The 222,897-nt window shown below is 40.4% G+C and overlaps 3 protein-coding genes across 11 annotated transcripts; 1 reads left to right on the top strand and 2 right to left on the bottom strand.

Annotated features, from left to right (window-relative positions):
• Positions 1 to 8,946: 8,946 nt before the first annotated feature.
• Positions 8,947 to 127,138, bottom strand: PPIP5K1 (diphosphoinositol pentakisphosphate kinase 1). 9 transcript variants are annotated; one of them, XM_075273362.1, is made up of 33 exons: positions 127,087 to 127,138; positions 113,608 to 113,673; positions 113,160 to 113,479; positions 109,262 to 109,457; positions 107,274 to 107,364; positions 106,825 to 106,910; positions 105,229 to 105,383; positions 103,537 to 103,638; positions 103,292 to 103,453; positions 102,753 to 102,874; positions 102,464 to 102,565; positions 99,918 to 100,004; positions 99,619 to 99,694; positions 97,296 to 97,405; positions 92,010 to 92,095; positions 90,846 to 90,971; positions 83,118 to 83,239; positions 81,276 to 81,458; positions 80,216 to 80,357; positions 79,865 to 80,088; positions 78,959 to 79,086; positions 77,154 to 77,268; positions 76,381 to 76,488; positions 73,280 to 73,396; positions 70,412 to 70,576; positions 68,213 to 68,362; positions 58,836 to 58,926; positions 52,251 to 52,379; positions 43,281 to 43,343; positions 27,093 to 27,272; positions 14,665 to 14,802; positions 14,166 to 14,273; positions 8,947 to 12,522 (listed from the first exon to the last, which is right to left on the bottom strand). In XM_075273362.1, the coding sequence occupies exons 3-33, from the start codon at positions 113,313 to 113,315 to the stop codon at positions 12,077 to 12,079; spliced, it is 4,266 nt and encodes a 1,421-aa protein (XP_075129463.1). In that variant the 5' UTR covers positions 113,316 to 113,479; positions 113,608 to 113,673; positions 127,087 to 127,138; the 3' UTR covers positions 8,947 to 12,076. The 9 variants fall into 9 exon arrangements, with proteins under 9 accessions (XP_075129463.1, XP_075129464.1, XP_075129462.1 ...); XM_075273363.1 differs by having other exon boundaries at positions 113,160 to 113,343; XM_075273361.1 differs by lacking the exon at positions 127,087 to 127,138 and adding an exon at positions 113,788 to 114,116 and having other exon boundaries at positions 113,160 to 113,673.
• A 15,701-nt stretch (positions 127,139 to 142,839) lies between these two features.
• On the top strand, positions 142,840 to 166,995 carry CKMT1A (creatine kinase, mitochondrial 1A). Its single transcript, XM_075273404.1, has 10 exons — positions 142,840 to 142,885; positions 150,114 to 150,317; positions 157,288 to 157,486; positions 160,304 to 160,399; positions 160,530 to 160,751; positions 164,183 to 164,268; positions 164,868 to 164,991; positions 165,079 to 165,213; positions 166,236 to 166,361; positions 166,646 to 166,995. The coding sequence occupies exons 2-10, from the start codon at positions 150,166 to 150,168 to the stop codon at positions 166,760 to 166,762; spliced, it is 1,257 nt and encodes a 418-aa protein (XP_075129505.1). The 5' UTR covers positions 142,840 to 142,885; positions 150,114 to 150,165; the 3' UTR covers positions 166,763 to 166,995.
• A 3,257-nt stretch (positions 166,996 to 170,252) lies between these two features.
• STRC (stereocilin) lies at positions 170,253 to 220,046 on the bottom strand. Its single transcript, XM_075275816.1, has 28 exons — positions 219,986 to 220,046; positions 215,911 to 216,972; positions 215,795 to 215,819; positions 212,133 to 213,423; positions 211,095 to 211,157; positions 210,379 to 210,489; positions 208,411 to 208,577; positions 206,836 to 207,022; positions 206,397 to 206,512; positions 204,568 to 204,700; positions 203,569 to 203,751; positions 201,685 to 201,723; positions 199,864 to 200,031; positions 197,384 to 197,527; positions 195,582 to 195,640; positions 195,311 to 195,434; positions 195,138 to 195,229; positions 193,515 to 193,650; positions 191,723 to 191,922; positions 191,233 to 191,323; positions 189,489 to 189,663; positions 185,289 to 185,458; positions 181,190 to 181,345; positions 177,549 to 177,691; positions 174,806 to 174,954; positions 172,428 to 172,525; positions 171,673 to 171,820; positions 170,253 to 170,329 (listed from the first exon to the last, which is right to left on the bottom strand). Exons 1-28 carry the CDS (start codon positions 220,044 to 220,046, stop codon positions 170,253 to 170,255), a joined length of 5,568 nt encoding a protein of 1,855 aa, XP_075131917.1.
• Between the last annotated feature and the right edge of the window lie 2,851 nt (positions 220,047 to 222,897).

Raw genomic sequence — 222,897 nt, 5'->3', positions numbered from 1 at the left:
GGGACCCACCGAACACAATACTGAAGGCATTGGCAAGTGGTGTGCAGTGAAAGGACATGGACCCCACTGATTATAATGGGGTCCATGTGACTTTCCTGTCCACATGACTCGTACGGAGACCACGCGGAAAGCTCACGGACTCCATTATAGTCTATGGGGATCTGTGCGCTTTAACTGCACATCACTTTCCAATGCGTTCAGTAGTCCGTTCGGGGGGTCCCCATGCGGGTTCCCCGAATGGATTACCGAACGCAGATGTGAACTAGGCCTAAGATAGCAAACAACAGATTAGTATTCATATCCTTTTTGTATTCTGCATTGATGGGTTGCTCTGGACATGGTTAACTAAGACAGTTTTGTGTAAAGACCATTTTAATAAATCTGCCAGATGAATCCAGTAGTTAACTTTATTCCACATTTATTCCAATGTTCTTCTTCTGCCACACATGTAGGTGGAAACACGATTGATCTTGTCTTCCATCGACTCCTCACAGTTTCTAAATTTACTAACTCTGCTCTGCCCCTCTCTGATCATAACCTTCTGTCTCTCACCATCAGTGCCCTCTCCCCTTCACAAGATACACCTACCCAACACACATATAGGAACTTGCGTACTATCGACACCCAGCACCTCTTAGATACTCTACCATCCTCTCTGTCCCCCATCTCCTCAATCTCCTGTCCCAATCTGGCCACCAGTCACTATAATGAAACCCTTAAAAATGCATTGGATGAGGTGGCTCCCCCCTCCACTCGTAAAGTCCCACGTAGGAGGCAGCAGCCCTGGCACACGCCACAGACACGATTTCTTCAGCGGTGCTCTAGGTGTGCCGAACGTCTCTGGAGAAAATCACGCTCACCTGCAGATTTCCTCCACTTCAAGTTTATGCTTAAAACATATAGTTCTGCCCTTCACCTCGCCAAGCAAGAGTATTTCACCGCCCTCATCTCTTCTCTCTCCAGCAATCCTAAAAGGCTTTTTGAAACTTTTCACTCCTTACTCACACCCAAGGTGCAGACGCCATTCACAGACCTTAGTGCTGATGACCTGGCCACGTATTTCCATGCTAAAATTGATAAGATCCGTCAGGAAATCACTGCCCAAGCCGCAGGTGGCATTGATCCCACCACCTACCATAGCAAGGATCCCCTCACCAACCGCACTTCAGACTGTCCATTCTCATCTTTTGAACCTGTTACAGAAGAGGAAGTCTCCCAACTACTTTCTTCATCTCGCCCTACAACCTGCAGCAGTGACCCCTTCCCCTCACACCTTCTCCAATCTCTGTCGCCTGCTGTCACTACTTACCTTACTAAAATATTTAACCTCTCTCTCTCTTCTGGAATCTTCCCATCCTCCTTCAAGCATGCTGTTATAACCCCGCTATTGAAAAAACCCTCCCTGGACCCATCCTGTGCTGCTAACTATCGACCTGTCTCTAACCTCCCCTTCATCTCTAAACTCTTGGAACGCCTGGTCTATTCTCGTTTAATCCGCTATCTCTCTGCTAACTCTCTGCTTGACCCCTTACAATCTGGCTTCCGCGCTCTGCACTCTACTGAAACGGCTCTCACAAAAGTCTCCAATGATCTCCTAATGGCTAAATCCAATGGTGACTTCTCTCTTCTTATTCTTCTGGACCTCTCTGCAGCTTTTGACACTATTGACCATCATCTCCTCCTCAATAGGCTCCGCTCAGTTGGTCTCAATGACACGGCGCTCTCCTGGTTCTCCTCTTATCTCTCAGACCGCACCTTCAGTGTATCATTTGCGGGCTCTGTTTCCTCCCCTCTTTCCCTTGCTGTTGGGGTTCCTCAGGGCTCGGTCCTAGGCCCCCTGCTCTTGTCTCTCTACACAGCCCCCATTGGACAAACCATTGCCAGATTTGGCTTCAGGTACCATCTTTATGCTGATGACACCCAATTATACACATCTTCCCATGACATCACCCCTGCACTCATACAGAACACCAGTGACTGTCTCTCTGCTGTCTCAAATATCATGTCCTCTCTCTATCTGAAACTAAATCTCTCCAAGACTGAACTACTACTGTTTCCACCATCTAATAGATCTGTCCCTGATATATCCATTGCAGTCTCAGGCCTTACTATAACTCCTAGGCAGCAGGCCCGCTGCCTCGGGGTTATGTTTGACGCAAACCTTTCCTTCACCCCTCATGTTGAATCACTTGCACGTTCATGTCACCTCCACCTCAAAAACATCTCCAGAATACGCCCTTTCCTTACCAGAGATACACTAAAGACACTTACTGTCTCTCTGATTCATTCTCGCCTTGACTACTGTAACTCCTTACTAATCGGTCTTCCCCTTACTAAACTCTCCCCTCTACAATCTATTCTGAATGCAGCGGCCAGGCTCATCTATCAGGCTAGATGCTACAGTGATGCCTTTGGTCTGTGCCAGTCGCTACATTGGCTGCCTATTCAATATAGAATAAAATATAAAGTTATCACACTCATCCACAAGGCTCTCCATAATGCCGTACCTCCATACATTTCCTCCCTTATCTCTGTCTACCGCCCAACCCGTGCTCTCCGTTCACTCAATGACCTAACACTTACATCCTCTATTATCAGAACCTCCCACGCTCGTATACAAGACTTCTCCCGAGCTGCACCACTTCTCTGGAATGCTCTACCCCGGACAATAAGATTAACTCCCAATTTCTACAGTTTCAAACGCAAACTAAAGACGCATCTTTTCAGACAAACCTATCACAATGTCTAACGTAAACCCTTAACCATCCTCTGTCCCCGCTCCCACATTACCCCACATGATATGATGTCATCTCAGGATAACTTTATAGGTCCAAGCTCCATCCACATGTTACAGGACACGACTGGTGACAGCTCATAAAGTTTTATGTTTGTGTAATGACAGTCACCTCTATTACAGAAGTGTCTGACCCCTGTATAAGTAATGCCGCCCCTGCTACCTCTTGTGTCACCCCCTCTACCTCATAGATTGTAAGCTCTTGCGAGCAGGGCCCTCAGTCCCATTGTGTGAAATGATTCTCTTTGTAATGTATCTGTCTGTATTTTAACCCTACAAATTGTACAGCGCTGCGGAATATGTTGGCGCTATATAAATAAAATGTATTATTATTATTATTCCACAGGCCTGATAATTGTTGCAAAGTGGAATAACATTACCTACTGGATTAATCCACTCAGATTTTTATCATTACCTACACCTGACAACCTGGTTAAGCAGCGCTTGCATGCACCCAGTTCTTCCCCTGATCACTTTGATTACCATTACCACTGAACCCAGTGCCATGTGGTCCTGGGGACTGAGCACCAGTTTACCATTTAGGCATAAAGAGAGCACCAAAATCAACACCACTCAGAGGTGCCAGTGTGGATATATTGTTCTTCCACAAAATAAAATTATCACCCACAAGTCCATCCATAAAGCTGCCCCCCCCCCTATATCTTCTCCATTGTCATTGTATACCACCTTAACTGACCTCTCCATTCTGCCAATGCCCTTAGATTTGTATCCTGTGTTATCCCATCTCCAAGACTTTTCTCAAGCTGTACCAGTGCTCTGGAATGCTTTACCCTAGACAATCCAATAAATACCCAACTACAGCAGCTTCAATCATGCCCTACAATCACATCTTTTTAGGCAAGCTTATCACTTAGAACAGTTGCATTGTTCTACACCTCTGAACATCACACTAACATTTCTTATCCTAAGCTATCAATCCTATTCTATTCTCCAGAACCTGACCACCAAGCACAGAGATACAAGAGCATTAAATATAGAATTTGGATGGGTGGGAATATGAGGGCGTTTAAAACGCTTCCAACCTGTTCATGTGTAAAGAGAAGAAACAAGAGAGGACAAGGTGGGGTGATTTATAGCTCACACCAAAGAATAAGGATGGAGTTTTGGCTCTCTTGTTACAGCATTATTTTATAGCGCTTTGTGGTTCCCTGGCAGAAGGTTACAGCAAGTGGGAACACTTGTATGTAATATATCAAAACGAAAGGTCCAGTATACGGTATAAATCACTAGACATTGTTTATACAGAGTACTAATAAGTTACAAAAACTACAGTAGCGCTCTGGGCACAGCACCACCATGGCATATGGAAATAGAAATCCGAAAAGGCATTACGTTATGGTAAAAATCAACTAATGTGATCTATAAAGTACTCTTATGAATTAGGGGTTCTTCGTTTTACATATGTGACCATACAGTACGAAGCCCACATGGGATGTGCTTTTTAGATTTTCTTTAGTGTACTTATAAGTTCGTTACATATATAGTAACTCATGAGAGGGCTGACCCCTAATTTGTCATATTTTCCAAGTCTGTTTATTGCAGCACCAGCAAAAATTGCTGCTCACTAGTTTCTAGGCATGCAGCCATTCAGGAATTTTGTACCAACGAGAAATCCATATAAGCTAATTAGCAGCCTCAGGAAGAGGACCTGTGATGTCATAAATAGTGACATTCAGGCCTTTTGCTGATCAGTTGCTTCAGTGCAAAGCTGGAAAACACCACCGAAGCAGATGACATGGGAGGACACTGCAGCAATGGAGAAGGTGAGCATTTTTTTTTTCCCCACTGCCCCCAACTAATTTAAACCTTTATAGGGTTGTCTATTTTTGCCTGTACAACCCTTTTAAGGTAAGCATTATTGATTTAAAGGGGTACAGGAAGTTCAGATGTCAGAGAGGAGGACAACCTGTCTCCAGCGCTTCAGTGGCCGTCACTATTGTCCACATGACAGTGGCATTTTTTTTTTTTTTTATAATGTTTAACTTTCCCCGACCTCCTCCTTGACTTCTGAAATTCCTGGGCAACTCTTTAAAGGGGATGTCCAGGATAAACTGTTTTTAGGTAAAAAACAAAAAACCCAATGTTCACCCATCTCTGGTGTCTCTCACTGTATTCCAGTTCAGCAACGCCGCAATGCATCTTCTAGCAAAAGTCCTCACCGCATGTGACCACTGAGAGAAGGTACCAGAATGTCATTTGCATACGTCACCTGTAACTTCTTGTTTCCTTTAGATACGCCTCTAATTGGCCTCAGCCATCACGTGTGGCGAGGGACTTCCATTGGACCCTGAGAGCAGCAGGACTGGGCTGCGGTGAGAGACCCTGAGGACAGGTGAGTATGCTTTTTTTTTTTTTTTACCTTACCTGGCCTCCTTGCCAAAAACAGTTTATCATCATTATTAATTGAGGGACACTCTTAATTTAAAAGTGTTTTCCCAGATAACTTTTAATACAGACAGCAAGGGAGGGTAAGGGGCCACACGGTGGCTCAGTGGTTAGCACTGCAGCCTTGCAGTGCTGGAGTCCCTGGTTCAAATCCTGCCAAGGGCAAAAAAACATCTGCAAGGAGTTTGTATGTTCTCCCCGTGTTTGTGTGGATTTCCATCCCATACTCCAAAAAAAGGCATACTGATAGGGAAAAAAAATGTACATTGTGAGCCCTATGTGGAGCTTACAATCTAGATTAAAAAAAAAAAAAAAAAAAAAGAAGGCAAGGGAGGGTTATAATGTATCATTCCCTCCTTACCTGCATTGGGTCAACTGTCACCTTGTATGTATACAGAACAGCTGATGTCGACAAGACAAAGGGCAGCCAAATACTGTATACTGCTGAGTGCAGGGATTGGCTGTAGAGGTCCCATTAGCTTGTCGTCACTGCTGCAGCAGCTCCATATACAGAGTAGTGAAGGTGACAGGCGGCCCAGCACAGGAACAGACTGGAGCATGCAGGTGTCAATGCATTATTATTTTATAAACCTCTCCTACCGAATGCATTAAAATGTCTGATCCTGGACAACCTCTAAGAGGGCACACAGGAGGTATTATTAACTGAGGGGGTACACAGGGGCATTATTAATTTAGAGCAGATTTTTGTACTATATATTTTAGAAATGGGGGTAATAGCAGGATGGGGACTTTATATAGGTGAGGACAATCTGGGTCAGGTGTCTGAAAAAGTAAGGAGCCAAAGAGTCTGTGCTGCAAACTTTACAGAGACTGCTGGAAGAAGTGGTCATGGTGGTTCGGAGGGAAAAGAAGGGAAATGTGACCGATAAGTCAGAGACATCACCTGTAAGACACTAAATATAACTGCACTGTATTCATCCAAATGGACTGTAGAGCCCTGTATAGAGCCGATATCTATCAGTATATATTGGTATAACTGTGTTGGGGGCCCACTTGGATAAGTTTGCCCCCCATGCTGAACCCCTAGCTACATCTCTTCTCTGAAGTCAGTGCACAAAAAAACAAAAGTTTCCTGCAAAAAAAAAAAAAGAAAAAGAAAAAGAAAAAAAGTCTGAAAAGGAAGACTCTCAGAGAAAAGTGAGTATTCAACACAACTTTATTGCTTTAACACAGGAGTGCTGCAATTAAACAAGAAGCAATTTGTGTACTTTTCTACGATTACCATAGAATATGAGTGCAGTATTTTTTATTTTTAGCAAGAATACCGTACCATATGCAACACAGGACAATGAGATACATTACTGAACAAACAAGTGGTTTTAACCATTCAAGGACTACAGAAGCAGAATTTTTAATAATTTTAAAAGCTATATTTTGCTTCATAAGCTTTCATACAGGAACGTATTAAAATATATGGCTTTAATGTGGCATAGGCAATCTCTATACAGTCAGCCCAGACCCAATATACAATTAAACAAATGAAATAATTATAGAAAGATATGGCAATAGTGAATCTAAAGGAGCTTCTTATTAACTTTGCCAAGCACCTCCAATTTTGGGATAGAACAACTTGTGATCTCACTAGTTATACTATATTATGATGCAGTTTTATAAGAAGTATAATAAATACTTTAACAAGAGATAATTGTTAAAGGGATAAACAATTTCTTAAAAGGTTTTACAGTATTTAAGAACATGGCTGCCGATTTCCAAATATAATACCACACCTTTCCGCAGGTTGTGCGTGGCATTGCAACTCAGCCTCATTCATTTCAGTGCAGTTAAGTTGCACAACCAGACCACAGACAGGTGTGGCAATACTGCTACAATACAACCATACATTTCTAAGGCAGTGCAAACCCTTAAAGGCTGAGGCCCCATATTGCGGAAACGCAGCCTTTTTTGTTGCAGATTTTGATGCCATTTTTTGACCCAAAACCAAGAGTGGATCAAGTAGAAGGTAGAAGTAAAAGAGCGTCCTATATATTTCAGATTCCTTTTGTAGCCATTCTTGGCTTTGGCTCAAGAAAAAAAAAAAAAAAAAAAAAAAAACGCACCAAAATTTGCAATTAAAAACAAAAATCTGCATTTCCACAATAAAAGGCATCATCCTAAAGAAGTCTTGGATGGATATTCAGCTTCTAAAGGTAACCAATGCAGAGAGCCTGGAAACAGTGTGGAACTTAGAAGCAAAATCTATTAGTATGTCACATAACTGTAATACATAAGTAAGGGTAAAGGGATTTTTAGCCTTTATTAGATTTTAATAATTAAAACCAGATACTAAAGTATATTCATTTATTTCTCATCTGTTTTTAATGTCAATGTTTTACTTCATATTCTGGCTGAGCTGCTGCTCTATTTACAGTCACTCAGATAGAAATCTGTGTGTTCCTCAGCACCAGATTAATTAAAAATTATTATTTCAACTCCATTTAAAACATGATGCGCACATACAAGATATTCAGTTCATGCACTTAAAACTCCTTTCTGATTCTTAGGTTTGTTTGTTTTTTCATCCATTTGGTGTTAGAGCACCTGACTATTTCAGCTGGTATGTACTTCTACCTAGAGCCTTGCCCAGAACTTTTAAATGTGGACTGTCAAGGCTGCAGTATAATATTGCAGATAGTAAGCAGACGTATACCACAGAAACCCATTTTGTATTTTATTCAACAGCAGTTTGGAGATATGCTTTAAAGCAGCCACACAGACCAATAGGAGCCTGTAATCTGGAGACAGTCTTTGAATTTCATAAGAGAGCATTGTGGTCATGCTCTGTGACCAGTGCAGAGGACTTGAAGGAGGTAAACTGTTACCATCACCACCTATATTTGCCTTCAGCACTATATTAGAGGTGTAACCTTTCTGTGATAATAATGAGATGGCTATTTTAGAAGTGATCTCTACAGAGCAGGAAGTTTTAGTCTATTGTGAGGAAAATTAGAATAACGAACAAAATGTCTTAAAAATATGTCCCCATAAAAAATTGATGTAAACAATAGGTATTTTTTAACTATACCATTTTAACTTTTTTTTTTTTTTTTTTACATAGGTCTGGACAATCTTTTGATATTAATAGGAGGTTCTGGGCATTACAAAATATATATGGTTATGGGCAACAGTTGTCCAGTGCAGTGATTCACAATAGTATATAAACTTATACATCTTTATACCAAAGAAACCCTGATTTAATAACCACTATTGAATTGTGCACTTAAACAACAATTCACTAAAGTGGTCACTTTGTGGTCCTTAAATTTAGTGTATGGTAAGTATGTGATCAGAACAAACATAACAGTGTGTGATAAGTCTATTGTTGCTTGCACTATTTTTTCAATAGAAGGATATTCTAGGCAACTTTAGGGTGAATTCACACTGAGTAAACGCTAGCTTATTCTGAACGTAAAACACGTTCAGAATAAGCGGCGTCTAAAGCAGCTCCATTCATTTCTATGGGAGCGGGGATACGAGCGCTCCCCATAGAAATGAATGGGCTGCTTCTTTCACTCCGTGCAGTCCCATTGAAGTGAATGGGGAGTGCCGGCGTATACGGCAAGCTCTGCTCATGCCGGAGCGTACACGCCAGCACTCCCCATTCACTTCAATGGGACTGCACGGAGTGAAAGAAGCAGCCCATTCATTTCTATGGGGAGCGCTCGTATCCCCGCTCCCATAGAAATGAATGGAGCTGCTTTAGACGCCGCTTATTCTGAACGTGTTTTACGTTCAGAATAAGCTAGCGTTTACTCAGTGTGAATTCACCCTTAAAACGGATGACGGATGAGACCAATGGACATTAATGATGGTGGTGTGAACCTATCCATACCCTTCCTTTTATACACTGCAGCGCAGCACCATTATTACTACAGCTCTTACATAAAGAAATGCCTAAACCTGACTAATGGCAGAAACGTTGCCAGTTTACAATGCTCAGTCTTAAATATAAGTGTTGGATGGATTTTTCCATATCTTAAGAAATTCCCTTATGTTGTCAGATGCATTGTTTTGTGCGCAAAATGTATATTAACAAAGACAAATGATGTTATCTTAGAAAGGTGCAAGTTATTCCGTATCCTTAAAATGACCCTCCTTTCTAATAAAAAATCCTATTGTGTACGGTCACAACAGGCAGGTATACGACACAGAAAAGCCATGTCCCATACAACTTATACACACTGCAGCGAAACAACAATTATAAAGATCATCACAACATGAAATGACGATTTAGAGCGTACTTGCCCACAAAAAAACCCCTACAATGCGTACAGTCTGAGCGCCCAGCATATGTATACATAAAGCCTACTGATCACAAATACAAAGCAGACACAAACGCCAGGTATTCAGCACAGTGGTAACATGGTCCATAGGGTATGGAGACAGACATCAGACAGCTGTTTCTACATAAACTTTATATATATTATATTATAGATTTATTCATTTAAATTGTAATAGATTATTTTAAAAATAGCATTTTCTCTTCAACCTCTGATACAATAAAACTCTCTCCAACTGCTATTAGGGCTTCCGGTTTTGTTAAAAGTTTTTATTTGCTTTCTTTGATTACTTAGAATTTTTTAATATTTATATTCTAGTTTTACAATAAATTAGTCATTTAAAAAAAATAATAATTAGATTAGAAAAATGTACCTATAGGTTTAGAAAAGCAAATCTCAGTACATCAAAACCGGTAGCCATAATCTATGATCAAGTATAACAGCACAGGATGCATTCTAGTAAGTGTATCCATCCTCTCATAGAACGCTTAGACTAGTATTCCGTTAATACGGTTTCAGATTACATTCCACTTTGGGTTTTCATTGAGTGTATTAGATTACTTTTTCTTGTAATACTTAAGAAAATAGAAAACGATTATCATTGTTAGTCTTTTGGCACCTAAATATTGTTGAATATGTAGACTGTGAACTATATGCAAGAAAAAAAAATCTTGCCCAGTAGTGGTTTTCAAGTATTCGTCAGGACTAAAATGCACCCTGTAAAGACCATTCAATATACAAAATAAGAAGCCATATCTGCTCTAGTATAAATCTCTTAGCGTCCAAAAGGACGCCTGGCAGTATATTCTACATAAAGCCTACCAAAGTAGGAAGAGGAAATGAAATTCAGCCACTGCATTTAATTTTTTTTAAGCAGATCAGTTCGCTTATGCTGATGTACAGATGTAGGAGAGTCAACCTGCATATTATAGCTATAGGTCTCGGATGTGCCATACAGTATCATAGTTTGGTTTGGCTGTTTTACCTACCAACAGTGAGGACCTGCAGATATAACATGCCTACTCATATATACCAGCATATAAAAAGGGGTTTCCTATTTTAGATATTTATGGCATATCCAAAGGACCTCTGGGATCTACATCTATCTCTAGAAGAGGGCCCACTTCTGTTTCCTCAAATGCCATTGCTGCTGTAGATGGAGAGTTCTTTCTATCCATTTCTTTGGGAGTTTTTAAGTGTACTCATGTTTTAGGAGTTCCCACAGAAGTGAATGGAGACAGTCAGGAGTGAGTGACCACCTCCATCTTTCCATTCGCAGATAAGACAAGAGAGTCCAGGGACTCCCGTATTGAAGATGCCGGCGAGTTCCACAGTTGTGACCCAAACTAAGAAATTTGCAGCATTTCCTGTGGATATGCTACAAAATGTCTAAGATGGGAATACCCCTTTAACATATTTCTGGAACAATCATTCCTGACCACAAGAGCAAAAATTGCAAATAGTGTATGATGTAATAGCTCAGTGACGATGCATTTTCCGAACAATAGTTCAGAATCCTTAAAGTTACTGACACTAAACACTAGGAAACTAATTCCAACTTGAAGATGCCTTATCGGACTAGAGTGTTCACAAGTAGAGAGTGAGTATTGTACTTGGCAAGGTACAATACCATTAATGCTGTCCTAGAGTAAATAGTATCTGAAAAAAGCCCAAAAATATTCAGTAGTTTCAAAATTGTAATCAATATTTCCTTAAATAATCAGGTTTTAGCTTACAGTTATTCATCGCTGGTGACATATGGTGGACGTACCGTCATTACCAGCATCGCCAGGGTGTACAAGTCAATATATAGAGAATACTAATGAAAATAGATGAATATAAAAATAAAAGGTTAATAAATAAATGGATTGTCCTCATTCGCTACAAAGGTACTTAGGAAGTCTTCATCAAAAAATATCTTCTCAATCACCCGCTTAGTAAGAATGAGTAGGTTATAGGTGGAGCTGAAGATGTAGGTCAGACGCTCTTCAGTATGGCATTGTATTCTTCCACATTCATCTACAAGTCATCCGTCATGATTTTCAATGGTGCAAAGTCTGAGCAAAAAAGTCTAAACCGTTCAGTGAAAGGAAGAATAGCAAAGAATTCAGCTACATCAGACTGCAAACATCTTCGAAGTAGAATGCAACCAAACAGCTTCTACTTAAGCGTACATGTTGCAAGTAGTCCTTAAGTAAAGAGTTTATTGTGATCAGGTGAAGTCCAAGACATCTGACCGTAGGATGGTAAATCTGGAGTTGAGGGTTCATTGTCCAGGATCTTATGGGTAAAAGCCAGCAGAATTGTACTCCCTGTAAAAAAACATTCTCAGCAGCTTAGAAATAAATCAGTGAATTTACTAGAGCCAAAGATCCGGTGCTGATCCAGAAAGGATTCCAACACTTGTTCATCGAGCACATTCAGTAAGCCCCTTGAGGATGTCCTAGGCACCTGTTTTTGAGCCAATGAAAATAAGATGTTATTGTAATAATCTAAAGTCCGTCATTTTATTTATGACAATGAAAAAAGTCACTACTGTTTGAGCCACATTAGGCCTGATAAATGCCACTAGTAGGATCTACAGCGAGGTTTCCTGACCATGTATAGATAACTCTAATAGTTGCTCATTCAGGGCTGATCGCTGAAGTGTTGGATCATCAGAGTCCACGTTCCATGTCGCAGATGTTGTCTCCTCTGTAGCGTTGTCATTTGCAAGTAAATCTTCACCTGAAGGTACTGTTTCAATACCAGTCTCATCTTCTTCGCATGGCTGTGGTGCGTCAGGCATGTCACAAGGCGGCAGTGGTGACAGACCCAATGGGTCATTATTTGGAGAATCTTCAGCTGGAGGTGTCTCATGTCCAATGTCTTGACTGTTGGCAGTGTTATCATTTTCAAGATTCAACTTTCTTCCCTGCTCTTCAGTTAGTGACTTTTCATTGAAGTTGAAACGTGCTGAAAGGTCTATAGCGGTTGGAGATGAAGGTCCTGCACTTGATACGGTGCTGGATGGACCGCTGCTGTCTGTTAATGATAACAACAGATTTTTGTTACAATTTTACTGGAGTTCAATATTAATATCCTATACTTAGGATAGCAAGTCACTGAAATATGGTATGATAAAATAAAAATTAACTTTTATTTGATATGTATTAAAATTGATAAAGTGTTCCACACTGCATAAATAGGCAGGAAAAATAATGACCCCGATAATTCTTGGTTGTGAATGTATTGAGCCATCTATAATTCCCGGACTGATTCCTCAACCTTATTCTCTTCCTTAAAGCATACATATCATTTAACTCCACTCATTTCAGTGAATTGTTAGGGTCTGTTCACACGGCGGAAAATGAAGAGGAATTCTTCTTTATTTTCTGCCGCTGGCATTGCATCAGCATTCCTTCGCAGGATCCTGCTACTGATTAGGCCTGGATGAATGGGCCGAATCAGCAGGGAGTCTCGAGCCACGGATCACCAGAGGATTCTGCGGTGAGATCGAGCAGGAAGCTTCCTTTTTCTGCAGTGATTTCTGCTTCCCATTGAAAACAATGGGAGGTGGATTCTGGGAGGAATCTGCTTTGGATCCAGGGGCAAAATCCTCCCCCAAATCCGCGGCAAATTCCTCTGTGTGAACACACTCAATGTAATTTTGGTGGAGTTAAACCATCTATGAATTTATCCTTAGGATAGGACATCAAATCATTGAGGATTTGACTCCCAAAACCCCAAGGATCAATTGCTGAAATGTAAGTGGCTGCAGCTCTCTGGAAAAGGCACAGCTCTGCACATTTTGTAATGGCCAGAGTTAACAACTAAGGCTAAACTCATATCTGTGCCGGTCGTCCATCTGGCGCAGATCCATCAGAAATCAAGTCCAAATTTTTCCTCCTATAATTTCAGTAATAAAACCCAGATGACCTCCTCTGATCCTCAAGATCCTCCTCAGACTTCCAGCAATCAAAACTTCTGACATCAGTACAACATGTGAGAACTTTTGTGCAGTAATTCTTTAAAGATCTTTCACGTCCTCATGAATATGCATTTTATATACCACTAGAAAGCAGTGTGCTGAATGTGCCCTGGTGCTAGAGATATCAGTGCCGTTAATTTCTGCACTGATATCTCCCATGACACTGAGTTGTGAGAAATGTCCTTCAAGCGGTGCATTTAATATCCCCATATCCTCAGCATCGGGGCACATATTGGGAAAGCTGACAGTGAGCTGAAGTCAGTGCACTGCCTGCTTTCTAGCAGTATATAAAACCGTGTCCTCATGAAGACATGAAAGGTCCTGCTTAAAACTGTTAAAACTTTTATTTATTAGAACTATCTATTAGATAGAACAACACCACCAGATTTTGGGGGTCCGACACCCATCACTGCTTACAAAGCACAACAAAATACATTGTATTGCAAGTGTCTTTAGTACTGTAGCCCAGTCCTCTTCAATTCACTCATGAACATGATGTCAAGGGTCTATGAAGCAGAATCGGCGATTGCTCAAGTGCCGTGAACACTACTAACAGCTGACCGCAGGTGTACTGATGTCGGATCGCTGTCCAGCTGACATTGATGTCCAATTTGTGGAGTAGCAGAAATACATACAGATTTTATCTCACTTTTTCACACAATATTTATCCAGTACCATATACACAAAAAGTACTTACACCAAGGAGGCCTCTCTGAGCGATGTCTTAAAGGAAGTGATGATGAAGAAAGAATTCTGTGAGGCAGGTAAACATCTCCTCCTGCATGGCGATTCATGGAGTCGCATCCTGCCGATATAATGGCACAAATGATAAAGATTACAGAGCTGTAACAGAGATGCGACTTGGAGTCGATATTATTATCCAAGGTCATATTAAGCATGGAAGTGAAGCACGATCCAGCAACCCTGCAATCTTGCTATTCTTTTTGGGTATTGTTTTCACAGTATATTAACTTTCTTCAGTGGTTCGATATAATTACTGTAATATCAAATTTATTTTGCTTTTGTTATGTTTTACTAATGAAAACCAATAATATTTTCAGGAATACATATGGATTCCGTATATATAAATATGTATAATGAGAAATGTATCGTTTGATAAGTTATTATACACTGTATAATACTACGTACATCGCTCCCTGAAAAGCCTGTCCAGCAACAGTTTCAATGTACTATACCCGATGATCCTCTTGAATGAGCCTCTGCAAACTTTTTACATGTGTCTGTTAAGAACTCGCTGACTTGTTTGAGAGACAATGCGTTGTGAAGAGTCTCCAGTGGGTAGATGGTAGGAACCATTGAACAGCCCTCAAATCCTGTAAGAAAAACAGAAAAAAACAAACTACAAATGTTAGCATGTCTGTATAGAAATGTAGCAGATCATTACACCAATAGACTTCACATAAGTATATACTACTCTCTTCAGCATGCTCACCTTACTATTTTTTAGATGTAGCTATAGCATGCTTTCCAGCATGCAGGGAAACCATTATAATAGGAGGATGTACATTTATGGATAAACCCCCATTCATATTCAGATATTTCATAAGGCTCCTGCAAAAATTTCAGCTGACTACTTTATATCTGTTAACTTTTGGATGTATCTGGTATACTTTCCCTGTATATTTTGCAAGATCCTGGATTTCCATGTGCAGATCAAACTGTCTAATGATGGTAGTCTCTGGTTTGGGAGAGTCAGATCACAAGTAGAGATGGGCAAACCTCTCAATTTGATTTGTTTAATTTCAGGTTTGAGTGTCTCAGGTCTGAGATTTGTTTCGGGCTGAATTAGACTGGTACAAACCATACCTTAAAATGGCTTAAAACATAGTGTATAATACTCTCAGGGCTTCTAGAAACCGGTCAATCCAATTTCTAGCTCTGTAAGCAAACACAGCCAAAGTTATGTCAAAGTGAAAGTGACAATATTATACTCTGGGGTTTCTTTAGATCCCAGGGTATAATAGATGGAGGTCCACAGGAGGTTTTTCTTTTAAAACTAATAATATATATATATATATATATATATATATATATATATATATATATATATATATATATATATATATATATACACACACACACACACACACACACACACACACATATACTCACCTTTCATTACCTCTTCTGGGCCTCCTTTGGTGTCCAGCGCTCTGTCTCTGCCTCCTTGGTGACATCTGGTGCTCTCCTGTGACGTCATGCGTCTGAGGTCACTACTAATTGGGCTCTGGAAGTGTAGTAGTGACGGGTACATTGAGTATCATGATGCCACGACGGCCGGCGTGCCCATGTGACTGCTGATCGCCTAATCACAGGCGTCGGTGGTGACCCTGGACACTTGAAGTCACAGGAGAGTACCAGGAAATGCATGGAGGCCCAAAAGTGTAATGGAAGGCGAGTAGGAATATTCGTTTATTAATATTTTTGTTACCTCCATTGGGCCTTCCCCCATTATAAGAGACCACAGAGTATAATGTGGTGGCCATTTTAGTTCTCCCAAAACAAATCTCCATTTTACAAAACTTAACAATTTGGAATATTCGTGTTGAATACGGCTTGGTACAAATCAGTTCACCCATCTCTAGTCCCAAAATCTTTAAAGGGGCTCTATAAGCAAAATCATGCTGATAGAGCCCCACATATGCGTGCATAGCCTTTAAAAAGGCTATTCAGGCACCGTAAATGTTAAATTAAACTACCCCCCCGTTTTAAAATAACTTAAAAAAGAATGTGCTCTACTTACGGAACGTGCACCCTGGGCGGGCATTCAGGGTGCGCCGTCTTCTTCTTCCCCGCCTCTTCTTCCTCTGACGTCTTCGGGTCCCGTCCTCCTCCGGCGCTTGCTCGCGGACACTGATAAAAAAAAAAAAATTGCCTGGGCGCATGCGCAGTAGCCGTAGTAGAAGCTGCGTACTACTGCGCATGCGCCCGGGCTATTTTTTTTTTTTTTATCAGTGTCCACGAGCAAGCGCCGGAGGAGGACGGGACCCGAAGACGTCAGAGGAAGAAGAGGCGGGGAAGAAGAAGACGGCGCACCCTGAATGCCCGCCCAGGGTGCACGTTCCGTAAGTAGAGAACATTCTTTTTTAAGTTATTATTTTAAAACGGGGAGGTAGTTTAATTTAACATTTACGGTGCCTGAATAGCCTTTTTAAAGGCTATGCACGCATATGTGGGGCTCTATCAGCATGATTTTGCTGATAGAGCCCCTTTAAGGAGTCATAATGACTTAAAAGTTCCTTACTTCATGGGCAACCTTAGGACACTTAAAGAGGACCTGTCTTCAGGTCTGAAAGGCCCAATGGCATCACCTGAGTATTTCGGTGTTTAGTTTATCCAAACCGCAATATACTTTTTCTAGAGGAATAGAAATACTCTTCTTATACACAGAGGAGTATGAAGTTCGCAGTAATGGCAATAAATCATATGTAGTCTTAATAATGCTAAGAGGTTGCTATTTAAGCAGGGAAACCACTATTATAACAGTCTTCTATGTATAAATAGAAAATTTAGGGTTTCATTTTTATGGCTTTCACTTTGTGCTAAAAATGACTTGTTACTTACATTCTTTGCGTCGGCACAGTCTCAGCAATGCCAAATTGCTATAGTGTTTGTCATGTTTTAATACCAAAACCCAAAAGTTTGAAAACTGCAATAAATTATTTTAGTTACCATATCCTAACACCAGCAACTTATTTATGTTTCTGTGTACAGAGCTGTGCAAGACATCTTTTTATGGCATCAAATTTTGTCTTTATTTATACCATACTAAGAAATGGCTGACGTTTTGATCACCTATTTTTCTTTTTTTTTTAGGCACTTTTGGATGTGAGGATGGCCAATTTGTTTTTTTAGCTTTATTTGTGTTCTATAGAAAAAGAGTTTAACTTGAATTTTTGTAATATTTTTTTAAAAAAACTTGTTTTTTCTTATCTCCAACACATTAGATTGCTTGAAACAGACTACAATACTACTGTCCGGCATTCTATGGTATAAATCACTAACTATTGAAGCTGACCATAGTCAAAGCTTAATAGTTATATTCTTAAGACAGGTCTTCATAAGGCTCTCAACTGTCAGACACTGAACTGCTCCCACGATCTTGCCGCATCAGCATCTATGGGAATGGTGTGACTGGGTAGAGGTGGACATGGAAGTGGTATAGGGGGATCCCAGATATACTAAAGGCCCACGATCAGAGAGGACTCTGGTTGTGGGCATTAAAAATGTTACTTCCTTGCAGAGACTCAATAGTTATAAGCAGAGTGAGCGCTATATTATAAACAGCACCACCAATGTCTGCAAGGGGTTGCACTGAATGTGGAGGACTGAACTTACAAATACATATCAATAAATTAGAATATCATCAAAAAGTTATTTTTTTTTTTAGTAATTCAAATGAAAGAGTGAAACATATTATTATACTGAGTCATTACAAACAGTGAACTCTTTCAATTGTTTATTTATGTTAATGTTGATGATGACTTTTGGGTTTTCCCTGGCTGTAAGAAAATTAGAATAATTAACCCAAAAAATCTGCAAAGGCTTCCTAAGTGTTTAAAAAAGTCCCTTAGGCTGAGGCTTCACGTTGCGGAAACGCAGCTTTTGTTGCAGGTTTTACGGCAGTTTTTTGAGCCACAGACAAGCATGGCTACAGAGGCAAATATACAGGAAGTTCTTACACTTCTCCCTTCTGCTCAATCCAATCCTGGCTTTGGCTCAAAAAAGCAGCAAAATCTACAACAAAAAAAAGCTGCGTTTCTGCAACATGGGGCCTTACCCTTACTCTAGTTCAGTGGGTGACACAATCATGAGGAAGACTGTTGACTTGACAGATGTCCAAAAGCTGGATGGAAAGTTCAGTGGAAAGAAAAAAAGTTTGGTAGGAAAAGGTGCACAAGTAACCAGGATAACCACAGCCTTGATAGAATTGTTAAGAAAAGGCCATTCAAGAATTTGGGGGAGATTCACAAGGAGTTGACTGCTGCTGGAGTCAGTGCTTCAAGAGCCACCACAGACCTATCCAGGACATGGGCTACAAGTGTCGCATTCCATGTGTCAAGCCACTCATGACAACACTAGAAGCGTCTTACCTGAGCCAAGGAGAGAAAGAACTGGACTGTTTCTCAGTGGTCAAAGGTGTTGTTTTCAGATGAAAGTGAATTTTGCACTTCATTTGGAAGGTCCCAGAGTCTGGAGGAAGAGTGGAGAGGCCGCTGTACACAATCCAAGCTGCTTGAGGTCTAGTGTGAAGTTTCCACAATCACTGATGGTTTGGGGAGCCAAGTCATCTTCTGGTGTAGCTTCACTGTGTATTATCAAGGCCAAAGTCAGCGCAACAGTCTACCAGGAAATTCTACAGCACTTCATGCTTCCTTCTGCCGACAAGCTTTTTGGAGATGGAATTTTCATTTTCCAACAGGGCTTGGCCCCTATCCACACTGCCAAAAGTACCAATACCTGGTTTAATAACCACAGTATCACTGTGGTTATTGATTGGCCAGCAAACTCACCTGACCTTAAAGGGGTATTCCCACCTCACATACTCAGCAGTCTTCACTCTTGTAAAATCTTCTTTCTTCCTGGTTTCTTGCATCATTTGGTGGGCGGGGTTTCACAGGCAACCTGCCGTTTAGCCCCGCCCCCAAATTCGTGTGTAACTCCGCCCACCCACATTGAACTATGAAGTACAGGCAGCAGCAACTCCATTCTGTGTTACATACAGACACTGCCTGTCTCTGCCATAATGAACACAATTGAATTAGCTAGCCTGATAACTGGGAGAACAGAAGAAATGAAAGCAGCTCCTCTCCTCTATCTGAGTGCAGGACCTAGGTCACATGGTGTAGACACAGGAATAGCTAGATACACAGGCTCGCTCCCGTGCACTTAGCCCCTCCTCCCTCCCCCCTGAGAGCAGCAGATACATCATTTGACTCAGGAGCAGCTAGGTCAGGGCTGTGGCCACAAAAAAATGAATAAAGTAAGATAGTGGACACACAAAGCAGTTTTGCTGAAGCAGTGTATTTAGGAAAAGTCTTACATTCACATTAACAAGCAGTATGGATAGGATCCTTGTGATGGGACAACCCCTTTAACCCCATAGAGAATCTATGTGGTATTGTCAAGAGGAAGATGAGAGACCCCAAACCCACCAATGCAGACAAGCTGAAGGCTCCTATCATACAACCTGGGCTTCTATAACAGCTCTGCAGTGTCACAGGCTAATCCCCTCCATGCCACATTGATGTAGTCATTCACGGAAAAAGAGCCCCGACAAAGCATTGAAGGCATTTACTGGACACAATTTTCATTTAGCCAACATTTCTGTGTTAAATAATTGTTTTACAGTTGGTCTTATATAATTTTCTAATTGGCTGTAAGCAATAATCATCAACATTAACAGAAATAAACACTTGAAAAAGTTCACTCTGTTTGTAATGACAATATAATATATGGCTTTCACATTTTCAAGTGAATTACAAAAAAAACTTTTTGAAGATATTCTAATTTATTGAGGTGCAATTGTGCTGAAATATGGAAGCGTCTCATGCATATTAATATACACAAGATGCGTTTACAGGCGTTATTGTGACTTCTGGTCATGTGGTTTTTCTGGGGGTGGGGTCTCTGCTTACTGTAAGTCATACAGTATTACTGCCCACTTGGCTAGAATATCCTATTTGGGGACAGGTCCCCAAGCCTTTCTAAGTTATTGATATTTTTCTTAAATACACTTATGTGGACAATCATGAAGAAATATTTTAGATTTATGGAATATTCTGAAGAGTGTTTGTGTCCTATAGTATGAGCCTTATTTGGGATCAAATGGACCGGTTACTTCTTCAGAATGCCCAAAAAAGAAATTAAGTAAAGGACGAAGTTCTCTTGTAGGAGTAATCTCCTTTCCTTAAAGGGGTTGACCACTTTCAGACCAATATTGACAAACGTACAATAAAAAGATATACAGTTTTCCAATATACTTTCTGTATCAATTCCTCACAGTTTTCTAGATCTCTGCTTGCTGTCATTCATTCTGTTACTTCTAGAGGATAAAGCTCTGACCATGGTCATGTGATTTACGGTCCATGGTCATGTGATGGGTACACAGGTGCCGCTCGTTATAGTCACAGCACAATAATCAGACATCTGCCTGGTAATCAGCTGTACACCTGTGTGCTCATCACATGACCATGGACCGTAAATCACATGACCATGGTCAGAGTTTTATCCTCTAGAAGTAACAGAATGAAAGACAGCAAGCAGAAATCTAGAAAACCGTGAGGAATTGATACAGAAAGTATATTGGAAAATTGTATATCTTTTTATTGCAAGTTTGTCAATATTGGTCTGAAAGTGGCCAACCCCTTTAATGTGTCTATTGGGGGTTAACATTTTATGGCCTCCTTTAACTTAACCATTTATTCCTCACAAATTTCAATAATGAGCAGCACTTTCTATTTGGCGGCCTAACTGCTAGTAACTAAAATAGGGGCAATATAATCACTAACAATAAGCAAAACTCACACTAATCGGCCCTTCTATTTCTTAGTGGGGAGCCTAATTTTCATACTCTTAGCGCACACACACACCACCTTTGGAATCCATTTATCAAAACAATTTAGAAGAAAATTTTGAATTGTTGCCCACGGCAAGCAATCAGAAATAAGCTGTAATTGGATATTATGGGCAGTGAGACCAAATTTTCTTTTAGGCTAAGGCCCCACATTGTAGAAACGCAGCTTTTTTTTTTTTTTTTTTTAGCCAAAGCTTAGTGTGGATTGAGCAGAAGGGAGAAGTATAAGAGCTCCCTATATATTTTCCATTCCTTTTATAGCCATTCTTTGTTTTGGATAAAAAAACAAAACAAAAAACAGCAAAATCTGCGAAGGAAAAGCTCTTTTTCCACAACATGGGGCCTCAACCTTAGACAGCTTTAATAAATGAGGTCCAGATATGAAGGGCACACAGTATTGGAATGAGAACATGAAGACTGATCAATAACCATTTCAGTATTTGAATTGTGTGTCCCCAAACAGAAGCCCACAGTTGGCCATGCAGAGATGTTAGATAATACTCTCAAAGAGTGGTTCCCAAACCACCAAAGTCAGAGTCAGTTTTGTGTGGGGCTATCCATATACTACTATTAGCCCTGTTTGAAAAATAAAGGTCCTGCAATATGTATTTGAGCTCTATTTACAGTAAGCTTTTTAGCTGTATTCTGCCTAAATTCTCCTGTCTCATCCTAGGACAGTTGTAGCACCTTATATATACTCAATAATTAATGACAGTACCCTAAGGCTTCATGTACACGACTAAGAATGCAGGCCATAGAGTGTTTCAATATTTTATAAGATCTACTCTATAAATATTGTAACAGCACAGAATATCAGAACACCCGATGAAGCTTTACTCTTTGTAGCAGTCACCACCGATATGGTGGCTTCTCAGTGCAGGACAAAGCAAGAAAATGAATGGTAAGAGGCAACGTTCATTGACTCTTGTTGGTGGAAAGATTGACAGGGCATGTTTCGATCGTAACTCTTTCCATTGGTTCTCACTAAGGCACGAGAATGGTAATTGCTATGTTCCCAATATTGTTGCTGATACATGAGACCCACCCTCATCAGTCATATCAGGACCGCAGAGATGCATAGCTTTACTGAACATTAGTACAGTGGATATTGTAAACTGACTAGGACCTTTAGAAAGAACTAGAACTTCAGGGAATGTTACTGCCAGGGAGGCTCTTTACAGAGATTTATTATAATGTAGATTACAGGAACAGTAAAACCAACTGTATGACCAGCTTTAGCTTTATGATCAACAACCACACCCATTATGATAGGGTTACAAGTTGAATAAAATAAAAAAAAAAAAATGATAAAAAGGAATACAAGGGTAAAAAAGGTAGTTTCAGATGACAACCTTGTCTAAATGCGTTTGGTTGTCATAAAGGAGGGGGTCTTCCTTTCAATACCCCCCACTTTGAGCTAGGGCAAAAAATATATTCTGCAAGAGATGACATGGAATGGCTGCCATGTAATACTATATGTCTTGCTGAATGCAACTTACCCCAGAAAAAAAACTACTGTTTGCTGTGCTTGGAACTACAATGATCAGATGATCACCCTACAACTTGAGACAAACAGGAGACAACCCCTTAAAAATAGATTTGTTCAAAAAGTTTACAGATCAACTATATTTAAGCTCAGACAGACCCAGTGTCAGAGAAAACACTTAAAACTGTTATATATTAAAATTTTACTAAATTACAGTATTAATAAAAAACAATAAGAAAAATCAATTTCCTCGGACATTAACTACATTGAGTTATAGTATTTTACAAATTATACTAATTTACAAAAGTGTTATTTCCAACAATCTAAAATTTAATCTATTTTGGAATTAAATACTGACCTTATGACAGAATTTACCATTTAATAGCCATCTGTACATATCCACTAAAATATTTTGTTTTAAACTTTAAAACCATGTACTGTAGATATCGCTAATGCATCTGTATAAAATATCTAACAAAAAATATATTCTTTAAATAATAAACCACCATCAGTTTCTATGTAACTTACTTACAATGCTATTATAATTTTTCAACCAGTTAAAATACTACAAGGCCACATGTAAACGACCGTATTGCAGTTCTGTGTCCAAGCTGTAGCAAAATATGGAGCAGGTGGTATACTTGTGGACATTTGCAGCTAGGTCCATTAAGGGTTATGTTCACACGGTGGAAACCTTTTCCGCTATGTGACTTTTCTGTGTGGCTAGCCACAACTGGATGCCTATGCATTGCATCAAAATCACGCTCTTGATTAGGCTCGAATGATTGGGCCTAATCAGGATGGAGTCTCGAGCCGCGACCTACCCAGCTGCGGAATCCATGGGACGATAGGCCTCGCCGATTCTTTTTCCCACTAATTGTAAAATCGCTAGCGGGGGAAAAAAAAAAAAGGGGAGTGACTCCCATTGAAGTGAATGGCAGACATTTTTGCAGCCAGATTTTTTTTTTAAATGTAGATTGTGAGCCCCATATAGGGATCACAATGTACATTTTTTCCCCTATCAGTATGTCTTTGTAGCATGGGAGGAAATCTATGTAAACACAGGGAGAACATACAAACTCCTTGCAGATGTTGTTCCTGTCAGGATTCGAACCCAGTACTCCAGCGCGGCAAGGCTGCAGTGCTAACCAGTGAGCCGCCATGTTGCCCCATATTTTTGCAGCCATATTTTGAGATGGAATCCGCCTGCAAAAAACTCTGTGTGAACATACCCTCACTTCAATGTATGGGTCCATGAAAATCACAGATGACATATGAATATCAATCCATGTATCATCCGTACAGTTTATACTGACCCATACACTGCACATGGTCGTGTACATGCAGCCTTAGGCACATATCACAAAGATAACAGTGGCATAAGCATCGGACTGTACATGACATGTTTAGAATTCCCATACCAGCTTGAGAAAATGATACCTTATATAAAACTAGTGGGAATATAAGGGTATATTTACCATCAGCAAATGTGATGCATAAATTTGTATGACAAAGTGAGTTCTACACTTGGGAAGGGTTGCTTTTGCTGCATATGTGTGGATTTCTGAAAACCCCATTCTGATGGGTGGGAGAGTTGTAGAAAGGTCTGCAAGTGACATTGCTCATAATAAAAGCTGATACAATCCTACTAGTAAGGCTAGGTTTACATTAGCACTATTTGGTTTATTGTTCTGATCTGACATAGGATCAGAAAAACAGACTGACGCAAGGTTCACAGTGATCGGCTCTCTATTCTTTGGGAGAGAAATTAAAAAAAAAAAAAAAATAATGGAGTCCTCCAGGTTCAGCCAGGTCCTGCTGCAGGACTTTTCTCTCCATTTTTAAAGCGGGTTCAAAGGCAGAAACCCTGAACGTATAGCGAGCGGTATTGTGACCCTAGCCTGAAAGAGTAATAGAATGACAGATACAGATGGATCACCCTAGATTTGCATCAGTCTACACGCAAAGTAATATTAAAAGGAGTTTGTCAGCAATAATCAAAGTAATGACAGTACCTTGTATTGCTCTTTACACACTTTCCAAACGTCCCTTTGGATATTGGACCTTTTTACCTAATTTGAATATGAATAACACTGTGATTTTTCTTGATAATGGAGCTGCAATGCTTAATAAAAAAAAGGCACATTTGGAATGTGTATAAGGAGCACTACAAAGTACTGGGAGTGCGGAGAGACACCCTTTAGAATTAATGGAGTTTTCTGGGCAGTTTTTTTTTTAATGTCTGTTCCAGGTATTAATGGGTTAATAAATACACCCATATACCTTTAGCCATGGTTTCAGTAATTTCTGGGTGTCTCTGGGAGCTCCTGCATTTACCTGCTTCAGCTTCCTGCTATGCAACTTCCACACTAGCTACCGCCAACCTCTCTCCCTCCCTCACAGCCGCTCCCTGTCTCTCTATCCTACCTACCAAGTCCAACCTCCAACCCTCCAAACCTTCCTGTGAGATGGCATGCACTCTTCTCCATCGCTGCTCTGTTCTCTGCAGCGATGATCCACCTCTACTGCGCAGGAGCTGTGCAGTAGAGGTGCATTATCAGCAGAAGTGCGCAGATCAGCGCTGGGACAAGCACCGGCAATAAGAAAAGAAGCCAAGGAAGGAGCCATCCCGCAGGAAGAAGCATGATGAAGTGGATGGGGTGGAGGGGAAGTAGTAGTGATGATCCATTTCCGTAAATGGGAAAATGGACCATCACCATTTGACCCTGGGGCGGTCACATAACCACACCAGGGATACGGATAATTAAACATTTTTTTTTTTATTAATTAGGTTATCTATAAAGTAGGAGGGGGGAGGATGTTTAGATTAGTGTAGAGATTTCCAGTTATCCCGGACAATCCTTTAAAGTAATATGGAAGCTTTCTTCAGTGTTTTTTTTTTTTTTTTTAATTAACTTTTCAGATGGAGGAGAATGTTCTACGCACATGATGAAAGCTTCTAAGCTTTCTTTTTAACATTATTGTGAATGCAGATGGATGTCAAAAGAAGGTGCATCCTCTGCATCTATCATTCTATAACTTTTCAGTATGTTGTACTGATCCTATTAAAACAGTGCTAGTGTAAATCAAGCCTAATAGTTCATTTAGTCCTAAATTTAAGAAACTCTAACTTTTTTTTTTTTTTAAAGTTTCCTTCACCACTTATTAGGCTACTCTCCTCCTTCTAGTATCGTCTCCATACTCAGCTTCACTCAAACAAATCTATTGAGAGGATAGGCTATTCAGGCACCGTAAATGTTACATTAAATTCTGGTCCTGTTTTTAAATAAAAGCATTAAAACATATATGCTAATCGTACCTGAACACGCACCATGGGCGGGGATGCACGGTGTGACGTCAGCTTCGGGCACGCCTGCCTCTTCTGTCTTCTTGTAGTGATGCCCTCTGGTTCCGTGTCTTTTTCCGTCTTCTGGTCTTCAAATCCCACGCCTGCGTAGTAGCGCTTCCCTCCGGAGCACTACTGCACAGGCTCACTTGCCAGTCCCCGTAGAACTACACGAGCGTATTGCACGCTCGCGAACTGCCATTGAATAAAATGTCGAGTGAGCCTGCGCAGTAGCGCTCCGGAGGGAAGCGCTACTACACAGGCGCGGGATTTGAAGACCTCAAGCTGGAAGAAGACCAATAGGAAGCCGGCAGAAGAGACGGGACCAGAGGGCGTCGCTCCAAGAAGAAAGAAGAGGTAGGCGTGCTCGAAGATGACGCGGCACCGTGCATCACCGCCCCCGATGCACGTTCGGTAAGATTTGCATATATGTTTTTATGCTTTTATTTTAAAACGGGACGGGGATTTAAAATTACATTTACGGTGCCTGAATAGCCTTTTTAAAGGCTATTCACGCATATGTGGGGCTCTATTAGCATAATTTTGCTGATAGAGCCCCTTTAAGATTACATTTGTGGCTTTAAGTGTCTGACACCAACTGAAAACCAGATTATTGATGAGGTTTGTTTAATGATTGTGGCCATTTACCCTGAATCCTTATCTCTTTAATTGTCATCACTATTCATGCTATATACCAAGCCCAGTATATGAAGTGCACTTGAACAGTTGTTCACAGTGAAGAATTGGATGAGGTTTTGCTTGTTCTAATGAAAACTGAAACATGACTGGTTGCATTTGGGTAATTGTTCCAATCTGTATCCATGCTAGTTTTTATATGCAGAGTTCAACTGTGTTTTGGCTTACACTTGTATTTCACATTTTTGTTGTTAAATGTAAAATAAATGCTAGTCTCAATCTTTCATTACAAACACAGCAACCAAGCAAAGCTCTCACGTGCATACTGGGAACTTGAGAAGTAATATGACTGAATGCAACACAAAAATGCACAGGAAGCAAACCACTGGAAAAGAACACTGAGGTAATAAAGGTAGGTTAATGACCAAACAGACATTTATATGCTTGCTTTGTGCTACGGGCATCTGAATATTTCTCAGCGCACTTTGCATTCCATAAAGCAGACAGCAGAACTGTCTTTGCCCCCATAGCTGAAGGCACAGTGGCAAGCGTGCAGTACCGTAGAGGCACTCCAAATCGTCCTGGCCCGATATCAGCCAGTTCTTGAAGAGACGAAGATGGTAGTAGCATTGGTGCAGGTGGTGGGCCATGGCCCCATCCAGACAGATGTTCCGAGACTGAGGGTAGTCAGAAGAAAAGCGACGCAGCAGCTGGGCGACCTCGTGGTCTTCCAGGCATTCTAGAGGAAAGTGGCCCACAACAAGCGACAAGGAAAAAGAGAAGCGTGAGGATGGCAAGATGGAAAGAAGGGTCAAAAAGAAAAGCAAAATAAACATGTGACGAGGAATCTGGAAATGTGTAAAGCGTTAGATGAAGGATCCTTGCATTCCATGCTAAAAAAGATAAAAATATTCAAAGCTAATGCAACATGAGAGACCTAAACAGTTTTCAGAATTTATAACTGGTCTTGACTTTCTTTGAGTCATAAATTTGGGATATTATGAAAAATAAACTGCAAAGCAAATTATAAAGCTCATAGCAGTGAATCGCTAACTTTGTAAACCATGTCCATACTACATACATTTATGGACATTGTCCTATAGAGATATAGGTAACAATCCATATAACTCATTTTGTGTTTTCATATAAATACTATGTAACTGGAAAAATATTGCTACTTGTTACCATGATTCTCTTGTGTGAGGCTTTGGCCTCCTCATCCTTACATAAAATAGGTTACTTTCTTATTTTTTTGCTAAGAAAAATGTGTACTTTAAATTAAGCTTCCGATTCTCAAATCCTTGAGCTGTGTGACATAAGAGAATTAAAAGAGGACGTATCACCACCTCATTCAACTCAAACTCATCCTTCAATAGGTGCAGCTCCACTAATCCCAGCACATGGTGGACGATTTTCTTGAGCCCCCACCATTCCTGAGTAATCATTTATGCTCTTTACTGTTAGGCGAGCTGTCCCTGTGTGTCCCAGCACAGGATCACCCACCTGACAGTGGGGAGCCTAGATAGAGGATCAGTGTCATGGCACCTTGAAGGATGGAAAGGACAGAGGTGGTTCATGGTTCATTGTCCATTCCTGACTCTTTCAGGCTCTTGAGCAGTGTGTCCAGGTAAGGGCAGAGCAGCTGTACAGAGGTCTTTGCCTGTTCAATGTCTACAAAACCCTGTACCAATTGCGAGCTGAAAATATTAAGATCCTACACATTTCTCTAGAGTCATTTTTACCCACTATATCATCGCTGACACATGATATAAACTGCCAAGGCTTTGCTCCTTGGTGTTCAAACTAATGATGCACATTACATGTGCCAAGAATATGCGCAGCGGTGAGTGCGACAGAACTCCAGGCCAGGCGAGATTAGGTATACACTGGTTGGCTCTGTTAGTCAGAGGAAGGAAGGAGGGGTAGAGGCTTACTCTAGTTGCTCCAAAGAGCTCACATACATATCGACAAAACTAGTGACATTGCCGCAACGGAGACACTGATTCACAAGTGTAAAACCGTGTGTGCAGGCCGAGACTTTCCTGATGGGGGTCCAATGCTCCGTTGTGATAATTATAGAGAAGACCTAATCTGACTCATCGATATGGGAAGGGAACCCTCCAATGGAGTTGATGGAGAAGGATGATACACTGATGCCCCCCTTGGTTTGCGCACACTGCCATGGGACTGTAATCTACCTTTCTGAAGTGCTGAGATGATATGCTGAGCTTTAGTGATAGGCTCCCTTTGGTATTTTTAGTTGCCAATTGGTGCAGGGTGTTACCGACACTGAGCAGGCACGACACAGAACAGTCACTCTGTACAGCTGTTCTGTACTTACCTGAACACACTTGTCAAGATGGTCAGAAATGGAAAATGAGCTCATCTTGCTTTCTGGTCTGCATTATAGGTAGTCATAGACTTCTTTTATTTTTTTTTTTCCTAAATGCATTATACCACATCTCAAATACATGTGTTATTAGTTGCCATGCTGCTAATGTTAATGTGCTATATAGTCCAAAGATAGAACATTCTGTGGTTTGGGAAAAGTGCAACAAAAAACCTAGATTAGCTTGTAGTGTGTGGAAAACATAGCCAGTTTTATAAGCATACACCTCCATATGTCTGTCCGTATATGATAAATAATAAAATCACCTATCTGAAGGTACAGTATCTGTGCATGGATGTCACCATTTGTTTCTGCCGTGAGTTTAGTCTGATTCTTAGAGTAATTCTTTCTTAAGGCACACAATATTAACCCTTTCAAAAGAGAGAAAATGTATGGGATACTTTTATATCATGTATAGCAGCCAGGCAACAATATATACTTGGCTAGTTCTGAACAATGCAGACTGTTACTTCCCTAGTAAAATTGTGATATGATCTACTTCATAGTGATGTCAGCTGTAAAAGCTGTGCTGTGTTCTGTAGTTATTGCTGCCTGAGTTGAAAGAATACAAACTACAGATCCATTCTACATTTTGTTACATTTACAATATATAATGTCTATAAAGTTAAACATACAATACATACATTTGCTTCAACCTAAATTTTTTTTAAAGGGAATGCATCATAAAAAAATTGAATAACTTTTTAATATTATTCTAAACCTATTTCTTTATGTGTTTTGCCACATAAATAAAATCTTGTGAGCAGTCACAATAGGATGACATTTCCTATTTTCTGTAGCTCACTTGTCAGCTGTGCGGAATAAAGGCAGAAGAACTTTAATATAAACTTAACCCTGCTTTCCCTCATACTGGCTTTTGGAGGTGAGCTTGGACACCCTGAGACACATTGGATAGCAGTCCAAGGCCTCAGGGATGACTTGCATCTAATGTGCATAGTCTCATTAAAATTATCTCATTACCAACAGTGGGTGGGTGAATCAATGATCACTCTATTGTACTGTTGGAGGTCTAGACAAGGAGACATAGCAATAATGCAGACACATAAGACTCTGTACGCACCCACCCTGTGACTTTTTGTTCTTTGGGGTGGGGGAAGTTTCCCTCCATCACTTCCTGGAGGATGTAATAATCTATGACATTTTTGACTGCCAATTGACTCCCATTAATTTGAGCTGCCATACTGGTCTGCCTCCATTGTGACCACCCCAAGAAGACGTTCTGGAGTTTTATTTGTTTTGACATTTAACAAACACATTATTTCTCTTCTATGCCTTCTCTTATTGATGAAACTGAAACCAAATACATGAGACATTCCCTTTAACTACTATATCTTGAATCATTTTCTCACAGATACAATATAACAGTTGGCAATAACACACTTGGTTAGTCAAAATTAAACATCAAATATAAAATGAATGGTATATGAAGCATGGAGCTAAATGCAGAACAAGAGCAGCATAAGTTTACAAAGCTACTGAACATAACTCAATCTTATTGTTCGATTTCTAGAAAAATGTCATCCAGTTAAAGAATTTCACAATCTACATACATTGCTCAACTTAAAAAATGATAAAATTTGCAACTGATTGGAATTGTGTACCCCAATTGATCTACAACACCCTGAAGATTTGCACATCAGTGTGCAAATTCAATGCTAAGGCTCCATGTTGCGGAAGATCTGCTATCTTTCTTGTTGTTTTTTGTATGCAAAAAAAATATTTCCCATGTCTGTTGTAGCCACTCCTTGGTTTGGCTTTAAAAAAAAACCCCAGAGTTTCTACAGAGTTCAATCTGCATTAAAAAAGAAAAAAATGACATGGCAACTTTGTCCAGAGTCGTCATGAATACAGATATAGATTATATATATATATATATATATATATATATATATATATATATATATATATATATAGGTCTTATTATATTTTACAGCTTTTATTAAATCAAAATAAAAAAAATTTAAAAATAAATTTGCCAGGGGCACAGTATTCTGATGTTCAGAACCTTTTTTTTTTTTACTGTTTTGTTGACTGAACTATGTGGTGGCATTGTTGTTGTTTTTATTATTTCAGTTTTTTGGTATGTACAAGTTTTTATAGGCTAAGGGTCCATGTTGCAGAAACACAGCGTTTTGTATTGCAGATTTTGCTGCATTTTGTTGAGCCAAAGTCAGGAGTGGATTTTAAAAACGTGAACCGTCTAAGAGTTTCCTTTATATTCTCCATTCCTTTTCAAGTCACTCCTGGCTCTGCCTGGGGGAAAAAAAAAAAAAAAAAAAACGCAGCAAAATGTACAACAACAAAAAAAATAAATAAATAAAAGCTGTGTTTCTGCAATGTGGATCCTTTGCTATTTTTGCGGAAGGTGAGGTGCAATAATCTGGACATTTTTTTTTTTTTTTTTTTTGAGAAGGCCCACTGCACAGAGGAAATGGTATTATTTTTGGATAGTGCAAACTTGTGTAAGCTAATAAAATAAAACAAATAGATTAGGCATTCCAGTGTGTACAAGTTTTTTTATTTTTAACACTGTTACACTTTTTTTTTTTCTACTGTCCCATAAGATGACATGAATCTGGGATCTCTTAGTACCCTGTACAATGTACTGCAATACTTCTGTACTGAAGTAAGTTGATTCCCTGTGTGTTATAGGGAGAGGCAGCCAGGGGTCCTTGGATTGGCCTCCTGGCTGCTGTGACAAGCCCTTGGGCCTTTCAATCTCATTGTGGGGGAACAGAGAGGGAATAAGGAAGGGGGTCAATCTTGTCCCCAAACCGTCCAAATGCTGTGATCATTATTGATCACAACATCTGAGGTGTTAAGCTGATGGATTTGGAGTGCTTTAAGGCTGAAGCCCCACATTGCAAAAATGCAGTGACTGACAGTACCTGCAAAGTGAATGGGATTCTGGCTAATCCCCTCCACACATTGCAGAAAAAATATCTAGCGGAAAAGCTGCATTTTCAAAAACGCAAGCGGTTTTTGAGAGTCACAGCATGTCAATTATACCTGTGGAAACGCAGACACAGCTGCTGTGCCTGCAACATGGAAATGTCGTACTATTATGGTGCTAAGCGTGAAAGGATAAGTCAAGTTTTAACAAGTAAATGTTATGGTTTGTAAAATGGAGAGCTGTACAATTTTCCAGAGGTTACAGTTGAAATGGTAGTAAAGAAGAATGGTAAAAGTAATGTGAGCTATCAGGCTTATAGAAACAGTCACCAGTGTTTGCAGGTCCGCTGCATCAGCAATAAGGTAGACAACAACTACCATTAGTAAGTTAGGAAGGAGGAGATTAATACAGCACAAACTTAGGTCATCACTAACAGATCTAGGGGGGTCAGAGACCCAGCACCCCCTTGCGATCAGCTGTAAAGTGTGAAGAACAGTAAGTAGACAGTTTTGTACACTAGATTTACGTTATGTTTGGGATATGATATCTATATCAGAAAATATGAAAATATTAATTCTCTAAATACTATAAACTAAACAGGTTAATAAATATGAATAATTTATAAAACAGAAGCAAAAATGTAAATACAACTGAAGATGAGCACCTTATCATATATACTTGACAACTGCTGGCATCATATGAAAGTGTTACAGTGCATTACATTACTGTTCTGTCACCAGGATGACATAAGGGCATTTGTTATATGTTTCACTAAAGCTAAAGGAGAGAACAAAAGACAACTTATCTGCACTGTTGTACAAATTCATCCAACCACATGGACAGCCATCATAATGGTAATGCTTCTGATAGGATTTAGGTGAAGAGTACCAATTCTGACAATTCTCGGACAAACAGTACAGTTCCACATTTACACACACTATAAATTGTAAAGTGTCCCCAAGACTGTGTAATATCCCATAGCAGGCCCACAACACAGTATAATGTATCATAGTTTTGCCTCTTTACAGTATAACATCCCATAGCATCCCCTTCACACTGTATAATGTCCCACAGTGGCACCTCCACACAGTATAATGTCATGGCCCTAAGGTCGTGGACCCAGTCTTGGCTGACACGGCAGTACTCACACAACTGCCTATAGGGCAAAGAAGTTCATGAGTTAAAAATATACAAAAGGGGTATAAAAAGGGAGCAGTTTTTAACTTAAAACCAAAAGGCCGTTTAAAGGGGCTCTATCACTGGGAAAAGTCATTTTTAACTACCGGTAATCACGTCCTTGAATAGCCTTTAGAAAGGCTATTCCACACCTAATAAAAACGGACTTATTCAGAAACCACTGAGGCAGTTTACATACTAAAAAGGTAGGTGTGGAATAGCCTCTCTAAAGGCTATGCAAGTATGTGCTTAGCTAAAAATGACTTTTCCCAATGATAGAGCCCCTTTAAAAGGCATTAGTAAACCATGAGTTTATAAGCTACATGGAATTCCAACAGAAGCCTAGCTATGACAAGATTGTCACCCTATATACACATAGTTCTGCATGCATTTCCCTTATACCTCTCTCATGTTTGGGGATGGGGTTGTACTGTGTTGCTGTAAAGCACCTTGCTGTACTCTTCATACATACATTGCAGCGATCAAAATAGCAACCCTTTAGGAAGTTTAATTTTTTTTTTTTAAAAAAAATAAAGTAAAATATATCCAGCTTTGTTATAAATAATAATTGTTGTTAATGCATTGGAGGAAATTCATTATTATTGTATGTTTTTTTTTTTTTTTTTTTTTTTTACATAAAAAACCCGTAAATGGCTTTTGGCTTCTTAATGCCACTAGTATCTAAAATAAGTGCCGTTTTTGAGTCAGCCTTGCCATCTTTCTAAAAGTGGGAGGACATAGTCAAATCTATTAGCGTGCTACATTCCACATTCCGCTATGGACTGGAGTAGATTTCAGTCGAGGTACATGGATCCCTGGAGAATGCGCCTATTTTATGATGAGGCATGTAGCTTGTCATGAATTAAGGACATTCTCTACTGCCACAGGGGACAGCAATATGCTGGTCTTCATTAATCCCCCCCTCATTATTTCTGTCCTACATATCTCACTATCATAACTAAAAGTTACTAAAATATAAAGTACTTCCCCTTTAACTTTGTTGTTTTCCTTGGAAAGATACACTTGCTTTGATACGAAATGATGTATGATCTAAAGGCGATCTTGAAATATTTTTTTTAATCTTTCCAGATGAGTAGTTTTGTGTTTGTACCTAAAATCCACTTCAAAGTAGCACAAAAAGATACCGTATGTAGGTGGGTAGATATGAGTATAATTGGATGTGCTGCAATGACCTCCATTGGAGTTTTTCTAGTTACTATAGTTCCCACATCCTACACACTTCCCTTCCACATAGAATAGTGTGACCTGACATAACACAATTCACCTGGATTCTATTTGTCTGCGCTTAGCCACATGTGGGGGACAGAAATTAATATTATAAAGGGCATCAACCATAAAAATGTTATGGCTTTTGTTATATTATTATTAAAGTGAACCTTTATTTCAACTAACATAAAGTAAAGCCGAGGCAGGGTGCTAAGCACAGACACAGAAATGGCAGGTATTAATAGCAGAGCCAATATCAGTAAATAGATGCATTATTCTGTACTGTCGGCAACACTCGGCTTCAGGGTATTATTTTTTTGGTTGTGGAGATCATTGGTTGTCTTGGCTGAGGAATACGCTGTATGTTTTCTAAAGGTTGAGGTGTCACGGGTGTTATGCAGGGAGATATAATGGTTATCAGTGGATTCCCTGCACTAGAGAAGCTTTACTACTAAACCAAGACCACAGGCTCAGTTTTTACCTCTCTAGAACGTAGTGGAGTGCCAGAAGTCTATGCGCACTGGGGTGTTGGAAAAGTATGCATAATGAATACTGCAACGCCACTCCTATGTGATGTCGCCAACTTCACTCTACTCCGGCTGTATACAGCAGAACAGAATTGCTCACAAGACAGATTTGGAGCCTCAGCAGGGAAGGCAGAGGAACAACACTTCAGCTTCTCCCCCCTAAACTGTAGAAAGGTAATAATTAGGGCTACAAGGGACCTGGAATAAAAAGTCATGATGATATTTGTGCAAATGTTTGACTTTTTACACCATCCCCTCCAGTTTTTATTAAACTGGGTGGACGAGTTTGGTCTAACCATGCCCAAGAAATTTACTAAGGAAAGGGAACATGAAAAATACTGTTCAATCTGCAGTCAGCATGTTATAGAGCAAGTGCTGAGCTGACTGATATATCATTTGGAAGGAAAAGATTCAGCATAACCTGTCATTTATCCATGGGAATGTGTGCTTTTTCTATGCTTAGTAGTAAAGGAGGCGGTCCTATCAAGAAGGATCACCTTCATGATATTTCAAGACGGAAAGAGAAGAGGGTTAATGCATAGATTACAATAACCCATTAACTGTCATGATCCCAATTGGGGATCGGGTACTTTACTCTGCTTACGAACGCCATCTGTCATTGAGGAAAAGAAACAGAACAATCACAAGTCGCAGCAGGATGTCACCCGTGATAGGAAACCTAAGTTGATCACGTGCATGCATTGCCAGCGCACATGAGGTCATTTTCACGATGCAGTTCCCGTATTATTGGGTGGGGGGGGGAGGCAGTTAATGGGTTAATATGCTCACTCAGCTCCTTCTGCTCTATAACATGCTACCTACAGATTAGACAGCATTTTTCATGTGACAGGTTCACTTTAATAAATTATGTCCCTCTATATGCCAGAAACAGAAATGAAGACTGGCATATAAAATCCCTCTACTGGGGCAGATTTACTAGTGAAAATGAGCCAGAATTCTGTGCATACCGGTGTACGAGATCTTACACTACGTTTATTAATGATTTTGGACTTTTATTATGCCTAGTTTGTTACCCCCAAATTAAGAGTGACTTTGAACGAACGTTCACACCAAGCGATGCAATGCTGACAGTCAAATAAAAATCTCAGACAAGGTATCTGTTATCTGTCGGCCATTTTAGTACGTCACCCACTACACGATAGACAACTCTTAGAAATATTGTAAAACTCATGTCTAAAGAGACAAAATGTAAGTGACTCATGCTAAGAGAGTATTGGAAAAGGAGAGCTTGGAAAAAAACTAAATGAAACAGGAATAAGAGAGAAAGGGTATAAGTCTTATTATGGCCTGAAGGACTGATATTTAGGGATATTATAGTCAATGAACGCTCATTTCTGAAAATAGCCCTGGCTAATAGTGACACCAATCACCCAATGAATGAGAATATGCTCATTCACTAAGTCAGGGAAACAATCATGGTTTGCCAGCAGCATATTACGCTATGTACCGGTAATAAGTGATGTGCTGCCGGTAAACAATTAACGTACATGCCAGGAAAACAATGGTTTTAGCAATCCACACTCCTACATGTGCTTTATATTGCCTGTGTAAAAGGCTGATGCAGAACACGTGCCTTGTACAGATCAACCCTTCTATTAAGAAGACATTTTTAAAAAAAATCTGACTACTACAGAATAAAAAAGGCAGCACAACAAGAACTCCCTAGCATAGAAAGCCATCAGAAATGATAAACGTGCACTTAATGGCTTCCTTTTCAGCTTGGCCATTGTACTTACTAGATCACATCTATGACCAATATAATGCACTGTAACAACTATTATATACCCACATATCCCCTGTAAATTTTCTTATATATTGTTGTAAGTTTGTGTGTTTTATTTGTTTTGTTTTTTTAAACTGAGGTTGGAGAAAATGTGAAGATTACAGTGGTTCCACATCACTCTTTTAAATGACATGGCTAGTATTTTGCCTCCCTCCCTCTTTTCATGCAGCTTGATATACGAGCTACGTATAATAGAGTGAATCATATTCTCTTGAGACAGTCGTGAGATTCGAGCTCACTGTTCCCATAACTATCCTTCTTTTGCTAGTATGAAATGACTTTGTAATACACAAGGTTTTCATTTACACAACATAACAGAAATTTCAGTGGTCTGACAGCTAATATGATGAACATTTTTGTCATTCCCGTAAACTCTAGGCCTAAAAGTCTGCCTCTATTCCCTCTTTTGGCAGCCAATCGCTGATACAGTATGTCTGACTGAACGGATGCCTACAAAGCGCTAAGGACCTCTTGTGACTGTGTGCAGTATAGAGATAGTCCCTACTTATCACTCCTTCGGTAAGTTTTCATACCCTTTCTCAGAGTTATATAAAAGACCAAAGTGTATATCAATGTGAGATACCTTTATAGGAGTGCACCGCAAGACTTCCATGGCATGTGTGTGATCTGAAGGAAGGGCACTGATGTAAATGCATAAACTCAACCCATAAACAGTTAGGTATATGCAAAGCATATAAAAAGAACATTAGGCCATTCTCGTCTTATAATATTACAGTATATTGTCAGTATAGGTCATAAAGTAATGAGCAAGATCCAACCTCTAGATCCTGACATACCATGAGAACACCCACTTATCAAGAGATCATGGTCCCATCAAGCTCATCCCCTGCACAGCCGCTGTGCAGGAAACAGTTACAAAACCGCACAGCCCCATGCATGGCTGTGCAAGACTATACAAGACTATACAGGAGAACACTCGGGTACCCCTGGTTGTCACATACAACCCCCACCTGGAGACGCTGAGAGGAATCACACGCAAATTACATCCACTACTGCAAAAAGACAACCGTCTAAAATCCATATTTTCTGACCCCCCTCTCCTATGCTACAGACAGCCACCAAACCTCAGGAATATGATTATTAGCAGCTCTCTGTCACCTCCAACTAACAAAGGAACATTACCATGTGGACAGAAGAGGTGCAAAACCTGCCCGCACATACTGACCACTGACAGGATAGAGATACCAAACTCTAACAGGGAATATAAAACCCCAGGTACGTTCACCTGTAACACACCTAATGTGGTGTATTTGATCATTTGCACCAAATGTTCCACTGAAAATCTGTATGTTGGAGAGACTGGTCAGAAACTCAGAATGAGAATTAATTCACATCGCCATACAATCAAACAACAGAGAACTGATCTTCCCGTGCCAAATCATTTTTGCCAGGAACACCACAGCATCATCAATGACATGAAAATCTTGATCTTAAAAGGGAACTTTAAATCAAGGAAACAGCGACTGATTTATGAGAACAAGGCCATGACCCTATTCCAGACGTTGGACAATGGGATGAACATCTCATGTGGGTTTATGTCTTTTTATACACATCATTAAGACAGCCATTAAGATAAGAACTGGGGGATCTGGCAATTGATTGTTTGTTGTTATAAGTATATAGTAATAAGCCTCTTCCCCCCTCCCTCCTGTAATTCTAGCCCTGTGTCCAGTTATAAATATGCAGCCTCTACAGAGTGTTTTTTAGTTATATCTGAAGAAGAAGCTCAGAGGAAAGCTTCGAAACGTCATATTCTGTCATCATTATGAGTTAGCCATTAAAAAAAGGTATCACCTACTGAAGACTTGCAAAGTTTTTTTTGTTTTTTATATTTTATAACCACTGGCTAACACGGTACCAAAACAAACATTTTCCTTTTACCAAGACTATACTGGTAAGAAGAATCAGTGAAACCCTTTCCCAAAAATCGATGTAACTGTACGTTATAACATTGGGACAAGTGAATGGTGCTGAACTGCAATACCATCACAGCCCCTATGGTGCTCTGCTTGATACTCAGTGTTCACCTGAACTCTTCAATAACTTGATCCCGGGTGTTAAACCCCACTGATCACATATTGTTAACACCCGGGCAACTCCTTTAATTACAATCGATATGCCTTGTCATGTTGAATATTACAGATATGTCGCTTCATGAAATGTGTCAGATGGAGACTGGTATACCAAAGGCATATTCTCATATAATGTTGCTAGCTCTCTTTTAGAGGTTGAAGTCTTCCCTAAGCATTTTTCTAGTCATTTTCTCAGTCTTTGTTGAACTGTCTGTTCTGTCATGAAATGAAATCTTCAGATAGTAGCAGATGGATACGAAGAAGACGTCTCAGATGGTACTCAATGATACATTGTCCAAGACCAATTACTGAACAAATGTGTTATAGGTGGATAAGGATAGGTAGGTGGATGGATGGATGGATGGACGGACGGATAGACAGACAGACAGATAGTATCAAGCCATGCACCCTACAGACATTACAATAAAAATAAGTCATATGAGAGTTCAGTGACTTTCACATTGGAGCAGGATGCCAGATTGCTAACAAGTCAGTTTGCCAGATATGCCTTAGTGAACTATAAGTAATTTCTTTGTCAAGTGGTAACAACATGTACATGGAGTACTTCATAGATTGGGTTTCCATTACTGGGGCTGAAATTAGCGGGCATGCCGCCAAGCATCAGTGTCAGCATCAGTGGTGGCATCATGGCAGCTTGACAGATAATTCTGGGTTTGGAGGCTGCTTAGGGTGAGCTACATAGTTCAATTTCAGCGACATCTTAATACAAATAGATTCTAGTGAATTGTGAGCTTCCAAAATGTGTTGCCATAGTGTGGAAACACACTTATCTGTTTCAACATAAGCTCTGACCTCAATTGCATTGATGTCCCTCTGGGATAAATTCCAACGGCCAATTTCAAGCTTTTCCAGTATCAGTATATTAGTGTATAATACATACAACCCCAAAATCAGCTCCAAACTCTGGCCGAAATCTGTGAGATGCAGAAGCAGATCTTTTCAGCTAGCAGATAAAAAAAGCTTCCTGCTCATTCTTTGGGTATGTTCAACACCGTGAAAAATTAAGAGGAATTTAGGGTAGACATGTGCCTCAGATTCCTCTTCATTTTACACCCCAGCGGCAGAATACTGAAGCAGAGCCTATGAGCGTAAGTGTGTTGTCTTACGCAACGGATTCCATGGTTGAATCAGTTACGTAATGAGCGGCAAGGTCGAACAGGACGCCTTTTTTTTTTTTTTTTTTTTTTTTTTTTTTTAACAAGAAAGTTAAATTGGTATATTAGTGACTAGGTTAGTACAGTATATGGTTAAAACAGAGTATACACCACGTATTACAAATATTTAGTATATACACATGCGACGTCTAAATGCCAAAAAGTTTTTGCCTGTGCCAAACACAGATGCTTACTACTGGGGCACAGAGCAACAGTCATTTTTAGTTATTAAAAAAAAAAAAATTAGATCAGTAGTTTTTAGATGCATTCAAGTCCATGTAGATAATTAAAAAGTGATCCAGAGAAGGTATAAGCAATACATAGGTATTACCTTAAATATGATGGTTTCTCCTTTTAATGAGCTTGGGTTATCTCTAACTTAAAATGAAGTTGTAAACCAAAAAATAAAACCCACATCAAAAAATGCAATAAACAAATGGGTAAAACCTCACAGTATGGAAACTCAGCTTTTTTTGTTGCAGATTTTGCAGTGGTTTTTGAGCCAAATTTAGGAGTGGCTTGAGCAAAACGTAGAAGTGTAAGGGTGCGTTCACACGATATAACGTGGAGCGTGATCTGGCACGTATACACGTGTCGGCAGATGATGCGTTCAAAATGCTCCCATTCATTTCAATGGGAGTTAGGAGCGTATACGCCAAGTTATTTTGCGCCCGTGATTTTGAGGCCGCAAAATAACGCAGCATATACGCTCCTAACTCCCATTGAAATGAATGGGAGCATTTTGAGCGCGTAATCTGCCGGCACGTGTATATGTGCCAGATCACGCTCCACGTTACATCGTGTGAACGCACCCTAAGAGCTTCCTATATATTCTCCATTTCTTTCATATCCATTGTTGGCTTTGGCTCAAAAAAACGCAACAAAATCTGCAACAAAAAAAGCTGCGTTTCCGCAATGTGCGTCCTTAGCCTAAAATAGTTTATGCCACGAAGCATATGTATCCTCTCTTGATAGTATTGAGATTAAATTGCTGATCAGTGGAGGGGATGACAACTATGTCAACTTTCACTTCAATAGGGGAGCACTGGAGTTCGCTGAAGTATAGCGCTTACACGGACTGTTTGGAGGAAATATTCCCCCCCAAAAAAATAAATAAATAAATAAATAAATAAATAAAAAAGTGCTAAGTGTATAAAGATAACATTTTAAAAAAATCTAAAAAAAAATAAACTACAAAATTTGGCCAATTCATACTAAAATTGATTTTTTTTTTTTCACTGCAGCTTTTCTTTACACCGAGTTGCCCATAGTAAACAAATCTAGCAAGAGCAAAGCAAAATTATAGTGCGACAACAGGAAATAAAGAGAAAATCTAGAGCTAAAATAGTAAAAAGCATAGCAAGAAGAAATAAAACCTGAGAAAAATGAAAGATTGAAATTAATAAAATCTGAAAAGAGAGCCTGAAAAGAAAAAAAGAACCTTAATAAAGAAAGTGAAAAGATAATATTTTAGTTAAAACATTATGCTTTTTGTTTTTTTATTGGAATTGTAGTTTATTTTGGTCGTTTTTCAAAAATAAGTGTTAGGTTTATCTTATACCATTAAATAAGTTTTCAAGACAAAAAAAAATAAATATAGGAAGGAAGCAGTTAAAATAAATAAGAACTCCCCATTACCTTTTGTTTGCCCCACTGCACCCTCATAAGGCACCTGTCCTCTGTCTATCACCGATTCCAGAGCTGGCAGTCAGGTACATCATCACTACATAGAGTCAAGCAGTGCAGGGATATCGTACCCAACTACCAGACATGACCTCTGTGGCTAATGAATGACTGCAGCGGCTACTTGGAAGGCTACTGCTGGAGCCTATAGCAAGAGGCAGACATAGGAGCGGGGCCCTGCTGCAGGGATGGCAGGGTAAAAAGAGGTAATGCTTATTTTCCCTTTTTTTTTTTTTTTTGCCTGGAAAACCTCTTTAGCTTACATCTGGATGTTATGGGAAAAAAAAAATCTTAAAATCTATTTGAACTAATTTATAAAATTAGATATACCATGAATATTTATTTCAGTTTAGTAAAGATGTAGCTCTTCTTTGGTAAACTAAAGAAAAAAAAAAAAAAAAAAAAGAGGTAAACCTTTTCTTTTAGGATTGTAGATGTCTGATAAACACACTATTGGGACTTATGGATATAACAGAGTCTCCTTTCTACTGATGTAGAAGTGGGCAGATGCTCATGAAGAGCCAGCATATCATACAACTTTCCTCGCAGAGATTTCTAAAGTCACATTAGCAGATTTAGGGAGTCTGGATTAAGTGGGAAAAAGTTATAAAATAGTCCAAGAAATAAAATACATGGACACGGCACTGGCAGTCATAGATGATCACTACGACAACTGTTTAGCTGCCATGGTCACATGTCAATGCTGTGATATCATCATTTGAACAGGCCATAAAGACCACTAGAGGATCAGGATGCAGATTATTTCATTCTAAGGGCGGGTTCACACCTGCGCCCGGTCTCCGCTTTGCAGGTTTCCGCCTTCTTCCCTAGAAACTGGACAGGAGATGGAAACCGGCAGTCAGCTTTCAAACCATTTGAATGGGTTTGCAAAGTGTCCGCCCATGAGTTTCTTCTGCCTCTCCGCGGTGAAACCGTTTTTTTTTAATCTGACACACAGTCGACATGCAGGACTTTGTGTACGGTTAAAAAACAAAAACAAAAAACAAACCCCGGTTTCGCTGCGGAGACCAGAAGACGCTCACAGTCGGACACTAATTGCCGGGTTTCCACAGGTGTGAACCCGCCCTAAGCTATATTCTAAATAAGTTCACCTGTTTCCCTACCACTTTAAACGTGCTACATTGTATGACCTAGGGTTATTTGAGTCTAAAACAGATCACCCATTTTCAAAGTTATATATCATCTGTTATCAAACAGCAGATTTAGATAAATACACTTGCAAAAGTTTTATTTACATCAGTCTCCTGCAGTGCAAAAGTTTCTCATATTAATGCTAAAAGTTCTTCTTGATGAAACAGAATAAAAAAAAAAAATCTGCTATAAATGAGATATAGTCAAGTATATAATAAATTTTACAGGTAAGTAGAGAGTGTTTTCATACGCATGATTTTATTTTTTGTTCAGTTTAGTATTTTATCGAGATGTTCTACAGTGTCTCCTTTAGTGGTCTGAACTATATCGGAGTATTATTAGCTTTACTTGATAATATAAAAACATCTTGCTACTGGGTAAAGTTGGTAGATGAGAATGAGGAAATACGATACGACAAAAAAAAAAAAATAAATAATGAAGATACTTAATGATGAAAAAAAAAAAAGAGGAAGAGTCCACATCACAATATCAACACAAACAAGACTTGTTGTATGGCAAACGAACAGAAAAACAAAGAAAAATACGGAAAAATAAAAATGGGGTTAATAGTGTGAGTCAACACTTCAAATCAAGAAAGCAAACGTACCATTAGTCGGATGCTTTGCAAACGACACAGAAAATCGTTTTACAGCTGGCATAGACAACAGTTCTGAGGAAAAAAAAAAAACAAGCATCGGCGTTAACATTCTGATCTTGGGCACCAAGACAGGCACATACACACACCAACAGGATCCTGGGACAACATACTGCAAAGCGCAACTTGTGTTAAAGGCAAAACCGCATCCATTTGCTTTGGCATAGTTATCAAAAGCCACATGCATGAGAAAAGCAAAAGATACTCAATGGGTAAGTTTATGTGGCTATGTCATGCTCAGAATAGGTGCCATGTGCCATACAAAAACATATGCATAGTATGCACTTAGTACATGGAGTTATATCCAAGAAGTGAAGAAGAAGAGCAACACTGAGGAACAGTTGGAAGGAAGAAGGTTTCGCATCCACCTTTTGATAGGATAGTTGGTCTTAAAGGGACTCTACCATTAAAACCCTATTTTTTTTGTGGATAAGACGTCGGCATAGCCTTTAGAAAGGCTATTAGTCTCTTACCTGTAGACGTGGTCTCCGCTGCACCGTTCCTTAGAAATACCGTTTTTTACCTGTATGCAAAGGAGTTATCTCGGAGCAATGGGGGCAGTCCCCAGCGCTCAAAAAGCGATGGGGGCATCCCCACCACTACCAGAGAAGTGTCTCTCAGCGACGCCTCCTTCTTCGTCCGCCGTGTCATCTTCAATGTCTTCTTCCGGCGCAGGCTCGTAACCTCTAGCAGAGCGGACTGCGCAGGCGCATAGGCCATGGGAAAATGGCCGCCAACAATACTATGCAAGCGACAATTTTCCCGTGACCCGTGCGCCTGCACAGTCTGCTCTGCTCAAGGCCCGAGGCCTAGAAGTTACGTGCCTGCGCCGGAAGACGACATTGAAGATGACGCTGCGGACGAAGAAGGAGGTGGCGCTTGGAGACACTTCTCTGGCAGCGGTGGGGACGCCCCCATCGCTTTTTGAGTGCTGGGAACCGCCCCCATTGCTGCGAGAGAACTTATTTGCATACCGGTAAAAACCAGTATTTCTAAGGAACGGCGCAGCGGAGACCACGTCTACAGGTAAGAGACGAATAGCCTTTCTAAAGGCTATTCCGACGTCTTAGCCACAAAAAAATGGTTTTAATGGTAGAATCCCTTTATCCCTTATCAACGTGTATATCAAGGTTTTCCTTTCTAGTGAGTCTCCATGACATTTATTCCTTACGTTCTGATCTAGATTTGTATTGCCGACACTAACGGTTAAGTTTTTTTTTCAAGGCTACATGATTTCTTAGTACCAGTTACAAGCTCACAGACTTCATGTAGATAGTCCAGAATTCAGATCATAGGACATCCCATTGCTAATATATTGATTTACAGCTAAATCACATATCCCACATTAGAATAACCCCCCCCCCCCCACAAAACTCCAAGCTTCAGCCAGTTGATGTCATGACAGTAATGATATTAGCCATATGTGGGCCTTAAAAAGAATTTGTCATTAGAAAATTACTTACTGAACTGGTCCTAGTACCCCTTAGTGCACACTCTCTTGAATAAAATAATAGCTATTAATTATCAATTGAAGCCTTTATCAGAATAGGGTGTTTACCAAATTATGCAAATAATCCTCAAGTGCAATGGAGGTATCACATAGTAACAATGGACTTCTTTTTTGGCACTCCTCTACCGCTAAACCCCCCAGCGCTGCCCCTAAACCTTTGACAGCTTCTTGCTCAAACCTCAAATAAGCATCAGTCTGTCAGGAATGTCCTTCTTCCCAGCAGCGCCTATATCGCTGTACTGTGTGAGCGGGGAGGAACGCTCCCTCCCCTCCTGATAGTGCTCTTCTATGGACAAGTACTGTGAGCAGAGGGAGGGGGCTCACACAGCACAGCACGATAGGCGCTGCTGGGAAGAAGGACGTTCCTGACAGACTGTCAGGAACGCCCTTCTGACTATGAAGAGTTACGGTACAGGCACCAATAGCTCTTCACCCGGGGCACAGATCGGGAAAGCCGACAGTGCGCTGAATTCAGTGCACTGTCAGCTTTCCAGCAGTATATAGAACTGCCTTTGCCCAAACCCATGAAAGGTCCTCTTTAACATCGGGTCCCAGAGAGGTGAGTGTTTATTATGTTCCCTCATCTCCCCTGGGGCTCCGATTATTATACTCGGGGGTCTGAAAAGACCCCTGAGTATAATAATAGTTCATGGGTGTGCAACTGTGGGGCATAAAAGAGCTTGAAGGTTCCACTGTGGCCCCTGTAACCTCTATTATGCTCCACAGCAGCCCCCCTGCAACCTCTATTGTGCCACTATGGGGCATAATATAGGCTGCAGGGGCCGCTGTGGGATATATTATATATAGAAATATATAGATATATATAGATACATATATGTGTGTATATATACATATATAGGGGCTGCATTGTATTTATTGTAATGCCCCCCCCCCCCCTGCTGTCTGGCTGACGATCAAAAGATGATCAACCCCCCCCCCCCCTGTCTTTCGATCGTCCGCCTCAGGCAGCAGACAGGCCAGTTTCACCACTGTTCAGACTTCAAACAAAGATATCAAATTTTACTTTTTGGGGGAAGAATAAACAAGTGGAACACGATTGTGAAGTGGAACGAAATTTATTGGATATTTTAAACTTTTTTAACAAATAGAAAACTGAAAAGTGGGGTGTGCAAAATTATTCGGCCCCTTTACTTTCAGTGCAGCAAGCTCATTCTGTTCAGTTCAGTGAGGATCTCTGAATGATCCAATGTTGTCCTAAATAACTGATAATAAATAGAATTCACCTGTGTGTAATCAAGTCTCCGTATAATTGCACATGCTCTGTGATAGGCTCAGGGTACTGTTTAAAGCGCAGAGAGCATCATGAAGACCAAGGAACACACCAGGTAGGTCCGAGATGCTGTTGTGGAGAAGTTTAAAGCCGGATTTGGATACAAAAAGATTTCCCAAGCTCTAAACATCCTATCCCCACTGTCAAACATAGTGGTAGCAGCATCATGGTTTGGGCCCGCTTTTCTTCAGCAGGGACAGGGAAGATGGTTAAAATTGATGGGAAGATGGATGGAACCAAATTACAGGACCATTCTGGAAGAAAACCTGTTGGAGTCTGCAAAAGACCTGAGACTGGGATGCAGATTTATCTTCCAACAAGACAATGATCCAAAACATAAAGCAAAATCTACAATGGAATGGTTCACAAATAAACGCATCAAGGTGTTAGAATGGCCAAATCACAGTCCAGACCTGAATCCAATCGAGAATCTGTGGAAAGAGCTGAAAACTGCTGCTCACAAACGCTCTCCATCCAACCTCACTGAGCTCCAGCTGTTTAGCAAGGAAGAATAGGCAAGAATTTCAGTCTCTCGATGTGCAAAAGTGATAGACACATATCCTAAGGCACATGCAGCTGTAATTGCAGCAAAATAATTTTGCACTCCCTACTTCAGTTTTTTATTTGTTAAAAAAAAAGTGTAAAATATCCAATAAATTGTGTTCCACTTCACAATGGTGTCCCACTTGTTGTTGATTCTTCCCCCCAAAATTTTAATTTGATATCTTTATGTTTGTTTGAAGCCTGAAATGTGGTAAAAAGTTGAAAAGTTCAAGAGGGCCGAATACTTTCGCAAGGCACTGCATATAGTGTGATTGTATTCATGAGAGGGTGCACGAAAAATGTACTGGGCCTGGTTTACTAACCTAAATGAGGAATTTTCTTACTGACAGATTCCCTTTAAAAGAATGAAGTTTCTAATATATATATGATGGTTTACTTTTTTAATGCATCTTGATATTCCAAGGAATATAAGTTAGAGGAACATGGCTATGTATTTATTAAACATACGAGGGTAGTCTGAAAAGTTTCTGACCTCCACATGCAGATGGCAACACTCGTCAACCAAACTTGGGGATTGTGTTCGCGCATGCATTGGAATGTACTCACAAAAATTTCAGCCATTTTGTACCAGTGGTTTTACTTTGACAGTTGTTGTAGTGATTCGACGCGACTGATTTTGTGAAAATGGATAAAATCGTATAAATATCGAGCTGTCATTAGATATTTGTTTTTGAAAGGCAATACGCCTTCGCAAATTAAAGACGAGTTGGATGCTGTGTACGGGGACTCTGCACCATCATGTACCACCCTCAAATTTTGGGCAGCTGAATTTAAACGTGGCCGTACCAGCTTGGCTGACTATGAACATTCGGGATGGCCAAAAACTGCAACCATGAACAAAAGCATTGCTCAAGTTCACCAAATGCTGCTAGAGAGCCTCTGCTATCTCTCTAATCTTAAATCGACAGTTCTCTAGCACCATTTGGTGAACTTTAGTGCTTACTGAGAATCAGTAACATTGCTAGAGTAGTCCTTAATCAGTGCCTTGGTTATCTCTGTATATAGAAGTAGTAGTAGAAAATTACTATGAAAAACATACACATTAGGTATCTCTGTGTCTCAAAGTGCCCGGTCTACTGAATATAGGGTATCTGCAGTGCTCCTGTTCCGTCGGGAAGGGGTTAATAGGAGCACTGCAGATACCCTATATTGAGCAAGGCTGAATTCCAAGTGGAGGGGAAAAAAACCCAGTCCTCAAGCTCAGAGAAGGGGCAGACAGACAACCAAAACACCCCCTCCCCTTTTAACTACTGCACCCAAAAACTCCGACCATTTTAATTTTTGAAATTTTCCTGTAGCTGCTGCATCCCCCCCCCCAGTTTTTTTGTGATAAAATTAGGCGCCTCTGCTTATATTCGGGTCGGCTTATACTCGAGTATATACGGTAAATGTGCAGTTTAGGAGCAGGCTGCCGGTCTTGTCCATCACACAAGCCAAGCCAACTCACCAAATTTTTGATAAAACAAGGAAGAGTAGGGGAGAGGAGAGTAGGTGAAATCCTTATATGGAATAACCACTTAAATGAAACAAAAAAAACAAAAACAAAACCTCATTGTCTGTCCTTCCCTCAAAATACAATCACTCCGGATACTTTGCTACCTTATGTAGTTAGTTAGCGTATCAATGGCACTGAAAAATCACTGTGATTGAATATACAAGTATGTGAACTCTAATACTGATTTTAAAGAGATGTTGTCAGCTCTCAGACATGTCTGTTTTAGGCTGCATTTCCAATAAAATAACAACTCTGGAGCGTTTTATATCACTCGATGTTGTGCTGTTCCGCTGTAATATACTCTGGAAATTTATGAATAAATTGCCAAGTGAGTGAAGCGGTGACACATTCATCAAAGGGCTTTGTCTAGTATTGCTGCTCAATATCATTTCAATTGGCTTCTATATTGCCTTAAATAAAGTCCTTTGCGAGTCTTTCTCCACTTAGCAGAAGGCAAAGATCTGTCAAGACACGAGTGTATCTGAAACGGAGTTGTATATTGACTTCAGCATTTTGTTTACTCTATTTGATGTTTTGTCACATTTGTATGCACACTTTAGGTTGTTATAATTAAAACTTTGGAACACCATGCCACATACCCCACCCCAGTCAATAATTGGGGCAGGACCCTGTTCCCCAAATGCTGACCACTCTGTTCCCTTTTCTCTTATTATCACATTTCAGCTTCCTTTGACACGTAACATGATGAAATGTTATCTGTAGGCGCTTTTATTTCTTAGTCTATCATAGAGTATGCTTACACTTGCTCTTACATATTGATTTTACATGGAAAGCTTCTCTGTCTCAGTCAATTTTCGAGCAGGGGAAGCATTTATAAAGCTTGTCCCTGAAAGCTTCTCATAAGATATCAAAATGAACACATATTTCACTGCTCATTAGAGGAAACGCCAATCTTCAGATGTTCAACCAATTACATTCCTTGCATAGTTATGTCACCACTTGCTACACATTTTGCTTGATACGAGAGATCTTTGGAAATGCACAAAATAATTTGTTACACAGAACCTTAGGTCTAAAAAAACAAAACAAAAAACAAAGAAACTTGTTACAAGCTTGTTGAGAGAAAGAACCATGATGTATTGAGCCATGAAGGCCTATTTATCACACATGCCAATATTTTAGGAAGCCAATCCAGGATGACTGGCGTACTGAGAAAATTGTTGGGTCTCCATGCTCCGGGACGTGGCCCATTTCTCCTGTAAGTTTCAGAATAGTTGGCAATTATGCCTATTATCTAATGTTAAGTTGAAAAATCTGTGCTGAATCCAACTTGAAAGTTGTGTAACAGGCACCTGCAAACTGCTACCAAAAATAGCTTCATCATTAGAAATAAGTCCTACGGTCATCATTCTAATATAGTATCTAGTACAGCAATAAACTATATAAACTGCATATCATCAACAAAGCAGAATATAAAAAGAAACAAGAAGGAACTGTATTAAATAATAAAAATATGCAAAATGTTGTAACAAACAAGTGCACTTTGCTTTGAAAAACTGATCATTATCAATACTTTATAAAGAAAACTCTTAGGGCTAATTCACACGTGGGCAAAGGGGAGGTTTTTGACAGTGGAATTCGCTTCAAAAACCTCTCCTTTAACATGGTGGTCTATGTAGACCACTAGCTTTTTTTTTCCTCCTAGCGTTTTCCGCCTGAAGAAGCGACATGACCTTTCTTCAGGCGGAAAACGCTTGAAGAATTGCATAGAAGTGAATGGGAGGCGAAAACCGTGCGGTAAAAAACCGCGCGGTTTTTTGCACACAAAACCGCGTGGTTTTTTGCAAAAAACCGCGCGGTTTTCGCCTGCAGTTTCTATAGCACATATAGGAAAAAAAAAACCTAGCGAAAACCGCGTCAAAAACCGCGTGGAATGCAAAAAACAGCGTCAAAAAAACTCCCCGAGGTTTTTTACCTCGCACAAATAAGCTAGGCAGTTTTCACGTGTGAACTGACCCTTAATATCACAGTTTTAAATCAAAGTCCGATCTTATCTACAACCTAAGTGTTTTCTCCATGTTATTGTCCATTCAATGTAAATTGTACTGGTTATACTAAAGTCAGCGGCCTAGCCTATGGGCAAGTCCGAGGCAAGAAAACAGGTACATAAGGACTTGGAAAAGGACTGACATGTGGAAATTATGTATTGTGGGGAGAAAAAAAAAAAAAAAAAAAGCTATAGACTGTGCTACTAACGGAGCAATGCCCCTGCCATGTCCCTGAATTGGGCTAGCAACATTTACTGGACAATGCCTATTTGATAAATATCATCAATGTGATCTATTATCCATTTGTGTTCTAGGTTCATGACTTGCAGTGGCCATACTAATGTTGGACAGGACTTGTAAAAGGAAAGTAACTCTATGGTCGCTTATAGGAGGCCACACACATTCATTGTAAAAAGTATAACCCACAAATACAAGAAATTCTTATTTGAAGATAATACTGTTTTTTGTTCATTTTTATCCAATGTGTTGTGTTTCTTTATTATGCTTGAGTAAGAGAAGCTTAGCCTGGGTGTGCGTGCACAACTACATGTGCAAAAACAAGTATCTTTGGGGAAGCAAAATGTGCCTAGGAGAGGATGGTAACGCAGGTCCACAAAGCATTTTCTCCAAATAAAAATAAAAGTATATTTCCTATTCGTCATTCTTTACAATTTCCAGGTGTACGTTACTGCAGTTTGTGTCTACATTCAACATGAGTAATAATGAGGTTCTTGGTCAACATATAACTTTAAATGTACTTAAAGGGGTTGTCCAGGATAACCAGGAAATTTGATCAAAGGACAGGGAAGCTGAAAAAAAAACTACTCCCATCCCCTGCTCCAGTGTTTTGTTTTGGCAGAAGTCCCTGCTGTGGCCTATCAGCTCGCAAGCGGCCTAAGGGAAGGGGACGGGACATCACGGGTGATGTTTTTGAGAAACGTCCCAGTTCCTTTATTTGGGCTGGGCAGTGGAGACATCCTCCCAAACAAGACACTGGAGCACCTAGAACAGATGAGTATGGGGTTTTTGTTTTTTCACCTTCCCTGGTCTGGTCCCTGATATCAAAAAATGTGTTCTCCTGCACAACCCCTTTAAGAAAGACACAATCTGTCATAATAAATTCAAGGCATGAACAAGCACAAACATTTCCCTGACCTCCCAAAACCCTGCTGCTGCAATTTTGTTAGCCAAGGTATTGCTTGCCACCTTGTTGGATCCACAAAAGATCTGCAGATAGAGGGGCAGTTAAAGGGATTTTCCTGAAACTCATTTTCATACCAAAAGTCCCAAAAGACTGTTAACAGCTGTTTTGAAGTAATTTGCAGTATTTCTAGCATAATACATTGCCTCATATTTATTTGGCGATGTTGATATACATTCTCCTTCCCCCTCTGGAGGCTGACAATATATTCTTATTTCTTCTCCTGTAGAAGGAGTCTTCTCAGCTGTATTGCCATGCTCTTGTAGATGCTGTGATCCTTCTCTAATAAGATTGAAAGCTATTTCATACTATTTTATGCTAGTTATATCAGTTGGTGTATCTATGTTTCACCTTATTTATGTATGTAGCATTAATCAATATATAGAGTTAAAACCATCAATAGCACTGGCAGAAATGCAAGAAGAGAAAACATTAACAAACCTGTATTCTATGTAGTCATAGTGTTAGAACAATTACAGATCTTTAAAGCCAATCCCCACATACATACCATATATATAGAGTTACACAATAATATATAGTATGGGTTCAATCACTGGCACCTACACATGCAAGTGGAACAGACACATTAGTTTTTTCCCCAAGAGAAAAAAAACCTGTAGAGATTTGAAACAAAAACGGAGGCGACTTCGACTGTACGACTGTGTAAAGATGACATTTTATCCATATTCAGACCAGTGATATACCATCTACAAATCATCAGAATTATTACAGGCACTTAATGGTCATTGTGACATACAGCAGAATTTAATACATGCAAATATTCCCCCTTTCCAGGGCCAAGGAATTAAATACACAGAGTCGGGATACAGAGTGCAACTGGTTTACACGTACCGTCTTTGTAAGTCAGGCTGGCAGCGGCGCTGATTTTTTTGCGGTAGCTGCGTGCGTAGTCCTGTAGGTTTGGAGCGCTGGAGGAGCCTCCCAGCACTGTGGTGCTGAACAGACCAGTGCACTGTGATCCTGGAAAGGTTGGGATTTGGGATTAGTATTCACACAGATCTAGGACATGCCATTAAATATCAAATCACCCTGGTTAATGGTTGTCATCATCCCATATGTAGTAGATTTGATTTTTTTATCTGAAAATAATAAAACACTATTGTTACATCGTGATTTAGTGCACATTCTTTGGTAAGACACAGCAAATACAACATCCCAAGATCACACAATATAAGATACATATGGACTAAAAATTAAACAAAAATACAAAACAATTCAATTCTAATATGGCACTACAATAAGAGACATGAAGAACAACATTTTAAAGAAAAAGGGACATTTTGAATAGCAGATACTGTATTTTCCACTATCTCCTGACTTGCTACATCACATTATATCAATAATCCTATATCACGCCATCATGGTGGCTTGCAAAGCTGTGCACAGTGCTCATTGAGTTCTCTGTACGCAGAGAAAGGGATGGCGGGAAAATTACTAAACCATCCCTGCCTTCCCCATGGGAGGTCCACCTATAGTAAAAGGCAGAACCCCGGTAACTATAGCTGTATGATTTTATGTAGCTGCGTAACTTGGCAAAGACATATATAATCAACGGGTGTGGTCCGGGATTGGTTATTGTCTATAGGGAATTTCAATTTAGTGGGTTCATAATGCTAGAAATAATCAATTTTAATTCAGTAACATTTTAATTCCAAAATTTCACATATGTATCAACGTTATTGGAACACATGCAATTGTTAGTTGCATCAACAGTCATGATCTCCTCCGCCTAGGTGACATTTGGTACATGACATATTTAATGAAATGGTCATTAACATTTTAACAAACTTTGCAGAAATCAATGTATCAGCATAGTGTGTGTACATGATGAATAATGCCATTTCTGACTATTATATAACTTGTGCATTAGCAGTTTTTCCCTCAATCTTTAATTTTCAGTTCAGCGTAAACTGGTGGGAGTACATTAGTTACTATGATGTATGCACAAGTAGAGGAACATCAATTTCCTAATTTTCTCACTCAGAAGCAGCAACAGGTTCATGACTGCCATTATTGAGAAGTACTGACCTATACTCATGTCAATAAAGCACTTGGGGAAAGCCAGAAACTTCCTATTAGTTGCTGCAATCTTTGTGTATATTTCCTCTTTCACTGGGCTCTCTCTCACGCTTTTCCCCTCCCTGCTCCATAGACTTCTATGGACAAACATAATTTAACTCTGTGAGCTGCAATTCATCCTGACAGAAAGATAGATTCAGAAGTGAATATCAGATTAAAGGTAAAGGGGCAGGAGCCTGATAAGAGGAAAAACAGGCATTTTCTCTGATAATACACCATTTCTGGTGGTTGAAATTAGTGACTTGTGCGAAATCTGTTATAAATGTACCAAGTGATCATTAAACTGTGGGGAAAGAAAAAGTCTTAGAAATCGGAAAAACGTGGCTACTTTGCTTCCTAGAAACAATCTTATATGTGTTTATAGGCTGTCCATGGTATTGCAGCACATAATCTAATGAACTTGGTAGAAATGCAGACAAAGCCTATGGACAGACGTGGCACTGTTTATGGAAGAAAAGCAGACTTGCTTTTGTCATTTGCTATTTGCGCAGATGAGCCTAGGTAAATCTTTTCCACATCTGACCCAAATGTTTATATAACGTAAAATGTTGCTGCCCTTGTTTTATAGTTGAGACACTGCAGTCCCCACCTTAATTTTAGGGCCAAATGTCATATCACTGAAGGGGGGTCAAATGGCTGGGACCCTCCCTAAAATCAGGAGAGCAGGGAATTAAGAGCCCCCCCCCCATGTCTACAAAAAGCTGGTGCACTTACAGGACTAGTGATTCATTCACTTTTATGGGAAAATCTCCACCAGCAACACAGAAATGGATCACTGGTCATGAAAGAGAACCAGCACTTCATTCACATGGAATATACATGGGAACATTCGGATACAATCAGAAACCCCATTTAATGATTCACTGAAAATCCCTAAGACTGCTGGGATCCCATCAATCCCCTTTATAATGCGCAGTACCATCCTTATCCATGAAATTTGTACTATTTAGTATAACACTTGTAAGTAACCTATCCTTAGGATACATCATTAATATGCGATTGTAAGTGTCCACAGCTCTTTGGACTCTTTCCTGTGCTGATGTTAATTTGGCATAGCATTAGCTTAGTCCCATTACAAAGAGTGGGTCTGAGCTGGAATACCAAGCAGAGCCCCTACAATATGTCCAACATTGTACATGGTATAAAATGAAGAGCCACCCAAATGCTGTGACCTCTTCAGAAAGCTGATCTGTGGGTGTCACAACTGTTGGACCCCCAATGAAATCGTATACTGATGACCAATCCTAAGGACAGATCACATGTACTGAATCTGATACAACTTGTTAAGATGCAATACCAGACAAAATTTATTACAACATAGTAAATTGTTCTTCATGGCTGCAGTGTTATCAGTGTTGAGTTAGTTCTTGCACTCCCTTTACAAGTCACATAACTAAACTCATCAGTCAAGCATGATAATATGCTGAAACCTTTTAATGTATTAAAATAATAGAAAAAGGTACAAATGCTAGAAATGTGCAATAAAGGTCCCACTGCAGTCCCATGTGTACGAATGGGCATCAACATGGGGATGGATATCTTAAGGCTCTCCCCCCTTCCTCACTCATCTTCGCACCGCATATGCTCAATTATTTTGGTACATAAAGCAGTTCTAACATGTATCAATCTTGTCTGGTAAAGTCATTTATGTGCAATACCAGATCAGACACTAAATAAAGTCAAGAGTCTGAGTCTATGGCTTGCTCTCCTTCATTTTGGAATGGTAGCAATAATGTATTGATATATATGTATTGTATAGGCTTAACCTAACAGCATACCATCAATCATTGTAATAACACTATTAAGAATAGCTGGAGTTCATAAAAAAAAACTCCAATAAAGACAGGGAAAATGAATCTAAAAACCATGAAGTGAGCCAAAAAAAAACAAAAAACCCAAACCACTAAAAACAGAAATTAAAAAATGTCCATCTAAAGTGGAACCCAAGCCAAGCACATTGCAGGAGTTATAACCTAGATATGAGCAGCTTTAAAAGGAATAAAGCCACAGGAAAAAGTTATCTCTGGAAATTTCAGCATAAAATGTATCGAGAAGAGAAACAAGAGCGTGTGTTTAAGAAAAAAAAAAACTAAGTAAAACACATTTTTAAAGTCGATAAAGTAACATTGCGAACATTACAAAGATTTATTACTTTTCTGAAATAGCAGACAAGACATGAAATTGGCAATACTCTCATTCTAAAAGCACATGCTAAGAAGCCAATAGGAATATAAAATCACCTACAATTCTATAAAACACATGCCAGCTCCCATTCTAGAATAACGCCACACACATATTACTGCCAGGCATCATGAAAAGCCATTAAGCATATGAAGGAAACATACCAACTAGTAATAATGGAAGGATAAAGTAACAGTACTGTCATTTCAAGATATTTTTATGCTTGCTAACAGCAAATATTATGATGAAATAGACCAGTGTTTCTAAACCCTTTCAAGTGAAGTCCCCCTATAGTAGCTGCCTCTTATACATAACCTATAACAGCAGTGTTTTGGCACCTTAAGTGACCCCATGTGTAGTATAATTGCCCCCATGTGTAACATAATGGCCTCAATACATGAAACATACTGGCCCACACATGTAACACAATGCCTCACATGTGTAACATAGTCCGGAGGGTGATGTTGCGAAGCGGATGCTGCAGCTGAATCAGCCGCGGAATCCGCCTGAAGAAAGGGCAGCTCGCTTGTTTTTTGCATGAGCGGGAACAAACCGCTAGCGCAAAAAAGAACGCTAGCAGTCTACACAGGACTCTATTGTGAGGGGGTGAATTTTGAGGATTCAGCGTCAAAATCCACCCCCTCTTGTTCCGTGGGAACTACCCTTACGGTACATGTAACATATGGAGAGAGCCACTGCTATAGACTATGATATTATAATTTGTAATCACAGCACAGAAATAGAAAGCACAACACAATATAAGCAAAAAAAAAAAAAAAAAAAGCACATAAGTAACGGATGGGTGTAGGACCACACAAGATACATACATAACTCACCAGGATCACATATAACAGCCAGTATACTAGTGACTGTGCAAATGAAATGACCTTTCACACTATATAATATAATAATAATTACACCCAATGTAGAGATTATTATAATTGCAAAAAGTAAATGCAAGCTCAGCATAGAGGAGCATCACATCAAATGCACAGCTAACACACTTACATGGAGCAGAAATACACGGCCAAGAGCCCTGGAAAGGAGCATGACGCACTGCAACAGTGAAACACTATGCACTATTTTACTTATTGGTGGCCTATTGCTGTATTTTGTGGTCTGTGCATTTATAGTTCATAAATCTGTCTAGAGCAGTAGCAGAAGTTGGGATGAAAATTTTTTAATGAACCAATTTTTTTTTTTTTAAGTCAAGTCATATTAACAGAGTAAAAACATGTATCTAACCCAATAAGTATATCAAGAGTGAACCACACTCTACTGCCTGATTTTAAAAAACTTTTTCATAAACATTTTTCATAATTAGAAGATACCATACAATAAACACATATGCAAAACAAATTAATTTCTGTAAAAAAAAAAAAAAAAAGTTTTATACTGCATACATATAGATACTACAGTTAACATATTAAACATCACACATAAAAACAAGTAAAAAACTTACCAAGATGATCACGTTGAATAAAACCTTTCAACTTTTTTTTTTTTTTTTTTTTAACAGAAAGCTACAAACTGAAGAACCTTTACCTATCCATAATTACTTTATATCTTTCTAAATGTCTATAACACTTCTTTATTTAATAAAATGAAGTTTAAAATAAAGTAGTTTTATTTCTGCGCATTAAACTACATATGCTAATCTTCACATCTTCAGATGGCAAGAAAATATGATTCAACCACTGATGTGATAAAATACAGTATTGACAGACAGTAAATACTGTATTTTTGGCAGTAAAATTTCTGGCAGTCCGGTGGACACCAGGCATATCATGAAAATTATACTCAGCACACATCTCATTCCACACTCATGAGCGCCTTTATGAAATTTCATATCACACCATAAAGTTATGTAAAAAAAATAAAATAAAAATAAATATGCAATATATAATTTTTCACCAGAGACAGAAAAGAACACCTCCTGAAAAAAATACAGAGTTTAAGGAGGACCTTTCACCACCTCAACCAAGTCCAGTTCTTTACATCATTGAATAGGATCTGCTCCACTGATTCTGGCCCAGCTGGAATTTTTTCTCTAGTCCTCACTGTTAGGCCCGGTTCCCACGGAGTAACGCACAGCCCATTTAGACACGTAAACACATGTCAGAGCGCGGCGCTTCAAAACAGATCCCATTGACTTCAATAGGTGCCGGCTTACGCGCACTACACATTGAAATCAAAGGGAGGCTTTATAACCCATTGATTTCAATGTGTAGCGCACGTAAGCCGGCACCCATTGAAGTCAATGAGATCTGTTTTGAAGTGCCTCGCTCTAACACGTGTTTACGTGTCTAAATGAGCAGAGCATTACTCCGTGGGAACGGGGCCTAACTGAGCAACCAGGGCTGTTTGGTGCCTGATATGCTATTTGACTCTGCACTGTCAGGGGTTGTGGTGTCAGGCAGGAATAGACAGGAGGTGTGATTCTGAGCTCTGACACTGGCTGCCTCGGATTGGACCACTGAATAACGCCCGCATTCCTACTCCTGCCTGACACCATCCATCTGACAGTACAGCTTAAGTAACAGACCAGGCACCAAAAGTAACTGCACCATTTGTTCAGGAATGGAGTTTACAGAAAAAAACTTCCAATTGTGCCGAAACAATTAACAGATACTAATAAACTGGAGTTTGTGAAAGGTCCTCTTTAAACAGGTCATAGAAGCTTGGTCCAGCGCTTAGCAAATGGTATAGAAATTTTATGGAGGAAAGAGGTATATATTTTTGATATATTTAATAAATTTAATTTAAAGGCCATTTTGCTATGTGTTAAATCAAATTTCTACTTCTACATGCATTCACATGTATACAATGTTTTAGCAGTTTCCCTCCAGCATGACATAAAAAAGCAGAAGTTATTGAACCAGACATGTCCAGAAGCTGAATCAAAAGATGTTACATGCTAGGATTTTTTGCCCAGCTCTTCGACAGGTCCAGGGCTGTGACAATGTATGGAGTGCTGGATGCTGCCATTGTGGCATCAGTTTCTCTCTAGCATGGTGGAGGGAAACTACAATGGACATTATATATACACATGAAAATACCTTGAGGCTTCACATTTCAAATTGACGTCTGAAGATTTTTCATTTCTTCCCATTTTTTGTGACAATGACAAAGTATATACAAAAAAAAGTAACATACCTAACCCACTCTGCTTCATGTCGGAGGGCTGCCTGGCATATGAAGTGAAGAGACGGTACCCACCAGATTTAGAAGAAGTCTCTGAAAGCACCTGTGGAGTGGAGATAAAGACAGTAAAAACTTCAACCAGAAAAAAGCAACACTCACCTCTCTGATACAGAAGCATTGTCAGGAATACGCATTTACATTAGGAAAGGAAAACAGAGGTCCACATAATAAGCCATGGCATTAGGGATGAGAGGAATGAGCAGGCAAACAGACTACACAAAGCGCAGGAGAAAATGATCGCAGCATCTTAGTCTGAGGGTCCATTCACACGGTGGAAAATGAGGGAGGAATTCCTCTTCATTTTCCAGCCCCCGGTTACCCATTGTGGTTTTCCACTGCCGATTAGGTCCTGGTAAACGGGAGACAAAATCTTGGTGGAATCAGCGTCTAATTCCTACGTGTGAAAGGCCCTTAAGGCGATGACGACTGGAGTCTCAGCATTCAGAGGGAAGGCACAACTAGGAATTGTCCTAAAGCCCTTTGACACAGGCCAATGGGTCAGCTCATCAAATGTTCGTTCCTGACCATTGCCCATGTAAACATGCCCAGTGAACTGCTGGAGCACATGCAAATAGTTTTGGAAGATCATATTTATACAGGCATAAACCCCCCCCCCCCCATAGATTTTCAGTAGCACACCCCCTATTTACATGAGGCAATGTGGGCAAAGGAACATATTAACAATTATTTGTGCCTGTACAGTTCAATGACTGCTATAATATGATCCTTAGGCTACACATATGACTGTGTGCAGTGTATAGGTCAGTAAAAAAGGCACATATGAAACATGAATTGGTATATGTGTGTCATCCATGATTTTCACTGACCCATACATTGAAATAAATGGACAGAGTCACAAATGCTGACCGGTATAGGATGTACTCCAAATTTTGCGGCTCTTCACTATGGCCCGGACACTGAGCTGCAAAAAGTAGGTCTGTGTGTATAGGCCTATAAGAAATTAATATGCCCGCACTTTTATCCACAAGTGAACCTACAAAGCAAACTCACGTGTATGAGGCCTTAGGCCCTAAGCACACAATTGTAGATTTTATCCACAATTGCATATAAAAGTACAGACCTATTCATTTCCATGGGATCATAAAAGACGACTGAATTTTTTCCGGCTCTGTGTTCGTGCTCTATACAAGTAGTAATGCCAAAAAAATAGGTCTTCATAGGTCATCATAAACGGATGATGGACAAGCACCCCAAAACAGGGCTGGACGTCTTTGGTTGACTGGCATGAGTTAATCTGTATACTGAACCACCACAGTCCTGACATATGCAGAGTAATGGCAAATTCTCACACAGTATTTCAATTCTGCAAGATTGTGAGAAAGTATCGCTGTGGATGTACCCCTCAACTCAACGGATTGACAACGAAATGCTCTTCATACTGATGATTTTCACTTGTGAGACAAGTCTGTATATTAAACACAACACACAAAGGTCATTATTTGGTGAGAATCTTTCACTCCATGTCAGTATTGCAGGCACATCTAAAGCTTCAGGGTAAGGACACTAGCTTCCGGAATCTTTACTTGGCACGAATAAGAAAAATTAGATTAACTCAAGCCTAAATTTTCAGATCACCTACCCTCCAGATCCAGCTGAACCACCAACTCCATGTTCCTGTTCACAAATATACAGTTGTAAGATCAATCCATAAAGGTATTTACAATGTAACACAGAACACGTTGCTGCTTGGCTTTGACTAGGATTAAACAATGGTTTATCGGCAATTCGTTTACAAATTTGCCATACACATCCATTGGAGATATTGCTGCAGATTTCTTGAGTGCAGTATAGTCAGTGAGAGAGCCGTTAAAGTAAAGTAAGTTAGGCCCGTTTCACATCTACGTTTGGTCCATTCTAAATCTAAAGTTGTCTAAGTTTATATAAACTTTAAAAAAAGGAAGCTTTAGAGAGTCTATTTTGGAGGTGTATTACTCCTTGCAAAGCCCTTTGAAATGAAAAAAAATAAGCTTTTTAAAATGCTGCAAAAAAAAAAAAAAAACCCTGCTAGTGTTTCTTTTTCCTGCATTTCAGTGGGATATGCAAGGTGGAATCTGCCTGAAAACAGGTCATGTCCGCCTTGAGAGATTCTAATATCCTGGCGATGTTAGGATGAAAGAGGTCTGGTTTATCTTCTCCAGATCAGGAATAGAATGTCTTCCATATTTTGAGACATATAGTTTGAGTAACAAGTTTGCCAAATAACCCCCTCAGAAAGAAATTTGGCCTTCAAGGTTGTTGAGGATTGGGATGTAGATCCTGAGTGTTAGGAAGTAGCAGAGGGTCTTCCACCTTCAGATTGTCAAAGAGGCCAAATCAACTGCATTTTGGCCAAAACAAAGCCAACGATATCAGAGTCACAGGTTCTGCACTGACTTCTGAAGGAAGGGAATAGGTCGGAAAGCATATGTGAGGTGAAAATACCAGAGCTGAGCTAAGGCATCCACCGTTTTTGCCGAATCCCTTGTATTTAAAGAGAAAAAAGGACTGGGAGGCAAATAGATCTACTTGTGGAAATTCCCCTTCCCAGATGATAAGCTGAAAGGCCATTCTCCAAGATCTAGTTCTCATCTGCTGAGAAAGTCCGCCTGGGTGTTGTTTTATCCATTCAGGTGGTCTGCTGTTAGGGAGAGAAGCTTCCGTCACAACTAAGATGGTTAGAGAAAAACTTTATTTGCAAAAGAAAGGTTTAACTTCCAAATATCTACATATTTAAATATGCTTATGTTCATGGGAAATCCCCTTTAAATAGAAAAAAAACATCTAATACTTTGCATCTAAAGATGCTATGGGGATGTATGTCTTTATGGTTACAGCCTACAGCCAGTGCGTTCAACACCATCCAGCCAGGGCTATTGAGGGAGAAGCTGAACCTTGGTGGTGTGGACCATCACCTGTCCAACTGGATCCTAGACTACCTGACAAACCGCCCTCAGTATGCGAGAGCCCAGGACTGTGTGTCTGACACTGTGATCTGTAGTACGGGGGCACCACAAGGTACAGTTCTTGCCCCATTCCTCTTCACACTGTACACTGCTGACTTTAGGCACAACTCATCCAGCTGTTCCTTACAGAAGTACTCCGATGACTCTGCTATAGTCGGCCTTATCACTGATGGCGATGATAGGGAATACAGAGACTTTAACCGGGATTTTGTTGAATGGTGCCAGCAGAACCACCTCAGGATTAATGCTGGGAAGACCAAGGAGATGGTGGTGGACTTTAGTAAACAGAGAGGTGCTCATACCCCGGTGGAGATCCAAGGAACATGCATTGAGATAGTCAGGACCTACAAGTACCTGGGTGTGCTCCTCAATAATAAACTAGACTGGGCTGATCACCTGGAGGCACTGCACAGAAAGGGCCACAGCAGACTCTACCTGCTCAGGAGGCGGAGGGCCTTCGGAGTCCAGGGGACACTTCTTAGGGCCTTTTTCAACTCTGTGGTTGCTTCAGCCATCTTTTTCGGTGTGGCCTGCTGGGGGAGCAGTATATCAACCAGGGACAGAAATAGACTTGACAAGCTGATCAGAACGGCCAGCTCTGTCCTGGGGAATCCTCTGGACCCAGTAAAGGTGGTGGGTGAAGGATACTGTCCATGGTGATCTCCATGCGGGAGAATAAATCCCACCCCACGTATGAGACCTTGATGGCACTTGGCAGCACTGTAAGTGACCGTCTGCTTCAACCCAAGTGTGAGAAGGAGCGCTATCGCAAGTCCTTCTCCCAACCGCGATCAGACGGTATAATCTACATCAGTCCAAGCGAAGATCACTCTGCACAGAAAACTAATGATTATGACTATGAAGTCTTCCTTCTTTCTTCTTCTGTTCTTTAGCTGCTATGGACTCCTAGTTTATCTTCTCTTCTCAACTTATGTGTGTCTACCTCCGTAATAAATTACTGTGTATTATCCTGTATCTGTATTACTTTGCTGCTGTAACATACTGAAATTTCCCCACTGTGGGAATATTAAAGGATTATCTTATCTTACAAAGACACCACATGTATTTGGATACTACAATCCTACTCCTTTCCATTAGTCTTCAAATTCTTGCTAATCTCCAAATATCTGTAAGCAAGCAGTAGAGGAACATATGTGATATATGATGGCAGATTTATACCATAGAGACTTTGTTGAAGTCTTGGACTGCAACGCAGCTGTAGATACACAACATTTTTTAAAGGTTTTGAAATAGTCACTGTTCCAACAAACACGCCTCACTTTTGTAGCGGTTTTCCTCCTCCGCTGGCTAAACCAATTTTCATTCTGAATTCTAAGCTATTTTTGCCTGAAGTTGAACCACAGCTCGCATGTATCAGAATACATACTGCATGTCTATAGAAGTCTAGAGAGAGGAGAGGAGGAAGACAGAAGGCCACAGAAGAAGAGATAGGGCTAGTTCACACGTGAGTATAAGGGGAGGTTTTTGACAGCGGATTTCGCGTCCAAAACCTCCCCTTATAATGGTGGTCTATGGAGACCACCGGGCTTCTGTTCTCCGCTAGCGGCGAGCTGCTGCTAGCGGAGAAAAGAAAGGACATGTCCTTTCTTCAGGCGGAAGCCGCGCAGGCTCAGCCGCGCGGCTTCCGCCCCCGGCAGCTCCCTCCTATGTCGGCTCATTCATTTGAGCCGACAGCATAGGGTTAAGCCGCGACAGCGATGGTCGCGGCGGGCGGGTTTTGACAAGAGAGAGACGCGGCTCGCCGCGTCTCTCTCTGTGTCAAAACCCGTGCGGGCAGTTCACGTGTGAACTAGCCCATATAGTCTTTGGCTGATTTCTCCTCAGCCCTTTGTTCACGTCAGTATGCCGGCACTTCTCTATATATGCCCTGCATAAACCTGGCGCAGTTTCTGACTGACAGAAAGGAAGTTAGGGAACAGAGTCTCTTCTACTTGTTGTGAGCCGTGTATTGCAGTCTTGTCTTTACCAACAGAGCCTCCTATTAAAAGTAAGCACACATGCAATTTATACTGAAAACCCAAAACCACAGGTATACTTTAACCCTGAAATGCACTATAACATCCACGTAGAGAGGTGTATTTCTCTGGCTTCACTGAAGAACGGTACCAGCGCAGGGAGTACAGTGGCAGGGAGAGTATAAACCTTTTTTTATTTTTATCGCTGCCATGTATGGTTGTACAAAAGGGCAATTTGGGACACTTATACTTGCACCCCTGTACGGCATGTGTCATTCTGCCGGGTTCTCCTACGCCCCGAAGACACTGCATAGAGGACAGCTTCTCGCTGGTCAGTTTAAAAACCCATTTATTTAAAAACAAACCACTGGTGTCCATATGCAGCCTCTCCACCGTGAAACCGTTTTTTTTTTTTTTTTGTTTGTTTGTTTTTTGTTTTTTTTTTTGGGGGGGGGGGGGTTGGCTGGGCAAAGTCCTGAATGTCTGATTTTGTGTTATTTATGCCATACAGTGAACATCTTAAAAACTAAACAAGACATAATGTGCAAATTAACATATTTTGTTCACTTTTCTTTCCCCCAAAAATAGCAAACATAGGTACCAATAAAAAGTACAACTTGTGCTGCAAATAAAGATCCCTTACATATCTTCATCAACAAAACAATACAAAAAAGCGTCTAGAATAAAAGTGACCCAAAGAAAATCACTGATTTTCAAAAACTGACATTTTATTTGTAAAAGTGGTAAAATTTTATAATATAATATAATATATATATATTATAATATAAATATGGTAACAAAGTTACCATAGTGCTCTGCTAAACAAAGCATAGAATTGGCAGGGTTTTTTTTGTTGTTGTTTTTTTAACATGGACTCCCAAAAACATTAATAAAAGCTGAATAAATTATCATATGTACCCCAAAATTGGTGCTAAACAAAAGTACAACTCATCACAAATAAGAATAAGCCCTCACTTAGCTATGTTGATGGGAAAACAAAAAAAAAAAGTTATTAATTTTGGTTCAAGGGGGAAGGAAATTGTGAAAAAAATTTGCTGAACATTAATGTACAAACTACCCTATGTCATTAAGAGGTTAAAGTGCCACAAACAAGAGAGGCTACAGGAAAATGGCCGACGGACATGAGCAGTCGGCGCTTTTGGATAAAGAAACGAAGGTGACGCAGGAGAAGAGGCGGTCCGGAGAAGAAGATGGAGGCGTCACTGAAAAGTTTTCAAACCACACAGGGGACGCCCCCAGTGCTGTCTGAAAACTCATTTACATATGGAAGAAAGAAGAATTTTCTCAGGAAAGCTGGCGCACAGCAGAATAATAAAGGTAAGAGAAGAATCGCCTTTCTTAAGGCTATTCCTACATGTACTTAGTTAAAAAAGGGAATTCTAATGATAGAATCCCTTTAAGAAGCCTTATAATACTGTGTTCAGTACTGAAGACCTTAGGTCTGACCTTAAGACCTTAGGTCTTCAAACTGAGGTTTGAAGCATAACACTCATGAAGAGAGACTTAAAGAACTAGCTGGAGAAAAGAATGGAAAGCAGGAGGAGGAAATGATCAAAACCTTTACATGAGGTTATCCAGGATTAGAGTCTGCACTGTAGCATGGCCAAGTGACCAATCAACATGTGAAGAGAAAGTGTAGCTCTTTCTGAAAGAAAGCTGCCATGTTTCCTATTCCTGCATCACCCCTTTAAACAGGTTAAAGGCTAACTACAATTATAAAACAACTTTCTATAAGTGCAGGTGAATATAAGAAACTTTGGAACAAGAAGCTGTATTATACTCATCAGGCCATTTTCTCCCTCTTCCCTACAGTCAGGCTGCTGTTACTAACAGGTTCTGTCATCTGTACTCAGCATCACACAGAAGTCTATAGAGAAGAGAGGGAAAGTTGGAAGTTGCTGCCGGTTGGTAGCTGATTTGTTACATCCTTACCACTGTATAGAGTAAACCTAGTAGTGCCATAAGAGATCCTAAGAATAACCAGATATTAACCTTCCACAAACCCCCTTTATAAATGTCTCCTCCTGCAATGTCTTTCTAAAATAATGCTGTTTAACATCGCTGATAAAGATATTAGCCAATTCTGTTAATACTTTTTGTATTGTTCCTTTTATTCTTTACTTACTAGGACCTGCACAGGAAGGCTACAGATTTGTAGGAGTCCATATTCACTAAGACATTTAAAACCCCTTCCTTTAGAAAGTTCTGTTTCCCAAAGCCACAAACAATACAAGGGTACACTCCTGAGTGTGTTTCCCCATGTGACAGTATTGTAATGAGTTATTGCAATTCACAAGGCATCTACATCACCACAGTGATGTGATGTTAGCCCACAGAACTTTTACATCTCATCCAACTGCATTGCAAATGTGATTAATGCTTTCTTAAGGATTCATTTGGCTAAACAGATTTAATACAATAGATTCAATAAAACAGTGTACCAGAACTTGGATCACCACTACCTGAAACAGAATAAATGTTACTTAGTAGCTTCAGTGAACTAGTCGAAAGCTGAGTAATCCTAACATTGTAACACATAGCTGTTCTTCAAATAACAGTGAATATTCTGAGGGCTGCAAAGAGGGACATCCCCAGATAAGAGTCAAACAATTATTGACTGCATACACTCTTAGTAGAGATGACAAGCACAGATCAATACAGAACACACTACGCAATGCTGAAAGTATCAAAGACTATTGGCTAAATATGGAACAATGGAATCTCCATAGGATATACTGTAGCAAGCAAACTATTTCTGTGCATGACTTACAGCAGGGCACAATGAAACTCTTACAACAAGACACTTTGTTCAGATCAAAAAAAGAAAAACTGCAAATATTGACGCCAAGGTTTTTTGGGGTTTTTTATAGAATACTGCCATTTTTAGTCAAATATGCGAACTCTCAGTATTAGGGATACTGCTTTATAGGCTGAAGATATTAATGATTTTTTAGCATAGGTCTGCTAGTTCTGGATTTGTTGTTTTGTGGATAGCGGCCGCTGTGAACAGTGAGCATACCAGGGTGTTGAAGCCCTATGATCTAACATTAATGGCCTATGCTATGGGTAGGTCATCAATGTTTTAGCTCAGAAAACCCCTATAGGCTAAGGCCCCACGTACCGAGCCACAGCCAATGCAATGTGTGAATTGGATTCTTTGCAGGGACTGTAAAACACCGTGGCCAAATTGCAGAGTTTGCACCATGTGGGGCTTCAGCGTCGGGATCATTTCCAAACTTTTAGCTTAAGAGAACGGAAATGTTTTACTTATTACATTCTTTCATCTATGTTGTACCATTTGCCAGATTCTGAGCATGCCCACTCAGTGATTAGAACTTATTTCCTGGTTTCAGCCACCTACATTTTATTTTTTTGTCTCTGTACAGTGCTGAGCCCTGATAAGAGCTTGAACAGCATCTTGATCAGTGCCCCTTATCTCTGTATACAAATACAGAGATAACTGTGCCATTTACAATAAACAAAGAGTATGCTTCTGGCCTGAGCTCACAACTGGGAAGTATAGGGGAGAGAAGTCAAAACAACAGGCGAAACCCTGAGATGGAAACATCCCTGTAAGGCTGAGGCCCCACATTGCGGAAACACCGCTTTTTTGTTGTTGCAGATTTTACAGATTTTTTTTTTTTTTAGCTAAAACAAAGAATGGCTACAAAAGGAATGGGAAATATATAGGAAGTTCTTATACTTCTCACTTCTGCTCTATTCATTCCTGGCTTTGGCTCACAAAACCGCAGCAAAATCTGCATGGGGAAAAAAAAAAAAAAAGCTGCATTTCTGCAACATGGGGTCTTGGCCTAAGACTATGTTCTCACCTGTATTGGAGGTTTTGCCAAGAGCCTCCACTGCAGATTCCATAAACAACAATATAAATGACAGACAATGGAGTATGTTGGGCGCACATCACGAGACGGATCTAACAATATTATTTATTTTTTTTGTTCTGCTTCTTTAATGGAGCAGAACAATGGAAATTAAAAATAAATAAATAAATAAATAAATAAATAGACATGAACCCTCCCTAATACATGAACTAAAATTTGCATATTTTTCAACAAAACTTATATTTTATATTAACAGTTGAAAGCTCATTCTATTAGATATAAGTTATTTAATGGTCCCATCAAGTCACATTTGCCATTATTCTCTAGTTTTGTATTGTAAGTCATTTATCACTTTGTGCATTTACATGTGTAAAACCAGTATTAGTACATTCAATTTACACCTAAAATACTCAACTAAAACAAGCAAAAGGAGAGAACCCAGCAGCTAAGAGAAAGTGGGAAATTCAGGAATACAGGTAGCGGGAATTGGGTGGCTGATGAACTCAATGTAAAAACAAAAAAAAGAACACCTGTCGCCATGATGCCAGGTTAGTGATGGACATGGCTCTGGACTGTAGAGTGATGGAACATGGGGAATGAAAGGGTTCTCCTGATCTTCTCCTCCGGCGCCCTTTTTGGGACATGAACTCCAAATTCCCTGTGTTTTTGGTATTCATCACCTGAAATCAAATCCGTGGACAGGAAGGTTTCAGCCCGATTACAGCTGACTGAAGAAATATGAAGGTTAAGCTTCCCCACTATTGTAGGGTCACAACAACAGATCCATCAAATTATAACCAAAAAAACAACTAGGTCAGAATATAGATGGTTATGTACCGAATACTACCCCTGATGTCTGAGTATTGGAGAACTGGTCACAGAAAATAAACTGACTTATACAGAGTAAGGGACATAAAATGTGTCAGTATATATCTTCCGTTAACAAAGGAAAGGAAATTATCGCTGTTCTGAACTTCTGCAACAAGTGTGGTCAGGTAAGGACAGAAAAAGAACACAAAAATCGGCTCATGAGAGAAGTTACAGATAATAATCCGGGGACATGGCATCATACTGTAAATGGGGGCTGTGTGAGACACGGGTTGTAAAATCAATGATGACAAAAATCTTATTAAGCACAATATAAAAACGGTCAAAAAAGCAAAATATCAACACCCATAATTCCACTTTAGATAATGAATAATGTTTTATCAAATATACTCTCCATATACATGTAATACACACAGACTTGGAATTAAATCTCCTCTCCATCTTCAAGTGGCAGAGTAATTACACATGTATTATTAATAGCTTTGATGCACAAATTCTATCTGTGCTGCATAATAATTACTGACTCAACTCAACAAAATTCACATTTTAGTCACATAAGCAATAAAACATTCAGGAAAGGTATTCTTGTTAAAACATACGATCAATAAGCCTCCGCGGAAAATTACTGAGGTCTGGACACATTAAAAGCAAATCGATAAGTGCGGAGTACTGAGACGCCGACCAGAAAAAAGATACCCAATATACATACTGTATACATACATAATCTATCTATATAAACTACATTATCAATATATACTGATATACGATGTTATCTTTGTAAAACAGCTTGGAGGATGGAAAACAAAAAAATGTAACCGATAGTGAGGCTTATAAAACTCACAATCTTTTGTTTGCATTTTGAGTCCCCTTAAAAGGAACTTGACAGTGTCATCCTGGGGGCACTAAAGCACCCACATGTCTATATGGACCGAGGGTTTAGTATCTCAAATCATCCTCTTTCAATGCTCTTTGTAACTCCCATAAAATAAATAAATAAATATATATATATATATATATATATATATATATATATATATATATATATATATATATATATATATACACACATACACACACACACACACACACAATATAAAATTATATTTTGCCTGTGTCATGCCTGCATGGTAGATGCTAGAATGGAGTGAGTACCTTGTATGTGTTCCTGGATTTCCTATATGATGATCACTAAGGCTTTTCTCAGCTATTTGTTTTCTATTGTGCTCTGACCTGACTCCTGACCGAATTTCTCGCAAACAAACCAAACTAGTTGTAATGGATAGAGTAGGGGGGGGTCTCTCCTTATTATAGATGCCCATGGCTTGAGAGAGAAATGTAAAATGTGCTTAAGGAAAAATATGATTATTAGCAGCAGAAAAACAAAGGACAAAACTGTATAAAAGGATTGTACAGTCATAGAACAGACTGCCCAGCAAGACCCTGCACAGATTTCAACTTTTCATAAAAACTCAGATATCCTTAAGTGTTGTGGGTAAAAATCAAGCAACTTATCCAGAGAAGTTATCTGTTATTCACTAGTTCTGAAATGAAATTATTCAATAAGGATTATTATTCCTGTTCAATAACAGAACATGGCAGCACATAAATCAATACTGACCACATTTCCAAGTACAACATTCAGCTACCTGTACTTACAGACTACTGGATCAAAACAAGTTCATCTAGTTAGTTACTGTAGAATTACTTATTGCACAATTCCCAGTTTACGCATTATTTCTCTTCAGATAAATGTGGTTATTTATAAATGTCAATAACAATGTAAAAATTCCATTATCTACATTATGTAGTAATGTACTGCAGTAAGTGGATTCTTTCACAAACACAGGCAACAATTTTCACAGTACAAACCTTGAAAATTATCTATCTCTCTAAGTGTTTACCTCCATTGACCCAGTTTTCCTAGCTCTGGTGAGGGGCGATTTCCGATGAATGCTAATTGGCTCTGATGGCAGCGGTGACATCAATATGGATCTGTCCACATCATCTGTACCCTTAACCTTGGACAAGTCTTCCAGGCTTCCTTGATCTGTCTTTTTTTCTTCATTCTAGAGTAAAAAGGAACATGCATTTCTTAATGAATGGGCCACAATATCTTTCCAGAAAGGTTACCTGAATACATAGTAACTTAGAGTGTTTTTTTGTTTGTTTTAAAAGGTAGTCAAAGTGTATTCAGGGCGGGTTCATACCTGCGCCCCAGTCTCCACTTTCAGGTTTCCGTCTTCTGCCCAAGATACTGGACAGGAGACAGAAATCGGCAGTCAGTTTTCAAACCCATTTATTTGAATGGGTTTGCAAAGTGTCCGCCCATGAGAGTCTTCTGGTCTCTGTCGAGAAAGTGTTTTTTTTTTTGTTTTTTTTTAACTGGACACAAAGTTGGACATGCAGGACTTTGTATCCGGTTAAAAAAAAAAAAAAAAAGGTTTAGCCGCAGAGACCAGAAAACGCTCACGGCAGACACTGACTGCTGGGTTTCCATCTCCTGTCGGCAAAAGACGGAAACCCACAAAGCGGAGACCGAGTGTAGATGTGAACCCGCCCTCATTCTAATATTGCTAATGTTGTCACCCAAGTCTAGTACTAGGGCTGGGCGATAATTACCTTGATTAACCGCGATTAATCTGGGATTTTACCTCCTGGGGTAAAATGTATAGAAAATTGGAGGACGGGGTGTATACCTCACCTGGTTTCCTCAGCCAAGTGAGATAATGGAAATTCAGGATACTTGTTTTAGCAGAACATAGTCTGCTAAGGTGCTTTATTTTAGTTACATGGGCTGGATTTTCTGGACTTGAGGACATGTTGGTAGTGGGAGTCTTCCAGTTCACACCCCTGGTCCACCACAAGTTTTTACCTTAGTCCCAGGTGCTCACAGCTGAGCCTTCCTCATGGCCATTACTGTGGAAGTAAGCCTGGTAAAAGGAGGGCTGATGGGGGCCACACGGTGGCTCAGTGGTTAGCATTGCAGCCCTGGAGTCCTGGTGTTCAAATCCCGCCAAGGGCAAAAAAACCATCTGCAAGGAGTTTGTATGTTCTCCCCGTGTTTGCATGGATTTCCATCCCATATTCCAAAGACATACTGATAGAGATCACAATGTACATTTTTCCCTATGTGGGGCTCGCAATCTACATTATATATTTAAAAAAAAAAAAAAAAAAAAAAAGGAGGGCTGATAGTGTTACAGCCAGAGTGTGAGCGAAAACACTCCTGGGACGGTCTGTACAATTTGGCCTCTAAATTTGGTGACATTTGACCTACTCCAGACTAGAAAGGTACATTGGAGTACAGTTAGAGCCGGACAGGCTTAAGATTTTGTTTCTTTTGTCTTGTTTGCACTGTGTTTTGTGTCGAAGGCTCTAAATAAAACACTCCTGGATTTGAAATCTTCTACTGGTGTAAAATGTGTCACTGCCAACCCCTACGGTGTGAGCTGGACCCCCTTACAGTTCATTATGATTAATAGCGATTATTTAGCTAATGCCCTTTATAAACCACTCCCTTTCTACAGAATGACTATTGGTCAAGCTTCATGAGGTTCTGTTTTGCACAGACTAAACCGGAACAGTTATGATACTCTGCGGTCAAAGTGACCTAAAGTATAATTACTGGAGGTACAGGGAGGTGAGAAACACTGTTTCATAGGTTTCATCACCTCCCCTGGGCTTCCAAATATTATACTTTTGATTAATCGCCCAGCCTCAACCTGTACCCATATTTCCTGTCCCTGTTATTCTGTGCAGGACCTTACACTGTGAAGATGACGACCACAAGGGTCCTGCAAGTTGCACCAACTGCTGCTGATAAAAATGGGGAAGGTAATGCAGGCATAGTGACCTGATTGGAAGAGATGAATGGAGACTGGGCAGTATGTGAGCAAGGAGGGCTATAGGAAGCAAATTATGTGACAGAGGGGGGCTATAGAGCGCATATTATGAGAGGCAGAGGAGGAGCAGGGAGGTATTATTACAGAAGAGGTGGGGCAGGAGTGCAGAGTTTCATGAACCTAAGGTTACATGGTAGCTCCTAATAGTATCAGACAGCAGAGAGGGAGAGAGAAAGACCAAGTTAGAAAAAAAATGGTCACGGTCACATTGTAATCGTATAACTTCCTGAAGAGGGTGAAAGTAGAATATGGAAAGACATTGTGAGTAGACAATAAGTAGGGGAAATTTTACGGCCAATGAGACAAAAAAAAAAAAAAAAAAATTACTGGAGTGTCCCTTTAAAGTGGCCACACATTACATAAAATAAGACTGATGGTTAAAAAACTGGAGAACAAACATCACCTTTTAGTCCGTCAGCCATTATAGTTGTCTAAACTAGCTGCACATTTTCAGTGACACCTGGCAAGGGATAATCTTTCTCAGAACATTCTTTTAAAGATAAATTTAAAGATAATTCATGGACTGGTGACTACCAGGTGAAGATTTTAAACATGGGCAATATTTTTAAACACAATGAGGATGGGTTATTAGTTGGCTAAAATGAATGCTTCACCCGACGAACAATGACAGCAAGATAACACAGCTAGAAAAGGGCACGATAACAGTGGCCCATATTCTCAGTATCTAAACAAAATGCAGAACATAAATACAATAGTAGTGATAACTCCTTAAGTATATCAAGGGATCTGAACAAATGGTGGTAACAGTAGATTAATACTGGAACAAACTGGAAACCTGTTTATATTGCATCTCAGCACAAAGGTTTGCTGGAAATTTCCTCTCATCAAATCAGGAGTCAGACTTACTTCTGCTGATGCTGGCCGAAATCCAAACCCCATGGGAGCCTTCTCATCTTCCTCACAGCCCTTGACCCCTGGACTGAAATGAAGCTCAACATGAAATCTTTCTTCTGAAGATGCCTCCTGGAAACATATAAATGCAGGAAATGATTAGAGTACATACTGTATAATGAGATCTATCTAGTAATAAACCTATATAGTCAGAATTTAAATGCAAAACTATGTTTAACTATCAATTTGTTTTTATTGTATGTTATTAATTTATCACATTTCCCAATAACTTAAAGCATACTTATAAATATAAAGCAACTTTCATAAGGCTGGGTTCACACAGTGCAGCTGTGTTGTTTTTTTCAACAAAAATATCTGAACTCCTTGCATTTTTTTTACATGTTGCTATGCATTTCATCTGTAAGTAATGACCTCTTGAATCACTGTATTACTGCAAATAAAACTTGATGCAGTTCTTAAAGGAGTTTTCAGGCCCCAAGCAAATTTTTCATACTGATGATCATTCCAAAGAATAGACTCCGACAGACTCAGACACTATGTGATCTGTCAGAGTCTGGCACAGACCATCTGATCTAGCAGCCTCCAGGTACCGCTTGTACACAAGGAACATGTGCAGCAACGCTCCTATTCAAGTAATACATAGCAGTGGTTCCAATAAATTGTAGCATCACTCATATTACTTGAATAGTAATGGTGCTGTACTTGTTACCTGTCCATAGCAGTGGAGGCCACTGCAACAGCTGATCTGTGCTGGGTCCGGGTATTGGACTGCATCAGATCATATACTGTTAACCTATCCTATGAACAGGTCATCAGAAAGAAAATCAGTGTGGGGCAGGAAAACCTCTTTAAGGCCCAATGCACTTGGGGAACTGCAGGTCAGAAAATGAGGAGACTGGGATGCTTAGCATTACAGTCATCTATGATACGAGGAGGTCTAACCTCCCCATAGCTTTACTGTATAGCAAATCTGATATATAAATGTATGGCACTGTGCTTGGTAAGTAGTAAGGAGGCTGCAGTGCTCGCCCAAACGCTATGGCCTCTTAATATAGCTGACTGACTGGGGTGCCACATGACACCCCCCCCCCCCCCCCCCCCGATCTTCAATTGATCAAGACAGGAAACTCTGTAATCCCAAGTGAATATAAGAAATGTAATGTTATGTTATTAAAGAAATAGGTTTCCTTCTCCATTTATTGGGCTGAGTTATATTTACAGAGACCTCTATAAAGAGGGGAAGGGGAAGGACAAGGCTGATGAAAAAGACACACAAATAACTCCAGTTCCTAAACTTTGCTACCCTGAGTGTGAGAGCTCTTTACACTGCTACCATTCCTCTACCATAGCTCTCCATATACTGGTCTATATAAAGAGAGTACGGAGAGGGATTCTATACAGAGAAAATGTCTGAGTGAAGTGAAGGAAAGAGCAGCCTAACAAGCGGAGAAGGAAACATAAAATTCTTTAACAAGTTATGTAACACATTTTCTTATCTCTTTGCATCTACTATTCATTTATGAAAAGTTTTTAGAATTGGAAGCACACTCTACATTTACCAAGCATTTAATGGATTCTTTTTTGTGGGATTTGTACTTTTAATAACACCAACAGATCAGTTCCTTTTGTTATGCTCCCTTACTCTCTAAACCACTTAGGTGCCTTTATATGGGTTAAACGCTAACCACTATAGCAGCTAAATAATCTGTTCCACCCGCAACGGGGCAACAATGCAGGGCTTGTTTTACATTGATGTTAAAACAGTGTGCTGTAGAATAAGGATTCTCACAACTAGGTGTCAAAAACTGTATTGTAAGCTGGAAAGGGTTAGAAAGTTGTACATGGCAACCCTTTCAAAAGAGCTTCAAGAAAATAAGAGCTTGGATGTGTTCAGTTGCTATGGAAAGCTCCTCAGGTTTCCTCTGCACACAATTGTTTCTAAAGCATATTCTAAAATAAAGCAGGGTTTTGATTTTTTTTTCTACATCAGTTCATTTGTATAAGGTCACCAAGAGGAAAATCACAGAACGAAAACCACAACTTTAGGTACCAATAACCATTAACAAAATGGCAGGATTGGCCACTGATCTAATTCATACTGGGGGCTTCCAGAGTTTATCCAAAGAGGATTCCAAAACTCCTCATCTTTTGTTACCATTTGAGATAAGAGCAGTCTGAAGGTGGCTTATTCTCCTTTGAACAATCTCTAGGAGAAATAGCCACCGCCAATCACGTGTTTAGCAATTCTTTCATTTGTGTGGCCCCCTTTTGTATGGAGACTAATTTTCTGCAACATTTATCCCGAAATGTATATATACATTTTATTCAATATACAAGAAAGCAAAGCCAAAGGTCAGTAATGTATCTGTATATATTGCTGTGTGTTTATTAAAAACCTGCAAGATCAATATCTTTAAAATCCATAATAAAGGTTACAAAACGGAAAAACTGCTTAAGTTCACACTGGCTTCTTTTTATCAGTTGTTCTGATCTGTCACAGAATCAGAACAATGGACTACAAAGTTGACAGAATGATGAATGCAAACTGAACACCTGTCTGCAACCTTCATCATTCACTGTTATGAAGCAAAGATGAAGGTTTTTTCTGTTTGCGTTTTTGTTTGTAATTGTTTTAGACAGAAGATAGAAGTGGTGCACACAGGACCTTATCTTCTGGTTAAAAAGTACATAGGCAAAACAGAAAGTTTCAACTTGGTTTTTACATTACAATGAATGATGATGGTTGCAGATAGAATGGCTCTATGTTTGCATTCTTTATTGTGTTCGCCTTTTAAAGTCCTCTGATGGACCAGAACAATGGAGTAGATAGAGGGAATTTAGTCTAACATGACAAGTCCAGGCAATATAAAAGTGCATTGAAATGAACCCGATCTCAGAATACCACCAACCAACCTATACAGCATAGCAAGGTAAATATATATCTATCTATAGTCTAAGACACACATATGATAATATATATATATATATATATATATATATATATATATATATATATATATATATAAATCTCTTCATTTTTACTGTCTATGCTGTTTGACAAATAGACTTTTTTTTTTTGTTTTAATTACACTTACCTTATTGTTGTCTTCATACAGCATAATTACAATCTGGGTCATGTAGTTCAGCTCGGAGACAGCACTTAAATAATCCATGGCTCTCTTCCACTGCTGGTCTTTAGATTCCTAGAAAAAGACAGTAATGTGGCTCTGGTAAGAAACAATCATGTATTAGTAGCCAACATTAAAATTACAGAAGGACGTTAATAAGGAGATGTTATCAATGGAAAATCTATTTGCCATCATGTACAAATGTTCTGAATTGGACCCTGTCTTCCAGAGATCAAAAAAAAGTCTCAAAATGTATATATGTCAATCAGCCCTCTCACCATATATGACTGGATACTACTGGCGTGATATCTTCATATTAGTATTGGTAACCCAAAGATCACACAATGGTGACAGTCTCTTCAGTACTAATTGGTAATGGAAGATATGAATTAATGGCACACAGTAAGAACAGTGCACCTGTCTCTACCCCATGGCACTGGGCACCATATTCTTTAACAGACACATGCTGTTTGTGAACATGGGGCAGAAGTGTAGACAATATCAGGTAAGACTTTTTTTTTTTTTTTTAAACAGGCAAAACAGTTTATCTATTTTAACGTATCACAGGTCTATTAAGATACAAAAAGTATCACGCCAACTTCATTTGCTCATGTAAAGATAGATTATTACATTGCTATATACACATTTTGCTTAGACCATAGTGTGCTAACAGCAAGAAAAGCATTTACCACAAAAAAAAAAAAAAAAAAAGTGAAGTTTCTACTATGCAATGCACTTACATCCAAGAGCCCTCCATAACGGAAAATGCTTAATAAAGAGTGCACATGGCTTTCGCTGGTGAAGTAAAGGCGCGTTCTCACGTGACGCCCTGGAGAAAGGACTCCCCTTGAATAGCTAGAAAATAGGATACAGAAATGCAACACAAACAAATATTTTCCAAACAATTGCTAGCCATGAATAATAGCCTATACAAAAGGTGATGAGCCAAGCAAGACAGATGCGCCAGCAACAGGAGAATATTAATAACAGGGGGCTATGAGACATCATTCTGTCCCAAAGATTTCTTCATTGTAATTCACAGAGTCTGGAACCTAACAAGTCTAACATATCAGACTCTGTGTCAGGACTGTGGAGTTGGAGGCTGATTGTAGCTGGACGCTGAGAGCACTTTGCATCCACGACATTACGGCCATTTCCAAACATTTTTTATGGGAGAATTATATGCCCATACTGAAAACATATGCGGAGATGAATTTGTGCCATCTTTACCACCTTGTGACAACTCTGATACTAAATTGCAAAGACAGTAGACTTATCTGATAAATTAGTCACATGACACTCCCAGACCTCACAAATTACTCCTCCTCCCACCCTCACCATATACATCGAAAATATAAAAGGGGTGGAAACTTTTTATAGGGACAACTTGTAATGAAGCCGCAAGTTTGCGAAGTCATTATAGTGCGCGGAAATGGCGCCAAGTTTGTTTGTAGCAATGGGGCCTTGTTTGCACTGCAGATGGGTGGAACGTTTGGCACCTCCATAAGGGTCCCTATTGTGATCGCACCTTTGCTACTATTTATTTATTGTGGTTTTTCTCAGGACCTTTTTTAACATAGTTTATTAAATCTTCAGTTTTATTTTGCATCAGTGCTTGGACACAGTGAAAACTTTTTGGAAGAACTCCGAATATATATATTCTGTTCCATCAATCTATGGCTACTATAAAAAAAAAAAACAATAGACTGATCATTTCTTCCAAAGCTTTATTCCTTTTCTACCCCAGTTACTGAAAGGTCAATTCTATCTCTTCCTGTACAGTTCCGATATTTGTCCCGACATCCGACTGCTGACCTGTCTTATGTATGAGGTCTGCACCTCTCTTGTGGTCTCATTAAAACCATTGGTTTTCCTCCTGAATTGGTGGAGCTTTGCTGCTGCTGTCTGACCCTGGTCTCTTCCTCACTTTTATGGAGTAGGCTTAATTCTCTTGGTACTATAGTTCAGCACTGGACTATTCCTTGCCATAATCCTCACATGTATGAAGTGGCAGGTGTTCTCTCAACACTGTCAACTGGAATAATTCTGTCCCATTTTTCAAGGTTCTAGCGAGAATAGATTTGTGAGAAAGGGGTTCTATTTCTCCTGATGCCCAAGCCATTATAATATATAAAATACTGCGCCAATTTTTCAGAAGTGAAGCTCCTCCTTTGACTAACATCCTTGTTATGCCATATCTTTTTTGCCAGTAAAAATACAAAATATCTTATTCAATACTAACACAAGTAGTCTGGGTGCTGTTGGTAGATATTATAGAGCCATAATATAATAAAAGCAACAAATCTGTCACCAACCGCTTAATAACAGTTTCCATATAGTAACTTTTTTTTTTTTTTTACATTGAACATGTTATAAACAAAGTGAAGCAGGAGGAACTAAATAGGTAGGAATAATATGAGAAGATCAAGGCTTGGCATTTACTGACTACATATCACAAAATTTTCAGAGGTAAAGTTGTCTCTAAAAACAATACTTCCAATCATTGAGTGAAAAATAACAATGATATTATCATGATACAACTCACAGTGGGTGCAGCTTGTTTACAGACTCATCCTCGTGAGTTCTCTGCAAGTCCAGCAAGATCTTATTAATTAGAGGAAGACAGTATCCCATTGCGATCTCCAGTTTTTCCTCTTTATTAATCCCATATTCCTGCAAACACATAACACGGTAAAGGCTACGGTCAGACTAGTGTTGTCCTGCAAGCAAGACTTTTCTCTTTCACGATTTTGGGTGGAAACCCAGCGGACCCCATTATAGTCTATGGGGTCTGCGTGTTTCCACAGGTAACCACTTTTTATGCGGATAGGGTTTCCATTTTTCAGGCACACAAGCGGACTCAAAGACTGTATCCCAGAATGATAATGTGAACCTGGTGTAAGACTTATGTTTGGAAAAGTACGTGCTAAATATAAATGAAACATATGTTTTGCAGGTGAAGTTAATATATAGAAGGATCACAACCTGGTCTTGAATGTTTCGTACTCTATAGATCAGAGTAACAATTTTCCAGTTTTCCATGTTGAAAATCTGCATTAGGGTGCATTCACACTGAGTAAACGCTAGCTTATTTTGCAGAGTAAAATTACACTTGTAAATTTTGCTATCCCATTGACTTCAATGACATTTTACAGGCGTATTTTTACAGGCGTATTTTTTACAGGCGTATTTTTTACAGGCGTATTTTTACACTTGTAAAAAAATATCATTGAAGTCAATGGGATAGCAAAATTTACAAGTGTAATTTTACTCTACAAAATAAGCTAGCGTTTACTCAGTGTGAATGCACCCTCATACTCAAGCACACAAATGTCAATATTAAACACGAAAGGTTAAAATAAAAAAAAATAAAAAACCCCGCTCAGCAGACAAGAATGATCCGGATGTTCATCCAATAGATAGACCTGCAATATATCATAGCCATACCTACCTGGGGGATTATCACATCTGCTAAATATTTGGAAAGTTTAAAGAGTTCATCGGTTCCTTCCAGGTTGAGTGAGCTGTTGTGCTGAACATCATACTTGACACAGTCATAAATATCAGGAATTTTGCTGATATCATAACGTCCACTCTTCATGCGAAAATCTCTCTCCAGCTTGGTCCATCGCTGTAACATCAGCTCCAAAGTTTCACTATGATATAATTGTAAATCTAGGAGAAAAAATATTTTTAGATTTAGACTGTCTTGAGAATAAAATTGGGAAATAAAACACATAAGATGTGCAGTTTACAAATATGTCATTTTTGACAGTATGGCAAAACAATCTCCGCAGCTCACCTGCAGATTTAGGATCTTCCAAGCGCTGTCGGATCTGGGATGTCAGACTCTCAATAAGGGCAAACACCTTGTCGCATGTCTTCACAGGATTCTTTATGGACTCCATGGAATTAATAAGAGAGCTGCTACTTGTAGGAGCCAGCTACAAGAATGTAAATGGGAAAAACCAAGCACTCATTCACATTAATAGGAACAGACAAAAGTCACCAAACCTCATATTGATCACACATACTGAAACAGAGAAATGAACAGTTGACCTAACCCTTGTTCAAGCAGAGACTGAATGAACTGAATTGTGCAAAACTGCAATACCAGAAAGTACCCATGGACCAGAATGCTAAATGCTTTCATGTCAACCTATGGCTGTCAGTATGCCGTATCTACAGTATCTTGATGCTGGTGATGTTAAAGGTGGCCATATATCTTCAATAGTTACTAAACAAACACTTGTTCAGTAATGACTATTCCACCCATCATTTCATACACTTTCCATGCTCAGAGTGGGCATTTTTCTCAATGGGAAAAGTAAATAAGATACTGCCAGACACCTCTAGAGGTAGCTTATCTATTGTGAGAAGAAAGGATCAGGTATGCTGATGTTCAACATGTCCAATCATTTTTTCTCCTGACATATGCCAGACAAACGTCATCCATATATTTAATACAAATCAGATGGTTGGCTAGTCCTGCTTAAAATTGTCACATTTGGCCTAAATTAGTCTAATATGTATGGTGACCATAAGGAGAAAACATCAGCAGGACAACTCCACTCGGTAATGTAATATATCATTACTATCATCAAAGAATTCATGTTGTATAGATTTGCATGTGTATGGTATATTAATATTGATACAATATAATGTATTTATTTCCCAGTTATACAGTGACCATATATTCTTCACATTTTTATTTTAGACAAACACACAAATACACTAGCAAAGAAAGTCAGATACAGTCTAAAAACTTACTGGTTAAGTACTAGGAGGACACTAACCATGGAAGAAGTTAAAATATACTAAGTGTTCCCCAGCTAGATTTTACCTCTGGAACCCAAAGCTACCTTGTCATGGTCGTCCTCTGTGAAATCTGCATCCCTCTGCATGATCTCGTGGAGGCGAGCCTTCACTTTTTGTTGGCAGCTGCTTAAGGAATCACTATCACTGTCCAGGAGTCCATTCATGTTTGCGCTTTTCACCATTTGCACCAAAATAGGTGTGAGCTCACCTTCTAATGCCAGGAGACCCTGTTGACAATTGTATTGTGTCAGTATTTTTTCCACACAATAAACTGCATCAGAGTATTGAGCACAGAGTAGTGACTGAAACAGAAAGCTAAATAATATAATTAATAAAGAGTTCATGAATGTTTGGTTACTAGAAACCATACAACTTTTCTTAAGGCAACAGCACCACGTTGCAGAAATGTTGCTTTGCTGAAATGCAGATTGTGTGTGTGTTGGGGGGGGGGGGGGGGGGGGGTTGTGCCAAAGCCAGGAGTGGGTTTATCAGACAAGAGAAGTACTGTCTATATATTTCCCATTCTTCTTAACATCACTCCTTGGTTTGGGTTAAAAGAAAAATGGAGAAAAATCTGCAACAAAAAGCAGCTTTTTTGCAGCCTTAGCTTAAGGTTGAGGCTACATACTGTGGAAAAGCTGCATTTTTTTTGTGTTGCAGATGCGGAAAAGCTGCATTTTTTTTGTGTTGCAGATTTTGCTGTAGTTTTTTGAGCCAGGAATGGTTTCAAAAGTAAAGGGAAAGATATAGGAAACACTTATACTTCTCTCTTCTGCCTCAACCCAAGAGAAATCATTTGAGAAAGACCCATATAATAGAACACCTACCCAAAAGCAAACTTTCCCATGTGCTCCATCTGGGGCCTATGTTTAGGGGCAGTGTAAATCAGACTCCTTTTGTCATTCTCTATTACTTGAGCTCTATATGTCACCTATTACAGGCACCATGACATCCAATACAATTAAACTGCAAAGAGTGTGCCATGCACGCTGACCACAGAGGATGCCGCAAATCTCCGCTTCTGCTATTGATCAGACAACTGTGATATAATGAAGACAATAGTAGTGCAGCCTCCCAGTCTATGTACTTATGGTCTCTAAGATTATTTAAAACAGAATGAGGACAGTGTCCACCCAGAGATGGTACTATGACAAGCTACCCATTGGATGCTATGCTGAAGCATCATGGGAGTGAACATGCATCAAGAAAGAGAAAGCAGGAGATAGCCAAGATATCAAGATAGAAACACACAGGAGACTAGTGCAAAAAAGTACAATATGCATAAAAGAAGAACAGAATGTCAAAGTTAATACAGCAGGGTGAAGTAACGGAAAGTTGTGAAAGAACTGTGATCAAATGTGACTTGTCATTTGTTTTGGATTATACTTGCAAATTTACACAAGTGTTTAGTTGTAATGAGTGATCATTTTTCTAAATGAACTAGTCTTAATGTATACAAATTTTCTATGTTTGTAATCCAATGTGATTATCCTTTTCTACCGCCTTGGTTCATGTATCCAGTAGGGGAGCCAGTGCTAATGAATAAGATTTTACAGCACTGGCTCCAGTACTAGATAGGAGACAGTCCAAGATGCTTTGTCTCCTAGTGCATACTTGGAAGCACCACACCCCTTAAAGTCAGACCTCTAACTCAAATTTAGTACTTGTCATGAAAGTTTGTAGGTTCAGTTCAAATGGGATTTCTGTCTCACATCCGACAAGATGGTTCTGTTTTTTGTTTTTTTTTGAGAGATACAAACACCAGATACTGCTCTCTGGCCGTGTCATATTAAGGGTGTGGCTTAGGTAGTTAAGATTGTGAAAGGAGAATGGAGCTCCCATGGAAACTTTATAATGTACGTGAAAACAATTCTCCTGAATTCTACCTTGGCAAAAGCAGCAGCAGTCATCTGCACCCGTCCTTCATCGGATGCATAAATCTTGAGGTCATGGCGGTAGGTACTGTGTAATCGTAGCAGTCCGCAGCCTGGAAAGCCTGCATAATCTCCTGCAATATATAAAAACAAAATCTGCATAAGGGTTGCATGATTAAATTATATATACACAATAAAATGTATTGCATACACTGTTATAATAATATTAAGTGAAGACAATAATATTCAACAAAACAGGCGTTCGACCGTTTTTCAGAAATGAAAAGTTATACAAGTTTCTAATATACCGTGTTTTTAATTATTACACATTTTCAAGATCTGTGTTTCTTGACTGTACTTGAACACATTCTTGGTAACATTCAGATCCTGTCGAGACCTCTCAGCTGTTTGGCTTAATATCTTAGAAAGTAAATTACATCAATTATCTTTTGCTGGTTATTATAATAGCCCAGGGCTGTATCTCCCAGTATGGAAACCCAGTATGTAGGAAAGTTTGTTGCCTTGTTCATCAATATTTATATAAATACAGATGTGGCAGAGTTAACCTGAATTTCTGCAATTGGTTAAAGTGGCTTTCCAGGCAAAAAATGTTTTGTTTTGTTTTTTGTTTTTTTTAAAAAAAGGTCCATTAGTGCTATTAATGGGTTAGCAGATTTTTGAGTGATTTCTGGGAGTCTCTGGAAGCGCCTGTCATCTTCTGCATTTGTTTACTCGGTTCAGCTTCCTTCTATGTAACTTCCACACCAACCCCTCTCAACTAACTCCCACCAAATTCTAACCTAACTCCCCCCCATAGACCCCCTTCCTGTCTCTCTTTTTGTAGCTATCCTGCCCACTACTAGCCATGCCCAACCTACTCATCCCAACCCTCGACCCCATTATACTTACCACTCTTCCTTCTGGGGGACAGCCCATCCTTTTCTGATTCTGCCGGCGCGAACACTAGTGCCAGTGCTGTTCTGTGCTGATCCATCTCTACTGCACAGGCATGGGAGATACTCGCAAGCCTGGTGGATTATCGGCTGCAGAGCATAGAGCAGCACTGGGATTATAGCGCGTCGGCAGTCAGAAAAGAGGGAGGAGCCGTCCCGCAGGAGGAAGCCTGGAAGGAAGAGAAGTAAGAATGATGGAGTGGATTTGGAGGGGTGGGGTGAGGTGTAGTAGTATGTTCCAATTCCAGAAACAGGGAAACGGATCGTCACCGGATATCCAGCACCCACATGATCGCCCCAGGGATATGGATAAATATACATTTTAGATAAATTATGTTATTTAGAAAGTGGGCGAGGGGAGGGTGTTTAGGTTACTGTAGGGATTAGTTTTTTTCCCAGATAACAGAGCTATACAGGTTTCATATGGCATCCTGTGGCACATTTGCCCACAGATGTAGCAGCTGGGCCTCTTGATCCTGCATACTTGTAGGTTGGTGAAGTTGAGGTCTCAGCTGGTTCCATAAATGCTCGATTGACAATAACTCTAAAACAGGCAGGAGAATGAATTGTTGAATTCTCATGGAGACATTGCTGTGAAACCCTTGCTGTTTGTGGTTGAGCATTGTCCAGCTGGAAGTCCTGATATGAGAAACACATGTGGCTGCAAGATGTCCAGTAAATATCGCTGAGCTATTAAGTGTCTCTCCTCTCACTTCTTGGGGTGACAGAATGTCATATGAGATGGCTCCCTAGAACATCACACCAGCAGTTGAGGCAGCATCTTGCTTTCACAAAGGTGAGATCGAAACACACACCAAAAGGCCTCTATACTGAAACTGGGCCATTGTCAGATCCCAAACAGAACCTAGAATGATCATTAAAGACAATGTAGTTCTTGTCCATAGTAGTTCAGGTTTCTCCTCCAGTAGCGTCCTTATTCATGACAGCACTGCAAGAGGACAGTGATTGGCTGCAAACGGCAAGACACATAATAGATCAAAGTCTGTCAACTTGGCAAAATAAAGTCTTTAGTGTGTTGTGTTGTATTGTTTTGCATTGTCTAGCACTCAATGATCTCTCACCAAGATGTTCAATACCCAAAAGTAGCATCAGAGTCTTTTTGCAGGGCATTTAGGAAAGCACTTTTACGCCCTTTTGTGACCACGACTAATCATTAACATATCTGTATGAGACATAACTGCATGCTGAGGCTTGCAGTAATGCAACATTTCTGAGCTTGTTTTTTTTGTCAATGAGTTTAATTTACACATATCATTATGTATCTGCCAGGTCTGAAAATACTAATGTTAAAAGAATTAGCCATCCTCATAACATTTAGGGTGCATTCACACTACTGGTACGCTGCCTGATTCTGAACGTTAAAACACGTTCAGAATCAGCGCGTATAAAGCAGTTCCATTCATTTCAATGGGAGCCGGCATACGAGCGCTCCCCATTGAAATGAATGGGCTGCTTTTTTCACTACGAGCGCTCCCATTGAAGTGAATGGGAAGTGCTCACGTGTACGACTAGCTCTGCTCATTCCGAGCCATACACGCGAGCACTTCCCATTCACTTCAATGGGACTGCTCGTAGTGAAAAAAGTAGCCCATTCATTTCAATGGGGAGCGCTCATATGTCGGCTCCCATTGAAATGAATAGGAACTGCTTTTTACGCACTGATTCTGAACGTGTTTCAGAATCAGGCAGTGTATCAGTAGTGTGAATGCACCCTTACAATGCTGTGAAATAACACAAAAAGGAATGGTACCTTAGCACTCCCCTGCCACTCCTGTGTCAGAGCTTCCCAGGACCACATTGGATTTTGTTCTTCTTGAATCAGCGCTGAGCTGTTGACATGACGTAACCACTGCAGCCAGTCACTGGCTATGGAAGTAATGTATCAACGCCACTGAGATCCCAGATGTGGTCATGTAAAAATCTCATCATGAGCAAAGAACAGAGCCGGCTGGGAGACCAACCAAGGAAGTGTCAGGATGAGAGTGCTAGAGGATTTCTAAACTATTCTGTCATTAGTTATATATACACACTTTAAGATATTTTTAATATTTTAAATCATGAGGCTGAGAAAGTCTTCTTAGGGTATGGCTTCAAGTTGTGGAAAAGCAGCATTTCTGGCTGCTGCTTGTTTAAAGGGGTTATCTGGGATAAAATTAAATCCTTACACTAATATAGGGAGACAATACCTCAGTCATGCAGCCCACTAGGGGGCACTCCCTTTTTTTGCCTGACCTTCCCTGAGGCCTTTGCTGCAATGATGTGGGATTTTACAAAGTCAGTCTCTGTCTTCCCATGATCCCTCACAGTGGAGCGCAAATGGCTTAATTAATCTCCACACACCTATATGGTGGTCTCTCCCTAAGTAGTGACAATACACCCTTAACTTGGTCTAGAAGCCTCTCAAGTCTGTCAAGTTAGTCTATTCTGAGCCGGGCTGAAGAGATCCAAACAGATCGAAACAGCTGTCCTCGGCTGAGAGACTGACTTGGTAAAATCCCACATCATTGCAGCAAAGGCCTCTGGGAAGGTCGGGCATGATGTTAAAGGGAGCGTCCCCTAGTGGGCTGCATGACTGAGGCACTGTGTCCCTATATTAACATCATGGGAGACAGATTTGCATATTCTTCCCATGATCCCTCACAGTGGAGTGCAAATGGCTTAAGTCTCCACACACCTATATGGAGGTCTCTCCCTAAGGAGTGACAATATCCCCTTACACTAATCTAAACACCTTCCCCTGCCTGCCTTCTAAATAACAATTTATCAAAAATGCATATTTATTCATCATGTGACCACCCCAGGAACATTTGCTGGTTATCTGGTGACAATCTGTTTGCCTGTTATTGGAAACAGAACGTCATTGCTACTCAATTGAGAAATTACTCAGTACATTGCAATAGCACTAATGGATCTTTAAAAAAAAAAATTGCCCAGAAAACCCATTTTCCCCTTGACACCTATTGCGAGGGGAAAACAGTGTATTTCACAGGGTTAACAGTTATACCTTACATACATAGCAATGAATTAGTAGACATATTTATTATAGTTTTGTGGTATTTTTTCACTGTTAAAGCACACAACAGAAAAAGCACAAAACAAGTCAACTAATTCAAGCTTTAGTGAGACATAAGGTAGGGCTATGTTCACACTGCTATTCATCCTTTTATGTTGGGACTTCCTTGAAATTAACATCACTATTCTTGCTGTCAAAATTTAGGAAAACTTGATGGAACCCCAACAGAGTGAATCTGTGAACATGACACCAGTGTGAACACAACCTAAACATTTTTATTAATGAATAACCAAAAAGAGTTTATAGGCATCTCCATATATCATGACATTTTCTTGATGAGAGAACAGCATTTCTGTCACACAATTATTTCCCTCAGATAAAAGAGGAGTAAGGCTGAATGTATAGTCAGTGGTAAGAAAACCGCCTTGTGAATCTCCCAATGTCATTTGCATTAATACCTGTGTGACAATTACCAAATTTTATTTTTACAGTAGCTGTTTAATAAAATGTCTTTTATGGTCATTATGATCTTGTTGTAATGGAATCAGTTCTCCATGCACTGACAGCCTGGTGGGCTTGTGCTAATAAACAGCAGCCAGTCTGAATAAGCAGAGCTGCACTGTAATAAATGGATGGGAGATTAAAAGCCCGAGTCTCAGATGAGATGGGAGATTCACTTTAGAAAACCTGAAATTCTATTGAGACAATGTAGCCAACAAGCAGTCACTCATCAAAGTGTTACAGGTATGCCGTAATGAAGAAGAGCTTTGTTACATAAAACAAACAAAAAACAAAAAAAACAAAAACACACACCCACCACTGGAGGTCCTTCCAAGTTGGCAATACACTCTGTGTCTCCGCACGTATTAATACAAGTTTTCCTTGAAACCACACAGGAGTTTTGCATTTTTAATCATATTAGTCATTTTCATTGTTGCAGTAAGAGCAGGACGTGCATTAACATGAGTAAGAACAGCATGTGGAATAGCACTGTGAAGGTTCATTCACATGAACACTGTGAAAAACGGATGCAACTGTCCATTTTTTTTTTTTTTTTTTTATAGTTCTCGTTTCTCACGGATTCTTTGAACACTTGAGTCTTTTCAGAGATCCATGAAACCTTACAAAAGCAAAACATGTCCTATTATTCAACTATAACAGTGTCCTTCAGAGACCGAAATAGTTGAAATAATTGCATATGTTTAGGGTGGGCCCCACAGAGTCAATGGCCGCCAACCCCCTGCCCTCACGCTTGCTACGCCATTGTGTCCACAATAAGGAAACTGCAGCTGGGTTTCCCTGACCACAGAAAGTACCTGCATTCACAGTTCCATGCATTGACAAAAGGCTGTCATCACTAAGATACTTTGGAGAAAATCTTTATTTAAATTTGCAAAAATGTTTAACCTTTGATCGTCCACAAATCTAAATATGATTAGGTTTCTGAGAGGCTTTACATGCTTCTAAGTGGAGGTGTAGTAGATGGGGAGTGTTTCCTAAGAAATCAATCATAGAACTGTAATGTATGGTGTTGTAGATAACAGACTTCTTTTTGGTATTCATCCTAATTTACTTTAGTACGTTGCTAAACATATTTTCTCTTACAACTGTATACATTGTAGTTGCATTCTTCAGGTAACGAATGTATACTGGTTCAGTAGACGTCACTTTGCATGCTTATATTAACTCATTGGACTTCTAAGCATCACCAATTGGTTATGCAATACAAGGAATTAAGAGGAATGTTAAAGATCAATAAAATTTCTATAAAAATTAGTTGTGCGTGGCACAGTATACACCATATACTATTTAGTTGAAGGGATGGCATTTTCCTGATGCAGTTATAGGGACTGTGCAAATCACACCGTCACTCATAGTCCTTACCAAAGTCTATGGGGGAACAACAGCCCAAAGCCGTGATGTTACCATTTACTAGAATGATAGGTTGAAAGAACATAAGGTACAAAAACATTACAAAAGGACGCACTTACGTATCTTAAGGATATGACTAGTTTCATTAGGGCTAGAACAATGCAAAGCAAAGTTATATTATAGAGTAAACTATAAAACCTACAGTGACAGAATGCTAAAGAAAGAAGTGATAAAAAGGAAAGATGAAAAAGGGAAGGAAAAAAGTAGTAAAGATACATATAAAAGTGAGAAGAACAGTAATAAAGTAGTAAGTTTGGCTATGCACATAGTGGTCAGCTGAACAATCGTTCTGCTGATCGCTATTTCTTCTGTTCCCCAAATTTAGGCTGTAAAAGGAGAGCTGGGAGATCCTCATATGTATTTGATGGTTGACTGCCCCTGTGTAAATCAGCAGGTTTGCCAACAATTACCGTATCTAATGTGATTTAGAGTCTGTTTTTTTGGTGTTTTTTTTTATTAATTCTCAAGGGTCTATTCACATTATAATCAGCGTATGCACTGGGAAAATTGTGACAGAACATAAAAAAATGTATCCATCACCACTCAGCACCAACAAACACAGAAAGTGTGTTCTTTTAACATATTTTGGGCTAGTACGCTTATTTGTCTTTACAGTGCCATACATCAGAGGCTTCCATCAGAAGCACATATATGTTGGAGTATGTCCAGTAAAAAAATTACAAAAAACTAAAAGTCAATATGAGTGTAGAAACCATAACTGCCTAATAAATGTAGCCGAAAAGGTTCTAATGTATGATCACTATAATGTATGAGAAGAGGAGAAGGAAAGGAAAGAAGCAACACAGAAAATGGCTTAAATAGGTACAAAAGGTAAGTTAGTAACTCTCATATTGATAATGAATAATGACACATTCTATTTTACACACATAGGTATATTTACCAAAACCCCTAAGTCTGTATTTGTTCAAAAATGTGCGACTTCTCATGTATACCTCAATGGCCTTATCCTCTCAGGGACTGGAAAAGTTATAATAATTTATGCCAGGAACTGCTGTAAACTATAGCTCAAATATTTGCCAACGCCTGGCTGCAGACTTCCATTTCTAGCACATGAAGGGCCACTGAGACACCTAATTCATAGAGAGGGATGTGTTTCTTAAAGGGAGTTTGTCACCAGGAAATTTGTTATAGAAACAAAATATGGACAGCACTATCATACCTTTAATAGGTGCCCTATTTTCTTGAAAAAGCAGTTTTTATAGAAATGAAAATGAGACATGACCTCCAAGGGGTCTGAAGAGTATTCAGGTCTGAAATTCTGAGGTTCTGGCACGCCCCATTGCACTTAACCCTCATATATATATATATATATATATATATATATATATATATATATATATATATATATATATATATATATATATATATATATATATATATATATATATATATATATATATATATATATAACACTCACACACACTTATTTCAAGGTAATGGCGGATCTGTTAAACTATCTAAAGTTATGATGGTGCTAAGCATAATATACCCTACAATGCACTATGATGGGTTTGATGTAGAGTTTTTGGTGACAAGCTCCCTTTTATATATTAAGTGCATCTTAATAAACTGGACAAAACTTTTAAGGGTGATTGAGTTGCTGCTACCATGACAAACCCCTAGAAAGTATACAAGTAAACATTTACATCACTGCTACCATTAAGGGACTATGATAAGAAACATATTAGAAAGTGTCATTATTTTCATATCTAAATTTTAAATTAAAATGTTAGCGCCATTTATTAAAAGTAAAATTTCCCTTTGAAAAACAACAACATAAAGGTGACAAAAAGAACATACCTTGCCCTCCAGGGTACATACACCTAAACGCCCGGCCGAGCTCTTCAGCTTGCACTCGCCCAGCTGGAGTTAGTTCACCACCCCATTTTAAAACTAGTAACAGAGATGGGGAATCCTTGCGGGCATCTGTGTAGACAAATTAGAAAAACTGTAGAGTCGTTTCAGCCATACCGCAAAAGCAACAAATAATTTCTTTATAATATCCTATCAATTATTATAATGGTCCAGTTTTTACCATAATGACACCCTATGTAGCACTGCAAAGGGGAAGTACTAAATAGGCCCTTTTAGTCTGTGGAGAAGCTTACAATCTGCTTCCAACCACAAGTGAAGAGACACTATATTAAGAAAAATAAACTTGCATGTTTTAACCTGCATGTTTTTTGGAAGTTCATATTGGCTGAATCCACTCATATCTTTATGAGATTGCCAAGGTGAACACAGGAACCAATAATGGGAAAATGGGGAACAAAAGATTAACTAAAATCACATTAAACTGTAACAAACTTTCAAGCAACTTTACATTTTTTGGCAGTATGTGTGTCATTAATACATTTTGTAATATACAGAATATAAGAAATTTTGTCACCTTTAGCTTGAGTGGGTGGTCACTTCAAACCATAATATCTGTGGCATTACAATACCTAGCAAAGTGTTGAAAGTTTTGGTGTCACGTGAAAGAGTGGATTTTGATCTTTCATATGACAACAAGATCAGCTCTGCCTGTAAAAAAATTCCAGATGAAACCATTGTCAGGATTAGGGGACAATGCAAATATTCCAATCCCAACTGTGTTTTTAACTGGTAAATCCTCTGGTAATTTACAGATAGAACTTCAAACTCTTTCATAGGAGACAGAAAAAATAAAATCCTCTACTAGGTTTTTATAATGGCCAAGTCTATCTGTTTGAAAAGACTCCCCCAGTCTCAGTTTCCTCACACTGTACAGGAGCCCGTACACTCGTACACCTAGTGAAAGCAAGGGACAGCTCTCAATACAGAAATTGGGGAAAGAATTAAAAAAAAATCCAGGATTTCACAAAATCTGTTAAGAAACTATATTACAGAATGTATTAATGACTCAAAAGATTGACTGAAAATCTAAAGTTCTTCAAAAGTCTAGGTTTAAATCATACAAGATACTTAACACCTTCACTGCCTTACCTTCATCCTCACTGGATGGCTTTGGATGCCCATGGGGCAAATATGTCAGCTGAACCTTCCTATTAATGCCAGAGAAATGTCCATACCTGGAAAACAAAAATGATATAAAGGTCATCCTACAAAATAGATATATCTGACAAACATTCAGTATAAATTCTCCATGTCTATAACAAAGTACTGCTATGAAGTGTATTTTAATGCTGTGACCTGGAATTGAAAAAGAGCAGTTTATTCTATTCATTTGTCCCAAACAGTGTTCTCAAATGCAGAAACAGGACACCAGAATCCAATATACTATATCTGCAGCTATTACACAGGAAATGAGTGCAAATCCCTTCTGGTGGCTATTTACACATTCAGGGGCCTACTGACAATTGCCTGAGTAGCGGTTCTGTTTCCTAGATGCTGCCTCTAGCCTGCTATATGCTTCTTTTACAAGCCTAAGTTAACCCAGCTTTCCCAGTTTGACTCTGCCTCCTTTCTGAGCCTTTGGATTTTTCTCTTTTATGCCTTCGGTTTGACCTCTGGCTTGGACTCCTAAATCTGCTTCCATTATGCTATCTGGATTTGTCGTCTCTGAATGGTCTCCCAGAGATTCCTAGTGAATGAATGAAGGATCTCTATGACTCCACATCTCACCTAGGGTGGTAAAGATATTACCATTGAGATCCCTACCTATAATGGAACCTGTTAAATTCCTGTGCTCTGGCTGTACACATCCAATTTCCCTGTCCTGTCCAGATAATATGGTTTATTGCAGAGGAGGAGAAACATAAAAATGAATGTCTTGTCTGCTGACCGATGACAGTAGGATGGAATGCTTTTTTACGACACTGTGAGGTCCCTCCTGGGGTTCCCTTTTGGGAGGCTCCCTAGGAAACAGGGGCTCTGGGTATTTACCCAGTTTTATCTCCATAACGCCAAAGCTCAAAGTTTAAGTATAAGATTCTTATTAGGGAAAGGAGGACAAGTCAAACCACTGAAAGCATCAATAACTAAGGTAAAGAAAATAGGGCAAGTTTTCAAGGGGGCAGTCCCATGAATACAAATACTGTCATATGACCTATCAGGGAATAAGGACAGAAAATAGTGTTCTCAAGGGGCAACACTGTGTCTCAGTGGTTAGCACTGCAGCCTTGCAGTGCTGGAGTCCTGGGTTGAAATCCTGCCAGGAACAACATCTACAAGGAGTTTGTATGTTCTCCCTGTGTTTGCGTGGATTTCCTGAAATACACCAAAGACATACTGATATGTCTATATATGCTCTATATGGGGCTGATATATGCTCTATATGGGGCTCACAATCTACATATATAAAAACATTATATATAATAAGATAATATATATATATATATATATATATATATATATATATATATATATATATATATATATATATATATATATATATATATAGTGTTCACTACCTCCAATCTCTCTACTATGAGCCAGAAAGGAGAGCTACTCTGCAGGATCGTCTCCTGTTCTTGGAGACTTCAGATGACCTTAGAAAATCAGCTGATCGTCCCAGGCTATAATCTAAAAGGGGCAGTCTCTGAAGAGACAAACACTCTAAAGAAAACTTTATTTTTGTTTTGTTCTGGCAACAAACCTGATGCACAATGTATGGAAGTGTGCCAAATTCACTAAACTATTGCATGAACGTATGTGAATTTGGCACAGAGCATGCCCTTTAGCAAAATCCTTCTAAAAAGTACTGTATGTACACAAGTCACATCGAAAGCAGCCAAAGTTGTTGCCATCAGATTCTTACACATGCGTATTGTATGATTACATCATTTTCATTACTTCAAGCCCCGCTGGCGACAATGACTGAAGATATCTGTAATGTGCTGCAGGTTATAATGACACTACATAAATAATAGAAATAAAAAAATATGCAATTTCAACCAGACCTGTCAATTTTAGCAGGACTGCTAGACACTCTAATGTATATGGAGTTTTCCCATATCTACTGGCAGATGATGTCAGGGATAACGGCGCACCTAAACACTGTAATCTATGACAAATTTATGACAAATTACGCAACACTGTCTATGCACACAATACAGAATATAAGAGTGTTTAAAAATAAAGGTTCACCAGATGGAATTTGTTGTCGATTTTGTTGCAAAATCCACCTGAAAATCGTCGCCAGATTCCATCCTGATTCTACCTCCTATTGTTTTCAATGACAGGCAAAAATCGAAGCTGGATACTGAAAGTGAGCATCCTGTTGATCATGGGAAGGGGGAGATTGGAAAAGGAATCTGAGGCAGAAGTAAAATGAAAATACCTGAGCCATTCACTTTAAAACCATTTCATTATTGGATTTGCTACCATAAATGTCTCCTGAACCCCTGTTACACCTGGAGCCAAGGCAGAACTGGAGAAGTGGCCATGCACACGAGGCTCTACATTCACTTTTATGTAGGTTTTTAAGAGTCAGACAAGTGCGGCCATGCAAACACTGTTTTTGTCACTGGGGCCATGGCATCAATCTGCTACTTGGTTCAGGAGAATCCCTAGTCTGGAGATGGGTGGGGGTCTCATTTATTAGATATTTATGGCATACCAGACTGGGGAATGATTTGATGCACGTTTGGTAGGTTTTATTTGGGAAGACTGCTGCTACCAATCGGCTAGAGGTGGAAGGGGGTAGACTGCACCTGCTGTTAGCAAATGAGAAAGAGGGGGAGCAATGATGACACCCGTGATGCTGTACTGTGATGTTTGGCTGTTCTGCATGCTATCATTTGGCACTGCTGGGGAGGTATTTTGCATGTAATGTAATATTTCGAGTTGCTGGAGGTATTATGTGCTCTGCACTGTGGCTTTTACTTGGAGCTCGGTGGTAGTATTTCTATGGTAGTAAGGCCTAGGCATCACAACAGACTGACTGGTGAGGCCAGAGCCAAAAAAGTTTGAGAAGGCCCATAAGAGATTAGTGTCTGATAGTGTCTGGGACCAGGGCCGTTTTAACACATTAGTGGGCCCAATGCAAAGGTTTCATAAATGGGCATACCCATCACCACCCCTTAGAAATACCTGACCTACACAAAATTATAAATGTCCTGTCAGTGGCATTATACCATGTGGGAGCCACTTAGTGGTCCCATAAAATATAATGCCCTACAATGGACCACCACACTATCAAATGCCCCTGCAGAGGTTTCAGACATTAACAGCCCCCCCTTCCCCCAGTGGCCCCTTATACATTAAACCTGTTCCACCACGTTGGCCCCTATGACATCATATTACAATGTCCTCCTCCACTTTGTCTCCACAGTATAATGTCCCCCTCTCAGGCTGCCCCCTCCCCCTTCCAAGTATAATACCCATTGCCCAGTTACCCCCACCGCAATCAAATAAAAGATTTAAAAAAAAAAAAAAAACTAATACTCCTAATACTCACCATTCTCTGCTCCAGTTTTCTTCGTTTTTTGCTATGAAATTACTGCAAATTTCAATTCATTGTTATAAAAAATTCTTCCTATAAATTCTCTAATCTATCCTTCTGTTTACTTCAGATTTATAGGCGGTCACATATCATAACCCTAATAAAGCAGTATTGCTTAAAAAAAAAAAAAAAAAAAATAGATCACGTCTAGAAATTCATTATTCACACAAGTCACTGGGCAGGACCAGCTGGAAGAACTCCAAGAGAGTGTTTTTGTTTGGCATTGACACATCCCTAACGTCAGATCGAGTTTGTTGCTGCAGCTGGTTCATCAAGTTTTTTTGACCTTTTCTATCAGTTCCATTCTCCTTGAGAAGGATTATGAGCCAGCAGGGAAGAACTTTACTTGAAATTTCTGGTACCCGTCCTGTTGCCCCAAGGATGTAGCTTGCACATCAAGATCCTTCAAGCTGCAGCTGAAATGGCTAAAAGGGGAATATCCTACATGATTCTTAGAGAGAACAGAAAAACTGAAAAATGGTCAGGTTATTATTGATAAAGCCAGCTGAGGTAATAAAGGAGTTGGTCATAAAGTCCTTAAAAATTACTCAGTGACTGAATGTGGCTGCATGTCCTCTTAGCACAAGTGCTGCTATTTCTGCAAGTATGTTCAAGTATCAACTTTGGCTACAGTTGTAAACGGTGAATTACTAATACATGGTCAGTACATTTTTTGTTGGAAATCCTCTTTGAAAGACTAAGTAGGGAATATCTACTAATGCTAAATTACCGGAGTTGATGCTTATCTTGATATGGCTTTGTACCACATTTATTACAGGAAATCTATCGCCAGATCCCAATATACCAACCCAGCCATGCAGATAGATAGGTTAGAGTCACCTGAATCAGGTATATTCCCCTTGTGAATCGCTGCCTCCATCGCTCAACTTATTGCTGTTTCTGTTAATATGTAAAAGAGCTCTTTGGAGAAATTACTTTGTTGCCGCTAACCTCTTAGGATCTGCCGCTAATTTCTTTGGACCTGTTTAAACCAACAAAGGCAAGGCCCTTGTTTTCCAAACAGTTGATCTGCATATTGACAAGAGCGTTGATTTCTCTGAAATGGAGGCACAGATTCAAAAGGGGATAGTGCCATGTGATTCAGGTGACCCTAACCTATCTATTGGCGGGGCTGGGTTTATACACTGGGTTTAGGTGACAGACTCCCTTTACATGATTAAGATACTTTCTCTGCCTAGCTCAAAAAAGGGCATGGTTTAGTGAGAAAAGGGTCATGTAGCAGACATAATGTGTGCCAAGAGTAAGACAACCAACAGACGCAGGAAAGTTAGAAGTGACTAAAAATGCACCAAATATATCATTTAGCATGAGCAACTGCAATACATTTGGTGCATTTAGACTGCCAGTTAATCTTGCACCATCTACAACTTAATAAACCAGATCGGTGTCAAATTTTTATAATTTATGCTGCTTGTGCAAAATGTATCATGTGCTTGTGTCTAATATCTGACAACAGTGAAATCACAATATCATAGAAGTGTATTTGTGCAAAATTTGTTAGGCAATTGCACCTTTGAAGTTAGTTGGAAATATAGCTGGGAAAAAAGGGTATTAACCAAAAAGATGTAACTATTACATTTCCCCCAGAAGGTCTAGCCAGGTTTCCCCCACCCACACATTTTTTTCTAGTACACTATACATAAACAGATTAGATCTAGTATGTAAATTCTTAAAGTTGTGATGTTTACAGAGGAAGGAAAATCTGTTAGCAGTGCAAATATAACAATAGACAGTCCAGAGAGGTCTTTGGCACTCTGTATTAGGTCAGCCCATATCTGTGAGTGGAGTATAGATGTTTCACTTACATTTCCAGCACAGTTTTCAGCTGTTCCAGTTTGGATTTCCTCTCTTCGATCTCACAATCATTATGGGTTCCAAGCTCTGCTAGCAGCAATCTTGCTATGTCAAGCACTTCCTGATTGAAATAACATAAGGTTTCAGAGAATTCATTATAATAATATTTTATGTAAAATATTCTTGCTATGGATCCAACTTCCGGTTGTAATGTTCCCTTTATACATATCATTAACAAAGATTTATTGCCAGGTGACAATGAGAATACAGTGGATGATGATTTAATGCCTTGTTCTAAATTATGGTACCAAAGGGATTACGTACCGTCTCTCTAGTGGCTATTGGCACAGTTAATATGCAGCACCTTTAGGTTTGATCAGCATTAGAAAAATAACTGGTAGAAGCCACTTCTAATCTAAAGCAGCATAAAGACTTATGTCCACAATGACGATGTGACCCACCAATTGATCTCATGCATCAGTTTACTGGCAGCATTGGTTATGTACTGTACATACATGCTGAGAACTTCACCAACCACTGAATTGATTCAGTAGTCATGTGTCTATATGGTACATCATTGCTCCAACACTGCAAAAACAGACCATATGAACATCTGCACTGCAGTGATTGGAAATGATAAAAGGCCATTTTTTGGACATAAGCAGATGCCACTAATTTATTTTACAGAGGTTTTCCAGGCTATATAAATTATGACCTATCATTTGGATAAATCATCAATTAAAAATCGCCAGGGTCCAACACTGTGCTTATTGGAGTTCATCCCATTTACTTCAATGATACTGAGCTGAGATTAGGTCATGTGACCATGGCCTGTGAAGTAGAAGAGGTGCTTCAAATCAGCTGACCCACAGGTACCAGACCCCTTGATTCTTTAGTTGATGACCTATGCTAAGGATAGGTCATCAATTAAGACGTCCCTGAAAACCCCTCTACGCAGGAAAATCTCTTGCGTGCAGCATTTAGGATCATAAACTTAGTATACTCTGACAATACCACTATGTGCAATTCCACACTTTTCTTTTAGATTCCTTTCCAAAAGTCATAACTTTTTATATTTCTGTTTACAGTTGTGTGAGAGTTTCATTTTTGTGGGACAAAAACTCAGAATGGGGTGAAGTTAGAGAAAAACTGCACTTGCTTGACTCTCCTATGAGCTTTTTTTATGGCATTCAATGCAGATAAAGTGACATGTCACCTTTATTCTTTGGGTCAGTACTATTATGGCAATAAAAAAAAAATTATAGTTTTTTTTTCTTCCTTTATAAACCATACCAAACAAACAAAAAAAAATCACCATATTCTGACCATTAATTTTTTTACAATTCTGTGGACAGTAATAAATAAGGAATTTTTTTTGCAGAGCTAGACGGGGAATGTTTATTGCTTTGGTCACATTATATCCAAATTATTATGGCAGGCGAAACAGCGAAAAGAAAGGTGAATTGGCTTTGATTTTTTTTTCCCAGCTACAGCATCTACCATATGGGAAAAATATTTTTATAGGTTTGTAGAATGTTTTTGGACACAGCGATTGGAACTCTGATTTACGTTCCCTTGCCTGCTAATACCTGACGCTGCCCACCTGACAGTACAGAGTTGGAGTAACATATGAGGCACCAAAATTAACACTAGAGAAAATGTATATCACCGCCCTTGTTTTTCCTGTGGTCCCATTGTGTAGAAAAAGTATCTTCGATATGCTAGCACTGGTGCACGAAAAACTATGAACCCGGCCGGTACAGGTGCTATTAGACAGTCCCAGAAAAAGTAGTGATTCAGCATCCAGTCTAGTACCGACTTAAAAAATTACTTTTATTACACCATTTAAAATTTCAAAATAACAAGAAACCAGTGAAAAAATATAATAGAAAAAAGACACAGCACTTACATGAAGACGTTTCTTGGATTACATAGGACAATGGTTACACGAAAAAAAGCTTTTTTCTATTATATTTTTTCACTGGTTTCTTGTTATTTTGAAATTTTAAATGGTCTAATAAAAGTAATTTTTTAAGTCGGTACTAGACTGGATGCTGAATCACTACTTTTTCTGGGACCAAAACTAACAGCTTGGTAATGGTGTGGGCTAGAGAGAAAAAGCCAACTGTGCTGGAATGAGTGGAGTGGCATCTATTAACAGATGCTACGACCTGCAGTGGATAAAGGCGAAAGGTCCATTAGGCTGACAGAGCTTCTTTATAACTGAAATACTATTATAAGTATTACGTCTGATGAGCATAGCAACAGCAGAATATATACACTATTTGTGGGTTTTATTTTGCTCTTTTCTGCTAACTTTGGTAACTAGCATACCTGTAGTTGCTCTGGCTTCTTCAGTTTTAGTTTTCCTGTTTTGTAGCCATCATAATGTTCAAATAACTCAAAGAACCTGAAGGCAAATAAAGATACCAGCAGCATGAAATAAAAACATTCCAGAAAGAAAGGCTTACAGTATATTGCTAATGAGCGTTTCCCTGCACATAACATGCCACTTCTTGGCTGCCCACGCAATTTCTTCAACAATCTTCAAATACTAAAGCCTTGAATTATATCCTGTACAGATATATAAAAAAGCCATAATTTACAAGTAGGAGCAGCAATTATGTCATTACCTAGCATGACGAACTTCCATCTTCATCTTTTGCTTTGGCGTCCGATCCCCATGCCGTATTATTGCAATTACACATCGCAATTCCATCCTAAATTATTGCATAAAGTAGAGATTAGCTTCATACATTGTTAACCAAATTAAATAGCATATATATGCGAGTGGGTACATGACTGCCCAAAAAGTAAAATTGCAGTCATCAGGGGCCATTAATGACTCATATACAGCAAGGTAGATTCAACAAATCAACTCCTTTTCCAAAATCTCTGAAAGATCTGGTTTGCATTTGTGTTTGAGCTGAGCGCATGGATTTTTGCTACACAATCAGACAAAACTTTATTACTATTTTAAAAACTCTAATATTCTCCTGATCTTGAAAAGCATAAATACAATGTTAATTTTTTGTTTGCTTCCAATCTAACTTGCTTTTAATAGAAAACAAGCTTGAAAAATTCTCCCTAGTAACTGTGTAACTGAGCTGCTGCCATGGAAAAATCCATACCCATTTGGCAGTACACATAATTGCCAAAGGCAGTCACTTTAAAGAGGACCTGCAGTTTTATACACCGCTAGAAAGCCGAAGGTGCGCTGAATTCAGCACACTGTCGGCTTTCCCGTTATGTGCCCCTGGTATCAGTGCCAATACCGTAGCTCTTCACTGTTAGAAGGGCGTTTCTGACAGTCTGTGAGGAACATTCCTCCTGACAGTCCATAGCACTGTACTGTCAGAGGGGGCGTTCCTTATCGCCTAGCGATGACGCTAAGCAGTGAGGTAAGGAACGCCCCCTCGGACAGTACAGGGCTATGGACAGTACGGTCATTCCTCACAGACATCAGAAACTCCCTTCTGACACTGAAGAGCTACAGTAATGGCACTAATAGCTCTTCACCGGGGACACATAACGGACAAGCCAACAGTGCGCTGTTGGCTTTCTAGCAGTATATAAAACGGCAGGTGCCCGAGGACATGAAAGGTTCTCTTTAAAGGTTGTATCTCATGATTTATCCAACCGAAAAATTATTCTGGTTTCAGGAAAAAAAAAAAATAATAAAAAAAAAATATCGGAGATTCTCTGTAGTATTAGCTGAGATATCAGTAGTTAAAACCAATTGAGTATTTGAGCGTTAGATGCAACAGTTCATACACCATATAAAATCACATTCCTGACTCTCTAACTAATGATACCTCCGTTTTTCTTACAGCTAAGGTTTCCGCAGTCATGGCAACATATTAAATCTTTCATGTGATAAACATTTTTTTAGGTGGTATAAAAGATACAGCTATTTCAAGTGACCATCCCCCTTTGGCAAATGCTACAAGCTCTACATACTGTACATAGTGCATCAAGCAAAGGTGTACAGAACAGACTCTCCCTGGCAAAGCTTAGAGCATTGCTAATGGGAACTTTACAGCCTGTTTTCTATGAAAAGGAAATAAGATAGATGAACGAAGTATACTTCAAATTGTTCACCAGACACATCCTGATACTATAGCAACAAAAAAAGGTCAAATAACATCTTCACCTCTATGCAGCATGGTGTCCTGTGTCATTCAACTGTATCTGGATACTAGGAAACAATCATTGTTTACCCCCCATCTCAAATTTGAAGGTGGAAAAACATGAAATAGGATATTTAAAGCGATTGTGTCACTAGAAAATGGCCTATTTGTTATCTATATTTTAAAGCATAACTATACGGTCAGACAATTTTTGATTTTCTAGCAGCTTTTGTGTCATTAACAAATTTTGTAATATTTCACAAATTGTCTCCTTTTTGAGAAATCATGCATTTCTTCATTCTTTCCATTGCTTCTATTTCTATTTACAAACTCAACACAAATATTCCACATTCTAAATATTCTTCAGACCCTATAGTATATACAGGTAGGCCTAGGGGAGGCATAAAAAAATAAATAAATACTCCCCTTCTTTTACCTCTTTTAGGTATCCTCAAGGTTTCCAGTGCTTTCCTGGTGACGACATGTGCCCCTGGTAACCACTAAGGCCTGTGATTGGGCCACTAGTGGTCATATGGGCACAACAGGCTCCATGAGGCATGATGTCACCGAGGAGGCAAAAAGAATGCCGGACAACACCCAAAGAATAATTTCACTTTTACATAACTTTGGCTTTGTTGGCCCTACGCTAGGTTCACACTAGGGTTCAGCTTTCCACTCTTTAGAACCTAATCTGCTTAAAAAGACTATAATGGGGAGAGAAAAGACTTACTTGAAAGGACTCTCTATTTTTCAAGCGGATTTGGGGACGAAAACCCCAAATGGAGCTCAAACACTGGTGTGAATCGAGCCTTAGAGAACTAGAAATTGGATAGATCCTAGGAGCCCTGGCAGAACTGAACTTTTTCAACCAGAAACATACTGGGAAGTAAGCCACCCAAACTAAACGATCCTGAGTGATTCACTTATCTCTAGTAATGTGTATCATCAACTTTACAAATGTAAAAACACATTAGACTTTTTTTTTTCTACCATTTTGAGAAGATGCACAGAAACCACAGGGAACCAAAGATGTGGATTCTGTTACTCACATTGTGCCAGATGTAGTTGGTACAATAGGTATATCCTCTGCCTCCGTTGGGATTGACCAGGGAATGTGGAATTGTGGAGCAAGTTCCCTCATTATTATATTCCTAAAATAAAACATAAGAACCAAAGTTTAAGTGCCTTGTAAGAGTGTTCTGCTCAGTGTAAATACTGAAGGATACTCTGCAAAAGCCAGTAGTGATTTTTATTTTACTGCAATTGCAGTTACAACAAAATACATCAATTTTCATAGATGATATTCCACTCAATATCGGCAGAAGACTAGAAACCTACCCTAGTATTTTGGCACAGTCATCATAGTATTTCATAGAGTTCTTCACAAAGCTGAAACCGTTGACATCACAGACAAAAGAGTGTCCATTGGCTCTCAGCAAGTCAAAGCCACAGACAGTTTGCTGAAAATAGAAATATATTCAAACACTGATACAGACAATTGTTCTGTAAATCAAACCTAGAAGAATAATCAATCAGTAGGTACTGACGTGCAAATATAATCTGACAAATGATGTAGAATCCCATGCCCTACTGCTCTTTATAGGCAAGTATAACAATTCAACAGGGGCGTCGAGCTTTCAGAAGCTGAATTAAATCCTATGGATGCCTTTAGCATAAACACCAACATGATGTAAAATATAGCCAAATTCTGACTCTGAGCAATCGTGACAAATTGTGATGTAGATCTCTACGAGGGCTCCAACGTATAAATGATCCCATTTTAAGTACACTTTTCCCATTTCAATTGCATCCTTTGCTTCCCCTATAGTTATGCTTTTGCAACCAATAAAAATATAACTGGAAATAATTGTAGTCACCTTAAAGGCCAAGCAGACTTTACGGGCAACCAGCTTTTCCATGGCAGTTAACATTACTGGATAGCGTATTTCCTTCCCCTCACTGTCACGCTCCACTTTCCCATCCAAAGCTGGAGACTTGCGGGCCTCAGCATGGGCATAATCTGGACCAACTGTATATACCTAAATGACATGTAGAGATCACTAATGTTACATTTTTCCTCACTGTAAGAATAATATAAAGCAAGCTATGGATTACTTTGTACCTTAACATCAGTACCATCAGTTGGCATGAATTCTTCATAGATATAAGATCCAGTCTTCCTAACACTGCTCTCTGGAGAATAAACACTGCTGCGACTGCCAATCTGTAATAACCCATACAGATTATTACAGGTTCAGCATTTTAATAATAAAAAAAAATTGCAAACATTTATGAAGTATATCACAGGTATCGCTATATACATTCCATGTAATATATAAACACTAGAATATTAGTACGTTCTATGAAAAGGATCGCACAGCAAGTAAGGTGCGCTACATTTTTCATTTATTTTTACATTTAACATGACACCTTTTCCAAGTGTCTTACATTAACTGCCTGCTATTGAAACAACTTGCATAGCCTTGCATAAACACATTTTCTTAACTCACTGACTCATCAACAGCAGATCAGACACAAGTGAATGTGGCTTTATAATTCATTGACAAAAGTAGATTCTGTTTAATCCATGGTTGTCACTGAGCTTACAGAACTCAGCTTCTAATGATGCGGCCTCGCATGCAGAGTGCGACATACCATAATTGTTTAGCGTAATAACAAAGAGTTGAAAGTGCAAGTAAATGCAGATGTAGAAGAGACCGCTAAATTTGCTGTGGAGTGACCTCGGTAATAACCTGTTTAAGAAATAGACCATTAACCATTTCTGGACCGCCCACAGACTATATACGTCTGGGAAGTGGTTGCCTAGTTCTGACAGGACGTATCGGTACGTCCAGTCAGAACACAGCAGCTGCACGGAGATCATGCAGCTGCTGAAGCTGGGAGCCGGCTGTAACTTCAGCCGGAGCTCCCAGAGAGAAGACAGGGAATGTTTATTCCCTGCCATCTCGATCACTGTGTATACCGCGCTCAATGAGCGCTGTATACACGGCTATGGGCGCCGCCATCTGACCCGGCGGTCACGTGATCCTACAGGACCCAGATCAGCTCTGTATACTGTGTATACAGTGTGCAAGAGGCTGTAAATGTAGCAGCCCCAGTTGCAGGGGAAATCAGCCTCCAATACAGAAAAAAAGTGATCAGATATCCCCAAAGGTCTCTTATCACCTTATGGGGACACAATCTGAAAAAAAAAAAAAAATATATATATATATATATATATATATATAAAATATATATATATATATATATATATATATATATATATATAAAATATATATATATATATATATATATATATATATATATATATATATATATATATATATATTAAAAAAAAGTTTGAAAAAAAATGTAAATAAAATTAAAAAAAAATAATACGCTAATAAAATGCTGTTATTAAAGGTTATAGCCCCACCCCCGACAACCCCATACAAAATAAAAATTACCGTAACGGAGAGGAAAAACTATTTTATAAAGTTTTTCAGTGACACTTTGTATTATTAAATAAAAAAAATTATAATAAATTGAAAATCAGACAATTTCCCTCCTATTTTGTTTATATTTTCCCGGATATAAAAAAAATTACAACACATTCGTAAATAAAAACAACATAAAAATAAAGCCCTATGTGTCCCCGAAAAAAGATGTAAAAATTAGTTGACTGAGACATACGGGAAAAATGTTACAGCCCTCAAAACCACACATACAAAATAAACCTAAAATATGTCTTGGCCCCGTATTGAAGTGGTTAAGTAGGACACTAGTCTGTAAACGTCTACATCTAGATCCATACCTTTCGGAAGAGCCTCTGGCTGCCTCCTCCTGCTGATGTAGGGTAATAGATATACACATTGTGATCTTCAGCACTAACTGGCTTCTCTACAAAGGGTTTAGGGAAGATCTCTCCATTCACTTCTACCTGGTCTTCACCTTCCACTAGATTACACTCTGTGAATAAAGCCTCAAATTAACATTTTTTTCTTCAAGTACACAAAGAAGGAGAATCGTTAAAGGGATCCTATCATTGGATACTCTTTTTTTTCTGACTAACACGTAGGAATAGCCTTAAGAAATACTATTTTTCTCCTACCTTTAGATGTCTTCTCCGCACCACCGTTTGGTAGAAAACCTGGTTTTCGTCTGTTTGCAAATGAGTTCTCTCGCAGCACTGGAGGCGGGCCCCAGCGCTCAAACAGCACTGAGAGCGTCCCCAATGCAGCGAGAGAAATCTCCAGCGCAGCCTCCATCTTCTTCTGGAACGCCCTCTCCCTGAGTCTTCTTCCGTCCTGGGTGTCAATCTTCTAGACATGTGCAGTCAGTTCTGCCATCGGGCCGAGCCCACTGCACATGCCCAGGCCACAAGAAAGCTGGTGTAAGCAGCCATTTTCTTGTGGCCCGGGCATGCGCAGTCTGCTCTGCCCGAGGCCCGATGGCAGAGCCGACTGCGCATGTCTAGAAGATTCACACCCAGGATGGAAGAAAACACAGGGAGAGGGCGTTCCAGAAGAAGATGGAGGCGACGCTGGAGATTTCTCTCGCAGCATTGGGAACGCCTCCAGTGCTGAGAGAGAACTCATTTTCATACCGAAGAAAACTGGGATTTCTACCGAATGGGGGTGCAGAGAAAACATCTAAAGGTAGGAGAAGAATAGAATTTCTTAAGGCTATTCCTACGTGTTAGTCAGGAAAAAAAAAGGCTATCCAATGATAGAATCCCTTTAATACCAGGTGCACAGTTCAAGCGATGCACAACTCTTGTAGTGCAAACGGTATACGCACATATAGGATACCTATTCCTGTCGATGACTACAGTACACTGCTTCAAACCAGGGAAAGCTTGGTGTGCCATAAGGAGCGTGCACTATACCCACTATTTCTGACACTTTAAAAGTGCCTAAAAAAGGTGCAGGGCTTCATAAACATCATTTTTCAGTAGACACCACAAATTGGCACAAATACAATACAAAATCTGCCCCAAAATATAAGCTAAAATTACCTTAAATTAAAATACATAAAATGCAGACCAAAATCCAAATCAGCAAGACCAAAGCGAATAGATATATCTCCTCCTTTCTACATTGGTAGATCGGCAGGGTGGTGGAAGGGTTAAACATACTAACTGTGTTATTAGGCAGATATACTGCCCTACTTCTGAGCTCCCTGAGGTCACAGTTTTATTCAATGAACTGGAACCCTGCCTTTCAATATATTCCTATGGATCTCAGAAAGAGGCTCTTATAGAAATGCATTAAGAGACAGAGTTTAATGAATAGGACAGTGACCTCCAAAACTTCAAGAAGTAGGTCATATGGTACAGCACAGGGTTAACTACTTCTTTATGTTAAATTTAAGGTACAGTTGTCAGCTGCTATACATTTGATGAACTTACCATCGGGTTTGTCGGGATCTCTATTAAGTACAGCGTAACGAGGAAGATCTATTCCCTCTTGCTGCAAAATGCGATATACTTCCCTTCTACAGAAAAAGAAAAAACATACATTTGTATGGAACAATAAGACACTGCTTAACTTCAGAAATCTGTGTGCACAACTCTTAAGGGATAGAAAACAACTTCTTAAAGTAGCCATATACATCAGATAAACATAGGCTGTACCTGCTGATTTCAATATAACCAGTCAACCCTTGCCCCTTAAACAAGATAAGACGTTAACAGAAGTGTTTGGCAGGTTTGTTTGCCACTCTCTATATTTAGAGTATCTGAATGTCCAACCAAGCTGAGTATGCCTGTGTGTGGACTTAAGTGAGGAGGTCAGTGGTCAAGGATCATACTGATGCTCTTTAAAAATAGATGCTCAAAACATTGTGGTCATAACCTACCTGTCCTGGATGAAATACTGCATATCCAAGTCATTGATCAAGAATGGATTGCGGAGTTTTGAGTAAGCAACAGCTTTATCCAGTGGAAATCCTAAGGGGCACAAGAACAATGCTAGTTATAATAGGGCATCAAAGCACAATTCACAATAAGGCATTACCCAGTAGTTGAATGTTGTCTCATTAAGATCCATCTGCTCTCTATTGTGAGTTAGTTTAGTCACCACATGGAAAGAAGTATCCAAGGATGAAAGTCCAGGAGCTTGTGCCCTAGTAAGGTCACACTAAATTGCCTCCTTGAACTAGCTGTTCTCCTGGAGCTTTTGTGACTGATGGAGATTGAAGGAAAGTGATTACTAGCTTATATCTGTGTGAATTTGCCTCTAAGGGTGAGTTCAAACGGAGCAACGTGCCACGTGATGTGGCACGTATACGCCACGTGAGCTTTTGCGGGCCGTTCACGCTCCCATTGATTTCAATGGGAGCGTGGATCGTATATGTGGCCAGCGCCGCGTATACAATCCACGCTCCCATTGAAATCAATGGGAGTGTGAACGGCCCGCAAAAGCTCACGCGGCGTATACGTGCCACATCACGCGGCACGTTGCTCCGTGTGAACTCACCCTAAGTTTAACAACAGAGTTGCTGTTACATTCCCATTCTATGGGACTAACAAAGTTAGCCACATGCTGCATTTGCTTATACTGTCCCACAGATGTTAAATAAAATGGGAATGAGCATGAGCAACCATCACTACACTCAAATGGGGGATATAAAGTACGGGGCTGCCACCAAACTAGCCGTCATCCCTATTCATTGGATATGTGATAATTACTTAACATCAAAAGTGTTAAATGTTTATAACTTTGTCAAAGGGGTCCAGACTTTTTTTTAGGTTCATTCCTGCATATGTTGAATGAAAACAAATACTGCAGATAGTAATGCACACTGCATGCAGTTCCCCAACCATCTCCTTTCTCCTAAAAATGTATGAAAAAAGTGACACCTGGGTGGTTTCATATAGGAGGGTGTCCCTGGCACAGTCCAATTCAGGCTTGCATGGTCAGACTGTGTAGAAGCACACTCCTTTTTGGGCTAGCTCACACGGGGCTAGGGACCGCGTATTTTGGCCCTGAATTTGACGCGGGAAGCCGTTCAGGAGTAGGCCCAAATGAATGGTCCTAGTCCGGAGGGTGCTGTTGTGAGGCGGACGCCGCAGCTGAATCAGCCGCAGAATCCACCTGAAGAAAGGGCAGCTCTCTTTTTTCCGTGAGCCGGAACAAACCGCTCACAGAATAGAGGACGCTAGCGGTCTACATAGACCTCTAATGTGAGGGGGCGGATTTTAAGGTGGATTTGGCATCAAAATCCGCCCCCTCTTGCCCTTTGTGAACGAGCCCTGATAAGGTGAAATGGCAACACCCAGTTGCCAATTAATTCACAAACAGTGAGCACTAACAGAGAAACAGTACTACACCATTTATAAGAAAAGATGCTCCAGAAGTGTAATTTTATTGGGAATACAAATATTCACTAAAATAGAAATGTAAGGAGAAGTGACAAGTTCTCTTTTAGATAATTTCACATACAAGCTTGTTAGGTATCAATAATCAGGCCAATATATCCTTACTTGAAAATGACTGACCCCATTTCCCTTGATTACATCAAGATCTATTTGTTGCTGTTTTGATCATCCTATGTGGTTTCCAAGATGAGGCTTTGTCAGGTCGACCGATCCCAATAAAATCATGAATAGTTTGCATGAATACAAACAGAATACCAGCTCTTAAACATAGTAGAACTCCAGAGTTCACCGGCAGATACTAGATACCCCTTATTAGATGTACAACCGTCCAATCTAACTGATTAGCAGACAGGATGTATTTAATAATTAAATAAGATTTTGCTTTGAAGCCACATTAAATAGAGCAGCCCAAGCTGTCAAGAGCGGTGACACCAGAGCATGTAGCACCGTGCGGGGGAGACGTTACCTTTAGAGTGGAAAGAGATGAGGCAGTCACAGATGGGCCACTTCTCCACAGGTTCATTTAGGATAATGTCTTCTGACATGATAACCACAGTGATGTAGTCAAACTTGCACAGGCGCTCTAAAATTTGCGTCATGGGCTTGGACTTGGACTTTTTGGTCATGGCACAAATCCCCACCACAATCTGACGCTCTGGAGGCTGAATTTATTAAACAGATAGATTAACATATAGACAGCAACACTGTACACAACTATGGTAGTAGAGAGAACAGCAATAATATGCATTTCTATTCCTTGCATGGAAAAGATCATAAAATGTTTCAACGGATAATTTGATATAGAACCTATTAATACATAAGGATCTGGTGACATCATTAAACTCTGCCCCATTTCTCAGTTATTCACAAGTTCCTCAAAATAGTACAACTGATATTTCCACATACAAGTGCTTGTCATAAATGGGTAATAATAAGCCTAAGTTAGAATGTAAGAAGTGGCCGTAGACACAAGGAAACAGTCCAAAGATTTATTTTTATTTCTACATTTTTGAAATATATATGATCAGATTATGCACAAAAATAAATCATATTGATCACTGAATATAGATCAATCAGGTTTTGTTACAAAGGTATGCAAAAAAGATTACAAGAAGTCCGTCTTTCCATTACAGATCCTGTAAGTACAATACACCGTCCATGTCGTCATTGTGAACTTACTGTGTTGCTCTACACATAAACGTCTATGTAATTCTCCATACTAGTTGTATGACATGTAGATATTACCTGTCGTAACAAATGTTCTTTATCTCGAAAGAGGTGCCTATAATCCAGTGTAGAATAAAGGGTGCATGACATCTTTGATCCAATATATATGGTATCTTATATCTCCCCAGTGTCCTGGGAACTCCCTTAGTTATATCCCTGAGTTATCCTACACAGTTACTAGCTCTCCCGATAGACAGATTACTAACACTTCAATCCTTGCCTTTTTTTTCCCCATTTCGAAACTGTAACCTAGGGGCCAGAGTCCAAAACTCCTGCTTAGTCTATCTGTTATGTAACATGCCAGGGAAACATATCTAACCTAGAAAATAAGTTACAGTACTTTTAATTTAGATCAATAATACACAAGTGCATTACACATGTAAGTAAGGCAATAAGAAAGGATTTGCTAAAGTCAACCTGCTAAATTGGATTTCCATGGGTCAACAATGACATCTTTCCTCATACCTCACAAATCAAACAAAGGAGAATTTATGATTATTGTTATTTATTTCAGAGTACCATAGCACTGTACATATGAAAGTAATTTACATATATATTAAGCAAAGAACACATAGAATAAACAAGGACTACTTAACCAAGTTACTTAGTAACAGACTGGTATAGAAAAAGAGAGGATCCTGCCCGCAAGGGTTTACAAACAAGCAAGAATGTTTTCAAAAACAGAAGTGTTAATAGTTTATTTTTGTTAATTAACAAAATTAAGTGAAATGAACAAAAGAGAAATCTACATCACAACAATATTTGGTGTGACCGCCCTTTGCTTTTGAAACAGCATCAGTTCTTCTGCAATCACTTGTACGCAAATTTGAAGGAACTCAGCAGGAAAGTTGTTCCAAACATCTTGGAGAATTAAGCGCAGATCCTTCTGTGGATGTAGACTTGCTCAAAATCTTCCGTCTCTTCATGTAATCCTAAACAGATTTGATGTTGAAATCAGGGCACTATGGGAACTATATTTTCACTTTCAGTTCTAGATCTTTTATTATTAGTTCTTAAAAGGGTTCTCCAGGAATAACCGGAAACCCAAGAGCAGCTAAAGTGGATATAAAACAAAAAAAGCGTGTTACAGTGACCTATTCCAGCACTTCATTGTACAATCCCCATTCTTGCTGGGCCAGAAGTGGAGAAGGTCACATGACCACTGATAATTAGCCTCAGCAATTGCTAATAAGGAAATGGTGATGAATCTGAGTGACGTCATTGGTTTCACTGGCTTCTATCAGTTCTAACCTGACGACATAGCTGGACATTCATGATTTCAAAGGAAAATAAACATGTGTCATCTTTCTTCTGATTCACTAAGTTTCTGTGGACTACTACTGCGCCTATGGTCCTTAACGTTGCCTATTTCTTGGTGCTTCTTCAAATTTGGACATAATAAAAGATAGCTTGCACCCTCAGGGAGTCATCTGACTCTTCCACATCAAGTCTATCTCGGATTATATGAAGAGACAGAAGAATTTGAGGAATCCAACATCTACAGATGGTCTGTGCTTAGTTTTCCATGATATATGGAATAACCTCCCAGCAGAGTAACCTCCTTCAAAAACTTTGTACAAGATTACCTAGAACAAATGATGTGGGTCTGAAACATTGATGTGATTTACAATTATCTTTTGTTCATTCACTTTGCATCTTGTTAAAAAGAATCTATTATTGCTTCTATTTTTGAGAGCATTCTTACTTTGCAGGATTTTTCCCACACTTGCCCAAAATGTTTGCACAGTATAATACTTTATAGGTAGGGACTGAATATCCATTGGCTTTAATGCAAACAGGGTTCTGCAAGCAATGGTTAATGGCAGCATTATTTTTTATAGGGAAATACCAGGAAATAACTTCAAAAACATTCAGCAACTGGCCATCACTGGTGGATGGATGGGTGGCTGCAACTGGAGTTTGTGGAAGCATCTTTATTAGAGATGAGCGAACAATATTCGAAACAGCCGTTTCGACTAGTACGCTCCCATAGAAATTAATGGACATGGCCAGCCACTTCCATTCATTTCTATCGGAGCGTGCTATTCGAAGCGGCTGTTTCGAATAGTGTTTGCTCATCTTTAATCCTTATATATCATGCTACTATAATGTATAATAATAAAAGTTTTGCAACTTAGCTCTTAGGGTGGGTTCACACCTGCACCCCGGTCTCCGCTTTTAGGTTTCCGTCTTCTGCCCGAGAAATCGGACAGGAGACGGAAACCAGAAGTCACTTTTCAAACCCAAAGTGTCCGCCAGTGAGCGTGATTTCCACAGTGAAACTGTTCTTTGTTTTTTGGGTTTTTTTAACCGGCCACAAAGTCAGACATGCAGTACTTTGTGTCGGGTTAAAAAAAAAAACCGGTTTAGCCACGGAGACCACAAAACGCTCACAGGTGGACACTGTCTGCCGGGTTTACGTCTCCTGTCGGCAGAAGACGGAAACCTAAAAGCGGAGACCGGGGAGCAGATGTGAACCCGCCCTTAGTCAACAACAGTGCCTAAGAATTTTCTTTACAAATACCTGCAAGTAACATAAAATAGTTAGGCTGAATTCACCCCTGCGTTGGAAGAGTCCGCCGGTGATTTTACTTAAAATTAGCGGATAGAAATGTAATACAAGAAGGACTTTTCTCTGTTAGTTTCAGTTTAAAACCAGTGGACCCCATTATATTTTGTGAAGTCCGCAGGTTTCTGCTGGTAACCGCTTTTTAACTGGACAGGGTCTATGTCTTTCAGGTTCCCATGCGGACCTGAAAGACGGAGAGCCGAATGCTAGTGTGAACCTAGCGTTACATGTAAAAGAATACATTGGCATGTGGTAGAAATAAAAGTTAGATATTTCAGCTTTTTTTTTTCTTCAGGAAATGCACCTTGCACTTGCAAACAAGAAAATAATATTTTCAAGTCTTGCCTTTAAGCACAGTTGGGTAAATTTCAGATATTACATCACACTTTTAACAAATGCATACATCACCTTGCAACTGTTGGTAGGTCCCAGCAAAGCAAACTATTCTCCCAAGATATTGTATTACAAAATAAAGTAAACTTAGTAATATGACCAAAAAAGGTACATTTTGTGTAAAATAAACTACTGAACAAATTGATTTTAAAATATGACATAAGGTATTCCTTACCGTCTCTTCCTCATCTTCATCTTCCTCTTCCTCATAGAAATCAATCTCGTCTGGATTCATGTTTGATTCCAGGAAGTCTGTCTCATCATCTCGGGCACCGACAAAAAATCTGGGTGTCGAGCTGTCGCCCTCGCAGGGTGGGGTCAGGGATGACATCACAAACTAGTGGGCCTAACATCACGCTCTGGAACCATCACGTAAAAATAGGACAGATCTTGTGAAAAGAGGGGGTCAGTTCTAAGGCCTCCAGTTTCAGGGCACAGGGTTTATAAGCAAGGAAAGGATGCATGAGTGGTAAAGGGATACCCAAGGGCTACTAACTATGGGAGAAAGCATAAGTTTTAGCATGCTCTATGGGGCCGGCTGATATATACATTGTATTGGTTAGAAGGCAGACAGTTTTTAAATGCTATTGTCATCTAGTCCTAGAAGCAAAGTGCTTGAATACCAGTGTGGGATGTTTAGAGTCCTAGATGTGATTTCTAGCAGACATCAATCTTCCAGAAGGCTGCACCTGGAACAAACAAAGCAGCATTTTACTGAATATGACATTTTACAATGTTAAAGCATAGATACAACACAATGTAAAGAGAACCTGCCAAGTATGCACATAAACAGAGAAACTTACTCTAGTATAAAAGTCTTTAACAAGTCGGTAATCTGTGCTATCCTTAAGAGGTGAAGAACTCAGATAATATTGTTCTGTGTCCTTCAAGCAGGGCTTAGAAAAAGCAGCCTGCTCAGCCAGGAACTTGCAGAACTGATCATTAGTAAACAGCTATTCTCCTCCACGCTGCCATGTACTCAAGGAGAACAGCAGCTAGAGGTGAGTTAAAGTTCTGCCTTCTCAATAACCTATGGCTTGCAGTGCTCCGTGCTCCACCCCGCTAGACAGCTGTCTCAGCACTTCAGAGAAGAAGCAAGGATCTGAAGTGACAGTATGCAAGAGCACTGCTTAAAAGTATTGACAATGGGGGGGCAGTAAGGGGAGGGACAAGCTCCCTGGGTGCTCACAACAGAGAAGTCAGAGCGTGGCCCAAAACTTTATCACAATGTAACTTTGGAATGAATAAGAAAGTTTGGATGTTTTGAGCATACATGTATTATAAATATGATCTTCATATCTTTAGGTACTGTTATGTCATACAGCATTATCAGCTGCAATAAGAATCACAACCCCTTCCAAGAAAAAAAAAAAAAAAAGGTTGCAAAGATAGTGAAAGTCTATGACCCCACTCCTCAGTACCATACTACCGTATTAAGCTAGGCAATACAATGGAGCTGGCACAGAAGCTGGGCCTGTTCCATCAATGCCAGGTGTCCGCCATATTATACAGCTGACTCTTGCTTCTGTACTCCACCTCACAACACTGATAAACACATCTAAGTGTCAGGGAGAGGCAAGTGATTTACCAGTTAGTCATTTTATAACTTTGCTTGCATTTCCCTCATGCCGTTTGGTCACTTTTAGTATATAGTACACCGTCTCCAATATTCAAACCACCATCAAAAAGGTGAATTTACTGTAACTGTAACTTATTTTAGCAGCAGATATTTAGTTTTACATTGTGCAAATGCAAAGTATAGTTATAGTCACAGCACAGCAATGTGCCTGGAAACCAGCTGTGCACCTGTATGTATATCACACGACCAGGGACTGTCGTACATCACACGACCAGGGACTGTCGTACATCACACGACCAGGGACTGTCGTACATCACACGACCAGGGACTGTCGTACATCACACGACCAGGGACTGTCGTACATCACACGACCAGGGACTGTCGTACATCACACGACCAGGGACTGTCGTACATCACACGACCAGGGACTGTCGTACATCACACGACCAGGGACTGTCGTACATCACACGACCAGGGACTGTCGTACATCACACGACCAGGGACTGTCGTACATCACACGACCAGGGACTGTCGTACATCACACGACCAGGGACTGTCGTACATCACACGACCAGGGACTGTCGTACATCACACGACCAGGGACTGTCGTACATCACACGACCAGGGACTGTCGTACATCACACGACCAGGGACTGTCGTACATCACACGACCAGGGACTGTCGTACATCACACGACCAGGGACTGTCGTACATCACACGACCAGGGACTGTCGTACATCACACGACCAGGGACTGTCGTACATCACACGACCAGGGACTGTCGTACATCACACGACCAGGGACTGTCGTACATCACACGACCAGGGACTGTCGTACATCACACGACCAGGGACTGTCGTACATCACACGACCAGGGACTGTCGTACATCACACGACCAGGGACTGTCGTACATCACACGACCAGGGACTGTCGTACATCACACGACCAGGGACTGTCGTACATCACATGACCAGGGACTGATTTTTATCTCGAGTGTAAGCAGAATGAATGACTGCAAACGGAGATCTATAAAACCATGAGGAAATGATAACTTATATTGAAAAAATATACACCTTTTTATTATACAAACAATAAGATTTGTCTCTCAATAATGGTCTGAAAGTGGACAATCCCTTTAAATGAATTAACAGCAGCACAGTGGCTCATTGGTTAGCTCTGAGGCTTTGCAGTACTGGAATCCTACATGTGAATTTGACCAAGGAGTTTGTATGTTCTCCCCGTGGTTCCTCCAGTTACTCCAGTTTCCTCCCACACACCAAAGACCTACTGATAAGGAATCTAGATCGAAAGCCCTATATGGGACAGTGACGGCAATGTCTGTAAAGTGCTGTGGAATATGATGGCCCTGAATAAGTCATATATAAAAAAAAACAAAAAAAAAAAAAACAACTTGAGTCTTCAGTAGTTGATACCTTTTTTTAATGGCTAACTAATAATAATGATGACAGATTACAAGCTTTCAAAGCGCTCTGCTTCTTCCTCAGGTATCTTTACAAACGGTTAAGGACAGGCACGGAGTGCAAAAGAACGCACCCAATCGCCATTTAAATGAATGACAAGTGTCACGGACACAGCTAGTGTCCGCTCCTAATGTCCGTGCGAGATTTTGAACGGACACTAGCAGCGGACACTACCTGTCGGACAATGACGGTAGTGTGTACGCCCCCTAACAGTACAAAAACAAAATTTTCCTTATACCATAAGTTATAGTAATTAATAGATAACTGCACAGTCCTAACCCATATTGGCAATAACATGGATTTGGAGAAGATGGCAACTACATTGGGGACCACACTGTCCATACACATGATAAAGCTTGTTGCTAATTCAGACAATTTTTTATAAATTTGTGTAACGAGGGCATTACATTTCAACAACCTATTAGAAATGATATGTACATTCTGTACAGATTAACAGAAGACCCCCAATTGCATCCTCCAGTGTCAATAATATAAGAAATTTTCATATATAAACAAGATCTGTTATCAGTGAAACGCCTATATTATATTTTGATGGGAAAAAAGCGAAAATCTCCCAATACAGCTGCACGAAATATGTAGACAGCAGGACCAGCAGGGAGTAAAGACACATATAGAGAAAGCAATCTACGCAAGCTACAGCCTGTTCTCGCAGTCCACTCCAATGTAAGCGGCCCTGTATGCCAGACAATAACATTGTACGTTTATATCTCCTGAAACAGCGAAGAGACTGTGCAAAGCTGGAACATAACGTACTTTTTAGTTTATGACTAATGCACAATAACATACTGTATTTTACCATAAATCGGAGACTCCTTAAATTCAGTGCAGGTTACTTTAGCTGGAGAAAAACTCAGAAAAACAAGAGTACCCCGCTGTGTTCAAAGCGTACTGAACTGTGTTACACGACAGGCAAGTCTACACTCTCTATTCTATAAACCTAGTACAGGGAGCTCCAACAAGTGTTTGTTTCCCATCCAAAGAACTGCACAAAGCTCCAATTCTTCTAGTGCACTCCATCACCGGCCCGTAGGCATAGCAAACACCACTCAAATAAGTAGGCCAAAGAAAAGCAAACCTTTTGGATGCAATTTGGTTCCAAGGAAATGAGGGATTACGTCAGTGCTGTCTGCTAGTATGCCATCCTAGAAGGAATGATAGTGCAGAAAATTCCCTTCAGCAGCTGAGCACCTTCATATCAGGCTGTGGCCGCATATTATGTCTTATATGTCAGTGGGAGGGAGACAAATGTCTTCAGGATGATGTGCTGCCACAGGTGCAGGCATCCTCCACATCAAAACCTTAGCCGTGTTGCCTATACTGAATCCTGAAGAGAATGTCATAAAGGGAATGTATTAGATTACTCTGTTTACCGTGGCTGTGCGTACAGGCCAAAGCAATACAATGAACACCACTTAACCTGACCACAAGATATAAGGTGACAGCCACTAATCAAGTCAAAGGGGGTCCTGTGTCCCCCACCACTACAATGTACTGGCAACTACACGTTCCTGTCACTATAATCAACTATGGCACTTCTAGAGAAAGCACAGTACAGCATTCTGCTATCTTTAGCAGTCCTACACATAAGTAATTCAATTGGGTTATTGGGGGGGGGGGAGAACCCCATTCTCATGAATGCTGACGCCCCAGTGATTAGACACTTTTACCCTATCCTGTAAACAGGGTATAAGTGTTATTCATGGGGCAATTTAAAGGGATATTCCAGTTTCCCTTAACACACAGTGGAATTGAGAGTTGTGGTTATGCCAAAATCATGGCAGAAAATAGTCAAAAGTTAGTATTTGCAACTTTTTAACTTGGGACTGGGCAATTAATTGAAAAATAACCAAAATCGAAAATCATCTGAATTGATCGATGTGAACTGGCTCATATTGATTACTTCAATTATTTTGCATCCTCATTGGCATTGGCTAAAGGATATGTCACTCACTGTATGCTAGCCAATTACTGATAAGTGAATAAACCTACAATTCAGTGGCATGGCGTCGCATCCAAAAAAAAAGGAAGTGCCCGAATATATTCATTCATTAATCATAATCAGAGTAAAAATGGTCAATTAAATGAGATTTTAATTTGGTTAATCAGCCAGCCCTAACTTAACTCTATTCCATGTGGTGATTTTGTACTGGCCTTACCACCTTTCCCAAAATAGGCGAGGGGTGTCAGGGTCACCGCCCACATTATAGTCATTCTCTTTTATACCCAAAAATAGTGTCATTGCTGGCAAAATCTACAACTGCCCCAGAACTGCTGTAGATTTACTCCTATGCACAAGGGCGCAGGAAGCACAATGTCTCCATTTCTCATGTTGTGGGGATACAAACCTGCTCTTGTCGTATAATAGTGAGCATTCAGATTATGAAGACTCAAGCTCTGAGGGGGTCTAAAGCAATGGATCACTGTCTAACATCTTTATGCTAATAGGGAAACTTCTTGAGACTTTTCTCTCGCCTTATTCTTGCGGACACCGAGCGGAAACCACAGAGACCCCATTATAGTCTATTTAGTTTCTTAGCTCACAGCTTTTTAATGCATTCAGTATTCCGTTCGGGGGTCCCCAAGCGGACTCCCCAAATGAAATAGCGAACTGCGATGTGAACCGGGCCTAAGAGGCAATGAGGAATCAATATAAGTTTAATATATTATTCTGGAAGAAGGAAGAGAATAGAAGGGTAAATAAGACAAAGCCTTGAGGTAGTATATTAAGGGTGGAAAAAAGTGACTAAAAACAGTCCAAGAGTCTACTTTATCAAGGACCTTTACAGAGGAGAATTTGACAAGATTGCAAAAGGTCAAGCAAGTTAGTTGAATATAAACCAGTTGGCCTTGAAATAAATTATTCCGACAATACAAGAAGAGTGCAAAGAGATCTTATTTGGAAAGGATCATCCTTTCAAGATGGGAAGGAAAAGATAAAGATAAGTGAGTTATCCATTAAAGCAGTGAAGCTAACCAAAACACACAACTACAGAGAAAGCAATGACCAGGAGCACAATGGTAATTTAGCTGTTTACTCCATAAACTTCAGCTATTATGTGTTTATCTGGCAATTCATTATTTTCTAGATATAAAAACCTTATAAATTGCTGTTTACATTGGCATCTGCAGGTCCCAAAAACAAAACGTTCCCTTGTTATTACATAATACAGCCCTCTTAATAAATGTGGTGCATCTTTTGGCAGTCCTTGCACCAGAAATGGAATCTATGCCAACTATGATGTAAACTATGGCAGTCCTGTTGGGCTGGAGTGGTCTACCACCCTTCCGCTAAACTCTACCCACTGTTTGAAAAAAGGCAATACAAAAAAAATAAGAAATCGCAAATGTTTGTGTAAAAAGAAGCTTGTGCAAAAACAAGGGGTTTAGACCCCATGTACATGACAGAGTTTGCATCTGATGTGGGGCAGAGTTTGTAGAGGAATGCATTTAGAGTGACGACCGAGTGAATTCCTTGATACATTCACACCTATGGGGGTTCTGGATTAATTCTATTGCGATGATGCGGATGATTATAGAGCAAATTCTATTCTGCCTGGTGTCAATGTAACAGAATGAACCGGAAGCCCCCATAAACGCATAACGGAAAGCACTTGGGTGTCACTAGGAGTGTATTCTGCTGCAATCTCAGCCCCAGATCGGAAGTACATTTGGTCATGTGCACAGGGTCTTAGTGCCCCAAATCAACCTGACAGGTTCCCTTTAAAGACCTGTTCACATATGATGTACACCCACGGCACTCGACAGACCACTCTGACTTGTAATGGGGTCTGTTCGGTTCCACTGAGGAGTCCATCATATGTAGCCGCTTGTAATGCTATTTTCCTTCAAATGTGACAAAATCTTGGACAGAGGCTTTTTACAGAACTTAGCACACATGTGAGCTTAGCATGTACAACCTTTTTTTGTATATTTACTGTTACATGCTAGTTACTATTATTCTGTTTGTATGATAACACGATAACATAGCTTAACAGACATGAAAGAACAGCTGTAGGTCTTGGACTGTGATCTCCTCAGTATTGCTCCCGTGTTGGACACATGCAGGTGGCTCCAACTCTTTCATGCTATATAGCTATATATATATATATATATATATATATATATATATATATATATATATATATATATATGTCTATTTTCTGGCAACGTGGCATGAGTTATCACAGACAAACCAGAAACAATTCTCAAACATAACACCATGTAAAGTAATAAAACTACAGCATAGCCACAACTTCTGAATCTCCTACTAGTTAGGTATGGGATTCACTTTCTGGAGGGGACAGTAAAGCTTACATTCTACCTTCTGGGTACTTAAAAAAGTTTGCCAGGCATGCAGTTCAGCTTTCAGCATCTGCCATTGCAGCTCCTATTTCCATCCTAACCTCATAAACTAGATCTATTTTAGCTAGCTAAGGCTCAGTTTAGGCGAGATTCACACTAGTTTCAAGTTGTTCTGGTCAGTCAGAAGAACAAACAGACCACTAAAATAACAAACATTTAGAGTCCAACGGACCTCACTATAATGGGGTTTGTGGGTGTTTTTTTTTTTTTTTTTTTTTTTTTTTTTTTAACTGCAAGTCTTGCAAGACTCTTATCCAGAGATTTGACAACAATTCTATGCACAGACATTCCGATACAGATATGGACCAAGTCTTAGTTCACACGTGAATAGGCGATGGTGGAATTTGGTACTGAAAAAAAATGCTTCAGGAATTAGGAAGCGGTTTATGGACACAGAGCAGTTTTTTTGAGCGGTTTTTGGTAAAAACCGCCTCAAAAAATGCCAGGAGGTTTTTCCCTTCAGCACAGTGAATGGAGCTTGATAAAATGCCTGGCGGGTTTTTGAGGCGGGTTTTGCCAAAAACCGCAACGCGGTTTCAGCCTCCCATTCACTTCTATTGATTTCCTGAGGCGGAATCCGCCTCAAGAAAGGTCATGTCGCTTCTTTTTTCTGCTAGCGGCAATAAACCGCTAGCGGAAAAAAAACGAACGCTAGCGGTCTACATAGACCACTATTGTAGGGAGGCGGATTCCATGTACAAATTCCGCCGTTCTTGACTGACAACGCCCTCCTGACAGTACAGAACCTAAATAGCATATCAGGAACCAAAACTAAAAGCATTGATCACTCGGAAACAGTGGGGGCTAGAAAAAAATTCCAACAGTGCCAGAATCAGTGGAGCAGCCATGAAGCCGGGTCAGAATAGGACCAAAATGCGCCTGCCGCGGCTTCTGACAGTCGCGGCCTCCCTCTCCGGATTAGGCCCAAATGAATGGGCCCAGTCCGGAGGGTGCTGCCACAAGGCGGACGCCGTGGCTGAATCAGCTGCGGAATCCACCTGAAGAAAGGGCAGCTCACTTCTTTTTTTTCTGTGAGCGGGAACATACTGCTCACAGGAAAAAAGCTAGCGGTCTACATAGACCTCTATTGTGAGGGGGCAGATTCTGAGGTGGATTCTGCGTCAAAATCCGCCCCCTCTTGCCCTGTGTGAACGAGCCCTAACTCCACCCTAGGTCTCAATAGAAGTGACCCCTTAGTTGCTAGGCCCCATAAACCCACGGGTTCTATGTCTGCTACCCTGTTTAAACACATGCTTCCTAATGCACATAGGTGTGCATGAAATGCCATGATATCTGAAAATAAATGATAGATTTTTAGTATATTCACACAATACATAAATTCAGCAGAAAGAAAAGTCTATGACCACTGTCAAAATCTGCAAGAGTTACATGTGGATTTTGCTGCAGATCTTGCTACGACTCTCACCTTGTTCATTGAGAAGAGTGAAATCTGCAGCACATATTGCGGTATAAAACCCACACCACAGATCAATTTCTGCACACATTTCTTCTGCAATACCTGTATGAGATATGATAATATTTCTTCCACTTGACCGCTAATGTAAACACTGCAGATTTTCCACAGCAAATCCATCCCATGTTGACATATCCTTCTTGTTATTCATTAAAGCGTTCCTCACCTTTACAGGATAAGCTTATGTGTGTGTACATGTGGAGTAAAACAGTTTCTGACATTATAGGACTTAGATCCTGCAATTTTTAGCAGTTTTGCCCTCTGCATGCTCTCTCTAATCTAAGTCCATGAAATACAAGATGCACAGCTCACAGCCACCCCTATTAGGCTAAATTCACATTTGTGCCGAGTTTCCAAAGACTCCGCCGCAGAAATATCCAGGAGAGAGAATTACTGTAAAGGACTTTTCTCTCCACCATTTTCAGTATAAAAAAATGCTCTTTTGCCGGTTGGGGCGTTCAGATGTGAACCTAGCCAGAGAACTACAGCTTACACACTATGTGGTGAAACAGGTGATCTGTGGTGGTCTCGAGACTTGTACTCCCACCAATCTATGATGTGCTAACTTTGGGACAGAACATCAATTTTAGAAAAGCAGATAACCCCTCTAACTAAAAATTCCTAGCCACACAATGCATCCTGGAGCCAGAGAATTACGCGTTTTAGGAAGGTGCAGAGGTTGAGGGCCATCTGAATTAGTCCTTATGATATTTTTACAGAGTACATTTTCATTGCGGTTGTGCTGCTTTTTTCAGTCAAGGCTTCTTTACAGCTGCATGCTTTTTTGTTAACAATGTCTAGCATATTTTAATATATATTTCACCTATAAGCTAATGACCATTATTACATTAAAAACAGAGATTTTCAATTTATTGGCTATTAAGCATCAGGGTTTCTATCTTTCATCTTCCCTTGCGGACCCAAAAGACGGAAACCCAAACACTAGTGTGAACCTAACAGTGGAGCATCTATGGCTTAATAAGACGCCACACACCTACTAAGTTTGAACTAATTATTAGTAAATCTGGGCCAACGCTCACTGTAGTATTCTGTTCAGCTTTTGGCATCAATATGTGTAAACCAAAATCAAGAATGGAATTTACAAAGAGAAAAAAAATAAGTGGAAAGATTTCTCTGTTTTGGAGCCAATCCTGGTTCTGGCTTACAAATACTGACTACTGCTATGGGAATGAGGCCTAAGACCTCAACTACACAGCCATATTAGGGCTTAGTTTTGTACAAAACTGTAATAAGATATCCACAGGGTGTGGAGGCACATAGAGAATCCCACAACTTGTTGAAAAAGCAATAAAAAAAAAAACACTTAGAAAGAGAAATGTGGCAGGGTATAAGAGCATAGTAATGGCCTATTCTCAGATCAGTGGAGGTCCAAGTCTAGGCACCCTCAAGGTCCAGGGCCTGGTAGTGACTGCTAGCACTGCAGCCTGCCTTAGATTTAACTAGAGGTGGAGGGAGAAACCACAAGTTGTGTAAATTTGTTGTATTTTTTATTTATTTTTTTTTAAAGAAAAAACGAGGACCTTTTACCACCTCCAATTCTTACCATCTGTTCCAGTGCAGTAATTTTTTCTGTAGCCCCCACCATTTTTGAGCAATAAAAGCAGTTAGTTTTGGTGCCTTATATGCTATTTAGTCTCTGTATTGTCAGGTCGGTGGCATCAGGCAGAAGCAGGCAAGAAAGTGCGATTCAGAGCTCCAATCAAAGATCACCAAAATTGTATGATTGGTGATTACACAAAAAAAAACATACTGTTTGTTGTATCTCCAATCAAAGATGTCAGAGCTCAGGAACACACCCTTTGCCTGCTCCTGCCTGACACTGCCCTCCTGACAGTACAGAGCCTAAATAGCATATCAGGGACCTAGGTGCTAGAGAACAGATTCCAACTGTGCCAGAACCCAGGAGCAGAGCCTATTTAGGGGAATTCACACAGAGTAAAGTGGTGCTGATTCTGGCACGATAACTCGCTGCAGAATCAGCGCTGATAAAAAGACTCCCATTGACTTTAACAAGTTCCATTTTCCGCCCGGAACACATTGAAATGAATGGGTTAAAAAGCCTCCCATTGATTTCAATGTGTTCCGCATGGAAAACAGAAGTCAATGGGAGTCTTTTTATCAGCGCTGATTCTGCTGCGAGTTATCGTGCCAGAATCAGCACCACTTTACTCTGTGTGAATACCCCTAAATAATGCAAAGAGCTGAACTTGTACAGGTGGTGAAAGGCTCATTTTAAGCCAAGATTGACTTTAAAAGCAATTGGAAAAATAAAGTAAGCACTTCCTCCTTCCTTCAAAACTTTAATACTGTAAACTGCTAAATCAACTCTTGGCTTTGGCTCAAAACAAACAACAACAAAATATGCAATAAACAACTCAGCTTTTTCACAACAGGTCTCTGCCTAAAGAGGTATTCCAGCTAGAAGCATAGATCACCTATATCTGGACTGCTGTGACCCTCACCAATCACCAGAACAGAAGAACACTGACCCCCCCCCCCCCCCACACACACACACACACACATCTGTATTGTGCAAAAAAACATATTACACTACATCAGTAAGTCTTCTGCAAAAAGAGTAGTATGAGCTCATACACTTGAAAGCGTGACTCTGTGCTGCAAAGGCAGACAGGAATGGTGCCTGCTCCATAGTTTGTAGGTTGTACAGCCCAGAGACTGACCTGTAAAAAGTGCAGATGTGTGTATGAGGACAAAGACATTGACTGGGTCTCTACACTATCCAAAATATACAGTAAATATACTGGAAAAATATAAAATTTGTAAGGGAACATTCTCACATAGCAGTAGGCCAGCCTACATACAACCACAATTGTCCGCTTAATTATACTGTATAATTGTGCCTTCATTGGTAGCCATATGTGGCTACCACCTTATGAGCATGCACTCTAATAGGGTGCCTATACACATTGAGGAGTAGTCACATGCATGTGCCAATTGGGTATACTTGTGCTTGTTATTTGAGAGAATAGGAAGTATAGGGACAGCCTGGCAATTTGAGGCAATGTTATTACCACAAATTGCCAGGCCACAACTGTATGTGCTATACTCTCAAACAGCAAGTAAAGGTGTGGCCAGCAATTACTAGACGTCACACGTAGCTGGGCCACACGGTGTATGGGCACCCTAAAATACATAGGACATGCTTTCCAAGTAGTAACACCCAATGGATTCATACATTTCAAGTAGAAATCACAGAGGAAGGGTACAATGCAGGGCTGTAAGAAAAGCTACTCCAGGAGGGGCCACACGGTGGCTCAGTGGTTAGCACTGCAGCGCTGGAGTCCTGGTGTTCAAATCCCGCCAAGGGCAGAAAACCATCTGCAAGGAGTTTGTATGTTCTCCCCGTGTTTGCATGGATTTCCATTCCATATTCCAAAGACATACTGATAGGGGAAAATGTACATTGTGAGCTCCATGTGGGGCTCACAATCTACATTTAAAAAAAAAAAAAAAAAAAACGCTACTCCAGGATTGTTATTTCATAGGGAATACAAATATTCAGACATGTCAGAGAGATGACCACTCCTTTATAAGGCTATAGTCACACAGATGAGCCTTGCATTTCTGATGCAGTTCAAAAATCTGAACTGCTTAGAATCTGCACATGTGTATACCACCATGCAATGGAATCATCTGCATGTGGCTATATACCGTGATTTCAACATTCACATGCCCAGATTCACCATTAAAACTTGGTCCATGTGTGCACCGAATTTACCTGCCAGAGTAGTATGCTAGGAGAGGGACTCCTGACATAATAGTTATACCGCTAGGGGTCCCTGCCCCCCTCCCCCCCCCGAATCATACTGCCCCATATTATAATCACTATGGTACAGTAGATCACTGTGAGGGAGAGATTCTTAGCATTATACATAGCTATTACCTAGTCCATCGCCCAGCATGATGTTCAGGCCGGTTAAACTTACTCTATAAGTCGTGTGAATTAGGGGTTACTAATAGGACTGCGCCTAAAAACTGGCTGCGGCCCCATGTTGTGGAAACAGCTTTTATGCAGCAGCAGTTTTTTGAGCCAAAGCCAAGAATGGCTACGAAAGTAATGGTAAATATATATATATTTGTCTTCTATATATATATATGACGCTCTTATACTTCTACCTTCTGATCAATCCACTCCTGGCTTTGGCTCATAAAACTGCAACAACAAAAAAAAGCTGCGTATCAGCAACCTGGGGCCTTGGCCTGAAAGTATACCCAATGGTGTATCTGATCTCATGAGCCCCGCTCACCACTTTTCAAGACAGAAGGTGGAGCGAAGTGAGATTCTAGGTAGGCTAGAGACACCTTAGTCAGTCAGATATACTATAACTCAAGGTAGAAATCTATGCCAGTCCCCATCTACGAGGCCCATTAATAATTCTGGCACATCTAGTGCCTGTGGAGGAATGGATTGGCACAGGAAACACCAGACAAGTTCCGGGCAGGTTTTCAGTCCGTGCATATAATAAGGGCACACTAACAAATGCTGCCAATCTGCAATTACAATGTACAGCATGCAGAATTCCCTGAGACGACGCCCGTCGATTAAGAAACACGTCACATCTCCTGAACCGTGCCTGGCTGTACCCAGCTTAGTTCACTGCCACTTTCCACATTATTCATACAGAAGGTACTTCAATGCCATAACCTCTACCCCAGCAATTACAGACATGCCATGGGTATTGGAGGCTTGGTATATAGGACACTCAACATGAAGAGCAGCCATTCACTGTCAGCAAGCAGAGACTGTGCAGAACTATATGATCTGTGAGCATGACAGGCCTGTACTGGGGCACATGGACTATGACATCACATAAAGCAGAAGTGATGACTTTTGACAGCACACACAGAGCACACAGCTGTCAGTGCCAATGGGGAAGGCAGCCAGGTGCGGCAGCACACGGTACCGCGCTATAGTGAGCCGGTGGGGGAGGCTTCTGCTATACATAGCCACATAAGACAGCTTGTTTATATGGGATGTCACTGACTTGTATCACATAAACTCCCACCTCAGCCAGTGCACGGTATGGCGGGAGTTACAGCCCCTCAGCCCCCGCCGCCCCGCACATCCCGCGTCCACAGCTCTCTCCCAGCTTCTGCTGCTATTATTATTATTTACACCGGCAATAGCCTCTCTTCACTAACCTGCCTCCTCCGCCTGGACCAGCCTAACCCGACTAGGAGACGGGCAAGAAACTGCAACCAATAGAAATCAACCTTGTCCCAGAACCAACCAATAAGAGGTCACCAGAAGCATAACAAGAAAACCAGCGAGTTTAGCTGCGCCGTGCGATTAAAGCAGTTCTCAGCAACCCAAGCTTACCACTGGCGACCTGTAGCTAGTAACCTAGTGCGCATGCTCTGAGAGCATGATGGCGCTGACACTGACAGATGTGCAGCTGACCAGGAGGGGCTCCAGAAAACACTTATTTTTTTCTTTTTCACACTTAGTATTTTGTGGGCTTCCCTATTTTTCATAAACAAATATCTCGTGTGTGTGTGTATATATATATATATATATATATATATATATATATATATATATATATATATATATATATATATATACACATACAAGACAGGATATATGTAAGACTGAACCAGTATAAGTATGGGCTCAACAATGGGAAAAGGATCTCTCCCATTCAATATAACTAAAAAAAATAAATAAATAATAAAATAATGAGGCAATAAACCAACTTCACTTTTTTTTCACCACTTTGGTGTGCCGCCTGTTTTTTTTTTTGTTTTTTTTTTTCAGATATACAGTGTTGGCCAAAAGTATTGGCACCCCTGCAATTCTGTCGGATAATACTCAGTTTCTTCCAGAAATGATTGCAATCACAAACTCTTTGGTATTAATATCTTCATTTATTTTGCTTGCAATGAAAAAAACACAAAAGAGAATGAAAAAAAAAAGTCAAATCATTGATCATTTTACACAAAACTCCAAAAATGGGCTGGACAAAAGTATTGGCCCCCTCAGCCTAATACTTGGTAGCACAACCTTTAGACCATGGTCTAACACTGTATATATAATTTTATTTTTTTTTAAAGCGAGGCTACTCAGAGATATAGTCAGGTGAATTATCATGCATTGTGCGCCATTTTACCTCAAACAGTCGCAGGCGAGGTTTCTTTTACCTCCAAAGGAAAATTGCTAAGAATTCCACTTCACCCCTTTTTGGACAGTCAAAAAGGATACACTTATTTTCACACAATGGAATCTGACGCAGATTTTTATGTGGATTCCATTGCCAGATTCCACCCTGATTCTGCCTCCCATTGAATTCAATTAGGGTTACTGATTAGGCTCATTTATCTAAGCCTGGTCAGCTAAGGGTTGGTTCACACTAGTGCTTGTATTCCGTCCGCAAGGAGTCCGCATGGAGACCCCCCGGACGGAATACCAACGATAATGCAAGCGCAGTGCAGTTAAGCACACGGAGCCCATAGACTATAATGGGCTCCATGTGTTTGCCGCGCACTGCCCGCACAATTCATTATAGTCTATGGGCTCCGTATGCTTAACTGCACAGCGCTTGCATTAGCGTTGGTATTCCGTCCGGGGGGGTCTCCATGTGGACTCCATGCGGACGGAATACAAGCGCTAGTGTGAACCAACCCTAAGCAAAGCCATGGCAAAAAGACAAACCTTTGCTTCAGGCCTCGTTCACATCTGCGTCGGTAATCCATTCGGGGGAGTTTTAATTTCCTTTAACCCCCTTCCCATCAAAGCCGTTTTGTACTTTTCAATTCAGTTTTTTACTTCCCTCCTTCCAAAAGCCATAACTTTTTGCTTTTTCCATTCAAGAGTTGCATGAAGGCTTATTGGTCAAACTGTATTTAGTAATAGTACCTTTTAATATTCCATACAATGTACTGGGGATTGTAATGCGATTTTGGAAATCGCATCAGGTCAGTTATACCTATGGAAACGCCAGCGGTTTCCCCATAGGTATAATTGAAACTGAAAGTCCGCAGAGGAAACGTCTGTGAACTTTCTATATAAGGCGCTGGGAGAAGAACCGTGGTGAGTTTCCACCGTACATTTTACTGCAGCGCTGTTTTGCTGCGGGACGCAACATGGGGCCTTAGTCTAAGGGTATATTCACACTGTGTTTATTGCAGGCTAAAAAAAAAGTCTGCTTCAGAAATTAAGAATCATTTTTTGCCGTATTTTTTTATTTTATTTTTTTTACACACTACTGTTTTCAGGTTGTTTTGACTCCAGTGCACTGTATGGGCCTGGAAAATACACTAAAAAAAGACACTAGTGATTTTTGTAAAATAAATAAATAAACGCATAAAAAAAATCGCATCACGTTTTTTCGGCCTCCTATTGATATCAACAAATTTTGCTACTGATTGCCATTGTAAAGAATGAGAGGCATTTGTTAGGACAGATTGCACCTCAAAATCCTTCTGTAAAAAACTCCAAGTGAACATACCCTAAGGATGCATTCACACTACGGATACGGTGACTGATTCTGAACGTTAAAACACGTTCAGAATCAGCGTGTATAAAGCAGATCCCATTCATTTCAATGGGAGCTGGCATACGAGCGCTCCCCATTGAAATGAATGGGCTGCTTTTTCTCTACGAGCGCTCCCATTGAAGTTAATGGGAAGCGCTCGCGTCTACGGCTCGGACTGAGCCGAGCACCGGGCCCCTTCACACGGCGAGCCGTACACGCGAGCGCTTCCCATTCACTTCATTTTCAGCGCTCGTAGAGTAAAAAGCAGCCCATTCATTTCAATGGGGAGTGCTCATATGCCGGCTCCCATTGAAATGAAAGGGATGTGCTTTATACGTGCTGATTCTGAACGTGTTTTAACGTTCAGAATCAGTCACCGTATCCGTAGTGTGAATGCACCCTAATAGAAACAGAATTTTTTTGGCAGACAGCCATCGCTTCACTGGAAACTTTTTTAATCGATAGTTAAAACGAGAAAAAAATTGCTACTTTTGCCTATATCACGACCTTTATCTCATGTGTATGGCCTTCTTTAGATCTGAACAAACAAAAAAAACATAATGAAGAAACTACAAATCAGATATAAAGATGGAGGAACTAGACAAATGGCAATTAGACTCCTCAACTATGAGCCCAGGGGGACAGATGTATACAAAATCTGTAATAACTGAATCGCCTGTTTAACTTAAACTGGTCATGCCCGTTAGAATTAAATATCTGACATTATTGGCTAGCCTTAAACTGGCCATGCGAATAAGAGTAGGTTCACACATGCGTTGGAGTAGGAGAGTCCATCACAGATTCTGCCTAAGGCCGGGACCCCACGTGGCTGCGATTTGCAATGTTTTACAGTAACAGCAAAGTTTTACTTTGCGGTAAAATACGCGTTGCGGATAAGCTGCCTTTTCCAAAACCATCAGTTTTGGAAATTGCAGCATGTCAGTTACACCTATGGAAGCGCCGGTGGTTTTCCTATAGGTATAATTGAAGCAGAAATTCCGCAGAGGAAACCTCTGCCAGGCTCTTCGTCTTTCAGACGCCTAGCATAAGACGTTTATCTGCAGATTCAGGTTATTTTTAAGTTCCTGCTGTTAATCATATGTGTATGTCTACCACAGAAAGCATATTCTTTGCAAAATTCACCAAATTTAACTGAATAGTAAAACTGTGCATTTTTTTTTTTTTTTTTTACATACCAGGGATTTTAGTTTCGATTTTCACCCACATGACTTGTGGCCAAATGTTGTAAAAACTTATTTTGCCTTTGGTAATTCAGGGCCTTAAAGAGGTTATGTGAGGATAGGAACATTTTTACATTGCATTCACTGAAGTGTGTCAACTTGTTTATTGTGTAGAAGACATTCCTTTGGCACCCCATCTGTTTTAGCAACTTTAAAGAATCTATGCATGTTAAAAATTTAGGCTTGCAGTGAATGTCCAACCAGTAGATGGCGCTTGTACTTTCTGAATATCTCTGTTTAGTTACAGTCCTCAAATTCTATATTCAAGTTTAATGATATTTTCCAATTAATGAAGGGTATTTCTATACTGGAGAGAGATGACTACATAAATTTTAATTTCTCAGATTCTGCATCAAGGACTAACTGGTAGATTATACAATACCCCCAGGGACAAGTTACTTCTGTTTTCTCCTTGCCTCTTTTGCATTTCCTTCTTTAGTTGCCTATATACCAATTTTGTCTTTTTAAAACTTCCCATTTGGTGAACACTTAGATTAAAGAAGTTGTCAGGGAGGTGAAAAAATAAATATTATACTCATCTTTCCACGCTTCTCCTATGTCCTCTCAGCTTGGTCCAGTCCTGCTGCTCCACTGTCTTCACAAAGTGTAACTGCTTGTCGTCTGTGGCGTCCCGAATCCCTTCCCCTGAAACCGCTGATTGGTGGAGTGGCCCCACACAATATAATATGCTCCCCACAATGGCCTCACATAGTATAATATGCCCACAGTGTCCCCCGCACAGTATAATATACTCCACAGTGGCCCATATACAGTATTTTATACTCCGCAGTGGTCCCAACATGCTATTATATACTTCACTTTGGCCTCCACACAGTATTATGTGCTCCACAGTAGCCCACCACACAGTATAACATGCTCCCAAGAGTCCCCCTTTGCTTCGGAGCTATTATTATTCTCTGGGGAGTCCTTAGACTCCAAAATATACCTCACCTCTCCCAGGTATCCTCGCTCTGTCCGGTTGTCTTGAGCTCCTCTTCAGTTCTCTTCTTTCAGAAGCTAAGGTTAACATGCCCAAGATGTCACTGCTGAGGCCTGTAATGGGGCCTCAGCGGTCACATGGAGCATGATGACCTCAATCACAGGCTGGAAGAGCCCAGGAGAGGATGCTGAACTCAGAAGAGGTGAGTATAAGTATTTGCTATTTTTAGTCAGCTCCTCTGGGCTAGCATTTATTGAAAAGGGGCCCAGTGACATGCCGTGCCCCTTTCTATTAACAATATGTATAGTGGTGCAGAAATCAGGCTTTCCCCAACCACTATCATTGTGGTCTGGAGCCCATGCCATATGCAGCCTGGCTGTAGGCCCTGTACCACTCTGGACCTGGTCACGGTTGCTCCCCCTACAACCGCGATCGTTACTCCACTGGTCCGAGCCTCTCCTATGTCCCCAGCCACTGTCTGGTCCAGCGGTGCCCAGGGGTTTGTTCTGGTGGAAGTCCTTTTTGCACGTAACTGCTGAAGCCAATTTACAGGCCAAGTTCCTTTTCTAGCAATAGAGGTTTTTCCTCAGACTTAACAAGGAATTAACAACATGCAAAAAAAAAAAAAAAAAAAATTTAGCTGAGAGTTTTTGGATTTTTTTTACCAAAAGCCAGGAGTGGATTTAGTAGAAAGGAGAGACATAAGTGCTTTCTATATATTTCCCCATTCCGTTTGAAGCTTTGGCTAAAAAAAAAAAAAAAAAAAAAAAAAAAAATCTTCAAAGCTTTTGTACAACATGTGACCTCAGTCTTAAAAAGATTTTTTGTAATTTAAATATTTATGACTCATCCCATAGGTCATCATTATCGGATGGCTGTGAGCACAGCTGATGGAGATTGCAGCTTTCAGATGAGCATTGCATAGGGCATGTGCTTCCTACTCCGCTCTGCTCTCATCCACTCCTCACACAACCGTCTCCAAGATTTCTCTCGTGCCTCTCCCATACTCTGGAACTCCTTACCACGACACATAAGACTGACCCCTACAATCACAGGCTTCAAGAAGGCCCTGAAGACTCACCTATTCAGGAAGGCCTACAACCTCCAATAACACTATCACCGCACTGCCATCTGTACAGTCTCCCCCTCTCCTTCTGTCTCTACCCCCTCCCCTCATAGATTGTAAGCCCTCGCGGGCAGGGCCCTCTACCCCACTGTGCCAGTCGGTCATTGTTAGTATTATATCTACCTGTATATTCTGTGTACTGTATGTAACCCGCAAATGTAAAGCACCATGGAATTAATGGTGCTATATAAATAAATAAATAATAATAATAATAATAATAATAATAATAATAAGTATTGAAGCTCATTCCCTTTCCCCACTTTTGAATGGGATTGAGCTGCAAATAGGTCATATGAAGAATGAATATGACATCACTGGCCTAAGACATGGAAGTGGTGATCACTGGAGCACCACTGCCAAGTCAAGCAGCTGATCTGTGGAGGTCTTAGGCTGAGTTCACATGTAGTTTTATGGTCAGGATTTTGAAAATCAATGGGAGCCGATCAGTTCTTTTTTCCAGGAGACGTTTGTTTCGACTCCCGGATAAAAAGAAGTGACATGCTCGTTCTTCATGTTCTTCGGCTTCGCCTCGTGATTCGGCCTGAAGAAACTCCACCCTACGGACTAGGCCCATTGGCAGCCTCCGCCTCAGGTTCCGATCCAAAAATCTCCGTGTGAACTTACCCTAAGGGTTCTTGATCTTGTTGGCTCATTAAAACCTCTGTTTAACACATGGTATTTTCTACCTTCCGTTGCTAATGCAGCAACTATTGGAATCAGAGCCTTATGGTTTTTACCAACCACAAGGAAAAGGGGTGAAAAAAAAACTTGTATCAATACTAGGGGTGACTGACTGTCGTATGCGATAACTATCCAGATCATAACACCAGTAATTGGGGCAGTGTGTCGATCAACAGCAAAATGGAAGATTGAAGTGCTTTCCATGAGCCCTCCATAATCTAACCCAACCATCACTGGACTCTAAATAGGACCTGGATTTTCCACTAAACATGATACAGTTCCAGTCCATAGCAGTCCAGGTTTCTCATTTATGGCACCACTGGAACCAAAGGTGACAGTGGTTGGCTTTCAATGGCAGAACACATAATGGGTGCCGTGACTCCAAATCTCCTTCATCAAAGACCCTGGAAATGATCTTGGGCAGGGACGGGGGTATGTAATGAAGATTTCACCTATGTTTGGATGAGAGACAATGAAAATGTGGAAGATGCTTGTGCTTGTCAGTGGATCAAATGATCTTCTCTACATGTGCCTGTCTGGCCATCCGGAACTTGTTCACTGTGCATGCTTGCCCTGGCAACATTTTCTAACAGCTAAACGCAATTTGTTGAATGACCATCTTGCATCCATGAAGTCGCAGGCAGATGCTAGTTATACCTATAGGGAAAATTCTGTCGTTTCCGTAGGTATAATTGACATGCTGCAATTTCTGAAAACGATTTTTCCGCAAAGTGGGGATTAGATTCACTTTGCGGTGATCACGTGAAGCCACGGCCTCAAGGGGTCTCTTGGTCTCTTCTTAGTGGCCGTGATTCTACTTGACAAAATAGTACAGCATTCTACACTATTTTGGGTGGCAAATCTGATAAAATCTGCAACAGAGGCTTCTAAATCGGACCACATGAGCAGTAATCACAGCTGGTTAGGTATCACACACTATAGATCTAGCCCGCTTCTAACTCATTGCAGTCTACAATAACAACTTTTAATGGTATTCCCATCTTCAGAAGCTTTCCCTTATGCATAGAATAGAGAATAACTAGTTTGCACAGTTCTGGCGCTCCCATTGAAATGAATGGAGAGATGTGACCATCCCACCAACCACTTCTTCATTCTGAACAGGGGATATACCCCCCCCCCCCCATCATTCCCCTGATTGTTGGGAGTTTCAGAGATTGGACCCCCAGTGATCTGTAAGTTTTTCCCTATCCTATGGACCTTTTAGGATGGGACTACAACTTTAAAGAAATGTCTTATGCTGTGCGGTTAAACCCGCAGAATGCCAATTATTGCAAGTTTCATCTTCAGCCTTTGCACAACAGTAAATCCTGCATATGAGTTGCAGCAACAAAAAAAACACAATTATTTTTGCGGGTCTTTTTGGGGGGTTTTTTGCAACCATGGCCTGCAGAAGAACATGGTGCATAATTTCCCTGAGGGTAAATGTTCACTGTTTATGGCCCCTGCCTAATGGAGCCTATACAGTTGTGAACATGCTGCAGTCTAAGCACTCTGCTTCTGTTCTAAAGTTTACTTAATGTACTACTCATCCGGCTTTCCTTGGAAGTAGCTTTGCTGAGTACTGTAGGTGTAAGTCTTCACGTAGCAAGACTAAACTGCTGACCTTTGATACTGATTAAAGTACCCTAAGTAAATCAATATGTGATTGTTACTATAGTGATAAGATATACTGCTACTTTTTCACTATGGTGTAAGTGTGAATATGACATGAGTGTAATTCTCACCCTTTATGGTAACAGGTAATTTTTCATTATGTTAGGAAGTCATAATGAATTCAGTTTTGTTTACTCTGCAACCTATTTAAAGTGTGTTTGTGTGTGTGTGTGTGTGTTTTTTTTTCTCTTGTATTTTCACTTAAAGGGATTCTACCACTAAAACACATTTTTTTCTAGTTACCACATCGGAATAGCCTTTAAAAAGGCTATTCGTCTCTTACCTGTGGAAGTGCTCTCCGCCACGCCGTTCGTTCAAAATACCGGTTTGTACCGGTATGCTAATTAGTTCTCTCGCAGCGATTGGGGGCGTCCCCATCGCAGGAGCAGCGATGGGGGCGTCCCCATTGCAGCTCGAAAACCGACCGCAGCGCCGCCTCTCTGGTCTTCAGTGTCCTCCCCTTGCTTCTTCAGCGTACTGTCGGACGCCTGCGCAGTACGCTCTGTTCAGCAAAGATTGCCAAACGTACTGCGCATGCGCGAAATTGCAGTCCCAGCCATAGTGCGGGCACCGCAATTTCGCGCATGCGCAGTACGTTCGGCAATCTTCGCCGAACAGAGCATACTGCACAGGCGTCCGACAGACGCTGAAGAAGCAAGGGGAGGATACAGAAGACCAGAGAGGCGGCGCTGCGGTCGGTTTTCGAGCTGCAATGGGGACGCCCCCATCATTGCTCCTGCGATGGGGACGCCCCCATCGCTGCGAGAGAACTAATTAGCATGCCGGTACAAACCGGTATTTTGAACGAACGGCGCGGCGGAGAGCACTTCCACAGGTAAGAGACGAATAGCCTTTTTAAAGGCTATTCCGACGTGGTAACTAGAAAAAAATGTGTTTTAGTGGTAGAATCCCTTTAATATGTTCTGTATTCCACTGAACACAACAGTATGGATAGATAGAAATCTCCAGAGCAGAGGTTGTAAGAACGCCACTTCAGACATCAAACACCTGTAAGGGCTTGTTCACACGGGGCAAGAGGGAATGGATTTTGACGCGGAATCCGCCTCAAAATCCGCCCCCTCACAATAGAGGTCTATGTAGACCGCTAGGGTTCTTTTTTCCACTAGCGGCTTGTTCCCGCTCACGGAAAAAAAGAAGTGAGCTGCCGTTTCTTCAGGTGGATTCCGCGGCTGATTCAGCAGCGGTGTCCGCCTCGCAACAGCACCCTCCAGACTAGCCCCATTCATTTGAGCCTAATCCTGAGCAGAAAGCCACGACAGGATGCCGGTGCACTGCACCAGCATTGCGTCGTGGCAGCCGCGATGAAATGTGCACACGCAGAACCCCTATGTGAACTAGTCCTAAGGCCCCATGTTGTGGAAACGTAGCGTTTTTGTTGCAGATTTTGCTGCGGTTTTTTGAGCCAAAGCCAAGAATGGCTACAAAAGGTAAAGTAAATATCTAGGATGCTTCTTATGTGTCTCCTTTCTGCTCAATCCACTCCTGGCTTTGGCTCAGAAAAATGCAGCAACATCTGCAACAAAAAAAGCTGTGTTTCTGCGATATGGGGCCTCAGCCTTAAAGTTATTTTACCTTTTGAAAAAGTTTACTAGTCATGTCAAGCTTAAGGCCCTACTCTGCTTTTTATCTTATTTTTTTGCCTGGAGTGGCTACAAAAGGAATGGGAAATATAAAGGAAGCTCTTATATTTCTCCCTCTCCCTTCTGTTCAAGCCAGGAGTAGGTTCAAAAAACTGCAGCAAAATTTTCAACAAAAAAGGCCGGAGCCCCACATAGCATAAACTCCACGATTTTGCTGCGGCGGTAATGCCATGTTAAAAACTGTGGCATTATACAGCACCTGCAAAGAGGATGGAATTCTGGATAATCCCAATCAAACATTGCAGAAAAATATATGCAGCAGACATGCTGTGATTTTGAAAACAGAAGTGTCAATTATACCTATGAAAATGCTGCCATTTTCTGTATAGATATAGTTAAAGCAGAAAATCCGTAGAGGAAAACTTATTAACTTATTAACTTATTTACTAATAATATGGAGTATTAATTTTGTGTCTCCCTTTTTCTCTCACAGTTCCAAGTGATGGATAAAAATGTGTGAGGTTTATTGTAATATTTAGACTTTATTGTAAAATTGGGCCAGATAACCAGAGCTTCTCATTATTCCCATCTCTTATGAGTGCACCCCATTCAGTAATCATATTGCCTTTTATAGCACAGACTACCCCACAGAATCCCTCCTTGACCATACTGCTACTTTTGCAATTAAATGGTTAACATCTGTTGTACTTCATAAATCTTCTTCACCTGTTCCAGTGTACCAAAGGGCAAAGGTCATACATTTATGATTCAGTCTGTCAGTCATCAAAGGAGATCAAAGAAGTTTAATCAACCTTAGTTTAGTGAGAGACTTGTGGGTTCCTACCTGCTCCTGGATCCATACACCTTCTAGTTGTTTTTTTTTTTTTTGTTGATGGCGTAGGTCAGGGATAATCCTCAATGTATACCTCTGCAGAAGGCATACAGTTGCATATGTGGTCCATTGACTTAAAAAAAAACAAATAATAATATATGAATATCATGCAGTACTTTGTACTTGTGGTGTGAACTGAGCCTTACTTATTTAAAAACCTTTGTCCATATTCAATACTGTCTGGTTGGACTAGCAAAGAATTATTATTTTATGTAAGGGGGGGTTTTTTCCATAAAGCTTTTAGGAGTCAGACCCCCATTGATCTGCTACTGATGACTTATTCTAAGGATAAATTCACATAAGACATTAAACATCCAAGAAAATTCCTTTAATTACCGTATATACTTGAGTATAAGCGGAGTTTTTCAGCACAGTTTTTGTGCTGAAAAAGTCCACCTCGGCTTATACTCGGGTCATTACGGTAATTCAGCAATCTCATAGTTACAGACCTGGCATCCGGACCCGGCATACAGACACCGGGGCGGGTGCCGGCCACAGCATCGCCATGCTCCTGGTAGTAGCGTGGCGCTGCTGTTCATTTCAAACTGCAGAAATACTTACGGTACTTCTGCTAGCAGGCCCGGAATGCAGACCCTGCCCCCCCCAACACACACACACACACACACACACACACTGCTCTATGACACGCGGGTGACGTGGCCACGTAACCTCAAGCCCGCACCCAGCGTGTGTCTACATTCCGGCCCTGCTAGCAGAAGTACCATAAGTACTTCTGCAGTTTGAAATGAACAGCATCGCCATGCTGTGCCAAGAGTGTGGCGATGCTGCGGGCCCGGCACGCGTCCCAGTGTATGGATGCTGGGTCTGTAGCTATAATGGCGCCACTCTGCTCCAGAGCGGTCACCATGGCAACCGACACCTCCACTGTTACGGCGGTAATGTCGGAGCTCATGAGCTCCGGCATCTCTGCTGTAAGAGTTACAGCAGAGATGCCCTCCGTGGGTAGTACTGGAAGCCTCCGAGGGGAACCGATGAGGGAAACGGCAGGCACCGCCATGCCCCTGGAGAGAGGAGGGAGCGGGCGTGACCGCTCTCTCGACTGCGGCCCTGAAGTGCTGAGGGAGATCCCCTACCCCTGGCAGGAGCGCTGAGGCCGGACCTGAAGGAAGACCTCAGCCGCCGGACCTGAAGGGGAACTGCGGCTGGCCGGAGGGGAATTCCTGGCAGCCAGGGAATCCCCTCAGCGCTCCTGCCGGGAAATCCCCTCAGCGCTTTTGCTGGCGGCCGGCTGCAGTTCCCCTTCACGTCCGGCCGGCCGAGGTTCTCATTCAGGTCCGCTCCTCAGCGCTCCTGCTGGGAATTCCCCTCAGTACTTTTGTAAAGGCTCCCCGGCCTGCAGTGCTTTTCTTTTGCAGGCTGCTCTATGCAGCCTTCAAAAAAATGACGATTTTTGCAATATATTGCAATGCATTAGCATTGCAATGCATTGCATTGGTGATCAGTATTACAAAATTCAAATCCTCCCCCTTTCCCTAAAACACATATAATTAATATCTAATACTGTTAATACTGTGAAACACATGCATGTTAGGTATCTCTGTGTTCGAAAACGCCCACTCTACAAATCTATAAAAATATTTTTCCTGTACGGTAAATGCCATAGCGGGAAAAAAAGTTGTCTAACTGCCCCTTCTCTGAGACTGGGATTTTTTTTCCCCCACTTGGAATTCAGCCTGAATACAGCCAGGCTGAATATAGGGTATGTGCAGTGCTCTTATTCCGTCGGGAAGGGGTTAATAGGAGCACTGCAGATACCCTATATTCAGCCAGGCTGAATTTCAAGTGGGGGGGAAAAACCCAGTCCTCAAGCTCAGGGAAGGAGCAGACAGACAACCAAAACACCCCCTCCCCTTCCCCAGGACCCAGCATCTACTGCACCCAAAAACTCCGGCCATTTTAATTTTTGAAATTTTCCAGTAGCTGCTGCATTTCCCCCCTAGGCTTATACTCGAGTCAATAAGTTTTCCCAGTTTTTTTAGGTAAAATTAGGGGCCTCGGCTTATATTCAGGTCGGCTTATACTCGAGTATATACAGTACTAATACAGAACAATGGAGCAGAATACAAGAATAATACGTAAATGATAAATCTTATATCAATGGCTGTGGTAAAAGTAAAATATTCTGCAATCACCATAAAAATACAAAATATAGCCAGGCTGCATGTTTCTATATCAGTATTGTGCTACAAGAAGATAATAAATTGAATTATACTTGTGTAGACTTTGAACTACTACTTCTACGTCTTATCTGTCTAGTCACAAGCTGTCAGACAGGTTATTGGTTAAGATGGTAAAAATCCTGTATCTTATCTACCTTAACTGTGCAGTCATATATTACTGAGTAGTCATATATTGTTCCCTGCCATTTTAGGCTTTGGCAAGGCTAGCTGTTCCATATCTATCTATAGAAATAATGATTAATTATTTTCTATTTTAATTTTTTTCCTGTCTGTATCATACAGTAGTAGAAAGAAATTTATATTTCATATTTGCCTACATTTGAAATATGTGTTGGTTTTTTATGTTTTTCTTTTTTACCACTTCAGTATCGAGCCAATTTTTGTTTCAGAACCACAAACATTTTTGGGTTTTGTGTATGTGCAGTTTTGAGGGCAATAACATTTTTATCATTTGTACTATTCAACTAATTTCTGTGTCTTTTTTCAGTGACACATAGGGCTTTATTTTTACATTGTTTTTATTTTTGCATGTTTTTTTATTTTTTTTTTTATATCAGAGAAAATATAAACAAAAGAGGAGGGAAAAGTGTCTGTTTTATACCTTTCTTTTTTTTTTCTTTTATACCACAAAGTGCTACTAAAATATATTATAAGGCCGTTTCCACCACGGGATAAATCGTGGCATATTACAGTCAGGACAAAGTGGATGGGATTCTAGCAAATCCCATGCCCACTTTGCAGTAAAAACCGTGGTGCAGACACGCCGCAATTTCCAGAACCGACACGGTTTTGGAAATAGCAGCATGTCAATTATACCTTCGGAAACGCCGGCAGTTTCCCCATAGGTATAATGTAATAATGTAGGATGCCATGTCAGGCCTTAGCCTACAGGCAATTGAAGACACACAGCACAATGGCTGCTTTCCAAATTACCTTTTCAATTTGGCAAATTTTTAGCAAAACAAACTTTAGTTCACTATGCCATGGCAGCTCTGATTGTTTACTCCATGGTCCCATATTGTAATATTACCAACTTCAAAGGGATTTTTCAAGACTTTTCAATATCTTCTATTTAGGTACTGTGAGAATTACACAATCAGCTGTGTATTTCTTATCAGTGATAAAGTAACCATTCTAGACTCCATTTGTAAAATGATCAGATGTTGGCAAACTGTGTCTTCATCTGTACACATACGCTTTATGCTGGAGGATCTGTGAAAATGAAAAAATCTTTTGACAAAGTATATAGACCATGTACAGATGTTCAGATGAAAGAAATGTCCCTTGGCAATTCCACAAGATAACAGGCATGTTGATGAATTGTAAATTTGCAGCACCGTCATTTTTCTGCTAGGTTTTGAAACGTCATTTACATTTATTGTGCGTGTTTTGTGGATTTTCTATGCAGAACCCACACTGAAAAGCCACCATGGCAGAATGTAGTCTTAGGCTAAGGCCCCACGGGACGATATGCAGTACTAAGGCATTACGGGAAAAACCTCGGCAGGTACGCATTGTGGTTCTTCCTGTAGAGCAGCGCTTTAAACAGAAAGTTTGCCAGCTTTGAAAATTGCAGCATGTCCGCGCTGCGGTTTTTACCGCAAAATGGGCATGGGATTTACAAGAATCCTATCCACTTTGCAATTACTGTAAAATACTGTGATTTTTCCCGCAGCGTTTCTGCCGCAGGCAAATTGTGGCGTTTCCGACATGTGGGGCCATGGCCTAATTCTGCATCCCACTGTTTTCAAGGGGAGGCAGAGGTTGAACCAGGTCTTCTGCCACAGGAGACCAAAAAGGGGGAAATTGAACAGCAATTTGAGGCAGATGTCCCGTTAAATTCTTCTTCATTTTCCACCACATGAATCAGGCTCATTAGAATATAGACACTCACCAAACCTCAAATCAGGACTGCATTATTTTTATTGTAAAGGATGTCCTTGCAGTTTTCAACAGCTGCATGGAATCGTGGAGCTGCACAAACTGGAGCAACAGCCAGAGCCCCCCTAGAGAAGGTAGGGAAGGTTTATTATTACCTGTCTTTCCAAGTGCTGTGTACACAGCGCTCAATGGTTTCCTCTGTAGAATTTCTGTTTCAATTAGACCTATTGGAAAACCGCTGACGTTTACGTAGGTATAATTGACATGGTACAATTTCTGTGACTGAGTCTCTAACAGAGAATCCAGCCACTGAACATAAGCACAGATCATGAACTACTTTTCTGTCCGCATGTTCCGTGCGGAGAGCACACGGACCCCATTATAGTCTATGGGGTCCGTGTGCTTTCACTGCACACCACTTGTCAATGCGTTCGGTAGTCCATTCGGAGGGGTCCCCATGCGGACTCCCCCGAATGGATTACAGACACAGATGTGAACTAGGCCTGAGCGCAATACCATGTACAACCCCTCAACAAATGTACGACCTGTGCAAAGAAAATAAATCAACTGAGGCTAGGTTCCCACCTGCACTGGGCTCTCCATTATTTGGGTTATCCATGAATCCCATAGATATAATGGTGTCTGTTTCTTTACTGAAACCAGCGGAGAGATAAGTTCTCTGTGCAGGACTCTTCTCTATGCGGATTTTCTGTGGTTTCAGCAGCCGAGTCTCCAACACAGATGTGGACCTAGTCTGAGAGTCTTATGTGCAGAGAAGTATATAAATCAGCAGATTCACATTGCACAATATTTTAGCACGAGTTGACTCAAACTGCTTTGAATTAAAACATGTTTGTTATTTCTTAGGATGTAGTGGAAAAAGACATAGAAGAAATGTGCTCTCTAGTCCTCTTATTAGAAGATATTTTTCAGACTTCATTTATTGAACATTTATTTGTGGACAAATGGGAATGATGACTAAGGATCATATATACTGCAAGGAACCGGATAATTCAGTGTTTTAATATTAGAAAGTCCAAAGGTCAAAACTCAGGCAACACTATATGTGATAAGATTTGACAATGTGTATTCTGGGAGGTGTTACAATGCCCTTGTAGTTTACAGAGTAAAGTCTCCAGGTTAAAAGAAACTTCCTTGTGTACAGATTGTGCCAGTCTGTACTGCAGGTAGAGGAAAGACACCATCCAAACCAACAGTGCTGTCACCAGGTAGGACACACAGGGTTAAAAAGTGCTTTCTGATTCATGAATTCAGGGATTATGACTTGTTATACTGTAGTATGGCTGACTATCTTCTAATTTATCTTTATTTTATTGTTGTCGCTGCTGTTTTGTATCCCATAGACAAGTATGTGTACTGTAGCCTGTAGGATGACTTTCTTCTAACCTTTACATGTTGGCAAAGAATGGGCATTGTGAAACAATTTACCATCATAAAGAATTCATTCATTGAAGTTTAGATACCTGTTAGGTCAGCTTTTGGGATGGGTTAGTTTTATGTCTGTGCATTAGTAGTATAATATTTTCTAGTTAAAGTAAATGTCAAAATCTGGTAGGAGATAACATTGTCCCAAAACACTTAGGAGCATTCACAAGTGGCAGATTCTGTTGCAGAAGTTTCTGGGACTGTCCCATTTACCTAAATGGGAATTACAGAAATCAATGTGTTTGCTGTCCACATGCCCTATATGAAAGAATGGCGCTGATTTCCTGGCTAACAAAACCCATACAGTGTCCAATATCATGTAATGTAACGTCTGCCTGGTACAGTATTTCAGGTGAAAAACTCTGTATCAGATAAAGAACACTCACATTTCAAGTTTGTGGGTCAGGATACCTCCATATTATGTTAAAAATGTCACATTTTTTTAATATTTCTCTGTGTATTCAGAAACAAACTCCATGGAGACATATTTTATGTGTCTTTCCAAGCAGTGCTATCTGAATTATATCAGAGCTATCTAAAACATAAGCTTTCATTTTCATATAACACTGGAATAAAACAATCTACAATGTTATGTTGGAAAATACTGAGAAGAGCGATATCCTGGCAGAGCTAGTGTGCTAGGCGTGGCACTGGCACTACAGCCATATTGTTAGTCTCAACAGTCAGGTGCAGCACGTACGTCCGTAGAATGATATCGGTAGAGACCTGTCATTACGAGTATTTTTATGAAGTAGACACCCCATTGGGATGTCAGCCATTGAATAATTGCTTATTACAGTTCCAAAACAGGTTACACTTACAACAGGTTACAAAATATCATCTACAAGGTTTTTTATATATGTAAATTCTTTTTTTTTTTAATGTATGAGCTTTGTGCAGTAATACTGTACTTGGTTAAACACTGTAACTGCTTGTAGAAAGATAGACATGGGTGTGCCATGTTAATGATTAATGGCACGTCCAGGGCACAGCACCTGACTACAGAAGGTTTTTATCGCCACATTCAGATCAAATGTATTTTCTCATGGCTTCTCTGTGAAAACCTCATGTGAAACCTTAGGATAAGTTCACCCAGAGTATTTTGGTCAGGATTTTGAGGTAGTATCCACCTCAAAATCCTGACCAAAAAGACGGCTCCCATTGAAATCAATGGGAGCCGCTCAGGTCTTATTTCCGGGAGCCGGTTTGTTCTGGCTCTCGGAAAAAGAAGAAAAGAATTGAGGTACTCATGCCTGAGGACACTCCCTCCTCCCGACTAGGCCCATTCATCGGGCTTAATCTGAAGCACAGTGCACGACTGGGTGGGGTGCCAGTGCAGTGCACTGGCTTTCAGTCGTGGCTACCCGATTTTTGGTCCGGAATCTGAGGCAGCCTCTGAATCAGGTTTTGGACCAAAAACCCCTGTATGAACTTACCCTTAATCGCAAATCATCTCTTTACTCTCTCTGGGATCTGTTTTTTTTAGATTCATACTATTTCACTGTGGTATTGCTATCAATGTTGCAAGGCATGGAACAGCAAAGTTAGAGAGCGTTTAAAAAATATCTTGATGATCACACGCAGCCTTTTTTTATGCAGTTTTTTGAGCCAAAGTCACCCATCCTTTTCTTTATATATCCTATTCCTATACTCTGAATTTAAAATTAATGTATTATTCTGCAGCATTTTCCACATTTCCAGCCTTTCCATGAGTAAAAACTTCTGAATTTTTCTGCTGAAGTCGATGAGAACCATGGGAAAAACCCACAGCAGTAATTGCATTTTTACGTAGGATGTGGATGGGACTTGTTTAAATCCCATCTACTACACTGCAACCGTAAATTGCCATTGGTTAGATACCGGTGAACTCGTGGTGGCTAATGCAGAGCAATTTTGCCCAGTATGCCCCTAGCCTAAAATGTATTCACATGTTGCAGATTACTTATAGAAAATGTTTAATTGATCTGAATTTGGTTATTTCAGCAGCGTGTGCATAAATGTCAGCAAGCCAATGTGCATTTGTTGGCGGCTGGCAGTTTTTTTTATGAAGACTAAAAAGTTGCCATTGTTGCAAGACATGTCCCAGTATAAACAGAGGATGTATTGCTACAATGCACAACATGTGTGAGGATGAGAGTTTGATAATCACTTGTTCCCTATACTGTTTATATTGGACAGTGCAATGCCCTTTAGAAAAGCACCAATCAATTTAGGTCATCAATCTGAGCTTGTTATCGGTCTGAAATCGGATGTGTAAATGGACCTTAAAGGGGTTGTCTGGGATAAAAAATAATCCCTACACTATTCAAAACACCCTCCCCTGTCTACTTTCTAAATAACAGTTATCAAATATGTATATTTACATGTAGGACTCACATGACCGCGCCAGGGACATTTGCTGGTTATCCAGTGATGATCCATTTCCCCGTTTCTGGAAACAGAACGTCACTACTACCCCTTCCCCTTCAAATCCACTCCATCATACTTGCCTATCTTCCTTCCAGGTTTGTTAATGCAGGATGGCTCCTCCTTCTTTTCTGACTGCTTGCGCACTCTATAGTCCTGGCGCTGCTCTGTGCTCTACAGCCGATAATCCACCTCTACCACACAGCTCCCATGCCTGCGCAGTACAAGTAGATTGTCGGCTGCAGAGCACAGAGCTGGAACAATAGCAGGCACTGGCAGAATTAGAAAAGAAGGATGGGCCATCCCACAAGAGGAAAATTGGAAGGAAAAGAGGAAAATATAATGCTGTCAGGGGTTGGGCTGAGTAGGTAGGAAAGGGATAGCTAGAGAAACAGGGAGGAGATGTATGGGAGGGAGGGAGAAAGGAGGGAGGGAGGCAGGTAGCTACTGTGGAAGTTACATAGCAGGAAGCTGAAACTGTAAACAAATGCAGAAGATTTCAATATCTCCCAGAGACACCCAGAAATCACTCAAATTTATCTCATGCCAGTTACAAGAGATTGTAAAAGAAAACAATGTATGTATCTTGAGGAAAATGAGCCTTTAACAAGACGTTCATGAAATGTCCACTCCTTCATATACACTTAGAACAAAGTATGTATATATTTTACCAGAAGCCATTTCCCTAAAGGCTTTATGACTTTTGCCCATCAATACTATTTGGCTCCATTTATAGAACTGCAAGACCCAGGGCTGGGGTTGGAGGGCATATGAGACAATTGCCCAGGGCCTCTGTTCCCAAAGGATCTCCTGATGACTCTGGTCAGGCCTGGCCACATCAATAACAAAAAAGGGCCTGGCGCCATGTGCCCTTTCCAATAGAAGTCTGCCCAGTGGATGTTATGTAAAAATAACAAAATTTTTGCTCACCTCCTTGGCCTCCAGCCTCCTCTTATAGCCATTTATGGCCTGTAACTGAGGTCAGGTGTCCCGGACATCATCACTGAGTCATAATATCAGCGTGGCCTACGCGACCACTGTGGTCCAACTATATTTAGATAGGAGATTATTACTGATACAGGGCACTATTTATAAACATGGACATATAAGGGAGCTATTAGTGATAAGGTTACACTATTATTTATAAGAAGGGACTATTATTTATAAGGTGGTGCTATAATAACTGATAACTGGGTGCAAAAATCCATTAGGCAGTACAAAGGTGATCATTTGAATTGTGTGTTGGAAAATGGGGGTTATTATTAGTGCTTAGGAGGTAGAAAGGAGGCGCTATTAAAGGGATTGACACTGGACGTGCTGCACTGCCTTCTTAGGGCTAGATCACACGGGGCGCGGTATGGCGTATTTTGGTCCTGATTCTGACGCGGGAAGCTGTGTCACAATAGGGCCAAAATGTGCCTGCCACGACTGTCGCGGCTTCCAACAGTTGCGGCTTCCCGCTCAGGAATAGGCCCAAATGAATGGGCCTAGTCCGGAGTATGCTGCCGTGAGATGGATGCCAGGGCTGAATCAGCCACGGAATCCGCCTGAAGAAAGAGCAGCTCGCTTCTTTTTTCCGTGAGCAGCAACATGCTGCTCACGGAAAAAAGTTAGCCATCGGTCTACATAGACCTCTATTGTGAGGGGGCAGATTATGATGTGGATTCAGCGCCAAAATCCGCCCCGTCTTGCCCCCTGTGAATGAGCCCTTAATTTAGTGGATATGATGGTATCGTTGGTATATCAGTATTTGGGGGCTGCTTTGTATTTTTCCCCAGGGCCACACTTTGTCTAAAACTGACCCTGACAAGACCCAACCAGGATATTCTGTGTTTTGCCAAATAGGTCAACAAACTGAGATAACAGGTTTCTGTGCCCAGTGCTTGTTCTGTGGGCAGGGTATTGACTTACACCCACTTGTTGAACACTTTCATTCTTTCTGAAGAATTAAGATGCAAACGTTCTCTCACACTGTACTTGTTAAAGTCAGTCAGTCTGTAAAGAAAATAATTATAATAGCTGAGTATTAAAATTTTTAACGCGAAGCCTTAAATTATGTTGTCTTACCCACAGATACAGACCTCTTCAAGTTGTTGTATGTCTTATGTGGTTATCTAGATTTTTGACACTGTATGCTTTGAGCCTTTGGCATTTTTCATTTTTTACATCCATATGTTTTTTATATATATGAATTCTTTACGCAGTATTTATCCTTGGGATGAAACCTGTTGCTTCTTTTGGATAAAATGGCCCATTCACTAATAGAAAAACAAAAGTAAAATCTAGAGGTTAAGATCTGAGCTGACCCCTAACATTCTGTGTATCCAAGCCCCCGCTGTCTGAGAATCTGTATACAAAAGCTTGGCGGGCAGCTGCTGTAAACTGCAAGTACCTTGTTAGTGGGGCTACGCTGTAATGTTCTTTGTGGATACATAGTTATGTAGTAAACGCAGTCTCTACAATATAGTCTGTCAATTAAAAATAATTAGGATTGGAGGCCATAACAGAATCACATTCATCAGTTGTTTAATATTGGGAATGGATAAAAGTAATTCACTTTTTATATAAAATATTACTAAAATGTTGTCATTTAGTTTACCATGTCATTATAGCAGAATTTATAGATTAACAAAACAATCCAAAAAAGAATCTGCTTCAAAATAGGTGCCAAATTTTGGACATGATTATATTCACGTCAGTTTATTTTAGTTCAGTTATTACATTATTTGCAAGCCTCTGTCTGTAGTTTCATTCGGACCGAACACAACCGAACCGGAACTCCTCTGAACTTAGTGGAGGCCCAGGGTAGGTGGGCAAACTTAAAAAAATTGTGTTACTCACCTCTCCCAGGCTCTGCTGCTGATCTTTGTCATCTTCTAGGCTCCTGAACAACATCCAGGACTGTTGACGCGACCGCAAACATGCACCGTCAAAATCGCGGCGCAAACGTCCCGTAAACACGGCGCATTGCACGCCTATTTACTCCGTGTGAATAGGCCCTTAGTGTTCAGGTATTATGTCATTTGACACTCGGGCTTATAATGTGTTTCCTGGCACTTATTAATTGAGCTGACCTATCCAGTTTGGTGAGTGTTGCAACCTTTGCAGTACTTGCCAAGCACAGGCCATAAATTTATGCAGCGATTGTGGATGGTATTGCAACTCAGCCCATTCAATTTAATTGCTGTAAGGCCAAGTGATTAAGGAATGTGATGTTACAAGGCCTCTGAATCAGAAGTGGTGCTCAGAGAGTTTCACAGTTACTTCATAAAGCTGTTTCATGGGGGTCCCAGGTGTTGGACTCCCATGGATATACAATTGATGACCTATCCTAGGAATAAGCCATCAATTAAAAAGTCCCAGAAAACTCCTTTAGGCTAAGACCCCACGGGAAAGAACCATGGCGTGAACGCTCTGCGGTTCTTTACGCAGCGCTTTCAACAGAAAGTTCACTGAGTTTTCCTCCGCGGACTTTCTGTTACAATTATGTCTATGGGAAAGCCGCCGACGTTTCCATAGATATAATTGACATGCTGCAATTTGCAAAGCCGCAGCGGCTTTGCAAATTGCAGTGTGTCCGCGCTGCGATTTCTTCCGCAAAGTATGGGATGGGATTCGCATGAATACCATCTACTTTGCCTGCACTGTACAACGCCACGATTTTTCCCGCAGCATCTCCGCTGCAGGCAAATCGCAGCGTTTATGTCCCTTTGGTCCCCGGCCTTAGGCTGGGTCCCCAACTTGCGGAAATGCCACAGCAAAAACCGTGGTATTTTATAGTACCTGAAAAGTGGATGGGATTCTGGCTAATTCCATCCACACATTGCAGAAAAAAATCCACAGTGGAAATGTTGCAACTTCAAAAACTGTTGCAATAAACTTTCTCCCTTAAAAATCCAAGTTTTTCATACTGCTTAATGGTGGAAGCCTATCATCATGTGGGATCTATGGCTACCACAGTTGCCCTGCACCGACTGTGTCCTGGGTTTGAATCTATCCAGGGACAGTGTCTGTTGCATGGGTTTCATCCAGGTACTCTGATTTCCTAAAACACTCCAAAAAATAATTCTGATAGGGAATTTAGATTATGAGCCCTTCTGAAGACAGCGAGTAATGGAAATGTCTGTAAAGAATGGCGGAATATACTGGTGCTATATAAGAAAGAGAAATAGAATAATAATGAGAGATGGACTAATAATGCACAGCAGTAAAAGCCCAAGAGTTAAGAAGTAGATTAAAGCCTGTACAGTAACATCGCAGGGAATATTATTTTATAATGATTACATATAATACAGTAAAACAAATCTATAGCACGGCAGTGTTCTCCATACAGTGTTATTAGTATAATGCTGTTACATGTTTTAAATGTCCCACCACATTGTGGAATCTCCTCATTGCATTATACTCTGTGAGAGCTGAGAGGCAGGCCAGATTTATAGTGGGCTGTAAAGAGTAAAGGCAGTTCTGCTCTCACTGCGTCTTGCTGTAATCTCTTCTGTTCTGTTGAGTACTTTCTATTCATATCACGTCCACCCCCACAGCCACTGCTCTCTTCTCTCTCATCTCTCACGTACTCTCCATCTCTTGTCCTTGGTATCTCCGCAGATCGACTGGATCCCTTCTTCCTTCACTTTTCTAGAGCTCCAAGATTGCAAAAATGGCCAGCACCTTCTCAAGAGCCCTGTTTTCCAGGAAATCAGCTGGACTTCTGGCAATGGCTGGTGCTGGGTCACTAGCCGCTGGGTACCTCATCAGCAGAGAAGTACTCAGTGCTGATACCGAAAAATCAAGGAGACTCTACCCACCAAGGTAACGCAAGTTGGGTTTTTTTTGCGTAGTATTTTAAATTGTGTATGTATAATATACATATATGTATGCATATATATATATATATATATATATATATATATATATATATGAAAAAAATTGTAAAGTCACAACAAAAAATTAGCAAGACGTTATCAATTTCATATGTCAATACATTTACCATGATTTTTTAATAACATAGGTTCAGATGAATATAAATGGTACAATCTGTTTAATTAGCTGTCACTATGCTAGCCCCCCACTGAACGCTCTAACACATCAGGATGGAGGGGGATGGGGGCTTTATTGATACACATTGGGGGAAGGGGATCGTAAGAGCTAAAGAATTCATTAACAACATCTAACTTGAAAATCCAAGCACCTGAAAATCTGAATCCCACCAAAACTGTTAGCATATGCATCATCATCATTATAACATATCCTTATAATATCAGGCCTCGAGCATCTTCTGCACAGGTTTATAACCAAGCACATACATTCATCTTCATCATGTTATATGCTGTCTCAATGTATTATATTGTTGCAATTATTGAATATCTGTGTTCACCATTAATACATTCCTTTAGACACAGGTGATCTGACATAATGTAGTATTGCTATGTACTGTATTAGATTAATAGGCGTAGCTATAGGGGATTGGTAATTTCATTAGGTGCAGCCGAGTACCTAGCCTGGTACCTCTGCAGATAAGAGCTATCCATCTCTTGTGCTTTGCACCATGCTGCAGCTCAGGGACAAGGCAAAGGAAATCAATACTATTTTCTCAATAACTAGTTCTAAAATGTGTCCTATGTTTTCCTAATAGATACTACAGGTAAATTCTGCCCTTCTTCGGCAAGCCATATTACAGAGCATTTGCACAATTTCCATTTTTAATGCAGAGAACTATGGTCCATGTTATTTCTTACCAGTTTGCAGGGTGCTTAGGGTTTTGCACATACATTTTTACACTCGAATCACATATATACTACATATTTGTTAATCAGTATATTAAAATAGACTTGCTCACTATACTATGCTTCTATATCATTGTAATATATTGTTGTACAATAAGCTGCTTGAAATGGTCATTGTGACCGTAGCTGTATTCATACACTGTAAAGCTGTAAGCATGCAGAGCTTAATAAGCTGAGCCAGCAAGCTTCTTATGGAGTTCACCACCTTAGCCTATTTTCTGCCACATGGTGAAGTCTTGAGGCCCCCCTAGGAGAACACACATATGTTTCATTAACTTGTGAGCAGCAGAAGGCGGCAGCCAGTGTTTGGAATAGACTTGCCCATTACTCTAGATTGATGTCTGGTAAGAAGATAAACAAATATGAAAGCTAAGACAAGGAGTGCATTATTACATACGATAAACTGTATCCATAGATACAAAATATTCCTTTTATTCTTTGCTGGCCTTACACATAAGACATCTGATTCTTAATAAACATTTGTGCATGGGTCAGCCAACTTTGTATGTTTATTGCCGTAGGAAAGGGGGCATGGGCTCTGTGATTGTTTATCTCATACTTGCCAACTCTTCTGAAACATCCATGAAGTTCCCACAAAAAGAGGTATTTTCCAAGTGTCCCAGAAGAGTGGACAAATGTCCAGGGCCTGGCGGAGCATCGCCTACACACTCCAGGCTCCCTGTCATATTATATGTGACATGGGCACTTGCTGTGCCAGTCACCTCACTATAATGGGGTGTGATCAGCGCATTTTGTGTCCATGTCATGAAGAAGGATCAGGACATGCAAAAAATGGGTGTACTAATGCCCCCAAAGGAGGTGGGGCTTTATCAAAAGGGGTCATGGTCACTATGACATCTGTACTGCATGCTTTGCAATCCAGGTCTCCTGGGGACTAACATCTAAAAGTTGTCTTATCACCAAGGTAAAAGAGGATCGGCATGCTATAATCCATTATCCCTAGTCCTTGTTACAGTGGGGATGCCCCAATACACATTTAGATTACTATTTGATCCGACAATCATTTATCCATTGGGTAAGGCTAAATTGTCAGAAATGTCACAAATTACTTGTCTCCAATGCAAAATCTACAATTAGCTACACTAATTACGTGAAATCTTTAACCCTGACCTCCTCTTACGTGGCAGCCCTGGTGTCAGTGTACAGGACGTCTTTATAAAACTGAATAGCATAACTGCTTTTGGAAACCTCCGTCAGAGAAGGAAGAAAAATATTTATTGTGAAAAATCCAAAACTTCCAAGAATCTCATGCTTTTTTGCTGTGCTTGATATAACACACTGGCCAAAAACAATGTAAGGCCTCCACAGACATAGGCAAGGCTGGAATTCCTAGAAAATATGACCCTAGGCCAAAAAAGCAAAGTAGCTTCTTCCAAGCCACTTGGAATATTTGTTTTGGAATTTCAAGTGAATTGTCATGGGCAGTGGATCCTGGACCCACTGTTCTACCAAACTGGTTTGTCTCAGGGAATTATCCCAGCAGACTCCTCGGTCTTCATCTTTGAGGGATGTCCTCCAGGCCTCTACCTCCTGAGGTGGTCCCAGTTTGTTAGCAGCTGACCAGGCAGACAAATCTGCAGTGCAGAGCACCACAGAATCAGAATACTATATATAAAACCAAAGAGTAAAACAAGACAAACAGGTGAACAGACTAAGCAGAAGCAGGGTCAAATGCAAGAAACGTACAGGAATCAGGATATATTACACAAAGCCTGGAGGCTAAAGGTATACAGAATAGATATTGCAGAAAGTATGGGGGCCAGACAGGTATACAGGAATATTGCAGAAAGCCCAGGAACTAGACAAGTATACAATAATCCTGCAGAAAGAACAGGGGCCAAGAAGGTATACAGGAATATTGCAGGAAATCCAGGACTATTTCTGAGCACCAGGTGTGCATACAGAACTACCAAATATGACATACAGACAACAGAATGCATGCATGGATAATAACACCCATTGCTCAGCCAGAGGGGGGCGAAACACAAGGACTTAAATAGATACAAACACACAAGAGGAAGGTTAGCAGGTGCAAACAAAATAATTAAAGACACCAGAGCAGGAACAGAATACAGGTAGCAAATAAGTTACTGTAGGTCTGCTAAGAAAGGTAGTATGCCAGCTAACACAGTATATGATATACAGTCTTAGAACACCAATATAATACTACCATATACAATCCACATAATACCACCATATAGTACCCAAATAGTACTCAGTGGTCCCCATTTAAAGCATTTTTAGCAAATATTATTGTTTTTATAATGTAGTTATACAATTGTTTACTTGTAGTGGATAAAAGTCAGCTCATGGTCATGTGATGGACACAATGTTGTACAATGGTCTCAGCACTGTAATAAGATTGTTTGATAACGACCTGTGTGCCCATCACATGACCATGAACTGATTTTTATCCACAAAAAGTAAATCAAGAATGACATCAAGCAAACATATAGAAAACACTAAGGAATTAAATATAAAGTATATTAGAAAATTGTACAAACTATGCTCCTCAATAATAAACTGGACTGGGCGGTCACATGGATGTGCTGTACAGAAAGGGTCACAGACTCTACTGCTCAGGAGGCTGAGGGCCTTTGGAGTCCAGGGGGCACTTCTTAGGGCCTTTTTCAACTCTATGATAGCGTAAGCCATCTTCTTCGGAGTGGCCTCCTGGGGGAATAGCATACCAGCCAGGGACAGAAATAGACTTGACAGGCTGGTTAGAAGGGCCAGCTCCGTCCTGGAGAGCCCCCTGAACCCAGAACAGGTGGTGGGTAACAGAAGGATACTGTCCTTGGTGAGCTCCATGCTGGACAATAACTCCTATCCCATGTATGAGACCGTGATAGCACTGGGCAGTACTATCAGTGAACGACTGCTTTACCCCAAGTGTGAGAAGGCGCTATTGGAGATTCTTCCTCCCAACCACGGTCAGGCTGTATAATCTACATCAGACTAAGCGAAGATCACTCCGCACAGAGAACTAAATGATCCTGAAGTCTTTCTTTTCTTCTTAGTTGCTGTCACTCCTAGTATCATTTCCTATCTGCTATTCTGAGCTTGTATGTGTTTTCTCTTTAATTACATTACTTTATTATCCTGTATCTGTATTATCCATGCTGCTGTAACACCCTGAATTTCCCCGTGGTGGGACTATTAAAGGATTATCTTATAACTTGTGCTGAAATTAGACAACCCTTTCTACAAACGTCTTAGGCGACTGACCTATTTTCTGCTATTTAAAATTGGCCATGAACTTATCACTACATGTCTTCCTATTAACATGCATATTCAGCTCAGTTACGTGTGTGTGTTATATCAGAATTAGCGTTATTCTTCAGCTCTCGTGCCCCTTACTTAGACTGGGGCAAACAAAATATTTCAGATGAGGGTCCAGGTCCCAGGAAGAGAAGATTGCTGACTTGTTCCATTCAAATGAGTGTTATTCAAAGATACAAATAAAACCTGTATGGTTTACTGTAGATTGACAGCAAGAGGGCAATGTATATGAGCAACCCAGACATATGGAGCAATTGCGGAATGATTGAGCTGGATGATTTCGATTAGAACTCTCTGAATAAGAGGTTAATCACCTGATTCTCCATCCCCCATCCGCAATGGCTCCTCCTTAGTGCGACTCGGTTTTTGCTGTGTGATGGGAGGTGTATATTTCCTGCTGATCAATATTTACCACTTATAGTGACAATAAAATCTCGGTATCATTCCCTTTGTATCCTGCTATTGATCAGAGCTGTGCATTAGAGCCTGACTGCTTACACAATATCAAAAGGCAAAAGGTGATGACGAGCGTTAATGAAAATTGAGCCGCTCTATCATTTAATATGGGGTTAAAGATGAAGACATTTTTGTAGTCCTATACGATTGTAACTGTTCCTAACCTGCCTCCCTTTACTGCAGGAATTAGGTCATTGTGCACATGGTACTAATAAACAGATTAGGAATGGAAGATCGTATTCCTCTATAATACAATATTCTGGCCCTTTGTCTAGACCAGATCCTTGTTTTCAGAGTCTTGAGATCTTTTATGTGATTTATGTTTATGGCATTAGGCTATCTGGGTTATTGAAGGAAATGCATTGGCCATATACAGATGATGAGGTATATCTGCCTCATTAAAATGAATATCCATGAATATCAAAAAACCTATCGAAGCTTCAGCACTTGCTTATGCCAAGTGGTTATGCAGAAATCACTTTGAGGCTAAGGCTTCACATACCAAAATGGAGCAAAAACACATTGCATTTTTCACTGCGTTTTTGCTGTGCTTTTCATTGCATCTGAGACTTTCTTTTTTTTTTTTTTTAAATGCATGAGTTTTCAAAAACACAGCTTTTCTGCAGCTCTTTTTCTTCCGCAATATGTGCATAAGATTCATGAAATCTCATTAACTTTACTGGTACTGTAAAATGCTGAATTTTTTTTCCCCTCAGCAGCCAAAAATGCTCTCTTTCCGTAATGAGGGGCCTTCACCTGAGAGGAGCAGAACCTATTAAGGGGAATTCACACAGAGTAAAGTGGTGCTGATTTTGCCACAATGTCTTGCGGCAGAATCAGCGCTGATAAAAAGACTCCCATTGAGTTCAATGGGTTCTGTCTTCCATGTGGAACACATTGAAATCAATGGGAGGCTTTTTAACAAATTGATTTCAATGTATTCCGCGCGGAAGACAGAACTCATTGAACTCAATGGGAGTCTTTTTATCAGCGCCGAGTTATCGTGGCAGAATCAGTGCCACTTTATTGTGTGTGAATGCACCCTTAGCCTACATTCAGACGACCGAGGTGCAAAACAGCCGTGACAAAGTCCATTTTTTATGGCCACCTTGCACTCGACAATCATCCATTTTCACAGATCCACCATGCATTTGATTGTATGATCCATGAAAAAGTTCAAATTTAGAACATAACCAATTATTTGACGGGCCGTGACAATGGATCATCATAATAACGGTCATGTGAATAGTCCCCAATTACTGACTTTTACTAACATCACACAGCCATTAATCTCGGTTGTGTGAATGTAGCTTTAAACTACCAACATACAGTACTTGTGTCACTTGTGCACTGGAGTCCTACTGTATATACCAGATTTTGTTTCTGAAATTTGTGCCTCACTAGAAGTGTCATAAGTAAGGCTATATTCAAATATCTGCATTTCATGGACTTATGCCTTCCACTTTTTTTTTTTCTAAATGTATAGCCATATAGGGCTCGCAATGTACTTTTTTTTATTCCCTATCAGTATGTCTTTGTAGAATGGGAGGAAACCCAGGGAGAACATACAAGCTCCTTGCAGATGTTGTTCCTGGCAGGATTCAAACCAGGACTCCAGCACTGCAAGGCTGCAGTGCTAACCACTGAGCCACCGTGTTTCCCCCATGCCTTCTACTTTTTTAGTGGGAAACAAATCTGTCCATTCATTTCAATGCTTTCATTCAAACATCTGTTTTTCTTCAGAATGTGGGTCCATAAAAAAAGCAGGATCAGGTTAATTTTTTCTCCCACTAATGTAGATATATCAAATGAATGAAAGTCTTTGGATCCATGAGAAAGAAACGGATAACCTCCATGTGTCATCTGTTTATCACAGACCTAGAGACACTGCAAAGTACATGTGCTCCATGTGAGAGAAACATACACAAAAAGGTAAAAGATTTGGTGCATGACAAAGTGTCAGAAATAAAGCAAACAACTTAAAGGGAACTACACCAAACAACATTACTTGTCTTTCACAAAGCAATCACATTATATGGATTCTAAAAAATCTTATTCATAAATTCAGTCTCTTTCACCGGAAGAGAATTATTACTGAAGGTGACAGATATTGTGATATCATATCATAAAAGTGGTGAAGTGGAACAATATGTTGTAATGTCCAGCATAATGTTATCTATAGGGTAAACGCTACTATTGTATTAGTTCTTAGTTTGCGTTTTGTCTTTATTCTTTAGTGCCGAGTACCCAGACCTTCGGAAACACAATAACTGTATGGCAAGTAACCTGACTCCTGCCATCTACGCTAAGCTCTGTAACAAGACTACTCCTAATGGCTACACCATTGACCAATGTATCCAGACTGGTGTAGATAACCCTGGACATCCCTTCATTAAAACTGTGGGGATGGTGGCAGGAGATGAAGAATGCTATGAGGTAAGAGAGCAAGGGGAAGGCAGCCAACATGTCATCTACAAGGATGCGCAATGCATGCAAGCAAAGCAAGTCAGATATCTATCTTATGGTTTGGTATGGCAGGCTTGTTCTTTCACGTGGGCAGTTTTGATGCAGTTTTTGAAGGCAATACAAAGACCCAACAGTGGATCATAAAGTGCATAGGCAGGATTAAAGTTTTTTTCAACCTACTACTAGCTTTGGCTTCAAAAACTGCATGAAAACTGTATGTGTAAAAGCCTTCTAAGGGCTAGTTCACACGGGGGCAATGAGGCAGATTTTGACAGCGGATTTCGCCTCAAAATCTGCCTCCTTACAATGGTGGTCTATGGAGACTGCTAGCTTTTTCGTTTTTCTGCTAGCAGTTTTTTGCTGCTAGCAGAAAAAAAAGCGGCAAGACCTTTCTTCAGGCGGATTCCGCCTGAGGAAAGCAATAGAAGTGAATGGGAGGAGAAAACCGAGTAGCGTTTTTTTTTTTTTTTTTTTGCAAAAAAACATGACCGAAAACGCCTAGCGTTTCTTTTTACAGTCCATTCACCTTAGGGGAGGGGAAAACCGCCTGGCGTTTTCTGAAGCAGTTTTTACCAAAAACTGCTACAGAAAACGCTACAAAAAACGTCTCAAGGTCAAAGGTTTTTTTCTGGACCAAAATAAGCCAGGCAGTTTTTACGTGTGAACTAGCCCTAAGGCTGTGGAAACCGAATGAACCGCAGCAAGTTAGCCACTACAAACGCAGCAGTAGCTAATTTGTGCATTAGGCTGAAGCTCCATGTTGAGAAAACTCAGTGTTTTAGGCAGAACCCCACAGGAAAGAAACGGCGCAGGAAAAATCACAGCATATTAGAGTAAGGGCAAAGTGGATGGGATTCTAGCGAATCACATGTCCACTTTGCGGTAAAAACTGTGGTGCGGACACGTCACAATTACAAAACTGGCATGGTTTTGGAAATTGCAGCATGTCAATTATATCTACGAAAACTCCAGCAGTTTCCCTATAGGTTTAATTGTAAAACTCTGCAAACTTTCTGTCTAAAGTGCTGCGGGAAAACTGCGTTGCATTGCCACTGCAGTATGTCCCACAGCACTTTTTTGCTTCAGGACGTCCCATGGGGCGTGAATGTGATTCTGACTAAATCCATCCACAAATGGACGAGATTAGGCAGAAAATCCACAATGCACTTCAGCTGCATTTTCTTTCCTCAGCAATTTTTCTTGCCGCGTTTCACTGCATGGGTCCTTAGCCTTATACAATGTGTGTGTGAATCCACAGCCTAGACCTGTGAACACATGCATATACACATGTATTACACTGTTTGTGTGCATGTATCCTAAATACTTTCTTGATATTTCCTGTTACTTTTAAATCCACTCCTACCATTAGCTGAAAACCTGCACCAAAAACTGCAGGTATGATTCCAGTATTAGTAAGATTCTGCCCAAGGCGACAATTTTCATGTCTTGAGAATTATCCATGGCAACATCCAGGCCCTCTTGCCTCTTAAAGGACAGGTAAAATAATATAATTAGTCTTTCCTCTGACTGTCTTGAGCCTTGATAACTCAATATACTGTAGAAGTCTAGTTAATTATCACGGTGGAGAAGTCATGAATGTACTGTACTTGTCCACTGACATATACAGCACATTTCATCAATTCAATGTGGTTAATGGAAAATAAAACCTGCTAAGTCGTTATTATCTAAAAGCTTTTATGATCTACATCTAGGAACAGAAATTTAATAACAAATGTAACTTTTGGACATATGATTTAATGTTTTTGTGTGTTAAATCCTGAATTACATTTAAAATAAATAGCAGACACTAGTACCGGTAATTCTCAAATATTTAGAAGGAATACTATTACTCATTAAAGAGACTTTGTTTGCAGGCCAACTTTCGGGGTGTGAAATCTCAAAGGCCATACATGCTCTGCTAACATTTCTGGGGAAGGAATATGCAAATAATTTCTCCTTGATGGCCAAAAAAAAATTTCCTTTAGTGCCACCTTTTGGAAGATGGCTCCCTATAGACCAATGCCTGTCTTTTTTTTTTTTTTTTTTTTTTTAAATCTGGATAAGAATTGGGATAAAGCCAAACCAGAATATTTTCTCCAATGGAAACCCCTCCTGTCCCATGGGGGTGGACACAGTTTTCATATTCAACAGAAACAAGGGAGCCAGCTCATGAATTTTGTTTATTTATTCCATACCTTCCAACATTCAAAGCATAAGAAGAGAGAAAGAGCAAATTTAACTCCACCAACTTCTACGTTGACTCTGCCCATTGCCATCCATTTCTTTTTGTGCCCCTACACAGTATAAAGACCCTACAGTCACTCTAACATGATATGACATTATAATTTTTGCCTCCAGCTGCCCCTACTGTATAATACCCCTGTCCCGATGGACCCACAATTTAATATTCACCCTCCAGTTGCTCCCAGTTTCATGTCCCCCTATATCTGCCCCCACAGTTCCATGTTCCCTTCCAGTTGCCCCTACAGGATAATGCACTTCTCCAGTTTCCCCCACAGTTTAATGTGTCCCGCCAGCTGCCCCCACAATATTATATCCCTATCCTGGTAACAACCAAAGATATAAAAAAACACTAATACTCTCCTCTCCTCGCTCCCCTGCTGCTTTCTAAAGTTTCTGCTCCCAGGGGCTTTAGTGATGTCTTCACATTGCGTCTACAGCTCCTGGAGAATAAAAATGCTAATAAAACTTCGTCTTTAGATTTGCTATAAAATAGGAACCCATAGTCTGTAAGACTATCCTAAAATCCATTTTTTTTTGTTTCAGGTATTTGCAGATATTTTTGATCCTGTTATAAAGGAGCGACACAACGGATATGATCCAAGAACCATGAAACATCCCACAGACTTGGATGCCAGCAAGGTATTGCATGTGACATATTGGCACAGTGGATTCATCCATCATGATATGTGAATCTACAAACGTGCATATTTGTAGGGATTTTCCAGTTTGGTGAAAGTTTTTACTATATATGTGTTTTTATTCTTGGCAGATTAAAGCCGGCCATTTTGATGAACGTTATGTACTGTCTTCTCGGGTTCGGACTGGAAGAAGTATTAGAGGTCTCAGCCTGCCCCCTGCATGTACCAGAGCAGAGAGGAGGGAAGTAGAGCGAGTGGCAGCCGATGCCCTCAGTGGTCTTACTGGAGACCTGACTGGACGTTACTACAGACTGAATGACATGACCGAAAAAGAACAGCAACAGTTAATCGATGTAAGAGGATACATTTCTGGGCTATATCTTTATATATAGAGCCTCTTTCATTGGGAGAACTAAGTCTACACTAGACATACCAATATACAAATACCTACCATTTTTCTTTAAATGGAAATGGCAGAAACTAAATGGTATATACAGTACAGAAAGAGAGGTACAATGAAAGGCACCATTATTGACATTTAATGACTATACAATAGACAGAAACACACAACGTATAAAGCCAGGGTCACACCTGCGCCCGGTCTCCGTTTGGGGATTCCGTTCCCCATTTCACTTTAAAATTGCAGAGAGAAAAGTCCAGCGAGCCTGACTTTTCTCTCTACATTTTTATGGGCGGAAATCTAGTGGAAACTGGCGGACCCTATTATAGTCTATGGGGTCTGCGGGTTTCCACGGGGAACCGTTTTTTTAAGCGGATTAGGTTTCCATTTGTTTGGTCCCCTAGAGGACCCCATGAACAGAAACCCAAACGGAGGTGTGAACCTAGCGTAAAGCTGGTCATACAGTAAAGACTGAACAACTTCTCAGAAGAAAATGGTCTAACATGTCCATCTCTGAGGCATGTAAGGCTCATGTTTTTAATGAGGTTTTTACTATGTTTGAACACCATGTGCACGAGTCCTGAGATGAAAACTGTGTTAGGCTAAACAAACATTCCCACTGGACATCTGTTGTTCTCATCCTAAGGATGACATATTCATAGAAACTGAGTCTATTATCCATCCACCGCTATTGATCTTAATATTGCAATAGAAAGGGAAGACCACAACTAGATCAGAACGCAGCCATAAAAATGACAGCCCAGATTCTCCTTTTTACAGTATATAAAAGACCTGAGGAGGTTCTGCCTCTGACAGTCAAATCTGACAGCATCATAACGATGGACATCATAATGGGATTATACTTGGATTTGTCCAAAATGCAGATGTGGACAGAACCTTATAAAATGGGTCATGTAAAATTTTGTCATTTTCCCTCAAAGCTGACAAAATCTGATATAAAATTTGTCTGAAATCTGTAGCGTGTGTAACGTGAATGTTGTTGCATATTTGCATAGTAATATGAGAAATCCATAGCAAATCTAAATCCATATAGGAGGAGGTTGTGAAACCCCCATTTACATCCTTTACACTGCACCTTTTGGGGAACATTTTCAGAGCAGAATATGCCAACTTGGCCTAATACTTTAAATAATCCTTTTGCACAAGCAAATAAACTACATATGGATATGATTTCCCTCTTCTTACATTAGCTGATATCGATCGACAGACCAGTAACATCCCAGCACCTAAAATGCCATAAATTTGCTAATATGAAAAAATGTTTCCTCCTGCTGATAAGAAATTTTTCATCTTTAGGTTGGGGCCCTATGTTGCGAATGCACAGCATTTTGGTCATGGCAGAGATGCTGCGGCAAAAAACTCTGCATATTACAGTACCTGAAAAGTGTATGGGATTGTGGCTAATTCCATCCACACATTGCAGAATAAAATTTGCAGCGGAAATGTTGCGATTTCAAAAATTGTTGCATTTTTGTAAATTGCAGGATGTCAATTATACCTATGGAAATGCCGGCATTTTCCATAAAGGTATAATGGAGGTAGAAAATCCTCAGAGGAAAATTCTGCCTACTTTCCGTGCAAATGCTGCGGAAAAAAACGTAATGCGTTTCCGCCATGGTCTTTTCTGCAAGGTTTTTCGCCTGCGACCTGCTACGTGGGGCCTTAGCCTTGTGGTGTTTTTACAAGCTGACATACAGTCCTATGAAAAAGTTTGGGCACCCCTATTAATCTTAATCATTTTTAGTTCTAAATATTTTGGTGTTTGCAACAGCCATTTCAGTTTGATATATCTAATAACTGATGGACACAGTAATATTTCAGGATTGAAATGAGGTTTATTGTACTAACAGAAAATGCGCAATATGCATTAAACCAAAATTTGACCGGTGCAAAAATATGGGCACCTCAACAGAAAAGTGACATTAATATTTAGTACATCCTCCTTTTGCAAAGATAACAGCCTCTAGTCACTTCCTGTAGCTTTTAATCAGTTCCTGGATCCTGGATGAAGGTATTTTGGACCATTTCTTTCTACAAAACAATTCAAGTTCAGTTAAGTTTGATGGTCGCCGAACATGGACAGCCCGCTCTCAAATGATCTGAAAACAAAGATTGTTCAACATAGTTGTTCAGGGGAAGGATACAAAACGTTGTCTCAGAGATTTAACCTGTCAGTTTCCACTGTGAGGAACATAGTAAGGAAATGGAAGACCACAGGGACAGTTCTTGTTAAGCCCAGAAGTGGCAGGCCAAGAAAAATATCAGAAAGGCAGAGAAGAAGAATGGTGAGAACAGTCAAGGACAATCCACAGACCACCTCCAAAGAGCTGCAGCATCATCTTGCTGCAGATGGTGTCACTGTGCATCGGTCAACTATACAGCGCACTTTGCACAAATAGAAGCTGTATTGGAGAGTGATGAGAAAGAAGCCGTTTCTGCACGTACGCCACAAATAGAGTTGCCTGAGGTATGAAAAAGCACATTTGGACAAGGCAGCTTCATTTTGGAAACAAAAATTGAGTTGTTTGGTTATAAAAAAAGGCGTTATGCATGACGTCCAAAAAGAAACAGCATTCCAAGAAAAACACATGCTACCCACTGTAAAATTTGGTGGAGGTTCCATCATGCTTTGGGGCTGTGTGGCCAATGCCGGCATCGGGAATCTTGTTAAAGTTGAGGGTCGCATGAATTCCACTCAGTATCAGCAGATTCTTGAGAATAATGTTCAAGAATCAGTGACGAAGTTGAAGTTACGCCGGGGATGGATATTTCAGCAAGACAATGATCCAAAACACCGCTCCAAATCCTCAGGCATTCATGCAGAGGAACAATTACAATGTTCTGGAATGGCCATCCCAGTCCCCAGACCTGAATATCATTGAACATCTGGGGGATGATTTGAAGCGGGCTGTCCATGCTCGGCGACCATCTAACTTAACTGAACTTGAATTGTTTGTCCAAAATACCTTTATCCAGGATCCAGGAACTGATTAAAAGCTACAGGAAGCGACTAGAGGCTGTTATCTTTGCAAAAGGAGGATCTACTAAATATTAATGTCACTTTTCTGTTGAGGTGCCCATACTTTTGCACCGGTCAAATTTTGGTTTAATGCATATTGCACATTTTCTGTTAGTACAATAAACCTCATTTCAATCCTGAAATATTACTGTGTCCATCAGTTATTAGATATATCAAACTGAAATGGCTGTTGCAAATACCAAAATATTTAGAACTAAAAATGATTAAGATTAATAGGGGTGCCCAAACTTTTTCATAGGACTGTATAACTTTGAACCTCTCCCTTGACACAATGCAGCTTTGTTTCTTCATGGCAGAGTAATGGACCTCTTTTCATTCTCTAGGATCACTTCCTCTTCGACAAGCCTGTATCACCACTACTGACAGCTTCAGGAATGGCACGTGACTGGCCTGACGCACGTGGAATCTGGTGAGATGTTGCTGTAATACACAAATATTGTATGAGAGCCTCATATATTTATAACAGATGCTCTTTTGTTTTCAGTGTCTCCAAGAGAATTCCTTCCAGCTCCATAATAGAGATATACTGTGCCCTTATTGTGCTGGTATAAGCTGCAGTGTTTCATCCAGCCCCTTTAATTCACAATTGTATGTGTTCTTCTAAAGGATAGTAGCTATGATTTTAAAGCCATCTGGGCCAAACGACACCTTTATGATATATTAACATACAGCTGACTTATTGCAGAAAGGACATAACCAATAACCTTGGGACCCTATAGAAAAAGGTGCAATTGGGCTCCGGAACATGCATAGCTTGTGACTCTTTTGGTACACAGTGATTTCACAGCGCAGGTATAATGCACATAGTGATGGCATACTATGGGGATAATGCATACATTCATGTTACAAAAGTGGGATAAGGCTAGGTTCACACCTGTGCCTGATCTCCGCTCGGGGATTCCATTCCCCATTCCGCTTTATAATTGCAATAAATTTATTTATATGTAATTATTCTCATATACTGCTTGCATTCATGAAATGTACAACAATTTCTATCTGTTTCAACAGGCACAACAATGAGAAGACCTTCCTTATTTGGATAAATGAAGAGGATCACACCAGGGTCATCTCTATGGAGAAAGGAGGGAATATGAAAAGGGTCTTTGAGCGTTTCTGCAGGGGTCTTAAAGAGGTAAGGGAGAATAAGAGTGAATTGTAAAATTGTAAGAGTATCTGCCATTACTTGTTCCCAAAATATAAGGAAATGGTTCCTTTGTAGGTTGAGAGATTAATTCAGGAGAAAGGCTGGGAATTTATGTGGAATGAAAGATTGGGATATATCCTGACTTGTCCGTCTAACCTGGGCACTGGTCTGCGTGCTGGAGTACACATTAAACTACCTCTACTGAGCAAGGTAAGTTGGTATCACAGTTTGTGATGAGTCTTACCCTCCTAACCGTCCTTATTCAGTGGGACACTCCCAGATTTCAGATGCTTTCCTGGGAGTTAGGAGGTATGTCCTAAATTATACTGTTTGGGGATCACAAGTGAGTCCGTATATTGTGTGAGGACTGCAAGGCAGACATTATACTGTTTGGGGCCATGATTCTGTGTCAGGATCATGAAGGAGGCATTTTACTGCATGTTGATACAAGGAGGACATTATACTGTTTGGGGACCACAAACTGCATTTTACTGTGTGGGGGTACAAAGGGACATGGTTTGAAATAGTGGGGCCAAAGGGTGCATGGGTGAGGTTGCAAGTACACAGTCCAGTCACATTAATGTGACCATCTGTCAAAATAACCACCTTTGGCAGAGCGGACCGCTGCGAGACGTGCAGGAAGAGAGGGGATGTTGTGATGATGTTCACTGGGATGTTGAGCCATGCCAACTCCAGTGCTGTGGCCAGCTGTGCTAGGTTACACGTTTGAGCATCCATGGCGCGAACAACCCGATCGAGGTGGTCCCACAGATTCTCAATTGGGTTCAAGTCCGGGGAATTTGCTGGCCAAGGGAGTACGGTAAACCCATCTTGGTGCTACCCGAACCACGCACGTACACTGTGAGCTTTATGAAACGTCGAATTGTCCTGCTGGTAGATGCCATCATCCTGAGGAAAAACATTTCGCATGTAGGGGTGAACATGGTCCGCAAGGATAGATGCATACTTGTGTTGATCCATCGTACCTTCCACAATGATGAGTGCACCCAGATGGCTGATGACACGAGCCATCTGCGATTGGTTATTTAACATTGACGTCATAAGTAGGCAGTGGTCACATTACTATGACTGGACTGTGTATTTTAATAGTAAGGTGGTCACACATTCATTCTTGACTAAGACTAAACTTAATACCTATGAACACCAAATGCGTTTTATATATTTAATGTGCATACTGGGCAACCACTGATAAGCTGTTTGTACATCTTTAGGATGCACGCTTCTCTAAGATCCTAGAAAATCTCCGTTTACAAAAAAGAGGTACAGGAGGAGTGGACACAGCAGCTGTTGGCAGCACATTCGACATCTCTAACCTTGACCGTTTGGGAAAATCTGAGGTATAGTATTTAGTGTTTGACATGATCATAATGAAAATACATTAGTAAGAAAGTGTCATGTCCATCGTATAATGAAGAATTCTGCTACTACATAATGTGTAGAATGAGCATTACCACAAACCGCCTGAAACATAAGGCCTCACAGCACTTTACTCGGCACATATTTGCAGTGTCACCTTCAGGTCAGCATAAGCCTTGTTCAGAAAGCTGATTTGTGAGCCAAAAGTATCTCCAACCTTCTTACTGTTTGAAGCCATTATCTAATCCTTGTGTAATCCCTGCAGGTGGAATTGGTACAGCTGGTCATTGATGGAGTGAACTATCTTATTGACTGTGAGAAGAGACTAGAGAAAGGACAAGACATCCGTATTCCTTCACCTGTGGCTCAGTTCAGACATTAATCCAAAGCACTCTCATGTACAGCAAGCAATGTGGTCTACAGTATCTGTATGCACCATTAATAAATAATGCATTAGTACATGGTACGTTGTGCATTAATACATTGTGATCCCACATGCTGCTGCGGCGGAACATGCAGGCTACATGTACAGCAGCTCTATCATGTTGTGAATGTTGATGCTTATGAACAGCATATTATCACCAGCTAAATAAAGCTCATTGCTGTCCTATCAAACCTGGTTTTCTTATGTGTACTCGGTCGTGTGCAGCTAGCCTAGGTGTCTGACTATTAATGACTGGCCAAATGGTGATCTCAAAACCAAAATTTTTATTAGGCTAAGCCCCCAACAGGACGTCCTACAGCAATAAAGCGCTGCAAAAAAATAACGTGGCAGCAAGGCATCACAGCTCTTCCCGCAGCGCTTTAGACAGAAAGTTTGCAGTTTTCCTCCACGGGCTTTCTGTTTCAATTATACCTATGGGGAAAATGCGTTTTTGTAGGTATAATTGACATGCTGCAATTTCCAAAACCGTGCCATTTTTGGAAATCACAGCATGTCAGCACCGTGGTTTTTACTGCAAAGTGGGCATGGGATTGGCTAGAATCCTATCCATTTTGTCGTTACTGTAAAACGCGGCAATTTTTCCTGCGGCGTTTCCACCGCAGGCAAATCGCAGTGTTTCCGTCCCGTAGGGCCCCGGCCATAGGCTCACACATCGCTCCCTTACTCTTCAATAGGAGGTCAGCTGAGATGTGTATTGTGAGTAATGTACCCCTTACAATTATAAAGTATATTAAAATTCATCTTTAGCATACAGACATGTGTTGCATTTATGCCATATAAAAGACATTCCAGACAATGTTGGAATGGCCAACCAGAGTATCAAAGGATCCCTCTATGGACCCAGATTCTACCACAGTAATGGCTCAGCAGAAGACTCCTAAAGAACTCCTAGGGTACTGTGGTCTGTTTCCTAGCAGTTGCTGGAGGATGGGCTCCAGAATCATTTTATCAGTCCAACACTGATTTCAGATCTTATCTATTAAGACCAACATCTTGCAAATTGTCCCTGGAAATTACTTTAACAATCTATAGAATTCTGTAGATTAGTTTTAGGTTCTTAATGAACTTGTGTGAATACCCCTAGTATGATCAATTCTCTACCAATAATGTAACTTACTTATGCACTACATTTCTAGTTTTTACAAACCACCTTCTTGCTTTATTCATCATATGGATAACCGTGTGCTGTCACTGTCTGTCTTTCTGTGAGAACCTCAGTCCTAGATCCTCCTGGTTTCCCAAAGCAGTTGTGTCCACAAATAAAACAGTAATGTATGTATACAATTCAGTCCCACTTAAGTTCACAGTTGAATTAATTTCTTGAAACAGGCCATTATATACTTGGTGAATGTGTAATTGAAGGAAAGTGACCTCTTTGACCCAGAAAGGACATGCTGTCTGTGCCAGAGCCAGAATAATAAGGGATTGCAGATGCAAGGAGTCAACATGGCATCTATATGTAGTGTAAGAGTCCTGAGCCTGCTTGGGAAATGAGCCTACTAAATGAAGCATAGAAGTGGAACATAGTATTCAAAATAAATAAATAAATAAATAAATAAATAAATATATATGTGTGTATAGTGTCTATATCTTATATGTGATAATGTGATGTGTATGCTGAGAGTCACTGGATATCAGAACGGACATTCTAGTTCTTAGTTGTTATAAATAATTCTATAGAAATAGGGAGAAATCTCTACACATTTTTTTTTTAATTCCTTTTGTTATTTTGAATACAATCTGCCCAATCTGAAATTAGGAGGGGGGGAGATCAGAACAAAGTAGGAAATGTTACTGTTATTTCACTGATAGGATAGGCTTGAAACAAACTTCTAGTAGGGAAATCTACAGTAAGTGAATTTAAGCACACCAGGGATACACATGTCTATCCTAAGATAAAAAGGGAATAATATAAGGGCAGACTAGATGGACAATGTGGTTTTCTTCTTCTATCAGTCTTCTATGTTTCTATTATTTTTCATTTAGAACATTAGATTATAATTTTTCTTTTACTTGCATATAGAGCATATAGATTTTAAGAATTTTGTAAGTACATTTACAGATGACCTTTCACCAAGTACAAAATGCTAAATGACATACATCATTTTATTGCCACTGTGACTCTTGAACTATTTTCCTTTTTTATCTTAAATTTAAAATGAATATTTAACCTTTTATTTTCTATGCCTACTTGGAGAATCAAAGCAAACTTACATACAACCTTCCATGGGCTATATCTTTTAAACAGGAGGACAACAGATTTAAAAAGAAAAAGAAAAAAGTTGAACTGCAGCAGAAAAATGATATATGTCTAGCATTTCTTACTGGTAACAGGTCCTTTATAAAGGGGTTGTCTGGCCCCAGGATTCGGGTAAACTTGCTGTTCGGTAGGTGTCCTACTGCTGGGATAACCATGGACCTTTACAACTGTGTTGCACCCAAGTTTTGAATGGAGCGGCTGGTCGGACAATACATGCCACACCATTCATATGTATAGAGACCACCAGAGATAACTGTGTGCTTAAGAATAGGACAATATTTTCACTTCACTTCACTTTGAAGATTAGTAGTAGGAATTGCTCACATACCAATCGCACCAATATTACATAATAAAATGTTTTGAGATCATATAAAATGGTTTTCTAGTGAAGTTCACAATTCCTGTGGTCGTCCCCTAGTTCTATCTATCTATCTATCTATCTATCTATCTATCTATCTGTCTGTCTGTCTGTCTGTCTGTCTGTCTGTCTGTCTTTAAGGGGTGTTCCATGCTAGAAATATTGATGACCTATCCTAAGGAAAGGTCATACGTACCAGATAGGTGGGGACCAATGCCCAACATTTCCTTTGATCAGTTGTACTTACCAGCTGATAAACTGAGAATGGAGCAGGAATCAGATCATCTCCCATTCATTTGAATGGGACCTAACCTGCAGTAACTTGGTCCAGCTACTACACAGCACTGTCTGTTTCCTGCTCCATTTTCTGAATTACTATTAAGAACAGCCAATTGATGGAGATGACGGGTGGCAATCTAATATGTCACCTCTTGTTAGAATGGGTCATTAATATTTTTAGTCTGGAAAACCCCTTAAAAAAGACAATAGACTGTACTGATTTGTTACTAGGCATCTAATACTAGAAAATCTATTTTATGGTTATTAGTTATTCAATATTATTCACTTAGTGTTACTCTGCACTTCACTAAGTTCACCAATATGAGTGTTCACCTAGAATTGTCTGTAACATACACCTCAGATTACTGTTATTATGGAACCCATTCAATTGAGATTATACTAAGAACCACTAACAATTTCATATTTGCATCACCGGTAGAATTTTATTAAAAATCCATATTGGACATATAAGCAATGTTTTACAAAAACATTTCCTAATGCACCAGCTGGCTAGGCCGGGACAGTGGAGCTCAGTGAAGCAATAAAAGCAGCACCATCATGTAAAGAGCAGGATGGCAGGCAGCAAGTGACCTCACATTGTTCTCGCCTGCAAAAATCATAGAGAATATGTAAATTATAGGACTGCACAGGCTAAAGTCATACTAAAATACAAACTTATTCTGAGCCAGGATTGACCAAATATTCCAAATTATTTGTGTTTGAATAAATGGTGATTTGTCTCAGATGAACTAAAATGGCCGTCTCTACATTTATTGCACTGTGAAAATACAAAGGACACGTGTCTGAGTCACTGTGACGTTCTGACGACAACTGACATCACCTCACAGGCTCTGCCAATAGACAGTGGTAGGTGGACACTTTACAGTGTAATTGTCAATTACAGTATATAAGGTGCTGTGGAATGTAACCTGAGGCATTTCAGTGATGGGTGAAGTAGGGATAGATATGTTATTCATCACTAAATCACCAAAAGCAATGACTCCATTTACTGAAATACACAGCATTGAGTGCAGCAAAGGCTGCAATACAGCTAGAGAATCTTAGGAGTAGAGAATTAAAAGTTTAGTCAGATTTATACAATTAAAAGCAAATTAGTGATAGGAATCATAGATAGGAGTGAGGGAGAATATCAGTGCTCTGTGACGCTGGGTTCACACTAGCGCCCGGACTCCGTTTTCAGACCGGGTCCGGCCGTGAGTGCCGGTGAGCGTTTTATGCTCTCTGCCGCGAAACCGTTTTTTTAAAAAACTGGACACAGAGTACTGCATGTCCGACTCTGTGTCCGGTTTTTTAAAAAAACGGTTTCGCAGCGGAGAGCATAAAACGCTCACCGGCGGTCACGGCCGGACATCTTTCAAACCCATTCAAATTAATGGTTTTGAAAGAGTCCTGTAGCTTTCCATCTCCTGCTCTGTTTTGTGCAGGAAACGGAAATCTGTATGAACGGAGACCGGGCGCAGATGTGAACGAGCCCTGAGCTAGACTGCTGCAGTAATACAGACAGACATAGGACAGTTAATCCTTTCATTGCCATTAATCTAATTTTCTCTTACGCTAGGTTCACACTAGTGCTCAGCTTTCTGTTCTTTAGGTCCGTTGGGCACCAAAGAATGTAAACCTAAGCCGCTTAAAAAATGGTTACCTGCGGACCCCATAGACTATAATGGGGTCTGCCTCGTTTCCACCCGGTTTTTGCCTGAAAAATGCAGAAAGAAAAGCCCTGCTTGCATTTTTCAAGTGGATTCAGGGATGGAATTATCATATCAGGCACCAAAACCAATTGCACATTGCACTGTTTGCTTGGAAAAGGTGGATGCTAAAGGGGTGGAGCAGCATCTATTGAAGGAGGCAAAGAAATGGAGTTGAATGAGGGGGTGAAAGGCCCCATTTAAGCTTGCAATGTCCCATGTGTATTAACAAGCAATGTACCTCGTGGATCCTGATGAGTGTCCCCATCATACTGAGCACTAGAGATTGCCTGTCGTTGTTGATAGTTGAGATGCTCATACTGTTCAGATGTGACTGCTATGGCCTGGTCGCTGGTGAAGCAGGAGAGCTGAGCTGGACTGAACACGACCTGGCATAAGAAATAGGCAGTCACTATAAATGCATTTCCATTGCTTATAGGAACACAAATTAGAGTCTGGTTTTACTGCAAACAGCTACGATTATGGCTACTGAATTTATGGCTAGGTCATTAACAATCAATATAAAAACTGCAACCTTTTTCATTAAAAATGCATGCCATCATTTTCATCTGTATTGGCTGTTCCATAGCCATGGTGTTGCCTCTGCATATGAGCTAGGGTCAGCCTTACTGCCTCATCTTAGTAGGCCCGATGGGCCCCTTTTTTTTTTTTTTTTTTTTTTTTTTTTTTTAAATAAGTCCATATCATGTCGCTGATATTGAACACCGTCAGGATGTTGCTTACAGTGACGTGATATGTGATGCACGGGGTCCCTGGAGGGCAAAAGATGAAGCGGAGGTGGCCTATAAACAGGAACTTGGATCAGTAAGTAAATAGGGCCTGTTACCTGCTATACTAACCCCTATTTAGGAAAAAAAACTGCATGGGTCTATTGGGCCCTTATAGTCAGCATGTCTTATTTACAGGTTTACTACTTTATAAAAAGTGTTAACTGAACATGTGATAGTAACAATGCTACATTATACATATACTTACAGCAAACTTAGGTGCTGAAATAAGTGGTATAGCGTCAGGGGTTAATCCTTGAATCTGATCTCTTATCAAAGATGATAGGACAATGTCTGGGAGGCCAGCTATTAGGTTAGAAAAATATAAGAGTTACTGGCATAAATACAAGTCCATAGCAAAGGTCAGAATGAGCCCATGCTTTATGATGTCTGGTTTTGCCTTTTAGGGCAGTCAGACGTGTTTGTTCCACCTCCATATCATTTTCCTGACCCTTGGGCCAGTTCCCCACGTTTTTAAAACAATGCTATCCCTCTGGAGAAAGGAATCATACACAGGTTTGCCACAAAATACAATCAAAACATAAAACATGGTAGAATGATACTGAAAAAGAACTACCTGAGGTTATAAATGAGCTTAACTAAAAAGAATGGGCCGACATAAGCATTTTGTACATGTATTTTTTACGAGGAGGAAGCCAACACTAACATTTGACTCCATGATGATATTATTCTATATAGGTGCACACTCTCCCTAATGAGTATGATTATGCCCTGACCCTGATCTATAGTCTCTCACTCTGCCAAACTAGTATCCCTATGCTATCCCTTTTTTTTTTTTTAGGCGCCGCCCCCTGAGAGGCTGGCTGCCCTGATGCAGTGCTCCAAGCTGGGAGCAAACTTTTCTTTCCTTTTTCACTCTTTTTCTCTCTATCTTCAAGAATCCGGTAACCAAGCAATCTAGCACTATGAATTTAGCAACTATAAATCGAATGGAAGACCCTGTGGAGTTTTTTGTTCCTTTTGTTTCCATTGTAAAGCATGGACTCAAGACCTGGTTCAGCTGGTTTCCACATGTGCCTGTTACCATCCCCCCTGCTAGGACAGCATGGCTCAACATGCGGCATGGAAGAGAAACCTACATGGAAATGCGGACTTCTTCGTTCAAGGAGATGATTTTTGGCGTCTATTGCTGATGTGTGAAGATGCTACAGCGGACTGGTATTTCTTTCCATTACTGTGGACACGTGGGACACTGTTACAGCCTGGGAACCTACCATCACCCACCTACCCCAGGAGTTATGGAAGCTTGGCAAGAGAGCAGCACCCTGTATACCTGGATGGTCTCTGACTTCCTTGGGGCAGTAGAACACTGTGGTAAGGAGGAGGAGGAGGGCTTGTGATGAAGGACATTTGGGGCATTTTTTGTGGTTAAAAGAACAATAGTGCTGATGCAAGATACCGAACTATCAGCTGTGAGCAGGAGATCTCACCACCTACCAAAGGAACTACCACATGTTATCATGATAGCTGCATATGTCCCCCACCTCTGCAAAAATTTCTGCTTGTTATATCCACATGCTGTGACCCCCCCCTCCTCGTGTCCTACAACCAAGTCGGCTGTATTATTATTATTATAATTATTATTATTAACATCAATCCGCACAGAGAACTAAATGATCCTGCAGTGTGTCTGTGTTTCTTTCTTTTTTAGTTGCTATGATTCCTAGGATTTCTCTATCTGCCTTGAGCTTGTATGTGTTTCTCTCTTGTTATATACTACTGTACCATCTATGAAACTGTATCACTGAAATTTCCCCATTGTGGGACTATTAAAGGAATATCTTATCTTATCTCTTATCTTATGCTGAGGAGATCCAACAGATCGAAACAGCGCTGTCCATAGCTGGAAATCTGTTCCTTTTGGAATAGGAATACTAGTTTGTTATTATTATTATCATTATGTTATTAGGCTCACTAAACGAGTCATGCATGATGTTAAGGGGGCTGCCCCTAGAGGGCAGCAAACAGAGGCACTGTTCTCCTAATTACATCCTGGAGAACAGATTTGCATATTTTTTACCCATAATCCCTAGCAGAGCAGAAATGGCTTGTAAGTCTCCGTACGCCTTTATAGGTGCACACTCTCCCTAATGAGTATGATTATCGCCTGATATTATTCTCATCAGTATTTGCAGTATTATATAGGTATGTAGATATTTTATAAGTCATGAAGTTTCTACTTACAAACAGTGGGTTCTCCTATAAGCTCAAATGTTTTGAGCTTTGCATTTTGTAACTTCCAAATTTAGAAAATGTCACTGCTAGTGTATTAACTGTCACATCAATATATAACCATGGGGCAAGTGCTTTGGGTTTGGGAACTCCAGGAGCCACTTTGCCAGCACATACAGTAAGTGCAACATCAAATACATCAGTAGGCAGCACACATCATGTATAACCAATTCTATCTATACACAATACCAGTATATGTATGTATAATATATTCTTTATCATTTTCTATATAATTATTCAAAATGTATATATACATTTTAATAATGGCATAATTTCACCCAGGACTTTCATACGGATTAGCTACACATTATAAAGGACTCTACTGCAACTTACCTGCAAGAGTTCCTATCTCAGTGAATATCTCAGGACCCCATCTGCTAACTAAACCAAATGCTGAATTGTATGTTAAGAGCTCTGCCAGGGTCTCCATCTGAGCTTCAGAACATTTCAGTTTTAGGGTGCCCACAAAGACTGCTGCCTGGCTGCAAAAAAAACATGAGTAAAATATTGATTTAGGCATTACATACTGTATATTCTTCAACTAATATGGGATCTTATACTAGGTTCATACTAGCATCGCCTCTCTGTTATTCAGGTTCATCGCAGACCCGAACAACGGAGTGCTGGACCACTAAAACAGCAGTAATGGGATCTGTCGGTGTCCGTCATTTTTAAACTGAAACCTGAGGATGAAAAAAGTCCTCTTTGCAGGACTTTTTCATCTACCAATTTTCAGCAAACTCTGCGATGGAGCCAGATCTGAACGTAGCCTCAGTCAATGTGTTGTCTTTTTGAAAATCATATTTTCACTTTTCAAACTAAATATAAGGCTACTGATGGCGGACCACCATAAATCATGCCAGCAATGAGTGAAGCTGCCAATTTCATTAGGTCAGCTGACAATGTAACATGTATGGGGACAGCTCAGTTTTCCTCCACCCTCTGCTATTCTTCGACCACCTGCCAAGTGTCAAAAACTGTTCTGGTCATCCTTATTCATTCATTGTCTTGACTAATTCTAAACTCCCCCCTCTTCAATTTACCCTGAATGCTCCCTGCCCAAGCTCTCCGTTCTGCCATTCATCTAAGATTAATCTCCTCCATAATCCGAACCTCCTTCTCCTGCCTCCAAGACTTCCCGCAAGATTCACCACTTCTCTGCAAAATCAACCTCAACTTTAACAGTTTCAAATTTGGCTTCAAAAAATATCTTTTTTAGGTAGACTTGTCATATGTCCTAATTTAACTCTTCCACATTCTCCCTAAACTAATTCTTCTCGGTTTACCTCTCCCTTCTACATTATTACTCAGAACCGGATGTCTTAACAGTAAGTCTGCACTAAATGCACTTAAAGGGGTGTTCTGGTCTAAAAATATTGGTCATCTATCCTAAGGATAGGTCATCAATATCAGATAGATGGGGTTTCCGACACCCAGCATCTCCATGAATCAGCTGTTCTCAGCAGCTAAAACACAGATAATGAAGATGCCAGCTTTGTTCTCTATGTGGTGGCCAGACCAGGGTATTGCAAATCAACCCCTGTTCATCTGAATGGTAGCTGATCTGCAGTATTATTGTCAGACCACTACTCAGAGAACAGAGCTGTCTGTTTATTGATCCATTCTCTGTTTATAAGCTGCTCAGAGTAGCTCATTCATGGGGATGTTGGGTGTCTACCCCACCTATCTGATATTGATAATAACAATTGATTATTATTTACAGGTACCATCTAGTGACTACCTCGCTCATGCAGCGTTACATGTATTATCTTATATCATAATAAATGCTTGACAGTGTAGTATTAAGCACTTCTACATCTTGTGTCCACCTTGTAAGCCATATAAATAAAAATTATTATTATTCCACTATTATAGTAGTGCAGTGTTCTAGTCTGAATATGTACAGTTTTGGAACATTTAGGCTAAGTCACCATGTAGTGAACCACAGCTAAAAACATAGCGGAAAGGCATTTTTTCTGCAGCATTTCCCATTACGTTTTTGCTGTATCTCTGCGGTTTTACTTCGCTTATTAAATTTATACGGAAAATAACTACATTTCCGCAGGTAAAATTGGCATGCTGCGTTTTTTAAAAACGCACCTTTTCTGCTGCATTTTTTTCTGCAATGTGTGGATAGGATTAGCCAGAATCTCATTCACTTTGCTGGTATAGTAAAACTGTTTTTTTCGGCCGTGTTTCCACAAAAGGCAATAATTAGAGATGAGCGAACAGTAAAATGTTCGATGTTCGATATTCGTTTCGAGTAGCCCCTCAATATTCGACTACTCGAATCGAATATCGAACCCTATTATAGTCTATGGGGGGAAAATACTCGTTTCAGGGGTAGGCAACGTTCAATCAAATTATACTTACCAAGTCCACGAGTGAGGGTCGAGCTGGATCCTCCAAGAAGTCTTCTCCATGCAGCGTCCCCGCAGCATCTTCCGGCTCTTCATTCACTCTGCCAGGCATCGGGCCTGGGCAGAGCCCACTGCGCATGCACGCACTACAAGCGGACATGCGCAGTCGGCTCTGCCCAGGCCCGATGCCTGGCAGAGTGAATGAAGAGCCGGAAGACGCTGCGGGGAAGCTGCACGGAGAAGACTTCTAAAGGTAGGAGAAGAACCAGCGTTGATTGGCCAGCTGTATAGCATTCGGCCAATCAATGCTGGTTCTGCATCGAACTTTTACATTCGAACAGCGAGTGGTACTCGATCGAGTACTACTTGCTCATCTCTAGCAATAATGCTGCTTTTTGACAATGTGGGGCTTTAGCCCAACACAGATTCAGTAGCTTACTTAGCTGACTACGTTCTCATGTATGTGGTCAGCATTATTGCTGCTTGAAAGAGATTGTCTTAGTTTTGCTGACTTTGTTTAGTTTTATCCAGACTAAGGCCATGTTAATGATATAACCCAAGTATGGAAATAATGACTTAAAAAGAAAAGAAAGACATCGTATTCAAAGAGTATTACAGTCTCGTGCTATATGTCTCAGCAAATGTCCACTCTCATTGCCCTTGCCAGGACATTATACATCCATAAGGTATCATAAAAATGTTCCTACTTAACCAACCTGAACTCTTGTGGATTTATTTTCTTTAATTCCTCTACTCCAAGACCACAAAGTAGATGTCCAAGAGCTGTCAACTCCATAAGATCCAGCTCTGATGAGCTTTTCTTATTCTGACGAAGAACACTGGATGCCAATACTTTCATCTGCAGAAAACAAGTGGATGTTCATCAAGAACGTAGAATTTATTTCCAGTTGCTTACATAGTGTCAGCATATTGTATAGCACTGTACAGACATTGTCACCATGATTCAGTGTATATACAGATAATGTTACTATTTTATACAGCACAATTAATGAAAACCTATTACAGGGTTTAATGTTGTCACCAAACTAGAAACATGTCCTTCTGCTACTGGTGTTAGGATCTCAAACCTTATAATCTCAGATCTATCTATCTATCTATCTATCTATCTATCTATCTATCTATCTATCTATCTGTTAACAGAGTTCCTATCTGTTAATGACCTATTTTTAAGATAGGGCCATAACCTGTAAAACTACTTTAAATATTGTGAGAGGGGAATACACCGTCTACCAATAAGTATTTCGACACCCATGCAAATGAAGATATCTGCGTTCGTGATGTACGTCACACCTTCCGCTGTTAAATAGGAAACAGCATTGGTATTAGTTGCATGCAAAATGCCATGAAGTGCAGAGTTGTCCTATTTCTAGAAATGGGTAATTGTTAGAGATGAGCGAACAGTGTTCTATCGAACACATGTTCGATCAGATATCAGGGTGTTTGCCATGTTCGAATCGAATCGAACACCGCGTGGTAAAGTGCGCCAAAATTTGATTCCCCTCCCACCTTCCCTGGCGCCTTTTTTGCACCAATAACAGCGCAGGGGAGGTGGGACAGGAACTACGACACCGGGGGCATTGAAAAAAATTGGAAAAAGTCATTGGCTGCCGAAATCAGGTGACCTCCATTTTAGACGAATAGTGGATTTCAAATCCGGGTCATATGAGAATGTGAACTTTGTGACTATGAGACAGGGATAGCTGTACAGGCAGGGATAGCTAGGGATAACCTTTATTTAGGGGGGAATGTTATTAAAAATAACTTTTTGGGGCTCTATCGGGTGTGTAATTGTGATTTTTGTGAGATAAACTTTTTCCCATAGGGATGCATTGGCCAGCGCTGATTGGCCGAATTCCGTACTTTGGCCAATCAGCGCTGGCTCTGCTGGAGGAGGCGGAGTCTAAGATCGCTCCACACCAGTCTCCATTCTGGTCCGACCTTAGACTCCGCCTCCTCCAGCAGAGCCAGCGCTGATTGGCTGAATTCCGTACTCTGGCCAATCAGCGCTGGCCAGTGCATTCTATTGGCGTGATGAAGCAGTGCTGAATGTGTGTGTTTAGCTCAACTACTCCACCGGCGTAGTTGAGCTAAACACACACATTCAGCACTGCTTCATCACGCCAATAGAATGCATTGGCCAGTGCTGATTGAAGCAGAGCTGAATCTGTGTGCTTAGCTCAACTACTCCACCGGCGTAGTTGAGCTAAACACACACATTCAGCACTGCTTCATCACACCAATAGAATGCATTGGCCAGTGCTGATTGAAGCAGAGCTGAATCTGTGTGCTTAGCTCAACTACTCTACCGGCGTAGTTGAGCTAAGCACACACATTCAGCACTGCTTCATCACGCCAATAGAATGCATTGGCCAGTGCTGATTGAAGCAGAGCTGAATCTGTGTGCTTAGCTCAACTACTCCACGGCATAGTTGAGCTAAACACACACATTCAGCACTGCTTCATCACGCCAATAGAATGCATTGGCCAGTGCTGATTGAAGCAGAGCTGAATCTGTGTGCTTAGCTCAACTACTCCACCGGCGTAGTTGAGCTAAGCACACACATTCAGCACTGCTTCATCACGCCAATAGAATGCATTGGCCAGTGCTGATTGAAGCAGAGCTGAATCTGTGTGCTTAGCTCAACTACTCCACCGGCGTAGTTGAGCTAAACACACACATTCAGCACTGCTTCATCACGCCAATAGAATGCATTGGCCAGTGCTGATTGAAGCAGAGCTGAATCTGTGTGCTTATCTCAACTACTCCACCGGAGTAGTTGAGCTAAACATACACATTCAGCACTGCTTCATCACGCCAATAGAATGCACTGGCCAGCGCTGATTGGCCAGAGTACGGAATTCGGCCAATCAGCGCTGGCTCTGCTGGAGGAGGCGGAGTCTAAGATTGCTCCACACCAGTCTCCATTCTGGTCCGACCTTAGGCTCCGCCTCCTCCAGCCGAGCCAGCGCTGATTGGCCGAATTCCGTACTCTGGCCAATCAGCACTGGCTAATGCATTGTATTGGCGTGATGAAGCAGTGCTGAATGTGTGTGTTTAGCTCAACTACACCGGTGGAGTAGTTGAGCTAAGCACACAGATTCAGCTCTGCTTCAATCAGCGCTGGCCAATGCATTCTATTAGCTTGATGAAGCAGAGTGTGCACAAGGGTTCAAGCGCACCATTAGCACACACATTCAGCTCTACTTCATCGGGCTAATAGAATGCATTGGCCAATCAGCGCTGGCCAATGCATTCTATTAGCGTGAACTAAGTTTGCACAGGGGTTCTAGTGCACCCTCGGCTCTGCTACATCAGATTGCTACATCTGATGTAGCAGTGCCGAGTGTGCATCAGATGTGTAGTTGAGCAGAACTGGCTCAGCACTGCTAAGTCTCTGCATTCGCATAGGAATGCATTGGCCAGCCTTCGGCCAATCAGCGCTGGCTCTGCCGGAGGAGGCGGAGTCTAAGGTCGGACCTGAATGGAGACTGGTGTGGAGCGATCTTAGACTCCGCCTCCTCCAGCAGAGCCAGCGCTGATTGGTCGAGTTCCGTACTCTGGCCAATCAGCACTGGCCAATGCATTTCTATGGGGAAAAGTTAGCTTGCGAAAATCGCAAACTGACAGGGATTTCCATGAAATAAAGTGACTTTTATGCCCCCAGACATGCTTCCCCTGCTGTCCCAGTGTCATTCCAGGGTGTTGGTATCATTTCCTGGGGTGTCATAGTGGACTTGGTGACCCTCCAGACACGGATTTGGGTTTCCCCCTTAACGAGTATATGTTCCCCATAGACTATAATGGGGTTCGAAACCCATTCGAACACTCGAACAGTGAGCGGCTGTTCGAATCGAATTTCGAACCTCGAACATTTTAGTGTTCGCTCATCTCTAGTAATTGTTGGGTATCACAGACATGGTCGATCCTTAAGGGACATAGCAAGTGAACTGAATTACCCAAAAGCGACAGTGGCCTATGTGATTACAAAGTGGAAGGTGAACAGTGATTGTTGGACTGTGCCCCGAGTTGGCAGACCCCCGAAACTGGGAGATAGAGAGTGACGAGTGCTGGCCAGAGAAACCGCACCCAACTGATGGCTCACATACACCAGGAGTTTCTACAGGCATCCGGGAGTATTGTGTCAATACCATCCGTAAGGAAGCATCTGCTGGGATCTACCAACTATTCAATATGAATAAATGTTATTTTTCTATTTTACGACAGGTGTCCAAATACTTATTGCTAGACAGTGTATAATAATGATAACAAAGAAATCAAATCAAACATTAAAACTTTATTTCTCAATCTACTATAAACAGCCATAAGTTGTCATACCTGTTTCCAATTCCAGTTTTCCATCCTACCAAGAAAGGAGACAACTCCCCAGTCTGATATATTGATCTCATTCAGATCTTTGTCAGTCATGTAAGTAACAAGGTGACCCAGCTGAAGGATCTGTGCCGAACTCATAGCTTTAACTGGACCAAACACCTACGACACAAATAGCAGTGAGTAATATGAAAACTGAACAGGCGTATTGGGGTAATCTAATAATGTATTAGCGTCCTGTATCTGTGTCCTATGAGATCTTTTATCAGCCGTATCTTTAATGCTTACACATATTTCCATATTTATCATGGAGAATATTTCAGTAAAGCCTTTTCCAAGGAAACTCTTTCTCTAGTGTAGACAGAAGTTCCTCTTTTCATAGCAAATCATTCATGACATCAGATACAAATTTTCCAACATTAATCTCATGACTGTGGTGATAAGCCAAGGCATCAGGCAAATTTGATTTTAATCTGCTGTATGTGATCCTGAGCAAAAGCAGAGAACCCGACCGGCAAAACAGTGATCAAAACATACACTTTGTTCTATACCCACTTCCTACTATTTTATAATAAACTAGCCCTTGCCCGCGACTTCGTCTGCGGGTTGTTGGAGTGCATGATCTGCCTATATTCATCTCTTAAGCTGTCCTGCTGCTGAACTTATTCCTCGCAGCATACCTGTGATTGTACCTGCTCTGTTTCGGCAACTCTCAAGCTGGCCTGCCACTGAACTCGTTCCTCGCGCTGTGCCCGTGATTGTTGTGGCATCTCAGCAGCTCGCTGGGACGCCATAAAATGAGCGTGTTGTTGGCATTGATGATCCGCCAGCTCTGGCGTTTCGGCAGCTCTCAAGTTGGCCTGGCACTGAAGTTTTTCTTCGCACTTTGCCTGTAATTGTTGCGGCATCTCAGCAGCTCGCTGCGACGGCATATAATGCATGTGTTGTGACTTCTGGCTACCTTCATAGCTCTCATTTTTTGCGACAAATTAGATTTTCTTTTTCCAGGCATTTTTAAAAGTGACAAACTGGGGGCCACACGATAGCTCAGTTGTTAGCACTGCAGCTTTGCAGCACTGGAGTCCTGGTGTTCAAATCCCGCCAAGGGCAAAAAGCCATCTGCAAGGAGTTTGTATGTTCTCCCTGTGTTTGCATGGATTTCCATCCCATATTCCAAAGACATACTGATAGGGAAAAAAATGTACATTGTGAGCTCTATATGGGGCTCACAATCTACATTAATGAAAAAAAAAAATTGACAAACTGCCAATTTGGATAAAAGGTGTTTGCTCAAGTCAGTTTGTCTATACTGCCTAGAGCAGAGCAGATAATATGCAAATGTGTGAACAAAAACCACTGAGGGTTAGCGTGTGTTTACACATAGAGATAACAGCCCTGGGACCTGAGATAAGGCTGCTGCAGGAGCAGTGTAATATAGTATGTGAACACAAATTCATAACAGTCGTGAAGCCATGTCATTTACTAGGATAAAAAGCAGCCTATGTTTTAATCGAGGTTACAAACTATGTATGTGCTGAATTTCATTCAAATCCGTTCAGCCGTTTTTGCGTGATTGATTAACAAACATCCAAACACACCCACTTTCACATTTATAATAGTAGGATTACTGATGTCTTTCCCCAGTACTCCATAGACAACATGCCAGGATTGCACAAAAGCATACCTAATCTTTGACTGGTGGGTTCCCTGGGTGTCAATTCCCCACTAATCTGTTAGGGGGCGTTCACACTAGCATCGGTGTCCAACAGCTAGTGTCCGATGCTAATGTTCGCGCAAGATTTTAGCATCGGTCACTAGCTGTATCCGTTACAATTTGCATTATTTTAAATGGGACATCATGAAGTGTCCTTTACTGTCCGTGTGTTTCCTTAAAGGGATTCTACCACTAAAACACTTTTTTTTCTAGTTACCACGTCGGAATAGCCTTTAAAAAGGCTATTCGTCTCTTACCTGTGGAAGTGCTCTCCGCCGCACCGTTCGTTCAAAATACCGGTTTGTACCGGTATGCTAATGAGTTCTCTCGCAGCGATGGGGGCGTCCCCATTGCAGCTCGAAAATTCACCGCAGCGCCGCCTCTCTGGTCTTCGGTGTCCTCCCCTTGCCTCTTCAGCGTCTGTCGGACGCCTGCGCAGTATGCTCTCTGTTCGGCGAAGATTGCCGAACGTACTGCCCATGCGCGAAAGTGCGATGCCCGCACTATGGCTGGGACCGCAATTTCGCGCATGCGCAGTACGTTCGGCAATCTTCGTCGAACAGAGCGTACTGCGCAGGCGTCCGACAGTACGCTGAAGAAGCAAGGGGAGGACACCGAAGACCAGAGAGGCGGCGCTGCGGTGAGTTTTCGAGCTGCAATGGGGACGCCCCCATCGCTGCTCCTGCGATGGGGACGCCCCCATCGCTGCGAGAGAACTCATTAGCATACCGGTACAAACCGGTATTTTGAACGAACGGCGCGGCGGAGAGCACTTCCACAGGTAAGAGACGAATAGCCTTTTTAAAGGCTATTCCGACTTGGTAACTAGAAAAAAAAGTGTTTTAGTGGTAGAATCCCTTTAAGTGTCCATTTACAAAGATGTCCGATTTTTCAAGCGGACAGCAAAATCCTACATGTAGGGGATCTCAAAAGTAACTTTTAATAAAACCACTAAATAATGACTATTTGAAAATCACCACATACAGTATGCCCAAGTGTTAGTTCACATCCCTAAATGCAGTAGTTGTCTTGGAATATCTACAAACTACAGGTGAAAGAACCCTTTCAACTGTGGTCTAGATGGACCCTACACCAGTGCAAATGCTATTAGTTAGTTGTTTTATTAAAAGTTACGTTTTAGATCCACTTTTGTTCAGTGAACAGTACAACAGTATTAGGGACTCCTCTGTTAAACAGGACCTTTCATCAGATTGGGCACAGGCAGTTCTATATTCTGCTGGAAAGCTGACAGTGCGCTGAATTTAGCGCACTATCGGCTTTCCCGATCTGTTCCCCGGGTAAAGCGCTATCGGTCCCGGTACCATAGCGCTTTACAGTCAGAAGGGCGTTTCTGACACTTAGCCAGGGACGCCCTTCTGACCAGCAGCGCCTATCGCGCTGTACTGTGGAGCGGGGAGGAACGCCCCCCTCCCCTCCTGATAATACTCGTCTATGGACGAGCTGTGTGAGCAGAGGGAGGGGGCGTTCCACCCCGCTCACACTGTACAGCACGATAGGAGCTGCTGGGCAGAAGGGTGTCCCTGGCTAACTGTCAGAAACGCCCTTCTGACTGTAAAGCGCTACGGTACCAGGACCGATAGTGCTTTACCCGGGGCACAGATCGGGAAAGCCAACAGTGCGCTGAATTCAGCGCACTGTCAGCTTTCCAGCAGTATATAAAACTGCCTGTGCCCAATCTGATGAAAGGTCCTCTTTAACAGCATTTAGACTGCTTTACAGTAATCTTATGGCCATAGACAGTAGTGGGTTGAAGCTGACTTAGTGATGGCTATGGGAGAAATGTTTAGACATTTACTGTTTAGAGAGGGGGGAGTAGATAAGATGTGACACAAACTGTAGATGTAATGATGGATCGAGTGTTATCATCATTTGTAATCCTGGCTGTCTTGTCTTTGATGTAAAATAGGTGACTGCTGCAAAGCAAACCTCTACAGAATTGGCAAGTGTCACTTTATTATTAGGTTTAGTGGACAGTGTGATAATTGCAGGATGTAGTACATCTATAAAAATATAGATGGTGACATGGAAAATTTAAAAAAAGGCACCCTCTCCTCCTTTTCCCTCTCTATAGACTCCATTGTAAACTGAAACCGATTGTGTACAGAATACACACTGAAATCACTCAGATAAGAAGCAAAGACAGACGTAATAGTTAAAGACACAGGTACATTTCTTTGGTGAAATATATTACATTTGTTCCTTCACTTGCACTATAGGGTTATGAAACAATAAATAAATAAATAAATAAATAAATAAATAAATAAATAAATGTTTACTTACACTTTAACATAAAAACTTGGCTTAAAAACTAGGTATTTTCTGCTGACATATTGTCTTTAAGATCTGATCTTACAACCAAGGGCATTTTACCTGCTTGGCTTTTGCGAGAGCCGCTTTGGCTTGATCGACTGAAAAGCTGACATCTTGAGTGATAATCCCCAAACAGCCTTCAAATTCTGACAAGGACATGCCACTAATCTGAGAGGGGCTCCATGCTGACGGGAACGTTACTCTCATGTCGAGACATTTGGGAATAGGCTCTATGACGATAGACAGGAACATAAATATAAAATTATCTTTTTGCCACTTATTAAAATTAAATTGATAATTTTACATCCTACTCTTGTGCTCACATTAGTAACAGTTCTAAAATAACAATTTGACACCAACATTTTGGTTTTACTTTTTGATTTTGTGAGCTCAATCCACTGTAAGTATCACCGTCCTGAAGTCCAAATTAATACAGTTGATGTACACTCACCGGCCACTTTATTAGGTACACCATGCTAATAACGGGTTGGACCCCCTTTTGCCTTCAGAACTGCCTCAATTCTTCGTGGCATAGATACAACAAGGTGCTGGAAGCATTCCTCAGAGATTTTGGTCCATATTGACATGATGGCATCACACAGTTGCCGCAGATTTGTCGGCTGCACATCCATGATGCGAATCTCCCGTTCCACCACATCCCAAAGATGCTCTATTGGACTGAGATCTGGTGACTGTGGAGGCCATTGGAGTACAGTGAACTCATTGTCATGTTCAAGAAACCAGTCTGAGATGATTCCAGCTTTATGACATGGCGCATTATCCTGCTGAAAGTAGCCATCAGATGTTGGGTACATTGTGGTCATAAAGGGATGGACATGGTCAGCAACAATACTCAGGTAGGCTTTGGCGTTGCAACGATGCTCAATTGGTACCAAGGGGCCCAAAGAGTGCCAAGAAAATATTCCCCACACCATGACACCACCACCACCAGCCTGAACCGTTGATACAAGGCAGGATGGATCCATGCTTTCATGTTGTTGACGCCAAATTCTGACCCTACCATCCGAATGTCGCAGCAGAAATCGAGACTCATCAGACCAGGCAACGTTTTTCCAATCTTCAATTGTCCAATTTCGATGAGCTTGTGCAAATTGTAGCCTCAGTTTCCTGTTCTTAGCTGAAAGGAGTGGCACCCGGTGTGGTCTTCTGCTGCTGTAGCCCATCTGCCTCAAAGTTCGATGTACTGTGTGTTCAGAGATGCTCTTCTGGCTACCTTGGTTGTAACTGGTGGCTATTTGAGTCACTGTTGCCTTTCTATCAGCTCCTCTGACCTCTGGCATCAACAACGCATTTCCGCCCACAGAACTGCCGCTCACTGGATGTTTTTTCTTTTTCGGACCATTCTCTGTAAACCCTAGAGATGGTTGTGCGTGAAAATCCCAGTAGATCAGCAGTTTCTGAAATACTCAGACCAGCCCTTCTGGCACCAACAACCATGCCACGTTCAAAGGCACTCAAATCACCTTTCTTCCCCATACTGATGCTCTGTTTGAACTGCAGGAGATTGTCTTGACCATGTCTACATGCCTAAATGCACTGAGTTGCCGCCATGTGATTGGCTGATTAGAAATTAAGTGTTAACGAGCAGTTGGACAGGTGTACCTAATAAAGTGGCCGGTGAGTGTATAAGCTAGCTTAGAGAAACACACATACAGTTATGGTGTTGTCAGGATCTGAGTTGTATAGAAAATTGTTGTGTGCTTTTGGTGATGTTCATCTGGGGATTTGAGCTGGTGTTTTGTGGTTCTTTGACCGGTTCTCTTACCACTGAGCTGTTGGGATAGTGGTTGGGTATCCGCCACAGTGTTTACTTGAGCTTGCTTTGTGTCTCGGTGGATGCGAGTTTCAGGTGTGTGTAATTGTTGTCAACCTATCAGGTCTTTCCGGGGTCTGTATTAGGCTGACTGCTGGCTTCAGTCTTTGCTGATTTTTGTGGTTACCAGCTAGGATTCTTGGCCCAGTCTTGAAGGAGAGTTTAGTTGGAGCTGTACGATTTCAGGAGCTGAATTGGAAGTGGTGTGAGTTTTGTTCTGTGTGAGAGTCTGTTTTCCCTCAAACATTCCTACTCAACCCCTGTCCTGTATTTCTGGCTGCCTGTCACTGTTTGGTATTAGTGAATTCCTGTTTAGGGTTTCAGGTTTGTTTTGCCCCTGTCCTGTGATACCTTTCTTCACTACTCCACTTTTCCTCTCCTCAATTCCTGTTGTGTGTTTAGTGGTTGTGCTGCACCTGTTCGTTCTCCAGGACGTCCCATCCTAGTTGTTACTGTTTACTGCTGCACTTATCCTTTGGCTAGGGGTGACCACCTCTAGTTTTCCAGTCCCTAGCCTCTTTCAGCTCTCATCCTACCTGTCTGTTAGGTCTTCGTGTTTAGAGAGCCAGTAGTTGTCAGGGCCGAGCTTAGCTCGGATACAGCTGACCAACACCCTCAGACAGGGCCTAGTCAGCCATCGTAGCGCTAGAGACAGCTTTCCTATCCCGTTTCCCTAGTAGTGCTAGCACCATTCAGTACCACGGTTGTCAGGCATTGACACAACCGTGACAGGTGTATATAGTGGGTTCTGCTTTAATGGAGGGATAGAGGTAGTTTTAATACGTTGTATAGACAAAGAACAGGTTGGACTAGTATAATTAGTATAACATCATTGGTGGCAAAGTTGTAAAATAGTTCTTGCACATGGCTATTGGATAAGAAACTGGAGAGAAGTCGCATCCCATTAGGGCTGAGGTGGAATGTGAGCTCTCTATACAAAGAGGAGTGTAAAATGGCACCACATGGCCCTGGTGGTTACACAATGGAGGTTACACAAGCTGACATCCTCCACAATTTCTTGAATTATATATGACTAGCTATACCCGCGACTTCGTCCGCAGCCCCCTCACCCTTTGCATACTCCACCTGCAGTGCCGCTCCGGCCCCCCCCCCCCTGTGCCTTGTGGGCGCAGCAGGCCCGTCGAACACCAGTGTGTCCATGGACCCCCACCTTGCACCCCACCGACCCACTCCCTCTCCTCTCGCCCCTGGCCCCCTACTTTTTTTCCCCTAACCGCTCCCCATTCCCTTGTTCCCTCCTCCCTCCCTAACTTGTGACCTTAGGCCCCCTTACCCCCCCCTTTCCCACACCACCCCGGGCCCCCTTTCCCCCTTTCGTTGTACATACCCTCCCCCACCCTGTGCCCTGTTTTTGCCCTCCCGAAACCATCCCACACACACGAACTTGTGACCCATGACTCACCCCACTCCACCCCGGGCTCCCCGTGTGCCGAGGTTACAGGGGTGCGTAGGGTTGGGAGACCGTGCAACGTTGCGTCCATACGCGGCACAAGTAGACGGCGGTTTGCGGGAGCTCGGCAGGCTGCAGCGATGCCGGCATCATGTGTGGTTCTCGTCTGCTGGCATGCACAACGCTATGCTCTTCATCTCCGTGCGCGGCCGGATTGTGGCTCTATAGCTCTGTCCTCGCAGTGGCCTGCTCCAATCGGAGCCCCGCGCCTGACATGGTGATGTCATCTGAGGTCCTTCAGCCTACACTGGCTGGGAATTCTGTGCTCACAGATGGCCAAACCGGCAATATATGGGGATTGTGAGGCGCCTATGTTCTTTTCCGGGTGTCATTCTAGGCATGTGCGAAATTTCATTGAAATCCGTTTGGCCATTGCTGCGTGAAAGCGGAACAAACATCCAAACACACAAACATCCAAATACACAAACTTTCACATGTATAATATTAGTAAGGCTAGTACTCATCTGGTATTGCGGTGGTTTTATTATAGCACTGAATTACATTTTCGTTACCTCTAATATAATTGTCAGCTAGCAAGTGTAGCTTTTTTTTCTAATTTTTGTTTGCTTTTTAGTTTTCTGGCAATAAAACATTATAATTATTATTATTTAGGATGCCATAGGTTTGCATACTGAATAGTTTTATTCAATGGGAATAATAATCATCCTGTCACCACATGATGGCGTACCAAGAGAGATTATGCCACTAAAACCAGGCGGACATAAGGAAGGACACTTCTTTTGTCAATGCACTAAGGTTAAGAGCATCAATCACTGATTCACCTTGAAAAACAGGGGAGACAGATTAGGGGCGATTTTAGGAGCAGATTTTGTGGTGGAAAATGCTTCAAGATCCGCTCTAAAAATGCAGCGTAAATCAGCTCATGAAACTGCTAGTGATCTGATAGTGAGCTAGATGAGGAAGATTGTTTTAGCAGCTCTTGAAAATATCTCACCTCGAATGCCTCTAAAGCCACTTTTAGTCATAGAGGAGGCCAAAGACAACTTGTTCCTCCTCGTCCTCTCCTGAACAAGAGAGCTTTGAGTGGTACAGATCTTCCCAATCTCACTTTCTTCCCATTCTCTCTGACTCTCCAGCAGCCATTCCAAAGTATCTCGTCCTAACACATCCTATTAAGATATTAACAAACATTGTTAAAAAATATCAAAATCCCTGTCCACGTAATTTACAGTATAAGCAGATGTGTCTATTCTAGGTATCAATAAGTATGAATGTTTGTGGTAGTATTATAATATACAGTACATAGCCTGGCTATTCTGAGCCTTCAGTGTTATTGGATTAATGGATTTATGTCCACCCTTGCAAACATTTGTTGTCACTTCAATGCTTCAATTGTGTTTCCACAACGTGGGGCCTTAGCCTATGGGGTATTCCCAGAACAAGAATCATATTTCATATACAAAAAGTGATTGTCATCCATTGAATGTAATTAGCCATATTATATATATCAATAGAAAGAGCACAATGAGATTCCCCTACCACCAAATTTCTATATGAGCATCATTGCCACTGCATACATCTTGTACTGTAGTTGATCTTGTGTGTTGATCAGTGTATGAATCTCTGTAAAGAGGAATCCCCTGTGCAATTGGGAAGAGCACAAAGCAAGTTGTATCTGGGAAATGTAGTTTTCGCTAGTGTAGCAGTCACATACTGCATTGGATGGACCACGAAGTTTGGCCATTGTAGGCTGAAAATGTAATGGAGCTCTGGTGGTGCAGATCTTGGAAGAGAGAACACAATGGGAGTGGGTAATGTCACAGTTACTGTGTAATTTATCTGCAGGTCTGCTTAATTTTTTAAAAAAAACAACAACAAAAAAACCATAGTATGTTTAGAAAACCCCTTAACGGCTGGCGAGACATTTGGTGTACTTGTAGCAGGTTAGCTTCTGCAAAATCACTGGCAGCTTACCCGCTGTGAAGTACAGTAACAGCATAGTGTATGGGATATGAATATAAAAAATAAAGACGTGTCTGGTGCTATGGATATTGACCATACAACTTGTCAATTATTACTACACGCTTGGCTGTGGCAGTGTAAAGGTTGAAGACCAGATTAGCCATATGGCCACTGCTAAAAGCTGGCTGTTTTTTGCCATTGACACATGCAATGTTGGATGTTGGCCATAGAGACCCTGCAATGGACCTGATCTGTGTGCCCTTAGCCCTAAGGTGGAAAATAGAAGAAATGAATGTGCAAAGAACACATGCATTGAAAAACCACAGAAAAAAAACTTGTCAAGATTTCCAACTGTTAACAGAGTAGCAAAGACACACAGACATTGTAAGGGTTGATTCACATCTGTGTTGGTATTCAGTTCTGGGAGTCCACATGGGGACCCTCCCAAACAGAATACCAAATGCAATTGCAAGTGCTGTGCAGTAAAAGCACACGGACTCCATAAACTATAATGGCGTCCATGTGCTTGCCGCCAGATCTCGGCACAGAACATGCGGACAGGAAAGTACTTCATAATCTACTTTCCTGTCCGCATAATTCATGTGGGCAGCGCGCGGCAAGCACATGGACCCCATTATAGTCTATGGGGTCTGTGTGCTTTCACTGCACAGCACTTGCAAATGTTTGGTATTCCATTTGGGGGGTCCCCAGGGACTCTCCGAACGGATTACCAAACGCAGATGTGACCAAAGGGTCATACAACTTCAGGCTATAACCTTGGGTACAAAATGAATGTTCTCTGGTGATAAATAGAAGATCAGTCTTCCCAGTTGTTGTATATGTTTCTGTATCCAATGCGTTGGATGCCTAAAGGATAAAAATAGGAATATTAATAAATAGTATATATCAGGTGCACTCATCAAATAGGCAACAGTGTAACATAAAATTCATCTAAAAAGAATATACTGCTGTTTAGAAATGCATAACTATTGAAATTAAATAACATGGTTTGTTATATCCGGATCAGATGTAGCAGAGATAACCTGAACTTCAATTGGTTATACTGCTACTTTTGCTACACCACACTGTACAATTTCTCCAGTATTATAATTTAACAAAGTATCCTAATGTGCAAATAGCAGTGATCTTAGTGGTGACTTGCAATGATGCCTTATGTCTCATTTAGGTCTAGCCCTGTGTTTCAATGGCCTCGACAAAGTGCCCCCATTATCTCTACTCATGGAAACAGAAGCAAAGTATAAATACCCCAACAGGTCATCTTCAGTTAATATGTGTCCAAGGTGTCCCGTGAATTCTTCAGACAGACAGTATGACTTCAGCTCTTCCAAATGGAATAGTAAATGTTTCCTATTGATGCGGGAAATGTCGTCTTTTCCAATAAAACCAACTAAAGGTCCCAAAAGATCCAGGTCTTGTGCAGTTATCTCCCCATGTATTGGGATGTGCTAGAAACAAAGCAATTTATTCATCCACTTCCAGACACATTTACTCAATTCTCCCATTATTTTTTTTTATTAATATATTCTCATTTCACCAAACTGTTTTAGGTTATCCTTAGACATTTCAAGATCCATAAACATTGTCTTAGCTATCTTACATATACTGTATCTTTTTTTTTTTTTTGCTACGCTAGTTTTTATATGCATGTATGCTTGTCTAACAATAGGAAATGTCTTTCTTTAAAGGGAACCTGTCACATTATTTGGGGCCATTAAACCATGCAGTCAGGATTCAGGGCCCCAAACCTGGCAATATAAAAAACTGCCTTTTCATCCAACCTGGACAAAAAAGATTATATACCTTACTAGAGATGAGTCCAAGACTTGTCTCTTTGACTTTGGTAACATGTGCAGTGTACTGAAGCCAATGACAGCACACCCACATGTGCATGTGCCTGAAGCCAAAGTAAGTTTGGGGTCCAAATTCCTAATTCCTAGTTACACAACTGCATGCTAGTGGTTTTAGGGTTCCCACACCTGACTACTAAGTTCGGGGTCCTAAATAGAGATGAGCGAGTAGTATTCGATCAAGCAGGTATTCGATCGAATACTATGGTATTCGAAATATTCATACTCGATCGAATACTACTCGCTATTCGCAGTAAATATTTGATTCAGAACCAGCGTTAATTGGCCAAATGCTATACAGTGTATAGCATTCGGCAAATCAACGCTGATTTTGCAGCAGGCTCATCCTTGCTAGTCGGGAGAGATGGCAGCTTGCTGTTACGAGGGAAAGGACTTTATCTCATAGGAATCCATTGACCAGCGTTGATTGGCCAGTGTACAGCATTCGGACAATCAACGCTGGTTCTGCCGGAGGTTCATCTGTGAGGAGGCGGAGCAGTCTCCATTGTGGTCCAATTTTAAACTCCGCCTCCTCACAGACGAGCCTCTGCGTTGACCAGCGTTGATTGGCCAGTGTACAGCATTCGGCCAATCAACACTGATTCTGCCGGAGGCTCGTCTGTGAGGAGGCAGAGTCTATGATCGGACCACAGCAGCGTTGATTTGCCGCAGGCTCGTCTTTGCTAGTCAGGAGAGCTGGCAGCTTGCGGTTACGAGGGACCTTACTTTTTATCAGCACAACTGCAAGCGCTGTGCAGTTAAAGCGCACGGACCCCATAGACTATAATAGGGTCCGTGCGCTTTAACTGCACAGCGCTCCTCCTAAACACTCTCCTCCTGCTATTCATGGACTTGGTGACTCTCCTTTAGTCGAATAGTGGTTTCCCCTGAAACGAGCATTTTTTCCCATAGACTATAATGGGATTCGATATTCGATCGAGTAGTCGAATATTGAGGCTCTACTCTAAACGAATATCGAATCTTGAATATTTCACTGTTCGCTCATCTCTAGTCCTAAATCCCAGTTGCACAACAGCTTACTGGTGGTTTTAGGGGCCCCAAACCTGGTGACAGAGTCCTTGTAAATATACAGCCATGATATTTTGCTAAGTCATTATCACAAAGAAAAATCAAATAATTTCATTTCTCTATACACATATACAGCCAATAGACCTGTAAGACTCCCTCACCAAGATATGCAGAGCTCTCTGAGCCAATATAGACTTCTTATGAGAGGGTAGCTCCATGAAACTTGTTGGGTACTTATGAGCATGTTCCAGGAATAACTTCACCGATTCATTAGAAAGTCTATCAATTAGTTTTACTCTGGAAAAATATAGAATAATAATTTTCATAAGGCACTTTGGGTATTATTATAACATCACATTAACTAGATTATACAGTGGCACTCAGCATTAAAAGGGTATTCCCAACTCCAGGATTTAGGCTAAGGCTTAGGATCCATATTTAGGCTAAGGCTCCATCCTGCAGAAATAAAGCACTGCAGGCAAAACTGCAGCGGGAAAGCGCCATGGTTCTTCCCACACTGCTTTAAACAGAAAGTTCTGAGTTTTCCTCCGTGGACTTTCCATAGGTATAATTGACATGCTGTGATTTTCAAAACTGTGCTGTTTTTGGAAATCGCGGCGTGTCCACACGGCGCTTTTTACTGCAAAGTGGGAATGAGATACGCTAGAATCTCATCCACTCTGCCTGTACTGTAATACGCCACGATTTTTCCCACGACGTTTCTGCCACTGGCAATTCGCAGTGTTTCCATCACATGGGGTCTCGGCCTTAAACTTGTAGCTTAAGCTACAATGTTTTACTTAATCTGTTCCGTTTGTCAGATACAGCTGAATATGTGTCCTTAGTGTTTATAGCTCATTGCCTAGGTTACAGAACACCTCTCTGGATGGACTGATAGCTCAGTCCTTGTTCCCAGCCACCTATATTTTCTTCTCTTGTCTTAATGCTTATTGTTTTCAGTTGGTGAACTCTGATAAGGACTAAGAAGGTTTCCTGATCAGTTCATCTGTTATCTCTGTATGTAAATCCACAGGTAATTGCAGTTTATAACAAGCACAAAGCATATTGCTGGATTGAGCTAAAAACCAGGAAGTGGAGGGGAGAGGAGACAGGAGGGCAAGTAAAATCCTGAGATGGGAAAATCCCTTTACGTTACACATATATTAAAATAATACAAAGTAAAGAAGCGCAGAAGGCAAGAGAAAAGGGAACCATCACTCCTCCCATGAATTCCTTAGAATCTCCCAAACTAAAATGATAACAATAATGGATTACCTAAAAAGTACTGCTTAATATACCCCATCAGCCTTCACTATTACCATGCCAGGAATCTGCTAGTAATCTAAGACTAAGTTAACAATTGCACTGGGCTCTCCATCATTTGGATCTGCCAGGGGAGAGCTCGTCCACTAAAACAGCGGTTACTCGCTGACACCCGGACTATAATGGGGTCCGTCAGGTGTCTATCGGGTTTCTGCCATTTTTATATTGAAGAGCAGAGTGCAAACTTGTCCTTGTAGAGGGGCACGGTACATAAAGAAGCTTTTGAACCTTTTTATTTTGGTGATCAGTGAGGTTCAGCACCTGTACTCAACAATAAAAACTTTATTTTGACACCTCAAAAGTTTTGTGACAGCACTTGAGACCTCTTTCTAGGAATCAGTATTTCAGCAGAAGTTTATTAAGCAGTTAGTTCTGATGTAAATAACCTGTATTATACTTTTTAATGACTAAGCACCAAGTTTTTGTATCTTATGGCCTTACTACTGGTGTTATGCACCTACGGAAGATCAGTGATGAATTCAGGTCCCATCCAACCTGTGTCTTCCCAGGAAAGCTCAGGGCGCTTTTGAATCTCCTCCAAGATGCACTTCCTCTATAAAAGATATATAGAGAAATCTTAATGAATGAAATCTGAAAACGTAGCCATATTTTTTAACCAAAGTGCACTTCTTACAAGACTTTTTCGCAGACCACTAGGGATCCCTTGGAGATACTTAACCACATCTCTGATTTCCGACAGGGTATTAAGTTGCTGTAGATTGTCACATTCAATCCCATTAGCCAGGGTTCCAAGGCTGCTATTAACAGGGAAAAGATATTACAATGTGATTGTAACCCTAGCCTACAGATAAGCCTCACATTACACAACAAGGTTGTGTTGCATTTATTCTCAATGTTCAGTGCTCCTCCTGGAGGTTATCTTTTCTCATTACACATAGACTTACAGGATTGTATTCTTGGTTAGATTTGCACCAGCTTGAATCTTCCTCCAAAGGAATTGAGTCTGTTCCAAAAAATAACATTACAGCGATACATTACACTCATTCAATTTAATATTCTAGAAAATGAACGATCAGGGCAACGGAAAGAATGTGGCTATCCTATCCCTCATCATCATTAGGCTATGTTCACACAGAGTTTCTGAGGGGAAACTATTACCTTTGGGGAATGCTATTAGAGCACTATCACAGCAATAGTGTCCCCCACAGGTAATTATTACTTATAATAATTACTTATTACGGGACACACATTACTTATGGGGGCATTATTATCCAATATCTGGGAGGCTATTACATGTGGCAGAATATTAGGGCTCGTTCACATGGCGGAATATGAAGTGAAAATAAGGCAGACTTCCACCTCAGAATGAGGGTAACCAGCAGAAAGGCTTATTTTATTATCCGTGGAAGGGAAATCCTTTTTTTTCATGTAGATTGTGAGCCCCACATAGAGCTCACAATGTACGTTTTTTTCCCTATCAGTATGTCTTTAGAATATGGGATGGAAATCCATGCAAACATGGGGAGAACATACAAACTCCTTGCAGATGGTTTTGCCCTTGGTGGGATTTGAACACCAGGACTCCAGAGCTGCAAGGCAGCAGTGCTAACCACTGAGCCACCATGTGGCCCCTGTGGAAGGAACATTCTAACAGAAGGGGGAGTGGGTTGCATTTTAACTTTTGCCTCAGGCAGCAGGTAACCTAGAAGAGGCCCTGCATATACTGTAAGTACATCTAGATATACAATTTTCTACAACATATACTAGTACATGGACAACTATTATGTAAATATATACAATACTGCATAGAAGAAATGTCACTTTTGTGATCCATGTCAATAACTAAGGTCCTTAGAGACCTTCAGTGTAAAAGCTGAACACGTGTTTTATGAATGGATTTGGTCAGGACTTTTTGATTTATTATTTTTTTTTGCAATCTTTTTATTCTAGCAACCATTTACTATTTTTAATATAAATCCTAGAAAAAGCTGATCGGAAACAATTGTGCTTTTTATTATGTTAACACATTACATTAATATATGTTTTATTTTGACAGCAATGGAGCCATGTGAGATCTTGCTTTTTGATGTATACTTGACAATTTCAATTATATCAGGTGGCTCAGTCACTAGTATAATACAGTGCAGTACCTGGGAACATTAGTGTATTATACCTGTGATGTAAACATTGCTAGGTAACCTATTAGGCCCTGTTTCTGGCAAAGCCTAATAGATGTAGCAAGATGACTGCCAGAGGGACTATTGTCAGGCCAAAGCAACATTTTAGGCTCATGTGCTCTCATTGAAGAGGGTATGATCAGTGTCTTAGATGCAACAGTCGCTATTGACTGTGGCAACTTAGGTGTTAAATAATTGCGATCAGTGTCATCAAGTGTCAATTAGAGAGACTTCAGCAGTCAGCGTCTGAGCACAGCTCCTGTACCCACATGACCAGAATGATGCACACATATGGCACTTTCTTGTACCTAAACTTTACAGTTGCTGTACATTTTACACCAGGGGTTAATTTGTGATTTAACATTACATTTTTTTGGTGTTAATAATGCTTAAATTCTGTGAACATAAAAAGATCTGAAACTTTCTAATCTGCTTTATTTTTCAATTCTTCACTATCTAGAAGATGTTTGTTTGTGGTCAGTGAATGAGAATAATTCAGCAAACCCTGTACAATATATCTCGTCCTGCTGTCATCTGAGAAGTGAATACAATTGTATCCAGGCTGGTACCTGCTGTGGCATCCAGGCAACTTCTCCATACAGGCTCATATTCCGGAGAAGTATCTGTGTATCCAAATGTAACAGCTTCAATGGTGCAAAGGGAAGAAGACATGAGAAGTGCTCAGGCCAGAGTTCAACATCTTGGATATGTCTCTACATTAATAAGAATAAAACAACATTTATACAAAACAAAAGAAATATTTGGAATTTTGAGATCTAACCTAAGTCTAGCAAGCAACATAACATAACTTTATGATTATTTTATAAGTGTAGTAAGAACACTAGCATACAGTCCTATGAAAAAGTTTGGGCACCCCTATTAATCTTAATCATTTTTAGTTCTAAATATTTTGGTGTTTGCAACAGCCATTTCAGTTTGATATATCTAATAACTGATGGACACAGTAATATTTCAGGATTGAAATGAGGTTTATTGTACTAACAGAAAATGCGCAATATGCATTAAACCAAAATTTGACCGGTGCAAAAGTATGGGCACCCTTATCATTTTATTGATTTGAATACTCCTAACTACTTTTTACTGACTTACTGAAGCACAAAATTGGTTTTGTAACCTCAGTGAGCTTTGAACTTCATAGCCAGGTGTATCCAATCATGAGAAAAGGTATTTAAGGTGGCCAATTGCAAGTTGTTCTACTATTTGACTCTCCTCTGAAGAGTGGCATCATGGGCTACTCAAAACAACTCTCAAATGATCTGAAAACAAAGATTGTTCAACATAGTTGTTCAGCGGAAGGATACAAAAAGCTGTCTCAGAGATTTAACCTGTCAGTTTCCACTGTGAGGAACATAGTAAGGAAATGGAAGACCACAGGGACAGTTCTTGTTAAGCCCAGAAGTGGCAGGCCAAGAAAAATATCAGAAAGGCAGAGAAGAAGAATGGTGAGAACAGTCAAGGACAATCCACAGACCACCTCCAAAGAGCTGCAGCATCATCTTGCTGCAGATGGTGTCACTGTGCATCGGTCAACTATACAGCGCACTTTGCACAAATAGAAGCTGTATGGGAGAGTGATGAGAAAGAAGCCGTTTCTGCACGTACGCCACAAATAGAGTTGCCTGAGGTATGAAAAAGCACATTTGGACAAGGCAGCTTCATTTTGGAAACAAAAATGGAGTTGTTTGGTTATAAAAAAAGGCGTTATGCATGGCGTCCAAAAAGAAACAGCATTCCAAGAAAAACACATGCTACCCACTGTAAAATTTGGTGGAGGTTCCATCATGCTTTGGGGCTGTGTGGCCAATGCCGGCATCGGGAATCTTGTTAAAGTTGAGGGTCGCATGGATTCCACTCAGTATCAGCAGATTCTTGAGAATAATGTTCAAGAATCAGTGACGAAGTTGAAGTTACGCCGGGGATGGATATTTCAGCAAGACAATGATCCAAAACACTGCTCCAAATCAACTCAGGCATTCATGCAGAGGAACAATTACAATGTTCTGGAATGGCCATCCCAGTCCCCAGACCTGAATATCATTGAACATCTGTGGGATGATTTGAAGCGGGCTGTCCATGCTCGGCGACCATCTAACTTAACTGAACTTGAATTGTTTGTCCAAAATACCTTCATCCAGGATCCAGGAACTGATTAAAAGCTACAGGAAGCGACTAGAGGCTGTTATCTTTGCAAAAGGAGGATGTACTAAATATTAATGTCACTTTTCTGTTGAGGTGCCCATACTTTTGCACCGGTCAAATTTTGGTTTAATGCATATTGCGCATTTTCTGTTAGTACAATAAACCTCATTTCAATCCTGAAATATTACTGTGTCCATCAGTTATTAGATATATCAAACTGAAATGGCTGTTGCAAATACCAAAATATTTAGAACTAAAAATGATTAAGATTAATAGGGGTGCCCAAACTTTTTCATAGGACTGTATCTTACATGCAGATTTAGCCAGACCTGACACATATCTATATAGTATTTTCACATTGTATAGTATAGTATTTAAATATTGTCTAAAATGAATGTCACGGTATTTGGATTCTCTCACATTTTTAGCTTTAGGATTTAAATGCTTCATTTGACTCTTTGGAATGTTACCAAATATTTAGGATAATTTATTTCATGGCGTAAGATATTAGTTACCTGATGAGGATTCATGTACCAGTGATGTGTTCATGAACCTTGTTGCACTTATCACATAAAGCGTGCCGGTCGTTTCAGGTGACTTCATGTGTGTACATGAGAGGTAACACTGGCTATTATATAACTTATACTTTGCATTTTTTAGCAGTCTTTATCTGTAGTTTGCAGCTAGTGGTTGGAGAGTAGTTGCCCTACACTGCACACAGTAAATACAGGAGAATCTTCTCTATAACTGGCTCTATCTCACTCACTCACTCACTCAGAATCATATAACACATATATAAAGAAGTACTGACGTGAATAAAGTACTTGGGCTGAGATAGAAACTTGTATGTATGTTCCATATAGGCATTTATGATATGGGGTAAACATACCCTTAATGACTGCATTAAAGCCGCTTTTTGAGCAGACGTCAGTAGAGGCAGCGAAGGTCGTAGACAATGGCAAGCTTTGGCTAATAAAGAGGTGGAGAGAGAACGCAAGTGTTCTGGGCTGAGAACGGGAAGCAGGGAGTGCAGGTCACAAATCACCTGCTCTGCAACCTACGAAATAATATGCATTATTTTTACCAGAAAGTCAAAATACAGCTAGTCATATTGTTTTAACACAGAATATGTTTTCAATAGGCATCACCAGCATATTAGGAAAAATATAAGGTGAGATGTAAGAAGACTATTTTTACAGATCTATCCTGTAGCATTTATTGATATAGGAAAGAATATTAAGGCTCCATAAAGCCCATAATTTTATAGAGCTCTAATATATTGTATAGGATCCCATTACACCTCTATAAGCCTCCTATTTCATAAAGGAGCATTCAGAGTTCAGAGTCAGATTCCTTTGTTTCTTGAGAATAGCTTGTTAGTAAGACTCCATACAGCGCACTATATGGCATCCCATAGAGTGCTTAGGGCTCTATAGTACAGAGCTGCAGGCACTCCATTTGTCACATACAGCCTCCAGATTTTAGTGTATTTCAAGTGGTTTTGTGGAAAGCTCCAGTGAATTTTGTCATAAGAGATAATTGTAAATTGTAAATCTATTACTACAACACATTCTGATCTGCTAGAAATCTGTGTTTCCTTCCAGTTTATAAGAATAAACTATTGGAGTATAGTATATTGGAGTATACTATATTTATTCTTATAGCTTCATATCATGATCCAATACTTCTACAGACAGATGTGTGACATGCATGAAACATGGAAGTCCAGCATAGACTGTACGGTCTGTACATCAATGCCATACTTCGTTGAGCACTTCCTAACCTTAAAGATGACTTTTCATGTCTTTGGGCACCTATGGTTTTATATACCGCTCGAAAGCCAACAGTGTGCTGAATTCAGCGTACTGTTGGCTTTCCCATTACGTGTCCCAGTGCAAGAGATATCGTTGCCCTTACTGATATCTCTTCACCGTCAGAGCGTTCCTGACAGTCTAGCTGGGCTGTGAGGAATGACCCTCCTGATAGTACTGTCTATAGCTCTGTACTGTGAGAGGGAGCGTTCCTTACGCCCAGCCATAATGCTATGAGGTGAGGAACACCCCCCCAGTACTAGTCTATGGGCAAGTTCCTCACCGCTCACCATCATTCCTGGGCAGTAATGAATGCCCCTCTGACAGTACAGCACTATGGACAGTACTATCAGGAAGGGTGTTCCCAACTACACTGTCAGGAACACCCTTCTGATGGTGAATAGATATCGGTAAGGGCATCAATATCTCTTGCACCAGGGCATATAACAGGAAAATCTGCTTTCTAGCAGAATATAAAACCGTAGGTGCCCGAGGACATGAAAGGTCCTATTTAAAGGGGTTGTACAGGAATATGGATTTTAAAATCAATGGGAACTGAGCTACAATACCAGCACCCAGTCACTACACAGGGCACAGAGGAAACTGCTTCTGGCCCTGTGTTATATATAGTATGGGTTCCAGAACTGGCCCTGTACAGTTGATCAGAGTAGGGGCCGCTGGGTAGCCCGTACTGCTCACATATAATTGCCTGTCTCAAGTATAGGACTAAAAATAAAAATATTCCTGGACAATCCCTTTAAACAGTGTACATATGTATAGATATATTTTGGACATAGTTGGTCACAGATGGATGAAGACAGAAATAACTGAGGAAACAGAAATCCTCACCAGTTAAAATTTACAAACATATAAATCATATCCTAGCATTCAAAACTTACATTAAAGGTTGAGGTAATGTTAGTGAGTATTGATAATGCCTGGAAGAAATGAAAAAGAAAACTTAATTTTATGGGAAAATATTAGGCTATATTTACACAGCAGAATTTTCACACAGATTTTGGTGCAAATTCTCAACAAATTCCATTTAAAATACCATACATGTGAAAGGAGTTTCATATGCATCAGAAATTTTCCATGGCAGATTTTTGATGCTGAAACAGAAGAAATTTGCCACAGATATAGGCAAGTCACTTACCGTATATTGGGTGGAAAACACAAAGATTATCACCACTAAATGACACCAGTGCAAAATGTAAATCCAGGGCACATTTGCAGCAGTAATTTGAGAGTCAGTCTTGGGCTTTTGCAGAGGAAAAATATATTTCACATTGAAATCCATTATGTTAAAATAGCCTAAAACCCTATTTTTATGTAATTAAAAAATGCTAATGTTATTAACTAAGAGAGGTAAGATCTTGTTCCTGGACCACTGTTATGCCATATTCACAGCATAATGTGCAAAATTCATTTATACCCAGGAGAAAATCCATAGAGATTCTGTAACATAGAGGTTGTGGCGTATTCCTGGATTTAATATAGAAGGTGAAATCTGCCAAAATATCTACAGCAGATTAGACGACAAAACACATTAGCATATATTGCCAGGGATGTGCTTTACATTTTAGGTATTAAGTCTTCCACAAGGGAATGTTACATTATTTATGAAAGATGTTCATCACAATTTATCCTTTGTCTGTAACACGTTCAGCACTCTTGAAGGAGCACGGCCGAACCACTTTTGAGGGTTGTGCCAAATTTATTATTGACTGTTCTGACAATTTTTGGTGAAAAATACTGGTGTATATATTCAGCAGGCGTGAAGAAATACAAGGAAGACAACGGCCTCATTTTCCAGTGTATCCAGTATATTCCAGTGTATCCAGTATATTCCAGTGTATTCCAGTGTATCCAGTATATTCCAGTGTATCCAGTATATTTCAGTGTATACAGTATATTCCAGTGTATTCCAATGGACCCAGTATATTCCAGTATATCCCAGTATATCCCAGTGTATTCCAGTATATTCCAGTGTATTCCAATGCACCCAGTATATTCCAGTGTATCCAGTGGGTCTTGTATTAGAGCAGCAGTGTATAAAGTCTGCTGCTCTAATACAAGACCCAATGAAATAAAGTCAGTGTATCCTGTACATTACACTAGACATTAGAGGATGAGGGCTAGTTCACACGGGGGGATAAGGGCGGATTTTAGCACCGAGAGTGATGTGGGCCTCTGCTCATTATACTCGGGGGTCTGAAAAGACCGACGAGTATAATGATAGTCTTTGTGGGTGCCGCGTTGTTACTTACCAGTAAGTAAATAGGACCCGTTACCAGCTGGAGTAACTCCAGCCGGTAACGACCTATTAAGAAAAAAAAAATGCAGCGGTTGCGGCTGTCGCTAAGCCCATAATGTTCCGGGCCCTGTGGCAGCTGCCTCTGTTGCTATGGCAGTAGTTACGCCCCTGCTCGGGAGGTTGCTGCCGCCAGGCGGAAGACACGGCTCACCGCGCCGTGGAAACTGCCTGAAGAAAGGGCAGCTCGCTTCTTTTTTCCACTAGCGGCAAAAATCCGATAGTGGAAAATTGAAGGCTAGCGTTTCACATAGGGCTCCATTGTATGGAGGAGGATTTTGAGGTGAAATATGCCGTCAAAATCAGCTCCATTGGCCCCGTGTGAACTAGCCCTTAAAGTAATAAAATTCATAGCATTTAATTCATAAAAATTCATACAAATATAATGCAAAATTTTAAATAAGTATATTAAACCAAACAATTCAAGAATGTGAATATCTAACCCCAGGATTACTAACCACCACCTTACCTGGGCATTAGAAAGATCAGATGCTCGTAGCTGAGGAAGTAGAGAGGTAACATAATTCTTTGGAAGTGACTGGAAGAACGTGATTCCCATTTCAGGAAGGAGACTTCTCCATCTGCTCAACTCACTAAAATCCAATGTCTGTAAATTAGCCCTTCTCAGTAGACTCACTAAAGAGTAAGCCAGCTGAAAAGCAAATATAATACATCACATAACGCATAGAATCAATAATGATATAATACAAATGGATGGAATTATAAGTCATATCATACACCATATACTATTCACATCGTTTACAAAATGTTCCCCAAAAATATGGTATATGGAACCATATAAAGTTAGAACATATTAGTACTAGAAAGAAAGTACACATATTAGATTGTAGATATAGTTATAGGAGAGGATTTTGTTTTAAATTTACTTCTACATGACTTCCCCCACCACTGTAAAGTTGGCCATATACGACAGATTAAGGATGGAGAAGAAGGCCTTTAGATCATTTTCTCCCAATTGTCAAAGTTTTTTGTGAAACAAACATGATCAACAGATGTTGACCAAAGACAGAAATCTGTGGAAAGACTGATCTGCCATGTTGGATTTATTTGCCTGTTGTTGGTTGTTGGATACCACAGCAAGTGTAGCTGATAACATGGTGCAATGACAAGTTGGTTAGATAAAAGGGATACTGGCATATCGCTGTGATATATCATCATATCATCACCTGGTGGAGCATAAAGCGACTCAGTATGTTGCTGGACTCAAGAGGACAATATGCTACATCATAAATGATAGTGGAATTAATGAGTATTATTGCCCTTTCCTAGCTAGTTTGCTTATCCAGAAACCCATCCAAGTTTTGCCAAGAAGCAATAGCCCTGCATGTAGGGAGCTTAGAAATAATTTTTATGAATAGTATTAAAAGTGATGCATTAAAAGTAGAATAGCTATGACTAAATAGATGCAATAATTCATAAAGCAATATATCCTACTATGACTACTTACCCGTCCACGATGGGAAAGTGTTCTCTGTGAAACACATTCAAGCAGCTTTGTCTCCACTGTTCCTAGTGGGTAGTGGAAAGGCTGGAAATGTTGCAGGTCTTCATATGTCAAGTAACAAATGAGATGACCAAGTCTGCAAAAGCATTTAATGTATGAATTTAAAAAAAAACTAGCATATTAATGCACATAACAAGTTGAAATGGAAGGATCGCCATTACTTTATTTCTATTACATGCTGCCATAGGCGGCCTATACTGTTGTAGTTCTTTGAAACTAAAGTGTCTTTGAAACTGTTGTGTTGATACAGGCAATAGTACAAGTATAACATAGCAGCAGTAGAAGCAGCCTGTAATAGAAATACAGTAATGACAGGTCTGAGAGCCTTCAATAGGCTCCTGGCTGTCGTGGAAATGGATTGCCACTCACTATATTGGAAAAAGGCACATCAAGGGTTAATTCCTGCAACAATCACAGAGGACTCTGACAACCATTGGTGATAAAGTGTCAATGAGAGCACTTGAAGTGAATGAGAGTGCAGGAGATAACTGAGTGCTGTACTTTGGCTATCTCCGGCACTCCCATTGAAGTCAATAGGATTGCCGACTGTCATGCAGTCCTGCCCATATTCAGCCTGGCTGCAGTCAGGTTGAATGGGGAGTGTGAGGGGCTACACAGTGGCTCAGTGGTTAGCACTGCAGCTTTGCAGTGCTGGCGTCCTGGTGTTCAAATCCTGCCAAGTGCAAAAAACCACCTGCAAGGAGTTTGTATATTCTCCCCGTGTTTGCATAGATTTCCATCCCATATTACAAAAAAGACATACTGATAGGGGAAAAAAAAATGTACATTGTGGTGCTCACAATCTACATAAAAAAAGAATGTGGAGTGTGAGAAAGGTCCTATCACTTTATTTCGTGGGACAACGCCTTTAAGTCACCACTAGAGATGAGCGAGTACTGTTCGGATCAGCCAATCCGAACAGCACGCACGCATTGAAATGACCGTGGCCGGCACGCGGGGGATTAAGCGGCCGGCCGATGTCAAAGCGGAAGTACCAGGTGCTTCCATTCATTTCAATGCATGCGTGCTGTTCGGATCGGCTGATCCGAACAGTACTCGCTCATCTCTAGTCACCACAACTGCCATATTATTATGGTGAATGTCGGAAAGGGATTAAACAAACATTTTGAGTGTTACCTGTGATAGCCTTCAGTATCATATCCATAGCTAGGGTAAAAGTCTAAAACGTGGCTATACACGTTAGATAGAAGTTGGTTGATGGTTGAAAGAAAGATGCCTGCTGAAGAGTCATTACACTTACGCAGCCATATACAGTCAAAAACACAGCTATATACTAACAAAACACACAAGTGCATAGAGACCTAGTATTAGTATAAACTACAAAATATTGATCCTGTTGAATATTTCTATTATTAGTTCCGAAAAATTTTCTGTTACTTACCAGCATTTTTTATCTGGATGTGTTATATAGAGATATCAAATAGTTCCAACAGGTTAGAAACTCTGTCTATAAATATGTTTTACTGTTGCCTATTATACAGTGTCTAAGTACATAGTAAGGAAATATATGACTATTGGTAGGTGCCTAGCCATAAGGGGGTGCAGAGGTAGCAGTCTCTGCTAGGCCCTGGAGACCAAGGGGGCCCAAAGGTCTTATTACCACATACTAAGTTACCAGTATTATACATAGCACATGGTAAATGGTGGCCCCGGTACAGATTTTGCATCAGGCTCCAAGAGCTCCTAGTTACGCCATAATAATGGAAGTGTCTGAAGTATTAGGATTCCAAGTCTAACTGGGATGTACAAACCTCTGTACTTTGACTACATCTATATCTTGGCTTGTGTTCATAAGGCTTTGTGCCACGTATCGGCCTTGTATCATCCCCAGGTTCACATCTTTCCAGCCATCTGCCAGCAATTTAATCTGAGCGGCACAAAGGAAATGATTAGTACAACTGTCAGTAGCCAGCTAGCGTCTCTATTATTCTGCATTTGTACACTTCCCTAACACAATAATCCTATGTATAATGCATCAGTCAAATGTGCTGTCATGACTTCTATCACATTATAATCACAGGGTGAGAATTAATAGGGCACGTAGCCAGATCCTATAAATATTACATGGCAGTGTGCATGTTTGTACAGTGTTACTGTTATTGCTTGTCAAAGACGCACTGACATATACGTATTACTTCTATGTGACCTCCACAATATGTATGTGCGTATTATCACTAAAGAAGAACAAACCTGATTGGCGTCGAGCTGTACAAAGTGGCAAAATGGCAGGTATGGGAGAAGAGGTTGAATAGACCTTAGAAATTGTGGTGGCCATGATGGGACATCACCAAACATGTCAGCTTGCAGGAAATGTTTTGCAAATGCTCGCTTCTGAGTCACCTTCATTTCTTGACTGTGAATTTTTATTGCATCTAATCTAGAACAAAGGATTACTTGTCAGCACATCCACAGGGGCTATTTTCACCGAGTACATTTCCCCCATATGTTAATGAATTAAAAGGGTGACGTACAAGCAGTTCTTTTTTTTTACACTACCCCAGGCATCCCTGGCATTTCCAGTTATCCTGAGAAACCCCTTTAGGTCAAGGTCCCACATAGCGAGCTGCAGCAAAAAAGCGCTGCAAAAAAGTTTGAGGCGGAAATGCATTGCATTTTTTTCAGCGAAAATCCAAAGAATTTTCCTCTGCGGACGTTTTGTCCCTTTTATACCTATATAAAAAATGCCAACGTTTCCTATGCTGCAATTTACAAAAATGCAACGGATTTTAAAGTCACAGCGTTTATGCTGTGGATTCTTTACTGTAATGCTTGGATGGAATTAGCCAAAATTTAACGCATGCAAAGTGGGGCCCTAGCTTAAAAAGAACATGGCCCCTTAGGGTAAGTTCACACTGGGTTTTTTGGACCGGAACCTAAGGTGGAGGCCGCCTCAGGTTCTGGACCAAAAAATGGGTAGCCGTGACTGAATGCCGGTGCACTGTGCCGACATCAGTCGCGCACTCCGCTCCGGATTAGGCCCAATGAATGGGCCTAGTCGGGAGGAGGGAGTGTCTTCAGGCCGAATTACGAGGCGAATCGGCCTAAAGAATGAGCATGTTGCTTCTTTTTTTCCGGGAGCCGGAAAAACAGCTCCCGGAAAGAAGAACTGACCGACTCCCATTGAAATCAATGGGAGCCGTCTTTTTGGTCAGGATTTTGAGGTGGATATGGAGTCAAATGCACTTTGTACTAAAAAAAAGTGTATCCCTTTCACATTAGGTTAATGTCAGCCATACCCACTATTCAGTAGTGATGTCTAACTATTTGATGTGTAGGGGGTGTCCCAATTGTCCCCTGACTAATGATGTTGATGGAATTAAGGACTGATTGTGTTGAATTTACAATCTTTATCCTTTTTTTCTCAGGGGAGATAAACAGATAGGGCCCATTCACATGGAGTAACGTGCTGTGTGACCTGGCATGTATACGCCGTGTGAGATTTTGCGGGCCGTATACGCTCCCATTGATTTCAATGGGAGCATGGATCGTAAACGCAGCTGCTTCCTTATCTTTCCCCTATCATAACACTAATAACGCTAAATTGAGCAAGTATGGTTTATGGGGACATCAGGAGTATAGATGTCAGCCAAACAAGCATGTGCCTAACAAACATTAAAGGTTTACGGCCACAATCAATCAACTAAGACATAAGGGCAAGAGAAAGAATAGAAACAAAAAACTATTGTGTGTAGATGTGAAGAAGCAGGCAGCAATTCTAGATCAAGAACCCATTGTTAATACCTAATATAAGAATCTCTTACTTACACACTCTGGTTGGCCAGAAGAGATATTGGGAAGCTCACAATGTCAGATATCGACATGAAAGGTATAAACTGGGAGAGATCCACAAATATTTGAGGTGTTAGCAGTGGAAACTTCTGAATGACCATTGAAGTCAAGGTCTCCAAACCTCTTTCATCAGGTCGACTCATCTAGACAGATTGGAATAGACAATAGTTTAGGTGCTTGTCTCATAGGCAATGAAGATGATGTATTATTTGAAGATAAGATATTTTGCCACAATATAGCTAACCACTTATAATAGGTTTTACACTTCAGATACTGAGTATCATCAACAAATATATAGATTTACAATTAAGTTTTTGATAGAAGACCTGCTAGGACTACAGTTATACTTTCGAATGTCCCTTACAAAGCTGCTGGAGATATGACTGATCTATGACTTCTGCTGATGTTGCCAATAGAAAGCCCATCTTATCATTTTCAGGATAGTTATAAGAGTTCTGCAGTCGCTGCTCTTCTCTTCATACATTTGGAGTCTGAATGTTCAGAGCATTAAGATGAATCCAAATGAATATGCCACTCAAATCCAATACTAGACCACTGGAAGCCATATTATCATACTTCAGTTTTTCAAAGATATTGTAAGGAGTTGCAACTTTCAACTCCCAGGAAGAAGTATTCCCTGAAAGGCCCTATGAATGGATGAGGTCAGAATTCTGCTAGTAAGCTAATACCAGTTGTCAAACACCATTATAGAGTGTAGAATCTAAAGCACCCCTGATATTTTCACCAGAGTCCACTACAAGTCAGGATGGACTTGGTCGCCTGGGGGCCCAGGTCATGAAAACAAGGAGTGTCAGAAAACAGGTGCAATAGCAAAATAAAGAACAAAACCAGTTACGGTACCTATAGGAGGACAAAGGGAGTAAGAAACTAGCCAAGGTTGTATGAGTAGTGTAAGTAATAGCTAAAATGAGTATTCCAACAAAATACAAGCCAAAGAGTTGAATCCAAGAAGTCAAAGCCAATTCTAAGTCAGAAGTCAATTGGGTAAACCAGGAGATCAGTAGAAAACTAGTTCTTCTCTCAGCCCACTTGCACTAGACAATCACAACCAAAAGACTTAAAAGGGTTGTCCAGGCTAAAATTTTATTTTTTAATTAGATCAAGGGAGGCGAGAAAAACCCGCAAATACCAGTCCCCAGTGATACGCTACCTCCCAGTGCGGTTCAGTCCTGTAGCTCCAATGTTTTCTTCCAGTGAAAGTCCCCAACGTACGTGACCGCTTAGGCCAATCAGTGACCTCAGTGAAGGACATGGGATGTCACTATCTGTAATGTGCCCGGGTCTCTTCCAGAAGCCACTGATTGACCTCAGCAGTCACTTGACTGCTTGAGGCCAATCAATGACTTCAGAGGAAAGGACATGGGAAGAGATAGCCAAGCAGCAGGACAGGACCGCGCTGGAAGGACACCGGAGCACTTGGGACAGGTGAGTACATTTTTTTTCTTATTTTTTCATCTCCCTCAGCCTAATTAAAAAAATAAAATTTAAGCCTGGCCAACCCCTTTAAGTTCTTCAGGGTTTAAATACCCCACCTATACTTAATTGAATGATGAGGCAGGTCTCTGTTTGGGTCCGTGCCTTGAAATTTTGATAGGCTTTGCCAACCCAGGTAAAGTTGTTTAATTGATAGTCATAGAAACATTAAAGTGGCAACTTCAAACAAGAGCTAGTATACTTAATTTTCCGTCAGATATCCAAGATGAAAGTTAACAAATACACAAACGTACTAGGAGTGTTCTTCATGCTCTTAAGCCAGTTTATCTTATGATGTACTCTGTAAGTCTAGGTGTAGCTGAAATATTAACTATATAATATGACAAAAAATCTGTTTGCCAATAAATGACACTGCCATAGGTTATAGGTTTCCAAACTCCCTTTATCCTGCCATCCACAGTGTACAGTACATTTGTGCTACTCACTCACCTGAATTCTTGGCCATGATCGATGCATCAATGAGATAAATCGCTCGACTGCATCATTTTCTGCCGATAAGAGAACCTTTTGGAAACCTTCTCGAGGCATTTGAAGATATTCCTGGCATAAAAATGTGCCATGCATTAATATCCAAACGGTGGAACCAGAAGCAGATTGATGTGAACAAACATAATAAAATATAACCACTTGACCACTTTTGGAACCATTTATTCTTATATGTTCATCTTCCTGCTGTCCAACAGATCAAATATATTTTAAGGTATTTCTCCAAAGGACAGCTGGAAAATGCCCCCATTGATCTGCCAGTTTATAGTAGATGGCAAATATCTAACATTATAACTGAATACTGTACCAACTGAATTGCCTGGGGCCTTTATTGTACCTCTGTATTACTACATGCTAACCCCATGGACTTCTTTAAGAGAGTATTCTAGACATGACCTGTGCAGAGGTCATTGTCCAGACAGTAGAGCAGATAAAATGTAAAATCACCTACTGAGACTGGTGTCTTCTGTGTCTTATCTACATATATAATAGAGGATCTGTGATCATCTGTGTGCTGATAATATTATTTGGCTCAGTAACCATGATCTTTAGGATTTGTTTTAACTATAGCGTTACCAAAAATTAATTGATATGTTTAACATAAAACTTGATTTCACAATATTTTCTGCTGACACATTTCCAGTCTATACGCACAATACCTGGAGGAGAATTTCAAATGCAGTGGCATTTTCCTCCTTCTGGATAAGGTCCCATAGTACAGGCTGTCAGACAAAAATAAATACATTAAATGAAATAGATACATGAAAAAATACCAAAAACTTAATTCACACTGACCGTAAACCTAGACCACCTACAAAAAAGTGGTTACACACGGAAACCTGTAGATCTCATTGACTGTAATAGGGTCCGCTGGGTTTCTGCTCTGTTTTTGCCCAAAGCGAGTGAAAAATGCAGAGAAAAAAGCGCTACTTGCAGCACTTTCCTCTCCACATTTTTCAATTGGAATGGGGAACAAAATCCCCCTACGGTCTTCAGGTGCAGGTGTGAACTTAGCCTTAGGCTAGTTGCAGACGATCATGTGTATTTTGTGGTCCGCAAACTAGTAATCAGAGTTCCTTTTTAACGAACAGTGTGTCATCAGTGAGTCTTCAGCATCAATGCTGTATGTCCGCAAATACGGACAGTGTGTCATCAGTGTGTGATCCGAGTTTGTGAAGACATGAGACATCTAATGATGTCCCTATCTTATCCACAAATACGGACGGCACTCTGATGTCAAACGAAGTACAGTGCGCCGTCTTGGGTTTTTAGTCTTCCATGGGCTTCTATGGGGGACTCCGTTATGCAAACACTGAACAGAATAGAACCTGTTCTATTGGAATTCACAATCGTGTGCATTGGCCAATAGAAATGAATGGGTTAGTGTAATATCCGGGAAAAACACAGAAAGCACACTGATCTCGCCCAGGGTCGTCACAAGGGACTTTATAGACAGCAGAATAACTCTCCATTTGGAGTCCTCTTGAGCAACTTTGCTTTAAATATGGTCATACACAGTACATGCATTCTGGCCAAACCCAATTTTTGTCACGGCCCGTCAACTAAGTAATGCGTATTGGGGTATCCAATGTCACTTATGGTGGCTTATTTCACTTTCCTAATAGGAATATGCTAGAAACATGGACACATGAACTAGACACATGAACACATACAGCAAATGTAAAAAGATAACTCACACTAAAGCAGCTAAGGAGATCTTCTTTGTCAGAGCCACTGTTCTCTCTTTCTAGATACAATTGGACGGTCTGCAGGATACTGACTGTGGAGTTCATCTTGAAAGAAGTCCAGAAAGAGCTATTATCCAGCAGGCTAGAGAGGAGAATGGCCTCTCCAAGTCTATCCCTTGTTTCCTTACCTATCTGCTCCGAGTCTGAGAGAGAGAAGAGAAAATCCAGGACCTTAAGTAGATACTGTACATTTGAAGCCCAGCCGGAGGATTCACTGTCACACTGGGAGAGCTGAGAAATCAGGCCTATGATGTAAGTGATAGGATTTTTACATAATTGTGAGGAATTAAAGCTTGAGGACAGTGGGAGAACATCTGCAAGTCTCTGAAGGAAGCATTTGTCATCCAATGAAATATTTTTCCAACATTGATCCACTATCCAAGGGTGAGCAGATTTCAGGGCAAAATACAGAGAGGCGTTCCTGCACACAAGATCTGTAAAATCTTGAATATTTATCTCCTTACATTCTTCCACTAAAGTAACATTGCTGAACATGTTGCTGTCCCATGTCTTGAAATTGCACATATATCTAGTTCTGTTTGTTCTTAGCATCTGTCTATTACAAAGCCTTGACACCCATGCTCTACTGTCTTCTGACAGACCAGATAAGGAGTCATTACTGCACAGTTTCTCCATCATAATTGTTTTATTCTCAAACAGACATGTTTTCAGAGACTTGGGGTTCATGGCTACTCCCTGCCAAATATCTGAACACCGGATGTTGTTCCTCAGTTCTCTGATTGCCTCGGAGCCATTGTACACAGTAGTACATAGGTCTGCCATTAATGTGGATTCTTCATTGTGTATAGGGAATGATGTGTTTTTGCAAACAGTGACATTAAATTCAAGTGGGAAATATTCCCTGCACACCCATACCCAAAAAGAGTCTTCTTCCATGGATGCTAGGTACCAAGCGGCATCAGAGCAGGCGGCCTGGAGATCATATGATGTGTCTACAGAGTATCCTGTGGCATTATATACATTACAATACAGAAACACTGTAAAGTTAGAGACACCTGGCAACCCTGGAATTGTGTCATTGCATACGGCCTCCAATACTTCAGTATATGATTGTGGCTCTTCCCAAAAATCTGTATGTGACCTCTTTGTAAAGTTATGTGCTGTAGGCAAAGTGTTCCTGGCAGGCTTATTGCATGTCAGGATAGGAGGAGTAGATGGGAAACCAGCAGATGTAAATCCAAGAGACTGGGTATTCCAAGTAATATTGTGCTTTATGCCCCTATGTATAAAAGAAAAACAGGTAATTATATTTTTTCTTAATTAAAGCTCTCAAATACCTACTAAAATGGAACAGGCTTACATAAAAGGGATACAAATATATATAATCATAAACATAACAGCAGGGTTTCTAAGTGATCTTAACCCCCCACGTTGCAGAGATGCAGCTTTTTTGCTGCAGATTTTGTTTGAGCCAAAGTCAGAAGTGGATTGAGCAGAAGAGAGAAGTACAATTATTTTTTATAGATTTCCCATTCCTTTTGTAGTCATTATTGGTTTTGGGTCAAACAACCGCAACAAAATCTGAAACAAAAAAAAGCTGAGTTTCTGCATCATGGGGTCTTAGCCTAATAGTCTTTTATGTTCCATATATAAATTCAGATGAATTTATTCCTCACATTACAGGGGTTGTTGTAGATCCTCATCGCAAGGTCAGGGTTGAGAATGGTTACAAATATCATCTCTAGCTCTGGAGGTCTTCTCCTTTCCTATATTACACAGACAAGCTACTAAGTTGAGCAATGTGTAGTGTTTCCCAAAGTATATGGGCCCCAAGGTCACAGAAGGGGGACACTTGGTGATAAGCACATTGTTAAGACGGAGGCTCTTAAAACAAGTAGGAGTTGTCCAAAGCAGAGAACCCCTTTAACCACTTCAGTACTGGGCCAATTTGTGGTCCTGGACCAGACACATTTTAGGTTTATTTTGTATGTGCGGTTTTGAGGGCTGTAACATTTTTCCCGTATATCTCAGTCAACTAATTTTTGTGTCTTTTTTCGGGGACACATAGGGCTTTATTTTTATGTTATCTTTATTTTCGAATGTGTTTTAATTTTTTTTATATCTGGGAAAATCTAAACATAATAGGAGGGAAATTGTGTCTGGTTTTCAATTTTTTTTTTTTTAAATTTAATAACACAAAGTGTCACTGAAAAACTTTATAATATAGTTTTTCCTCTATGTTACGGTAATTTTTACTTTGTATGGTGTCGTCAGGGGTGGGGCTATAACCTTTAATAACGGCGTTTTATTAGCGTATTATTTATTTATTTTTTATTATTATTTTATTTACATTTTTTTTAAACTTTTTTATTATATTTTTATTTTATTTTATTTTTTTCAGATTGTGTCCCCATAAGGTGATAAGAGACCTTTGGGGACATCTGATCACTTATTTTTTTGTACTGGAGGCTGATTTCTCCTATAACTGGGGCTGGTACATTTAACCTCAGATACAGGAGGAATCCAGCCTCCTGCACACTGTATATACAGCTTACTGAGCTGATCTGGGGTCCTGTAGGACCCAGCAGCTCTGGTAAGACTCTGCTCCCGGCGGATCACGTGTCCGCCGGGTCAGAGGGCAGCTGAATTATGGCAGCGTCCATAGCTGTGTATACAGTGCTCATTGAGCGCTGTATACACAGCAATCGAGAAGGCAGGGGAGGTAATAAATCTGCCCTGTCTTCTCTCTGGGAGCTCCGGCTGAAGTTACAGCCAGCTCCTAGTGAAAGCAGCTACACGATCTCTGTGCAGCTGCTTTGTTCTGACTGGATGTACAGGTACGTCCTGTCAGAACAAGGCAACCACTTCCCGGACGTATATAGTCTATGGGTGGTCCGGAAGTGGTTAAAAGACATGGAACATCATACATAGACTTTTGTACCTTAGCAATATATGCTTTGAAATACGTTTATATGTGAATTGCACATTTATTTTTTTCTGAGAAAAGTCTGAAAAACAAATATATATCATTATATACTCCTCTGCCTGAACCGTCTGACCAAGATGATATTGATGACATAATTATGGACCGCCTGTTTGACTTATTGTATATTTGGGGGTCCGGTTATACATATTATTTTTTTTCTTTCGAATTACGTCTGTATGGGTATTTTTTAATATATATATATTGAGAGAGTTTTGTCAGGTTTTTGTAAATTAATATAGTTTTGTCCTGTTGTAGGGTTTTGGTACCATAATTCTACCTGGCATTGGTGGTATGATATATATTTTACAGTTGTACTGATAAAAGTTACATTTTCTTTTTACACATCAGTGTTCTGTTCTTTAGAGTAACAGTTGCCTTATTTTTGGCAGTGATCTGTAAGCCTACATAAGTACATAAGCTTTATTCTCCTCTCTAACAAGGCTTTCTTCACACGCACTGTTAGGTTTTTACAATAAAAGCTTTGGATATTTTTCTTTATTTTGGATTGAACCTTTTGGGGGTGTGAAGGTTCCTCACCACCTTATCAAACAGAGAAAGATAAGTACACAGCATTGTCATTTATCATTGACGAGTCATATCTGCCATATGGAGAACACTGAAGAACACTATAAAAAATCTGTGAAATGTTGTCTATCAAACTTACCACAAGAGTAACTGTTGCAGGTTACCTGTGAAATAGAGAAAACATTGACTGTAAGCTTCTGAGCTCGATAAACAGCAATAGCAGTATTTTTGATGCTCAGCTTCCTATTGACTTACCCACTGAGCATCTTCCATTCTGATCAGCATGAGGTATTCCAATGACTGAAGACACCCTGTGCATCAGTGTCCCGGCCATGCGGGAAACTTTCCTATTCAGGTTGTCATATACAGACCTCTCCATCCTTTTCATAACACTGTAGCGCAGGTCTTCTAATACATCCCAAACAGCATCCTCCGCAGCTCTATCTGAGTCAGCAGCTTTGTTTCCTTTTTCCTTTTCCCTGGACCGATATAATATTTCTAAGACATTTTGTACGTCTTCTTGTGTTGGCCCAGGACTTGGTCTACTGGAGTTCGAATGTTTGTTTTTTAAGGATTCAGCCAACATGCTAAAAGGCCTATAATTTCCATGTGTAACCGAGCTTCCCGACTGTACATTTACTACTGGTCTCCAGTTATTGGCCTCATATGGTAGCAGGAGCCTAACAAACTGATTTGGGAGAAAACCACAGTTCTGGTAACCCATAAGGGAGCATAAAACTCCTCTAAGTGTCGTACTGGTCTGAGTTAAGGTACCACTTAGAAAGGCTTGAAACAGCGTATCTAGCAGCCCGCTGAGAATTTCCCAGTTCTGTCCCAAAAGTTGAATAGCATCTTGGCTGCTACTTATTGACTTAAAGATGCTCTGTATGAAGCTTAGCAGAACGTTCCAATTCTGACTTCCTCTTAGAGAGACAAGAAAATCCTGAAGCTTTATGAGAGGTAGTGCAGAAGACCTCTCTGCTGGAATCTGGAGAAACTGGTTGACGAGATTGTCCCATCGTTCAGCTTCTCGCTCATGGGGTTCTTGATTCTGCAAATATGCTGAAATATTGTGCAAAAATTCAGACAGGCGGTTTTGTTTTACTTTGTTTTTTGGAGAAATAAATAATGATGGGGCTTGGTCCGGTGTAGTCCATAGTGATCCAAACTTAAGTGTCATTTTATCCAGTATAGTTTGTATATCGGCAGCATTTAGTTTTGCCTTGACATTTGACACAACAGAAGGAGGAGGCCTCAATTTCAACTTCCAGATAGAAAGGATCTTTTCAAAATTATTTCGTTCTAATACTTCACTCTCTGTATTAGTCAAAAACACAAATATCATCTACATTATAAAGAGAAATATATATGCCCCAGACCTATGCAATAGTGTTCTTATATACATTGCAAGATTTTTCCATGGTTCATGCTTACACCACAGCCAAGGTGTGAATTCAGCCATATACGATACTATAGCAGTGACCACTTTTCTAAGCATTAGTTAAATTCTAGGTGTGAGCAGGATGGCACAGAGTATATAAGCCAGCACTATATGAATTCTGCTTCTGCTCGTCTTCTGCTTTTCTCAATAATGCAAAAATCATGTTTTTTTAAAAAAAACAAAACAAACAAAAAAAAACCCAAACCCTGTTCAATACTTTTTTTTCTCAAAAGCTTGGCTTGCTAAAAAAAATATCAAACCACTGGTCCACGAGGGATGTCCTGAATGGTTAGGTAATATCTCAAAAAACGTCATACTTTGTTAAGTGCTATGCTTTTGTAAGATAAAGTATATGTTTTTGCTTGTTTGATGAATTTGAAAATCAATAAAAATCTGTTAAAAAAACCCATACATGATCAGTGATGGCACAAGGCGCCACTTAAGTCACTAGGTCACCACTATCAATGGTTTTCGCTGTAGTCAGCTGTATCAAAAAGTAATTGCGGGAGCAGCAGAGAATTGGTAAAGTGAGTATTATCCTTGGTTCACATCTGCGTTTGGGGAGTCTGCTTAGGGACCCCCCGAATGGACTACCAAATGTATTTGCAAGTAGTGTACAGTAAAAGCACAGGACCCCATAGACTATAACGGGGTCCGTGTGCTTGCTGCGTGCTGCCCACATAAGTCATGCAGACAGGAAAGTAGATTGTGAAATACTTTCCTGTCCGCATGGTCCCTGCAGAGATCTCGCAGCAAGCACACGGACCCCATTATAGTCTAGGGGGTCCGTGTGCTTTCACTGCACACTGCTTGCAAATGCGTTCGGTAATCTGTTCGGGGGGTCCACATGCGGACTACATCGAACGGATTACTGATGCAGATGTGAACGAGGGCTTACTCGATTTATTATTTTACTGGCATTCTAAGAAAACCACTTAAAATTTTATTTAAATGAAATTTAATATTAATAAAATATATTAAAATAATAAATTTAATAAAGTATAAATTTAAAAAACAAAACAATTGACCTGCTATCATCAATGTAATGTGCTATGTATGGAAAACATTATAAATGCAACTATTTATTGATGTTCAATGATGATGATCTGAAAATTAACAGTATACTGCTATGCAAAATGGTCACACTATTTGCTTTCTTAGATTTTTTATGACTATATAACATCCAACAAGCTCACACTCAAATTATACACTATTAAATATGATGACTACATTCTTTGTGAAAAGCAAGTTACTATTACTACTGTCCAGTCCCAGCTAACAGCAATTACCGATAGTAATATAATCTAGTTTTTGTCCCTGATATAAAATATATCTGTATAAACATATATAAAGAGTAACTCCTACTAGGCGTTTCTCCATTGCTTTGTTTTCAAGGTCCATCATAGCAGAGGATCTCAGCAGAGGTGGATAACGATATCTAATTTTATGTATTTGCTTTTGTATTTGGTTATTCCTTGATTTTGAGTAAAAATAGATTTGTTTGTATTTAACTTTAATAAAATTATCCACCTTTACAAAATGAATGGTCTATTTTTAAAGGAGTTTTCCCATCAATTTGTTTCACCACTCTGCCTGCAGTCTCCTCTTCTCACTTCCTGTATTTCTCCCCCTGCCCCACTCCTGCTGAACAGGATACTGCAGTATCACAAAACTTCTGCAGGTCAGATAATATGCAGATGCTTGTATATAACAGACTCAGTGTTATCTGTGTGTTTACATAGAGAGATAAAAGACTCTGCTTTATCAGCAAACTGCAATTAGCTGAACAGATTGTCCTGTAGGCAAGAGCAGTGAGTGACGTCACTTGTCTGATAGGTCCATGGTTATAGCAACGCTATGTAAACAATGGGAGGAATAATTTCACATAGCAGGCAAACAAAGCAACATTTCTAAAGCAATATATTTAGGAAAAGTCTTCAATTTACATAAGTTACCAATATGGGTAGGATCATTGAGATGGGACAACCCCTTTAAGAAAGGCCATCAATTTTAGATTGGTGGGGTATGTCTGCTAACTCGCTGGACTTCCATTCAAGTCTATATGACAGCCCTGAAATATTGATAACTTACACTACAAAAAGTATGGCAAGTAATAAAAAGAGGGGAAAGAAAGAAAGAAAGAAAGAAAGAAAGAAAGAAAGAAAGAAAGAAAGAAAGAAAGAAAGAAAGAAAGAAAAGAAAAGAAAAGTACGGCTAGTGAGCAACAGAGCAATGCCATGTCAAAAAATGACAGCAGCTGCATATGCCAGAAAATAGCTGGCTTGCTGGGTGTCAGTCGGACCCCAGTTGATCTAAAATTGATGGCCTATTTTAAGGCTAGGTGGTGAGATAGAATGAAATCCACTGTTTTTACCTTCCTAGATACAGAAATAGAACAGTGACAAAGAAATAAAAAGAAAAGTCACTATTCACTACCATATAACCATGCCATATCACTTTTTCTGTCACTGAATGTCAGTGTGATAATCGGTGGTGTAACTATAGTCTCGTGGGCCCGATGCAATCTTATGCCTGGGACCCCCTACCTCATCCCTACAGCGAATTCTTGACAGTAATGGTTACATGTGCTAAGGGTCTCCTTGGCTTATGGGCCAAGTGGAAGCTGCAATCTCAATACTGATGCCAGTGCTTATGGGCCCCCTAAAGCTCCTGGGCCCCAGTGTGACTGCACCCTCTGCACCCCCTCAAGTTACACCCCTGGTAATAATCCATCATGAATTTCCAAATATAAGAGATAATCTCTTATTAACAATCATACATCTGAATCCATTCATTATAACACGATCAATCGCCTGATCAATAGTTTTTCTTTTTCTCAAAACATCACACGTAGCACTAAATAATAGTCAGAGACGTATTATATTTTACCTTGGCTTTTAAGTGGCAGCAACATCAGCACCATCCACAGAAAGAATAATTGTGTAGCCATATCCAGCGTTCACTACCAGAAGTCCAATGTAGGAAAGAAGAGAAAGATTTCATATGTGACATAGAGGTTCATAACTCCCAGCTTTGGATTATTACAAACCAAGGGTCATCTTCAATGTAATATGCACATTTAGAAACTGGATCTGTAATGTGACATGAAGGATCTGTCATCTGAGCATCAAGGACAAGTAACTTTCCTAACCTATGCAGTTTCTGGAGTTACAACCATTATTTACACTCAGTCCTCAGGTTACACTTTCCACTAACTAGACATGTGAAACACAAGACAGGGAAAGTGTGCACTTGGTACAATAAATATTGTAGAGTAAAACCTGTACATCCGAATAATTATTAGAAATGTGTGTCTGTAAGGCTCTATTCACATCGGTGTTGTATATTCCATCATACAAGGAGCCATATATTATAACAAAGAGCTGAATCCATTGCAGTCTACAGCACCCAACAGACTGCATTGACTTATAGTTCAGACTGTTGGGTTTTGTCATGGTGTCTGTCATTTTACCTCCAACGCAGATCTGAACCAAGCACAACAAATGACAAAAGGGGTTCTCTGGGACTATAATAATAAAGCTGAACTGACCAGTATTAGAAGACCTCTAACCTTCTACAGTACCATATGTTTCAGCAGAGCATGTATTGGAGGAGAAGTGTTTGTGTCATCCATGGAAGGTAAGAACTTCCTATTCAGTTTCATAAATTTAGCCTGGCGGCAACAGATCAAAACATAGTGGATGTGTGGTCCAGGTTTTCTTTTATCTTAATGTTGCAATAACAGACACATCCAATAGGGTAAAAAAAAAAAATTTTTTGTCATTTCATACAAGTTTAGCAGGGGACAGTATATTAAAACAGAACACCGTATAGTTATATTTAGGATGTCCTAGAACCATTACATATAAAGATTTTAACAAGGGATCGCTTTTCTAATGAATCTTCAATTATAACAACAAAATGTTAACAAAGCTTTTCATTTGCTTGCAAACTAAATAAAGTTTGCCCATATTAAAATAACATTTTATAATGATCTGTATATTCAACTCTTCACGGCTGCTGGTATAGAGATGAGTGAGCTGGACATATTCCGTTCTGACATTTACATAATGGAATTCAGGGTCGGTAATCCTATATAAAGGTCAACTATATTATTTATGACAAAGATAAATACATATGATAGATAGTTAGATAGATAGATAGATAGATAGATGATAGATAGATATGAGATAGTAAGATAGATAGTAGATAGATGATAGATAGATAGATAGATAGATAGATAGATAGATAGATAGATAGATAGTATATACATATGAGATAGATAGTATATACATATGAGATAGATACATAGATAGATAGATAGATAGATAGATAGATAGATAGATAGATAGTATATAGATATGAGATAGTTAGATAGATAGTAGATGATAGATAGATAGATAGATGATAGATAGTATATACATATGAGATAGATAGATAGATAGATAGATAGATATCATATATGATAGATAGATACATATAGTATATGATTGATTGATAGATAAATAGATATATAGATAGTAGATAGATAGTATATACATATGAGATAGATAGTATATACATATGAGATAGATAGATAGATGATAGATAGATAGATAGATAGATAGATAGATAGATAAATAGATAGCTGTCACATTAGACATGTTTCTTTATATTAAATCATAATCTACATCTAATTACATGACATAATGGAAACAATTGAAATGTATTTTGCGCAGTTTTTGTAAAGGAGGTTTTACAAGCAGCAAATATTTACAATCAGTTACTTATTTAAGAAATATTTTACATAATTGCATAAAAAAAAGTTTTTATTTGCATGGAAGTAAGGGCTACTCACCTCTATAGTAATTCTCCTTTTATAGTCTTGTTTATATACAGACCCAGTTATGTCCTTACTCCTACTAGTAATAGCAGAAACAAATTCTGAGTATTTTCTTGTAGTAGAAACTCAATGTGGATTGACTGACTTGTCGCTCTGTCTCTCACTCAGCTCCTTCTGCTCAGGTTACCTATGTTCAGTACCACTTGATGGCAGAAGCTCCAGCCAACTGACCATGTCATAGAGAAGAGTCCAGGAATATGTCAGGGCAGGGAGGGGCAGAGTTCAGAACTTGTCAGTCATACACTCACCTGTCCTGAGAGTCACCTGTCTTCTCTGGCCCCTCACTATGTCTTTCTTGCATTATTTATACATGAATAAGTCATTCCAAACACAAATGTTCTACATTTCCCTAGAGGAAATTCAACTACTTAAAGCAAACAGAAATAATGTTTGGTGACTTACAACAAGGGCCAGTAAGACTATGTTAAAATTTGAATGCGTTTTTATTAGTGTAAGTGCTGAGATACAGTGAAGGAATCCGGATGCTATACAGGGGACCCCCTACTTGTTAGATTTTTATGGCCTGAGGATAGGTCATACAAAATTATTCACTGAAAAGCGGAGGAGACCATCCGCTCATAGAACAACTAAAATATAACTTTTATTAAGCTCATTAAAAGTATAGAGCATGAATATTACACACCATGCTCAGTGTATCTGACTTGTGAGATAAATAAAAGGGATAGGGTAAATTGATTCACTCCACTTGGGAAAACCCTCACTCCCTAAGTAACCTCAGAGGGGGGGGGGGTTGGATCCTTGAGCCTCCGATAGGTGTTTTTTATGTGACAAGCAGTCTTTGGAGCAAGCCACTTATTGATTATTAGGGAGTGAGGGGTTTCCCAAGCGGAGTGAATCAATTTACCCTATCCCTTTTATTTATCTCACAAGTCAGATACACTGAGCACGGTGTGTAATA

This window comes from Leptodactylus fuscus, chromosome 5 (assembly GCF_031893055.1).
Source record: "Leptodactylus fuscus isolate aLepFus1 chromosome 5, aLepFus1.hap2, whole genome shotgun sequence".
Taxonomy (NCBI): domain Eukaryota; kingdom Metazoa; phylum Chordata; class Amphibia; order Anura; family Leptodactylidae; genus Leptodactylus; species Leptodactylus fuscus.
Note: the sequence above shows the minus strand (reverse complement) of the source record. Positions and strands in the feature narration are given on the sequence as shown.

Excerpts from the sequence above, each read along its gene's own strand:
- PPIP5K1 (XM_075273362.1), bottom strand. The coding sequence starts at position 113,315 with ATGTCATCCCTGACCCCACCCTGCGAGGGCGACAGCTCGACACCCAGA. Across the intron at positions 77,269-78,958 it reads GTAAACAAGCTGCACCCACT|CTATTCAAGGGGAGTCCTTT; the intron begins GTGAGTTGTATC and ends CCTATTTTCTAG. Across the intron at positions 76,489-77,153 it reads GTTATGGAGGGCTCTTGGAT|GAATCTAAAGACCAGCAGTG; the intron begins GTAAGTGCATTG and ends GTCTTTTTCTAG.
- CKMT1A (XM_075273404.1), top strand. The coding sequence starts at position 150,166 with ATGGCCAGCACCTTCTCAAGAGCCCTGTTTTCCAGGAAATCAGCTGGA. Across the intron at positions 164,992-165,078 it reads TCTGCAGGGGTCTTAAAGAG|GTTGAGAGATTAATTCAGGA; the intron begins GTAAGGGAGAAT and ends GTTCCTTTGTAG. Across the intron at positions 165,214-166,235 it reads AACTACCTCTACTGAGCAAG|GATGCACGCTTCTCTAAGAT; the intron begins GTAAGTTGGTAT and ends GTACATCTTTAG.
- STRC (XM_075275816.1), bottom strand. The coding sequence starts at position 220,046 with ATGGCTACACAATTATTCTTTCTGTGGATGGTGCTGATGTTGCTGCCA. Across the intron at positions 185,459-189,488 it reads TGGCTTTAGAGGCATTCGAG|AGCCTATTCCCAAATGTCTC; the intron begins GTGAGATATTTT and ends CTATCGTCATAG. Across the intron at positions 170,330-171,672 it reads CACTCATCAGGATCCACGAG|GCGAGAACAATGTGAGGTCA; the intron begins GTACATTGCTTG and ends TGATTTTTGCAG.